Source organism: Amphiura filiformis, chromosome 6 (genome assembly GCF_039555335.1).
Source record: "Amphiura filiformis chromosome 6, Afil_fr2py, whole genome shotgun sequence".
NCBI classification, from domain to species: Eukaryota; Metazoa; Echinodermata; class Ophiuroidea; order Amphilepidida; family Amphiuridae; genus Amphiura; species Amphiura filiformis.
The window spans coordinates 15077108-15321790 of record NC_092633.1 but is presented as its reverse complement, the minus strand read 5'-3'; the positions used below and the strand labels follow the sequence as shown (position 1 = coordinate 15321790).

The window sequence follows — 244683 nt, the reverse complement described above, 5'->3', positions numbered from 1 at the left end:
ATCTACTGTAGATATCAGGTAGTTTATCAGTATCCACATCTACTGCAGATACCAGGTACCGGTAGTTTATCAGTACCCACATCTACTGCAGATACCAGGTAGTTTATCAGTACCCACATCTACTGCAGATACCAGGTATTTTTTATCAGTACCCACATCTACTGCATATACCAGGTAGTTTATCGGTACCCACATCTAGTGCAGATACCAGGTAAATAAAATAAAATAAATAAATTTCAGCGTTTATATAGCGCCTTTTCCCAGATCTCGGAGGGTTCAAAGTGCCGTAATCTCGCTGCCATGGTGACTCATCAGATCTAGACTGGTTACTGCCGAATCTGGCGCAAACCTATCCGCACTAAGAGTGTGCAGTTCCCAAAATTCTATTGGGTGAAAGAAGTTTTTGATAACCAAACAACTAATTAAACAGGTAATTTATGCAGACACCAGGCAGTTTATCAGTACCCAAGTCTACTGCTGATATCAGGTAGTTTATCAGTTCCCACATCTACTGCAGATACCATGTAGTTTATCAGTACCCACGTCTACTGCTGATATTAGGTAGTTTATCAGTTTCCACATAGATCTACTGCAGATACCTGATAGTTTATCAGTACTGCAAATACCAGGTAGTTTATCAATACCCACATCTACTGCTGATATCAGGTAGTTTACCAGTACCCACATCTACTGCAGATACCAGGTAGTTTATCAGTACCCACATCTACTGCAGATACCAGGTAGTTTATCGGTACCCACATCTACTCCAGATACCAGGTAGTTTATCAGTACCCACTTCTACTGCTGACATCAGGTAGTTTATCAGTACCCACGTCTACTGCTGATACCAGGTAGTTTATTAGTACCCACATCTACTGCAGATACCAGGTAGTTTATCCGTACCCAAATTTACTGCAGATACCGGGTAGTTTATCAGTACCCACATCTACTGCAGATACCAGGTAGTTTATCAGTACCCACATCTACTGCAGATACCAGATAGTTTATCAGTTTCCACATCTACTGCAGATACCATGTAGTTTATCAGTACCCACGTCTACTGCTGATATTAGGTAGTTTATCAGTTTCCACATAGATCTACTGCAGATACCTGATAGTTTATCAGTACTGCAAATACCAGGTAGTTTATCAATACCCACATCTACTGCTGATATCAGGTAGTTTACCAGTACCCACATCTACTGCAGATACCAGGTAGTTTATCAGTACCCACATCTACTGCAGATACCAGGTAGTTTATCGGTACCCACATCTACTCCAGATACCAGGTAGTTTATCAGTACCCACTTCTACTGCTGACATCAGGTAGTTTATCAGTACCCACGTCTACTGCTGATACCAGGTAGTTTATTAGTACCCACATCTACTGCAGATACCAGGTAGTTTATCCGTACCCAAATTTACTGCAGATACCAGGTAGTTTATCAGTACCCACATCTACTGCAGATACCAGGTAGTTTATCCGTACCCACATCTACTGCAGATACCAGGTAGTTTATCAGTTTCCACATCTACTGCAGATATCAGGTAGTTTATCAGTACCCACATCTACTGCAGATACCAGGTAGTTTTTATCAGTACCCACATCTACTGCTGATACCAGGTAGTTTATCAGTACCCACATCTACTGCAGATACCAGGTAGTTTATCAGTACCCTCGTCTACTGCAGATACCAGGTGGTTTATCAGTACCCACATCTACTGCAGATACCAGGTAGTTTATCGGTACCCACATCTACTGCAGATACCAGGTAGTTTATCAGTACCCACATACTGCTTACATCAGGTAGTTTATCAGTACCCACGTCTACTGCTGATATCAGGTACGGTAGTTTATCAGTACTCACATCTACTGAAGATACCAGGTAGTTTATCAGTACCCACATCTACTGCAGATATCGGATACGGTAGTTTATCAGTACCCACATCTACTGCAGATACCAGGTAGTTAATCAGTACCCACGTCTACTGCTGATACCAGGTATTTTATTAGTACCTACATCTACTGCTGATATCTGGTAGTTTATCAGTTTCCACATTTACTGTTGATACCAGGTAGTTTATCAGTACCCACATCTAGTGCAGATACCAGGTAGTTTATCGGTACCCACATCTACTCCAGATACCAGGTAGTTTATCAGTACCTACATCTACTGCTGATATCTGGTAGTTTATCAGTTTCCACATTTACTGTTGATACCAGGTAGTTTATCAGTACCCACATCTACTGCAGATACCAGGTAGTTTATCGGTACCCACATCTACTCCAGATACCAGGTAGTTTATCAGTACCCACTTCTACTGCTGACATCAGGTAGTTTATCAGTACCCACGTCTACTGCTGATACCAGGTAGTTTATTAGTACACACATCTACTGCAGATACCAGGTAGTTTATCCGTACCCAAATTTACTGCAGATACCAGGTAGTTTATCAGTACCCACATCTACTGCATATACCAGGTAGTTTATCAGTACCCACATCTACTGCAGATACCAGGTAGTTTATCAGTTTCCACATCTACTGCAGATATCAGGTAGTTTATCAGTACCCACATCTACTGCAGATACCAGGTATTTTTTATCAGTACCCACATCTACTGCTGATATCAGGTAGTTTATCAGTACCCACATCTACTGCAGATACCAGGTAGTTTATCAGTACCCTCGTCTACTGCTGATATCAGGTAGTTTATCAGTTTCCACATCTACTGCAGATACCAGGTAGTTTATCAGTACCCACATCTACTGCAGATACCAGGTACCCAGCAAACACAAAACGTTTTCGACATCATTCGCAAAAGGTTATAAAAGGTTGTCAGAAAACGTTTAAATGTCGGGTTATATAAAAGGCATATTAAGAGTATAAAACGTTTTAATAACCTTAAAAAACATTTTTTGATAATCTGCTGCTCAGCAAACAAAATGTTTTACAAAAACTTTAAATGTCGGGTTATATAAAGGGTATAAAAACGTTTTAATAACATTCCAAAAACATTCTTGAAAACTTGATACAAAACATTCTAAACAGAATGTTATTTTGGGAGTTGAAAAAATATTTTGCGAAAAATGTTTGCCCAAAATATTTGCAATAACGTTTTAAAAACGTTTTCATGACCTTTGTATAACCCGACATTTAAATGTTTTTAAAAGGTTTTGAGAAAAACATTTTAAGAACATTTCTGTGTTTGCTGGGTTCAAACATTTTAACATAATGTTATTTAAGTATTTACACAATATTTGGGGAAAATGTTTGTAAAAATAGTTTACAATAACATTGTTTGAAAACATTTAAAAATATTGTTGTAGTGTGTTTTCATACAAAACGTTTTAAAACGTTATCACGACCTTTATATAACCCGACATTTTAATGTTATTAAAACGTTTTTACGTTAACCAAAAGCCAAAATATAAATGATTTAAAACGTTTTTATAACGTTTTTGTGTTTGCTGGGTAGCTTATCAGTACCCACATCTACTGCACATCTATTGCAGATACCAGGTAGTTTATCAGTACCCACATCTACTGCAGATACCAGGTAGTTTATCGGTACCCACATCTACTGCAGATACCAGGTAGTTTATCAGTACCCACATACTGCTTACATCAGGTAGTTTATCAGTACCCACGTCTACTGCTGATATCAGGTACGGTAGTTTATCAGTACTCACATCTACTGAAGATACCAGGTAGTTTATCAGTACCCACATCTACTGCAGATATCGGGTACGGTAGTTTATCAGTACTCACGTCTACTGCAGATACCAGGTAGTTTATCAGTACCCACATCTACTGCAGATATCGGGTACGGTAGTTTATCAGTACCCACATCTACTGCAGATACCAGGTAGTTAATCAGTACCCACGTCTACTACTGATATCGGGTAGTTTATCAGTTTCCACATCTACTGCTGATATCAGGTAGTTTATCAGTACCCACATCTACTGCATATACCAGGTAGTTTATCAGTACCTACATCTACTGCTGATATCTGGTAGTTTATCAGTTTCCACATTTACTGTTGATATCAGGTAGTTTATCAGTACCCACATCTGTAGATTAAATAAGACCCCTGAAATCAGGAAATTCCTGAAACTTTATCCTTAAAGGGGCATTGCATTCCCCAACTTACCCCTCTATCAGGTGAGCAGTTTATAATTTAAAACACGGAACTGCATATTTAATATTTTAGATTATTTCGCAATCTAGAAATAAACCATGACTTGACCCGCATTGTCTGATTAAAAAACCGACTCACCGACCCGCCTTGAAAACAAACAAAGGGCAAACAACCCTTTTTTGGCCCAATTGCAACACAGTGGCCTGTGGAGCGATGTGGGCCTAATTATGCATAGTTTACAAAATTGGAATCAACTGAAATTTTGGAAATAAGGTTTTGTTGTCTATATCAATACTGAAAAAAAGAGATGTTGAAATCAAGAAATGCACCTTTAATAAAGTTTTAAAATCATATCACAGCTCTGTATAACCAACACCAATGTTTTATATCCAACAAAATATATATACCTATATAACTACTCTTAAAAGTCACCTCAGTGGCGTAGCGTGTGTCATCACATGGGGGGGCACCGACCATGATTGGGGGGCACCGGGTCTGATTGGGGAACAAGACGTTTTGGCACTTTTCCTATGGGATTTTAAAAAATCAGATCGATTGGGGGCACGTGCCCCCCCGTGCCCCTATGACGCTACGTCACTCCTCCCCCCTTCGAGCGTGAGATTGTCTTTTTATAGCTTGAAAATTGTTTTGATCTAGAAAGTCTTTACTTCGCAATACAGTAGTTTGCTATATGGCGTCCCTATCAATAACTGATCTTTGTGGTAAACAGCAACACTTGATATCCCAATCACAGAGCCATCATTCACATACACTTCAGACAACGTAAACTTGTGATCGGGTCCAACTTCTGCCCGAAGTACCTGAAAATATAAGGCAATCATCATCAAAATCATAAAATTATATGCATAGTCATCATCAGCAGTTGTTGTATAAATGCATGGAAATGTGTTTGTTTTGAAACAATCATTGTTAAACTGATCAAATTGATTGTATTTTTTCTAGCTTATTCCGTTTAGGATAATCAAAGTTGTGCACAATTAAATCTGCCATCTTACCATAGAAGACAGACGTCCATGTTCATCGGGAAGTAGTTTCCAGCTACCAGCTACCCATAAACTACCATCAGGTTGCACATCAACATTGTCTGGTCTGGACATATAAAGATCAACTCTCTATAAGGCAAATGAGACAAATGAGAGTCACAATCACATGGTACTGTATTTTAGAAGTCTTCTTCAAATGCCCCTGTAGGATTTGTCCCAAAATCATATAAAGACATATAAAATACTATACCTTGACTTCGGTGAGACTATTATCTTCATGTCGATCAAAGACTACCATCTGATTTTCTCCTGACAATAGTACATACATAGTCCTTTATAAGAAGATATCAATATTAATATTAATAACGAAAGCCATAATGGATTTACTGCCGAGCTTGAACTAATTTCAGAGTTCTGAACTAATTCATTCTCTGCTGGCGAATTGAATGCATGATTTCATATTAGCTGCTCAGAATACACAATGTGTACAATGGGGTAACTTTGGGCACTTTTCAGAGTTTTTAAACCACTGCTTCCAAACAAAATCAATTTTATTTCTAATTAATTCTTTTTTATGACATTAGGGTTCCCTTCTACACCTTGAAGTTGAAAAAGATTTTAAAATAAATTTGTAAGGGTGCCCTAGAGGTTAAAAATAGCCTGACCAAAGTTACCCCGCATTTGGGGCAACTTTGGTCAATGTATTACATTCCATGAAGAAAAAAAAATCAAAAAATTGATCTTCGCTGTATATGGGCAAGTTGTTGTTTTTTGTGACATTTGACCCCTTGCAAAATTAATTAAGCACACATCCTTACTCACAAATATCGATTTTTATTTTGTCTGAAAAAAAATGTTAAAACATGCTCATTTTTGGTCAAAAATCCTTAAAATTTCTTAACAAATTGACACCAAATATGTCTAAAAACAATATTGCTGTACGAAAATATGACCATTTAAAAAAATATATTTAACCGACCAAAGTTACCCCGCTGACCGAAGTTACCCCATTTTACTGTATATTGACTATATTCTGAGCAGCTAATATGAAATCATGCAATCAATTCGCCAGAATATATACACAATGTGTGGTTATTAAATAAAATGACAATTATCATTGTCATCCAAAATATTTGGAACAGAAACAGAAAATAAAATGTCAGCCAAATAGGAAAAGGATTGTGCATTCAATGTAGGGTTGGGTTATTGTCGTGTTAGCAGAGAAAGTCACAGCTTGGTCTATGGTCTCACCCTATATAGCTCTATATAGGCCTAATCCATATCTCGTCAAACGTAGCATAATATACCGTAAAACCCCGTCTACAAGCATATAGAGTGCTTTTGATGCAAGCTACACTAACCCAGGCGCCATTATGGAGTTTGAGCAAATAAATTACGGATCCAAGCATATACAAACAAATATTATCTTAAAAGACCAATCTATTGTATTGGCATATTTACGCTTGTTTCGAATTAATTTAGCTTTCATAAAAAAAACCCACTATATGTGATGCGATCAAGCAAAATCAGTCGGAACTCGGAAATATTGGTTTTGAGAATATAGCCAAACAAAGGGAATATTTAATTGCTCATATCTTCGGAACTGGTTGTTCAATTTCAATGGGGGTTATCTGCAAAATCCAGCTTTGTAAATGCTTTTTACTATCATATAAGAAACTGAAATTTTAATATTTCCGAGTTCCGACTGATTTTGGTTGATCGCATCACATATGCTTGTAGACGAGTTTTTACGGTGGTATAACGTATTGGTAGTGGCTATGTTCGCTGACACCACTATATCCCTAAAACAATTATTAGTTTACACCTATATGTTGCTTACCTGCCATCAGGTGATATATTTATACCATTTGGCAGAACATATCCACTTGCCACCACTCTAGCTTTCTCGCCATCATAGTAAACTACATTACCAAAATGAGTCTGAAGAAAAGCTTCAACTCTCCATCTCAAATTACTTTGGGAATATGTGCAATCATTGGTGCCATAGAATGTAGCACTACTTGTTGCAACAATGTCATTTATCCTATGAATGAGATGGATATGGATAGAATTATTACGATGCATTTAGCGTCTCAAATAAGAAACTTAATATATTTACAAATGAAACCGAATTTGCACAAAACTTGAAATGATCGCCTGTGTCATTCCGTATCTTACCATGCTTTTACAAGACAAGACGTCCAATTCCGGGTTGTCTTTTATTTCGGTAAATGCGGCATTTAAGACAAACGACCCCAAAACCTAACCCCTACACATGACCCTAACTCTAACAGCTTCTAACCCTAACCCTTAACCCTATAACCTCTAACCCTAACCCCGGGCCCTTAACCCTAATTAGCATTTTGTAATGCCATGTCTACCAGATTCTACCTTTATTTCTGCTACATTTTGTTGAATAAACCTTGATTATTTCACAAGGATTTGAGCCGACAAACGCATTGCTTTAATAGGACTGTAATCACTGCACCATTTTGATGATTTTAGGATCATGGTAAATTACAAATAAGGGTGGTGTCTCTTAATGATGTTCCACTTCTAATTAGAATCACTGTGTCACTCCTCAACAAAAGTTTGGAAAGTTGTTTCAAGCATCTGTATCTCAAATTATTTGTGACATATTCATATCGTGTTGCATATCAATGGATAGCTACAATACTCCGCTTTACAATGACACCCCATTTGAAACAATAATATTTTTCACGGCTGAGTACACGCCTTGTAAATGTAGTGGGGTCTCAAAAAGAATTTGCCAAATTGACCGTTATTCTGTGCAGCAAGCTGCAATCCCATATCTTCACAATCTGGGACCAAATGCAATCCTCCAAGATGACACCGCTCGCCCCACATAGCCACAGTAGTCAACGACTACCTACAGAATATGGGAGTAGAGTCAAAATGCCCTGCCATCAGGACAGACCTAGGGGCCAGACCTCAACCCAATTGAACACTTGTGGGACCAGCTTGATCGTGCTGTGCGTGCCAGAGAAGCCCTATGCAACCGCATTAAATGATCTGCGACGAATCTTTGTTGAAGAATGGAATGCCATCCCATAGTAACGTGTAACCAGGTCGGTGAGCAGCATGAGGAGAAGGTGCCTGACTGTTGTGGCTGCCTATGGTTTTTCCAACCGCTATTGACATGATTGAGGTTAGTGGCTAGCGTTGTTTGAGCACAGAATAATGGTCAATTTGGCAAATTCTGTTTGAGACCCCACTACATTCACAAGGCGTGTACTCAGCCATGAAAAATGTTATTGTTTCAAATGGAGTGTCATTGTAAATGGGAGTGTTGTAGCTATCCATTGATATGCAACAGGATATGAATATGTCACAAATAATTGGAGACACAGATGCTTGGAAAAACTTTCCAAACTTTTGTTGAGGAGTTTAGATAGATCCATACTTCAAACATTGATTATAACTACCTTTTAAATTGAGCATCTCTGATGGTTTTCAGATGATTAACAGATCTAGTCTTTTCATGGAACTCGAAGACTTCAATACTTTCATTGCCATAGGATGTTGACCCATGATTTACCACAAACATTGTCACTCTACCTGTTTGAAATACAAAAAATTATTTGAATATTTATGACAGCACCAGGAAGGAACTTTTCTGAACTTGGCAACAAAGTTTTAAATTAGGAACATTTTCTAAAATCTTGCAAAAATAACGAAGTTCTATATTTTCCCGATGAAATTTAATTGCAGACGTAACTGAACAGCAAATGAGATTTACTTTATACTTTCCTCTGTCTATGTTCATGCAATTTGTTTGATTCCGTATCCTATAGATATTAGGAAATGTATGAATTTATAGCAGTTTACCTGTATTTGAATCAGTCCATAGACTTATCCCATGTGGAGATAAATCCTTGATATCTAGTCCTCCAGTCATAGTTAGTTTGGTAGCATTCTTGTCTGGTTCATCTTGATTGAAGTCAAACAAGTAAAATCCTCGCAAATCCTCTGATGCCTTGGCTTCTATTGTCTAAATAAGTGATATACACAGTTTTACTTGTTCATGAGAAAGTAAATGGAGATGCAAGAACCGTATGGTAAAATTACATTGTTCATATACAAGACAAAAAAGTAAAACTAATTATTATATACTACATAATTTATTTCATGCGAGAAAAATATCCAGATGCCTTAATTGGTATTCCAAGAAGTGGAAAAACTATATGTTGTTTATATGCAAGGCAAAATCCATTGGTATTGCAAGATATGGTAAAACTACGTTGTTCATTTGCAATATACAAAATATACTTTAGCATTGCAAGAAGTGCTTAATTGTTCAGATGAAAGGCAAATTCCATATACATCGGCATTGCAAGAAGTAATTACATTATTCATAATTATGCAATATACAAAATCTATATACTTTGGTATGTAATGCAAGAAGTAGTAAACTATTGTTCAAGAAGTGGTAAAACTACATCGTTCATTTGCAAGACAAAATATATATACATTGGTATTGCAAGATGTGGCAAAACTACATTGTTTATATACATTGGTATTGCAAGACGCGGTATAAATCTACGTTGTTTAGGCCTATATGCAAGACAAAATCCATGTATAGTAGGACTATTTCAAGAAGTACCTTGCTTGTAAAATTCACAACTTACCTGCCATCCAGCTGAAATCAGTGCTAATCCATTCGACACTAGTTGAATGTCCTCACTTCCATGTTCTGCAAATATCATCCAAATTACTATTACCATCTTATACTTGTCCATTTTCTCAAGTGTCCGCGTTTGTACTCATTTTATGTGCACTAAAATATATTGCAACCATGGTATAACTGCGCATAACTGCGTATAAGTTTTGAGTTGACATTTATATATATTATACAGTTAAAATAAAGCATGAATATGGTTATTTAACAACAACTTCGTGTTTTTCTTGAAAGATACAGCTGTAAGTGCAACAAATGCTGGCACAACTTCAAACTAATTCAAACGAGAACACTTACCGATTCCTGGTATTAGGCGACATGGTCCTGGTTGATGATTATGTCGATGTGGTACAAAAAAGCCAACAATATTCCTAGGAAAAAAAAAGAACAAGGAATATAATTGAACATCGAACAGGTATAGCCTATTGCAGAAAAAATGATCTTGAACAGATTGTCTGATTAGGGTAAAAGTATGAAAACCATTATGGATAAACCAGACCGTAGCCAGGGGATTCGAACGCTCTAACTGGGAAGCATGCAGGGCCGGATTTACCATAGGGCCAGATGGGCCCGGGCCCAGGGCCTCCAAATTTTTGGGTCCCCCAAAATTGCCCTATGCAGTGTGCATCTTCCATTTAAGCCGAAAAACACCATGAAAATAGTGTACAAAATTTTGCGAACTTTGCGCGCACTGGCCTATTATATAGCAAATTTCAGCTTCATTTTGGGCTAAAATATTCTAAAATTGAATTGTTTAGTAAACTCTAAAAACTTGGCCATTTGAGTGCACATGCTTTCATCATGGTGCGTTTGGGTGCCTCCAAATATTGGCCTGGCCTAGGCCATCAAAAAGGTCAATCCGGCCCTGGAAGCATGCCGGGGAAGCATGTGCTCCTGGTAAATAATATACCTTGTTATCGGTAAAATGATCAGTTTAGATAAGGCCGTATAAAATTAATGTTTTGGTTCTCGTCCAGAGGATTTTCATGAATTGATGAGGGAGGGAGGTTTTTTTTTTTTTTTTTTTTCAATGTAAAATTAGCATTGTCAGTAGTTTTCGGTCTTCTCCAACAGTGCTCGAGGAAACGATGAGGCCCTTTTTTTTTTTTTTCAAATGTGAGATTCTGAGGATAAACCCCTAGAGTACCACAAAAGACTTGGAAGTGATGCTTGTTCTCTAATAAACTTATTTATATGTATGAAGATTTCATAAATCATTCCAAAGTCTAAAATAATTGAAAAATCTAAAAATAAAAAAAAATCTGACAAATCCCAGAAATTGAGGAGGGAGGGACGAGAACCAAAATATTAATTTTACACGGCCTAATGATGAATCATTTTCTGCACTGAATTAAACCGCTAATCGTTTATTTGTTTGTAGCCTACTTACATTGCTTTGATAGTGTGGTGAGCCAAATAAGCAGCCACTGTAATCCACAAGATCTTCCATACTAGATCCATTTTCAACCAAACTCATCTAGGTAGGCCCTATATAGGTGCTTATCCAGAAGTCTGGAAAATGAGAAAGAAGAATCAACCAACATTTTCAATGATAATCTGAACAAAATCACCACGTCGTGCTGAACTGCTGCCACTACTAAAAATTACCTTTTTTGTAGAAGGGAGAACACATAACAATTAACATAAAATCTATTAGCTTATTTTGTTCAAGGTGAGTTGAGCCTCGAGTTTTGATCAATTTTGTCCCAATGGGGAATTACACTTACCCCAACAACAATGCGAGGAACTGACTTCCTGCAGAACATCCTGCTAACAACAGCTAACAACCATGAAAGGTTCATAGTCCGTCCATATATGGTAAGCCTTTGGGGTCATAACGCGTTGGTTTAAGGGATCTAAAATGAGCGTTTATTGCATTTCGACAGTATTTTTTGTGTGACATGAGAGCACCTCAGACCTATCGAATTGCACTCTGAATACGAAGCATGTCTTTCTGATATCAAACAATTTTAATTTTTTGAAAATCACAATATAATACAAATTCTATGACAAATTATAAAAATTTGATATTTTTCAAAATTTTGATATATACCGTAACAGTCCTCGAAGTAAATTAAATAAATCTAATGACATATTCTTAAAGTGTATGTAGCAGGAAGGAAAAGCCGACGGTCAATTGAAAATTTGGACATTTCATATTGAAGATATGGATTTTTTCCCAAAAAGACCTAATTTTTTTGGTGTTTTGGGAAAAAAATCCATATCTTCAATACGAAAGGTCAAAATTTTCAATTGATCGTCGGCTTTTCATACCACCTATACACTTTAAGTATAAATCATCAGATTTATAAAGTTTACTTCAGGTACTGTTAAATATCAAAAATATCAATTTTTAATGATTTGCCATAAATGTGTATTAAATTGCGAATTTCAAAAATCAAAATTATTGATATCAGAATGACATTCTTCGTATTCAGAATACAATTCGATATGTCTGATGTGCTCTAATGTCCCACAATAAATACTGTCCAAACGTTCATACCCCAGCCCTTAACGAGTTGTGTTGTGGGATTTCCAAAATTCAGAATGTTAGAAAATATATTATAATGATTGTGTTATTTGTTGGCCACTGCTCAGAAAGAGGCTCAACATTATTTTGTTGGCAAAGGGGGTGGGCAAAGATTTTTGGCACTTTGATACCGGAGTGGCCAAAAAAAGGTCCGATTTTGGGGGCACCTCTTATTTTTATGCCCAAAAGGCATAAAAATCTGCAGAACGTTCAAATAGGCAAAACTTCTTGCTCGGACCAGTTGAATTATATGCTCACTTTGACCCACCCTCATTTGCTTTTTGTTAAATTTCTTACGCGACGATGAGAGGAAAAAGAGTTCGAGCCACATTACAGCATGTTCTTTGTTCGAAGTAAATATGGTGCCGCGTACATCATTATGACCTTACCTATCAGATTTTTATCCACAACCTGTAATGTTGCATCTTCCTTCAATTTCATATTTTATCATTATAATATAATTTTGTAGGGTCTGATAATGGCCATTTATTGGATAACCTATTTTGTTCACACATTCTGTGTCTCATTTAAATGTAGGGCCGCAGAGATGTTCAGACCGAGTGGTTCAGACCCGTCATGGTCTATTGTTGAACAGCGCCATCTCTATTTGAACACATTACTAATTATGTATTATTTAGCTATCCAAAAAAGAGGGCCTATGTGTCTTTTTTTTTCAGACTTCCTGTTTTTTTTGGGAAGAAAAACAGCCTGAAAAAACAGTCATTCAAAATCCCTGACCCTGCATGTACTGATCAGCTCACTCAATTTCCAGTGGCGATACCAGGATTTTTTTTTTGGGGGGGTTGAATTTCGGGGGGGGAGTGCAAAATCAATAAATTTTGCACAAAATTGCCGGAAAAATAGATTTTTGTTGTTGTAATTTTGGGGTTCTTGCCATAAAAGTGTGGGGAGAACTCGGGAAAGACAAATATGGGGGGAAATTCCCACTTGTCCCCCCCGTAGTGCCGCTACTGTCAATTTCACCTGAATCTTTGGGTTCCAAATTTGCAAAAAATGGTCTACATATAAATGCTAGCGTAGTCATGGTACTAGTGAGCATCAAGAAAAGCTATGAAATTCACATATTAGAACGTTTTTGTTCTATTTTCCTTGTGTTTAATTTTTAGAGCGTATTCAATAGGCCTATGCCGCGTATTAATGTAGGCATATGCCCAAAAAATTTCCCCCATTCCCAGGCCCGTATTTTTTTTTTTTTTGGGGGGGCAGGCAAAATTGGACCTTTTTGGACTAGGGGCGGATTTTACCCCAAAATGTTGACCTTTTTGACCACAAAGGCATAAAAAGCCACTACTTTTTCGCTCAGGCTAAGATCACAAATCAGGGACTTTTTTGGGTCAAAAAAAAGGGCTTTTTGGGGGCATTTGGGGATGGGAGGGGAGGCCGGGGTGGGGGCGTCCGCACCTCTGGTCACGGGCCTGCCCATCCCCATTGACCTGCCAAAAATTCCTCTTTCGACACAAAATCTTTGCCCTGGGCCCCTTTAGGCCAAAAAATCTTTGCCCCTTACCAGATTTTTGGGAATCATCACAACTCGGTTTAAAACCTGAAATGATCTAATCATGTGGTGCAAGCTGCAAGCGAGCGCAGCAAGCAGAAAATAGTGCACATTTAGCCTATATAAGTTGACCACCGTTTTCTACACATAAATAACAAACAGAGCCCAAATATTAAGTGCCACAAATTACTTGCCCTCCCTCTTTTTGCCAGCCAAAAAAAAAATCTTTGCCATTCCCTTTTGTCCAGTCGAACAAATCGTTGCCCCCACCCCCTATTCACCACCCCGATTTACCCCACCCCCTTACACACCCTTAAACTTTAAAAGAAAAGAAAATAGACTGACACGAGTGCATGGGGAAAAGAACTCAAACAAACTATTATTGAAAAATAATTATGTTTTTCATACTGTTCTGAAAATTGAAAATAATTTTCCGCGGGATTTTCCCCTCTGGGAAAATGGAAAATTAATTCTTGCAATCCACAGATATCAGATAGTGTTATTGTACAATGCCCTTTGTGAATGGGATCTCCCTTGCAGGTTTCACCCATTATGAAGTAGGGGTGTGTATGTGCATTCTAAGTTAATTCTATTGCTTCAAATATTCAACTTACACAATATCTATGAGTATTAGTTGACAAAGACATGCCTGAAATACATCACAAAATATCAATTGCAATCGGTTGAAACAAAGTAAATTATTTTGATATTTTGTGATTTTTGTCGGCCAATTTATCCGTGAAGATTGCGTTCTTTCCTATAGTAAAAATAGATTCGTCTAAGCTAAAAATAAATTGATTAAATGACGTCACAAGTTGTTGGTAATATGGCGACGATTTACATTGCATGCGCGACATGCGTAGCATCAAATTACCGGTCATTTTAAGCCGTTTTGGGCATTTTGTTTAATTTTTTACCAACATCGTACGTTAGATTCATTACTTTGCTACACAAAAATGCAGTCAGTTTTAGTTTATGGCAGACAATTTTGCCGTGCAGTGCTTGGTTATTTACCTTACGATGCGAGTGCTACCTTCGAGTTTGGTCAAAGCACCAAACGGCCTATGCAACTTATGACGGCATCCTGTGGATTCTCAAAATCACCAAATAATAATTTTCACAACGCACATGTTAATGCCAGTGCTGTTTTCAACAAAAAGGGGATATTTGGTGATGACGCCTGTTTCGTCGCCAGATTTAAAAGCCAAGATGTTTTAGGTAAGTTTGTAAATAATCCCCGAAATAATCAATACGTTTTCTTTAGTTTACCTGTTGTTCAAGTTGTCAGTGTTTGGGCATTGAGCTAGCTGCAAGTGCAAAAAGGAAGGCTATCACTAGATCAGTTCATGAGTTCCCTAGTATAATCATGCTAACTGGATTGCGACCCTTTGGGGTCGCAGCCTCTTCCAAAAGGGGTTGCAGGACTTAGCGAAAAAGAAAATACCTCTCTGTGCATTACCGTAACCACTCGGGTATAAGCCCACCTTCGGCTATAAGCCCACCCCTTATTTTTCAAACCATTCAGGGAACAAGGGTGTACTCTGGTATAAGCCCAGTAGTCATTTTGGCTAAGTTTTTAAATCATATCAATGCTTTTCTTTCACATTTAAGAACAAATATTGAAAAAATATCAGTTAAAAATTAACATTCCATACTTAAAATTTTAAAAAATTGAAAAAGATGATAGTAATTACTGATACATTGGCCATATACAAATGGGGAAGATTTTTCTTATTTTTAAATTTAACTACTAGCCCCTCCTCGGTTATAAGCCCACCCCCATTTTTGAAGTGAAATTGGGGGGTGGGCTTATACCCGAGTGGTTACGGTAATTAAAATGCAGTGACTGTACCTACACTGAAATAAGTATTTGGCACGGAATTGGCCAAGCTGGAACGTGCGTGTTGCGTCCATGTAGCGTACTAAGCGTGTACCGGTACGCAATGTAAGGCGCGTGTATGCTTTCTTCTGTTCCACGCTATCTGCGCTTGTGTTTATCGCGGAGCCACTAGCGTTCTACATGGATCGAATCCATGGGTTCCTACAGTCTGCTTACATGGATCGAATCCATGGGTTCCTATTTATACAGTCACCCATGGAAAACAGGGTACTGAATAGCTGTACACCATGTCCATATTGGCCAAGGGATGGTTTGTTTACATGGCAATAATTCCTTCTGAGGGCTGATGACACACATTCGATGGGTGTACAGTCTGCTGAGGGCCGATCTGAGGGCTGATGACACACATTCGATGGGTGTACAGTCTGCTGAGGGCCGATCTGAGGGCTGATGACACACATTCGATGGGTGTACTAGCGCGATGTTTTGCCAAGGATTACTTACAGCCATTATAACATTTGCCGAGGATGACCCCCTCAATATTGTTCAAAATTGTGCTTTTTACATGATTATATTACGGTATACTTTGTTAAACCATGGTTTAAACCAACATATCCTGCAAAAATCAAGACCCTAGGTCGTAGTTTTGTCAAAATCCAAGATTTTGAATAAAATGCAGGAACCGTCGTTTTATTAATATGAATGATGGAAATATTAGTCGAACGCATACGCGATGTTCATCATATGTACTGTAACACAACAGAAGGAGTGATGTATACTTGGCGACATCAGTGCTGGTAGTAGTATTCCAATTTTCTTTGCTTTGCCTTAATTGTTCGGCTAAAAATGAAAAGGGGATCTATAGCTAACATTTTATGGCAAAAAAATACTATTTTATTTTGTATGAAAATGTTATAATATGGCTTTAATTTACCTGTAGTCCGAATAATTCAGTCCCACAATAAAATATTCACTTACCGTACTGTCATGATCATGTTAAGGTATTGTTTTTAGCCGCTGTCTTGCATCTATCGTCTCATTTAAACATGGGCAACATTGTTATTTTTTAAAGGTAAAACAACAAAGTGAAGCCGAGTTTTACACCAAAAATAATGATGTAGCATTAATATGAGATGATGCATGACAGCAGCTAAAAAGTTGAACATTATTAAAACAGTACCTTTATTCTCATTCTTAAACACTTCAATAATATCAAATTTTAATCAAATTAAATCCTACATTTTAAAGGGCTTAAATTCTACATTTTAAAGGGCTTAGAATAGATCAGTTATTGCTTTGTGCCCCCAATTGGTTCAAATAAGCGTGTATGCAGTATAGCATCGCACGCACATTCTTCTACGCTACGCTATGAATTGAGCAATGCAGTTTTTGCCAAAGCTCACTACCATTAAGTGAAGTTGCTGTGAACTACCAATTCACAACAGTTTAAAATAATTAATAACCTTAGGCCCTTCACAATTAATTCTTAGTTTCCTGTTTCATGGTTGAAAACAAGGGATGAGGCGACTTTTAATTATTAATTATTAATTATCTATTATTTTCTTTATTTTAAAACAAGTGGTCGCAACCTACATCAACCCGTTTTGACAAGGAGCATGCATTTAATTATTTTACAACTATGTGTGATTTTGTACATAAGTAATGGTACAGTTATGTTCTTTGTTTATTCATCATTATAGTTGAGATAATCAAAGTCAGAAAGTAGCAAATGGGAGTTATTAAAAGTTATTTTAAAGAGAAAATCCAAAATATAAATAAAATAATTAAATATTTTGCAATTCTCTACTTTGGACGCGGGCGGGAAACAGGAAACTAAGAATCAATTGTAAAGGGCCTTAAAGGACTGACGGCCAGTGACGGGAAGTGGGCTTGTCAATGGCATCTGAAAGTTCTACAAATAATTCTGAACTTTGTGAAAGAGTTAGCCGTATTTTTCAATGCCACAGAACTACCTGTACTTGTGCGTCAGTGGCAGCGGTGCAATTTCGGCGATAGTTAGATATTTAAGTCTCACAATCAAAATTGATTTGTGTTTAATAGTAAACAATATATTGATTTGATTCTACCAAAATTTATTCTTGGGATTGGGAGTAGCTGCAACAAAATTGTACCCCTGAATGGAATGATCTCTAGATAAAATATGTTATCACTATTTACGTACAACCATGGAAATAGATGGTACAACAGCATGTGTGGGGTACATAAGTACCGATGTAGGGCTGTAGGCAATACAATGTACATGTAGTAAGGTAATTAAATGCATGCTGACTGACGCTTCAACTTACCTTGTACGTTGTGACCATTGATTGATTTGCTACAATGTATATGAAATGTCAATTAGGTACAATGTACATGTAATTTAATTCTCTAAGTTACGTTAAGCACGTAGTCTCAGTACTAGCACATAAATTATGTGTTACCAGCTGCAGTTCTTTACTCAACCAGTCATTTAGCGCTCATTAAAATGCCCTTGAACTTGCTTTTTAAAACGGTGCTCTTTAATACATCAAAGTATAGGCCTACTCTGCTTTAGCACTTTGTGCTGTTTCTTTCATTGTGCAGTGCAACGTCAAACTTACATTATAAAGAAAGGGATAATTTCAGGATATATGCGAAGATTTGTGTACAGTGTGACAGCTTGATGCATGGATAGCAAGCTAATGATGAAGGATGATGTATGCCCGGTACCTGGGCTTTTGGTGTGTTCACTGTTCAGTGATTTGTAATATGGGAATGAGCCTAAAATTAAAGTTGATGTTCTTACATGAAAATGCTTGTTTACAGTCCAGGTGTGAGTACATTTGATACTGCTTCCATACAAGACCCTAGAAACCTAGGGTTTGTTATTTGATGTACATGTATATCACATGAAATGTGGGGGCGGATTGAGAAATTGTTAGAATGCTTCACAGATCACTAAATGAAATGTTTTGTTGTGCAGAAGATTTTAATTGTATAGGCCTACATAATGCATGTTGGCTTGATGAACCGTAGCAGCCAGGTATTTTATTACCGTACATGATTGTATTTTAATGGTTGTTATGGCTCCCATGTTGAAACAGACAAAGAAGTACTAGTATAGATCTACATGTAAACTATCATGATGATCATACAGAATTTATACATAACCAAGCTACACAGGATAATGTATGGTACTCAGGTACTGGAGTGTCATCAATACTCGCCATAGAGGAGACCTCCTCAATGCAGCCACATTTTGTGTGTAGCAGTACCACAAGTAATTTCAAGATGTGCATTAAATTGATTTAAGTTTGGGGCAGACACAATAAAGTAAACATTGATTTAGTCATGGATGTAAAATTGTAAATGAATTTATACATAGATGATCTGCTATACATTTAAACTGCGCATCAGTTGTTTCTCGTTTGGAGACTTGTGAAGAATATAAAATTATTAGAGTAGATTGGTGCAGTTATAAAACCAATTCATATTCACTTTACAAAATATTTTGTTTAAATAAACAATTTTAATCTCAATTAAAATTTTAAATACATTGGCTTCATTGTGATACATGAGATTTGTAGTGCATCGTGCAGTGCACCTGTGTAAAAGTACGATTATCTTGGAGCAGTTTCATATTATACAAAGAAATATCTTTTATTATGGTACATGACTACATGTACATCACTGTTTTTGCTAACCCCATATGTAGCATGCATTCTAAGTTGAGGTAAAATTATTGAAATTTTGCTTTTAAACTTAAAACAGGTTTGAAATTGTCCTTGAGGGAATTTGTACAAAAAATGTACATTTGTATTATTGCACGAGAATTCACACAAATGTTACAAAACTGTATGTCTGATAGCAAATCCCACTTGATCTATGATTGTAATTGAAAATAATGTTAATATCCTATTTTGTTCTTGTTCTGTTGTCTGTCCTACAGGAGTTGCAGATGGTGTAGGAGGCTGGAGAGATTATGGAATCGATCCTTCTCAATTTCCAGGACAACTAATGAAAGCTTGTGAGCGAATTGTAAAAAACGGCAACTTCACAACATCTCCTGTACAAATCATAGCAACTAGTTATCAAGAATTATTAGAAAATAAGTCTGCATTAATAGGTAAGAGGCATTATTATGTGATGAGGTCTGTCTGTATGCGTCAGATGTTGAAAGTGGACCTTATTCAATTTTGACTTTCATTATTTGTTAAATCACAAATTGCTTTATGTGACTTGATCTGGCATCCAAGCAGGCCAGCGTGGCAATTATAATACTGAGAGTGCGATTAATACTGAGATACAGGCAAAAAGAAACCTCACAACTTAGTACTGTACCCAATTTCAGTACTAGTATGCTAGTAATAATAACTTAAGCCTCAGTTCATACCAGACAAGTTGTTGAAGAAAATAATTCAATTTTCAAATGGTCGGGTAATTGCAGAATATGGGGCACCACTCTTTATTTATTGCCTAATCCTAATCCTACCCCTACTGTTACTGTAATCCTAACCCTAAACCCTAACCCTAATTTGAGAGTGGTGTCCTGTATTCTGCAATTTTACCCTTCTCTGACCTTGTTGGATTGGATCAGATTGTGTCACATTATTCATATTGGGTTTAAATTCCAGTCAAAATTGAATTGCATGTTTTTATTAAGATCCTGTTTACACTAGGAAAATGTAGCAATGTGATTTAAGCCTACTATCAAATTTTTTCCCTGAGTCTAGTAAATGTTAGTCAATTCTCGCTATTTAATAAAGAGCGCCGCCAGATTTGCGATGTAATCGTGATGTATCATGGGAAAATCGTGATGTATCATGGGAAAAGGTCGACATCCAAGTCAGCGCAATAAGAATATTACCATGCTATTACATAGGAACACGTGACAATATTTTTTAGTTTGTCAATATAACGGTATTACACGCAAATCGATAGAGAAAAAATTAATTGTGCACATTTCAAATCACATTATTAAGTATTATTGAGTATCGATTAGCGTGTAACACCTTTATTTTGACAAACTAAAAAATATTGTCACGTGTTCCTATGTAAAAGCATGGAAATATTAGAATTGCGCGGACTTGGATGTCGACCTTTTCCCATGATACATCACGATTACATCGCAAACCGCTGGCGTACCCTTATTGCGAATAGCTTAGAATTGAATTCATGTTTGAGGATGACTCATCATGCATGAATGTCAGTAGATGTAATCATTATGAAAGTTACTGGAAGTGTTTTGTTGCAATTAAAAATGGAGTTGGAATTGAATTGTTACTTTTATCCATTTGAAATAGGGTCTAAATAGGATGCAGTATCTTTTTTTAATAAAAATGTTGCTACATGTAGAAGAAAATATGAGACAAATGGTACTGTATTGTTTTGGGCATACATGTACTTGCATATTGATCAGCTTTCCGTTAGCCCTAGATGTGAGTGATTTGTACATTGCACCTTTGAATCGCTTAATGTTTAGTTTGTCATGATTATTGGTCCAAACAGGTCTTTAATTACCTCTTGTGGTCGAGCGGTTAAGGCATTGCGCTGTCGGCCCAGGAGAATATGATCGCGAGAGTTTGACGTGTGGGTTTGCTCCAGGTGAGAGTTCTTATCTCCCAAATAAGGTTGGGAATCCTGCAATTATGTTCAGTTACTTGGCAGAATGTTATTGTATGCGCATATATTATAGGTAGTGTATGCGACATCTTGTGGTTCGGAAGTCACATAAAGCTGTTGGTCCTGTGTACAGGAAGAGTCATCCCTATACACGTTAAGGGGGTACTACACCCCTGTCCAATTTTGTGCCTATTTTTGCATTTTTCTCAAAAATCATAGCGCATTGGTGACAAGTAAGATATGTATATTATAGGGGCAAGGACTACAACTACTGCACTGGAAATTTTATTTCAGAAGTTGTGGAGTTACAGTCAAAAATGAGGAAAACCAGTATTTGATCAATAAATCAATAACTACTTGCCTTGAGTTGCTGAATTTTCAGTGCAGTAGTTGTAGTCCTTGCCCTATATACAAATCTTACTTGTCACCAATGCGCTATAATTTTTGAGAAAAATGCAAAAATAGGCACAAAATTAGCTAGGGGTGTAGTACCCCCTTAAGTGTCACAAGCTATTTGAAAAGAGAGGGGGACCATCTCTGGTTCTGATATCTGCACTCAATCCTAGGTTCCAGGATCATGCATAAGTAAAGTGTGTATGTAAAGCCCATGCGTTTATTAATACTCAAACATTGAAGTACAGTATGTATAATCATATAGGAAGAGAGGTAGATGAAAGTCATTTTCTTGCATGCACTAAAATAATATTCGAACAAACTTTGTATTAGAAATTTCTGAGGTTGCCAGCCATTATTTGAACTGGCAAACAGTGTTTGTTCTGGAAGGGCTTAAACGTGGCACTCTGCTTCTAAGAGCCTGATAGGAATCAGGCTATCACAATGGTCTTGAAACCATGACAGTGGTATACTGATCAAATGCATGAAAATTGCACTAAGTAAAGAATTGTAATGCCAAAAGCCAGTTTGAGTCTTTAATTCAACCCAGCCTATTTGGCACCATATTGAAGAAAAAAAAACACTAATAAAAACATGAAAAGTAAAATTACAGAAGCCACCATCAAAAATTGAAGTTTGAATCTACATGTACAAATGTATGCCTATGGTTGTTGGGTGAATTTTCTGTAATTCCCAAATTTTAAACCTACATTATACATACATGTATATTTATGTGTTTTTCTTATTTAGTTAGAAAACACTGTAGGGTAAAATCTAGACCATTGCCAACATTGTCATCTTGTATTATAAATTGGGCTTAATATTCAATGACAAATCTGGTAGCATATATGGGATATGATCTGATCAAGCAAAATCAGTCATAAGTCAGAAATATTGATTTTTGAGGGAAGTACTTCCTTTTGTTTCCTATTGTTTTGGAAACTCATTCAACTGTTCATATCATTTGAACTGGTTGTCCAAATTCAATGGGGTTTTCTGCAAAATGTAGCGTTGCAAATGCTGTTTACAACCCTATAAGAAACTGAAAATTGAATATGTCCGACTTCAGACTGATTTTGCTTGATCACACCACATATGGAACGATGATCAGTAATCATGTGATCATCACAGATGATCATGCAACACAGGCTTGCTTCCTTTTCCAATTCATGTTAGACATAGGCCGGAAGTTATCATGCATGCATGTATTCAGCAATGTAGTTTTCACATTTTAAAAGCAACAAGGCTGATTGCAAAGGGTTCTTCTACTCACTTTTATCAAAAACTTTGTGTGTTATGATTTTAGATTGTTAAATCCAAAAGTTGGAGGTTACAAACAATTCTTTGAAACTTTCAAGTCAAGGTTTACAGCACTTGCACTAGATTTACTGATTATACATCCAAACAAGCTACTTACTAACTTTTGACATTGAATTTATTGAATTTTTTGTTGTTACATCAAATCAAAACTATCAAATCTATATTAGTGACCTTGGTCTTAAGCAATGTGAATGTGAGCCTATAGTTAGTGTTAAATTTTAAACTAATAACAATGTTAAATTTGAAACTAATAACAAAACAGGACAAAACAACAACAAAATCACACAAACTAATATGATTTTTTTACATTTGGGCCATCATTTGTCAAAAATTTGTTTAATAGTTCACTATTGTGTTCAGAATTACTTTTTAAAGTTTTTTGTTATTAACAGAACAAAATTATGCCTATGGAACAGTAATATACATACTGTGTAACTCGCCAACTCAAAATCGGAATCAACTAACAGGATAACATGTCATGCTGTAACATGATTTGTGTTTTAATTCATGATGTTGGCTTGTTTGAAGATTTTTCAAGTATCCATAAATTTTAAATGTTGTCAATCAATTAGCATTTTAGGTGATCAAAAGAGAATAAAATCAGCATAGAGTGATTAAAGGATAAATTTTATAGTTTTGTTCTGTTTGCACAGTGCCTCATTATACTAAAGTAGCAAGACTTGTATTGCATATGGTACATGTGGCTGCTAAAAACAAATTTTGCATTATTTTAAATTGTACTATAGCACTTTAATCTCAGCGCTTTTAAAGTATGTGTGCAGACTGCAGAGTATATTCCTTTAAGTTTGTAGCATTAGCAGCAACTGCATTAAATGCATTCAGATCTACACATATTATGCAGGAGCTAGTATTCTTCATTAATTGTAACTACATAGAAACATGTTTGATCTGTCATGCATAACATCTTTTATATCTACTATAGACTGTAGGGTTTCATAATGGTGGATGGTGTCAGAGTTCATTACAGAATAAGAATTAGATTTTTTAACAATTACAAATGAATCAAAGTTACACATAATGTATGGATTAATTGTATGCTGCTGATAACAGTTGAACATGTTAATGGTAATGTATCTTCCATATTGGTTGACTGTTCATATGCTGTGAAAAAAGAAGAAAACCATTTGGCAACAACCAGGGACTTGCAGCTAGGAAGCTCCCTCCCTATACATTGAATACCCAATACCGTATATCCTTGAAAAGTCGCTCCCCTTCAAATAAACGCCCATCAAGTTTTTGTAATGAAAATAACCCTCAAACTAATGCCCCCCCCCTGAACAAAGGGCTGAATTTTACGAATTTCATCTGAAAAGTTAATGAAAACAGTGCGTAAAATCTCATAAAAATGTTCTTGCACTTAGAGTTTTCAATGGCCGGGACTGTAGTAGCCATCAGAGTCTGATCGTAAACCCGGAAGTGAACCGGAAGTCATTGATCTCAAGTTCATAGTTCTTCATTTTAGTGTGAGTTTTAAGCTTACCGGTACGTAACGATTTTTACAGGAATTATCGTTCTAAAAATGACCTCTAATAAACTCCTCCCCTTTTGAAATGCAAACCCCAGAGGAGTTTAATTTAGGAAATACAGTCACGTTAGTTAAGGGGGGGCTACACCCTGTGGTAAATTTGTAACTATTTTGAATTTTTCTTAAAAATAATAACACACTGGTAACAAAAATTATGTATATTGTTGGGGCAAGGAATCCAATTACTACACTGAAATTTCATTGACTCCAGACAACCGGTTCAGTCTATATGATAGTAAACGAGGTACATCCTAGCGGTACCTTATTTCTGATCATAAATAACATGCCGCTTGTCTTGGGTCACTGAAATTCCAGTGTAGTAATTGAATTCCCTAATACTATACATAACTTTTGTTACTACTGTGTTATTAGTTTTTGAGAAAAATGCAAAAATAGACACAAATTTATCGAGGGGTGTAGTACCCCCTTAAGTACAATAAAATGTAAAACAATTTACGATAATTAGTGACTTAACAAATGTCCTGTTCTTTTGTATCTCCCTTACAGGAAGCAGTACAGCGTGTATAGTAATATTTGACAACGATACACACACGTTACACTCTGCCAACCTTGGCGACTCTGGGTTTCTAGTAGTCAGAAGTGGTCGAATAGTACATAGATCGGAAGATCAACAGCACTATTTTAATACCCCATTCCAGTTATCTATACCCCCACCAGGGCTTGCAACTATTCTTAACGACAGGTAGGTTTCTTAGTTCTAACTGAGTGTGTTGGTAAGATGTATTAAAATGTGTTGTAGCTCATTTTAAGCCTAAGTCCAATACTGGGATCCAATCCCAGTTCAAGGGAAATTTTGGAATTTTCTATAAACACTGTCACCAGGATGATTTTGCCCCAGCAAAATGCATTGAAGATGCAATCTGAAAAGTGGCAGTTAAATCATTATCCATGAAAGCCTAATAGGATGGGGAAAAGTAGATAACAGCTTTTCTTCTGCACAATTTTCCAGTTTGATTTTTTTCAGTTCCAGATTTTGTTCTTTCATCCTCAGTTTGTGTACATGTGTGTAGATGCTTTTCTTTTTAGATTCTTTTCTTTTAGACTTCATAATATCACATGACATTATTCTATCATTCATTGAAAAGAAATGCAGAACTTCAACTTGTTAAGGGATCTAAAATGAGCGTTTATTGCGTTTCGACAGTATTTTTTGTGGGACATGAGTGCACCTCAGACCTATCGAATTGCATTCTGAATACGAAGCATGTCTTTCTGATATCAAATAATTTTCATTTTTTGAAAATCACAATATAATACACATTTTATGACAAATTATAAAAATTTGTTGTTTTTTTCAAATTTTTGATATATAACAGTCCTCGAAGTAAATTACATAAATCTAATGATATATTCTTAAAGTGTATGTAGCAGGGAGGAAAAGCCGACGGTCAATTGAAAATTTTGACCTTTAGTATTAAAAGATATGGATTTTTTCCCAAAAGACCTAATTTTTTTTGGTGTTTTGGGAAAAAATCCATATCTTCAATACGAAAGGTCAAAATTTTCAATTGATCGTCGACTTTTCATCCCACCTACTACATACACTTTAAGTATAAATCATCAGATTTACCAAGTTTACTTCAAGTACTGTTAAATATCAAAAATATCAATTTTTAATGATTTGCCATAAAATGTGTATTAAATTGCGAATTTCAAAAAATCAAAATTATTTGATATCAGAATGATATTCTTCGTATTCAGAATGCAATTCGATATGTCTGATGTGCTCTAATGTCCCAAAAGTAAATACTGTCCAAACGTTCATACCCCAGCCCTTAATGTGAAATAGATAAATAACAAGGTTTTCCTTTGCTTTTATTTTCCCCAGTCCCGAGTCGGCTTCAAGTAGTACCTTTGCAGTCAAAGAAGGTGATATAATTCTAGTGGCAACTGATGGTCTCTTTGACAACATGTCAGAGGAAATGATACTAAAAGAAATAGCTAAAATTAAGGTAAGAATCAGTAAATACCAAGGACAACAATCAAATCACTCACATTCACACCTTCCTGGTAGCGCTTGCTACCAGGAAAGTTTGGCCTTCGCTGACAAGGTACCTGATAACTAGTGTAACACACATGCTTAATTTACTTGTTTATTAAGATCGCAATAGTTGGAGAAAGCTTGTAGTCGCCTGCTCCGTAGTCGACTGATGATTCATGATGATGAATATCTAGGTATAGTACCATACTCAGTTAAAGTCCCATTCCAGTTTTGGAGGAAAAAAGTCCAGCAAAATTTACAAAACCCTGCAATCATATTTATAGAATCAGATGTCAGCAAATAAATTTAATAGCCGTCATAGTTTCAGTGTTTTTCAATAGTAACTGAAATGTATTATTTAAATGCTTGTGTTTGATGATGAGTAATGTGATCAGTGATGCTATTGTTGGACAAAAGTGTATGACAGGCATCATGTCACTGTGTGTGGGCACTTCGCAGAAGCCGCAACCTTAGTGATCGGCTGCTTGGTATCAACATTGGCTAGCATAATTGGTTGATTTTTTTTCCGTCGTGCGTAGTTTACAAATCATGTGCTTGTGGGAGCCATGGATGCACATGTTGCTTTAACATTCAAATGTACTTGTTGGATTGCATAATTTATAGGAACTATAATAGTTCAAGATTTTTGTCATGTGGGAGTTTAAAGCTTGGATTGGATTATCAATTTAAAATTATTTGTTTCATGATACATGTAATTTCATTTCAAAAGCACTGTTCTCCTATTGAAGAAGCACTTCAGTTCCTACACAGCAGATGTGCAGCTTTAACTTAGGCATATTGACAAGACTTTAAAAAAAATGCTTTCCATAATAATTTCAAAGGTAATTCATATGCATGCACTTAAGAAACACTTGAGTCCCCACACAGCGGATGTGATAGGCAAGTCAAGTTCATGTCTGATACTGCTTGCCAAAAGGCATATTGAGACAATTTGCTAATTTGAACTCAATCAAAGGGAAGTTCGGTAATTTGTTGTCACATAAGCCAGGTTACACGAGTTTGATCCAAAGTATTAACTCCTACATAGCCAGAGAAGATTGAGCATGGAAGTTTGATGAATTTATAACAGCAAGTTATGAATCACATTTTTGATGACTGGTTGTCACTGCCGATTATGTTATGGATCGACTTAATATCGCATTAAGGTTTAGGTCTGGTTGGTAACTGCACCTGCAGATGTTAATGTTATTTGCTTTTACCATAAAATTTTTATTATAATTTAAAAAGGGCTGGGTAGCTCGGGTGATAGTGCACTAGATTTTCAATCCAGATGTAGCCAATAGGAATCCCGCTTTAGCCAAAATTTTCTTTTCTCCCCTACATTTTTGTAAGCAAAATTCATTATTTTATATACACATATCACTTGAATATCAAAGATGTATGTTGTCCTATTTTTTTTGTGTTTGGTGGTATATCACCAGTAAAAAAATATAATAAAACCAATGAAAAATAAATGGCCATCAAGTAAGAAATCATTGTTTATTTACAGCCTAATGACATTTGACTGAAATTGTCAATCCAACACATCACATTTAAAAACACACACATCAACAACTTCCAATCAATTAATTTGTCAGATATTAAGGAAGAATGGTTAAAAGCTCTATTAACCTCAGCTGGAAACATGAAATGTCTCACTTGGGCAGAATAACAAGGTCATTTACAGGAGTAGATCACGTACCTGGATGACCAGGCGAACTGAAGGGAAATTACAAATGATGGGATCCGATAACTGAAACGTGTTATGACTTTCATAGTGGGTTAAAGTCATTTACTCATATACATGTAGAGTGTGTTTGGTTCTGTGATAGCCATCAATTAATGTGAATAGATGGGCAATGATATTTTAGTCCGATTTTACCATCTATGTGATGAGAAATCTTAAAACATAGCAATACATTTCTTGACATTGCAGAGATTTTTTCCATCTTGGTTGCACTTGCAATATAAGATGAATGATTCTGATTGGCTCTTGGCTGATGTTCATTGTATGAATCTAACAACACCTACTGGACCTCAATTTCAAATCCATAACAGGACTAAATATGATAGAAAAATGATTATTGGGAGGATATAGTGGAGTATGAATTGGGCATTTCACTTTAACACGTATTCTTTCTCAGTTACATGCCAAAACAGATCATCAATAGATTGAGTGGTCACAAAGGACATTCAAACAGCCCCAGAGAGGGATCAAGCCATTTGTTTACAAAATTGATACATCCTGTTTTGGCCTAAATCATGTAAATTGGTAGAAGTTTGCTTTTAAATCTTCTGAACCAGCTTTCAGTGGCTGTGTACCTTTAAACCAGCAGGTTCAATATGATAAGCTCGCTCCTTGCCTAGGGTATATACAAGTGGTGTGAGCGCTATTGTGAAACCTATAAGAGCTGGATGCCTCAAGAAGTAACCTGTACAATGGTGATTGCTCATCATAGTCATGTACATGTATGTGTTATCAAAACATATATGTGAAGAATATTCACCTGTTTGCTGCAGGAAAAATTTAAAGTTGCATTAGAGAATAATGGTCTTGTAGGAGCTACCAAGAAATTTGCAGAACTATGAAAAGTATTGCTTTATCAAAATTTTTATAATTATTTGCCTGGTTTGAAAGAGAAACATAAACAGCCCTAATTATGGCAAGTACGTAAATAACTTGAAATGTGTGATGGTGTGGTATTGTTCTTCCAGTTGAATAAACTTAATTTTGCATCGCCATTGGAAATGATAATATTAGCTCAATGTGTGAGTACCAACTATTTATTAAAATAATTTATGCAGGTTTCATAATTGTAACTGAAAACAGATTGTATAAACATCAACTTATTTTGTTGTGATTTGATTCTGTATTGGTGACATCAAGTATAATTAAATTCAGGTTGTGTTATGGGGAATCACTGTAAATTGTGAGTTATCTGTGTGCCTTCTGTGTGACTAGTTCTCTAAATAAATGTAACAGATAGACCATTATTGGGATGGCCCATTCATCATGATTGTAAGAGGTATAGTTGTTTGACTTAAAATTGGCAAAAAAATGAGACTCATAACATTGTGTATTGATACTGACGCTAGTAGTGGCTTGTGTAATGCGTGATTGTGTTTATGAACTTATGTGAATGCAAGTTGGGACTTTGTTGATGTGCACAGTATAAAAAACAAATAATCTTCAATCTTCGCCAATTATAAGCCAAACAAACTATAGAACCAGCACCTGCTCATCTGTAGGGCATTGAATTATTCATGGAATTTTGAGAAAAACAACATGTTCAAGCTTTCACAACAATTGACTCGTTGGCTATCAAGTATAAATTGTAACATTTCTGTTTAGGTGCAATAACTACCTGTGTTTGTGTTTGGATTTTTATGGCAAGCAAAGAAATATTTCAATACAAAATATTGTTAATAATTACTCACTCTTCCTAATGCAATTCTTCGCTGCACTTACCGTACTGACGCGAGTATAGTCCCACCTTCGAGTAAAGTCCCACCCCCAAATTTTCGAAAAATTTCAGAAATAAAAAAAAAAAAAATACTCTATTAAAGGTGAACCTCATTGAAAATAAAGTTATATATCAATGGAAAGCTTATGATGTCAGGATACTAAAAATAATTTTTTCCGATTTTTTTGACGGCCAATAAAGCTGAAAAATTAAAAAAATGAATGAATTTTGGGTCTTTTTTAAAAGCGCTTAAAAAGCACCCAAATCAATCGTCTATGACCTTGAGAATGCTCGTGGCGTAAGCTCAGGGTTCGCATCACGTGATCCTACTCGGAAACATGTAAACAAGACTTGCTTCCTGTACTTTGCAAGCTGCCCGGCAAGTCTGATTTTCACAATAAAGCTTGAAATTAGAGGAATCTTCAAGTTGCTGGTTCCTTCTATATATATATTAGAAATAATAGAATTATTGTCAGCACATAAATTTTCCGTAAATTTTTGACAAAATCAGTCATAACTCGCTGGGTATAATTGGGTAATTGAGTTTGAATTTCGCGCCGGGATCAATTCCATGCGCAAATGCTTCCTACCGCTCATGTCATGGACTGAATAAACATGATCGAAAAACAAATTACATACTTGTTTGTGACATTCCTATTCTTGATTCATTTGAAAATATCTGATATTTAAAAATATCGTCTTGCAGTAATCAAAAAATTTATAAAAAAAAACCCGCCGATTTCATCAAATCCAGCCCATAAAGGTTTTCATATTTAGCGCATTGCGGTAAATACATGTACATTCTTTCCACGCAATCACGATTGAAAGAAACATACTTTTTTAAAAATAAAATAACTACAATTTAGGCTAAGTAGATGGAATTCTGAAATCTGAGTAAAATAAAAATATTGTCACTTGTGTCACGATTCTTTAATGGTAGTACAATCAGTGTACGGTACTGAAAAAGTGAAACATTCATGTTTTATGGATTACCGAACACGATGCGTAAATTACTGCTGAAGAAATAGCAGGCACCCGACCAAGGTGGATATGCGCAAACACAGTCACCAAGTTCGCCAAGTTCGTCCTCTGGTAGCACTTGCGGTCCGGTGTGTGTTGCAGCAGATTTCATCTCCGGATTTGATCAAGTCTGCTTGTAGCATTTTCGCAATTAAGCTTGAAATTAGAGGAATATTCAAGTTGCAAATAATAGAATTATTGTCAACACATACATTTTCCGTAAATTTTGGACAAAATCGGTCGAAACTGGCTGGGTATAATTGGGTTATTGAGTTCGAATTTCGCGCTGTGATCAAATTCCATGCGCAAATTCTTGTTGTGACCGGTCATGGCATAATAATATAAACATCAAATTAAATACTTGCTTATCAAGTAACATTCCCTGTTCTTGATTCATTTTAAAATATCTGATTTCTAAAAAATATTGTCTTGCAGTAATCAAAAAAAGATTTCATTATAAAATCCAGCTCATAAAAAGGTTTTCTTTCATATCTAGCGCCGTGATCATTCCCCGATCGGATATCATTGCGGAAAATATTCTTTCCATGCATGAATTCACAATTGAAAGAAACAAATACTTTATAAATACAATTTAGGCTTGGTAGACCGTTATTGATGGAATTCTGAAATCTAGATTATAATATTGTCATTTCTGTCACAGTTCTTGATGATAGCACAATCGGTGTAGCACTACTGAAAAAGAAAAACATCTATGTAATTGTTGTATGGATGATGGTAGTAGCGAAATACTGAAGGAATTGCAAGGGTATCATTGCAAGGAGCTGGTGTCTGTGAGGCGGATATTCCCAACAGGGCTAGCGCTTCTCGTCTTCCGGGAGCACTGTGTATTAGCTGATTTGATCAATCGTTCCTTGATATTTGGAACATTTACAGGAATAAATTTTGCTGACGAAGTAGCAATAAGTTGGAAATATCAGAATGTGAATATCAAATCGGTCATTTTGTCTGCAAGCAGTACAGTCACGGATACCGAACACTCAGCGACTGAGACTCAGTCAGTCACTGAGATTTCCCGTATGCCCCAGCCCGTATGTATCTACGAGTTCGCCTATCATACATGACCGGTTGTAAAACTAAGAAATAATTAAAAAATCCTGTACATGTACCTTATTCTATTCCTTCATTTTCTCATTGTGATAAGTTCATCTCAACTTGGTGTGACGATCTGAACTGGTAGCACTAGCAGTTAGGCTATTTTTTGCAATCTGTTTTCATTCCGGTTCTTCGGCGAATCTTCGCTCTTGCTTTACTGTAATATTCCCTATGCATATCGTGGATGGTTTTGGCCTATCCCAAATCACCCCGGCCAGCACTTTTTCCAGTTTTATCCACACCCTTTATTCAGGAACTTCATTCTTGATTTGATCATGATGTTTCCTTCATGTTATTCTTATTTTATTGAAGATATTTTTCATGTAAAGTAAGTTGACAATGACTGTACATTGGTCCGATGCATGCCACAGTAATGCATGGACATTGTGTTTACAATCCAACCCGGAAGTAACTGTGTGTCCCCGAGCTGACGTCATCAACGAAAGCGCCCAATTTGAACGATTTCGTTTTGTAATTTAGGGGGTGCCAATATCAAATCTTTGCATTGAGATTGTGTCTAGCCTGGTACGTTTGGCAAATAAAAAATATTCTTTTCTGCTTCCTGACATCATAAGCTTTCCATTGATATATAACTTTATTTTCAATGAGGTTCACCTTTAAAGATTTCAAAATGCATTCAAATTCAATGCATTTTGAAATCATTAATAGAGTATGACATGAAAACAAATTATCAATTTTCATATTAAAAATACAAAACATCTTGAAATTTTTTTTAATTTTTTTTAATTTTTTAGGTCAACCATGAATGACCCTAGCATTTAGGTCTAGGTCCAGGGACACTACAAAACTGAAAAAATAAAACACTTTTTTTTGTTGTTGAAATTTGAGTATATTCCCACCCCCAATTTTGAAAAATTTTCACCCAAAAACGGGGTGGGACTATACTCGCGTCAGTACGGTATTTGCTATTCAGTGCAATATGAATCGATAGGGACAAAAAATACCTAAATTAACAGAGCAAATCCAGATCTTGGGTTCTAATCTTGTCACTATCAACTAATGTGGCACTGAATAGCAAATTACTACAGGGAGGAAATGCATTGTGGGAAGTGTAAGATATCTTCTGATGTATTTTCAATTTGAAATATTGTTTTGCACATTTTTGTAAATTCAACATTTAATTGCCTTTTTGTCACTGATTTGGCAGATCATAGATGCTGTAATGAAATTTGTTCAATTTGAGAGAAAATTGACAGTCTAAACTTGCATTATTTCATCTCTGCAACATTTTCAAACACACATAAAAACCTGTCTCTGAGATAAAGAGTGATAAAAGTGATGTTAAGTTAGATTATGTGGCCTCTTAAAAATCTGTGTATCTTCCACTTGATATTTGTGTTCACATATTGACCTGTCATGTAGTCAGTGTACTGGCCGATGGTTTCTAAATGTCAGAGGGTAGTGGAGGAAATGGCGAGCTACAGCCGGCACAGGAGTTGGTATAAGGTTAAGGTCATTAAGAAGGATGTGAATAAAATTAACAGAACAAGTCATGTGTATGTAAACAACGTAAGATGGAATGCCTGTAAGATAATTTACAGATTAATTTAGTTGCATGAATCAATAGAATCATTCCTATTCCTGTCCCTGTTGACACTGTCTGCTTCTCCTATTCTGTGTCTGTCCATTTGTTTCTCTCCCCAGTCTCTTGATTCACCTTTAATCTCTCTCCAATTTCACCTCTCAGTGTCTCTCATTCCTCACGCAACAATCTCTTGTCCTTAGGCGATGATAAACCCTGTTCTACAACTTACAAGTTAATGGGCAGCAGGACATATCTTTCAAGTAGGGTTTTTTTTTCTTTCTTTCTTTGCATTGACCCTATTCGATAACAAAAATCTGTAAGCAAATTGTTTAACTTGCTTCACTTGCATTTTATCAGTCAAAAGCAGTCCACTTTTGTCATAAAACCAGGTGATTTTATGTGCATTCCAGCCAAAAAAAAAACACCCAAATGCCAAATCTGGGTCAGTCGGGGCCCATGGATTACGGTTTGTTTTTTATCGCCTTATCTCCTCATGTGTATTTACGTAAACCAGCTTGTGATGCTCATGCTGATGGCAGACACTAGACACTTATCCATCCATTTGCTCACTAGCCTTTGAAATGCTTTTAAGAGACCTAGCAACTCATAAATAGTCTTCATGTATGTCATCAGGGGGTGGTTATAATATTTATAAGTAGTGTCTTGATGGGTCGCCATATTATGTGCTCATCTATTTTTGAGATGACGCAGGTCATATTTTTAGTATCTATGTATGAATTATAGAATTGTAATAAAGATGTTACTTTTCTTGTTTTAAATATGTTTTAATAATATTTGATTTACATTGTGTACAAATATCAAGAATGAGGTGTTGACAAATATGTGAGGTTTTGCATATGATTTGTACTGTACATGTATTTGACTGAATAGGGGTGCTTTGGCTTTTAGAGGAGGCACTTTATACAAGTACTCTTTAGGTAATTTACAGAATATTACCTTTAAAATCACCATGAAGACGTGGTCAAATATAAGGTACATGTACAGGGCAAAGAACCTTTCCTTTTCCCATTTTGATGAGACATTATTAGCAACCATCCTCACCAAGAAAAATCAATTTGTGTGTGTACCTCGCACGCATTTCCTAGAAATTAAACCATACCCTGGATAAGCAGATTTCTATTACATAATTGATTTACAAGTTGTAGTATGTCCAGCAGCGCTTGATTTTCCCCTTTGCTTCACCCGCATAGCGCATAATTAAAGAGAAACTGTGATTTACACTTAAATGAATAGCATGCATGCATACACATGCTGCGCTACAGGAAACGAAGGTCAAAAAAGCAAAAACAAACAAAGAAACAGATCTTGTGACCACACAATTTGTTGCAGTTACTCTCTCACTTCAGCTTTTTATGATGAAGAAATGATGCTGTCCTAAAAGGGCCCAATGTTAATTAAAATAAACGTTGCATTCAAAATTCTCTTGTAGTTATACAATTGAGGTACAATGTGTTTATTTTCTTTGATTTGACGGGGGAAAAACCTTAAGGGTCGGTCAGGCCTTTTTTTTTTTGCAAATGACCAAAAAATTCACCAACATCTGTAAATATTTTTCAATTTTTAAAATACCCACACAAAAAAAAAAAATCCTGATATTTTCGAAATTTGAATAGGCATTCATTTGTACAGGAAAAATTTGTTCCCCGATTCTGGTCTGTTGGGTCCGTAGAACAGGATTTTCTTTTTTTGTCACTTGAGGGGCATATATAACAGGGATGTAGAAGCAGTTATGAAAATACTAATTATGTTTTTGTTGTTAATTATTTTTGACAGGACCAGACATTTACTAGCATACAAAGGGCTGTAGACTCTATAGCAGAAAGAGCCAGAGAGTTAGCTTATGACCCAACCTATATGTCACCATTTGCACAACATGCAAGAGTCAATGGTATCGATTTCGTAGGTAAGTGAATTACTGATCTAGATCACATATTAATGAGCTAAGTTGTCATGTTCATATCATGTCATCGGCTCTGTCATTTTGAAGAAGAAATAAGACTACCAATTCCTTCTTGAATAGTTGTGTGTACACCTGCTCATGTGTCAGTTGATGACAGGAATCGCAAAGGGAGATAAAACCCTATGGGAACATTAATGCGATTCTTAGTCTAGATATTTCAGCCTTCAGATATAGTTTTCATGTATTGGAGCTATTAAAACATGGGTTTTAAAAACCTAAACAATGATAAAAATGTAGCTTTAATCATTTCAGTGTTTTGTGGTGGATATCTGTGTGTGAAATCTCCTGTTTTAAGCTGAATTCCTCTTTTTTGGAAATTTTAGCTTTTTCTTTCATTTTCAGCCCATTTTGAGCATATTTCAGTGCTTTTGCTCTTTTTTGAACAAAGTTCCTCTTTTTTCAATAGAGGTCACTCACGTCCCTGTGAGTGATGGATTGAGTTGACAATCTTGGCCTTCAACAATTTACCAAGTTTCATTAAACTGCCCTAAGTGGGATTTGGTCCATATGCCAAATTTGTTCTACATTTAAAATACTTCCAAAGCTTCACTTTTGTGGTAACTTATACTTCTATTTCTCTTGACATAATTGAAAACAAAAATGGTAGGTGTGGAACACTTTTTTTGTCGAATTATGGATTTGAAACTACTCTATACATCAAAAGTTAAGTTTATAGAATTTCTGCATTTTCCCTCATTGTGAGTCGTTCGTTTAGGACGTTCATCCGAAGGAAAAGTCCTTATGGCATCACAAGTTGTATGTCCATCAGTCAGTCGTGGTGTCCGTCTGTGGTCAATTAGTAATTTGAGATCAACTTGTAAAATAGGCTGAAAATGAAAAAAAATCTCATATCTTCGGATGACCTATCTGGGGCCGCCGTCCCCATTAAAAAAAAAAATGAGATTTAGAAATCATTTATTGTTCTGATTATCATAATAATTATTATTTTTGTATTATTATTATTCTGATGATTTACTATATTTGCTTTTGCCAACAGGTGGTAAACCAGATGACATCACCATTCTGTTATCTGCTGTACAGTTTGAAGATGAAGACTTCTTATAGCACAGACCTAACTGAGATGATGCACAGGATGTGTCTGTATGTATGTGTGTGTGTGTGCACCTCTCTATTCCTCGCCAATTTTGTTACCTCTGTTAACTATGTGCATGCGAGGTATCTCATTTTAAGTGCAACATGAACACTTGCAATGATATTGCAGTTATGGGTGTTCATACTCTGGAGACCTGTTTAGTATGGGTTGTTTTAGTACGAGGTAGAGAGTCCTATCAAAGTGAATTCACCTACATGTATTGTACAGTACCGCCATGATGCAAGGAGAGCCTCGAACTGGCATGACGTGAAAGGAAGAATTGCATAACTTTAAGCAATGTTATATGACTGATTCAATTCCCATTCATGCATGCTGCCAGATCAAGGCTCTCCTCGCACATGGCGGAACCATGCAATGGGTGAATTGACCTTTTCGGTAAGCCTTCATAAACCTTTGCGAGTACACCTGAGAACTCGTCATTTTACGTCACGCCGACTTGCAATGCGCAGTAACGATGTTCGATAAGCGATGTGCGCGCGCGGTGCAGAAAGCGGCGTGGCGCAGAATGACGAGTTCTTAGGTGTACTCGCAAAGGCTTATGGGATTTACCGAAAAGGTCAATTGAATAAAGAGTGTAATCAGGCTTAAACTCTTGCGGCATGCAAGAGTATTATTACTCTCCTAATGGTTCTACTCAGCTTCCTCAAGTGAATGGCGTGACAATTAATTGAGAATATACAAAGTATATGATATGTTGATATGTATTTGCAAACAATGTATATGGCGAGGAAGCCAGAACCAAATTTAATCTTAATTTCAGTTCAATGCAAGAAATGTTATTTTGCAATATCACTAAACCTTAAGTTATACTAACAATTTGCCAGCAAAGATAATGCAAGTGAAAATATAGTAGTCATCATGGATCACAAACCAGATTACTTTAAATTTGATACTCCTGGTTTTTCAACTAATTTGTGTCCATTGCAGAATACTCAGAATGTGTGCAACTTTGTGGGTAGCAACACACAGGTGCATGGTGCAGCTAGAACCTTTTGCAGAAGTGGCTCTTGCAATAACACTAGCGAGTAGACTGTGTCCTGCTGCATGTACACAATGGGTATGTTCCATGATGGCCAGAAATTATTTGAAATACTTGTACACAACTTGATTGATTGTTGGGGGACACCTACTATATGGCTGAGATGAAAATCTAGATCATTCAGAGTTTGAATTTATGATTTATATATTAATTAGGTGTCCATTATGTTAAAGACACTTGTTATGTGAACTGTAGTGAAGAATAGTTTCAATACGTCTAATCAAAGGCATATGTGACCCCTCAGCACAACTGAGCCCTGAAGTTGCCAATCATCATTTTTGAGATTTTCAACCAAAATATTCTGCTTGAAATTAGCTTTAAAATGATGTATATCATGTCTATAGTACTTGACATTTAAGTAGTGAAAAATCAATAAAACAGTCAATAAATCCTTTGTTTCATATTGTTTATTGTTAAGTTCGATGGAGCATATCTCAATAGTGGCACTGGCAACATCCGGGCTCAGTTGTGGAGGATGGTCACATATATGGTGTAAGATAAAGGTCCTTTATTTCAATTATAGCACATTGGATGCTATGAGGAACCATTCAGGATGTGCAAACCACTTCCCTACCCCAGAGGCTTACAAGTGTTGAAAATAAATTAGGACAAAAAGTGTATACCAAGTACATTCAAAAATCTTTCCTCTGTGTTTACCTTACCCTACCATACATGGATGGGTCCTATGGTATGTGTGACACTTTCAGCCAAACCCTATCAACAGGGTAAGGGTTAGTGTGCAGTGTAGGCTGGACCATTGGGCTATGTCAGCTGAGTGCAAGAAGATCATAAGTGCTTCGTTATTATTATGCACTTACAACTTTGTTGTACTCAGCTAATTGTCTTGCAAGTCATTTGACGGGTCCCATCCCTTTATCTGTGCTCCTCCTAAAACGTAATATTTATTCGGCTGTGTGCATTTTGAAATTCATCCTTTTTTGGATTAATTTTACATTGTCATTTCATATCTCTTGAGTTGTATTCATTTACTGCATCTGAGAACAGGTATATTTTATTTGATTAGTCAAAGGTCTTTATTTGCTACATTACATGTATGATGGAACTATAATAGAAAACATAAAATATTCCATTTCTTACCACTCTTACCAGGCATTTTATGCAGATTGCAGTCAAAATTGTTACTCAGTGAGGTCATGAAATAAGTTTGTGGAAGTGATGTTGTGACAGGTGGAAGTCAGTGATATTGTGACATGTTCATTGAACAATCAAACTTCTGGGGCCTAAGTGGCGTACTAATAATGTATAGATGATAAACATCTGCTCAAGTATATAAAGTTGTAGCCATTATGGTATTTTTTGTTGTTCTGACATGTATATTTTAAAACAAAAAAATATAACTGCCTTTTCCAAAAAAAAGGCATGTTTGATGTTGCTAAAACGCACAATATTGGTTTGTATAAATATTGAAAAAGTAGAACTTTCACATCAAATATGTGATACAATCTTGTCAATGGGGTCCGAAGGAGAAATTTTTGAAAATTGAATTACTGAAAACATCAAGTCTAGCATACTTTGTTTTAAAGTTCTGAAGGTTTGTGATGTCTATTTTCTTATGTATTTTATTGTTTTTTACTCCATATTTTTGCCTTTATCCCGATTTCAAATTTGCCTCCTTTGGCCTCCATAGACCAGATCGTGTCACATATATTACATGCCCTCTGTGGCATAGAAGGAATGTATTAGTTTATTTTAGTGGAAGTTTGATAAGCAACCACTTATGTAAGAGCTTTCATGTCAGTTAAGTTTTTGTTTTTCCTTGAAGTTGTATTATTACTGACGACTTAATCATTTCATTTGCATTTCATAAATTCATTTCTTTTATTTTTTCCTTTACCTATGTTAAATAGATCTTTCACAATTGAATATAACTTGTTCCATTATTTTAGGTGTCAAAAATTAGTCTTTATAATAAGTCTTTATAATATAAGCACTAAAATATAACTGCTGATAAAGCAACTATTATGGAGTCTGGCTCCTTTTTAAATTCTCTGGTATAATCACTTTGTATGCAGTATGTGGTATAACTAAGGTACTACTCAAATTAAGAGAACATTTTGTTCCTTTAAATATAACGCCATAACATAGCTTTCAAATTACAGCTTTAAAGTAGGGAAATAGAAATTTGTCTTGCATGACTATGCACAGATTGGTAACTTTCGCTGTTTATAAAATGACACCTTAAAAGTAAATCTATAGACAGTTTAAAAAATGCATTGACGTATTAAACGCAAATACTAGCTAAAAAGTTTAGAGTTTAGATAGTTAAAATGAGTAACACTTATTCATATTGTGTCATGTTTATGGCTATGTACATGTTAACAATTGACATCAGTATTGGATTAGTGAGAAACCGTTTAAAAGCAAATTTTATCGTTTAAAAATGTTAATAAAATGTTTATTTTTTGAGAAAATTATTTTCAACATTGTCTGTATTGAAAGGTATATTAATATGAAGAAAGGCTAAATGCACAGATTTAGAGTTAGCATACATTTTTTGTCATGAATTTAGTACCCATGACCATGTATTTTGTGAAGCTTGATTTTAATGCAAATACAGCTCCATAAAAAAGTTTCACAATTGATATAATGGGTGTTTTTCTGCAGAGTGGTTTTGAATGTTGTTCAGTCACCTCATCAAGTTCATATTTGCACACAGGCTGATTTTTTTTATATTCTAAACAAGAAATTCACACTATAAGTGGATATGGTAGTGTTACTGAACAAGTCAACAAACCAGGTTAAAGTTAATGGTTTTACAACAAATGGCTGCCTGTAGTGATATTTTGTTCAAATGAGGGATCGTTCATTGCTCATTCACAACACACCCTCTGGCAAGATAAATGTCACCCATTTTAACAAATTACCACCCTAGACAGCTATTGGGTACGGCAAGATATTATGCAAATTAAATCAACTATTTTGGTTGTACTGTACATGCTACATGGGTGTGAAATCTCCTCTTTTAAGCTGAATTCCTCTTTTTTGGAAATTTTAGGCAAAATATTAGCTTTTTCTTTCATTTTCAGCCCATTTTGAGCATATTTCAGTGCTTTTCCTCTTTTTTGAACAAAGTTCCTCTTTTTTCAATAGAGGTCACTCACACCCCTGTTTAAATTGCTAATGGGTATTTTTTGCATTGTTTTTATTTTTGTGCTTTCAGGGATTAGCTGCAAAGTTTAACCCGGCACAAAATATGTTTTGATCTATAAGCTTTTAACCATGAATAAAGGAAATTGCTAAATGTTCAGAACATTTTGTGAAATTGTGAAACATTGACTCTCCATTTTATGCAGAAAAATGTGTGCAAAACAAATGATATTTCTTTCTTACATGTCCACATGATTGCCACAGAAGTTGCATGTGGACAATTAAGCGCTAACAAATGATATTTCTTTCTTCTTACAATATTACATGTCCACATGATTGCCATAGAAGTTACATGTGGACAGTTTGTGCTAACAAATGATGCCAAAGTAATTGTTAGTTAATGGGTCATGTACAGTTGCAAGCTGTGTGTGGCATCAAGTTTGGCATTTATGAGTGGAAAGAAGTGTAGACAGCTTTATTGACAGAGAGGTTTGATTTGTTCAGCAGTAGGTGTTGAACCCATAACCTCTGTCAAAGTCAAAGTATGATAAATATTACACTCAGTGAGTGTCGGTTTCTTGTTTGTGTATGATGCGATACAAAGAGAAACAAATGAATATAAATTTTAAGATATATATATATTATATATAAAAGTGTTGTTGTTGCAGTTCCTCCAAGAATTATGGAAAGATTTGTTTAGTAGTGTGTGTTGGCTATAACTATCAATTGTTGATTCCAGGTCATCGAAAGCATCAGAAATGATGAGTTTGGTTCAAATATAAGCATTTGTGTGTCTCATGCATATATCATGTGTATCAAGTGTGGTCAACATGCGGCCCATGTAATAACCGCCATTCCGATCTAGTCTCCGAGAAATTAATTCGATTCAGTTGCTGCACAGGCCGTGCATGCGGTTCTTGACGATGACCAATGTGGCCATGCACACAAGGCTTATTCTTACAAAAAATAATACTATTTTATAAAACAAATGTGGGGTCCAAAAACATGGGCCACCCCTGGTGTTACTTTGATCCTCGAATACAGAAGCTGTTTGACATTGGACCATCAACAGCCAACTTACTATATAGACAAAGGAATCAACAGTTGATAGTTGTGTCGTTTGACCTGAATTTGATGTTTATTCCAATAAATGCCTTGCTTAGTACCTTGGTGGAATAATATATTGATGATGCAGTTCCAGGATACAAATATATATTTTGTAATCCAAAATTCTCATATGCTGGAGGATATAATGGGCTATTGCGGTTGATCCATACACCCCCTTTGGAAACATGACCTTAATCTTCCACACACAGGGTGTGAATTTCAAATGGGGTACTTGAATAGGTGACTCCATTTGAAATCTTCACCCCCTGTGTTGGAGAATAAGGTCATGTCTTCTATAGGGGGTGTATGGATTTCAACTGGATTATCTCAATTAGTGTAGGAATTATTGAGAAGTACTGTCCTCGGTCACATTAAGTTAACCATATTCCACTGATGCAAAAGCAGATTCTTCATTGACTACATACAGGGTGTTAACCAGCCACCCATCATTTTGGGCAAGCAGGTTGCTCCTGGGACAGGCAAGATTAATGCCACTTGCGGATGCTAAATTCTAAAAATAATGCTTGAATAAGTTCTGTGAACTCAAAACAAAACAAGACTAATTAATAAATCAAGGCTATAGCAATAGCTATTTGAATTGAATAACCCCCAGAAGTTGCAGAGGTCCAATGTTTTCAGGGGAAAATTTTGAACAGGGAGTTTGGTGAAAATGACAAGCACTAGTCAAATCCTAGCCAAGACCCTGATTGACTATGTGTTCTGTGTGAAAGACACAGAATGCATTTGATATGATCAAGAACTACAATATGCTATGTTACTGCAAACCTACATATTTCATGAGGTATTTCACTTTGTGAGGAGCCTATATTTGCAAATCAAAAACCTGCAAATTATAAATAAATGCATTGAAATATTTTGACGGTAAAACGTTTGGAAACATTCAGCTATGTAAAATGAACCTGCAACAAGAGATAATTGTGGATATGTGGTACGACTAGGGACAAATCTTCTGCAGTTGTAAATAGAAATGTGGACTGTTTGCCATGTTTTACACTTTGTTCACAGAAAATGCAGTTCAACTGAAGAGGAATAACTGATAATTGGGCTATTCCGGTTAAAATCCATAAACCTCTATGGAAGGCATGACCTTAATCTCCCACCAACAGGGGTGTAGATTTCAAATGGAGTCACACATTCAGGTAACCCCATTTGAAATTCACACCCCCTGTGTGGAAGGTTACAGTTGTGTCTTCCATACAGGGTGTAATGATTTCAACTAGAATAGCCTAGTTTGAATGTAAGAGCACATGGGATGAACATAGGCTTCCTAGTCTTCAGACTCTAAAATTGTACATTCCCTACTGGTATATTACTTATTGTACACATGTGTTCATTTTAAATGATGATGTAATGTAACACACTAATGTGACAAGCAATTTGACAACATTTACATTGCAGAATTTTACCTTTAGACTTTCCATGTATGTGTGTGCGATACAAAACGGTTATACCCAAAGAGTATGGACTCCTCCATGTTTGGGCATTGTTCACAGAGGGCAAAATACTAGTGTAACTTCAATTAGAAGTGTGCTTGTTTGGGTTGTGCATGTAATTCACACTAAGTGTTATGCTCACAAACCTTCGGAATGTTTATCGTTCGATATCCAGCTCTAGCCGATAAATGCAGGAGATACACTATTTTGTTCTACATGTTTGATAAACCAAGATGGTGGATTTATCATAGCATTATGCAGGGTTCAGTACTCTCTGGTTCTAATCTCTATGGTTACGATGCATTAAGCGCAATGAGTTGAATGTAGGGAGAGATCAATTTCTTGATATGGATACAACAAGTGTGCCATTTCCATACAAAAATGTATGTTTTCTCTTGTCCTAGTAAACATTGGGATATTCCAGTTGCAATCCATTCATCCCCTATGGAAGACATGACCTTAATCGTCCACACATGGAGTGTGAATTTCAAATGGGTATACCTAAATGAGTGACTCCATTTGAAATCAACAACACCTGTGTAGGAGACTAAGGTTGTGTCTTCCTTGGGGGTGTATGAATTTCAACTAGAACAGCCCATTCATGTCGAAGGACAATTGGTCACTTTTATTTCAACATTTACATTGTGTACATCAACAATGTATGGAAGACAAAATGGAATTATTGATTCAATATCCAACTCATTTCGCTTATTTGTAATAAATTAAATATTGTAATTGATATCCTTTGTTTGAGATGGAGATGGATAGCCTTTGGATGTCATGTTTATTTCATTGTGAATTTGGATATGAGCTGCTTTTTGCCTTGCATCAGATGAAATCTGTATCGAGTTATATCGAATGACCTACTTCTTGTAATTAGAAAACAAAATATTTAATAGGCCTACTATATTTAATAATGAAGTGGGATGGTGATTTCACACTGTTGTACATATTTAAAGTCAATCCCTATTGCAATAGATCCCATAATTCCTTCTTTGTTGCAAGGAGGGAGCTCATTAGAAATTCAATTGAAGCCAAAGGTTATGCTCACTTCCATCTCAGACCTGGGGGAAGGGGTGCTTTATGCCATAAGGGTCAGACAATAATTATACAACAACAAGCTATATCATATTGTAACTATTGGACTTTAGGCTATTGCAGTTGAAATCCATACATCCACTATGGAAGACATGACCTTAATCTCCCCCGCACAGTGAGTGTGAATTTCAAATGGGGTTACCTGAATGGGCAACTCTGTTTGAAATCTACACTCACTGTTTGGAAGATTAAGGTCATGTCTTCCATAGGGGATGTATTGATTTCAACTGAAATAGCTTATTGGATATTATCATACAATGTCAACAAATTGTTTTGGTTGTCCTCCACAAATTTTCTGTGATATTGCTGATGCGTCAAGCTTAAGTTTGATATGCACAACATGAAAGAATTGTTCTGAGGAAGGTCACCAGTGTGTATGTATGTATACATCAATTCCATATTTTGCATGGTTTTTGTTTGATGCAATAAATTATCAACTAGTTGCCTTTGTAAGACAAGAAAGTGAATAAAGATTGTTATACCATAAGACTGGTTTTCATTTGTCTTATTTGTTCACAAAATATTTGTTTAAAAATTGAGCAATAGTTGAAATCTGCAGTATATAAGGGAACAAACCAAAAGATTGTTGACGTCCTATAAACAACTAGTTTGGTTTAGAGGGGAGGGTAAAAATACTCGATTACGTTTGTAAAAAAAACATCGGTCTGAAGAATGTGTCATAATATTATGTCCAAATTTTCAACATTTTATTATTACGTTTCTGGCAGGGAGGGAGGGGGTCGGCTGAGGAACGAAACTAGTTATGTTTATAGGACGTCATCAATCTTTTGGCTTGTTCCCTAAAATAGACCAGTTCAAATGGACAATGTGCTAATTGGGCTGTTCCTGTTGAAATCCATACACCCTCTATGGAAGACATGACCTTAATCTCCCACACAGTGTGCGTGAATTTCGAATGGGGTTAACTGAATGGGTGACTCCTTTTGAAATTCACACTCCCTGTGTGGAAGATAAATCTTTAAGGTCATGTCTTCCATAGGGAAGTGTATGGATTTTAACTGGAATAGCCCATTTAAAGGGACTAGAATTAGATTTGTCTCTCAACATGGAAAAGAAGCGTCTCATTGTAGGGAATGGTTGCTAGCTGGTCCCTCTGCGAGTGATCGAGCTTTCGTCAGATGTATCCCGACTTCCAAGGTTGTCTAGCTCTAACTTTTTTTATTATCTTTCGACAGCCATAGTGTTACTCTCTCTAGATCTAACTTCATCAGTCCTGGTTCAAGCTTGTCTGATGGGTCCAAGACTTCATCAGTCCTGATGAAGTTGGACACATCTGGTGAAAGGTCAACCACTCCTACAGGGACCGACTGCACCAGTACCGTGATAACTGATGGCATACTACAACATAAATATCACTATAGAAAAATTATTAAATTTGTGTACATCGTGGGACATACTCTTTGCGTGGCTAGGCTGTGCGTAGTAAGCTGTTGTATGCAGATAACCTCGCTAATATGGACGCATAGAGTAGCGTTGTACGCTCGTGTATATAGCATGATTAGTCGCGGAGTAACAAGCGTAGTTTAATGTTCCACGATGTACGCAAATTTAATAATTTTTCTATAGTTTATATATAACTTACGCAGGCATTCAGGATTCAGAACATATCCCTACTTAAAAATACAAACAATGATCAGAAACGCATGATGAGGTAAACTTTGTGTAAAAACTTTATTTCATAACTTCATTGAGTACAGAACATTGTTTTTGGTAGAAAGCAAACATTACAAAACAGTATTAAAGGTGAGTGGTCAGATTTATTCATATTCTGTCGGTCCGTGCTACGTCACTTCCGGTTGATGATGCGACTCAAATTTGAGTGAAAACAAGTCCTTGGTTCGATATTTTGTTGATGATTTCTGTCATTTGTGTTGTGTATATTTCGATCGCAAATAGTCAGTGGAATCAAACAAGTTTCAAAGTTTTCAGAGTGGAAGTTACTTACTTGATTTATCGTTTTATATAATGACAAACCGACAATTAAATTCCATGGTCGAGTGTTGTTTTTCCGAAATTGACGATGTTGCCACTCCAGTCTGGAGTGATAACTTCGATAGTCTCCTTCACAGCCGGGTTCTGTCGTTGATTACAAACCGTGAGCCACATGAAGCTTGGGCCCAAGACTAGAGATAGCCTGGATGTTGGACCGACAGAATTGTATTTCCAATTTTACGTAAGGACAATCAGAACCAATTTGCTTCCAATTTTGATATTCAAGCAAAAACATGTATTAGTAATTCAAAATACTACTTGGCTAGTGGTTCAAGTGCCACATGGTCAGGGTAAATAAGCCTGTACCTGAAGCATTAGGTGGAGTATCAAGGGAAACTAAATGCCCTACATTCTCAGTGCATTTGGAATACTATTACTGAATTTTGCCAAAAACATACAAGCTTTTCCCCAAAATAATGATAAAATTTGTCTCACTGTGTGGACCACACCAGGCCTGAAAATCCTTTGTTTAATTCGGGGGCTACTTTTGAAAAAAATCACCCGCGTAATTTAACTTTTAAAGGTTCCTCTCAGGATTTCGGGGATTAAATCCCCATAATCCCCATTTACTTTTGAACCACAAGCCTCAAAATAGTTTCTTATCAAGGGCTACTAAATTGCCCACATAATTTTTGAGGGCTATTTTGTTATTTTCAGGATAAATTGCCCTTTGTCCTTGTAGTATATTTTGAGCCCCAGCCTCACTAAATTCCAGACTATGGAATGCTTTGGGACGGAATGTAATAAATGCAACCAAAATAGTGCACCTCTGGCATTTTTTAGCATAGGAACAAATCAGTATCTTCCTGTGTGAGCGTTGCAACAACACATAACACACAGAGATTGCATACAAGTACTCACTTAAAAATCTTGAGTTTTCCAGGCATAAGGCAAAATAATCAGGAGATACACTAGTCTCCTCTTCAAGAGGAAAACACAAACATGGAGTCCATGGTGTTTGAACTTTACTCTGGGGAGAGGTTGTAAGAAAGTAGTAAAAGCAGCAATATCATGCTGGGAATAAATAAGATCTTTCATTTGTCATATGCAACTGACTAACAGTAATCAGTTGATATCATTAACATAATTATGTTACATATTAATTATTCTAAGAATTATAACATACCATTAATACAATTAATAATAATTATGAAATGGTGAAATTACTAACTTTTTAGTTACAAATTCATACAACTAGTCCAATAAAATTCCACCTACATGCATACATTTCAAAACTTGACAGGTTTTTTCCATGCTACTGTTGCAAAGCTGATCTGTATACAGCTGATGATGACTGCTGCTTAGCAACAGAGTTACCGGTTAATTTTCTCTCTGTTATCTGATTGTCAATAAAATGACAGTTTGCGAAACATCTGCATGTAAATGGAATTTGAAATCAGAGCAAATACAACACCTCCATCACAGCATGGGTCGTGCATTTTTGCAGTGGTCTGGGAGGATCTCACAGTTATGAAACCAAAATATGATTTGGCAACAATTAGGACAAGATAACAAAATGCATTTCAGTGGCATTTCTCTTTATGATTTTATTAAACTCTCAATACATGGATCCTGGGTTTCTCCACCGGAAGTCAGTTTGACCTAAATTATCCTGTCACTGCATTTCCTGGAACAACCTGTAGCGTGTATCGCACGGGAACACATTTTGTCACTCTGCTAATTGCGTGTGTGGGGTGCTAACGAATGCGCTGTTAGAACATGCATACTGTATTATGGAAAGGAATTTTGGTCAAACTGACTTCCAGTAGAGAAACCCAGGCACATTTGCCACTTCAGAACCTTCCGGATGTCCTGCCAGTTGCAGATACATGGTTTAAATTGTGTCCAATCTGACATGCCACTATGCATCTTGATGTAAAACCTAACTCCTTGCCAGAACAACTCGCTCCATGTCATTCCTCATTTGCGGATTTCAGATCCTACTCTTCAATCAGAGTCTTCATCATCAGTATCCTCTGCTAGTACAGTGACATTTTGTTTGCGTCTTGTATCTTCACTCCTCTGAGTTGACTGGGACTGGGAAGCACCAAAGAACATTGATTTGAACTGAAAGGAAAAAAATATAGGCATATATAGTAATCCAGAGATCAAAAAGTGTAAAACCTATTTGTCAATAAGCTTCTCAAAAGCAAATTAGAGCAAATGCCTATACATTAGCATAATCTGGAGTACTTATATTATAGGATTGGCCACTTGTTTGCCTATACACCACATGTTTGCAAATGAAGTATGGGGGATGTGGGTGATTGGGCAATTCTAGTTGAGATCCATACACCCCTAAGGAAGACATGACCTTAATCTTCCACACAGGGAGTGTGAATTTCAAATGAGGTTACCTGAATGATATGACTCTTATTTGAAATCTACACCCCTTATGTGGAAGATAGGGGGTGTACAAATAACACATTTTGTTATAATCATAACTGCGCTCACAGATCCGGAACAAAGTACAATAAATCGAAGCAACAGTAGATTCACTATTGAAGCGGTATGCAAGCATTGGGCTATTCCAGATGAAATACAAACAGCACCTATTGAAGACATGGTCTTAATCTTCCATAAAGCGAGCGTGAATTTCAAATGGGGTTTCCTGACTCCATGTGAAATCTACATCCCTGTGTGAGAGATTAGAGACATATTTTCCAGATAGTGGTATATGGATTTCAACTGCAATACCCCATTGTCGAAAATACACATACACAAATGTTAAGCTTAAATCGGCCAGTTGCTGATGAAAGTGACTTAACAGTTGTATATGAGACTGTCACATATTAACCACCCTAAGATCACTCAATAATGGATTGCAAGATTAGCAAACCCCAAATTAATCCACAACTTGGCATCTTTTGGAACCAAGAAGTTGCAACATTAAGAACATTACCTTTTTACTGGGTGGGGTTCCTGGTATGAAATCATAGTCATCATCATTGTCACTTGGTTCATCCAAATCTTGAGCTATGCTGATGTTTCCTTGTGCTTTACCTCCTTTCTCCCTATCATCGTCATCATCATTCTCAAAATTAGCTAATAAAGTACTATTGAGTTTACTAGGTGTATCATCAGGTGCATTGTCTTTGGTGGTTTCCTCTTGTTCTGTCGGTGATAGCCTCAAACTAGGCCTTGATACGGGTGGCCTGATATTGGATGTAACTACCGGAATAACTGGACTAGGACTTATATCACCTTGAAGGGTTCTGTCTGGCTCATCTGTATTGTCACCTTCATCGTTTTCTACATGATATGGTGGATATAATGACAAAAAGTTAGTGATTCCATAGTAAATAAATAAATAAAAACAGTCACTTTATTTGTGAGCCTTTTCTGACACAAGATAAAGGTCATGAAAATATGTTTCAAATGTTTTATATGAAAAAGCACAACAATAACATTTCAAAATTTGGTACGATTACCGAATATGGTGCAGTCACACCAACTTGCTAGACTTGAGTCCAGTCCTCGTTTACGGAGTTTAGGGTTAGGGTTTAAAATGTTGTCAAAATGTTATTGTAAAATATTTTTGGGCAAAATGTTTGTCAATACTTGAATAACATTATGTTAGAATGTTTTTTGAATGTTATTAAACATATACCCTTTATATAAACCGACATGTAAACATTTTTATGCTTAAACGTTTTATGTTTGCTGGGAATCTAATCCACTTGCGCCAAATGAGAGCCAATATTACTGAAATCCTTACATTGCTATCATATTTGCAAGCAAAGTAATGAGTTTTAATAATTCCATCAACATTTAAAAAAACAAAATTATTCCGGCTCAGAATACGGATCATGTCAGAAAGTGAATATTTTGTTCTGGGACTGCATTATTCAGAATGAATAATTAGACTAATTGTCTACACTTTTTTAATCCAATTTGTTAAAGTTCTTCACCAAGCAAAGGTGTGGATCATCATACAAGATTAAAAAACATGTGTAAACCCTAATGGCTTACCTTGTTGTTCCCTGTTCTCTTGCTGACTGAGTCTCTCCATAGCAGCATCTCCAGCAGCTAACATAACATCATCTGGGAATTCAACATCCATGGCTGTTGTATCACCTACAGACACTGACTCAACTCTAGATGTGCTATAAGATAAAATAGAAACTAGACTTAGCTGTGGTCTAAGACCACGAACACAGCCGTGCTGTGACCCTTTAATGACCTTTGACCCCAAATATATGAAAACCCCATAGACATTAGCTAATGTCAATGTATGTGTGCATGTGGCATCACTTTGCCATGTTATTTGTGGCAGAAGGGGCATTTTGAAGGTTTTGTCTCAGACCGGAAGTGACACCTTAATGACCTTTTACCCCAAATTAAAAAAAAATACCACGTATACACTGATTAACATCAATTCATGTGTGAATGTACCGTCTCTGCTATATTTTTCTTGGCTGATAAAGTTTTTTGAAGTTATTTCGTTTTATACCGGAAGTGACCCTTAATGACATTTGACCCCAAATCTGTGTACACCCCATAGACACTGGGTAATAACAATACATGTGTGCAAGTGGCGTCTCTGTCCTACATAATTTGTGAAAGAAGATACATTTTAAAGGTATTTCTTTTTATACCGGAAGTGACCCCTTAATGAGCTTTGACCCCAAATAAAAGAAATACCACAAATACATTGGGTGACTGCAGATCATATGTGAACATACCGTTACTGTCCCATGTTTTACTGAGCTAATAAAAAATTTTGAAGATTTTTCGTTTTATACCGGAAGTGACCCCTTAATGACCTTTGACCCCAAATCTGTGTACACCTTATAGACACTGGGTGATTACAATGCATGTGTGCAAGTGGCGTCTCTGTCCTACGTAATTTGTAGGAGAAGATGCATTTTGAGCTGAAATCACGTTTTTGACCCCTGTGTGACCTTTGACCCATTAAGTTTCATGTGACATGTAGGGGCATGGTCAATAATCATTGTGACTAAGTTAGGTCAAAATCGATGTAAGCATGTGAGTGCTAGAGCAAATGTAATGGTAGAAAGAAGAAAGAAGAAAGAACTAGACTTAGCTGTGGTCTAAGACCACGAACACAGCCGTGCTGTGACCCCTTAATGACCTTTGACCCCAAAATATATGAAAACCCCATAGACATTGGCTAATGTCAATGTATGTGTGCACGTGGCATCACTTTGCCATGTTATTTGTGGCAGAAGGGGCATTTTGAAGGTTTTTCGTCTCAGACCGGAAGTGACCCCTTAATGACATTTGACCCCAAATAAAAAATACCACATATGAATTGGGTAACCACAATTCATGTGTGAACATACTGTTACTGTCCTATGTTTTTCTTATCAAATAAAAATTTTTGAAGGTTTTTCATATTATCCCGGAAGTGACCCCTTAATGACCTTTGACCCCAAATCTGTGTACACCCCATAGACACTGGATAATAACAATGCATGTGTGCAAGTGGCGTCACTGTCCTACAAAATCTGTGGAAGAAGATGCATTTTAAAGGTATTTCGTTTTATACCGGAAGTGACCTCTTAATGACCTTTGACCCCAAATCTGTGTACACCCCATAGACACTGGGTAATAACAATGCATGTGTGCAAGTGGCGTCACTGTCCTACAGAATCTGTGGAAGAAGATGCATTTTAAAGGTATTTCATTTTATACCGAAGTGACCTCTTAATGAGATTTGACCCCAAATAAAAAAATACCACATATACATTGGGTGACTGCAGATCACGTGTGAACATACCGTTACTGTCCCATGTTTTACTTAGCTTATAAATTTTTTTTAAGGTATTTCGTTTTTTACCGGAAGTGACCCCTTAATGACCTTTGACCCCAAATCTGTGTACACCCCATAGACACTGGGTAATAAAAATACATGTGTGCATGTGTCGTCTCTGTCCCACATAATTTGTGGAAGAAGATGCATTTTAAAGGTATTTCTTTTTATACCGGAAGTGACCCCTTAATGAGCTTTGACCCCAAGTAAAAAAAAATACCACATATACATTGGGTGACTGCAGATCATATGTGAACATACCGTTACTGTGCTATGTTTTACTTAGCTAATAAAATTTTTTGAAGGTTTTTCGTTTTATACCGGAAGTGACCCCTTAATGACCTTTAACCCCAAATCTGTGTACACCCCATAGACACTGGGTAATAACAATGCATGTGTGCAAGTAGCGTCTCTGTCCCACATAATTTGTGGAAGAAGATACATTTTTTATGGTATTTTTTTTTATACCGGAAGTGACCCCTTAATGAGCTTTGACCTCAAATAAAAAAAATACCACATATACATTGGGTGACTACGGATCATATGTGAACATACCGTTACTGTGCTATGTTTTACTTAGCTAATAAAATTTGTTGAAGGTTTTTCGTTTTATACCGGAAGTGACCCCTTAATGACCGTTGACCCCAAATCTGTGTACACCACATAGACACTGGGTAATAACAATGCATGTGTGCAAGTGAGGTCGCTGTCCTACGTAAGTTGTGGGAGAAGATGCATTTTAGTTGAAATCACGTTTTTGACCCCTATGACCCCTGCGTGACCTTTGACCCCACGAGTTTCATGTGACATGTAGGGGCACGGTCAATGATCATTGTGACCAAGTTAGGTCAAAATCGATGTAAGCATGTGAGCGCTAGAGCAAATGTAAAGGTTGACAGAAGAAGAAAGAAGAACCTGTAAGAAAAAAGACACAGCCGTGACTAACGTCACGGCTGTGTAAAGAAAGAAAGAACCTGTAAGAAAAAAGACACAGCCGTGACTAACGTCACGGCTGTGTAATAATGAAAATTTTAAACCTTCACTTGAACCATAATATGCTTCTACTGGTCAAAAGATAGGTACATAACTAAATACAGAACAGGAGTTAGGCAGATTGTGTTATAATGATATATGATTAATCAAAGTGATTAGATTTGAGTTTGGACTCCAAATATCCCAGTGCTTTAAGCGCTGGGAAATTCGAGTCCAAACTCAAGTCAAGTCAAGTCAAGTCAAACTCAAGTCAAGTCAACTATAATGCTATGTAAATCCGCCATTTGTGATTATTACCCACATATACTAAAATAGTGTACTTCCTAAATTAATTAGCAAAAGCCCTAAATCATGCTATAGTTTGCACCTCTATGTTTGAGCGTTTAAAAGATTCAGCTACAAGTTACACACATTACACACAAAATTAAATGTGTACAAATCTAGATGCCTTTAGTAGTAGTGTGTAATTCCTTGTCACAAACCTTTGGCCCATGTCGATGCATGCACCACTTAAAAGAGGCAAAGACCATACTTTCATATTTGCACACTCACACACACTACACTAGTGGATAAAGTTTAGTATGTCTTCATAGTATATGACTGCATGTATGCAATGCATGTCCAACAGATGATCAGTTATAATAAATTATCATTCTAACATCATCACAGTATATGAAGGATCAATTGTAACTGATTTTACCTTGGTCTGTCTTCCTGTCCATGACCATTTGGTAACCTGTGTAGATGTGGTTGTCTATTGTTCTGTGGTGTCATAAGTTGCTGTCGCTGACTTGGTGGTTGCTGCTTAGTTCTATCAATTTGTAAAACAATTATACAGTGCATGGTTAAAACATGTATGTATGGTTATGTACGAACAATAATCTGATAAGCAGCCGCCACCACTTGGAATGAATTTCCCGAACTGAACTTGGACACAATTAAGCAAAATAGAGCACCAGGAGCCAGTGCCAGCTGGTCAGTCCATGGTACTCAACTCAATTTACTCTAAACTAAATAAAAATGTATCTACATGATACATATTGTTTGTGGTACCATACCATGTTTATCTGACAATATTAGCATCCCTGGTTTATGTACTGGTGAACATATATGGGCTTGCCTGTTTAGTTGTTTTGCAGTATTGGTTTTGAGTTTTTCGTAGCATTGGGTTTGCAATATGCTTACCCTTGTTTGTGAATAAGTAACTCTTGATTTATGACTTACTAACATGGTTGTGGTTACCCGGTTGTTTGCTAGTATAGTTTATATATTTACCCCCAGTCAGCTGCACTAGCTTTGAAGTCCAGCATGTTCTACGTTAGCTTAGCGTTACTTGGTGCGTGTACATACTATTACTTTAACGCGCGCGATCGAAGTGGCGCATGTATACATGCAAGAAACAATGTTAAGCCAACGCATCACACACTGAACTTAAGCTAGTGCTGCCTACTGGAGGTAGATATATATAGACTATAGCAGTAATCTTGCCTAAAGAGGTGTTTATCCTGCTCTGTGGTTGCCATGAATAGGTTTGGCTTATAATATTATCATTTAGTTGATTTACATAAACTATGGTTTCTGAAGTGTTTATCCTAGTTACAAATCAGTAACAGTAAGCATTAACCCTGGTTTGTAAAGTGTATGTTAGTAAATGAATTAGTAACCCTGGTTATGCTTACCTCCTGTGCTTAGTTGATGTGTTAATCCTGGTTTGTGTTCTACTGTGCTGTGTTGATAACTGAGTACAACTAACTTGGCTAGCAGGTGTATCAGCTAAAGTAGCTAACACAAATGTAGCCTCCAAAACGTTTTGTTCACCATTTATGTTAAACACAATTGGTCTGAAGAAACAATGAGAAAAGGGCAAAGATCAATATTACATAAATTATGATATAAGCTAACACAAATGTAGCCTCCAAAATGCTTTGTTCACCATTTATGTTAAACACAATTGGTCTGAAGAAACAATGAGAAAAAGGCAAAGATCAATATTACATATGATGTTCAAATTATAACAACGTTTCAAACTTTGCTAAGATCAGAGGATAAATATTTACAAATACCATTTCAAGGCATTATTTATAGAGATTTACTTTAACACTACACTATTTTTCACTCACCTATAGTGTAGTGTTAAAGTTAAACTCTTTTTAATTTATTTATTTACTTTTATAAATATCCATTCATATATTTTTTTAAAGCATGTTTTCAGTTTTGGTTTGGCTTTAATAACAATGGTGATTTGATGACCTCATACTAATTGGTCCTTGGTAAACCGAATAGGCATGCATTGGCCTTATGTTTTAATTACCCGTCTTGTTCAATATTATATGGATAATATTTGTATGGTATGTACTCACTTTCCAGTTGTCTCAAAATGTAGCGAAACTGGTAATCCAGCGCCATCAGCAAATGCTAGGATAGCCTATCACAAGAAAACATGCAAAACAAACAAAACTATTATAACATCCAAAATATTATAATCAACTGATGAGAACAACCACTAATAATATATGTTTTAACATTTTTTTTTATTTGCAGTCCCTCAAGAGAAACAACTACATTCTGTTGAGATGTAATTCTTGGTACATATTTCATTCCTAGCTACTTACCCTTAATTCCTTGAGACAGAAAGTAACTTCTGTATCCACACCTATTGTGTAGTCTTCAAATTCCTCTGGACTAAGAAACATCTCTGAATGTAACACCTTGCTAGGATCTGAAATACAGACAAATATGGTGCAATGATGAGGCACTATTACTACAACATATGATCTGTATTTTTTAGATTTGATACTTGCTAATAATTTGTTGGCTTCATTTGGGACAGTGACAGGTACAGATATGGAGGTAATTGATGTGATGTCACATATCCACCATCTTGTAGGTACAGGCTTTTTTTGGCTGCCTCCGCCATTTGATCCTTCATGCACAAACGCAAAGCACAGTGCCAACGCACAATAACAGTTGCATGACACGCTGCACTCTGGGCGTCGGTGTCCAATACAACATGTATATGCAAATCGAGTTGTACTCACAAGATGGCGAAAGGTGGAATAACTTCAATACTAATTCTGATTCATCAGAATAACTGTGCATGAAAGTGAATTTTGCACTCTCTTCTATTCTGCTGATTGATGTTATATTAATTGAATAAATGAATACAAAACCACCCAATACAAAACCCACCCAAGTCCATACTGTGGCCAAATTGAGTTAAGCATGGGAAATATTTGCTTATACATAGACCTATCATATGTATAAAAGATGTACCCAAATCCACCCTACGTGCGTCTATTGAACATGTGAAATCCAGCATGTATGTATACCCAGCATGTATGATATCAAAATCACTTTCCATGGACTTGGGTGGGTTTTGTATTCAGGTATTCAATTTACTGTGTGGGCAAGTAATTGGCATAAATCATAGCTCATTTGCAACTTACCTGGTTCATCGTCTACATAATTCTTAAAGCTAACTTGCTGAGGATTGACTGATAATGTTATTTCTTCTTGCGATGTCTGGAAATTAGTCACCACATCACACAATTCTCTGTTTAGGACACAAAAAGAATAGATGTAAATATCCTAGAAGAAAGTCAAATTCAGTGATTTATATTGAATACTTTTTCAAAAGCCAATTGCTGGTTTCCTAAAACATTTATTCTGATGTTGACATGTCAAAATAATTTGCATGTAATTCTCAATGCCAACATCATATCAATATACTGAACAGTTTCATCTGTAGTATATTTACCCATATTTGGTTTCATCATTTTGGATGACACTAATGAGGTACATTTTTGGATCATGCAATACTTAACTCAAGAAAAGAATCAAGGGTTTTGTTTTTTCGCTTTCATAAATCTAGTTTTTCATACATGAAATGGAACAAGACATGCTCAGAAAAACAGATGACCTGGCATATGTCAGGTCATCCTCGGTAGATAACATTGACCCAGTCTCATTGTGACAAAGACGAGCAGCAAGATTTGTGATAGGGGATTTTCATCAAACATCAAGTGTTACAGAGATGTTACAGCAGCTCAATTAGGAAACAATAGAAGAAGGAAGAATCAAGACTAGAACAAGAACCTTTCATGAACCGGTTAGCAATTGATGGGACAAAGTATTTCAAACCAAAACAAATTAGGAGCAGAAAGGGGCATGAAAATCAGTTTGTTTTGCACGAGACCCCATACACAGACATCATGAAGCAGTCCTTTTTTCAAAGGCAATAGAAATCTGGAATGGTTCCTCTGCGGTGCCTACGCCCGATGACGACAACATAAGTTTATTGACGACCCAGAAACCCCAACTTTTAATTATTGACTAGACTGACCCAGCCAACACTTAAGTCAACCTCCGGAGTATTCAACGAGGTAACTCTATTTTAAGTGACCTAGTGAAGCCCATGAAGATATAGTTGCCAACATGATTCTTGTATGACAACAATTGCAACCCTTTTTTGAAGAGTATCAGAGTTTTCAATTTACCAATTAAAAAAACGGAAGCATTTACTAACTGATTTGAGCCTCCCTTTGCAAACTGGATACTTTATCAGTATTAAATGTTTTGTGTTGCAAATCTGCCTTGGTGTGTTTTGTTAATATTTACTTTGCATCTGCTACAATATGGTTTGGGCACAAGTCTTTTGAAAACACAGCTTGCAGGGTCTCAGTCTCTTGATATGTCAGATTGTAAGTCTTCACTATACCTGCAATTGGAAAAGAAACTGAATGTTACATAACTTCAAAATCTTCTAAATGCTGATACATATAATATGTTTAGTACATGCAATCAGTTGCACAGTGACTATGTGTAAATTTAATTTAACACCTTCAACATAGTCTGTTTCAAAATGGGCTATAATTAAAGACAGAGATAAAAACAATTTATCGCGTCTGATGTCACTGTCAATTACGATCCTTGATTGGTTTACACAGGTTAATCAGCGCGTAAAAGGAAGACCGATCTATCTGGTGTTGATCGGAGAAAAGGAATAGCAGCAAATGGCGAAAAACTCCATACTTTTACAAGGCAAAAAGCAGCTTTTCTAGGCATTGTGGACATGGTGCCTTCACCAAAGAAAGTTTCCTACTATAAAGAACTAACTTTTGAGATGGTTTGCATGTCGAAAGGTGCAAAATTAACAATAAGGCGCCCGGTTATAAATCCGCGTTCAGCAAGTCATCATCACAACACTTGTAAACAAACCGTGCTCGAGTTTGATTGACAGGTGACGTCAGACGCGATAAATTGTCTTTATCTTTGTCTTTCATTATATTACTGTTGAAATTCACACACCCCTATGGAAGTCATAACCTTAATCTTCCACACAGGGAGTGTAGATTTCTAATGGAGTCAGCCATTTAGGTAACTTGAAATTCACACTCCCTGTGTGGAAGATTAATGTCATGTCTTCCATAGAGAGTGTATGGATTTCAACTGGAATATAGCCTAATGGCACCATATCAACTTCCCTTTGCTCATTATCATGAACTTGCTAGAAACAGAGTTCTGAACTTTTTTGAGTCATGGGTCAGGTTTAAGGTATTTGGGAAACCAGAAACTAGAGACACTTCATATTGCACTTTGTTTGTTTGAAAATATTTAAGTCAAATTTTGGTAGCGAGATCAGAACCATATGTATATAAGAGAAATATTGTGATGAGTTATTTCTATAGCTTACCATGTTTACAATGCATTTGAAAAACAAGTCTGCATTCCTTGGTGTCCAAACTGATGCGACATTTATCAACTGTCTTCTCCAAGCTACTCAATGACTTGAATACAGAAAGACAAGACTGAAAAATAAATATGGTATCAATCAATCAATCATTTTTTCAGGTGCAGAATGTGCATCATAAATTGCAAGTTGTGTTTTGTTTTGAGCTATTATAAAATTATATCAAATGATTTAATTAACCAAATCATCGAAGGAGAATAATCGCGCTTCAATTAATAAAAAGTTCAAAATATTGCTATTAAAACGGGTGACCATATACAACAGTTACAGGACACCATAATTATAAATAGTTATCAGTTTACAAATGAAATTAAGTCTAAAAATATACACAATGAAGACACAAATGTTGGCAGTGGCACCTAATATCATCACAAATTATAAGATTCAACTGTTGTGCGTTGTTATACAAGTAGATTTGACAGTTCAAATTACAGAGCTGTAGGCTTACAATAAATTCTTGTTGTTGATATTATACATGTAGTGATGTAGTGTCTTTTCTTATCTTCACTGCATACATAGAAGTGTGTATTGGTAATATTTGTATCTAATGCCTTCAATTACGTGTTGCATCATAATACTTGAAAGGGCAATCGATTATATCAATACCATTGGTATGTTACAGCAATTAACCGAGTGGCACTCACCGAGTGGTAGTTTACTTATGCAGTGATTGATTTGGTTTCACCAGTCAGCTACCTGCACAACCGATTCTTTTGTTCTGCAAGGCTCACTCAGTCATTTAATGAGGCAATACAAACGATCGAAATTGGTGTTGAAATGAGCAAAATTTTGAGTTACACCTTTTCAGTGTAAAAATGTTTTTCTCAGCCAAATGAAAAGCAATAATTTTCATTTTTTCAGTAAATGGCTGGAAAAACTATAATGCTTGATACTGATTTTTTTTAAATCCTGGTGTTAAACTTAGGCCTGAAATTCAGTCATTTAGTGTAAGATATTCGATTTTTATAGGCTTCAGCTTTTTTCTTGGATCAACCTTTTAGCTTTTCAAAGTAATATAGTTCGCTAATGAAGGATTTTCCCCAACTTTCTAAAGCACATCACCGTGAGCTATATATCATAGTTTTGTCAGAATTTCCGCTTTTGATTTCACCATCTTTCACTGTCGGCTGAAAAAATTTCTAAATCAACACATGAAATCTAAAGGCTAGTACTAGCATTGTGGATCGATATCCCTGGGTTTAATAGGAATACCGGCATGGCTATAGTGTTGCCAGAACTTCAATATAGCAAAGAAATTCCCAGACCTATAGCGCTCCTACTGATCATGTTTAACCAGAACACCCAATTGGGGATTTAATCGCTGGTCGGGCAATTTGCTTTCAATGAAAAATTGACCTGGATAACAACAAAGGAAATATCGACTATTTCTGCTGGTTGCTCTCGAGATAAAAGTACTCACCATTGCCTACTTTTACTTAGTTTGACATTTTCGGATCATGAATGGAAAAAGGGTAAAACAAAAACGGAAATTCTGACAAAACTATAACATATAGACCCACACGATGTGCTTTACAGAGGTGGGAAATATCTTTCTTTAGCAAACTATGTTAGTTTGAGACGCTAAAACATGAATTCCGTAAAAAGTTCGCAGGCTAATTCAAGGCCTATAAAAATCAAAAATATCACACTAAAAGACACAATTTGATGCTTAATTTTAACACCAGGATTTAAAAAAATGTATATCCAAGCACCAAGTTTTTAACTGACATTACTGAAGAAAAAAAATATTGCTTTATATTTGACCGAGAAAATTAATTTCATAGCAAAAAGGTGTATCTCTGAATTGTGCTGATTTTTACATGTATCGATCGACTTTTAGCGCGACTAAGCATTTCTAAAGAATTGGTTGTCCAGGCGGCAGACTGTCACCTGGATTTAGAAGTATGGACTGGCATGGTTGACTGGCAGCCAGCGATCAGCTATTTGATGTCATAACACATAAATTTGTATGTTGTATGGACTTACCTTCATTGATATTCTGCACCTAAATGGGTCATCATCATCATCCAAATCTGGCGAGTTGTTCTTAATGGTTGTATTTGCATGATATTGCATAAAGAATGTAGGGGCAAATAAAGAACAGGCATATGCTGATCGGGATGAATTGACTGTCCTCAAAGCAAGCTACAGATGATAAAAATATTGCATAGACAAGATTAATTCACTCAATATCAATGGTGCGATTGTATTCTTTCTTTCCTGAACTTTAAAAAAAAATTTAAATCCTTGTCAAAGCAATGTTTTATTTTATAATTTCTATGGTTATTTGCAGGAAAGATCACATCAAGAGTACATTTTCCATCCATATGCTGTATGGTGAAACCTTCACATTTGCATAAATTGCATAGTAATAAACATACAGAGTTGTATTGCTAAAAACATTGATATGCTTCATAGGCATTTGTTTTTAATATTTCTTTTTAAAAAAGATTTGGTGCCCCCAAATATTTTTCAAATTTATTTGATATTTCACAATGTCATAAATATCAACTACAGATGCTCACATTGTGGATATCAAAACAATCACAATCTTTTACTACACCCCTCGATAAATGTGTGATTATTTTTGCATTTTTCTCAAAAACTAACACACTGGTAACAAAAGTTATGTATATTATTGGGGCAAGGAATCCAATTACTACACTGGAATTTCAGTGAGCTAAGACAAGCGGTTCGTTTTTTATGATAAGAAATAAGGTACCGCAAGGATGTACCTCATTTTCTATCATATATACTGAACCGCTTGTCTTGAGTCACTGAAATTTCAGTGTAGTAATTGGATTCCTTGCCCCAATAATATACATAACTTTTGTTACCAGTGTTAGGCATGTTCATAAAATTTTGAAATTTAAAAATTCATCTAAATTTGCTTTCATTAAAAAGAGAATCGTTTAACTTAAAAAATGAGTGGTCAAGACAATTATGTATGTAGGCCTATAATTGGCAATGTTATGAGGAAAAGTATGCTTGCCTGAATGTCCCAAAATGGGCCAAATTGTGTGTCCCAGCATTATCAATGGCTTCCTATGTCTTAACATGTGTGTATGTATTTTATGGCTAAATTTTTGAGCATGAAGGGCCATTTTACAAAAATGTGCTAATGTTTCATGAAATGTGGCTTTCATTACTTGATAGCATAAAATATTATTCAAATGCAGATTTTTTAAAAATCATGCTAGGTTGGAGTTTTGAGGGTCAAAATCCAAATTTTCTTCATTTTCCTATTGGATTACACAGTTAAGACAGGATCTTGGTGCACAAGTAAGCTTAACGAAGCCCGCCCTCACATGTTCAAAATGTGATCATGTCTACCAGTGTGTTATTAGTTTTTGAGAAAAATGCAAAAATAGTCACAAATTTACCACAGGGGTGTAGTACCCCCTTAAGTGCCATTGTAATCACTATACTTAAAGTTAATTTTTATTACTTCCGTGGTCCCGCACGCTGCTAGTGAATTGTGATCGCAGAGAAGTGACAAGGTCGCCTACTTACGCTACGCCACCAAGACCAATGGGTCAGCCGGCTTGTTGTCAAGTGCATTAATCAGCCAATCAGCGTGATTGTTCATTTCTTCTGTGTGCACGCTCGTCTACGCTAGGCGCACAGCTCGGACCACGCAAGTAATAAAAAATTAACTTTAACTTTACAAAATTATAATTGGTGCTTGTTAGTTCACAACCCCTTCTTCTCACACCACAAAAATATGTAAACCATCTAGAATGAAGATTGTTACCTACCCCATTGTCTAATGGCTCAATGTACAGGTCTTCACCAATCTTGGACAGACAGTGAATAGCTCGACCAAAAACTGTAAAAATGAAAACACATATGACATGACACCATTTTAGTATCAATTATTCAGCCATATTGTAACACATTTGCTGATGGAGGATTCCCTCAATATTTTCTAAAATTCTGTTTTTACACAATTGTAATGTACTTCAATAAACTAAGATACTCTACAAAAATCAAGACTTTAGCTGAGCTGTAGTTTGAGATTCTAAATAAACCGTCTACTTACATGATGTAATAAAGACAGTTAAGTTTATTATTACTATGGAAATGTTAGTCGAACACGTATGCGTATGGAATGTTTATAACACAGTACGTACCCCAGTACACGTACATGCATGCTAGACTGCGGAACTCAGTCCTCAATGATAGTCAGTCATTTATCTTTTGGTCATTATATGACTATCATTTGAGGACTGAGTTCTTACGATACATCTTTCGAGGTGCAGTTTCAGACAATAGCTTGGGATTATTGGGGCAGAGGTTATCTATTGAATCCTTTCATGACCAGTGAAGCATAGTCAAGTCTGCCAAGGACACTCGGCACAAATTGAAAGACCATGTCACTCTCGACAAAAGAATGCATGCATGTCAAAGGTCATACGACGTACACCAATTTGGTGTTTGTTATGCTCCTCGAAATATGTACCTATACTAAAATGCAGTAAACCTTTGACGAGCGCCAGTATTGTAAGGATACATCACAGATTTACTGCGTTGCACGACTTGTCTCTGATTGGCTGCTAAGGCGATATGTTGTTGCTGAGTGGAAATTTATGAATGAACTGAAGGAACTCAGCTATGCAGAGAGATTAGAAGCATTGAAGTTGCCATCATTGGCATATAGGAGAGTAAGAGGTGACTTGATTCAAGTCTACAAAATAATGCATGGCTTCAATGATGTTCAGAAAGAGGCTTTATTTGTGTTGGCTAAAGAAGGGAGAACAAGAGGCAATAGTATGAAAATTCAGAAGAGGCATTCAAGACTCAGCTTAAGGTCAAATTCATTCACCCAAAGAGTAGTAACTCCGTGGAATAAGCTCCCGGATGATGTAGTAACAGCCAAATCAGTCAACTAATTCAAGAATGGTGTCGACGCTGCTCTTCCAAGTGGTACAACAAGTACACATATGGAATTGGACCCGATTGGCAGCAGAAGTCAGTTTACTAACTCCTTCTCACTTATTAGGCTATGCAGTGTAATTTAGATGTTTAAGGTGGGCATTTTATAGGCTTTTTATAGCCTCCATCAGAGCCCGAGAAGACAGGTGAATACAGGTGAATAAATATGCGCAGTACGCGTTGTTAGCGCCGAATTTGCAACATCACGGTAGTCGCGCTCGTCAAAGATTTGCTGCATTTGACTATCTATGCATGACTGCATGCATGCATGCCATGGTGTGTGGGACGGTCGTACACACACATCAAAGGATCGTACCGTAGCACGACCGATGAAGTAACACACATTGGCGCTGGTAGTAAATTCCAATTTTCTTTGCTTCACCTCAGTTGTTCGGCTCAAAATTAAAAGGGGACATATGTGAGGTTTGCCGATCATACGATAGCCGATGTATTTCTCCTGGCATATTTCTCTGTGGTAGGCCCATGAATTGGAAATAATCATGTACAATATTCACTCAGTAATTCCATCATTTGTCATCCATGATTCAGAATTTAAATTTGCATGTTAGGGACTTTCACTTTCATAAATCATGACTTTTTTGCATGTTTGGTAAGTAGGTAAGCTTAAAATTTTCTGCTTTTAGTTTTGGGTCATGACATTGAGCAAAGCTGTTACCTTTTACGTTATTTCCTGGCAATACACACTTCATGATGTAGCTACTTTCTAGATCATGATGCTGATATAATGACGATACTAGTTGAAGAAGTTACATTATTTTCATTTTGGGTTGCTGTCATGTCGCAAAATTTCCAACCAGCCGCTATCAACAAAATGGAGTCGAATGTTTAAGAAAACTAAATTTGATTGGTGTATTTTCAGTCGATTATCAATAGTTGACCAATCACATCCCCTGTTTAATATAACTGTGTTGACATTATTGCGCAGGCTTCACATGACCTAAACATGGTGAGTATTTATTTCTCTTCCGGATAAAATTTGAAGCAATATTTTCGTGTGTTATGTTTTTGATTTGGTAGTACATATCATTATATTGAATAAAACGATTGATTGTGTAACGTATTGCAAAATTTGAAGTAATTCTGGTGAATGATACTCTTGTAAAACAGTAAGCTTATTTATTACACTGCATGACTGGGTAAGCTTTATACTAACTATACTAAAATGCAGCAAACCTTTTACGAGCGCGACTACCGTGATGTTGCAAATTCGGCGCTAACAACGCGTACGGCGCACAGTTCATTCATAAATTTCCACTCAGCAACAATATATCGCCTTAGCAGCCAATCAGAGACAAGTGCGCTCAACGCAGTATATACGCTGATGTATCCTTACAATACGCCTTGCCTAAGGTTTTCTGCATTTTAGTATAGTGCACCTGCAGCTGTAATAGCCCTGTAGCTATAAGGGCACCATTTGCATGATAGAGCTACTTTTTGACCCCAAATGTCCTTTGAACTCGGATGACCTGGATGTCATTTTGTTATGCTCTCTCATCAAGTTTAAGCATTATTATGTTTTGATGGATCCAAGTTGTGATAATATTGGATCCAAAATATAATAATGATAAAATTGGATGCTTTACGCCCATATTTATTGGTCTCGCTATGAGTTGTAAAATATTGGACTCGACTACGTCTCGTCCAATATTTTAAAACTCATAGCTCGACCAATAAATATGGGCTCAATCGATCCAATTTTATATCACAATAGGGCAAAGTTTAAATGTAGCCCCTAGATGACCTTTGACCTCGGTTGACCTCAATTTTGTTTCGCACATATATTCCCCTCATATCAAGGATTCCACCCACCAAATTTGAGCCCGATCGGACAAAGTTTGAAATTTGACCCCTCCGTAATGACCTTTGACCTATGGACCTCAATTTTATTTCGGGCATATATTCCCCTCGTATCAAGGATTCCACCCACCAAAGTTGAGCCCGATCGGACAAAGTTTGAAATTTGGCCCCTCCGTAATGACCTTTGACCTCTGTTGACCTCGATTTTATTTCGGGCATGTAATACCCTCGTATCAAGGATTCCACCCACCAAGTTTGAGCCCGATCAGACAAAGTTTGAAATTTGACCCCTCCGTAATGACCTTTGACCTCGCTTGACCTCAATTTTATTTCGGGCATATATTCCCTCAGATCAAGGATTCCACCCACCAAATTTGAGCCCGATCGACAAAGTTTGAAATTTGACCCTCCGTAATGACCTTTGACAACGGTTGACCTCGATTTTATTTCGCGCATTATATTTCCCTTGTATCAAGGATTCCACCCACCAAATTTGGGCCCGATCGGACAATGTTTAAAATTTGACCTTTGACCTTGACCTCCGATGACCTTTCAAACCACCCCATAAACGTGGAATGCCCGATACCTATCTATATCCGAAATATCAAACGATGCGTCAAGCGCTGCTAAACGCATAGCCGGATAGACAGACAGACAGAGCTCATTATTTTATTAGTACTAGTGCACCTGCAGCTGTGAGAGCCCTGATGCTGTGAGAGCACTGGCATGATAGCATTTCTGTTTGACGCCAGATGACCTTGGTGTAATTTTTTTCCTGCCCCCCTCTTACAAAGGATTCCACCTATCAAGTTTAAGCCCAATAGGGCAAAGTTTAAATTTAGCCCCTACATGACCTTTGACCTTGGTTGACCTCAATTTTATTTTGCACATATATTCCCCTAGCATCAAGGATTCCACCCACCAATTTTGAGCCCGATAGGACAAAGTTTGAAATCCATGACCTTTGACCTCGGATGACCTCCATATAATGTTTTTCATGCTCCCCTCATACGGGTTTCGACCCACCACGCTTTGAGCCCGATTGGACAAAGTTTGAAATTTGACCCTCCGTAATGACCTTTGACCTCGGTTGACCTTGATTTTATTTCTCGCACATTATATTCCCTCCTATCAAGGATTCCACCCACCAAGTTTGGGCCCGATCGGACAAAGTTTGAAATTTTGACCTTTGACCTTGACCTCCGATGACCTTCAAAACCACATGGCCAACATAATAATAATAATAATAATAATATTTTATTTTTATATAGCGCAATACATCAAGCGATCACAAAGCGCTTTACAGCAATAAAACAAAGATATAAATGTACAAGATTTTTAGGATTAAAAGACATAAAAACAATATTTTAGAAGGCAAATATATATATAAAAATACCAGAATCAGCAAAAGATACACAATAAATCAATCCAATAAAAGACCTGAAACAAAATATATTGCAAGAGGGAAATGCATGAAGCATTGGAGATCGAGAACAAGACCGACAAATGCAATATATTGAATAAAAGTCAAAAAAAAAGATGCTAATGTGATAAAACACATAATAAAAGCAACATACATGACATATGGCCTACCAAACGAACAATGCGAAAAACTTAATGCAACACCAGGCATATTGCACTTGAAAATCTGCACAAGGCACACGAGAGCAAAGACGAGAAACAAAAACAAATGCAATAAACAAGGTGAAGTTTGTGAAAATGCATGGTATGACTTAACATTTTGTATGAACAAGATATAACATGTATTAATTAGTATAAAGTATCATATTATAAAACAACAAAGTAAATACACAAAGCATATTGCACATGCACAATTGCACAAGGAGCTCGAGAGCAAATATCAAGATGAGACTAAGATATGCAATATACAAAGTGAAATACAAAACCATGGGTCGCATAGCACACAAAACTAATATCAAAGTATAAAACTTACGTCAGAATGGGCATCAAACTTACAACAAAACAACCATGACAGCACAGAGCATATTGCACAAGGCATTAGAGCAAGCATGGAACAGAAACATAACAAAATGTAATAGGCAGAGTGAAGTCGTTGAAAATGAGATACATCTTAAACATGTTAAATACACTACAGAATAAAGCGTGAAGAACTAAATATAGCCTATATAACATCATAATACAGTCATAACAATAGCAATCAAACATACAATCAAAGCGAAAAATACAAAATATAATGCACTAAGTGTACACTAAGCAAAATGCACGTGGAAATGCACAAGGCAAAAGGGCGCATGAAGACAAGAGTCAACAAGTGCAAAAACATAGTGAACACTCAGAAACAAACTGAACATGCTGAAGATGAATACTGCACGGGGAAACACTAGAAAAGAACAAAGGCAAAACACGCACAAGGCGGCAGGACATCCAATGCAGTATGCAAAATCAGAGAGCAAGCTATAAAACATGACGAAATAGCATTACACAATCATCGATTTAAAATAATAAGTCTTGAGAGATGTTTTAAACTTGGCCAGAGATGTTGAGTCGCGAGTTTCAGATGGTAAATTGTTCCAGATCTTAGGTGCAGCTGCAGAAAATGACCGATTACCATAGTAAATGGTATTTACAGAGTTCGGGTGACGAAGAAGATGTTGTGAAGATGAGCGCAAAGAGCGATTGGGTTTATACTCCGAAATAAGTTCAGATATATATGAACATGCTTTTCCCAATACCTATCTATATCCAAAATTTCAGCACGATGCGTCAAGCGCGGCGTAAACGCATAGCCGGACAGACAGACAGATAGATAGACAGATAGAGACCGCTTATTATTTTATTAGTACTAGTGCACCTGCAGCTGTGAGAGCCCTGATGCTGTGAGAGCACTGGCATGATAGCGATACTGTTTGACCCCAGATGACCTTTGACCTCGGATGACCTTGATGTAATTTTTGTCATGCTCCCCTCATACGAAGGATTCCACCTATCAAGTTTAAGTCCAATAGGGCAAAGTTGAAATTTGGCCCCTACATGACCTTTGACCTCGGTTGACCTCAATTTTGTTTTGCGCATAAATTCCCCTCGTATCAAGGATTCCACCTAGCACTGGCTTCTGTGCTGTACTCTGATACCTGTAATGATGATTTTCCAACTGTAGGATAGTAGCTGATAGTTTAAATCAGCCAATGGGCATTTGCAGTATATTACAGATTGCCTTTGACTTGGTATGTTACAAAATATTTAGTTTGATGTACTTGCTGATGGCGATTGCTTTAACATTCATTGCAGTGAATTGCTGCAGGAAAAATTGAAATTTCAGAATAATTTGCATCTACGCTCGGTGCTCCCTTCGGTCGCTATTCGAGAGGCGTCGCGGTTTGTGGAACGGGGCTAGTTCTAGATTCCACCCACAAAGTTTGAGCCTGATAGGACAAAGTTTGAAATCAATGAAATTTGACCTTTGACCTCGGATGACCTCCATATAATGTTTTTCATGCTCCCCTAATACGGGTTTCGCCCCCACCAAGTTTGAGCCCGATCGGACAAAGTTTGAATTTGACCCTTCCGTAATGACCTTTGACCTCGGTTGACCTCGATTTTATTTCGCGCATTTATTCCCCTCCTATAAAGGATCCCACCCACCAAGTTTGGGCCCGATCGGACAAAGTTTGAAATTTTGACCTTTGACCTTGACCTCCGATGACCTTCAAATCTACCCGTAAACAGCGCATGCCCGGTACCCATCTATGTCCTAAATATCGGAACGATGCGTCGAAGCGCGGCGAAACGCATAGCCGGACAGACAGACAGACAGATAACGCTTATGATTATTATAGTATAGACTAGTTCACCCGTTGCTGTGAGAGTTACTGATAGCGATGCTATTTGACCCCTGATGACTTCTTTTGACTTTTGACATGTTCCCGCCATTCTTTTTACTACTTTTAAGGCCAATTGGGCATAGGCCTACTGACCCCATTTGACCTTCGCCCTCGAGTGACCTCGGTTTGATTTTGTTCATGCTCCCGTGATATTAAAATGTAGCCCCTGGATGACCTTTGACCTCGGATGACCTCGATTATATTTTTTATGTGTTCCCCTCATATCAAGGATGCCACCCACCAAGTTTGAGCCCGATCGGACAAAGTTTGAAATTTGAACCCTCCGTAATGACCTTTGACCTTGGTTGACCTCGATTTTATTTCGGGCATATATTCCCCTCGCATCAAGGATTCCACCCACCAAGTTTGAGCCCGTTCGGACAAAGTATGAAATTTGACCCCTCCGTAGTGACCTTTGACCTCGGCTGACCGCGATTTTATTTCGGGCTTACATTCCTCTCGTATCAAGGATTCCACCTACCAAGTTTGGGCCCGATTGGACAAAGTTTGAAATTTTGACCTTTGACCTTGACCTCCGATGACCTTCAAAACCACCCGTCAACATGCTTTTCTCGCCACCTATCCATAACCGAATATCGGATCGATGCGTCCCAGCACGGTAAACGCATAGCCGGACACACAGACACACAGACAACCACACACACAGACTTCGCTGGTTATTTTAGTATAGTAGATAGACTAGTGCACCTGCGGCTGTGAGAGCCCAGATGCTGTGAGTGCACAGGCATGATAGCGATACTGTTTGACCCCAGATGACCTTTGACCTATCAAGTTTAAGCCCAATAGAGCAAAGTTTAAATTTAGCCCCTACATGACCTATGACCGCGGTTGACCTCAATTTTGTTTTATGACATATTCCCTCCTATCAAGGATTGCACCCACCACGCTTTGAACCCGATAGGACAAAGTTTGAAATCCATGACCTTTGACCTTTGACCTCGGATGACCTCCATATAATGTTTTTCATGCTCCCCTCATACGAAGGTTTCACCCACCAAGTCTGAGCCCGATCGGACAAAGTTTGTAATTTGACCCCTCCGTAATGACCTTTGACCTCGGTTGACCTCGATTTTATTTCGCAGATTATATTCCCTCCTGTCAAGGATTCCACCCACCAAGTTTGGGCCCGATTGGACAAAGTTTGAAATTTTGACCTTTGACCTTGACCTCCGATGACCTTCAAAACCACATGGCCAACATGCTTTTCCCGATACATATCTATATGCGAAATTTCAGCGCGATGCGTCGAAGCGCGGCGAAACGCATAGCCGGACAGACAGATAGATAGACAGATACAGCCCGCTTATTATTGTAGTAGTAAAGATAGATAGTACTGCCACTGTCATGACTGTCATGATGGGGATGACTGCATGAATTCAGAATACACATCACGGCCCCTGTCATACTTGCATGTCACTGCAGCTGCAGCAAGCACAAGCAGCATAACGTATCAGCCATTCATGATACGCACTAAATAACAGGATGCGTGATTGATTTTATTTTTTATAGTCGGGCATAAACAATGTAGGTATGCCAGGCAAACACATTTGCTAGTCAACCAAATTCGCCGACAATGTCAATGCATTTTTACATAGAAATTTAAAACAACTGGCCGAAGAAAGAAACCTACATATGTTTTCTATACTTCACTTGACCCAAATATATGATTTTTTATGGTGATAAGTCACTCGCACATGGAATTTTAGAGGGATTTTGATAGCAGTTCCATTAAAAAAAGCTGCTGGCCCATTCCATGTCAACTCCAGGGATGTGCACCGCAGCACCTCTTCAATTTTTTTCTTTTTCTGTATGGTGGTAGATATTGATGAGAAAGTAAAATCCTGAAAATTTGAGCTTCATACTCCATTTATTAAATTTTCCATGCATCAATTTGAAATTTAGGGGTCAGCGTAAAAAATGTGTACTTAGGCAAACCTATGTTTGGATGTCCATAAATGTATAATCAAGACCTTTAAAACTTTGAAATATGTATCATGGGGTACATGCAAAATCAAGAATTCAAATCTGCTATCAAAAACTTGTAACTCTTTTTTTAAAATGTTGTAAGGCCCTCAAATACCTGCAACCGTCAAATTGTCTGACATTGGTTTTGGGGGTCAAAATGTAAAAAAGTGGTTTTCCATGGGTAATATCTCAGCTAAATGTATTCTAATATGCTCAATATTAGATAAGAGTAATGTCCTACCAAAGGGCTCTGACTGGCAAAAAAATTGACTCTAAAATTATTTTTACTTTTGGAGTTCTGACCCCCCCCCCCCCCAAAGTTGGTCCTGGTTGGACGGTTGCATTTTGAGGGCCCTATATCTTTTAAAGTAAAGGAGTTACAAGTTTTCTGATAGCAGATTTGAATTCTACACCAAAAAGTCCCCCAGGATCCATACTTTTCAAAGTTTTAAAGGGTTCCCTTTATACATTTATGGACCTCCAAACGTCGTCTTTCGCATTGCGACACATTTTTTACGCTGACCTCCCTAATTGTCAAATTGATGCCACGGGAAAACTAAATAGAGTATGAAGCTCAAATTTTCAGGATTTTACTTTCATCAATATCTACCACCACACAGAAAAATAAAAAAATTGAAGAGGTGCTGCGGTGCACATCCCTGGAGTTGACATGGAATGGGCCTGCTATCATAACAAGACTAAGATCTAGAAACACCCCCGAAATGCCGTTTTGGGGAATTTTGCTAGCTGAATCTTTTTGACATTGTTTGATGAAAGTCAATCTTTGACAAGATGTAACTTTGCTACGGAAAGTGCTATGAAAAAAGTTGCGCCTGAACCGATAGACGCTTGTGAGTAGGATATACGCACATATGCTCGCGAGCTATTTACGCAAAGCGTGAGTGATGTAGGTATGCCAGGCAAACCTAAACACATTTGCTAGTCAGCCAAATTCGCCGACAATGCATATTTACATAGAAATTTAAAACAACTGGCCGAAGAAGGAAACCTACATAAATATGTTTTATATACTTCACTTGACCCAAATATATGATTTTTTATGGTGATAAGACAATCGCACATGGAATTTTAGAGGGATTTTGATAGCAGTTCCATTAAAAAAAGCTGCTATCATAATGAGACTTAAGATCTAGAAACACCCCTGAAATGCCGTTTTGGGGAATTTTGCTTGCTGAATCTTTTTGATGAAAGTCAATCTTTGACAAGATGTAACTTTGCTACGGAAAGTGCTATGAAAAAAAGGTTTTCAGTTTTGACTTTGTTTACTCAAGGGTTTTAATTTGATACATAAAATGATGCAGTTGGATGGCAAATTTGAATTCACCTAGCATACCTAAGTGATCTACGCCAGTGTTCGCGTGCGTTCAAACACGATGGACTGAGCAAGCAAACGTTTTCTCACAACGCGATGGAAATTTTTTTAAAAAGTCATGAAAATATGTCCGTTTGGCTGAACATTCAATTTACATTGCTCATGAGCGGCAAGCGGCATGGAAGTATGAAACCAGCATTACACATTTTGTAAACAGCTCACAGCTTATACCGTGTCCATGTAGTAGAGAGGTAAAGAATGCTAACAGTTTGATCAATCCATTCTCATGTACGTGCTGGTGGTACTACTGTTTACAAAATGCTGCCATCACTTAGCAGATCAGTGAATGGGCATGGTGGTCATGGGGGACATGGGTGCACATTGCTATTTACTACACTATAATTTCTGAAACCAAAGACCTTTCTTAGCTACCGTACTTACAATTTACATCTCTGGATGCATGCCATGATTGGTCATCACTTTCATTCAGGGGGGCTATACTATGGGCTGTGCAATAATTATCTGTTGGGAGAAAGAGCAGAGCAAGCAATTGCTAGCAGGACGAAGAAGGGTAAGAGATTTTGACACATATTCATGTGGTACATTTTGAAGGGGCTGGGTCCAAATTTTGTATGTTCTGTTAATTCTAACTTGGGCCTAAAAAAGATTTGTTTGATTGGCGTAACATAAAAAGAAAATTAGGGTTGGTAATTCAGGATCTTTTTTGTTCACCCCATTTTTGTTCACACCATGTAAACGAAACAAATCTCAAGATTAAAATTTTACTGGGGTATTGAGAAAAATATGAAATTTGCCTTCTAAAGTCTTATTCAGATTCCCTTTTACAAATTAAGCGTACTGCTAGCCGTCCAGCGCGTATTATTTGCACAAGGTCCAATGCACACGCTTGACGTCGCGCGCGTATACGCGATGGTTAAGCTGTCAAATGAAATCTGAATAAGACTTTACACCCCCTGTAGGTATTTATATATATTGCACAGCTCCTAATCATAGCAATCATGATTGCAGACAATACTTTAAGGGGGTACTACACCCCTGCCAAATTTTGTGCCTATTTTTGCATTTTTCTCAAAAATTATAGCGCATTGGGGACAAGTAAGATATGTATATTATAGGGCAAGGATCTACAACTACTGCACTGGAAATTTTATTTCAGCACAGACAACAGTTGTGGAGTTACAGTCAAAAATGAGGAAAACCAATATTTAATCAATAAATCAATAACTACTTGCTTTGAGTTGCTTATCTTACTTGTCACCAATGTGCTATAATTTTTGAGAAGAATGCACTTTATAGGGGTACTACACCCCTCGATAAATTTGTGTCTATTTTTGCATTTTTCTCAAAATAATAACACACTGGTAACAAAAGTTATGTATTATAGGGGCAAGGAATCCAATTACTACACTGGAATTTCAGTGACCCAAGACAAGCGGTTCGTTATTTATGATAAGAAATAAGGTACCGCTAGGATGTACCTCATTTCCTATCATATATACTGAACCGCTTGTCTTGAGTTACTGAAATTTCAGTGTAGTAATTGGATCCCTTGCCCCAATAATATACATAACTTATGTTACCAGTGTGTTATTATTTTTTGAGAAGAATGCAAAATTAGTCACAAATTTACCACAGGGGTGTAGTACCCCCTTAATGTATTCCAAATGCATTTTTAGGACACATATCCATTCATGTTGATAATTCTTGAATATTATTGTGATCAAGAAAGGTAAATAATTAACACTAAATAACAGAATGATAAGTCCATTGGTAATGGTATGCAATGATTGGTTAATTCAGATCATGTGACAAGAAACAATGCTCACCTACAATGTAATTCTTGGGACAAGAGGAATACTTTGGCACATTTTTTAATCAAAATGTAATGCCAGCTTTGAAATTTTAACCTTGCATTACCAGTACCCTTTTAAAAATCAAAAATCTACCCAAAAACGCTTGTAAAATAAGCACCAACAATATTTGCAATCCTCATATAATTTTTGTGCAAGGAAATTTTTTTTTTGTAAAAATATTAGTTCCATTAAGTGTACTAGAACTGATAACATTTTTTGTCTTAATATTTTAGAGAAAACATGCTCGGTCATACTCCCCTCGGATCCACCTAAAGCTCCAAAGTAAACAGAAATTATAACTTTGATACAAATTACATATCAGGGAAAAACTTTCATTTTGGCATTTGCGAGGGCAGCCAGAAAATTCTTCAGAGGCCTGCAAGGGCACCAAAAAAATCACATACCGGTACCGTACAAAAGCATACATCCAAAGTTAAACATTCTGAGGGGCACCAAGGCAAAGGCATGGGGTACTCAAGGCAATTGCCTTTGGTGCCTCTGGTTATTTTTTCCCCTGACATTTCAATATTCTTTTTTTCATAATCATCCATGAATGATGATAGTAGCACAAGTGGTTCTAGGTTCAGGGATTCTCCTAATCCATTTTTTTTTTAAACAAAATTAATTTATATAGTTTTAGAAATATCGGATTGGATATCAGCAGATATTATGAAATTAATATCACTATATCAGATCAGTGGACAAAAGTCATTTCAGTTCAGCTCTAATCAACAGCTAAAAAAAGTATTGTCAAAAAGTTATAAAAATGTTACTAAAATGATACTAACTATGGACATTATTTCATTTTTGTTTGTTCTTTTGTATAACAGTTGGTGTTAGTATTAGGTGATCTTCACATTCCACACCGCAAAAGCGGTCTACCAGCCAAATTCAAAAAACTGCTGGTTCCAGGCAAGATTCAGCACATTCTCTGCACAGGTAATCTGTGTACCAAGGAGTCCTATGATTATCTTAAGACACTTGCAAGTGATGTACATGTTGTCAGAGGAGATTTTGATGAGGTATGTATGTGTATTACTGAAAATATATACTAAAGTTTGTTCGGTTTATATAAGGCAGAAATTATTTGGCTTTTGTTACTGCGCGCGTCAATAAAGTCCCAACGCACGCTCGCGTAAATTCACATAAGGGTGCATCAGTCACGCATTGCGCAACGCACAACTAGTGTAAACATTGCGCCCAACTGCGTGCATGCCATTCTATATCAATACACGGTGTAATGAGTCTTTATTTTTTCCGCCTTATATATGCCGAACAAACTTTAAAACTGTATAACTATAATTCCAATTTTCCAGTAACCACAAGCTTGGCTAGAAATGAGACTTAGAAATCGACCATGTTTTTGTCACAATGGTAGTATATAGTGAGTAAGATCAGAGTCCCAGGGAAAGTAACCTCAACAGATGGTAAGGTCAGAACCCCAGGGAAAATAACCTTAACAGATGTGGTTGGAGTTTGGACAGTAACCAAAAATGGGAGAAGTTGGGTGCATAGCTGAGAGATATAAATTAGACAATGATAAAGACCTACCGTACCTCAGAAAAATAGTACTATAGGGTGTATCAAAATGATTGGTACCCATCAATATCCAGTGAGCATTGCCAAGACTGCCACATCAAAGTGCAGCGTAACATTACTCTAATTTATAGATTTAAATATAAAAGGTCATAAAACTATAAATTGTAGTCATTTCAAGTGGATCTAGTATTGAATGTGGAAGAAGCATACCTTTCATTAGATGACAAAGTTGATGGGTACCAATCATAGTTTCGATTTATTTTTTATTTTTTATTATTCCCTGTGCTTGGAACTGATGGAGGGAGAAAAGACATACATAATGATCATAGTTTCGACTTGGTAGAATAGTTTATCATGTCTCAGGTCAAGTTTTCAGAAACCAGGTTTTCTGCTTCACCATGTGAACAAATTTCGGCCTACAAATAATGGTGTCTTTAAAGTTTATCTGTCCTTTTTGTTTCACTGTTTTCAAAAGGATTACCATGTACAATGATAATATAATAATTGTAACAATATTGACAACCTGTTTTACTTTTCTACACAGAATGTCTCGTATCCTGAACAAAAAGTAGTAACTGTAGGTCAGTTCCGTATTGGTATCTGTCACGGCCATCAGATTGTACCATGGGGTGATGTTGAGAGTCTTGCCCTTGTGCAGCGCCAACTGGATGTCGATATTCTGATTTCGGGACAGACACACAAATTTGAAGCATTTGAGCATGAGAGTAAATTCTACATTAATCCTGGCTCAGCGACTGGAGCATATAGTCCACTAGATACAAAGTGAGTTAATAGACTGTATAATAGATAGTTTCGAAGCGTTTACAAACCTGTTCAGTCAAGCTATAGTATGTCTTGTCTCAAGTTTATAGTAATGCCCATGTTGGATTTTGCAGAGGCAGATTCGAATCTGTGTGTTTACGCGATTGTGCGTACGGACAAATCGTATTTCCTTGTGGGCGTAGGTTAGCGCACACAATTTGAATCTGCCACTGTGAAATCCAACATGCTATTACTCTCAACTTAAGACAAGACACACTATAGTTTTGCTAACATTGCTCTGAAATGGATAGTATGTTAAAAATGAAGGTTAGATCTTGTAATAGACAATGGGTACACAGGAACATGTATCATGTACAATTCTTGCAATAAACAAACTGTACGACTGGTGAAATTTGTAAGAAAGTCTGTCAGTTAAAGCAGTAGCTACTATAGCCAAAATATTAAATTCTCGATCATGAGAGCCAACTGGGGTACGCACAGTTATTTGCGCCGCGCGTACTACGCAATTACCGGCGCTTACGGCACAAACACAGCTTTTGAGAATTGACCAATCACACGGTCGTTGCTAGGCAAGGTCAAGGTTCGGTCATGCAGGTCGCGCGATCATGTTATTCTATGAAAAGTATGCTGACGCAGAAGGTACATCCTCTCATGATCGAGAAATTGTTATTTTGGCTATAGTGCAGCATTTGCTTTTAAAAGCGACTAGCCAATTATATGTCATTTCATTCATTACCAGTAGAATCTAAGGCAACTTGATTGCAATGACAATTCGTCTCTTCATTGCTACAACTGATTCCAGTTCAGAGAGGGGGGGTGCATGCACGAGCTGGTCGACTTTGTAATGTCAGAGAGGACCTGTCGCATTCCCCTCTGCACTGATTTACTATTGATTGCCAATATAATACAGGCATCAAGCTAAACCTGAGTCATTGTTCTGATTATTCAAGTGAACCAAAACTCTCTGTTTCTCCCCTCTATGACCCCTGGTTAAAATGCTGTTTGCTGCATCCTTGATTCTGGCCTGTCATGCAATAGTAGAACTAAAACATTTTATTCTATTGTAATTGTATTACTAAAATAATTGCTTTTCTGTTTTCTTTTCAGTATTAGTCCATCATTTGTTCTAATGGATATTCAAGCATCTACAGTAGTTACATATGTCTATCAACTCATGGGAGATGACGTCAAAGTGGAAAGGATAGAATACAAGAAAAACTGAAATCTACTCATGAATTACTCACTGCAAACTCCTGTATGAACTTATCAAAACAGACACATGTTAATGAGAAGAATATTGCAAAACATGTGAACTGTTATGAATTGTAGGTATATGTGTACATCAAGATTGCTAAAAGTAGGGCTAGGACAAATGTACAAATTTCAAATAGCAAACAGAACTAAAATTACTGGAAGACAGATGAAATTCTTGATGTGTTTTTATTTTACAAATTTTGCTCTGAGGCTAGACTTATGAAATTGAATATCCACAAAATAATTCTTTTGTATTTTGAAAATGGTGGAAAGATCATTGAAATTCTAGATTTGAAAAATGAAGCTTCTCCATAGTGGATTGGGAATTTGTAAAATGAACTTGGAATTAAGCTGGGCTACAGTATCAACATTTAAATATGAAAAACATTGATCACAATTTCCAGTCAGAAAGGCAATTTAAAAATGAATGCAGCTTGACTGGTATTTGACCATGTCAACAAGCTGGGAAGTTATGCATTCAACTATGTAGCATTTAATGCCAAATTTCACCTGTTGATAGGAGTATGTGATAATGTATTTTAAGAACTTTTGCATTTCTCTCGCAATTATCTATGGCAAATATCGCAATATGCAAAAGTGAAATTGGAGCCCAAAATGTACAGATGTGATTTTGTCCTTAGTCCCAGCTGATTTTGAACTCAATATAAAAGTACCAATTTGTTTTAATAATAATTGAAAATTATCTATGTGGTATGGGCTAAAAATCATCAAAGGTATGTACATGCAAGTATCTTCTTTTAATATCATGGCCATACAGCCTATGAAATAATGTATAGGAGTTAGTAGTGATTTTTGTCATTTTATTATTTTCTGTACATATCAAATTGTGTATGTAACTGTAAGCTTTATGTGGAAAGTGAATTGTATTAGATGTGTTCCATTCCTTTCTCACCTCTTCTTATAATAATATATTTTGCATATTTCTAGTCAAATACCAAGGATTTGATTGCTTGCAGGGGGTGATATACAGGGTGTATCAAAATGATTGGTGTCCACTGTCCATCAGTTTCCAGTGATTATGGACAAGACTGTCACATAAAAATACAACATAGAAGCTATCTAATTTATAGATGAATGTTATAAAAGATGATCAATTTATTAGTTAGAGGATCCATTGTTGCATAATGGAAGAATCAGACTTGTCAATAAACACCAAAACTGATGAGTTCCAATCATTTTCGATTTTGATACACCCTGTAAGGACCATTCTTGTCCAAAATCACTCGCAAACTTGGGGTAGATATGCAAGTTGCATTATCGTAGTAGAAGTGCACAATTTGCAATATTATTTTCAATTTAATGCAGATTTAATTACAGTACCTTAACATCAGTAAGTTGGTCTGAATTGATCAGTGTGCTGCAATCACTTCTTCTCACCAATTTTTGCAATGGTGATGTGCAACAAATGACCCATCATCAGAGCATAAGCTGGTTTATAGTAGCTGGTATTTGAAATTATACCCTGAGAAAGACAGAGATGCATAGTGGTGGTGTACTTTGTGTGTAGGCATGAATTTATAGCTCAGTGCTTACTCCTTCATTAATGTCACAATATCAAAGTGTTTATTGGCATAAAGGTATACAGTCGTGTTCTAGAGAAATGGCATACATGTATGCAGAATTTGAGACCAAACTGTGATTGAAGAGAATTAGGATAGTCTTTCAAGAATGACCTCAGCAGTAAGTGTAGACCAGACAAGCCAAGTGATGTCTCCAATTGGTCATTGACATATATAGTCCATGCATCCATTGAGATGACACATGAAGAGTGTATTATTAGTTATATGCTTTTATTAGTTTTGGAAGTGCAAATTAGTTTATATTAGATACCATGTCCAACTCATCCTTCCATTGTTGTTTACCTCAATTATGATACAATGTCATTCATCCTTAATGTAAGCATATACCCCTTTCCCAACATACGCACCTATTTCATGGAGTATCCTTTGTGTAAGATATTCATGACCAGGGACAGGCGATTTGCGCGGAAAAAAATAGCAAATTGCGCGGAATTGCGTGGAAAAAAATTCCGCGCAAATCGCCTGTCCCTGTTCATGACTTAGACTAGTGTAAAGACTCCATTGAGGAAGCAGCTTACAGAATAAAGCTGTATAATCTCTCAATAGAAGATTTTTGTACAAAGTCGAGACTGTAGGGGTATGCAAAGGATAAACCCATTTTGTTGCCTACTTCTATCTAACACATATGCCAAAAGTCATCATTTGTAAGCTGATCTGTTACATACACTCTTCTACATTGTTTTGTAGATGAAACCTACCAAATTGACCCTTGGGTGCACTATTCAATAGCTAAATTGCTAGCGTAGTAATGGTATTTATAATCTGCCCTATTGTTGGGGACCAATATTTAATTTTTTTAAGGCACTGCTCAATCAAGTTGAAAATTTTGTTATGATTAGACTAACTTTGAATTGTTCTTTTAACAGAAATGTTTTCACAACATGTAATATCTTCATAGCAGGGACACGACAGCAGGGATCGATTTAGAAACAAAATTTACATGTACAACAATTATTTTACTCAAAATGGGCTGAATAACACAACATTTTGCATGCACAGGCAAACTTCTACAGGCACAGAGCGTAAGTTACATGCATTTGTGCTTGTTAAATCCCTCTAAATCGAGCCCTGCATGACAGAATTAGTATGTGAACACATTATAGTATAGCTAACTAATAATGTTTAAATATGAGAGGGGACACTCATTTGGTAGACTTAAAATTGTTTGAAACGGTAAATAAGACCATTTTGGTAATTCAAAAAGAAACCTGAACTATACCACATGTGTGCATGATTGACTATTGAGCATGCACATAGTGGTTTTAGTTTGTTTGCAAAGAATCTCATGAATTGCGAAAATGGTCAGTTGTCCAGTTTCACTGTAATGAACAGAAACTTGTATTGTAATTTGAAGGGATTGAGCCCGTGCTCTTTATATTAATATATGTGTATACTAATGTTATATCAATAAATATAAATCATGAATAGTATGTGAATATGGTTAGTTATCTTCATTTTTTCTGTCCACTGTAGTCAGTTTAGAAGAAAAGGTTGCGGTGAACCTAAAGTATGCCACCAATGAGCTGTGCTTTATTCTGTGTATGATGCACCATTCTCAAAATAATCAACTGTGTGTTGTACAGGAGCCGCTTACCATAGGCGTTAAATCCCCCCAATATTTTGCCAGGGGGTGGTCCATACAATCATCCCCCCCCCCCCAATGTTGACACCTGAATATGGGTTTCTGACAAAATTAACCTCATATTTGCCCATTTTAGCCACAAAAGTGCACATTTTCGCACGTATTTATTCCTTTTTTGCACCATATTTCATCAGTTTAGCTTCAAAATAGCGCATTTGTACCATAAACATATTTTGTCGCCAAAAGGTGCCGGATTTACTATACTTCAAGAATTTTTTTCCAACCCCATCCCCCCATGTCAAAAAGAAATCTTCGCCACTGCCGCTTACTACATTGTACAAGACAGTGCTCCGAAGAAAATGCAATCAAATGGTGCATTTGGAAGAGAATAGCATTTGGAAACCAAAAGCCGATGGGGAACAAACATTTTGAAGCAGACTATGTAATCAGAGACTGAATTAAAAAGACTAGTTTGTGTCTGACGATCAACTCCCACAGCCTGTGATTGGTTAGTAGCGTGTAAAAGGAAGGTTGAGTCATCTGGTGCTTTCATTGGGGAAGGAATTGCAGATAAACTATTCCAAGTCAAAGGACACCCAAAACTCAAGCATATCATCAGTATAAAGAAAAGTATCTAGAAATGTTGCATTGGATTAATAAGGTATTTCTCCTAATTCTTGAAACATGAGACAACCCTGCTTGAAATTTATTTTTAATGGTTAAGAAAGTTTTACGAAGCATTGATCTTATTAGTCAATCAAATTAATCTCAATCACACAACACAAATTCAAGAAGTACTGTAATTTATTTAGATCATATTTTATGTGGAGAATCAAGAGAAGTACTGTAATTATTTATTTGAACAATTTGTAGCTCAATGTGCAAACATATCGCCAATACTGTGCATATTCTATCATGTAAACAAAAGAGCAGCAAAGTTTCCTGTTGATGAAACAAAAACACAAAATATGGTGCATGCTGCAAAGAGTCCATAATTATACTTGAAACTGTATTATTATTGTATAGAACATAATCATTTGATCATGATAGTATAAAATAATTGGTAACGAAAATACAAAGTTTGCAACAAGTCTGCACAATTATGATGATACCTGCAGCATGTGTTACTTCTTCATGGATTTTACCATTTCAGTGTTGGCATATAATTGCCTAAGAGTCCTGCAACTTACAAACAATGAAAGTAGTTTTTGTTTGATTTGAATTTTTAAAGAACACTGCTTTAGGCATAAAAAAAATTGACTGGCGTAAGCCGACCGATCCAAACCTTTTTATTTCATGTTTTAAAAAAAATTAAATATTTATCCATGACCTAACTATTCCTTCAAACAGGAATAAAATATTTTTATTATAAAATTATTTTGAAAAATCGAAATCCAGATCTGCTATGCATATTGTGTGCATTTTTTTGCATGTCTATCCCTTTAAAAACAAGACACAAAACATCCAACCGATCGATCCAGATTTTTTGGGCCTGTTACGCCAATCAAAAAATAATTAGGCCCAATATAATTGAAGACCGAATTAAAAAGTCTAGTTTGTCTGACATCAGGGCAAAGGCATGACGTGATTGGTTGCTGACCTGTGCAGTACGGCATTTGGTCTGGTTGACAGGATGTCATACGCAAACTAGTCTTTTTAATTGAGTCTTCAATTATAATTTGATTGTACTTAACAAATCACATTATCAAATTAAAGTATGGCACTTTTGGCTAATTTACAGAAGTAAAGACAAAATATTTCTTCTATTACAAAATGCAGAAAATAATAATCTATATGAATTTTACACTATATCACAATTGTAAAAATATTTAATTTATGGAATGTTCAAATAGATTTATGTACATTATTGAAATACCTGCCACCCAAAACTGGGTACATTATTTATTTTACATGTTTAAAATAAGAAAATATGTGGTACAGTTGTAATTGTGTTTTTACGCTATCTAATAATCTGTACATCTCAAAATCAACCTTTTTACATTTCCCCAAAGGTGTTGTTGTTTTTTTCCCATAAAGGTGTGATTGGAGCAATTTTAATCAAACCAGCTGGCCATTTTGTGAACCAGCTCACTCACACATGCAAACAAACTGCATGAAGGTCTAACTGTTTGAAATTTCAAGATATATGTACATATTTTGCATCAAATGACAAAAATCTATAGGTTAGTTAGGGATGAAATCAAAACTCGACCGGCGGTTTCGTCCGGTTGCCATTGTTTATAACAATAGCAACCGGATGGAACCACCAGTCAGCCACCGGTCGAGTTTTGATTTCATCCCTTAGCACAAAAATTAACTGTTTGATGCCTTGATGTAATTTTTTCACCTAATACCAAAAAAAGACAAATTTGTGCTAAATTTTGCTTGCATATTTGGCAGAAACGTATTGATTCTGAATGGTATAATATATTGCTACCACCACATGTACATGCAATCGCTATTGGTTATTCTAAATCACAACCTTGTATATAATTTCACACTTGCAGAATGACTGTCACACCAATGCATCAATACAATATCCAATGATATTTCATGGATCTCAAATTGAGTACTGATTCCAATCATAATTTTTTGTTTTGATCAGTGCCCTTGGGTTTGTGCTGGGTAGGTTAATATTACATATACCTTCGTCCTCAAACCGTTGAATGGCTCAAATGATGGTAAAGGATTAACAGTAAATAAATGTGATGAAACTATAGGTCTTTTAACTTATTTTTTTCCATCATAGAACACTTTGCAGGCAGTAACACATGTGTATGGTGCAGCTAAAACCATTGCAGTACTGATGATTATGCTCCTCTATATTGTTATCAAGTACACTGCATCTAATAGGCTTGCTAGGTATGTTCCATGATGGCCACAAAGTTTTTGAAAGACCTTTAATGAAACTTCCAGTAATCATATTATAAATACTAGCGGGATACCCGTGCTTCGCGCGGGTCCCCGTAGATGAGTAAATGGGAGCGTTCACTATAACAGGAAGAATTACTGAACAGGTAGAATCATTGAAAAGGTATACATTTTATTTATATAAATCTGTCTCTTCTTACATTTCCTTTTTTCCTTTCTTTTCAGTTTCTTCTACATTTCCGTTATCATAATCCCGTGACCCATCCATGTACCTTTGTGTCCTTTATTTTCTATTTATTTTTCCTTCTTTCTATATTATCATGTCCACTGTTCTCTGGCTCGCAAGTCGCGTGGCTCTGCGCCGTTTACGCGCGCATTGATGTAGTGCGCATTACGCACGCGGCGCTGACGCGCTGTCTGCCTGAGCTGCAGTTTTTCATAACAAAGGCCCCGATTTTACCCATATTTTCACTGTTTTTGCAGCCAATTCTTGACCGATTTCAACCAAATAAAGAGCAGTCCATTTCCCGTATATTCCTCGATCTCCCGTATGAATTTGGCGACATTTGGATCGAAACTGACGGAGCCTTTCACATAAACCACACACATACAACATTAGCCTATTTATAGTAAGATGCATCATTACATGCGGATATACACTATATGTAAACAAACACAGTGTATTTAAAAAAGCAGATTAACGATGTTGAATGAAACAGGCTTCAGCTATTAATGCCCTGGTTAACTGGGCTATTCCATTTGAAATCCATATACCCCATATGAAAGACATGGTCTTAATCTTCCACACAGGTAGAGTGTTACATGAATGGGTGACTACATTTGAAATCTACACCCTCTGTGTGATAGATTAAAAGGGCATTTCGTGATCCACAGCATCATCCCCACTTTTCTCAAAAAAAAAGTTGAGATTTTTATATCACTGGAAACCTCTGGCTACATGATGTTTATTTACGAAAAATTTCTTACAGATTAATTCGTTAAGCAAAGATATCGTGAAATTTGAATTTCGTTCTGGTATACCAGAACGAAATTACAACACATTGTCTATGGAGCAGTGTAATACACATAATCATGCATAACTCATAAACGCAAAAATCGGAATCAACTGAAATTTTGGGAATAAGCTTTTTTCATGGATATCTACTGAAAAATGTTACAAAAAGAGGATGCTAGGATCACAAAATACTCCTTTAAGGTCATGTCCTCCATATAGGGTATATAGATTTTAACTAGAATAGCTCAATGCTACCAGCTTTGCCACTGAGACAGCAAAGTTACTATAATTTGGTTCACCTCAAGTCCGGTAGTTACATCGATGCTTTTTCGCGGTTGCGCCGCAAGCGTGCCGACAAACCGCCCAGTGTGCGTGTACACTCAGCGCGTTTAACTTAACCACGTGCCTCAATACTGCAGCGAGCAAAATATGCATGTATGTCACTACCGAACATGAGGTGAACCAAATTATAGTCTGCTGTTAAAACTAAAAGTACATCTCTGTGCATGACATAATCATAAGTTTCAGATCTTATTTGTATACCTTAATCTTTTTCTTGACCTATTACACTACTTGGTCTACTGCTGCTGCTATCTGAATCACTATCACTACCACTACTTCCTGAACTGCTACTACCACTGTTACTGCTTGTTCTGCTGCTACTGTTATAACTACTGCCAACTGAAGTACTAGTTCTTCCAGCACTAGTTCTTCCAGGACTAGATATACTACTAGCAGTTTCTTCATTTGACTTTTGATTGACTTGATCTTTGTTGTTCAGTGTGTCCCAAAATGAGTACTGAGGGGCTGCTTTTGATTCATCATTGCTGCCTTCTATGGCCTTATTGTCAACAGGTGAGGTCACTTGTGGTCTTACAGGTCCATCATCACTCAAAACCGATTCTTCTTTCAAACTTACTTTCTGCTCAGGTGCCAGTTTGTTGTTATCCTGGTTATTACTTTCTTCTTTGATGGTTGCCCCACTACTGCTACTACCACTGCTTGTACCACTACTACTGCTAGTACCACTACTACTGCTAGTACCACTGCTAGTACTACTACTACTGGTACCGCTACTGCTGCTATCACTGCTACCAACTGAAGTATCAGTTAGTCCAGGACTAGATACACTAGGAGGTTCTTCATTTGACTCTTGGTTCACTTGACCTTTGTTTCTGGCCCAAAATGATTGTGCCAGAGCCATTCTTGACTCATCATCATCATCTTCAATGACTCTATTGCCAACAGCCGAAGCCACTCTCGGACTTAAAGATTCATTGTCACTCAAAATAGAGGATTCTCGAAACGTTACTTTTGGCACAGGTGCCAATTTGTTATCATCCATGTTACTTTCTACTTTGATGGCGGTGCCACTACTGCTGCTATCACTGCTACCAACTGAAGTATCAGTTCTTCCAGGACTAGATATATCAGCAGTTTCTTCTTTATTTGACTCTTGATTCACTTGACCTTTGTTCGAATCCCAAAATGATTGCGCCAGAGCCATTCTTGACTCATCATCATCCCCGTCAATGACTCGATTGCCAACAGCTGAGGCCACTTTTGGTCTTAAAGGTTCATCATCGATATCACTCAAAGCTGAGGCTTCTCTAAAACTTATTCTTGGCACGGGTGCCGCCGATTCGTTGTTATCCGCATTATCATCTATTTTGATGCCTATGCCACTTCTACTGCTGTTTCTACCACTGCCACTTCTGCTAATAGCACTCTCACTTCTGCTAATAGCACTCTCACTTCTGCTAATAGCACTCTCACTTCTGCTAATAGCACTATCGCTTCTACTACTGCTGCTACTGCTACTTCTACTACTCGATCCACTGCTGCTTGACCCACTAGTTGATGTGCTACTACTAGATCCAGTGCTGGAACTACTCCTACTTGTTCCACTACTGCTACCTCTACTTGATGAAGAAGCTGATGATTGTCGACGACCATCACCGGCATCTTCATCATCATCTGCCTGTATGTTTTTCTCCAATTGCTTTTCGATTTGAACTCTGTTAGATTGCCCCCTACTTGTCTTGGGCCGTGCACTAGTGTCCGTATTATTTTTTCCCATGACCTCCTTGGGGGTGGTGGACGTGGGCTTTGTTTGTCTGTTTGTTTTTGTCGAGGTGATTTGAGATTTCCTTTTGATTTACCTTTGTCTTGCGATTTATCTTGACCTTTCAATTTGTTTTGCTCTTTTGATTTATAGTTGAGATTAAATGATACTTTATTGTCTTTTGGCTTCATCCTTTTATTATTAGAGCTATTTTTCTCATTCTCATCTCTCTTACTATCAGGTGCACCAGGTTTAATGACTGTTCTTTTCAGTTTCATGTCATAATAAATTTGTACAGGTGGCTGTTCTTGTTCATCATCATCTTGTTCATCATCATGTTCTCGTTCATCACTATCATGCTTCGATGCCGGTGAATCTATAACAAGAAATGCACAGAAATGTTTAAGCCAAGTCTTATTGGTATTACGTTGAAATAAGATAGACAAAAATAGAGAAAAAACAGTGTATACAATTATTATGAAGGTTGGGATGGGGTCAAGTGTCTAAAACATGTTTTAAAATGGCTGTTTATTTTTCACAACTTTGGCATAACTCCTCCCTCAATTCATTGTCCCCATTTTAGATGAAATTAGACGTGTTTGTACATCCCTACAGTGGCTACCATATTTATCATTTTACACCAAATTCAAAGCCTGATGTTGACAAGCAGTCGGATCTTCTCAATACAATCAAGCAGTCGGATCTTCTCAGAAAACAGTGACATTCAGACATGACAATTTTGTACATTTCTGCATTTTTAAAATGGGGCTATAAATAAAGATAAGGAATAAAAAAAAATTCGGAATGGATTTATTTCAGCATGAAGAGAGCAACAAAAATTTTAATGTGGTGATGTCCTTTTAATCCCTGCTGTAGCCTATTCCCAGGACAAGTCCTCATAAATTTTCATTACCACACACACATAAGGGTTTGGTGCTTTCAGCTTCTTTTTTTTATTGCCACTTTTTATGCCTGGAAATTGCTACAATCATTATGCAAATTACCTTTATTATTTTGTTGACCCTTACTTTCTGTGTGATTGTCTTCTGTCATCTTTTTATCATTGTTTCCATGTTTCACTTTGTCCCTCTCATCCTTCTCTGGCTCTTCTTCTTCCAAACTTACTCCAGGAGCTCTCTTCTTTCGTTCTTGCCTCTCACTCTTCTCTGTTGAACCACTTTTTTCATCTCCAGGTGACATACTATTTGTGCTCTGACCACGACCTCTACCCAAGTTTCCCTGTGGTAAATAAGAGTTCCAGCCCCGTGGTGAGGTTGGTGGCGGTCTGAAACGTAGTTGCCGTACAGGGATTCTTGGTGGCTCTCTCCAGACACTGGGGTCTGTGTGAAATTGACGCTTTCTTGAACCTTTGAAATAGTTCATGTATTTTTGTATTTCTTCTTCTGTATGAAAACCTGAAAAAAACAAAACAATATTTTATATTTAACACACTTAGGTACCAGCAACAGTTTTGTAAAGTGAGCAGATGAGTGATTCACACCTGAGATGAATATACCTAGTAGGTATATTCGTCTCAGGTTCACACATTGTTCATCAAAAATTACCTGCTTATTCTAATTTGTTCTTTATAGGCCTCATGTTCTGTCTTTTTCTTTTCCAAGAAATGCTGCAAAGTGTAGTGTTCTAACTTGATTCAAATTCAACCTGGACAAAGTAATATTTTTGTAAAACATAATTTCTTGGCAAGACATGATGTTTTGCCAACAGATACATGTTGATGTAAGAACAAATCAGTGGTTATATATGTACCCCGGATATGTACTGTCTAATGCAGTTAGCAGCAAATCTGTCAAATTATTTCTATTACCACAATCACTATCTTCCCTTTTGTGATGTGGTCTTTAGGTGGCAAATTTAAGAAAGACTGTAGAACAGAGGTCATCCTTATGTACCTCTGGGTACTGAACAACTAATGCCATCTTATTATTCTTACAAAAATATTCTTTTTTTTTTTCACAAGTTTCACTGTTTCTGTCTTTTTGGTGACAAAAAATGACTGACTTTAATTTACAAGTTTACTGTGGTTTTTGGTTGAATCTATAGATGAGTTCTTCCATTTGAAATTCATACACCCTATATGGAAGACATGACATTAATCTCCTACACAGGGGGTGTAGATTTTAAATGGAGTGCATCCATTCAAGTAACTCCATTTGAAACTGACCCTTCCTGTTTGGGAGATTAAAGTCATGTCTTCCACAGGGGTGTATGGATTTCAACAGGAATAGCCCAATAGTTCTCCTGACTGACCTGTTTCTACAGTGTGTCTCAGTATCTTCTCATATCTCTTCTGATTTTGTTTCTTCATATCCGTCATTCCATACACAGAAGCCGTCCTCCATAGATAGAACCTCTCTCCATCTGTCAATGATGAATGGTTGAGTTTCTTGCTGTCTTGGAATGCCAGGGGTAATTTAGGCTCCTTCCATAAGGGCTTGGTGTAAGCTGAGTACGGTCGAAGGAATTCGTAGTAGCCAGGTTTCTTGTTTGACACACGGCATATATTATCTGGACTAGGATAAACTGTAAATTGGCAGAACAAAATTCACTTTAATTTATGCAAAAAAATGACATATGCGACCACATTAACCCCTGTTTTAAATTCACAATAACCCTGTTTTACATTAGTTGTTTCACAATAACCACTTTTCAAAAAAAATTTGGAGACTCTTCAAATTAAACTACATTATTATTAAGGGTTTGTTTACTAAAATCAACTGAATTTTTTTCTTTTAAACACACACATACTTTAAAATACTTAAACAAACAAAAGTAGTTTTCACTGCTGTATACTTTAAATTGTTTGTAATTTATTGTTTGGCATATACGAAAAGACTACATTTTGATGTAATATTTTTGTATAAAAATTGCTCCAATGTTACATTTTGGCAATTATGTTATACCCCCAGAATTGCCCCAAGTCTCACTAAATGACCACCCTTTCCCCCTATGACTCCCATATTGGTGTCAAATCTCTTACAAAAAGACCTGTGGTTTTTGAACTGTCCATCCCCTTCCCTTCCAAAGTGGGTTGATTCCCCCTGCAAAATCAGAATGTGTTTTAAAATACGGCCTGGTCCCATCAGGACCCAAGTGTGTCTCCACACAGAAAGAATAAACAAACAAACAAACTTTTAAATGAAAACCAGCATACCATTTGAGCATTGTTTATTTTGTGCTCAACAGGAAATATACTATATACAGCAGCTTGCTATTTTCTCAAGCCATTCAGTTAAAAAAGATCAATACTCTGCTCTAAATTGCACAGTTGTATTTAGAATTCCTCATTCTGTGTTTATTTCGTTTGTATAGTTACTTAAATGTATGTTGACATACCTAATTCATTGGACAAAGTCAGTAATTCTTGGAAATAGCACTTGGCTTGATGAATGAGCCAACATTCAGCCAACATTATATTAGACCTACCTTGCATAGACTTGCATCTTGTGCCGCTGTTATTACTACCATTCAGAGAATCTGAAGATGCTGATGACAGAGAACATGAGCTGTGGTATTTACTTGGTGGAGCTGTGTGTGCACGACTGCGATTTAACTGGAATAAAAAAATTAATGAAATTTATCAAATCTATTTGCTCCGCTAGTGATTTTTATTGGTCAACATGCTAAGTTTTATGCAAACTTTTTAGAGCTGGTCTCTACACTATAAATAGAGCTGGTCTCTCCCTTAATAAAGAAAACTTTTGGCTTTTTGAAACATTGGGTTTTTAACTTAATATTTATTTATTTGTTTTTACCCCCATTGGATGTTGTGTCACATTTTTGCTGTTTTAATTGTTGTATTATTATTGCATGGTGATACAGTTTAAGAACCTGCATAAATGATCAATTACTTGCACCAATTTTAAAACTACCAATTCATTCAAAATAACTGAAGTTCTTTCATGAAATATACACAATATATGAAACTTACCAATCGCCTATCTTCCTTGTTGTCATTATTACTTCTAGTAATGTCCTTAGACTCCTCCCCAGTCTGTTCACTTGATGTCCTAGACTCCAAGGATTCCACTGAACCATGTTGAATTCTTCTCCCTCTCGTTGTCATTGGTCTGCCTTTAGTAGTCACTGGCCTTCCCCTTGTAGTCATTGGTCTTCCTTTGGTAGTCATTGGTCTAGGGTAGTCTTGCCTGATTTATTTGCAAATTAAATAACAATCAAGAAACAATAAGAGGATTGCATTAAGATAACCTTAATTTTATTTGTAAGTACATTATTGCAAAAATGTAAAGAAAGCAAACAGGTAAGCAAGACTGAAAAGAACAGGTTTTTGCTGTATATGTTAAAACTACATACATGCACTTGGACAAAGTAAACTACTTCAAAAATATAAGCATTAGTATTTAAACATTTCTAGTTCCAAAAGGAAAATGTTTATTAGATTTTCTACAGAATTAAAACCTGAGCACCAGGACTCTCTATATACCATGTATACCACCACATGTAATAGCAGGTCAGTTACAGGGGAAAATATTGGGGAATTTGGGTCCTCGCTGCCAACAGGCAGAAAAAAACAAAAAAATTCTGCCTGATAAGCACACTATAATGCATTACATCACTCCTTAGATGTACATGTAGATGCAGTCATTGCATCACACCATGAAGCACTAGTTTTGAGTGCATTTAGAGCAAAATATGAATGTTTATACAGGTTCTGTAATTAATAGGTACATGTATAAACAGTCATCAGTTATTACAAACCTGTTTTCTTCTATTCCTGCTCTCCCCATGGTGGCAGACATTTTTTCTGTATCCTCTTGATCATCTGACATCCACATGAGAACAGGTATTATGGTTACTCACTTCAAAAGATAGTTGGATATCTGACAGATGTCAGCTAAACTGCCAGACTGACATACTAAGTCAGATAACTGGCTCCAGTACTAGGAGTTTGGAATCTTTGGTTGCGTCTCACTGAAAAATAAGCAAAAGAAAAAAAAAACATAAATTCAAATCAAAAAGTAAAAAGACACTCAGGTAAGTGCCTTTCACTTTACTCTCCATGAAATGTGGTTTGCTGAATATGTAGAATTTGTTTGCTCAATATTTTAAATGTTCAGTCCATGTGGAGAAATTAAGATACAGGTAGGACAGGGCTGTTTAACAAAAAAATCCATTTAGCAGCAGCATGTGATATTCATGTATACAAAAACCACTTTGTCTTTAATTTTCAAGAGATATTCCAGCTGATAATTCCACCATTCAACAATCATCATAATCTTTCAGTTTGACTTATATGAAGACCTTGTAATATCGTTAAACAGCAGTTACATACATGTATATTTTCTCCTAGTCAAATCCTACATATTCCTAAAAAAAATCCTCTATGTTCCTATATAATTGTCCTTTCCATTTATACAAAATGCAGCACACGTTCATTGATACACAATTATTAAACAAAGCTTCACTGTTGATCTGTAACAGTATCTTCTTTAAACTTTGCAAGAAGAATTCTCTACTCATTAAAGGTCATTAAATGGCTTCTTGTGTTTCACTAAATGTGTAACAATAATAGCCCTGATATCAGATTTCCACTAAAAATACACTTAATTAAATCCACTATTGTCCAACAACAACTTGCTGAATATAGCTACTACTCTCATGTTCAAATAAAGTAAGACCTGGAAAGTATTTTTTACATTTACAAGTATTATAGTGGTTTAGAAAAAAAACCTTTGCTGTAGCTTCTTTCTACAGTTGTCACTAGTGTAAGTTCACACCCCCCCCCCCCGATCACATGCAGGCTGTACATATACCAAGGATATGTTGAGAACAACCCAATAAAGCTGACTTGCTGTACAGTGGATGCACAACGGTTTGGAAAATAATCTCTCTCTGGTGGTTACTAACTTTAGTCTTATTAAATTCTTGTTGATTTGCACCTTACTTGTATAAACATAAATGCAGAATATCAGAAACATTCACCCTAATTTCCACAAAAAGTCAAAATAATTTATGACAGAGTGGCATAAATAATCAAATTTAAATCCTTTATTAAACATAAAGACAATCTTCATCCATGGTTGTAAGAACAAACTGTTGTTAATCAAACAAGAGCATACATGTAACATATCCACAGGTTGTCAGAAACCATCCGATGTATCACAAAACTCTAAATGATACGTTCAGCGCACTGCTTCTAATACATTAAGGTTACACAGTAGCCATCTCCGCACACAAATAGAATCCAGTTAATCATCAAGTTTATCACATCTGTCTACAGAATTGTCAAAATGTTTCACAAATCTGCTGTTTTTAACAAAGTTAATGAATATACATCTTGAGGTGCATTGTAATGGTAGAGTGGTTCTTGAGAAGTAATGGTAGAGTGGTTCTTGAGAAAAATAATCCATGAACCTGCAGCAACTACATGTAATGCTGTGTGCTATGCTAAAATATCAGAAGATGAAAGATTATAAGTGTACACATGCCACAGGAAACGCTAAAGCATACAGTTATTGTCTGACTACACCAATCATCTCATTCATCCGTACTACCTGTTGCTGGGGACGAAATTGAAAGAATGAGGCATCGGCATGCCAACGGCAACGTTAATGAAGATTGCCATAGGAACAAGGCAAAGTACACTTTAGAGCTAAATTATTGTGTTGATAGCTATTAATATTTTACAGAGCTCAGAGCTATTATCTAACATCTCTGCATATTAAAGAACATTTTGTTTTGATGTATTTAAAATTAAATGCAATGCAATCTATATTTTTTGAAAATAGTAATAAACCTACATGTATAATCAATTAAAAAACATGATTGTGGGATGGTGTACTTTGAGTAACCATAAGCCTTCAAAAAAGCCTTATGGTGTAACGCTGCATTACCACATGGTGTTAGTATCACTTAATTCGTAGATGCTAAAGCTGGCAAAAACAAATGTTTTTCTCATTATTTTTTTGAAGAAAATACTTTAACAGATTTCAATAGAAACATAATTTATAACACTCTCTAACAAATTTCAACTAAATATAATTTATAACACACACTGTGTTTTCACAAATCTTCCATGAGAATTTCAAGTTGTGATATTTTTATCAAAACTGACACAGCCTTTCATGGGCACATACACACATAATTCCCTAAGTTCGGGCCTAAGATGCATCAAGTACAGCTGTAAACCACTACACCTCACAGTGGTATCATAATTTTTATACATTAGGCGTACACATTGTACCATGCAAAATTACAAAACATTCATTTTCATGGAATTTTGTACACAAAATTTCTGGTTATTTTTCAATTTGTCATTCTAAAACTGACATTGGGTACTAGAAATTACACACCAGATCACTCAGAATGTCATTTTAATATACATTAGGTATAAAATATTAATAGCTCAATTTCAATTTAACATGTTCCTTCTTTAGACTATTTTACTTGAACACATCATGTATCGGTACGCAGAATATATAATATTGATGAGGCCATTACCGTTAATGACAAACGTCTAGGTCCACTGGTTCACTAAGTGCACATCAATATTAAATCCAAAGGCTAAATTTATTGACTGTTTCTATGCTGTGAGTTTTTAATTAGAGCAATAGAGTATAGAGTACTACGTGTATTATAATGTGCTTCTGAATAGGTACTCAGCTCTTGACGCCACCCTCCTGTACATCATTACCAATGCCTTGACACAATTAAGTTGTGTATATCAGCTACTTATTGGTAGACATTTTAATATACATTAATGCTCACACTATAATTTGAATCACGTACATTCAGCATAAATTTTAATCATTTGACTTTTCAAACTGATTAAATTTTTGACCATATTTTTATTCTTTGTGGTGGAACTTTTTCAAATGGAAATTGTGGGGCATTTGCTTGTCGCGATATTATAATATGTTATAAAGTCCAGCCAAGAAGACATCAAAAAGAAACAGCAAATAACATACATCAGGGTAAAAAAAAATAACTTGACTTGCCCTTATCGACCGACCCAAAATCTGAAAAAAAGACAGTCGCTGTTTTTTTTTTCAAATGTGTTTTAATATTAAATGGTTTTAATATTCAAAATATGTGTATTATTTATGTTTAACTGCGGTATAAACGCATAAAATTGTCAATTAGTTACAAATTCTGACTTTTTGACAAGTTGCAGCACGATTTTCTGTGCTGCAGCAAGCAACCTCGATCTACTCTTCAGTGTGAAAGGCTTAATCGACAAAATCGTAACTACTTCTGCAGCAGAATGTCCAAAATCTGAAAGTATATCATACACTTACACCTTAAAACTATGTACATGTACCTACATGTAACGTAAAAGTAATGACAAAAGCATGTGAAAAAGCAATGATCATGACTACGGTACTACTGGAACTTGTAAAAGCAGGAAAGTTGATAGAGATTAAACTTTTTCATAAATATTTTCCTGTCCACTCACCCAATTTCAAGTGCTCTAAGAAACTAGTATGACTAAGCCTTTTTAACAACATGTTACAATAAAAGCTAAATGGAACAATGATAAAGTAAGAAAGAATGAAAAGTTTATTTAATATATTCAGTTTCCTCTCATAGTGAGCAATCGTTCCCCATTGTGTTTATTTGTTCTTGTGCAGGATGAGTATCCCCATTACCTACTTTAATCATAAAGTAAAAGTACTTCACTTAAAAACCAAAGGAGCCTACATCATGTAGGTGTGGTCATAATCAATAGATCTACAGGTAAATGACCTTTCAAATCAAAGGAAATCGTCCATGAATAAAACTTTTCATTGTCAATATCATGACTCATGGGAAACAATAGAAAATAATGTTGAAATGTCCACATTTAATATGGTATATATAATTTGTGAAAACATGAATATTGTTTTCAAATACATTTTTTGGTTTTGTATCTCTTTGTATATTCAATGTTTTGTGATGAAAATCAAATTTAAAACAATACAACTCAACTTTCAATGATCAAAATGAAAAAGAAAAAGTAAGGCCAAGTAAAAAAATACATACTGTCCCCTTCCACTTCCTTTTCAGTTTTTTCAAATTCTTAAATTTTCTTTTTATTTTCTAAAATTTTAGTTAAAACTTTTTAACAAAGATGTTTTAGAAGTTGAAAGACATTGTACAGCCTTACAAATGTATTAAAGCACTTCAGAAAAAGTTTTGTGTTTAGTAGAGGGCCTACCCAACCGGAACAATGAAATAAAAAAGGCTTTTCCAGGTATCACTGTGTGCGCTTAAAATGGGCTAAATAGGAGTTTTTTTAAAGTAAGATCAGAACATAAAACAAACCAATAATATACCTTTTATATGTTTACAATCAAATAAAATATTTAGGGAACTAAACATAATTTTATACAGTCTATTTTAAGTCCACCAGGATTTGTGTATGTGTTACCAGCTACAGTATAATAATAATATTGATCAGAGGTAAACATATTTCTTTGTCAATTAAAGTATGTTCAGGGTAAAGTAAACAAAACATACATAATGAATGGCTCACTGACTACATAGTGTATTAAGATCAAAACATATTTTTCTTTTAATTCTTTGACATAAAATTTCTTTAGTACAAAAAATAAATATCAGAAATGGGGAATTAATATCAATTGGACATTTCCATAAAAATATATATGCTAGATCTCCCAAAATGATTTCTGTCAACAACTTTTACCTTTTTCAATTTACACTTACAACATGGCAATATCACTTACGACATTTTTTAGAATTCATTACCCCGGTATCTAGAATTTATAGTCTCAACTTCAATCATGACCTCCACTTTTGCATGTTTAAGGATCAACTGCATGAAAAAATTTGCCGATTAATTGCATCCAATTTATTTCAATTCATTTATATCACGTTATCATCAGACTGCAGACTAGTAAAGTACCGTACCGGTATACGATCACAAGTTCAGTTGTTAAGCTTATGCACTAATTGTACATAATTCATATCTCTGTTCATATAAATGCAAATGAAATATTTGTCACACACATTCATTTGTATGAGTCATGCACACATCACAACATACTTACACTGTTACACAACAGTAAGCTTTGTACATGACATGTTCCACATTCCAGTACCACTACACACAGTGACAAGCTTACACACGACTTACCCTGGCTTCGGTGAACGTTCCCTAGACATAGACCATGCTTTATCTATCTTGGGCATTTATTACGCTAATGATTATCAAACCATGATCATGATGATAATATCAAATCTACTGCATGCACTCTCATGAATTCCACGTACACACATGTACACATATAAAGTGCAGTAAGTGCTGCGGTCAAGGATCAGCGTCTATCGTCGCTGCGATACAAGGGGTCAACCAATTGACCTAACATTAGCAAAGCACCTGTTCGTTTCCGGTATAGAGTTTTAAGCCAATCAGAGGAGTTCACCGAGCTGTGTTTAGCTCAGCGCCAACTTCCAACCAATCACAAGCTGAGGAAGTAACAGGTGTCTTGTGTCGCCAATTATTATTGCCGAAAATATCTATCGCAAAACCATAGATGATCTAAATACTTATTTAGATGATCTATGGTAAAACACGGGAAAACATTTCGCGATAAAGTCTCAAAGATTGGTGATAGGATGCTTTTGCAATTTCCACCGATAATTACGCTGAGTATATTTCAAAGAACCACCATTGGGATGAGGCTAACACTTTTTTGTTCATATATGTACCATCTATATAGGCCTAAAGGAAAGATAATCGAATTATCATAATTCTATCAGTCCTTAAGCCAGAAAAGGCAATAAGGCATATTACAGCGAGAAAAGAATCAGCTATCTCCAGATGTCAACATCTCAGGTTTAATGGGTGTATCAGGCCCAGTAGGAAGCTAGGACTTTTTTTAGAGGGGGAGGGGGACAAGTTTCGGGGGGGAAATTGGACAAAAGATGGGCTTAAATTTTTTTAACAGGCCTAACAATTTTAAGTGTCAGGCGACCAGCATCCGGGGGGAGGAGGAGAGGGGGAATACTTCTCACATGGGAGCAGCTGCCCCTTGGCTACGCCACTGATCGGGTCACTCATTTAAAAATGTCCATAATTTGTCACTCCCATTTGAGACATCAACAAACTGAATCTTGGGCATAATTAATTGTAGGATGGTTCGTATTTTATTTCTTTATTGTCATGTCAAAATTTCTTTGCTAGAATGACAAAAAGGGTATAGTTTTCAGTATAACCAAACTGTGTTATTAAATAGTCCACCTTCACGGTGTTTTTTTAAATAATCACAATTTCGCAGGAGTTGTTGTTTTTTACGGCGGAAACAATAATAAATTCACATAAATCTAAATTTGAATGATCAAATCTAACACAAAGGCAGCCATTTATGACCATCCTAATTATTACCACAATTATTCTAATAATCATTGACTATTTAAAAATAGTCAATGTCAATACACAACATAATATAGCCACCCTTGGCTAAATTGTAAGTTTTTGTTTTATAATGGCAAATTATTATTTTTGTCCATCTCTACTGATATTTTCTGCATTTGTCTGTTGACTATCAGCCCCGTTGCTGGATTTAGTTGCTGCATTTGGTTTGGTACGTGTGAAGTCTTTTTTCTTGATACTTCTACTAGCTTTGTTTTTTAGTGCTTCATAGGTCAAAGGTTGCAGTTCATCGGCAGAGGACGGTACATCTTCGCCTGGAAGTTCTTCCCTAAGAAGACGAATTTGGATAGAAAAGACAACAGGAAAAAGGCTCATTTCAACATTTTGAAAAAATTCACAAGCGGCCCTCAATACAAGTATATATGCCTACATAAATTATGTCTGTATAATGATCCACATGTATCAGTGGATCCCCTACGCCCCTCCGCACGTTCTGTGAAGGGAAGGGCGCAGAAGATCCATTGGTGGATCACGGTATTACATGGATCTTTTATATCCCTCCTCCTTGATATTACATGGATCTTATCCAAAATTACACATTTTGTCACAAAGAGGTATTGAAGAATTTAAAAAGTCATATCTAGGTCCTTTGCCTTTTACGACAGTGGTATGGCGGTGTAGTCGAGGGACAGTGGGATGTAATAATACCCGAGGGCTGAAATCGGTACCATCCATCTCTTCATAGACACACAGCATCTAAAGATGAAGGAGAGGATCATGGTCTTGAGAGAACCCCCGTCCTGATATGGGAGTCTTTTTGGGAGACGATGACGTCATCTGTCAATCCACTCCTCTTTCTGGTAATACGGGTGTTGCTAAAATGAAGAACGCGATAAACACATTTTGGACATAAAAGCGTGTGTTATTTTGTGTGTGTTTTCTTTTCCAATAGGAGATAAAACCTTAAATAAAACATTCGTTTGAGGTTCAAAAGTTTTTGTGAAAGTCTTCGTTCTTTGTTGTTGCGTTCTATGTTTTAGCAACGCCTCCCGTTTACGTAGTAGCACTTACTCGGTAAGGCAAGGGGGTACAATGCTGATGGCTGCAATCGGTTTAGGACGTAGTTTAGCAATGACGACACTGCCTTGAGGTTTGGGTGGAGGCGGGTTCTCGGCCTTGCGCTTCCTGAATTCCTACAGAAAATAAACGAGAAAATAGAAAGTTATAGCTTAGCTGAAAACCAAAACGCAGTGTAGATTTTTATTTTGCTCAAACATTGGGCCGTTATAAAAAAAATCCACAAGCCTCTGCACACTTTACATAAAAACTACATCAGGTTCTGATTTCCTATCATAACTTCCCGTGTTTGGTTGAAATGCAAGTCCCATTGATTACCCCGGCATAGGGTCAACTCCTTGTTGCAAGAAACAGATCAGCATAGCCTGATTCACCTCCTGTTTGTCTAAATGTCGGGCTATATAAAGGGTATATATAAAACTTTTTCATAACATTCAAAACATTTTTTGATAACTTACTGCAAATATTCATGCTATATAAGTGTTGACAAAACATTTGGCACATGTTTGCAAAAAACATTTTACAATTACATTTTGACAATATTTGTAAAATGTTGTTGTAGAGTGTTTTCATACAAAACGTTCTGAAACGTTTTCATGACCTGTTTAAAGTGTTTTAAAAACGTTTTGTGTTTGCTGGGATACATATTTATTATGTCCACTCAAACAAGCGCGGTCTTTCTTTTTGTTAGTACTTGGTTACCTTTAGTTGCAGGAAATTCTGAATCATAAGCAGCTCGTTGGTGATGCACTCAATCTGACCGAGATACATCATGACATTCTGATCACTAATACTGGGTGCGGATCCAAGTTGCTCATCGATTATAGATCGATCACAATTTAATCGTCGAAATACGCCTTCAATTGCAGTACAAATATGATCCAGAAGTTTGTTGGTTCCTTTAATTTCTTCTCAAGGTGATCAGCTTGACGCGTGGTGCGGGTATTTTGAACCTAAGAGGTGAAAAGAAAACCAGGAACCAATATAACACAACTTAGTTTGAAGTTGAACACAATAAAGTTTTCAAAGAATTACGTTGAAAAGGAAGAAATGGTTAAACATGATACCAGCATAACCAATAAGGTCTTCATTCACATGCACTCCCTTCCTCCCTTTAAAGAATTTTCTTTGGAATAAGTAATGACAACATTTGATAATTACTGACTAATTTCGCTGGTCTGTACCTCTTACAGATGCCATCTAATGAAGATCGTATTAAACGTTAATCCGTAAGCAGGAAAGATAACATCCATTAAATTCAATTACAAAGCGATATGCGGTATCGCTGAAAACGGAGAGACAACGGGTCAATCTGAACTTTCTCAGTTTAAAAAAGGAAGGTGTATATTCACACCAAACACAAAAGTATATGGCCGCCTCCTCCCCCGCCGTCTCTTCGAGCTCCCTCTCTCCTCTCTCTCCCCTCCCTCCCTCTTTTCCATCTAGGCCCTATATCTTTTCTTATTACACGTAATACCTACTTCCAACGTTTTCATGATATCCTGTCTTGTCTTGTCTAATGCTAATCCTTGCTTCTGAAATTCCTGGATGTCGTTATTCAATGTTTTGATTTCTTCCTGCGTCATCAACGTTTCATCATTTAACTCATTCACATAGTTAAAGAGTGCAAAGTTCACATCTTCCTTCTGTATGAAGTTGTGTACAAGATGGTCCAGGTCGTTGTCGCGTGACGTTGTCTTCAGACGTTCAAAGACTTTCTCATAATGTTCAATTTCTTCAGAATGACCATGTTCTCTCTCTTTGTCCTCTGCCAAAATGATTGTACATTATAAATGTTTGTAGTTTAGTCCGTTAGTTTCAAAACCTTTCTGTTGCATAACTACGCGACATAACAACTTTGACTTCTCATACCTTCTTTGTAATTTGATTAACACACTTGCACTAGTGATAGCTATACAGAGAAGGTGTAGAATCAGGGTTGCCAAAACTTTTTAGCCCAAGTCGCGGGTATTAGCCGTGAAATGTCGCCCAAATAGCCAAAAAATCGCCCAAAATTTTAAAGTCGATTTAGGGGTTCTACACCCCCGTTTTATTTTGAAATTTTTGGAAAATGCTGAAATAAATTCTAAAAAATAACAAAAACTGAAAAAACTGAAAAAAAAATAAAATAAAAAAAAGTGGAAGAAAAATTTAAAGTCGATTTGAGGGGGTTCTAGACCCCCTTTATTTTGGAATTTTTGGGAAAAGCTGAAATAAATGATAAAAAACTAACAAAAAATAAAAAAGTTAAAAAAAAAAAAAAAAATTAAAAGACGGCTCAGGGGGTTCTACACCTTTCTTTCTATTTTTTAATGCTGAAAAAAATTGATTTTCAGGCCTACTGTAAGAAAACTTTATTTGTGAATTTTTGTGGAAATATTGAAATAAATTATAAACTAACAAAACTGAAAAAAAAATGTAAGGAAAATAAAAAAAAGTTGACTTTTGACGGGGTTCTGCACTACCTTTTTAATTTTTGGGAAATGCTGAAACAAATTATAAACAAACAAACAAAAATTATTTAAAAAAATGAGAGGAAAAAAGCACATTTATTATTATAAACATGCCATTCATTACAATATATATACCTACAAAAATTTGCCTTCAGCTGAGTGATAACAACATGTGCATGGACTATTTTTAATCAAACCCAAAATACCCAGGCCCGACTGTCCATGGATAATGACTGGTACTTATTTTAATTTTTGACATGTTCGGCATGATTTGTAGGCCAACAGTTATATTGTCTTCGCTTTTGATCATCATGCCGTTTGTGCAGTAGATGTTTGCAAATTTTTATTCAAAAGAACCGCCAACGGAAAAAAAACTTATGTTGAAGGAGGTTTGTGCAGTAGATGTTTGCACATTTTTATTCAAAAGAACCGCCAACGGAAAAAAAACTTATGTTGAAGGAGAAACTTGGCACCCCGCAGCGCTGACACTAATAAGTTATACTTAAAAGTCGTCTTAAGCCCCCGCTTAAGCCACTTGTGAATATTTAGATGGGAATATTCTAAGGATAATCCTCCAGCTCAAGTGGTCTTTAGCAACAAGATGTGATGCGATTAACCAGCCCCCTCCCTGTGCGTGCCATTGTCATGGGAAGCACACTTACCACAGAGTGTTTTGTAACTTTTGTTTATTGAATTTAGTTGTTGGTGCTTTTGTTGAATGATCATTTTGTTGAATGGCAATCATGATCAACAAAATGAGTTTTGAAGTCGGCTTTGTCACAATTCGCCCAACATTTAATACATTTCGCGGGTGAGATTTTCAAAGTAGCCCAAATGTCGCGAAATCGCGGGAGCACTTTCTTTGTCGCGGGACGGAAGTCGAAAATCGCCCAATTGGGCGACCAAATCGCGGGTTTGGCAACCCTGGTAGATTAGAACCTTTGTGTTTTCGCTTTCGCAAGTGAAATGCAAATTCGTTTGTTGATAGTTTAATTTGATATACATAAGTCAATGAGATGTGAGACAGACTGGGGTTCAAACTTTTTTCGACGTCGAATTTTGCTATTCAATCCATTTCCATTCTATTTCTAGTAATCATGGTAATGTTCATCTTATCTATCGATAATATATTTCCATAACAGATATTAATTTGACGTCAACTATAATTGATTTGCCATCAACAAACATTAGTTGGAAACTATTGGAGTTGAAACAAATTGGATAACGAATAGTTTTATGGTTGCATCGATATTCGACGCCGAATACATGAGTATCGGCACTTTTACTCAATTGGGACACGAACTATTAAAGAAAATGCTGTAAACATACAAGCGAATTTGCTTAAAACTGAGATTCGTCTCAGGCTTAACATATCCACATCCTGATGCCGTGAAACCGAAGTAGGCCCAGTATAATGGTGTCAAGCTTTTTGCATAAGTCAACTTCAAGCTATTCATTGAAAGATCTTTTACACTGTAGGACCTAACATCCAATCTGATCTCTTTTACGCAGTTTTGTTCATCACGATGATGGGAAATTTGATATCATTCCTACCTCTTTTCTTTCGCTTAGCAGCTTCTATTGCCTTGACTTCGGTCCGTTCTTGTGCCTTGGTGGACATGAATGCTTTCAGCTTCTGTTCATGGTCAATGATTCGCTTCAACTCTTTCAGTTCAAGATTGTACTGAGTTTGATCCTTCTCGCTTCGCTCACGAAGTGCTGCCATCTTGGCTTGAGCTTCGTCTCTATGGTCAAATTACAGGAATGCAATTGTCTTGAAGTTGATGTCAAAGTTATTATCGGGATGTCCCGTTTTGTTGCAAGATTTCCTTTTTACATTTCTCATCTTCTTTCCATTTCTTTCTCTTTACTTCTGTTCATTTCGTATTTGTAACCACCACTACCACCACCACCATCATCATCATCATCATCATCATCATCATCATCATCATCATCATCATCATCATCATCATCATCATCATCATCATCATCATCATCATCATCATCATCATCATCATCATCATCATCATCATCATCATCCTCCTCATCCTCATCATCCTCATCCTCATCATCCTCATCATTCTCATCATCCTCATCATCATCATTTTCATTTTCATGTTCACCATCTTCTTTTTCATCTTCTTTTTCTTCTTTATTGTCATCATCATCGACATCATCAACATCATCATCATCAACATCTTCATCATCAACATCTTCATCATCTTCTTCTCATTTCATTATTCCATTTGGTCTCATTTATTGTTTTTAATAAACAGGATAAAAGAACGTTATATTTACCTTGTATCATAAGCCGATGTTGACTCTTCAATTACCATACTGATTTCTTGTTTAAGATCATTCTGCTCTCTGCTGAGCTTTTTGTATAACTTATCATATATCGCTCTCTCACGTCTCAAATGATCAATGCGTTCTCGAAGCTCCGAGTTGTCTGTCAGTGCCGAATTAAATCCCACGATGGTCTGAATTTAGGAGAATTCATAGCATTTTAGTTGGATAATAATCTTAGTTTTTAAATATTTTTATAATGTTTATTTGATCTTGAAAACTTGATTAGCTGCGCTTTAAAAGCCTCATTGCATCTGTTAAGTAGTTTGTGTATGATGTATATGATGGATAATTACCTCGCAATGCAACCCGACAAGATGAAGTTATAGTTGAGATAACTTGTCTGCGTGGAGCCTTTTCGCTATTTTCGTTGTTTTCTTTTGTTGCCTTTGTTTAGATGTTGTTTGTATGTTTAATGTTTGTTTTTTGTTTGTTTGTTTTCACGTGTTTTGTTGTGCACTGCTCATGCTAACACACAAACAGATCTGCAGCGCATTCTAGCGTCATTTAATGTCAGACCATAAGGACGAACCCAAGAAAAGTAAACGTCTGTCAAAGTCAACTCAATAAACTTGTAATAATTATTACCTTATCAAGCCTGTTTTCCAGGACCCGGATCTTCTTTTGTGTTGACACATGCCGAATACTGTCCACCTGGTAGCCTCCAATGGATTTATGTTGTTCCTGGACCTTCCTTTCCAAGTTCAGCAACTGTTATTAGATGTACGGCAAAATGAAAAATACTGATGTTGATAACATTTCCATGTTTGGTTGTTTCATAAAAATCTCACAATTAAATATTGTAATACTAGACTTCGCGGTTCTCGGGTCGGGCGGTTCTCGTGATAGGCCTATTTCAAATCACACAACACCCATTACTTATATACCTGCTCTGACCATTTTACTAAGAAATGCGTCTCTCAATGATCAAGATCAAAACTTGACACAACTTTATCAACTCTGTTTGTTTTGTAGCTGTGATGCTTACTTAGGTAATCGGAAACGTGAACGCAGTTATAGGCCTTACCCATACCATAACTGATTATTTTTATGCTAATCATTCTGGGGACCCCGGAAATAATCATGTTGTGCTGAAATAGGCCTATATGCATGTGTTCCGTATTGAAATATGTGTTGAAAATAGGCCTATTAGTCCGATGAGATGCACCTGTTAGTCACACTGTAATGTTTTCCGATGATCAAGACCCAACTTGACTCAACTCTGTTTTATAGGTGTGATGCTTACTTTGGTAGTTCGGTAGGCCTACCCATAATCTGGAAACCCATCATTCGCCTCTTCCATGCCCTGCCCTGTTACTAAAGTAATGAAATCAATCGCGAATTATTGGTCCGATGAGATGCACCTGTTAGTCACACTGTAATGCTTTTCCGATGCTCGCACTGTACTCTGCGCACACTCCCGTTGATACTCCGCGATAGCGCACCGCGAGCACCCGATAGTGCACCGCGTGAACGCGAACCGCGCGGAAGCGAACGCGATAGCGCGCGGACGGACGGACGGACGGACACTCTGTAAATACTATTAAGATATCTTTCAAAATGTGACCCAATTTTGCAAGTTTGTGAAAAAAACTAAATTACAGCACCTGACCAAATCTGGTGTATGTGGTGATCCATATACCTCAGAAAAATATTGAAACGTTGAAAGAGTGCAACAAGGCGCAAAAAATATCACCATCATTCGACTAGCCTGAGCAAACCAGCTATTAGCTTTGTAGGAGGGATTAGGTTAAGAGAAATATATAATTTTACTTCAAAAATTGCATTAATTTATTTGTAAATCGGTCACTTACCTCTTGATCAAGTTGTTTCGATGCATCTAATTCTTCCTCAAGTTCTTTCTGATGTTCACGGTAAGTTTGCAATAAATGCTGGATGGTCTTGGTATTTCCCTTATCCATACTGATATTTCGCAGACTCTTGGCTAAAGCCAAGTCAATATCCACCTCGCCATTTTCACGATGAAGTGCATCGATATGGGTCCTTAGATTTAGAAAAGGAAAAATATAATATCATTTGAAAATGTGAAAAAAGGTCCAGGCAAAAGTATTCGGCATCTTTGACTTCAGTTCAGGGACATGAATAGGCCCTGGGAATAGGCCTGTCATGCTTTAAGAAAACATATTAGTCGGTAAATCAAACAAAATCACGATCTGTGCTGATTTTGTATCAACCCACCCAGCAATCAGGCGTAAATTCATCGAATAGAAGTACGAGTCACTTGGTCCTGACGAGCCTCGAACCCGCGATCATGTGGTGAAAAGACGAGGGCGATAGTGCATAAACTAAATGAGGACTTCCCTGGACAAATTACGTTATACTCTACACAGCGTACCCCGTGTGTGCAATTTAGGCCTATATCCTAGTTATAATGAGGCATCACACCAATATGGTTCTGGTCTATGACACTAACAAACTTATCACCAGTATCATCTTCATCATCGTTATCTTCCAAACTGGGCAGAAGACCTTCGCTGGAGTATACTCGCACATAAGTTGTGGTGCATTCAAGTAAGTACAGATAAAGAAAGACTGGTGCTGATCCAAAAACTATATTAGAAGGTGTAGGCCTATGTGCAGCTAAAAAGTAGAGATGACTGGAAAGTTGTAGGTGAAGACGCCATACGGAGACGCATGGAGACGCTATACACTCTGGACTTGAAGACGTCTAGGGTTGGTGACTTAACAACTTCCTGGGGCAATGAATTCCTCTGGTGGTGGTGCTTGAGCTCAGCTGGCTGTTAGGAATGAGATGGTTGACAATTTGATGCATCGTGGACTTGTTGTGAATTTGGAGACGGCTCTTCGGTGTTAACACCTAGGTTTCATTATCATTGAGGCATAGGACTTTTTATTTTTTCGGAGAAGAGCAGGTAGGGCAACTACTTGATTATATTTCTACATGTTCATACTACATATTCTGAAAATTTTAGAAAATTCGCACGAGTCCGTTTTTTTTAAATCACATTTTTGTTCCTAAAATGGGGGTTATATGTTGTAAAGATTCCCACGGTAAAAGCTCCCCCTCCTCATAAGGCACATCCTCGTGCCTATAGTCCTTGAAACAAGGTCTATACTCATTCAGCCTGCATTTACGAATTCCTAAACTCTTTCCAATGGGTGGGTCTGCCTGGTGTTAGGAAACATCAGGCATGCAGATCCCACCGCTGCCCCCATTTTGTCACAAACCGCCCATGTATGGATATATCCATCAGGTGTAAATTCATCGAAGAATCGTGCGCTATCTGATTCTCCGTGTCATTGGGGTCCTGCTGAACCTTGTTGACCAAAAGAGAACTTCACCGTTTGGTCTAGTATGACACGAACGCACTTATGACTCGGTGACAGTCTCACTTGCCTGCAACATCACTTGATTTCAACATCGTGAGCATAGGCGGAGCGGCAGATCCCGGGGGGACAATATTTTACCAGGGGGTGGTCCATACAAATGATACAATCATCCTCCTCCCCATGTTCACGCCTGTGTTGGTTTCTGACCAAATTAACCTCATTTTGGACCATTTTAGCCCCAAAAGTATCAATTTTTTGCGCGCTTCGCGCGTAGGCCTATGTATTCAACTTTTGCACCATATTTCACCATTTTAAGCTTCAATATGGCAAAAATTTTCGCGCGCATTTGGTACCATAAACGTATTTGGCCGCCAAAAGGTGCTGGATTCACTATAGTAGGCCTACATACTTAAAGACATTTTTCCAACCCCATCCCCCCATGTCAAAAAGAAATCTACGCCACTGATCTTGAGCACAATATTTGAGACAACAGGTATAGAGTTTTGATTTGGCGAAACTCGAAATCATACTTTGCCACTTCTTATCACATAAAAATAATAAATCTTACTTTTGTTTCCGAATGAGGTTCCTTGCCTCCTCAAAGTAACTCTTTCGATGTCCTTCAACGATACGGTACTGTCGTTGCAGCCGAAACAATTCATCCTCGGCAGCCCGCTGGTCACTCTCAAGTGCACTACACGTCTCCTCACGTCGCATTGCTGGTTGAGGCATTTTCGATTTTTTTTTGGTGTCTGTTAAATATTTGTAATTTTGGATACAAAAGTGGCTGAAACGAAAGAAATTAAACAATTGTCATCTTAAAGGGGGTAACCTGATTGAAAATCTCATCCCCAACTTTACCTCATCAAAATGATGATTTTGGTATCAGATGAAAGCTCATACTTTTCTCATAAACATATTGAAATTTGGCGTTCCAAATCGGTGTATTTCCGAAGAAATCATCAAAAAACTGCCTAATTACTTAGTCTCAGTTTTTTGATGATATCTTCGAAAATACACTGAGTTGGAACTTCTAATTTCAATATGTTTTATGAGAAAAATAAGGCCTTTCACTTGAAATCAATATATTACATGATCATGATGATATCATTAATAAAATCACTGTAGACTACCAATATCACACTGTATAAATGTCGGTAATTCCAGTAGGAATTAGTCACATTTACAAAAAACGTTTACATATTCTTTTTTGCATGAGGGCTTGAAAGGGATGACATTTTATGTTATACGTAAGTTTTAAAGAATTTGATTTTCCAAATATATCAGGTCACCTTCCTTTAAGTCGCCGATGAACTATAATAATGACATGACGTTGACATTAATTGTTACGACCATTGCTTGTGCCAACCATATTTTAGTCAACAAAATTCTGCTATCATATTTTATTGGAATAAAAGTTTATAGCCAGAATATTTTTGATACAATTATTGCTCATGAATTTAATACAATCAAAGCTTTGTTGAAGTAACTTACCTTCGCTCTGTCCTCTGCTTATCTGCTTTGTCAAAGCAATGCAGTTTGGTGCTTTGTGTTGACTTTGTTGTGCAGACAACGATACACCAGTTGTATCTGGGTAACAAGCAGCGCGCGTTTAGCACTGGCGTGTACGCACATGGTGCGCACTTTTATGATGCATCAACGCAACGTGTATGCGCGCGCCTCGGTTATGGCAGGCCGACGTGGCCATGAGTAAATTTGACATTAACGAAAATAAAATTGGTTTATTTCGTTACGGTAGTTTGTTAAAACCAAGTTCTTTAGCTTTTTGTAGGTTAATACAGGTGCATAACAACAATAGTTTCCCGGGAGGTAAAATTTTAGTTTTTCGAAATTTTAAGCTATTTTAGCCCAAAATCAAGGTGAAATTTGATGTTAATACCGGGGCACTTTGCAATTTTATTCTAGGCCTATTTTTGCCCCAAATCAAGGGGTTTAAGAGGCACAGAGCAAGGCAAATTTCTACCCGGTAATATGCCTATAATGGAGATGACTAGCCCAGTAAAACAGTCTGATGGTCACTTTGACCACTAGCACGCATATCTGCACGTCCAGCTAGTCCGCTGACCGAAAATTGGGGAGTAGGGGAACATCCGTCGACGTAGATTGGGGGAGCGGCAAAATGCCCCCTTGACAAAAATTAAAGAGAAAAGTGCCACCCCCTGATAAAAAATGGAAGAGAAAATTGAGAAGGCAAAGGAAAAGATAAGGGCAAGGAGCCCGTTTCCCACCAAAATTCACCCCGATCATGGGCAAAAATAGTTTAAAATACCAAAGTCTTTTTGGAAGCTCGAAGACTTTACTTATACAATCTGTCTAAAGAAAACCGGTATATCCCACCGATAATACCGAGTCAAGATAATGCATTACAACCATTGAATTATTTTCGTCTTTCCTGGCAGTGTCATATATTAGGGGGGAGGCCTGATGCAAAACAATTTCATCGCAAAAATTTGTCGCCCCCCCTTTACAGACCTCAAAAATTTCAGGCCCCTCCCTTTTTTTGACATGAAAATTATGGGTCAACCCCATTGAAAAGCATATAAACTAAATTTTCCAGGAAAATTTGTGGTCATTTTTTCAGGCCCCCCCCTTAGGAGAGTGAAAACTTTTCAGGGCCCCACTTGTTGCATCAGGCCCCCCTAACAAGTGTTTGTGAAGGGTCCCTAAATGACGAGTGTATATATACAGAATAATATTTTAGTATATTAAAGTATATTTTATTAAAATTGTCAACTTGTGACCCGAAGGCCAAATTACATGATAATTTACAGGCGTAAAAATTTCATGATAATTTACATAACACATTTATATACATACAAATACATTTATATGATCATGATAACTATAAAACGAATGATTCATTGAAACAACAACATTTTCAAAATTTTGTCATATAATATCATTGCAAAATATTTTGGCGCATATTTTAGCAAAATATATTCACTAATTGGGAATTATTGCCAACACGTACTTGAAACGTTTTGCGTTAAGTTTTCATGTTATTTTTAAAAAAACGTTTTATATAGGTAGGGCCTAACATCCCGCTATCTCAAAGGACCGCTATACCTATAAGATTTGCCAATCGCCATCTCTAAGGTTCGCTCTTACTAATTACAAAAAAAGGTCTTTCATTTCTAAGGTTCGATATTACTAATTATTACAAATAAGGTTCTTTACTTCTAAGGTTCAATATCACTAATTTCAAGTAAGGTTCGCTATATCGTTAATTTCAAATAAGGTTCGCTATCTCTCTAAATTTGAGATAGCGAACCTTATTTGAAATTAATGATAGTGACACTTAGAATCTGTTTACATTATAGCGAACCCTTTTCTGTATTTGAAATAGAGAAATTTTGATCCCCATTTGATTTACACGTTAGTGATGATAGCGAACCTTAGAGATAGGGAACCGTATAAAGATAGCGGTGCTTTTTATAGGTATAGCGGACAGTCGCTCTTTTATACCGTTTATATAACCCGACATTTAAACGTTTTCGGACAAATGTTTGGTGTTTTGCTGGGTAGGACGACAGTTAAACCTGTTTTCCCCAACCCAGATCGATGCGGCATTGTCATCTAAGTGACGAGTGTATAATATTTCAGTTTTATAATTATATTTTATTAAAATTGTTAACTTGTGACCCGAAGGTCAAATTGCATGTTACATTACAAAGACGTCAAAATTTCATAATAATTTACTACAGAACACATCAATACATTTATATAATCATGATAATTCTAACTATAAAACAGAACAATTAATTGAAACATGTATTGATTATTAATATTGCACACATATTTTGGCTAGTTCAAAAGTTTTTGGCTTCAAAAAAAAAGTGGTGGGGTATGGTATGGTAAGAAATATTTAAAAAAAATAAAAAGACACCCAATCGTCATATGATACAAGCTGGGTTTGAAGCGAGTTGTTCTGATCACAGACCTTAGAATAATAATACTTGCATTGCGGAGCTTGACATGGGGAGGGGGTGTCTTGAATTAGGATAGCGAATACAGCACCTTTTAGCAACATAATACGTGTTCGCGTTTAGTCCATTCATTGAACCGAACTAGGTTGTCGGAACGAGCGGTTTTCAGCAGGTGAGCAAGTGTAAGGTCATCCACATACTTCCAGTAGATAACGCTATCATCCATCATTAATAAATCACTAACTTGAAAACCAATCGGGCCGAGGTTTGTGCCCTGTGGGAGAGCACCATTGACTACTCGAGAGTGTTTCATTTGTATCGAAGACATTGGACACGGTACAGTAAGGCAAAGACACAAGTGTGAGTTTATCGTATTTTGCATGGGGTTAATGTCCAGCCAATATTCAATGTAGGTCGATATCTCATGGTCACAAACAATGGATGCCGGTGATTCTGTCCTATGGAGTATACCATCCCATGTAAGAATGATACGTATTCAGAAGAAAATGGGATGAATGTCTTTCACGTGGTTCTAAACATGAAATGCCGTAAAAACGGCTTAGATCAATGTGATGCCAAGAAGAACGATATAAAGTTATGAACATTTTATAAGTTCGAATAAATATTGATGACGTGGCAATTCACAGAATGTCAGCAGCCGATGAAATCTTGTCCAAAATATCTTGGGTATCCTGGGTCGGCGTTACGAAGTGTGTTACTATATCTGTAGTATTTCTTTCGTTGAACAAAATATGCATTACCTGTAAAAAAGAGAAAAAGACAAACCATGGAAGTGTAAGTAAAACATTAAAGACCCTTGTTGATCTCAAATTGTTCAGATGTTTACCTACGTAAGTAAGTTTCATTCCGCACAATGTCGAAAGTTTTAGTATCAACAACTGAACATTACTTTGATTTATCTTCATTGTGTATTTGTGTATTTTTATGTTGTGCTAATATACCCATATATACTCCATTGGTTCTCTTTTGATATTTTCCAAATAAATTTGCTTCTGATAGTAATTATATTTTTTTAATATCCAAAAATAGCTCACTATTATATTAAGTATATAGAGTACTAATAAAATTGGTTTATTTCTAGTTGCAACGTACAATCTTTTTAGTAAACACCTACTCCTCGGTTAACAAATACCGTTTCCAAACAAGTATAAAACATAAAGAGCAGCATGCAATTGGCTCAATGAATAACATAAGTAAGAGAAAGTACAACGGCTTTTGTATACCTTTCAGTATTATAAAAGGTAAAATTCTATCTTACCGTCTGTAAAATTGAATGCAGCATGTACTGGAGGAGGTACCTTCCCATACCTCTCTAATATGATATGGATAGCCATAATCAATAGCTTGGTTTTCTTCGTCGTATCTCCAAACTTGAGTATCTTTGAAAAAGTATGTTTTATTCCATTGATCAAGAATGATGGCAGCATCTAGGTTGTCAGGAAGACCTAGGTCTGTCACTGACCTCGGATAAGATGGTACAATATCTCGCTTATTATACATCCAATACTGTGAACCTGTGAAGTTGAAAGACAACAGTAACCGGTAAGAATTATTCACCACAAAATGACAGATATTTGAAAAAGTAAACAAAAACATTGTCAGGCCTTTAATTACCAAATGATGGTATGCAGCAAACCGGTGTTCTTTGTTTGAAATGTATACTGTTATACTTGGACAAAATGTTTGCAACATCAGAGAGTACTGTTTTTCTCCTTAGCAGATGCTCTGCAATTGCATTAACATTTAGAAACAGTGTAGTTTTTCCTACGCCTAAATGCCAATGTGCCACATCAGGGAATAGTTATATTTTTCCTGCGCCTGGATGCCCTGTGATGAGCAACATATTAGACTAGTGTTGTTTTTCCTGCGCCTGGATGCCCTGTAATGTGCAACACTGGAGACTAGAGTTGTTTTTCCTGCGCCTGGATGCCCCTGTAATATGCAACATTGGAGACTAGAGTTGTTTTTCCTGCGCCTGGATGCCCCTGTAATGTGCAACATTGGAGACTAGTGTTGTTTTTCCTGCGCCTGGATGCCCTTTAATGTGCAACACTGGAGACTAGAGTTGTTTTTCCGGCGCCTGGATGCCCCTGTAATGTGCAACATTGGAGACTAGTGTTGTTTTTCCTGCGCCTGGATGCCCTGTAATATGCAACATAAGAGACTAGTGTTGTTTTTCCTGCGCCTGGATGCCCCTGTAATGTGCAACATTGGAGACTATAAAGTGTTGTTTTTAATGCGCCTGGATGCCCTTTAATGTGTAACACTGGAGACTACCCAGTGGGCACACGGGTCAGTTTCTGACGTTGTATCAACGTCCGATTTCGACGTTGAAATAAGGTTGAAATCACGTTGTATTTGCAAATGGGCATCAACCTTGATACAACGTTGTATCGACGTTGTATCAACGTCGAAATTCAACCTGATTTCAACCTGATTTCAACCCGATTTCAACCCGATTTCAACCTGATTATATTCCGATTTTAACCCGATTATGTAAATTATCATTCAAATATAGGGCCTAATTACTAAATAATAGTAATAAATTGATACTTACCCGTGTAGAGTTTCACAATCGGCCGGCTAGTGTATTATATCATGATTATAGGCCTGGTATCGCCCTGGGGAATTGCCACGGGTATATCGCCCGCATCGTAGTCGGTGCAGAATGCGCAGTTGGCACTCATACGCGGGAGCCAGCGGCGTGTGGAGTTGGTAGGTCGTGCGCAGCGGTCATGCGTTGTTGTCGGTGCAGAGGGCCCCGTGCAGTAGGCACCCATACGCGGCAGGCAACTGGGTGTGGAGTGCCGTGTGCAGCGGTCACATTTTTGACCAAAAATCACATTTTTGACCAAAAATCTAATTTTTGACCAAAAATCTGATTTTTGACCAAAAATCTAATGTTTGACCAAAAATCACATTTTGACCAAAAATCTCATTTTGACCAAAAATCTCATTTTGACCAAAAATCTCATTTTTGACCAAAAATCTCATTTTTGACCAAAAATCTCATTTTTGACCAAAAATCTCATTTTGACCAAAAATCTCATTTTTTACCAAAAATTCTCACTTTTATCAAAAATCTTATTTTTGACCAAAAATCTCATTTTGACCAAAAATCTACTTTTTGACCAAAAATCACATTTTTGACGAAAATTCAATTTTGACCAAAAATCTCATTTTGACCAAAAATCTCATTTTTGACCAAAATCTCATTTTGACCAAAATCTCATTTTGACCAAAAATCTCATTTTTGACCAACAATCTCATTTTTGACCAAAAATCTCATTTTTGACCAAAAATCTCATTTTTGACCAAAAATCTCATTTTTGACCAAAAATCTCATTTTGACCAAAAATCTCATTTTGACCAAAAATCCAAAAATCTTATTTTTGACCAAAAATCTCATTTTGACCAAAAATCTACTTTTTGACCAAAAATTTACTTTTTTGACCAAAAATCTACTTTTTGACCAAAAATCTCATTTTTGACCAAAAATCTCATTTTTGACCAAAAATCTCATTTTGACCAAAAATCTCATTTTTGACCAAAAATTCACATTTTGTCCAAAAATCAAATTTTAGACCAATTTGTTTTTTCAAGATGGCCACCACTGAGTAAACCTGCAACCTGGTGCTAATTTCTCACCTTTTCATATCAGTTTACCGTAATAAGCCTTAATTTGATGATTGGACCTACTTTTAACCTTAACCACATTTATCAGCTCACATAGGCTTTAATTAAAGCACTGATCATGATGAATTGAGGGTGCAAAATACAAGATACCCAGTTAAATTGCACTACATGCAAGCATTAGATATTGATTAAAGTATTTGAACAAAAATACAGCAATTTAATTATTTTCAGAAATAAATCTGTAATGACTTCCACATAGATGTTAGGCCACCTTTTAAATCTTTCAGACCGTTTCCGGCGCACCAAATCTGTATTCGCTTTAACAAACACATCTTAAAAACCAAACATTACATTTAATAACTTTTATTTTGTAGCCAAGATGTAGGGTATAATCATCCCAGCAAACACAAAAACGTTTTAGATAAGTTATATTTTGGCTTTTGGCTTAGGTAAAAACGTATTTATAACATTAAAATGTCGGGTTATATAAAGGTCATGAAAACGTTTAAAACGTTTTGTATAAAAACACACTACAACAATATTTTAACAATGTTTTCAAAATGCTATTGTAAACTATCAATGCAAACATTTTTGCCAAATATTTTGTCAACACTTAAATAACTAATTAATGTTAAAATATTTGCATCCAGCAAACACAGAAATGTTCTTAAAATGTTTTTTTTAAAACATTTTAATAACATTTAAATGTCGGGTTATATAAATGTCATGAAAACGGTTTTAAAACGTTATTGCAAATATTTTAGGCAAACATTTTTCGCAAAATATTTTTTCAACCCCAAAATAACATTCTGTTCAGAATGTTTTGTATCAAGTTTTCAAAAATGTTTTTGGAATGTTATTGAAACGTTTTTATACCCTTTATATAACCCGACATTTAAACGTTTCTGTAATACATTTTGTGTTTGCTGGGCAGAAAATTATCAAAAAAATGTTTTTAATGTTATGAAAACGTTTTATACCCTTAATATAACCTTTATATAACCCGACATTTAAACGTTTTCTGACAACCTTTTATAACCTTTTGCGAATGATCTCGAAAACATTTTGTGTTTGCTGGGATGTTTAATTTCAATTGCCTGACACGTAAGATAGAGAGGTGACGATGGAGGTAGAACTTTTTAAATGAACCTCGTATTTAATGTTAATAAGGGGTTTCCCTGGCTTGCGCATTTGGAATATCCATTCAATATTAACTTGAAGAAAACGCGTAAAAATCTTCTTTTCACGTTACAACTTTACTTTAAAACTTCTGATACCATGCAAGGTATCTTTAAAATATGGTTTCTAAGTCTTGACTTTTGATACGCTAACTAAACTGGAAATTGTTGACAGATTATACAACTAAATACTTTTATTTTTCTCATGGAAGAACTTCACACTAACTTTCTTAGACTGATGATCAGATCATACAGAGAATGTGATCAATAGTTTTGGAACTGTTCTGCGCTTGCACTCCACCCTTCAACACATGTTCAAAGGATCCTTGTCGTGCTCAGTTTTAGCTGAAGGAGATAAGCATCGAAAACGTCAACCCTATCAGTAGGCTTATTTCGCATTGATGATGTCATCACTACCAATATCAAGAAAATCTAGACCAGAATCTGTATTGCTTGCTTAGTTGTTCACCTTCTTTCTTTGTATGTTAAGACACATATCAAGGCAATAACAGCTGTTATCATTAAGCTGATGGGTTGGCGCCTAGATTTGAAGCTGGTCCGTTTCACAATTCCTGGAATTTGAGGCGGGAGTACATTCCATCTGCGGGATATAGATGGAATGAAGGACCCTTTGACCCTTCATGACTAACAAGGTTAGAACTTAAACTGATGAGTAGTACGTGGCACTATTGCTCTACGATGGACCCAAAGGCAGAATTTGCAGGAAGAAGGAGGGTTGATCTAGGAGTTGCTCCATGCCATTCTTTTAAACTAATGGCTCTCTCAAGTGACCAGTTCATCCGAAATCTTTGGCTGCATCTAACCTTTCTGATGTTAAGTCAATTTTCTTGATGCTTTATACATTGTACATTGTCATGGACTATAGTCTGTCTATTGCATGGCCAATCTTCACTGATCTTATTTTGATTCCTTTATCATGTGGCGCAACGACACGTCAGCTGTAACGACAAAAATAACAATTTAGGGATTATCATTTAAAATAAAAACACAACTATTTCCATAATTTACACAGAAACATTATATTTGGGCATAGATATGCAGTAGGATTAAATATGCGTAATTATATCAAAAAAATCAAAAAACTTGACGGAGTTACAAACCTAGACTCCCCTACCGGTTAAACGTAAATGTTTAAATATAAAATCATTTAATACACGACCTAGCACATCATGCACATGCACATGACATGAACATGACTAGGACGTAGTCTAGGGCCTAGGGTTCACCTATCTATGCTCCCAGCAGTACCAAGCAAGACCTTTTACTGTACGATATGACTAGGGCTAGGGGCCTAGCATGCCTAGTTTGTTATTTACATTTACATTGCCCCAGCAAATATTCCAAACTGACCGAGTCTTCTACAAAGTAGGCCTACAAGTCAAGGCACTGTCATGACTGTATCGTGTCTGTCTAATGGTGCTTTCATCGTATATACAGCATGCAGCAGGCATGTTGCTCGAAAAACACTAGCAACGAATTTGCTCACGGATACCGTCGCATTGCGTTAGAGAATATGCTCGAACAACATGAACAACAGGCATGTATCTTAACTGCTTAGTAAGCTTAACTATTTTAACATATCCTGATGATACAAAATGGAAAAACAAGTGGAAATATACATGCTGCAATATGTCCAAAATTCAAATAGACTTTTAAAGAAAATTTAAATGTTTACTAACCTGTTTTATTTGCAAATTTAGGCCTCAAGTTCATGTACGTCACTCGTACGTGTGTAACTCCATTTACTTTCATGACTTTCACCAGAGAAAATAAAGGTAGAGAAGCGACACTCCGTACAATTAACGTGCAGACGGCCTATACCGATGTGAAGACAGAAAATGTGACTCTCCTGCTAGTCTCGGGCGCGGGCCAGACTGTATGCGGTATGAACAAAAACATAATTAACTGGTTGTGTAGGAGACTAGCAGGAGAGTCACATTTTTCTGTCCTCTGCTGTCCTCCGGAGTGTCGCGGTCCTGCTTTCTTTCACTGCTGTACATTGGGCATTCTTAGTCAGTGGAGTGGTCTAGTTCGTAGACACATTTTTGATTGGACAATCGCAAGATTTCGGGTGCCGTTTATCAGGCCGTAGACGACCCCACGTCATCATGCGTCTTGATAATGCCTTACACGCTTGTAGAGGTGCGCGTATGTATTGCGCTGTAATGCGTAGACTAGTGCGGAATACGCGACGCGCTAGCAGTACGCGCAACAGAATACGTGAAGTTGTAAACAAGTTCCGTTCATTTTATAATGAGGGAGTTTTATGACGGTAACTTAGTTTTTTTTAAAAAATTGTTTACAGTTATTAAAATAATATTTAACTGACTAAGAATGAGAATAAACGATAGGAATTTTTATTTTGCCTATCCTCTACCTATGATAGACGACAGGCAGGTCCAATATTTTTATCGTAGTGGATACCGGCTGCGCCGGCATCCACTACTCAAAATATTGGACCTGCCTGTCGTCTATCACACGGTAGAGGATAGGCAAAATAAAAATTCCTATCGTTTATTCTCTAAATATCCCATAGTGTTGGGCGAAAGCGATACGTACTTGCAAACACCTGCGCACGCACGTGCGTACCCGAAATAACTTTTGAACGCAGGTGCGTATCCATAAACACTTGCACATGTGCGTGCGTACCCATAAACACTTGCGCACACGCTTGCGTACTTGCAAACACTTGCGAACGTGCATGCGTACGTATAAACACTTGCGAACGGGTGTGTACATGCAAACACTTGCGCACACGTGTACGTACTTTCAAATACTTGCGAACGTGTTTGCGTACTCGCAAACACTTGCGAATGGGCATGCGCACATGCAAATAACCTGCGCACGCACGCGAGTACTCATAAACACTTGCGAACGCACATGCAAACACGAAAACACTTGCGAACACTTGCGAACTCGCATGCCAAATGCGTGCCCATAAACACTTGCGAACGTACGTTTGTAGGCTTGCAAGTAGGCCTACTTGTGTACGCACGTGCGTACCCGCAATAACTCGCGAACGCATGTGCGTACCCATAACACTTGAGCATGTGCATGCGTACCCATAAACCGCAATATCATATAACCACTTGAGATTGCGCATGCGTACTTGCAAACACTTGTGCACGCGCGTGCGTACTTGCAAACACTTGCAAACGTGTGTGCATACCGGTAATGTTCGCAAGCGTACGCATGAAAACTTCCAAACGTGAGTGCGTACTCGCAAACATTTGCGAACCCGCGTGCGTACTCACCAACACTTGCGAACGCGTGTGTGTAGGGCCTACCGGCAATGTGCGCGAGCGTACGCACCCACCTACAATAGCTTGCCAAACGTGCGTGTATAGGCCTACCTATAACACTTGCCGTCCCATGAACAAATTTGAGAGAGTGCGTTCCCCCTCCCCTGCTTTCGCCGACTTTGATCGATAACATAGAGGCCTATGATGCGGCCGGCTCCAGCCAGGGGCTAGGGGCCCGACTACATGACCGCTGCGTACGGCCCACTCACTCCACACCCGGTTGCCTCCCGCGTATGGATGCCGACCTCTGCACCTCTGACGCCGGCGGCGATACCCGGACATTACCCCGGGCGATATCACGTGTTAGTAAAATGGTTAAAAGAATATGCGAAATAACAATAGGCCTATTAGGGACCGTTCAAAACACTTGTTCGGGGTCTGATGCAAAAAAAATTATCAGTTCTCAAATAGTTCAGGGTCCCCTTTTTGACATAAAAATTATGGGTCAATCCCATCGAAAATCATGTAAACTCAATTTTCACAGGAAAATTGTTAGTTTATTTTTTTCAAGGCCACCCCCCCCCTAGAAGGGTTTAAACTTTTCAGCACCCCCCCCCCTTTTTTTTGCATCCCCCAACAAGTGTTTGTCGCACCAGCTTCCACCAAGTTGTAGGAATTCCCATATCAACATCAGCCCGCCAATTGAGCGGCGACGGGGCCGTATAGCATACCCCGTACCACCCGGTGTTTTCGCGTAAGTCATTACATGCTTGTTGGAGGTAGTGAACGCCGCGGCGGGCCACTTTTGAAGAAGAGAAACGGAAGTAGGGCCTACGGTATAAATCGGGAGATCATGCGGCATGGATATAATTACTTTAATCATGTTAATATACTAAGCATAGGCCTATTTCGTCCTAATAATATCTTATGTATTAAAAAGGCCATTAAGTTGTGCGTTGAAACATTGGTTGAAATCAGGTTGAAATTTCAACGTTGTATCAACGTTGAAGTTCAACCTGATTTCAACCTTCTTAATTTTTTTGCATTGAAAGTTGGTTGAAATCAGGTTGAAATTTCAACGTTGTATCGACGTTGAAATTTCAACCTGATTTCAACCAATCTCTAGGTTGAAATCAGGTTGAAATCTGGTTAGGTTAGATTTCGACGTTGTATCAACGTTGATACAACGTCGAAATCCTAACCTGTGCCCACTGGGTAGAGTTGTTTTTCCTGCGCCTGGATGCCCCTGTAATGTGCAACATTGGAGACTACTATAATGCTGTTTTTCCTGCGCCTGGATGCGCTGTAATGTGCAACATAAGAGACTAGTGTTGCTTTTCCTGTGCCTGATGGATGCCCTGTATTGTGCAACACTGGAGACTAGTGTTGTTTTTCCTGCGCCTGGATGCCCTGTAATATGCAACATAAGAGACTAGTGTTGTATTTCCTGTGTCTGGATGCCCATGGAATGTGCAACATATTGGAGACTAGTGTTGTTTTTCCTGCGCCTGGATGCCCATGGAATGTGCAACATATTGGAGACTAGTGTTGTTTTTCCTGCGCCTGGATGCCCTGTATTGTGCAACATAAGGGACTAGTGTTGTTTTGCCGTGCTGGGATGGCATGTAATGTGTAACGCTGGAGACTAGTGTTGTTTTTCCTTCGGCTGGATGCTTCGGCGTTGTGCAACGTAAGGGACTAGTGTTGTTTTGCCGTGCCTGGATGCCATGTAATGTGTAACGCTGGAGACTAGTGTTGTTTTTCCTGCGCCTGGATGCCCTGTATTGTGCTCCATTAGGGCCGAGTGTTGTTTTGCCGTGCCTGGATGCCATGTAATGTGTAACGCTGGAGACTAGTGTTGTTTTTCCTGCGCCTGGATGCCCTGTATTGTGCAACATAAGGGACTAGTGTTGTTTTGCCGTGCCTGGATGCCATGTAATGTGTAACACTGGAGACTAGTGTTGTTGTTTTCCTGCGCCTGGATGCCCTGTATTGTGCAACATAAGGGACTAGTGTTGTTTTGCCGTGCCTGGATGCCATGTAATGTGTAACGCTGGAGACTAGTGTTGTTTTTCCTGCGCCTGGATGCCCTGTATTGTGCAACATAAGGGACTAGTGTTGTTTTGCCGTGCCTGGATGCCATGTAATGTGTAACACTGGAGACTAGTGTTGTTTTTCCTGCGCCTGGATGCCCTGTATTGTGCAACATAAGGGACTAGTGTTGTTTTGCCGTGCCTGGATGCCATGTAATGTGTAACGCTGGAGACTAGTGTTGTTTTTCCTGCGCCTGGATGCCCTGTATTGTGCAAACATAAGGGACTAGTGTTGTTTTGCCGTGCCTGGATGCCATGTAATGTGTAACACTGGAGACTAGTGTTGTTTTTCCTGCGCCTGGATGCCCTGTATTGTGCAAACATAAGGGACTAGTGTTGTTTTGCCGTGCCTGGATGCCATGTAATGTGTAACGCTGGAGACTAGTGTTGTTTTTCCTGCGCCTGGATGCCCTGTATTGTGCAACATAAGGGAAAGAGTGTAGTTGTCGTGGGGCGCCGGATGCCATGTAATGTGTAACACTGGAGACTAGTGTTGTTTTTCCTGCGCCTGGATGCCCTGTATTGTGCAACATAAGGGACTAGTGTTGTTTTGCCGTGCCTGGATGCCATGTAATGTGTAACGCTGGAGACTAGTGTTGTTTTTCCTGCGCCTGGATGCCCTGTATTGTGCAACATAAGGGACTAGTGTTGTTTTGCCGTGCCTGGATGCCATGTAATGTGTAACGCTGGAGACTAGTGTTGTTTTTCCTGCGCCTGGATGCCCTGTATTGTGCAACATAAGGGACTAGTGTTGTTTTGCCGTGCCTGGATGCCATGTAATGTGTAACGCTGGAGACTAGTGTTGTTTTTCCTGCGCCTGGATGCCCTGTATTGTGCAACATAAGGGACTAGTGTTGTTTTGCCGTGCCTGGATGCCATGTAATGTGTAACGCTGGAGACTAGTGTTGTTTTTCCTGCGCCTGGATGCCCTGTATTGTGCAACATAAGGGACTAGTGTTGTTTTGCGCCTGGATGCCATGTAATGTGTAACGCTGGAGACTAGTGTTGTTTTTCCTGCGCCTGGATGCCCTGTATTGTGCAACATAAGGGACTAGTGTTGTTTTGCCGTGCCTGGATGCCATGTAATGTGTAACGCTGGAGACTAGTGTTGTTTTTCCTGCGCCTGGATGCCCTGTATTGTGCAACATAAGGGACTAGTGTTGTTTTGCCGTGCCTGGATGCCATGTAATGTGTAACGCTGGAGACTAGTGTTGTTTTTCCTGCGCCTGGATGCCCTGTATTGTGCAACATAAGGGACTAGTGTTGTTTTGCCGTGCCTGGATGCCATGTAATGTGTAACGCTGGAGACTAGTGTTGTTTTTCCTGCGCCTGGATGCCCTGTAATGTGCAACATATGAGACTAGTGTTGTTTTTCCTACACCTGGATGCGGGGTAATGTGACATATAGCAGACACCAGTGCTGTTTTTCCTGCACATGACTTGTGTTGTATTTAAACGTTTAAAAAGGCCGCAGAAAACCAGTCCATTATTATGTGGCATACCGTCCACTGTTGCTTTTCTTATACACGGAATAAATCGTATATCTAAACCAGTGACGCCAGGATTTAATCCGCTTCCTTTTTGGTTTCGTTGACGTTTCCTGTATTAAACTGACTGTACATACTATTATAATGAGCAATATCAACATCCCAGACTAATGTTGATTTCCGTACATCTACATGTCCTGTATGAACTAGTATTGTTTCCTATGCATGATGACCTAAAATGGGCAGTATCCATGAAATGCAGGGTTGTTGTCAAAACTAGTGCAAACGGATATCTAACATAAAACAAAAAATGCAATTTTTAATTCATCTACATGTTATTGGGTACACGATAACACCCAAAATCAAAGTTATTTATAATCGTATACCTGAATAATGTTTAATACGAAATATTCAACAAGACAATGATACCTTTAAAAATGAGCACATTTCCATCTTGGGGACGCTGATAGATGGCGTCAATTGGAGTTGGAACACCACGAAAACGCTTCTTGATTGATTGTCCCTTCTTATACGACAAGAGAGTCTCAAAGTCTGTAAGTCGCCAGTATCTGTTATCCTATAATAAAAAATGGGGAGAGTTCAACATAAAAGAATTCAGTTTTTTTTCATTATATATTATTAACAGTTGAAGAATTCAATGTGATTTTACATTAACAAAGAATAACATATAGTGTGTCCTACCTTAAAGACAAAGAGTTTGTTATCGATCATAGTCGCAGCATCATATGCCAGGTTACATGGTGCGTCAGGATTCAAGGGTTTGCCATTCGAAATCGGTATCCTTGGTCCTATATGTAGTTAATGAGAAAATGTCAATAAAATAAAACACACAATTGAAGACAAATTAATCTAATCGTCCTAATTGCACAGTTTAAAACTATTGTAAAGGAAAATGTAAGAAATGATAGGTATGTGATGAGAGAGAAAGATTTTAAAGACTACATTGCATTTATAATTTTGTTTATACACTGAAAACAAAACTTGGGGTGCCCTACTATACCACAAAAATCTTAGAGGGTATAGCTCCATTAAGGGATCTAAAATGAGCGTTTATTGCGTTTCGACAGTATTTTTTGTGCGACATGAGAGCACCTCAGACCTATCGCATTGCATTCTGAATACGAAGCATGTCTTTCTGATATCAAATAATTTTCATTTTTGAAAATCACAATATAATACAAATTTTATGACAAATTATAAAAATTTGATATTTTTCAAATTTTGATATATAACAGTCCTCGAAGTAAATTATATAAATCTAATGTTATATTCTTAAAGTGTATGTAGCAGGGAGGAAAAGCCGACGGTCAATTGAAAATTTTGACCTTTCATATTGAAGATATGGATTTTTTTCCCAAAAAGACCTAATTTTTTTTGGTGTTTTGGGAAATACGAAAGGTCAAAATTTTCAATTGATCGTCGGCTTTTCATCCCACCTACATACACTTTAAGTATAAATCATCAGATTTCTAAAGTTTACTTCAAGTACTGTTAAATATCAAAAATATCAATTTTTAATGATTTGCCATAAAATGTGTATTAAATTGCGAATTTCAAAAATCAAAATTATTTGATATCAGAATGACATTCTTCGTATTCAGAATGCAATTCGATATGTCTGATGTGCTCTGATGTCCCAAAATAAATACTATCCAAACGTTCATACCCCAGCCCTTAACAAACTGGTTTTCATAAATTATTCTGCAAACTACTGCCAAAACAGATTTAAATTCTGTCATCATTCATCATTATAGAAGCAATTTCCGAACCGGAAAATTCCCGGTTCCGATAAAAAGATAAAATACTAAACTTACCATACAAAAGTTGGAGTGCCCGTATCTCGTCATTTGTCAATGCATAAGATGCGTTATACCCAGGGTAATCGGGAATCATGACGGCACCATCCACCCACGAATGTTCAAGCCCAAGACTATGACCAATTTCATGAAGTGCTACTTGATACAAATTGTAACCTATGGAGACAATATAAAAGTTACAACAGACGCTCAAAGAAAGAAGGAATGTGAAAAAAAAGAACAAAAAAGAGCGAAAGAGAGAAAGTAAAAGAAAGGGCAATCAAAAGAGCGAAAGAGCGAAAAAAGAGTGAAAGAAAAAAAAGTGAAAGAAAGGAAGAGCGAAAGGAAGAGCAAAAGAAAAAAGAAAGAAAGAAAAAAAAAGAAAGAAAGAAAGAAAGAGTGGAAAGGAGATGGATAGTAGATGACGCCAATAAAAATCAGTTGTACCTTTTTCGCCTTAGTGTGTAAAAGCTTCGGAAAGAGCGAAAGAAAAGGCGAAAGAAAAGGCGAAAGAGTGAAAGAGCGAAAGAGCAAAAGAAAGAGCGAAAGAAAAAGAAAGAAAGAAAGAAAGAAAGAAAGAAAGAAAGAAAGAAAGAAAGAAAGAAAGAAAGAAAGAAAGAAAGAAAGAAAGAAAGAAAGAAAGAAAGAAAGAAAGAAAGAAAGAAAGAAAGAAAGAAAGAAAGAAAGAAAGAAAGAAAGAAAGAAAGACGCTTGTTACCTTTTTCGCCTTCGTGTGTAAAATCTTCGGAATCATCAAAATGAACATCGCCATCATAATCTCCATAGATTCCTTCGGGCACGAATGCATGTGCCACAGTACCATTAGGCCCATCAAATGGATAACCATCGCCGTGATTCCAAGACTCGAATTTGATGAAAATGTCTGCATATCCGTTGTCGGTGATTTTTTTGAAGATCAATCTTGTAACATTACTGAACTGTTCGACTGCTCTATCCACAGCTTCGTCTACTTGTGCGTTGGTAAGTTCACTATCGGTTGGGTAATTCAGGATCCTGTAATAGGGAGTGGAAGTTGAAAAGTTACAGCTATGCTAAACCAGTATTATGATATTTACTATTTAAATTTGGCGCCAAAAACCGCAGTCCAGAGTAATGCAGTCTAAACACGTTCAGTTTTATTAATCAATATCAAAGACCATAGATACAAGAGTGTATACAAAATCTACCAATGTGCACTGTACACACGAACATTAATACCGTAGCATGTAGTGCACAATGGTAGATTTTGTATCCACTCTTGTATCTAGGGTCTTTGATATTGCCCAATAAAATTGAACGTGTATAGGGCCTCGTAACAGGTGCTCAACATATATAATACTGGTTGTATTAAATTGATGCTAATCCACGAAACAATAATATTTATCATAAGACATATACCGTAAAACCTCGTCTACAAGCATATTGAATGCTTTTGAGGAAAGCTAAATTAATCCAAACCCCGTCCTGCCGTCCATCACAAAATTATAATAATGGAGTTTAAGGTTAAATACAATTGATTTTCAAGGCTTGAATCCAGAGGGGCGTAAGTTAATAATGGAAACAGCCATGCAGAAAAGAATGAACTCACGCGTACAATAGTGTATCAATCTGAACTAGGGCACGGACATAGGGAGGGGGCGACCATGATAGGACCATAATGGGCTGATGGGGGGGTTGATTGTGGGCAGCCGTTTTCGGCAATTTTCCGGGCAATTTTCCTTTGGATTTTCTAAATTTTCAATTTTTAAAATTATCCTGGATGATATCTGTCGCAATGCTTCTATAGGCTATAACAGGCCCAGTAGGCCTATGCATACCCTGATTATGCAATATATACAACAATTTGTGGGATAGGCTTTTACGACGGAATTCATAACAATTAGTGGGTTTTAGCGGGTTCGCCGTCGGACAAGTTTAGAACTTGTCCGACGGCGAACCCGCCAAAAACCCACTAATTGATATACAACACACACCGACACCGCCTGGCTAATAATTATTTGGTGCAGAAGGGACACTAAAATGAATACACGGGATCGATACACGTGAATTGCTATGCACGATTTTGATATCAGACGAAAATCTTCTGATACCGGGTTAGAAAATGATGAATATCTCCCGTCATGATTTTTTTCTCAAGACACCAGATGTGGTCTCATAAACTTGGAAATACGTGTTGAACAGATATGATAGTCGCTAGAATGCGCTTTGAAAATTGGCCGTGCGCTTTGAACTCAAAATTTGACCATTTTATATTGCGTTGGTCCTGTTATGGACTACAGCGTGCAGCGTGTAGTACAGCTGCACTCACTGTAGGCAGTATAAAAGTCGATGACCATTGACCTCAATGGGGTATACAAGCTTAATCACGCACAACCAAGATCGATTACCCGGCTATTGTGAGTAGCCTTAGTTATGTCCCTCGACTAATTATTAGTTTAAAAGTGCTTTAAAGGTTTGAACCAAATGGCTAATCGTGGCTGTGGATTTAACCTACCATGGCGATTCCTGCCATGAAGATATAGGGTCGAAGACACTGTGCAACAATAACTACAACAATAATAACAAAACCAACAACCAATATTTTGTTAATCTAATTTGTAAAAATATGTTCAAAGGCCGCGCCTATTTTATAGACTAGTATAGGCCTAAAAATTGCTGAATTATCTAATGAACCAAAAACGGGCAAAAACAATCAATCGCTGCAGTCAGAAAGAAAGAAACGAACAAAAAAAAAAAAAAAAAGTGAGAGAAAAATAAACTAAACTAAATGGAATGGACCACATAGGGACTCGAACACGTACCAAAATTTTCCAGGTCAAAACTATAGTATTATATAGTAGAGCGTAGGTCCGGCGCGCTAACCGATTGAGCCACCGGGGCACATGAAAATGATTGATCTCAAACTGATACTTATGGAATAGTGCATAACAGGCTCTTATGATAAACAAGCTTGTTACCGCTGTCAATGTCGGAGGTATCGATGGCGAAAAACCTCGTTTTTTGCAAAAGTAGCTTAAATTTGGAGTGAAATTCAAATGGTAAAGTAAGCGACAGACATTTGAGAAATAATGTAGGCAGTTAGAAATCAAAATTAACGTACCACAATCCAGATATTGATAATGTAACAAAACAGTGTTTTGTGGTACAAGATTCTCGAAAATTGTTCCCCAAAACGGGCTAATAAAATTTAATCGGTTCTGTATTTTGTTCTTCCCCATGGCAACATTATTTCTTTGGTCGATTTGTAGTACAATACAAAAAAAGAGAAAATAATCACTCGGCGTGGTTTTATACGGAGCGAACATTTGAAAAAAACTGCGTGGAACGCGTTTTTGATCTTTTGAACATGGTGCGTAAAAATGATTTAAACGAAGGATTTTCAAACGGATTCTAAAATTTTGTATAAACACACAAAAATAATGTAAAGATACATCCATGCACCAACATTTGACTCACTGCGATATTTGATTGCTGAGAAAACGCGGTTTTAGAGAACAACTTTATACGTCTTTTATACGTTTTTATACGTTTCTCTGTGTAACCTTAAGCAAATTAATTACCGATACAAACATATCAAACAAACCAATCTATTGTATTGGCATCGTATACTCGTATATAACGGCTGTCTCGTTTAAATTTAGCTTTCATCAAAAAAACTATATGCTTGTAAACGAGTGTTTACGGTATCTATAAACGGACAAAAACATTTACAATTTACATACCTATATTTAATAAACCTGTTATCCCACTTATGCCAATTTATTGTATATCTTTTATTTCTCTTCAAGACATGTGCTTCGACACTCCGTTCTTCCACTGGCGCATCTTTTACACCACATCTTGGTCTTCGTAACGCCGTCATCGTATCATCATCTAATTCCCCAGTCTGATTCACGTGAAGTACAAATTGGACATCTTTGATGAGGTTGACCAAATGTGCATAGCCAAATACACTTCCAGGCGATCTTAGAAACCCATATTTCGTCATATAGTTCTGAAACATTAATTAATAAATAGACGATTATTAATAACAGGTGCAACAAACTACTTCGGATTGAAATCAAAATAACACAAACCAAGCGTTTAATTATATTTTGCATTGACTGTTTGATTGATTGATATCTTGATATCTTGATATCTTGATTGACTGATATCGTGATTGATTGATTGATCGATTGATTGATTCATTGATTGACTGATGGACACTCCTTTTTTTACACACAATAAATGTAAGTGATGTGACACATGACCACTTTTCATTGTTTGACCCGGATAGAAAAAAATCGTGCCTCAAACTATTATTCCAACCGGTTTGAAAAACTTTTAAACGTTGTAATCTAAAAAGTTTAACATAGTTCATGTGTTTTATTTTTCATGTGATACGATGTCAAATCATATGTCAAACCCTATGAGGTTACCTCAACGACTCATTTTTAGCAATCTTTGGCTAAATTACGGTATCGGGCACAGTGGGTTCAAGTGTTGATGGGGTTACGAATTATTTGCCGCCGCACACTCTGATTTCTTCAAACTTTGAGTAGGCCTACCGCGTACCGCAGCCGACACCACATCACATGTAGCCTACTCCTGGGCCTACTCCTAAAAAAGTTCAACAGAAATTGGTAAATTTGAACGCACGATGAACCCGTGGCACTTAACCCTTAACTTAACCATGATGGGTACATACTCCCCAGAAAGATCGATGTTTTGGGACCGCGGCAGCTCCGAAATACCCCTGAATTTGACCAAACAGAGCACTGAAATACCGTAAATTTTGACAATTTCAGCTCTAATGCTCATTCCTTTCATTTCTTTTTTTTTTTTTTTCTCGACGGATTTTTAACCATAAGCCAAGAAAGGCCCTTGGTTAGGCCTACAGTTCACAGCTCTTATAGACCCCCGCTTTTTACCGATGCCGCCGGCATGCGGCAGCTCCAGATTCCCAGTTCAAAAGTCTACCCCAAGGTAATTTTTACTTTAAAAACCGACCAAATTGGCAAGTTTGGGGCGATTTTTCTACACATGCACTCTATGTCTAAGGATATTTTTGTTTGTAAGAACTTAAACCATTTTTGCCGTTTCGGGGCAATTTTTTTGTAAAAACTTCCCCCTTTTTTTCGTTTCGGGGCAATTTTTTGCAAAAACTTAACCCATTTTGGCGTTTCGGGGCAATTTTTCAAAACATGGATTCCGGTCAAAAGTTTTTTGAGAAAAAAATACCCGGCATACCATTTGGGCGGCAAGTCCCCCTACTGCCGTACATTTTGTACATTTCGCACATATCCCCGGAATATAGGCCTAAATCAGAAAAAGAAATTATAGTAACTTTCTGACAAATATGCAGTTTGGCACGATCTCGGGCAAATGTATCAGTCATTATTAAAAAGATTTTTTTTTTTAAATTTGGCGTTTCGATATCTATGGGAGTATATACGCTTATAAACATTAATGATCTCAACAACTTATATTTATTACGTTCGAATTACTTATACCAATGTTTCTGACAGCATTTTGGCAAGATCTCAGGCAAAAATATTTTACTAGTCCCCTCGTCATTACAGAAACGACTTTTTTTTATAAAAAATTTAGCGTTTCGATCTCGAGACCTATGCAAGTATGCGCTTATTATTATTATTTAAAATAAATTGATCTCAACAACTTGACGACCTTCTTAAGAGAAATTTAGTATTTTCGAATTACTTACCAATGCTTCTGACAGATCATCATCGCTTGTAATTAATGCTTTATGCGTATAAACCGGTGCTGTTTGTACATAAGTATTCCATTCATGTACAATAAATATAACAGTACATATCCAGAAAGTTAGATATTCAGCTCCCGCCATGATAGATAATGCTCAGCTACCCTTCTCTCAAGTTTTTGTAGTGGAAGTCTTTGGTACAGAGTCTTTGGTATAAATAATCATAAAATATGAGTGGGAAGCTTGCCACTTCCTAGGCCTCATACTGCTAGATATAAGTCATCCAACCACTTTGAACAGCTATGAACTAATGTTGACTTCATGTACAATGACAGAAGTCATAATTCCGGGAAAATCTTAATTGAAAACCTAACGATTTAGAAAAATAATATCTATTTGTAAGCAAAGAGTCTCATAGTAATATTTTATTTTTATATAAATTTGGCATTGACCTTTGACGTTTCAAATTGAATCAACCTTTGCATGCAGCCTGTCTGATACGATATCCGAGACGGAAAGGAGGGTTCCCCCACACGTTATATACGTAGATTTCTTACTACTAGGATAACTTTTAAATGCTCCATCACTTCCGATATTCAATGAATATCAAATATTTAAGTCGTCACATTTCCCGTATGTCATAATGTTCATGATTTTTATGTAGTGGAATGTATTTCTTTTTGCGATTTGTAAACTTGCTAAAAAGGCTTTTTCCAAAGAACACGTTATGAACTTTGAGACAGACCAGTAAGATCCCGTCCTGCTATTTGCCTTCAAATTCAATGTACAAACCAAATTTTATCGATATATTTCGAATATTCAAAAAAAAAAAAAAAAAAAAAAGAAAAGAAAAAAAAGAAAGTCGAGGGGTCGACAGATTAATTTTTTTAGAAATAAACATGTAAAATAATGGCCTATTTTTTTTTTAAAATTAGTGCACGCGTCCATTGGAAAAATGGAAATTTCGGACATTTTCGATTATAACAAAAAAAATCTACAATTATTTTGCCGATTTTTTGATATAATATGCGCACTGATATGACGTTTCATTAAAGCTTGTGCACAGAATAAATTTGTAGATATATCTCAATTCGAATGACCATGAATGTTTCTCTTACGTAAATGCAAAAATAAAATTCTGTTAAAACGGAAATTAAGTTGTTTTTGAAATGGCCAAATAAAATGTTAAAAATCGATACCCCGGTAGGCCCTGTTCTTGGCTTCTTTTTTTTTGTATTTGAAAAGTACAAAGTTCTGTATTTTGGCACCGTCACTGACTTCAAATTTGAGAGTCTTGTTGAATTAACCCTTTTGTCACTTAATGACTGCTTTTATCATATTACGAAAAAACACCAGTCTTTATCAAACTACAAATTTTATATCAGACATGGGGGGATGGGGTTGAAAAAAAATCCTTGAAGTCTAGTAAATCCAGCACCTATGGCGACAAAATAAGTTTATAATACAAATGCGCGCCAAAAACTTTGCCATCTTGAAGCTATACTGGTCCCGGTCCCCGCACTCCGTGCATCCGCGGGTATTCATGCTCGTCGAAAATTTCGCGAAATAAGGGGTGTATTCAGATGAAGAAACGCGATTCGCGAAACACACAAAAAAGGGGTGTTTTTTCAAACCATGTGTTCGCGAAATTGAAAAAAAAGGGTATTTCCATCGAGCAGCTGACGCGTTGCTGCCAGAAAAGAGTATATTAGAAATATCATTCACGTTTTAGCGAAAATAGGGGTATTGTCGAAGGGCAAATAATTCGCGAAATCGCTAAAAAAGGGGTGTTTTCCCCTAAAAACATCGCGAAATGAGATGCAAAAGGGGGTGTTTTTAAAGTTCACCGACAAGCATGAATACCCGCGGATGCACAGAGTGCGGGGACCGGGATACTGGTGAAATATGATAAAATAAATTCGCGAACATTTTGGCACTTTGTAGGTTAAAATGGCTAAATATGGGGTTAATTTGGTCAGAAACGCAGATACAGGCGTCAACATGGGGGGGGGGGGTGTATGGACCATCCCCCTGGCAAAATATTGGGGGGGGGGTATATCCCCCATCCCCTGGATCTACGCCTATGATAAACTCATTATAATTTGCATCACAAATATCTTGGAACAAAGTTCTTGGAACAAAGGTGGAAATAATTTTTGTGTAGCGGTATTCATGATCTTGGAAAAGATTTAAAAGAGTCCAAAGTAGTACAGTTTTTAATACAGTCCAACCTCTCTTATCTGGACCTCTTTTATATGGATCTCTCTGCAGTATCCGGATGTGAAATCTTCACAGGGAAATATGTTTTTGATGATTTACCACAGGTAATTCCATGCTCTGAATGCTTACATGTAGAATGACATCTATTTTGCAAAAAGCCCTCTAAAGCCATCTTTTAGTGTTATTACACCATGTTTAAACAATCCTTTGTTGTCCCAATTTCAGTACTTGGGACAGTCAATGCAGAATTACATGTAATTCACGTATCCGGATTTTTCACTTATCCGGACAATGCTTGGTCCCATCATGGCCGGATAAGAGAGGTTGGACTGTATGAGTAGGAAGGTTGTTTCAGAGTTTAGGAGCACAAATGACAAAAGAACGGTCTCTAAAAGAATTGCTAGATCTTGGCTCCTGAAGAAGATGAAGATTGGCTGAACGAAGTCCTGTGCGACCTGTAAGTGTACAGAAGCTCGGAGATATATGACGGTGCAAGATCATTTAGTGATTTGCAAACAAAAGTAAGACTGAATTTAAAATTCACTGCGCTCATCGGCAGGCAGCCAGTGCAAGTCAATGAGTATTGGAGTGATGTGAGAACGTTTCTTTGTATGAGACGAGCGGCAGTATTTTGAAATGGTGTATAATTATGTTTAGGAGCATTTACAACATCCCCGTCAATGAATGCTGTAATAGTTCAGAAGGCATTTCTCATACTGGCGTTGCTATAGCGGATAGGGGTGTCGAGGGGGAAGTGCCCTATGAAATAAATAATAAGAGAAAATCGGGAAAGAAAAAAAATTAGACGCTAATAAAAAACCACACACATGACTTTGTAATCATTTCATCACATTTTCAAGTTCTTTATTCTGCCCAATAAAATATAGACTTGACAAGAATATATATATATTTGTTATCATAATTATCATTTGATACATCAATAGCGAGCTACACTCATATATGCAACACAGAAAGACGGTGGATTGGTAGCAGGCGAACGGGTTGGGCGGGTGAGTGAAAAAGGGTTGGTTGCTGCCAGCAAGAGCACTGATTTTCTACACATCTATGTTGCTATGGATACTATCACCATAGCAACATGACTATTACTAAAGTCTTGTACTTTTTACATCAAAACATATGAACACGTTAATCTAAGACTGTTATTGTTTTTTGTCTTTGTTCAGTTTGATATAAATTCAACTACTGGTAAATAATCTTACATTTCATTTCATATATTCAGTATTTTATGATCAAAGTGTAATGGATACTGTTAACCCCATGAGAACTAACTGCCGATTGGTCAAAATGAATATTGTGTCCAATTTTGACCCAATCAAGGAGGGTGTTATTAAGATCATCTGCAAACACAAGTTTGACCATAAATAGTTTAAAGCCTCGTCATAATTGGCAATTGAAATGAGCATTTCAAGTTATCAACCAATCAGAAATGCTGTTAGATGCAGGGGGTTATTACTATATAACTAAACAATGATCTTATTTCATTTTAGACACATTTATACTATTATAAACACATTGTCAAGTAATTGCAAGAACTTTCTGGTGAAATCTTGTCTTTTTTCGTAAGTATTTATCCGAGAGAAACGTTTTTTGTGTGTGACAGAAACAGAAATGCAAAACTGCTATTGTTATTTACAATATGTTCAGACTTACAGCATTGATGACATTTATAGCACTGCTAACACTAATCAATGCCAGCATGCATTTAAAAAAAAAATGAAATATCAAGATTCATAACATTCTTGCATTTACCCGCAATATTCACACATTATTCTTTACATTTAGTTTTAGAAGGCAATTAAATGACCTATATAATTAGTTAATTTTAATATCTATCAATTATATGTATTGTTTATTCAAATGTTTTCTGCTTGATACCATGTTATTCTTAAGGATATTATCTATGCACTTACATGTAGTTTTCATATATAAAAATACAGCTCATTTGGGCAAAAAATGTTGTGTTGCCTTTTAAGGGGAAATCTGGAGGGTCGGTCAGATTTTGTATTTTTTTTCTTTTTTAATTCTGAAATCTGAAGTTTTAACATGCTTGAAAAATAATATTGCATCTTCCCTTAAGTTAAAAAAACTCGAATGTAAATATATGTTTTGATTTTGATTTGATTTGTTCGGGTTGTGACAACCCTGGATAACCCAAGAAAGCCTCTATTGAAGCTTATTTCCATTGGGGTCCATTTGAACGCCGGGAAGGGTTGGGAACAGTCAGGGGTTAACACCCTACTCTTTTCGAAACTGGCTGCGAGATACATGTACAGGTATGCCTCTCTGCACACGGGAGTACGGGACCGACGGCTTAACGTCCCCTCCGAAGGACGGAGTACTTTCATGATTCATTTACCCAATTCTAAATAAACCATGGGGAGAGCGGAAGTCTGAATTAAATCTACAGATGTTGCTAATTAATTTCAGACTTTTTTTTCTAATTCAATATCCCAGCAAATCGCCACCGCCGGGAATCGAACCCGGGACCTCATGCACTAAAGGCAAGTACCCTAACCATTGCGCCACGCTCTCCCTTGGAGAAAAGAGCATTGCAAAGAATAGTTCATGAGAAACACAAAACTCTTCATTAAAAGAAACCCAAGAATAGACTGCATTTCTGTCTGAATTGCTTATTTTCAACAAACATCGCTGAGTACAGGGTGTATCAAAATGATTGGTACCGAAGACTTCTCATTTTTTGCCGAATTTTTTTACTATTTATTGTTCCAGTTTGGGGTTAATTGTTTAAATATTTGTAATTATAAAAGTTTTATCTTCTCTAAGAATTTTAGATCATAAAGATAGCATATTCTACTTAGAAGTTACATGATTCTAAAGGAAAGTAGGTGTTTTACACTTTTCGTCATAACGCTGGATCAGTAGCGCACCATTTTCAAAGCTCTATTTTACTGTAAATATCTTGTGAGGATAATATGTTGAAAATCATGGAAATGTTTAATATTTTCCTTGCCTTTTTCTTCATTCATGATATATATAATTGTTTGAGCACTCTCTCTGAAGAAACTTTAGTTCATTACTTTGTAATTGTTTTAATCAATATTTATTGCTTTAAAGTAATATTATTGACTAGAATAATTTAGATGGGGTGAAAGAAGTTTGTGTATCAACACCATCCAGGGCGGTAATTTAAATTGTATTATTGAGATTACTAAGTAGATGGTGTGGCAGAATGGCTATAGACTGTAGACAGTGTTGGTAAGTTTAGACCTGGTAACAGTTATTGGAATGGCTCCACAGTATTACACACTTCGGTGTGCATGTGCATTCATAGTAAAGAATCACTGGTCGACACGAATCTATGGAGAAATGCAGAGAAGATTAAGGAGACAGTTTCCAAGAGCAAAGCGTATATCGCACGCAAACATGCTATAGCTTGCAATGCTTCAAAATTTGATGGGCAGTTACAGAATGGACCCATCACAGGTGTTAAGTTCTTTCAAGATAGGTCTTCACCCCACACTGCCAGTGACTTCAGGAAATATCTTTCTACAAGCATGTGTAAAGCAATTTTATGCTATGTATACTGAGGCGAGATATTGAAGAGTATCATAGTGCAATAAATGGTTCAAGCAGTGAACCTATTCATTTTGTGTTTTGTAAATCAAACCATGATTACGTCGATCTTCGTTTAAATGACAATAGCTCCCAGATGCAACAACCTATCAACTTCAGATTAATAGATCAATAAGTTAACATATGCCCCTTTCTATTTATAGTACAAAAACTATATTAATTGGCAATTTTATATTTTTGATATATTTTTGAAAATGTCACATAGCCCGGTACCAATCATTTTGATACACCCTGTATGAGCATGAAGTTTAAGGGCAGAGTAATGGGAGAGAACATGGACCTTTTCGAGCTTCATTATTTCTGAATTGTATGTCCAAAGTATATAAAACTATACATTTTTGGAAAGGACATGAGTCAAGGAATCCCATGGTGACGTCAGATTTGTTCAAAAATCTCAAGTTTTTGAAAAAATCACAAAAATTCACTTTTTTACCCCAATTTTTTTGTGACAACTTAGAAAAAAATCCATTCGGAGTAAAAAAAATTCAGTTAGCTTTTCATGAAGAAGAGACATGAACTTAGGGAAGGTTTTTTTAATTTTTTTGAAATTCGTCTCTTTTTTCGAAATATTGAAAAAAACATGTGAAAAAAGCCATTTTGTCACTCTATTAAACTAAAAATTGCACATAATGGTGTATATTTTTGTTTAAAACAATTATTTTGAAAAAATGAAAAAACCTTCCCTAGACTTTGATGTACTCTAAAGGATAGTGCAAAAAGTTTACCCTTTACTTGCATATTTTTCGAGTTATCTTATTACAAAAATCGCGCAATATTGTCAAAAGTGAACTCTGAGAAATCGATGTTTTAGTAAAAAAAATGTCAAAATTATGCACAAAACGTCCTTAAATTTTAAAACGGTAAGACTTTCACACTTGTAAAAGCTGTATCTGGTCCATGGTCTAAATATGCATCTTTTTGCACCAATGAATCTATAATCTCTGCTTTCAGTGCGCCAAAATTCAAAATAATTAAAAAATCTAAGTGGCATTTTGACTGCAAATTTTTGTTTTGTTTACACCACATTTGCTGCCGTTAACAACATACCGAATGCGCCTTTGACTGCGTTGGACATACGCCGCAGAGTTAGCAAGAGGCGTCACGCGACGCCGAATCACGCTGCAGTAATCACAATATTTTGCATTCAAGCGCATTTCTGACTCATTATTTCCGCCAATTTACTAAGCTGTCTTGAGCCATGTGACTTTTAGAGTTGAAAAGAGTGAAATAAATCAAGCAAAAATACGAATAAATATTAGCAAGTTGTATTTTATCAGTTTCAAGTGAAAGAATACATCTTAGTGTTGATAAATATCAAAAAATCTCCAATTCGGTCGTGGACGAATGTGTCTTCCATTACTCTGCTGGCCTTAATCAAAAGAAAAAACATAAAAGAAAGAAAGATAATGCCTCCTCAAAACAACGCCCATGACAAATGAGCACAGCTTTGGTTTACTACTGCAACTGTTAGATTGGGATTAGAGTTTAAAGACAATTCGTCCAATAAAATATGGTCATTTTGTCCTGAAAATAGTGAGACTTTGAGCATTTCTGTAACAATTGTGAAGAAAAAATTACAAAAAACAAACAACCCGATTTTTGGGAGTTTTAGCATCGGTTGCAAATGGCAACACAACTAGTTTTTTGCCTCAAGTTAGAAATATTTCAGTCTGCAAAGCAAGGTTATGATTATCACATTTTTTCAATTTCAGAAATTTTAAATACAGTATTTCAAGGCAAATATCAAATTGGTGCTTTATGTCTTAAAGGTATGCAACTGTATAAAGATTCCAAAAAACAATTCGCACAACTCTTTTCAGAGTCACCAATTCTTAATTAGGTAAGGGGCAATCTACTTACATATCATTGGGCAAGTGGCTGCCCACTATGAGACTATGTAGACAATGGACAGTATATATGTGTAAAACCCCATAAATCTAAGACCAAATTAAAAAGACTAGTTTTTAGAGTCTGACGTCAGGGCAAACCTGTGCAGTTAGCATTTTTGGTCAGGTTGACAGGATGTCAGACGCAAACTAGTCTTTTTTATTCTATCTTGGATTAAAATAGTTGTCCTGAAGAATTCACAGCTAATCCTGATAAAATATTGACAATATTCTACTTGTCTGACTGACAGTGAAGCTGTCAAAACCCTCAGTCTGCAGAATATGGAGTCATACAAAAACAAACACCATTTGTAGAAAATGTTATGGGAGCCAAAACTATTTCTTGCACCAAAAGTATCCACAAAAGCTATTTGTTTTAAATAAGTTACAATTGACTTTATGAAAGTGTTTAATTTCAAACATACTTCCTTAACTCATGGCACATTTATACGCAAACAGAAAAATCCCACTTCTTACCCACATCGCATAAATGTGACGATGGTACAAAGCTCAAAGCGGCCATTTTGGATATGTGAACGAGGGAAACATATATGACAATTACTTCATAAACATTTCAAATTATTATTCCTCAATTCCAGATTTGACTGCACATCCAAGATGGCCACTCACACCATTGTGGCCATCTTGCTTGGCTGCGCATGGAAGGGAATAGTTCTATTTATGGGTTGTGAGCAGGAAGTGTTAACAAGCATACTGAGCACGTTTTGGTTTTTGTAATCCCATGTAAATCCTTATATTAAACAATTGATACAGTTCTTGTATCGACCATACAAAATACAAAACAAAAACATAACATTTAAACCAACACAGTGTTTCACAGCATATTTATATTACTGATGTTTAAAGGCCCATTCAGTGATTTGCTCATCCGGACGATCAGATTTTGGTACCTTTGTCATTGTCATAAATATGTAAACATAGCCTGCTCAGCGGTTCAGCCGAAAGCTGTGTATTTAAGACAAAAATAAGAAATTTACATGAATCTGTAATTTAGATACTGACAGTATCTATTAAATTAGCTTTCTTTTTTGCCGAATTTTTCATTTCAAAAATACCAAATAACAATTTGAATGACTTATCCTTCACTTATAAGCAATTTATAAACAAAATATTTTTTTTTACAATTTCGCTGGGACCACTGAATGGGTCTTTAATGTAAGAGGGATGGATAATAGCAGCTGAAAAGATAAATTATGGCTATTTGATACAAATTTACATATCACATACATCGAGTTGTATTATGTGCTTTTGAGCATGAACTATTACAATTATTATTATTAATATTATCATTACCATTCATTAAGGGTTGGGGTATGAACGTTTGGACAGTATTTATTTTGGGACATCAGAGCACATCAGACATATCCAATTGCATTCTGAATATGAAAATATATTCGGTTGAGAGCCCCCGAATAAGAATATATTGATGTTCTTTGCGTTACGTAATAGTATGACTATTCCTGTGTGGGAGAGTGCGTGAGTAACCTCACTTCAGGTTCGGTTTCTATCACGGCAACACGCTCTATTCTGTTGCGCAGTTGAATTTAAGTAGTGTGTGTCAAGTTGCTTCTTCTCAGAAGCATGATTGTTTAGAATCATTAGTAAATATTTTTATTAAAGCCAGTTTTAGTCTCGGGTGGGATTTTGGTCGATTAAGACTGTTTATAGCGGGAAGGAAGGAATCAACACCACGTTGGCATGGGATAGCCTAGGCAGGAGCCACGTACTATGCCCTCAGATTTTTCTTGTTCAACAAAAATAAAAATAAGAAATAAAAAATTGTGTTCAAGTTTTTTTGAGGTTGCGCAGCCCCTAGTTATCACGTTGATTCCTGTGGTAGGCTGCCCTATTGTATTAGCGTGGCATGATATCCTAGTTCTGTATAGCATGGCACAGTGTGTGCTTCTCGCTTTGGCAGCAATAAACCGACACCAAAATGCTATATTTGTTGTGTGTATGTTGTGTGATGTATGGATAGTCATAGTAAGGGTTTAGCAAAGAACGAAGAATGTCATTCTGATATCAAATAATTTTGATTTTTTGAAATTGTAATTTAATACACATTTTATGGCAAATCATTAAAATTGATATTTTTGATATTTAACAGTACTTGAAGTAAACTTTATAAATCTGATGATTTATACTTAAAGTGTATGTAGGTGGGATGAAAAGCCGACGATCAATTGAAAATTTTGACCTTTCAGATTGGAGATATGGATTTTTTTCCCAAAACACCAAAAAAAATAAGGTCTTTTTGGGAAAAAAATCCATATCGTCAATATGAAAGGTCAAAATTTTCAATTGACCGTCGGCTTTTCCTCCCTGCTACATACACTTTAAGAATATATCATTAGATTTACATAATTTACTTCGAGGACTGTTATATATCAAAAATTTGAAAAATATCAAATTTTTATAATTTGTCATAAATTTTGTATTATATTGTGATTTTCAAAAAAATGAAAATTATTTGATATCAGAAAGACATGCTTCGTATTCAGAATACAATTCGATAGGTCCGAGGTGCTCTCATGTCCCACAAAAAATACTGTCGAAACGCAATAAACGCTCATTTTAGATCCCTTAATATTAGTTGTTTTTATTATTTATTACAAGTCTTATTATTATAATGGTTATTATCATTATTATCATACCTACTTAAGCTTACCACTACACACACTATGACAGTATGACTACCACTACGTCTTTTCAAATTATTCAACAAATAACACTTGTGACAATAGAAATACATCCAAGTTATTGATGTTTATATTCAACATGTGAGTGACATTAAGATAGCATTAGGTTTACTTCATGTTATTTATAAATACATAACGTCACAGGGCGGGAAAAACCTTGTATGTACTATTGGCCCTTGAACATGAATAACGCCTTGTAGGTGTAGACTTTATTTTGAAGAGTTTGCTTTATCCATGTTCAAGGGCCAAAAGTACATGCAGGAAAAAACTCATATTTACTTTTGGCCATTGAACATGGATAAAGCCTTAAGGTGTAGACTTTATATTGAAGGGTTTGCTTCATCCATATTCAAGGGCCAAAGTACATATGAGGTTTTTTCCGCCCAGTGACGATAATTATTAGTATAGATCTTACATTCATTCACATTACTGCCAATTTACATTGCCTTTACACAGCAGAAGGGTGCATCTATATATAATTTGTATAGCATGCTCCGTGTGTATGGTAGTTAACACCATCATGTGCATTGTGTTGCAAATATAAAGAGTGAATTTTATCGAAAATTAATTCTCTTTTTTAAGTTTTTGTAATATGGCTAAAATTTTTAACAGTTGAATGAAAATTTATAACGATATTTGCTACACCAACAATTATGTAAAGCTTTAATCATGACGGTGTAATACCACAACACAGGTCATTGGCAACATCAATAACAGAGACAATCTTGAGCAGGATAGGAACTTTGTATAGCAAGTGAATTAATAAAAGAAATAATCAGCACCATTGTCTATCGTATAAATATTACAAGCGTGGCATACTGCTTTGCATGCTAATTATGTAAAAAGATGCATGGGTGGGAAGCAAGTGAAGCTGTGCAACAGTACAACATTTTTGATGCACTTGACTTGTTCAATATAGGTTATTCCAGTTGAAACCCATATCCCCCCTATGGAAGACATGACCTTAATCTTCCACACAGGGAGTGTGAATTTCAAATGGGGTTACCTAAATGGGTGAATGGTGAATCCTTATGAAACCTACACCCCTGTGTGGGATATTAAGGTCATGTCTTCCATAGGTGTATTATGGTATATTGCTGATAGCAATTGTTAGGCAAACATGATGCATGCCGAGAATGAAAAGGGCTCAAAAGCTATTGAATTCATCACCCGTGATGGCCAATTTGAGCCCTTTTCATTCCCAGCATGCATCACTTTTACCTATCAGTCGCTGTCAGCAATATACCTTATGGAACAGGGAAAGTGGCACAGAACTTTCGTCTGTATGATTAGTGAAATTATGAGTGCTTGTAAACATCTCTTATTTGGGACATCTGCATTCATCAAGAAGTAGTAACCTAATCACAAGAAGCACATGAATACTGAACATTATGTGGTAGTGGAAATAAAACCAATGGTGGTTTCATATTATGATTCATGTCCATTTTTGGCATTAGTTGTATTTGATGTGCTACATTGAGATAATTAAAGTACACAAAGGTCCATATTGATAGGGTGGATCTTATGTAAGTTGATGTACAACCAAAATGCCTTCCTCATTATCACCTCCCTCATTTGCAGTGATAATACTCAGTTATAGCAGAGATGTCACTCAGTTTCACTCAAAAAAACCTGAAACTGGTGAGAAAAACCTGAAAAAAGCATGTGAATGCAGGCCAAAAAGCCCCAAAACGGAAATGGTTTGAGACCAATCATTTGCAGTCATTATGGCAGGAACCTGTTAAAGTGGTTTTGCTCTGGCATGCTACATAATTTCTTTTTTCATGCAAGCAAAGGGACCACTGTGATTTACAAGAGCACGCAAAATGCATTTTTTTTTCAACACTTTCAGCTTTTGCAGAAGAGATGAACATTGCCAAACATTTACGGAATTTAAAAACTAGCAATAAAATATTAAAAACAAATCCACTTCTTAGTTCCTATACCATGTAATTAACATCAAATGACTGATACTGATAGGGAATTGTATGAGATGTGCTATGGGAAAACAAGAGTGTACACAGTGGTATTTGTGGAGTTACTTTATTGGGGAAAATAGTGAAAGCAATGGTATGAATTGCATTTATATAATATTGGATGGCTTTATAAACCTGCATGTCTAGTAGTAGCAGCAATGCATGGTGGGTATCGTTGAAAAAGTAACATGCGCTAATTGATAAAGGGGTGGGCAATACCATGCAGGCTGGGGTCGAACTACAGTCCACAAAGGTATACTGCCATGAGAGGCTAAAACTTTGGCCCTGATGTGACCTCAACAGTACTATTTAGTAATAGCCCCAGTATTATTGATGTCACTGAGGGATCAGTTTTAAACCAGAAACAGAAATGAAGGCAGTACATACATGTATTTGTTTTATACTTCATTCATTAATTCTTTATCCATTAATAGGTTAATAGATTAATTTAATTACTGCTCAATTATTTCAGTAACCATTAAAAACAGAGCTAATTTAAAGGACTTTCAAGACTATCCTAATTACGTAGAGACAGGTTTTAGGCCCTATCATTATTGTGTTCACCATGAAATATATAAATAAGTCATTTTAAGTGCCTACAATTTTCAAGGACTGTCAGTGACATGACAATTTGGAAGTCTGGAAAAGGTGTTCTGAATTCTAGGACTTTTTCAGGTGCATCGGAGCCCTGGAAAAAAGCACATGTGATAATATGGGACCATCCTCCTTTTAACTGACCTTACTAAGGACAGCATTGATATACCTATGATGTGCATGTACCAACATGTTGTCTTTGTATACATGTGTCACTCTACAGAATTTAATACAGAGACCACATGAATTGCACTTATGTGGCTGCAAATACTATTTATCATTCTCAATTTGCTTAACCCCATGAGAACTACCTGCCTATTGGTCAAAAAGGAGTTTTCATTATCAATTGGACCAATCAGCAACATTGTTAGAATAATTTCACCACATAAATAAATTGGGGTGAATTATTTGCAAAACTCCATTCTGATTGGTGATAAAATGAAGATATTATGTAACTGACCAATCAGAGGCAATGTTATTTCGGCAGGTAGTCCTCAGGGGATTAAAATATTAAACAAACTGACAGAAAATGGTGCTTGACTTGGTCATCCTACATATATTTTGGCACGCATTACATAAAAGCGCATATTTTGCATTGCTTTTTTCATATGCAATTTTCAACACATGCTTTGGATGACAGTGCATTTGGCTATTACATTGAAAATCTATACACCCTCACTATGGAAAACATGACCTTAATCTCCCACACAGTGAGTGTGAATTTCAAACAGGATCACCTGAATGGGCGACTCCATTTGAAACCTGCATCTCCTGTGCGGGAGATTAAGGTCATGTCTTCCATAGGGGGTATATGGGTTTTAACTGGAATAGGCCATTCCAATTTCAAACTATTAATGTAACAAAGTATTTTTCATATGTAAGGTTTATTTTATATACATGACCTTTTGTTAATACTGAAATAATGTTAATACTTTGAAATGTTTTAAAATTATTCTAAATGAACTTTTGTTAATACTTTATTATATTATGTCCCATGTAAAGTGGCCTCAGAAATAGGTTGTCAATGCCATATTCAAGGCAGATACGAGTGGCAACAAAAAAGGTTCATGTTGAAAAATGTTGTACAGACAAATTGCTACAAATATGGTTATTATTATACGACACACTGCAGAGCATTGCCCACATACAATTAATATAACATTTATGGATTTGATATACAAGTTATAAAATACAATATTATATCATTATTAGAAACAGACTTGACTAAGTCTAAATGATAAATACAATTTGACATACTGTTGAAAGGAGATTTGTACAAAAGACTTTGGATAAAGGTTACTTAGGTTAAATATTGGTTGTACTGTTCAAAAGAAGTAGTAGTGTACAAAATATGATGGAATGCCACTATATAGTGAGTGAGTACTTTTTAAATTTTTTTATTAACCTTTTTCATGGCAAAGGATTATAACAGTATACCACATTTCAACATCATAATTCCTTTTTGCTTGGTCTATGGTAACATTGTCCTGAAGGCTTTTGCTTAGGAGTATTCAAGGATGTAAGTAACCCTGAAGAAAAAATATGGAAAATTGGGAAAAAAGGCGCATAAATTCAGGCTAAAAAGCCCCTAAAATGGGCTGAAAATAAAAGAATTTGCATAAATCTGGACTACAAAAAAACCTGAATTCTGTAAAAATACAGAAAACTTAAATCCCTGGGAGTATCAAGTGTGATTAGAATTATTCACCATAGTCATACACAATACAGTGCCAATTAATAGTCTGTCTCCTCTCAAGTTGAGAGGAGTCGTAATGCCATTTTGGATTTTGTAGTGGCAGATTCGAATTGCACATGCTAACCTAAGCCTGTGATTTATCCGTACCCTGGTAATGCAGCCGCCTAAATGCACCGATTCAAATCTGCCACTGCGAAATCCAACATGGCGTTACTCTCAACTTGAGATGAGACATATTATAGTATGGATCATACACAGAGGTTGGTTACAGAGCAGCCAATCAGCTTCTTTGCATAGTTACAAACTTGGTACCAGATTCTTCTTATAGCTTTTTTACCCGTAATGAAATTGTGTACCCGTTCATTTAAAACATACTTCCGAAAACTTGGCACCAGATTCTTCTTATAGCTTTTTTACCCGTAATGAAATTGTGTACCCGTTCATGTAAAACATACTTCCGAAAAAGTGTGCACATCAATAAGGTCTGTGCATCTTTTTCCAATTTGCAACATTTAAACTCGTATTAGTAGACTGTCAAGTTTTGGTGTTGCAAACATATTTATACGAGAAATTTGTTAAAAAGTAACTTTAAGAAGCAAACTGTCAGGGGAGTTTCTGAAATGTAGGTTGTGTTATGTCCAATCAGCCAGTGCCGTAGGATTTCATTCATTTGTGAATACTGATATCAAAATACAAAATACTATTATTGGCTATATCTCAAAATCAATATTCCTGATATCCGACTCATTTTGCTTGATCACATCAAAATGATGTGTCTGTGTGTTGCACATTTCTTATGAGTTAAGAAAAAGGTGCTTTTCATTATCAATTGGACCAATCAGCAACATTGTTAGAATAATTTCACCACACAAAAAATTGGGGTGAATTATTTCCAAAGCTCCATTCTGATTAGTGATTTAAGTGAAGATATCATGCAATTGGCCAATCAGAGGCAATGTTAGATCGGCATGTAGTGCCCAGGGGGTTAAACAAAGATATAACAAGATTGTCCTTGAAATCACTGTTTGTTCCACGTCACTTTACAGTGTATATACATACAAAGTCACACATATAATGATGTTGATTTGGCCATATACTTTGCTCAATAAAAATAGAAACCCAAGCAAAAGGACATACAATGTTGATAAATGATACTATGTTGACCAATATACCTTTGCCACAAAAGAGCCTAATAATTTTAAAAATATATCATTATACATTTTGGTATGCTACAAATACTGTACTCTAAAGCTACATACATCAATATGGCTACGTATGAATGTTGTTATGCATCACTATGCATTATGAGATTCTTTCAAATACACCAACATGGTAACTGAACCAATGACCCAAGTCTAGGCCTTTTGTTGTCTGCAATCTTGCTGTCTTCATCTCAACATTTTATAAGTGTGTAAACATTTCAAAATGTATTTTCATGATATTAAATCCATTTCTTTACTTTCATCTAGGTGGTGGTGATTGACGATGTTGGGCTATTCCAGTTGAAATCCATACACCCTATGGAAGACATGACCTTAATCCCTGCACAGGTTGTGTGAATTTTAAATGTGGTCACCTGAATGGGTGAGTCCATTTGAAATCTACACTCCCTGTGTGGGAGATTTCAGGTCATGTTTTCCATAGTGATGTATGGAATAGCCCAACAGTGATCCAATCCCAAAGGCTACTGCACAAGTCTCAATTTTATTGACACTTAAGAATCATTTTGCAAATAATTTAAACAGAAAACATTAGAAAAAGTGAAATAAATTTTTCATTTTTTTTTATTGGGGACTGTTCAGCAAGATCCACCTCATCTGCATACGCTTGAAAATTGTTGAAATAAATTTTTGCGTGATTAAATTACATATCACAGTGGTCCCAGTGCTCACCAAAAATTGTCACATATGCAGTAGCAATAATCACCACTCGGATGAATTCAATCAGTTGCTCATTTCATTTGATAAGTGCAACGGTGGTCAAAGCCTTTTAATAACTGATCCTTTTTCAAAGTTTTTCAACATAATTAATTTTCTTATTAAAATGATTATCGATTTTTGTGATTGTTTGGATATTGTTTTTGTTCTGTTTTTTACAATCCATAGATGTAGTACAGAGAATACTACATATCAAATGTGTTTTTTATCCTTTTTCTGTTTATGTTAAATTAGAAATAAAACTACAAACATCCTTTGTAAGTTTGATATCAGGCAGTTTTGTTAAAGGCCCATTCAGTGATTTGCTTACGGGAGGGTCGTAAAAATCATCAAAGTTCAGGTTTTGGCACCTTAGTGTCATAGATGTGCTAACATAACCTGCTTGTAGTTCAGCTGAAAGCTGTGTATTAAAGACAATAGAAGACATTTTACACAAATCTGTAATTTCTCTATCTTAGTAGAGAAATTAGCTACATGTATTTGAATGGGGCTTCAACTTGGTCAATACTGCTAACTGCTGTTTTCTTCATTTTTTGCTAAAAATTTCATTTCAAAAATACCTAATGACAATTTAAAATGACTTACCCTTCACTTTTAAGCAATTTAAAAACAATTTTAATTTTTTTACACTTACGCTGGGATCACTGAATAAGCCTTTGATTTCTTTCAATGATTTAGTTAGCACTCAAATTTTAATTCTAACAAATTATTTCTTGCTAAATGCCAGTCCATTCAGCATATGCAAATATCAACTTTTGGAATGAATGTCAAATTTGTGTCTCAGCTGTGTCCTTTTTGTATTATTATTTCAGGAATGTCCATCCATTGGTAATTATTTGATTTGAGTTGCTCTGTTACATAACTACTTTCCTTTCTACTTCAGACCAACTCATATTGCACTTATTTATATTGCACTTTGAAGTTGATACTCATAGTTTTTTTAAATGTTAGAAAAATCTTCTTAGAGAGGTTGCGATTTCAAAATGTACATATCGTACGTCTGTGTATGTATTTAAAATGCCATCACAGGAGAGTGATTATGAATAGATATACGAGTGTATGATACATACGTTTGGAAACCGCAATATCTCTATTGTATCTGAAATAAGAGCCAACATATTTCTGTATATTCTAACTGGATAACAAAACTGCAAGTTACCATTTTTGGAACAAGTAATATCTACGAAACCTCTCTTTCTTTTTTTCTTTTTTTTAATACAATTTCACAATTTACTTTGTGGTATTTTTTTTATTTGCAAGCATTTTTTTGTGATATTTATAATCAGTCTGTAAAGCAATACTTTCCATAATTAAATGATTATTTCATAAATGTATTGACTGAACAAAGCACCTTGAAAAGCACGACTCCGATCAAAAAATGGCTGTCATGTATAAAATTGCACTGTACAATAAGCAAATATGTTAAGAACAGTTATAGGGTACAAATTCAGCATATTTAATCTTACTTGTTCTTGGCATTCACCTTTAACACTTTCATTTGTAAAAACTTGCATTTCCATTGGTTTGGCAAGATGCAGATTGGTGTCAAGGGTCAAAGTTCAGCATGTTTTCACAGTGACAAGGTCGTCACAGTTTGTATTACTTGTATTTGCATTTTGTACTATGGATACACCATTTGACCTTCTCTTCGTGGTACTTGGCCTCCATCAAGTTGGCAAGATGTGGGTATTTCACAATGTCATCTCGGCAAGCATCGACAAGTTCTTTTGCCCATTGAGCATTTCGAGATCGGATCAATGCATTGAGAAGCAAATCTGCTGATTTCGTAGCTCCTTGGTTGATTTCCTCCGCTATAATGGCCTCTTCCTCCTCTATAGGGAGGGAATGCAGGTGATGAAGGAGACGGCTAGGAATGATGTCCTGACGCAGGACATTGCGGTGTACCCGAATCACTGCCCTCCACAGCTGTACTTCAATTGGAACATCTGTTCAAAACAAAACAGTACAACTAACTTTAAAATGAAATTTCTACCAAGTTGACATAAAAGCAATTGTATGGCAATTTACATCATACAGCTTGCTCTAGGAACTTATTGTTCACCCTGTACAAATAACATTAATGTGTTCCCCAACCAACTCATTATTAACCAAAATTCTAAGATTGTACAGGTCCCTGGTTTGATTCCTGGAGAAGCAGTGAATTGTTTCACTGGCTATTTTTCATTCACGCATTGACATGGCTTACAATTTATATGGGAATCTATAATTTGATTAAAGTAATAATGTACAATTTCCATAAACAATAGATTCTTATTAGTTTTCCACAAAATGTTAGTCACTGATCACATTATGTCCCCTTTTAATTTTCGAGCCGATCAAATGAGGTAATACAAAGAAAATTGCTATTTCATTCCAGCTCCACATTATGGATTTAAATTATTTGACTTACTGAATCTGTTTGAGATCTCATCCACTCTCACTTCAACTGACGGCGATACATCCTGAGCAACAAAGACAGAAATCAAAGAACAACATTGGTGAAATTGAAGCCTCAGAAGTTATCATCCCTCAGAAGCACAGTGCCTCGGACTAGGCTACCTAGATAGATGGCGCTTTATAAATGCTTTAAAGTTAATTTAAGTTAAGTTGGGTTAACACTTGAGAAAAACTGATGAATGGCTCGTTTGAAAGTTTGGTGCACATATTTTGAGTTAATGTCTGTCAAAGAAGAAGTAGTTACTTTCTGAGTTGGGTTTAGACTTTAATTTGCTTGCATACACCACACATTTGAAATCAAGGTAAACATGTTATATCTTGGATACATGGTATTCCAGGGGTCGATTTAGCCACTAGCCCTGGCCAGTAGTTTTCTTGTCGGGCCAGGAGATTTTCCGCCTGGATGGCCCAGTGGGCCAGTTGAGCTTGCATAATTATGAATGTATGACATGTTACAATATTAGAAACACAATTAAGTAGAATCTGGACCAGTGGATTTGCCCTTGGGCCAGCTGGAAACCTTCCCAGCTAGGCCAGCTGATTATTGCTCCTTATGTCTACCCCTGGGTATTCTAAGTGAAATGTTGACATTAAGTTGATTGTGTCTATTATTCTGTGTAATGAATACCTCTGGTTTGTATTTGACTCCCAGATCATTGAGCATCTTGTCTAAAACTTCCAATGCATCCTGTCGTCCAACAAGCCCAGAGTGTTCCAGGATGCGTCGTAGAACACCGATGGTACTCTGAGCGTGGTCTTTGTGCACCCAGTAATCCAACAAGGCTCCAGAGATTGGTTTCTTATTCCGTCTGCATCTTTCCTCTAGGAAGATCAGAGTGGTGTTATCAACCCCAAGAGCTTCTGCCAAGGATCTGTCAAGTAAATCACATCAAGGAGGGTGACAAGAATTAATAAATGTTAAACATCAGTTATCATTTTCTGTATGTATTCATTTTTACATGTACAGTGTGATAATTAGAAAGGATAAGTTAAAATGAACATTACATTAACCAAACCAATCAAGAGTACAAATATAAATAGAGGATGCATCAGTATGGAAGTTAAGTGACAAGACAACTTTTTTGTTTTGTGGTTAGGCTTGGATTATTTCAAAATAAATTGAAATTTAGATTTTCTGGTATCATCAAGAATGAAGTCATTATTTTATCCTACATTATATTATCATTTGTGCTTATGATTCTGAGAATGGTTCACACATTTCACATCAATATCATCTTCATCCTTATACTCACCCTCCATCTTCTCCAGCTCTTTCCTATGATACTCACACTCCCTCTTCTCCAGCTAATCCCTATGATACTCACCCTCCCTCTTCTCCAGCTCTTCCCTATGATACTCACCCTCCCTCTTCTCCAGCTCTTCTCTATGATAGGGAGGTTTACCTACCTATAATCCTGCAGGAGTGGATGCTTGGGATCAAGTAGCGCCACTAGCTTATCCCTAGTTTCGTGTAGTAACCACTGCACGCTGCAATTCAGGCCAAAGAGGATCAGAAACGCAGTCTCATAACCTTGACAGAATATATCCACCACTCTATCACTGCCTATGCCATTGGTCACTATCCCAGATGCTTTCTCTGCTGATCTGATCTGCTCCCGTGAGTAGATCCGCACCGAATCTAAATCATCATCATGCTGTCTCAATGAACATGGGCTGACATAGGTGATTCTGAATCTTGTTCCTGGTGATCTCAGTTCAAGCTTACTTAATGTGAAACTCAGCACTTGATGTAGTTGTTGATGGCAGGCTTGTCGGTCAGCTAATCCGCGGCCGCGTACACAGATGACAATTGCACGCCGGTCTTGTGTCAGGTGGACGATGCCCTCCACTTTCTCGATGAATTTGATGGTTGTTTTGCTGATAGCTGTGGCTTTATACTCGCCCTTGTACCATTTCATTATGGCAACCATCAAGCACGGATAGACGCTTGATGCAAATACATCTGTGTTGTCGCTACATTCCACCCGTCGTCCGTAATACTCTTTGAATGAATCATCCTGCATCCAGTACACCGGATCCATGTCATTAGGCAACATACCAGGAATAATAAAGTGTTGTGAATCATATAAATAGGCGATTTCTAAATGCTCTAAAAATGGCAGCAGGAGTGTCTCATCAGCCACTGGTTGGTAGAGCTCCCTCAGCTCATCAAGGTTGTACACCACTTTTTTATGAAGCTTGCTGTACGACGGGGGGAATGCAGCATCCGTTGCAAATGCGGGGCCAATGATCTTTGAACATAGCCAGGTGGGTTGTAAGACAACATGGTCTTGAGTTTCATTGTTGAATTTTGCATGGTAGATCTGATGAAAATAAAAAATAAAAGCAAACATATACATATGATTAACCAACATTATAACCAATCCATTGATATAGCACTATAGTGATCGGCGCTCGCATAGAAGTGGCGAGGTCTCCTCCTCTTCTACACACCGACAACCAATGGGTCAACCGTCTTGTTGTCAAGACCATTGATCAGAAAAATCAGTGTGATTGTTTATCACTTCTCTCTTAATGCTCCTGTACGCTTGGGGCACAGCACAGACCACGGAAGTAATGAAAAATTATGTTTATCAGTATACTTACTTCACCCATGTCATTCAGGTAGTTGGCCACTTTGAGGACAAATGATCCATCCACTAAGGGATCAATCTGTTTCACCTTTTTAACAAAGTCTGGCCACGGCAGAACTGGATGTCTGATATCAGCCCACATGTGTTTACACTTCATTACCTCTGTACAGATGTTGGGGATCTTCTCACCAGTCTGAAAGAAATGAGAAATCAAATGGCTAAGAATATAGGCTCCATCATCTGTGTTTATGTGCAGGACAAGCTTCAATACAGTTCAGCACAGAGGTTCAGGGTGGCGCAGCACATTGGTGCAGCGGTACAGGCTCTACCTCGCGGGATTGTGAGTTTGAGCCCCAGTGGTGCCATCGTGTTGTGCACTTGGGCAAGGTGCTTTACCTCACTTGCAACTCTCTACTCAGGGGTAAAATGGGGAGTTGCTAAGAATATTCTCCATTGAGCACCTCAACAGCAGAATAAATGTAAAGCGCTTTAATACATGTGAAAAGCGCTGTATAAATGGCAATATTTTTTCAGGATTTTTCTTATCTTGTGTTTGACATAACGCACAAACAAATAAATTAACAGATATAATTCATATAAATTAGAAAATAGGTCTTTGATGTTGTCGTTTGCATCACATAAATTAGTACATCTAAGGTTGTCTTGAAATATATTCAGTACATACCTTGGTTTGCTTAGCTTATCTTATTTATCCAAAGTTGTTTTTTAATTAGCACCAAAGTATGTGGGATTGAGGTTTGTGACTATCTCATCTTTAGAGCACAGCTGTACATACCTTGATTTGCATAGCCAATTCAGCCAGTGTTTTTCTTAGCACCTTTGTATCTGAGGATTGAGATTTATGACTATCTAATAAGATCACCCTATCTGCTATCACTAGGAAGTCATCAAACATGTCTCGCATGTGTCGCAAATTCTCACTTGCACATTGATGAGCTGAAACAAACAAAACATGGTCATCATTGTTTTTCCAGATGGCAATATTCTCTACTTGTTATTAGTGGAAAACAAGTGTGATTTTGTTGTGATATTACGCACATATATGCACACCCCCACACATACCACATACCTGTCTGCACTGGCAATTTTGGACTTGTGTATTGCTATCAAAACAAGCACATCTGAATCAAGGTCTAATTGACATACCAAGGACCAACATGGCGGACATTTTGTAATGATGATACACAGTATGCTAAAAGCTCAACAACCGTGGTTGTTCATGCACAATAGAGGACAAATCGCTAACATACATTTACATGCAATTGCGATCTACTACCGGCCTCGGTACTCATATGCAGGTAGGTCCATGTGAAAAGTCTCATGTGTGTCCTCGTTTGCAGGCAAATACAACACACCACCCCATATAAATACATCCCCACACACATAGGAGATAAACTGCTATATGGATAAGCCAAATAATATATTTGTGTATATTTTCAGTCATCCAGGTATATAAAATATCAACTTGGCGGGAGCCTACAGTTCTGCTATCCAAAAGATCCCTCGACGTCTCAGTTCTGTGACCCAGTCACAGGTCACTGACCAATCGCAGCCGAAAAATCAGACGGCTTGAGGAAGCATCCAGGATAGGATGTGAAACGTCGCCAGTCAATAAATAGTAAGTCCAGTTGAATAGATTTTAATTTAAATCAACTTGATAAGCCAAATAATGCATGAATATTATCAATATTGCACCTACCTGTATCTATATTCCTAGCTTTGTCAGCATGTGTAGCTACTAGTATGACGGTAGGCTTGCAATCTAATGCTGGATTATGACCCGCTTTGATAAAACTTAACCAATAGCGTAGCTGGGGGCAAAAAAAAGAGAAGAAAGAGATGTAAAATTCCAGCTTTTATATTAGCATGTTTGACCAAAATAGCATCCAATGTGCTTAAGTCATTCACTCTCTGGAGGTGTTTATTAAAACAATGAAATAAAAGTCAAAATTGGAAATTAAAAATATAGTATATCTAATGTAAAAATCATCATAATCCAATTAAAACCAGAAGATTTAGACACATTATGAATCCATTTGAATACAAGGTTCTGATGATAATTTTATTTAGACATTTGTTGGAATTTAAGGTGGCTTTATCGGCTACGGTGTCATGCTCAGAACTCCTTGAAAATGATATAGGATGTGTGTATTGATGACAAAACCTTACTTGCCAAGTTTAAATTTTTTTCCAAAAAAGTGTTTTTGAAAAAAATACTGTGACCCCTTGATTTATGCAACTTTTTGTCATCTCAAAATCTTGAATTACTACAGGGAAGGGGGCGCAGCACTAATTCAGCGCCCCATAGGATAACGTGTGATTTCGGCCTACTTCAAGCGCCATTTCTGGCGTCCCTGCAATACTTGGCAAAATAAATTTGGTATAAAATTAAAGATCTGTTTCTCTAGATTCCAAAACTTTTGTCGGCATATATCGATGACCATTGACTTTTTTCGCTATTTTGCGGTGCAAAAAATGAGGAAAAATATACTAAACTCACCACTCACATTTCAAAATCGGGTTTTCTCTTAATCCGCCACAGAGAATTGCTTTTGAGATCAATTGTCCAGTTTTTTCTGCATGTTATCATTAAAGACACTTGTCGAATTCATATGAGCCGATATTGAGTGATTTAAAGTGAACATGTCGGTAGATATGGTCGCTACAATCTCATATCCACTATGGACTATATTAGCCGAATTTCGTTGTTACATAAAATGCGGAGTGATTTAGTGTTGCGCCCTCTGGAAGGGGTTTTGGCACTTTGCCAATTTCTCAAAATAGCCACATTTTTGAAAACAAAGATTTTATTAAAACTGATTTTGCTCTCCTTTATAGCAGTTGTATATAAAAGTTTTATAAAGTTCACAGAATAATACAAACCAAGTTTATTTTCTAACTTAGTGTTACTTAAGTATATATTTAAAAGGAATGTTGGTACTTTTTTATGATTTTTTTCTAGAAACACTAAATTACCTAAATTCTAGGATTTTTTTAGCCAACAGGGAAGGGTGCTATGGTTACCAAACTTTCAGGGATGGTAAATAAGATTTATATCTAAATTCTCTCGTCAGTTTTTTCCAATTAAGTGTTTCTATTTTAAGCTACCGTGTTTCTAACATTCCCTAAAATAAAAAATGGAAAAAATAATTTTTTTCAAAAAGTAAACACTTTATCCAAAAAAACTGACGAGAGAATTTATATATTAAGCTTATTTACCCTCCCTGAAAGTTTGATAACCATAGCTCCTTCCTAAGTGGGCAAAAAAATCAAAAACTGTCAAAATTAAGGGAATTTTCAAAAAATAAAGAAAAACATAAGAATTGTTACAATTCTTATAAGACTCTAAAAATAGGTGGGGAAATACTTTTCTTTGTTATGTTAAAGATTTAAATGAATAGACATGATTGATCTGCAAGGGTGTTGTATCCGAGGCAGCTACCTTAATCACACAAGAGTATTAAAAAGAGGGTGTTTAGACAGCAACTTGAAAAATTTCTGTAAAGGCACTTATTAGGGGAGGGATACTAATTAGGTATAGAATAATATTATTTCACTGCAGAAAATTTCAATTCATGCCCAAGCCAAATCATTTTTATTCCAATTCAATTCCAAAGCATTGAAATGAAAATCACTCAAAATTCATTTCAATTTAATTCAAATTTCAATTCATTGAATTCCGAGTGTCAGGCTCATGTTTGACTTTCTGATCGACTTGCTCCCCAGCAAACACACAATATTTTGCAGAAAATGTTTAAATGCCTGGCTCTAAAGGGTATAAAACGTTCCAATAACATTCAGAAAACAGTTTAAAACTTGATGCAAAATATCCTAACATAATGTTATTATGGGTTGACAAAGACTTTATCTTTATAAAAATGTTTGCCACAGGATATTTTGCAATAACATTTTGACAACATTTTAAAAATGTTGTTGTAGTGGTTTTCTTTTTCATATAAAACATTTAAAATATGCTTTCATGACCCATATATAACCCGACATTTAAATGTTATTCTTATTCAGTGGTTATGTCTTGTAAAGAATTCACATAATTTGATTGGTTTTCGGGTGTATAATATCACACATTCTTAGTCAGTGGGAGTGGTCTAGTTCGTAGACACATTTCTGATTGGACAATCGCATGATTTGGTGCCGTCTATCAGGCCTTAGAGCGACCCCACGTCATCATGCGTCTTGATATCGTAACACTTTCGTGTAGAGGTGCGCGTATGTATCGCGCTGGATGCGTGAACTAGTGCGGAATACGCGAACTACGCTAGCAATCAGCGCAACAGAATACGTGAAGTTGTAAACAAGTTTCGTTCATTTTATAATGAGGGGGTTTTATGGCGGTAACTTAGTTTTTGCTTAAAAAATTGTTTACAGTTATTAAAATAATATTTAACTGACTAAGAATGAGAATAAGCGATAGAATTTTTATTTTGCCTATCCTCTACCTATGATGAGCGACAGGCAGGTCCAATATTTTTATCGTAGTGGATACCGCCTGCGCCGGCATCCACTACTCAAAATATTGGACCTGCCTGTCGCTCATCACACGATAGAGGATAGGTAAAATAAAAATTCCTATCGTTTATTCTCTAAATAGTGGATGGTGATATTAGTCAGGGCGCACGCTGCCACGCAATGGCGGCACGCTTGTTGCTCCTCAATGATCGCGCGATAATGCGATCGCGTAATACACATGCAAGAACTAAGAACACGGTTCGGTGGCATAGATGTTCCTGGTGGTTACGTTCATTTAAAACAACAGGGATGTCCTCACAAAAGTAACTTTATTTTTTTCTGAAAAAAGCAGTTTTTCTCACAAAAATTACATTTAAACTGAATAAGAATGAGTGCGCCGGTATCCACTACGATAAAATATTGGTCAGCCCATCCATTATGACACGATATTGGATAGGCAAAAGACAAAATCCTATCTTTTATTCTCTAATTAAAATGTTTTGACCAAAACCAAAACTTGTTAATGTTTTAAAAACATCTGTGTGTTTGCTGGGTCATTGACCGAAAAAGGATGGTCTATAAAAACAGGGGCATCATCATATTATAAGTTTTGTTGTCTTGAGTACCTCTAGGCAATGGATACCCTTGGCAGAAAATAAATGCCATGATACAAATTGTTTGACACATTTACAACTCTCAGTGTCCAATAAGCAAGCGCCAAATTGGTAGGTATCCTGATGGGTATGGAAAACACAGATTAATTTAATGAGTGAATACAAGAAGGTTATAACTTCTTTGATATTATTATGTACTTTTCTCTCACCTGATTATGTTGTTTTTCAGCAGTAATATCATACACCAATAGAAATATGGAGTTACCAGAGCCTAAAAACATGCCATGTGTGACGTGATATTCGCTTTGACCGGCACAGTCCCATGTACAAAACTTGCCGACCTGCGGAATGTTGAGTGTCTGGATCTCTATCCCGGGTGTGGCATCGTGAGGTGAAGCTTCGTTGGTTGGACGTTCCTTGGCAAACATGGCACCTATTGCTGACTGTAAAGGAGATAATATATTGTGATTACAGGTTATAATTGCATGGGTGATGTCAATGCACAGACAGCTGAAGCACCTACTATTAAATAATGGGTTGCTTACGATTTGTGATGATTTGAGTTTCTGAATGCACTGATTCAGTGTGCCCTGTGGTTAGTTTTTTACTTACAAACATACAAACCATCTCAAAAGTTCTTAGTAACATGAAACTTTCTTTCCTGAAGGCACCATGTCAACTATGCCAAGAAAAGTTGCTTTTTGCTTTGTAATTAAGGGTTATACTATGTATTGTTGGTCGAAGTAGCAAAAACAAAAAAGAATTCAAATATCAGGGATATACTTGTGTAGGTCCTGTGGTTCTTGGGTTATGTTGTAAAGGGGGCTAAAACAACAACACTTTTGTAAAACGTACATAACTCATTAACAACAATAAATTAAGCAAGTTTTCAAAGTATATGATTTGTAGAATGAACTTTTGCAAAACACCGAAGTGTTATTTTTCAATAATATATTGATTCAGATAATGAAAATCAATTCTTTTGGCTGCTTCGACCAACAATACCTCGTATAACCTTAAAGTATCAATATCATTCCCCCATTTTTTGCGATTCCTTTTCTCCAATGAAGGCACCAGTATTCATTTTATGTGCTACTAACTAATCATAGGCTGTGGGGAGTTGATTAGTATTTTTATTTCTGGCTTCAACTGTATTAACTGCATTTTGGATATATTGTTTGATAGCAAACCTACAGGGTGTTAGGTATGCAGTAACCGTTCATATACAAGATGACCCATGACTTTATTGACCTATCCAGTAACCAGCACCTAAAAACCAGTAACCTCAAACACAGATCCTGGAGAGGATTTATGCCTCAACCAACAAGGCATCCATCGTAAGAACTCTTAACCCTATTCTATTACCCCCTATCAATTTCGTGCCATATGGCACGAAATGACTTAATATGCATGTAAAAAAATTATTTACACAAATAAGGTCTTATCTTTGGAATAGTTTTGATAATTTATCACTTCTCTATCAACAAAACACCTTTTTTCCTAATACAACTACCATTAACACATCATAAAATGGTTTAAAATGTTGAAAACCTGCATATTTTTACCATTTTTAGGCCAAAATTTGCCCTCAAAATAGCCCAAAAATGTCCATAAACTTTTAAATATGGTCCAAAGTAACTTTCGGTTTCTTTTTATTATATGTAGAAACACGGCAGTGTATTTAAAACTGCATAAAAATGCCACATTGATGTACTCATACACTTCAAAATTGTAAATGAAAATAATTTTTTGATCATATTTGGCTATGAGCTCATTAATTATTCATGAGCTAATTTGCATAATATTTACATAATTAAATATTTAACTTGTTTTTCTAAAAGCTTAAAGTCCAAACTTGCCAATGGTATGCCACTTATTGGTTTTTACCCAACCAATAACACTGCAACGCAGTAGTTAATATGATACCTCCACACCACTCAAATATACCACTTTTGTGGGGGTAATAGAATAGGGTTAATAACTTCTCTAACACTCAAAATGCCTGATAATGTACTGAACTCTTACTTTGCACAGTTTACAATAGAGTGGAACAAACTCCCTGAAATTGTAATCTGAACCAGATGTGTCAACAATTGCAGATAGCATTACTGGTATGCATTCATCTCTCTGTATGTAATGATGGGTGAGGAAAACCCACACAAATCAATTGCTGCAGAAGAGTAAGCTTATGGTGAAATATGAGCCTCTGCTTTTTTCAGTATTTCACACCCTCTTTTTTTTATTGCTGCTTGTTATATTACCTGGTGCATGTCATTACCTGAATACATAGAATGAAAATATCTAGAGAAATGGCTATAGCATCAATCTTACAGTGTGGCAAGTATTGTCGGATATTTGGTTCCAAATTTGACACCCAAAGTTGATTATCATGTACTACAACAAGTTTTCAGCAAACTTTCAGTAAGTTATCAAGGAAAGGTTTAGATTTTTCAGAAGAGGAAATTCACAAATTACTAGGTACATGTAGTAGCTGGGACAATGTGGTGAATCTATACATAAAGTACTGAAAAGCAATATCAATTATGCCAATCGAGATCGAGAGATCACACTTCAGGTCTTATAATCCGTACTTGTCGACTAGAAAGATTGCACAAGAAGTTGATTGTCACACAGCTGTTTTGGCAGATAAGCTTTTTCATGCTAGAATTTTCTTCAGAATATACAAGCTACTGTGAATAAAGACAATAAAGACTAAGGACCCCATTGGAAATAAGCCTGAAACATTGGCTTTTATGGGCTATCCTGGTTCCTAGTGTATTTTTATCTTCATTTTATATATCATTTTCTTTTTATTTGTCTAGTGTCATATATATTGTATTCTAAACTTGTAATAATATATATATATCATGTATTTCCTATTTTTACAATGCTCTATTAGTCTATTTTGTATGGAACCAAATAAAATCAATCAAACAACGTAAAAACATTCACTTTATCGATGTCACTTTTGCAACACCTTACATGAGCAGTGATGAGAGAATGGGTTAACAAAATGTAAATATTCACTGGCCTAATGTATCTATTTAAATGATGACTATAGAAATCATACAACTAGTTTTTCATGCAAGTCATGTTAAGTGCTACCTTCAGTTCATAAAGACTTTTGTTACACAAATAAGTTTCAAAATGTCAGCACACATGGGCACCACCAGTGGGCATCATTGTGATTTGATTACTTTTCGTTTCACTAACTGCTAAACCTATTTTCCTTTTCTAATGGGCAACTTCAAAAGTACCGGCAAACAGCAATAAGGCCTGTTAAAGTAACTTCCGAAGATAACACTAAAAACATATTAGATTCTCTTGGTGATGCCAACAGTAATAAGCCCTTTCAATACAAATTAATTCAATATTTGACTAACATAAACTTTGCTTAAAGTAATTTCTGCTATAGATAGTACAGTGCCTAGAGTAAGCATAATAAGCTTCAATAAAAAATATGAGGCATGTACGTAGTTGTATCACTAGCCCATCAATTCCTACAATGCAGACTCACACTCTACAGAGATGAGACAAATTCAAAGTTTCTTCTCCTAATAACCAAATTTCGTTGAATGATATTCCATATGTGAATGTCTACATAAATAGATCTAGAAATATCACCTGCAGGATGCTTTGTTTGCATCATTGATTCTGGTATTCACACACTAACTTGTATTCATGATGCACCATTCAAATATCCAATTGAGTCTTATTAGTACTGAGACTTTTGGATGAGACACACAAAACTTCAATTTTGTACATTTTCATTCCTTTCCCTGATCGAAAATTTTTTGTTTTGTTTCCTCCAGCTTTATTTTCTTCTAAAACAATGGATTGGAAGTTAAAATAGGGGAACATGCATCGTACCGGTAATGATATAAAATGATAATAATTCGAAATGGAATTCATGATATAGACTGATTCTTTTCTGGAAAATTTCTTATGTGTTTGGAATAGTTTGCACAAAAGTGGGCAACCAGCCTATCATTGCCCAATGGGCACACTGAACTCAAACATGTTGTCAGCTAAGCAGCATTCAAACACTGTGACCCTCAAAAAGTCCCCTTGGAATGGCCCCTCATGATCTTACAGGGAGGAAAATCAATTTTATTCAAATCACACTTTCAAACACTTGAAATTAGTTGAATCTCACAAAAATCACTGGCTGAAAAGTTATTACCTCCTAGGTTTAGGAGATTGTGAAACATTTTCACACTTTCCTTTTTCTTTTACAATTTTTGGTAACCGCCAACAAAGAAGCAAATAAAATAAACTGAAAGAAAGGGAAAAAGTCCTCAAGATTGGCATGTATCGTATCACCTTAACACATCACATCATCATACCAGTTCTATTGCCTGCTTAATGGTAGCTAGCTCAAACAAAACCCATTTTCTTTAAATGGCACCATTATATGAGACTAAATGCTTCAATGGTATTAGGCTAAGCAGGAAAGTGCTCAACTTTCCTGGGCTAAGCAGTCTGTTTTCACATCCCCCATCACGTTAATACAAATGAGAAAATCTAAACTACTGCATAACAGATTTGGCATGCCTCCAAAACTCAAGCTCATCCAACACAGCCCAAACTTCCTCGGCAGTTTTCACTTTATAAAGCGTAGGCACAATGGGATATTATAAGCAGCACAATATCATGAATCTAAATTGGGGATTATTTACCAATTTCACAAGTACAATCCTACCAATAAGATTTAATAGGTTTTACTGCTTATCAGCGCTTCAGCTATTATATAGGAGCAATAAAATATGCCCTTGAACTTGAATAAAATTTATATATTTTAAAATCGACAGCGTCATCATAATGGTGGGCGAAGGTAATTCAGGAAACACCTTCAAATGCCTTGACATTTCTCTTAACTCATGGGGGCGTTTGGTTTTAAAATCCAGCTGTTTTTCATTAGCCGTATTTTCTCCTTTATCTTTTATTCCTTGAAATGAGACTTCTTGATGAGCAAGATGAACCATTGGGCTATTCCAGTTGAAATCCACACTACCCCTGTGGAAGATTTTGGAAATATCTTCAACAGGAGGAGTATGTTTTTCAAATGTAATTGGTCAGGGTTAATCATTCTGAAACCTATACTCCCACTGTATCATGCCTTTACCTGTATCTTCCGCCACTGGAGTGAGTATTTCAAATGGAAGTTACCCAACTGTCTATTATATTCAAAACTCATACACCCTCTGTGGGAAACGTCAGCTAAATCTTCCCCGGGGGAGTGTGGATTTTAAATGGAAAAGCCCATTTCAGAGCAGATGTGCCAATGTCCCTTCCTCAACTAACACAAATATTCTTGTCTTACAAACGCTTAGTTGGAGATGATTTGCCAGATGAATCATGAATCATCCCTTTGTAGGTTTAATGCCAAGTCGTATACCAAAGGGGGATAATCTATTGTTGCAAATCCTATCACTGCATCATTCTGTATTCCATTTTTCAGTTGTTTATCTGTACAGAGTTTTTAGGGATATTTGTATTACAATGACTGATTGGGAAAACAAATTGCTTACGGCTGTACGATCTTATCTCATAGTTAGTTCTAGAATCCGATGTTAACTTTCATCAAATATTCAAGAATCATTTTATTTCTACAAATTAATATCATTCTAGACCTGAAAAGTTTGTAACACTTGCCAACTTGTATTCATATAAGATGATATAACTGTTATTGAGAATATTTGGGACTATTTCTAGCTATGGTTGAGAGAAAGCAAATTAATTGTAGGACTATCTTTCACAATCAAGTTGAGGTTCATATTTTCAATTCAAGTCCAATTAACTCCAATTCTGATCACATCTAAGCTCTCAAGCTACCCTGTTTATTACTAATTTCAGCTCATGAAAGTTTGGGTTTCTCTTCCAGCTGCCGCTAAATCCTTATCAATCACCAAACCCGAACTATTGGATATGTATTTTATCTATCAGGCTGTGTACTTGGTTCCATTCAACTCTCAAGAAACAGTTCAAGATATGCTGTGTATCACTAATATGCAATACTTCCATGTGATTTTCTTACAATTATGCATTTGTTACAATTTGCTGCCCTTTTAGCTCAAAAATTGAATACCGCCAGGGCCGTTCCTAGGGATTTTGCCGCCCTAGGCAAAGCCTCTCCCTGTTGCCCCACCAAAATATACCAAAAAAGTGTTAAGGGGGTTACCCCCTTGAAAACTCATCAGTTTTGACCTGTTTGTATACTGCCCACGACCGTTCTTCTTTCTTTATCCGCCCTCATTTTTCTTCCCTTTTCTTTCTCCATTCCCATTTTTTCTTTTTTTCACCTTTTTTTGCGCCCTCTGCGTTTGCCGCCCTAGGCGACCACCTTACCTGGCCTAATGGTCGGAACGGCCCTGAATACCGCCTTCATGGGCTTATATACATAATAATGGATAAGAATTGAGTGAATATCAAAATCAGTTCTGGGTCTGTTTCATAAAGACATAAATCACATAAAGTGGTATTTTCCCAAGTGCTAACCACTATCAAATCAAACTTCAGATTGATCCCAAATCTATGTGAAACTGAGAGGTCAGCAACTTTTGGCTGTACTTAAATTGTGAATTTCCAAGCCCCATCAAGAATTGGTGCCACATTGATCCAATGATATACATAAATACAAAATATATGCAAGTTCCACCCACCCAATAGCAGGCTTTCATTTTTAAGGAGCTCAATTGCTCCAGAGCTCCTACAGCTCTCCTTAACAGCATTATAGGAGTGTGATTTGTAGAGCCCCTTAACATTTGAAATCCTGTGTTTTAAAAATACGAGCTCCTTATTAAGCTTCTCACAAAAATCAGGAGAGTAATTAACAGAGCTACTGCATTTTTCAGAAATAAAGGTCTGCAAAAGTAGCAGGTTTGTGCAAGGAATCACATGAAACCCTTTTCAGAGGTACCTCAACTGAGAGGCAAAACCTACACAATAATACCAAAGGCAGCCAGCCAGCTATGCAGCCACACATGATACAACCTGCTATCACTCAGTCACATGACAGCTATCATTACTTACTCTTTTCAGTGATTTTTTCAGGGTAGTTTTACCAGCACCCGGATCTCCTACGAGGAAAAGTTTGATGACGTCTATAGGCTTACTTCCCTTCTTCATCAACTCACTGTGCTCACGTTTCTGTTGAAACAAGACAAATTAAGAGGAAATCAAGAAAATTGGACCAATACTGGTGTTGGTTTTCTTCTAGGAAAGACTCCATGACATTCATAATGATTATAGCTTTGCCTGGTTTCTATTACTCTCTATACTTACATTTCTCTGTAATGATGAATTCCTGCTCTCTTTCTATTACCCATTGTAAAATTTTAAGAAAGATCTTCTTTTTCATAAAATGGTTTTTTCCATCATTAACATTCTTCAATTGGAGAAAATCGTAAGAAAATTGCACTTTGCACAAATTCACTACATGTACATCTGTAATCTAGTTTTTCAAGCGAATTGTTTTCCATTGTAATTAAGTTTTATAAAAAAAATCAAATAAAAAGAAGAGCACATTTCAGTACTTCAAACTCTTTCAACATCTGGATTACTTTAGTATTAATTATTCATGCTGTTTTATGGATATATATCCTGAATAGCCCTACATGATTCCTTGAAAATATGATGATTCTTCATTTCATGATATATCAGACTGCAAGCCTAGACAAATATAACGCCATGGACCACATCCTTTCCCCAGCCCCAGTACTACTCGCATGTAATGTCCATCATCATAAATAATGTAAAAGCAATCAAACTACACATATTTCATTTAATGTTGCCATACTGGAGATAATATGATCTTGATACATATAGATGCTTATAATGCCATTATCAGATCCATTGAAATACAAGACAGGCTTAAAATAGCCATGAAATGAGCCATAACAAGACCATAACAGGTAATTTAATTGAAACATCCATCTTTTATGCTCTACTTGACTGCAAATTGCAATATAATGTTTTTAATTTCTGAGAATGGCATGTATCTTTAACCTCCTAGACAGATTTATAAATGGTAAAAGTGCACAGATAGTTTCTTTAAGGTGCTGTAATAAACCTTGGTATGATCCGAACAATTTAATCATTCTTTTATTGTTCTGTTTCAGCACTATCATTAGTAAATGTTTATATACAAGAATAAATTTGAAATAAGTAAATACAATCCTTGTTTTCAGCAAAATGTAGCAGTCACAATATTAATGGCCCAGGCCTGCCTCAAATTTTCTGAAACTCATTAAATAATAAATTGCTTTAAAAAAAAAAATCACAATTTATTCTCTGTTCCATAATAGGACAAATTAAGCTTCTTCAATCTGGCCTGTCAATCATATTTGGAACTTATCAACAAGAATTACAACATAGTTTATGCCTAGGTATAGTTTATTCATTTTCACAATAAACATTTTTTTTACTAATTTTTCATTTTTGCAATTGAGAAATTATCACACAATGTCAAAAAAATCCTGTGTGTCTCCGGTCTTATATTTCTGTAAAACTTCACTTGTGTGGTACTAACTTGAAAGTATCAGATTGAAATTTCAAAATTGTACACCAACTCATAAATGAATTAACAAATACAACATTTTGTCATGATATCTTTGAAAAAAATTTTTTCAAACATTTGTATATCTAGCCAAGGCAGTTAGCTAGCAAAGCCAGTAATTTTCACTATTTGACATGGCTGGGTAATAAAGCACCTTTGGCAACCCTTAAATGGTAATTCACTTTGCACATGGTACTAACTACATCATGTGAGGTTTACCATACTAATGCTGGATCATTACAAAAGCCCAAGAATTTACACAGGTACAATTTTCTGGAATGCACTGCCTTATTTTTGAACCCTTTTTTATGGAAGCCCAAGAATTTGCACAGGTGCAATATTCTGTGACATGCTGCCCAAGCAGCACTGTGGCCCTAAATCACTTCATAAACCATTTAACAATTCAGGGACTTCAGGGGCTATTTTCAATCAAGATCAGCTCTCTCCAGTTTTGTATGGGTAATGGGTTACACCAGGACAAGTAGTAGTAAGTTCTTTGTCCAGAAAAATTTCAAGCTAGCTTAATTTTGATTTTGTTTTTTTCATATAAGGTAGTATGAACGCTACGGTGTCATGCTCAGATTTGCTTGAAAATTATACAGAATGTGGAGATGGGTGCTCCATATAAAGTACACCGTGGATAGTTTTGTGGCAAGTACAAACACATATTTACAGTTCCTCTACTTCATCCAGAAACCTCGCTGTACAGATGATATTGTCTGCCTCGTCTCAAGTTGAGAGTAATGCCATATTGGATTCAGCAGCGGCAGATTTGAATTACACACGCAAACCTAATCCCCGGACCTGGACGTATGCACAAGCGTAAAAGAGCGATTTGTTCGTGCACTGGTGATGAAACCATGTAAATGCACCGATTCAAATCTGCCGCTGCAAAATCCAACATGGTGTTACTGTAAACAACTATAGCTTACCTTGGCAGCTCGTTTTGCTTCTATCTTTAACTGGTGTGCTTCCTCATCACTGTAATTGACAAACATCTCAAGGAGGGTATGGCCGGCCTGTAAAGATGAAAAACAATACAAACACAGTCATTAACAATGGGACCTATCATGTAGCAATACCAAAACAACAGAGAATATATTAATTAACCAGATTTTATGAGGACTTTAATACATGACAAATGGTATCTATTTCAAAATTTTAAAATAATTTATTCACAGATGTTTTTTCCTCATATAAGATTCACATTATTTCAATATGTTTCGCATAAATCCAATTATTGGACTACATTACCCACCTGATTCCCATCATAATTATGCGTTGTAGGAAAGGTGAGCTTTTAAATAGATACAAAGGTTTAAAATAAATTCCCAATATGCATAGTTAAACATCACTGAAAACTCATGAATACTCTAGTGGGAGGCATAAAGTTTTTTCAATTTAATTAAGATATGCTTGTTGGTGAATACATAGCTTCTTTTTTATTTTACCTCAAATACTGTTCTTACAACTTGGTTCCTTTTCGAAGTTCATTTCATTTTGAAATGATGAACATACTACTTACATGTGAGTCTCACATACTCTACACTGACATCTCCATCTTTGGATGGAGATGGTTGTGTACCTTGAAATATTTTGAGATTATTAGTGTCATTTTTATTATGTTAAACTGTATTTTATCTTGTATATTGATGTATTGATGATGCGGTGTGAGGTGCACCGACAGTCCCCTGGGGATTTTGTGGTGGGCCTCTCACTAATGTTACTCTTGCCATTCTAATGTTGTTTGCTTGCAGCTGGTCTGCTGTTTTATGCATATTATTGTTTGTATAATTCTTAAGTTAAAATCATTTATTGTAAATTAAGTTTGGTAGTTTTTAAATCTGTAAAGCGCATTGAGGAATCTGAGATTCACAATGCGCTATATAAATGCTGTTTTATTATTATTATTATTATTATTATTACATGTACAGGGTTGCCCAAAATGCTCAGTAACCACTACCCATGATAAAAGTTTGACTTGACCATCTACATAACAGAACCCTTAAAACTTTAGACTGACTACAAAAAGTGGACACTAAAAATTAATGTTATACTGATCATGTGATAGGTTTGTAAAGTTTGTGACAGGAACCGGTACTAATCATTTGAGACACCCTGTATGAACTAAGTCTTGCTTTACTTCTTCTAAACCCAATACCACTGACCCAGATTATAAAACTCCATTTACTTCAACATTGGTGACATACTGGCACATCACAGCCTATTTGTTTTTAATAAAGAATAACCCTCCCTGTTGTGATGTATTGTGAAGAGTAGCTCGCAAGGCTAGATCCAAAATTGATCAAATTTCTCACAAATCATCACATTACATAAGTTTGCAATCAAATTAAAATGTACTGACATGATGATGCATGAACACAATCCTACCATTTAGAGATGCAAGAATTATGAATCAAAATCACAGAATCCAACCCTTTTTCTACTATGAAATCAGAAGCTGGATGTGAAACTTTGTACTGTAATATGTCATATTAAATTGACACATTATAAAGCTGTTGTCTTCTCACCATTAAGTGCACTTACACAGATATGATCTAGATATTATATAGTGTTGAAACATTGTGCTCTTCCAATTGAACTCTATACACCCCATGGAAAACAACACCTTAATATCCCACACAGGGGGCATTGATTTCAAATGGAATCACCCATTCAGGTATCCCGATTTGAAATTCATACCCCCTGAGTGGGAAATTAAGATCATGTATTCCATAGGGGGTGGGTTGATTTCAAATAAAAGAGCCCATTCCGCTAACATGTTCCTCTACATGTCACCTCACATAATAGGAGAAGAGACAGTTGTTATATTCCATAAATCTAATTTGATAGATTAAGTTATATAACGAGGTTCAAGACTAGTCTAATATTAGATATATTACAAAGCATCTTCTAAACTAGGATAAAGAAGTATATAAATTTCAATAATCAATGTGATTTGTCGAATGAATCAGTACACAAGAGAAGCATGCACTGACAAATTGGCTGGCACACCTCAGAAACCGAGTTGATTGAGGATACATGAGTGTTGTTCTTGATAATCAAATGCGGCTCTGTAGGGTCCTGTTAGAGGTAAGAGGATACCCCCTTTCCTCCTGTGCAGTATGGGTTTCTTATAGAATAATTCATCTTACATTCCATCCATTATTTACATGTAAGATAATACATCACATGGAAACCAAGCAAGTTAACTATCCTATCATTGGATTTAAAAACTGGGAATAAAACCAAAGTTCGAATTTTTTCATTTTTTCATTGTATTATTAATTATTGTATTATTAATACTAAGGAAAAAAACAAAGTTATTTTTCCCATTTTAATTATTCCATTGCATATATCTTTTTGACGCATTAGATTCTAGCATGAAATTGATGTTTTACAGCACTGATATCATGAAAACGATTTTGGAGAGTGATTGAAGGAAGGAAGGAAGGTGGTATATTCCGCTGTGTCGTGTGTATTGATATTCAATTGCTCTTCAAATGTATTTAACCTGATTATCAACCCGCATTAATAGCGACATTCACCCTTTCCATGCAATACATATGTCATCTAACAAAACAATTTTTGTATTCAAACATTAAAACATTCTTGTATCCCACGTCTTGTGTAGACATGGCATAATTAATTTAATAGTAGTAAATATATGAACACAAAGTTTCCTATTATAACGGTTTTAAGATAGCATTTTGTAATTTCTGAAAATTTTAATACCAATCCCCGAATCTTCTAACTTGAATGGGGTAAAAGGGTACTTACATCTAAAGCTTCCCACTCTTTTTGCCAAAAGCAATAAATTTGGTTATGATTTATATTCCTGATATTCACAAGCGATATATTCTGAACTACTGACTCAAAACAAAGCACATTATTTTCTTGATATCAAAACTTTTCCTATGCCAATTTTAAGTAACACTCATCATAAATCTTAATTTCTGAATGACACAAAAAAATACAAATGCCCCCTGAAGTTGACATCAATATGCAAAGCGTTATTCACTTCATTATTGTTCCCCATTGATCCCTGCTCCATATATCGCATGTTTGTACACGTTACCTGTAAAAACCCTCCGGGCACCAGCAAGACAAGAAATAAACGTTTTTCTGTTTTAATGTGGTGCTTTGAACCAACATTTAATATCTCAAATGTTTCAACACAGAAAGCAAGAAATGTATAAATTCTTAAACTCAGAAAGGTTATTTCAAGAACCAGTGACTTAATACTTGGCAGGTTTGTACTCATATCAAGACAAAATGTTACCTCAACTACAATCTAGATATGAAAACTTTTAAATTTGGTTTGACGTTAGTACACCAACCCCACTCAAATACACCTGTGCTGAGACAGGGTTAAGCACTCATCTTTTGTCTTCAAGAGCCAATATTGGTATCTCTACAACAGTTTGCAGAAACACAGATAGTTTAGCCAAAAGCAGATTTACATAGTTTGAAACCTCCGCATACCCTCACTAAAATTCCACACACATTCAAGAAACCTATTACATCAGTGCTCTATATTAAAACTACAATATTTATAGAAATCCTGCAGAGAGAATTGACTATGAATACATACAAGGCTAGAATTTCAGCTTGGATCTAACCCTCCCCTCATAGAATTTCTATTGAATAAATTTGCACAAATGTCAGGAACTTCTAATGAACTGCCAAGTGTAAGACCTACATTTTTATCTCCATATTTCATGTAAACTGTTGTACAAGTGCAGCATGGCACTAAGCACACTAATATTAAAAATTGTACTGCTGAAATGTAATTAATATTCTGTTATTTTGTTTCCTTTCATCCTTTCTTTCTTCCATATTTTCATTCAAAGTTTGCGATTCTGTTAATTGCTTTTCTTTTAATCATTCTTTCTTCTGTAGTTTTATTCAAAGTTAACTGCTAATATTTGTTCTTCCTTCCAAACCTTCTTTCATCCATATTTTCTTTCAATTTCCACGCTGCTAATTAGATTTCTTTTGTTGTAACCAATCTTTACCATATTTCCAATTCACATTTTCCACCATCAACCGATATAGAATCCTCTCTTATCACACTTATAATTCTACTGGTGTTATTCTATTTGACCTACTGAGAGAGACACTGATACCTTCAACCTTTTATTTAATTAATTCTTCTCCTGATTCCTCAGATAGTTGGCCCTATGAGTTTAATTAAATAAAGCACAAGAAATATCAGTCACTATAGGGATGGCATTTTAAACAGTTCAGACTATGCAGATACATGGCACAAACAAGTGTCATGCATATCATGACATGCTTTAAAAATCCATGGACAAGTTTTAATCATATTTTGGCAAAATGTTCGATTTCAATTATAAATGCAGACTTTTGGGGGCTTGAATTAATTAGAGGTTAATAATTGCGCATGTGTTATTTGAAAAAAATTAAAAAAAATCTAAACATTTTGCCTTTGGAACCGAGGAATATCCCGAGGGGCGTAGCCCGAGGATATTCCGAGGTCCAAAGCAAAATGTTTAGATTTTTCACAATACCCGACATATTACCGATGCAAAGTTATTAACCTCATTCATAACCGTCACTTTAATCTCTTCACCTTACAAAATTACACAAAATTTTGCTCAAAAGTTTATAAAAATAGATGATTTTTACATCTTCCCTTGCCAAAAATCGATCAGGCTAAAACAGAACGACTAATAACAAACGCGTGCGTGACAATCTGTGCAAATATGGTAGCGCGCTAATCCAAATACGGCAGCCAGCGCCCAGTTTGTTGGACGCACAATACCGCGCACGCAGAAGTCAATTGTGTGCGACATTGGAACAATTACGTATTTTTTTTGGATCGCACGCATCGCGTTTATTAATGAGGTTATGAATTTGTTATTAAACTTCAATAGACACTGATTTCAACTTACAGGACTCCCTATGCGTAGCTATATAAGTTCACTGACCTTACCACTTGATGTGTGTTAATTGAGTTTGGAGATATTTTGTATTTTATTAACCATTCACCCTTGTGTTAGAACTCCTCATTATCTTGTTGTATCTTCCTCTGAGGACGTACACCTGGGAGTATAAGCTAGAGAGGTTAATAAGAGTGGTGTTTGGTCCTTGTGTCATACAGAATAATTCAGATGCTTGATGGTTGAAATACAATATGCATCTTGAACCTTTACACTTTGGGTTGGTTTGGGTGGGGCATAGACAGTGGTCCACTGTCAATGGCAGGGTGTCCTATCAGTTGAACACCCATGGTATTTTATCTGGTTAGAGTTAACCCTTACTCTAAAAATCTTAATCCCTAAACTGAATTACAATTCCTAACCCAAACCTGAGTAAAATGGTGCCAGCTTTTTTTTCATCCTTAACATAACTTCTTATTTTGTGTGCAAGCCAATGTTGGATTATTATTACCTAGATTAGACATACACATTTGTCTCTTAACAATAAAAAAACCCTAAAAGGTTCCTGGTGCAAATTCCAATGGGTGTATCTAATTTCACAATTCAAATAAAACAAGCAGCTAATTCATAGTTACATTTCAGTTAACAGCAAATTTTCCACATTGGTAATAGTAATTACAATGCTATCTTCAGTAGATATCACATATTATATAACACATACAAATATTGCTGTCATTTGATTGGTGGAAACTACATTGACATAAAATAATCCTACTAGAGTACCGAAGTGATGACGTCACAGAAAACTTTTTTTTGCATTTCAGTGTTTTCAATACCATGTATCGGTGGAGCATGATGAAAAACATCCACAGTCCAAATTTGGTGAGAATCGGATCGTGAGGGTCCGAGATATGGCCGCATGAATATCTAATTAGCCCCATTGAAATCAGTGTAAATTGGCCTGGTTCCAAACAGTTATGAACCAGACCAATTTACACTGATTTCAATGGAGCTAATTAGGTATTCATGCGGCCATACCTCGGGCCCTCATGATCCGATTCCCACCAAATTTGGACTGTGGATGTTTTTCATCATGTTCTACTGAAATATGGTAATGAAAATGCTGAAATGCAAAAAAGAAAATTTTATGACGTCACACTTCGGTACTCTATTTCCCCAATATTTTTTTTTTCAAAATTGGCCAAATACCAGTGGATGTAGGCAATAGTGTCCATGTAGTATATTACTTACCAACCAACCACATTCATCCTAATTAGAGTCCTTCTCCTAATAGAGGCCCTGCATGAAATTATCGATTGGCTCCAAACAAAGGATTTGAGCCGGCGTCCTTCACTGTAGTTATGGCGGAGTGCAGTCCATTCAATCAAATGTTGTCATCAACCTATTTGATCGTAATGCAGGGTTATGTGTGTGAGACGAACTGTCACGGTAGATTGCAATCATGCTTTTGTTGAATGCATTTGAGTAGTCCGCCATATTTACAGGATGATACGTCACATGCAAGGCCTCTATAAGTACCCCCTTCTGATATTTCAAGTGGCAGCTGTCTAAGTGCCCCTTTTCAATATACCTGTACAACTAAATTCTACCAAATGTCAAAATTAACTTACCATCTGAACTTACAGTTCATCATTTTAATAACCGCCCAAAAGTAACTGACTTACGTGCCTACGGAGCTAATTAGGTCGAATTCGGCAACCACAGCTCAGATATTGCAAATATCTCATTTGTGAGGGAATATAGATTACGCCCTTCCTGCCAATAACATTAAATTTCATACAAACATGACTTGGGCCAATGAACTCTTGTTATTGCATAATCATAATGACCCAGCCTAGAGAGCATCATTTTTCTTCAGGATATGAATACATAAGGAAAACAATACTTGATGGTACAATATGGCTGCCTAACAGAATAGGGCACAGGGATACCTTATTAAAATATTGCAGCCGGACTTTGCCTAAAGGCTACTACTGTAACTCAAATGGTACCTTAGAGAAGACAATTACACTGCATTGCACATTTAAGTGCTAGCACAAATGGAACACATATTCAATGGAGTTTATGTCATTTGATATTTGATTCTTTAAAATCAATACAATACAATACAACATTTACTTAAATATATTACCAGTCTTAGCTCTTCTGATGCAACAAAATGCATTACTGGTGAAAAACGTTTCTTAACATTTAACAGTTATTATTACCAAAGCAGTAATGAAGGAGGACAACATATTGTAGTTATGTGTGAGAATTTATCTTCTTTTCTTATGTGTACACAGTTTCTGATGATATGACACAGTTTATTGTTTTTAGTTGTAAGTTGATGTTGTTGATCTAAACCAAATCTGTAAATTCCAAACAGGCATTTTAAACAGCCAACATATATGTTCAATGAAATTTGACATTGGAAAGTGCCTGATTCAACTTGTAAAATAAAGGGGTGATGCACTAAACATCAGTTCTGTATAAAATATTCATATACATATTGGTCATAATTACAATGTGCAGTTTCAAATAAATTCTTACTGAAAATCCTTCATGCATATAGATAAAACACAAGAAATTACAAGAGATATAGGGTACTATCTGCATCTTGCACATAATAAGCCCAGCAATAAGAACCAATGTATCAGTCACTTCATATAAATTGACGTTAATACATATTACCGAGGGCTTCAATGCCATAAAGCTGGGAGAACTTTCCCAAACTATCAAGCATGTCAAAATGAGCGTGTGCAATTGCCTATCTACGTCACGTATCACATTTCATGGGTTGCAAGACGCATCATCATGAAACGGATCAATATCACATTGAATTCTGCATGCATCCGCTGATTCACTTAATCCACTTTGAGCAGCGGTTCACTGCAGATGATTCTTTCACAAATACCATAGCCCATTTCAACAACTACTGACCTAATACCACACTATTCTTGTACTAACACGAATGCAATTTGAGCGCAGATATCAAAATTTAACAAAAAAATATTGTAAAGATGCAATGTTCATGAGCAATTTGCTTATTTTGTACCCATCTTGCACATTCTATGTGCACACATAGAGGGTTACAATACAATGACAGGCTGTAAGAGAATGTCAGATTTACCTGCTACGTCAATTAAGAAGCAGTTTGTACCCCACCATTGAACTGACTGCCAAAACGTGTTCATTTTAATACCACCTTCATTTCATGTGTATACTTTAATCTATTCTAAATAGTGCCATATTGTATTTACAAAAGCCTTTAAATGTTGGTCAAAATTCATCAAGACAAGTCAGGGGCTTATGGAAGTTGTTCAATGTGGGAGTAGGTATTGAGGTATCAGTTCAATGTGAGAGTAGGTATTGAGGTAACATCCCTTTCTATCTGCACCTTTGCTCTACTTTCACATGCATTTTGGTATATTTTAATCAACTGATATGGTATAGAGCCTCTCAATCCAACATATTCATGTGCAAGTTATCCTGAGGATACATGGTATTACTAATGAGGAACATTTGGTCTTTTGAATTAATGAGCCTCTCATCTTTCAAGTTCTAGTTGGCTCCACTATGTTACAAGGCCTGTATTTGACACTGGTTGGTGCCATATTTAATCTAATTAGCACCCCTCCCTTAATTAGAGTCTCTATGGCCTTTGCAAATTTAATTCTGTATTAGAAGTACCTCCTTATTATTTCAAATAATGATTTAATTGAGTTACATTCTTAATGAAATTATAGAGAAAAGCATGGATTATGAATTTCACAGATTTGTTCTTTGCTTCACAAATTTAATGTTATATTGCATTAAAATTATTTGATTACATAATTGTCATCAGCACCCTAGGCTTTTAAGTAAGTGTTAACTGTGCAAAGAATCAGAATGGTTTGTGATTCTTTTTTTACAATATACTTAGGGTTCTAAACATTTTGTTGCTGTTGATGTTTTGTGTACCATATATATAGAAATTTTTTAAGGGTGCATGCAGCGTCACTCTTGAGTGGGAAATTTTGGACAATGTTGTATTTGTGGCAGCTGCGTTGCTTTTTGTGCAGACTTTATTTTCTTGATATGCATGCAATTTACAAAAGTGCAATTTATACAGTTTTTCATGGTATTTTAAGTGCTTTGTAATTTAAGATTAAGGGAATTTTATCTTTCAATATTTGTATATTTTTTATAACTTTGTATCTCTGTGTATTTTAATATGTAAAGAGGGCCCCAGTGGAAAGCAGTGCTTTGTTCACTGATCTGGGCTACCCTCTATAAAGATGCCATTAATAATAAATAATAATAATAAATAAATTTTATATCTTTTAAAGTAATGATGAAAAGTACATAAAGGTATACTTTTCAGAAAGAATATGATGCAAGGAATCCCACTAGCAGAATTCTGGAAAAAAAACCCAGTTTTTGAGAAATGTAAAAAAATTCGTTTTCAAATCAATGAAAACGGCATATTTATGTTCTGAAGACACAAAATTAGTAACTGTTTTCTCAAATTTTAGAATTAGGACTAGACTATTTGCTATTTTTATATCTTAAAATATCCAAAACCATGGCCAAAATTTAAAAAAATGTCAAATTTTAATCATTTTTGACCCATAGTTTTAAAACAAAGAAATATTCTAAAATTTGGTAAAAAATGTATACTTTTATCTACTTATCATCATTACTTTTAAAGATACAATACAAAACAAAATCTGAAATTTCCCACTTGAAGTGACCTTGCATGCACCCTTAAAAAGGTTACAGTTTAGAACCTCCTTTAAGTCAAATCCTTTATCACATACTAATCCAAACTCTCAAATACAACTGATCCTTTATTAGACACAATACAAGCAATGTTAGGCTGTTTAACTCAAGTATGAATCTGAGGGAAGCCACTGGATGTCTGATTTAATAAAACACTTGTTACTTAGGGTGTTGAACTTAAGTCTTCACAGTGATGCAGTATATAGAATGAGGTCTACGAGGCATAGCATTCAACCCAGTTTCACTCTATGTCTGTACTCTAGCTGTTCACAAACTGTGCCAATAAATGTTGTTGTAGAAATGTGTAAACCTAGAAATGTATGGTGAATGGTTTACAGATGGCATATCTTCATTTAAATAAATGTGTGGTAATGTGACTGATAAGACGGAGGTTGAAAACTTTAATATTTGTGGTAGAGACCAAACTATGCATTGTGTGTGTAAAGGATCCTTAAAAATAAATAAAAAATAGCACAAGATATCTTTTATCATTGGCTGATAAAGTGAATTATGTGAAATGTATTACTTCCATTGTTTCCAAGCGCATCGTTCTTGAGGTAGATGCGCTATATAAATGCTTGTAATGTAATGTGATGTGATGTGATGTGATGTGATGTGATGTGATGTAATGTGATGTAATGTAATGTAACTTCCATAAGATGTTCTACTTTGTAACAAAAAGGCAAAAAGGCAAATTTGTACTTCCTTCTTTGCGTGTAAATAGGTTCTAAGTTGCACTTATCTTACTAAGTAACCTAAAGAGTAACATCTACTTCACATGTATACAAATTTTGGTGTGATTGCACATCATTCATTTTAAGGTGCTTCGCTGAGTTTTAAACACCCATAAAACAAATGCAACAATTACAAGTAACTCAAATAAACATGACTCTCAAAATAGCCTACACAACAAATTATGCTGCTATATGATTTCTGCACATCTAAAATCTTATAATACTGTACCATGAGTCCTATTATGTACAATCGCACATATACCGAGCAATAAGTCACATCTTAATATGAAATTTCTATACATTGAGTCCTATAGCCACAAACTACAGCAATCACTTTAATTTCCTGCGTTTGGCAGGCCAGTCATTGGGGCACCAAACGCACACTGCACTTTTTCAATTCCTTCTTCTTACACTTCTGGTCTTTAAGTCGATTTCCTATTCCTTTACTTCCACTTCTAGTTCAGATTGAACAAAGGTCAATAGGGAATGGCGGATTTCAACATTGATTATGTTTGAAATTTAGTAAAAACAAGTCATTTGTCAGGTGAAATTAATTTTGCGCTTTCTTTCTGGAAAAACTAACCATTCTAACCCTCGAGGCACTTCACTCTGCAAAACTGTGGCAACACAACTGTTGGTTTTGTGCACTCTGCACTTAACTCCTGACTCTTTTATGATTTGAGGACTGTTCTTCTTTATTTAACATCTTTCTTCATCCATGTTTTGCTTGTTCGCCACATCAAATTCCTATACCTGGCTCAAATCCTTCTATGATTATTGGTTATTCTAACCTAGTTTCAAAACATAACTTGGAAGTCCTCGCTTAGCTTAGTTGGCACCCAAGACACCTGATTATTGTAGTAGGCTTACTTTATTGGCAGTCATTTGACAATTTCCAAATGCTGAAGAATGATCCTATTGCCTGTTCTCAATGTTTTGTGCCGGAGTTGCACAGAATATTGCAAAGCCATGGGTTAATAACACAAATAATATACATGGCTATTAAACATGTACACTTGCCTTAGGTGATCAATAAATAAGTCAACGTATTATTATTATAGTTATATGTCATCTCATTTTATCACATTCAAAATCTATGCATGAAAACAGTGTTGTAAAATCTTAACCCTTAACCACTTTGTTACTACCTTTTCTTCTTTTGCACCATTGTGCTGACTGCAATAATTAAACTATACTGTGCATAAAAAGTATCCGTACACTTTAAAACTAAACAATATTTGTGTATTTTGATGTGACTTTAATTTCCCAACTTATACCAATGTGAATGAAAAAAGGGAGCATTTCAAAAGTGACAACGATTTACATAGACTTGTTATTTTTGAGAAATATTATTTTTGTTTGAGTAATAATGGGTTGACAGATAGTGGTACTATCATGCTGCTACTGTGAATTTATAATTGGATAAATGAACCATGAGACTGATGAGAGTATTCCATCCTTTGGAGGGGGCCTTAAGCCGTCAGTCATGTATAGAGAGACATACCTGTACAGTCTATGTATCTCACAGTTGAATAATGAAAAAATAAGGCCAAAAAAAAAAAAAAAAAAAATGGTTCGTCTCAAAGCTGACGCTACATTTGTAAAATCGCCGATTTGAAAAAAAAAAAAAAGAAATGCGAATTTTTTTTATTTCAAAAATTGTTTTTTTTTTAAAATTTTTCCCGAAAAATTCGGCGAAAATCAGATTTTTTCCCTCAAAATAAAAATATCAAAAAACATCGAACATCGCACAGTGCGTCTCCTGGATCAAGAATTTAAAACAGCCTAACTAAAAAGTCACCTACGATGACACTGTTGTAATCTGAACAACACACCTGCATGCGTATTTAAATCATACTATTTTTTAAGACCGATCCTACAATAAAAAATCTTAATTGTACACCATGTACTCGAGTACTCGCTGAATATTCATCAACATTTTTAATGTTGTCATTTTACGTCTTGTGGCAATATGAATGACTATGACGCATGCGATGACGCTTTGTTTAATTTAAATATTAAATACATGGCGAGTATTAATCCTCCCACTCCGAAGTCATCATGGATTCAGCGGCAGCATCATCCGAGTTGTGATCTTGAAAATCAAATTATCCGGGAAAAATAAAGAGAAAGGATGATTTTACACAAAACCAAAACTACGAACACACTAAAAGATGTTGCTTTAGAAATACTTAACGGCGAGAATCCATGTGCTCCGATAGCTTGTGTGTTGGAAATGATGGGTATAGACAACACTGGCACTGCTGAATTCGACAGCCACCACACTGACTATGGCCACAGTATCATGAACACGAACGATTGCACTGTGAAAGTTAAATACAAATCTGCATCATCATGGATGCAAAGTCCACTAAATTTGCATTTTGCAGATTTAGGAACTTAAGTACAGGTTAAACCTCACAATTTCTGTACAAGACAAATTAAGACTGGATAAAAACAAGTTGCCACTGCACAGAATTGATATTAAAACACTTTCATATTTTATTTGTAACCTTAAATACATACAGTCCTTTAATTGTAAAACAGAAATCATATTAATTTTCAATTTTGACACACCATAAAAATATCAAGTTGGAAAAAAAAAAAAAAAAATCGCATTTCGCATTTGTTTTCAGATCACTCGTCAGCTTTGAGACAAACCTTTTTTTTTTTTTTTTTGCCTAATATAAAATCTTTGAAGTGACTAGCCCCTTAGTGCAACCTTAAGTGATGTTATCTTACTCTCAGTCATGTTATCGTTATGTTAACTACAATGCTGGCCATAAGTGTTGGGACGGTTTGATAGGGTAATGTAAATAAGCCCCCCACTCCCCCCGATCAATGTTGAATCCTACTTTTTTGGTCACACGCACCGAGTGGCACCCAACATTGATTGGTGGGGAAGGGGGAGGGTTGGGGTGTTAGGAAAAGGTTAGGCTAATAATGTACAGCACGCACTGTAAAATACATGATATTGCGTATAAAAAGTGACCGTATCGCTATATCACGTGGGGAAAATCCAATAGTTTTTATATAAGTGAAAAAATAAATAGTTTCTCCATTTTCATGTAAAATTTGATGAAAATCCAAGCTATGGTTGAGGAGATATGGGCCAAAACACACATTTTAAAATTGGATTTTTTGTACCTTAGAGACAATGCTGGCCATAAGTGTTGGGACGGTTTGATAGGGTAATGTAAATAAGCCCCCCACTCCCCCCGATCAATGTTGAATCCTACTTTTTTGGTCACACGCACCGAGTGGCACCCAACATTGATTGGTGGGGAAGGGGGAGGGTTGGGGTGTAGGAAAAGGTTTAGGCTTGTCACCAAAGAAACCTCCATTTTATCATGTTAAAATAACGGAAATAAGGCCATAATATAGTGTACGTTTTCCGTAAGTGTCCCAACACATTTTGGCCATGGTTGTATTTGAAAAGTTGAAAAAAAATCATCTAATTTCAGTTTTTTGCTTATAACTCAAAAAGTAATTATGATATTGACACCAAATTTGGAGCAGTAAGAGATCCTATGAATATGCTTGACCACAAAAAATATAAATGGCTACATTTTAAATTTAGGGACTGGTCACTAAAAAGTCTTAAAGCCATATTTTTGGCCATGTTTAAGTTCACTGTTAGTCACTTTAACTGTCAAAAAGTAAGGTTTTAAAATGAAAAATTATTGTTTCCACCAATTAAAATCTTATATTAAAGTTATAGAAGAAAATAAAAGTTATCACAACATCTCATGATCAAAAAACAAATAAAGGAATCGAACCCATGCACACTTGTTTTTCCAATTTAATGCTGTCTACCTCAATTGAAGTAACGGAGTAAATCAACTTGTTAGCATTAATTTAGACTACATACAATAATGGATGAGCAAGTACAGTGTGTTAGCTCAGTTGATGCTCTGCTTTTATTTGTGATCTTATTTATGAAAAAACACATTTTCATTTCAACAGAAATTCAGTGACATGAGAAATTATTTATTTTAAAAAGAAAGCAAAAAAAAAAAAATAAATCGTTAGGAATTGAACTCGGACTTTTTGAGTACAAGACAGACAACTTATCAACTGAGCTAACATGTTCAAGTGACATTACTAAGTATTTTTGGGTATAAAAGCTATTACAAATGGAATAAAAGTGTTGAAACTAACCCGCTGCTTTTAGGACATGAAACGTGGCTTATTGGCTATAGAACAACGGTATTCAAGGCCTATTCGAAGAAAATCGAGTCTTAAAGTGTAAGAAAGTTTGAAACCCACGGTATGCACTTTCGTAAACTGAATCAAGAGATAGTAGTGATTCTCTTTTATTATAGTGCATACCGTGACATGAACTCAAGCATGTCCGCATCCAGTCTCGTTCCTAAAGTAAGACTAATCATGAAATTTAAATATATTGTATGGACTTTGTATTAAGGATGCGACGGTAAACCAACGAAACACCATCATGACCATACACAAATGAATGCATCTCATCGATAAACCACTGCTATAAAGTCTGATCATAGTCAATTGCTTTTATTCTAAGAATACGGTGGTATATCGTAGATTCATGGCGTTATGTTTTACAAATCGACACAATATTTTCACAACAATATGGATTACCGATATGATCATTTCAGAAATTCAACTTATTTAGCACAATATTGTCAATTTAAATATCATGATTAATTTGACACTCGTCAACAAACAAAACCATACGAAAACCAGTGGTCTCCGATAGCTCAATTGGTTAGCGGCTGGTCGTCTCCAATAGACAGCGCCGGTTCGACTCCATCCAATTTTTTTTGTTTGTTATAATTATTTCATAACAATTTTCTTTCAAATTACTTTGCAGACGAACAAACTCCTTTTTTCCAATAAAATACAAAATGTCACTATTATGCGAATTTATTGTGGCTTCTTAGTATTATATACTGCGTTTGTTGTGTTATATAGGTAATGTTGTATCATGAAGATCGTTCACCTTTTGTTGTAACTTATCTCTAAATCATGAACTATTATATTTACTAGTATTCATCCTTAAAATCGGCATGACCTATGCTGAATCCATGAATCACGGATACCAAAAATAATGTATATGCTTTGACCTGCTAATTTGCATCAAACAAAATGACCACAAAAATAATTAGAGTTTTACATACTAATTTAATGATTTTGGTGGTTATTTTGTTTTTATGCAAATTAGAATGTCAAACAATTACAATTATTTATGGTATCCATGATTGTTTGATTCAGCATACCCAAATTGACTTTAAAAAACATAGATACCGTTTTGAACTAAAAAATGCACTTAAGACTTCTATTTCTCAGCAGGAAGTCGACTAGTCTAATAGGATATGAAGGTGAATAGTCAATGATGTTTGCTATCTTCTGAAGATGAAATTCTGATTTAGGAATTCTGTGTAATATTATAATAATTACTCTTTTTATGTGCTATGTTATTTTTCAAACGTAAGTTTCTTTGAAAGCGCTTTAATAGATTTCAGTCATAAAACCTAATTTAAGCCCACTCCTGCCGACTATAATTATATTTACACGATATACTTGTTGCAAATACCACATACGTTTTTGATGCAAACGATGAAAATTATTAAAGTTTGTTATTTTGTCTAAAAATTAGATTTTTTAATTTAAGTATTAATTTTTTTTTTAGAGTTACTCTTTTAAAAGACTTCAATCAATTCCTGTCAACAAATATCATGTATTTCTGGCGACTAAATCACTACTCTTTCAAAATAAAACGTCATTTTGTGCAAAATACGTAGTTCAAGCGTGAGCTAATAATGTACAGCACGCACTGTAAAATACATGATATTGCGTATAAAAAGTGACCGTATCGCTATATCACGTGGGGAAAATCCAATAGTTTTTATATAAGTGCAAAAATAAATAGTTTCTCCATTTTCATGTAAAATTTGATGAAAATCCAAGCTATGGTTGAGGAGATATGGGCCAAAACACACATTTTAAAATTGGATTTTTTGTACCTTAGAGACAATGCTGGCCATAAGTGTTGGGACGGTTTGATAGGGTAATGTAAATAAGCCCCCAACTCCCCCGATCAATGTTGAATCCTACTTTTTGGTCACACGCACCGAGTGGCACCCAACATTGATTGGTGGGGAAGGGGAGGTTGAGGTGTTAGGAAAAGGTTTAGGCTTGTCACCAAAGAAACCTCCATTTTATCACGTTAACAATAACGGAAATAAGGCCATAATATAGTGTACGTTTTCCGTAAGTGTCCCAACACATTTTGGCCATGGTTGTAGTTTGAACATGAAATAGGTTGCCATTAAATGTCCTGTGCATTGTCTAGATGTAATCCCTCTTATTACATTCAAACTCACGTCAGCACCTAATACATTACTTACCACTCACTGTTTCATTGCCGATATTCGATGCAATTATCTTGGAAAATAACATGTTTCATTGACTCTATCATTCTTTGATACATAAATGCCAATATAAGGATCAATAATGACAAGTCAACATTTATTTAACAATATGTACTGCATGTGACATAGGGATAGTATCATTTCCTGATTCAAAGGTAGCTACATAAAATCTATTTTTGATTGTACTGTGCCTTGAGAACCTTAATAAGTGGTATAATGTGTGCGATTTACAAATCTGCAATATTATTATTATATTGGACAGTCAGGAGTTCACACCCAATTATTTCTAAACTAACTGCTGCATGTACTTAAATACACAGGTGTGACTCTGCATATTAATGTCCACTTCAAAGGATGGAGCATTCTCATCTTCCCAAATCCATAAAATACTAGAATACTGAATTGGATCTTCAGATGCTAGCATTCAAATTCAGAATTTCCTTTTTTTCCCTTTTCAATTTCATCCACACACTCGCACACAGCCACAAGTTTATGGAGGAAACGCATGGGAAGGTACAAGAGAACTATGTCATACGGCTATTCCAGTCAAACTCCATACACCATATGGAATACATGACAATAATCTCCCACACAGGGAGTGCAGATTTCATTCAGGTAACTCCATTTGAAATGCTCACTCCCTGTGTGGAAGATTTAGGTAATGTATTCCATAGGGAGTGTAAAGATGTAAGGATTTCAACTGGAATATCCCAATCAGAAAAGCAAAGCCCTTACGTGTTCTACTTTGTGGATCTTGGCAAAGGAAAAATGATGTCAGCAGGTGATGATAACAAACACATACTTGTACACGGACACTGTAGTATGTAATAAAGTAACTGTCAATAGCATCAAACATGGTGACAGCTTTAGTTCACCCATAGATGGAGGGGCTCCTCTCAAATGTACATTCACGATCTCATGAATAACTCCTCCCACAATATATCGCAAGTGAGGACAAACACTCTTAACCAAATATTCAATCATTTCTTAATTGTGATGCAGTATATCAAAAGGGGACTTTGCAGGTTACGTCAATTTTAAGTTCAGTATTGCTGCTTTGAAAGCATTTTGCAAGCTTTAAATGACACCTCATTTGCTAAAATTGATCAAGGCATTCATAATTTATAAGTGAAAAAGCATCCCAAATTCTTAATATTTTTTAAATTTTATTTCTGTCTATTTAGTCTATATCTTGAAAAGCACTTTGCCACAAAGTCCTCCATTTTGATGTGCTGCATCACAATTTTACATTTCTTGCAAAGTAATATCAAAAATTTTTATTTTTGTTGCATTCTATTGATTCACCGGTGCTTGAGGTTACTGCTTGTGGTTGCCAACCCCAATTTTTTGTATGGTAAATATTGTATAGCTTCAGAAATTGAAGGGGCAAACGGCACTTTCAGCTCAAAAATGTATGATATCCACAATCATAAAATGTTCCTAATACACGTAGAAGAGACAAGTACCGTACTTTAATATTTTTCAAATTCATAAGGAGCATTTGGGATGGAATGGGAAGTGATTGATGCAGAGTAGAGCTATGATGGTAAATTGGTCATTGTTATAGGTTTTAACAATGGCTGATTTTGGACTATAATATGCTGTTTGTCTCACTTCACCAAAATGAAATGAGGAGCTGTTATATTATCAAATGAAATGGCTCTGAGAAGACCTGTATTATGGTTGCTGATAATTATTCCAATATATTGTTAAAGTGACAGAAACAAAAGAGTTGGAGCATGAATGCATCACTTACATTTTGGCAATGTTAAACAAGAAGGTATCTTCCTTATGACAAATAGTTTATGTAAGCTCACATGCACATTGCACATGGGATGTACTCAATATCACATGGAAATACATGGTTATCACCTGGGATAAATATGGTTGCCTCATGGCCTACACATGTTTATCACAAAGCCTACACATGTTTATCACATGGGAAATATTACCTTGTAAACTGTACACGGTTATCACATAAGAAATACACCGATCATCTTATCAGGTATACATCACACAAAACACATAGTTATGAGACTTGTACTTACATTATTAAGTGCATTGATGTCAGCGCCGGCCTGCACCAACACCATTGCATTATCTATCCTCGCCATATTTGCAGCACAGTAGAGAGGCGTCTCACCATCCTAAGGATAGAACACAAAAACAACCACAGCCCATTAAGAACTCTGTACACACAACACAGCACTGCAAATTCCAGCAAGGAAAGTTTTGGTTGAGTTACTCCATGATGGTGATGGAGCTACTCCTCGCACACAGTTGAGATTTTTACCCTCTCATAGCTCGCACTTGTAAAGACAAAACCATCTGTGAATGGAGAAGGATCATTAGGCACCAATGTCAAAAGGTGCCATGACTGACGAGGAACAAAACTAAGCTGGAAAGAGCAATATCGTTCTCTCATCCGGTATTCTTAAGATGGCTAGACCATTTCTCACTCCGTACTACCAATGTTATTGCATTATGTTACACTACTTTATTAGATTTTGCAGAGGCCAGGTGAAAATATTGTTGTGTTGATCGTAATCTGATATTTACAAATTAGGGCATCGATAACTTCTGTTAATATTGTTCTGTGAATGGAGTCAGGTGGGAATATTGTTACGTTGATTGTAATCTCAACATGAAGATGTTGGTCCTTTCTTATTTCTAATGTCATTGTACTCTATGTCTGTGTCGTGTCTACTGTGTGTTTATTTAATCTGCCTCAATATTACTGCACTTTGCAGTATGTTTTGGTTTCATTTTCTTAAGATTAATTTTGATAGATATCTGCAGGAAAACAGGTGGAAATATCATTATTATACTCTAATAGACCAATACTACATTTATGAAGTACCTTTCCCATATCATTACAAAGCACCAATGAGAGGAAAACAAAGAGACACAACAATGAAAGAGAAACCACAACACCAGAACATGATCAAGCCTACATTCTTACATCATGTAATATGTAATAGACATTTTCCTTTCTTTTTTCAATCCCACATTTTTAAATCCAAGCCCTTTCAAGCTCACTACCATTCCACACTACAGGCACATCACGTTCCAATTTTCGATACTCTTACAGTTACAAGCATTTATATGAATGCTCAATCTTCCATATTGTAATTAATTTCATAAACACAACTTCTGGGTTGGATCTTATCGTTAAAAACCCTCGCAGCCATCCCGAGTTTTAATTTTTTTGTTTGCTAGCTCACTGGCTGGATTAGTACGTGACTACTTGATAAGTAGATAGACCACGTACCACAAACACACTTTATGCATCAAATTGATATCCTACTGGGTATTCCGACCTGCATGCTAAAAAGCTGTATCTGTCATTAACTTGACTCATTCTATACATCATTTTACCACAGTATATAATCAAATAATACCTTCCCCTCTTCATGTTATTCTTTAAATGTAGAATATATTAGATAGACATTTTGCAAGTACTTTTTTATCCATATGATTTGATTTTAACTATCAAAACAAAATTATCATAACAGAGAGCATTTTTCAATTACTTTGCGATTGAACTCCACAATGAAGGTGGCGGTAGAAGCATGAGTGCGAAAAGCAAACAAAATATATATACCCTTCAGGTATTAATAGGCTGATTGCAAAACCTTGTTTCCTGCTTGCCGAGCCGAAAGAAACCATGTACTAGTCCTTAATTGGTTAGTGTATTGAATTGAGCGCAAAGGTGATCGAATCACTGAGCAAACCCCCTAAATAGACATGTGTTTGTGTGTGCCGAGACACTTGCCCCAATGCGGGTCATCCAGGTGAACGCAAAAAGCATCAGGGATTTCACAAACGAAACTGTGTGACCCTGAAGCAGAAAAATGGAAACACTGAAGAAAAACAGAATAGCCTGCGGGGTAGAGATTGATGATTTGAAATGTTTACAAATGTGGAAAGCCTGCTCTACTTTGAGTGGGCAGATTAGTAATTTTCCCACCTCTAAATATAATTATTAGCACAATGTCATCTTAAATATTATGATAATGTATGCATATTTTCACATTTTGACACCTATAATTCCAATTTATTAGAATTTGCGCTCTTGGTGAATATTTGAATAGGAGATGTACTCCAATTCCAAATATAAATGATGAGTCCCATTTCATTTTAATCCAAATCCAAATACTAATATCAATATTTTTATTTTTTATGTAATATTGAAATTGTTTAATACTAATATCTTTTATACTAATATTAACTGTAACCTTAAAACCAGCCCTTAAGGCAATGCTTATCCTTAACAACCGTTTTGAAGTTTCTTAATATTGTCCAAAAAAAAGAGTAAAATTGTGATGAAACAAATGCTATCTTGAGAGAAAATGAGTCAAGGAATTCATAATTACACTCATAGTTCTGAAGGAACAGTTCCTAGCTAAAAAGTGACAACAATTGAAAGAGTTTTCCATTATATTGAGCTGAAAGTGAAATATATGAATTTCTTAGAGCTGACCTCTACAATTAGACATGTGTTACTTTTCACACTAATAATCAAGGTCTTAGGTACGATTTGAAGGTTTGGGTGTGTAAATTCAAAAACCTGGGTGTGTAAATTAATAATTTGTGTACAAAGTATAGGCCATGTGGGCAAAAACTGAGTGTGTATTTACAAATTTAAGTGTGTAAAACACTTACTACAAGGCTGGCTGCATAAGCCCTTGCTGCTAATGCTATATGTTGGCAACTTTAAATGTTAATGATTTACATCACCTTAATCTAAAGCCTAATCCTAAAGATGGTGGGCCTTATTCTACATTTTCTACTCTTTGTCTAGCTCCCTCTCTCCTTCCTCCCTCTCTGCCTTTCTTTCAACTGCCTATGTTTTTTCTCAATTTCCTATTACTCCATTTCAAATACTCAATTTCTATCCCTTCTCTCAATCTCACCCCACTCTGTCTTTCTTAATCTCGTGTATCACCCCTCTCTCTCTTAATCACCTGTCTCTCTCATCAAATTGCCTGTCTTTCTCTCTCCAAGTCAATCTCCCATCTCTCCATCACTGAGTCTATTTCTGTCTATTCCATTCTTCTCATCCGCCACTCTCATTCCTTCTCAGTCTCCTCTTTCAATATTTTCTTTGTATCTATCAAATAATGTTGTCTCCACATTTCACCTTATTTCTTTAACCCCTTTTCTGTATACTTTATTTCTTTGTATTTGTTACAAAAAAGGCCTGAGAACTTCCTCCCAATCAATCCCACTGCAGAATCCTTCTTGTGATGTAACATGGCATTTCTAATACACCTATACCTTTGGTTATTTTCACAATGTATTGCTCTATTAAGCCAAGCTAAAGTACATCAGTCAGAAAGAAAATAAACCAATCTATCAAAGAAAATAGCTTGCATGTGGTAAAATTCACATACATATGGAGCAGTGCTTGAGGTGGTATTGCGGTGGTATAATAACACTCACTTAGCAATACTGCTACCTTTAGTGCTCCAGCAGTCAAATACAATGCGCACAGTACACACATTAGTTTTGTAAAATGCTTCTTCACATTTCAAAATTATTCAAAGTTGTATAAATTATTTATTCACATTCCAAACTAATTCAATGAAAATTTCTTCACTACTTTTAAATGTGCTATATTTTACTTACATGTATTTATGCATTTTGTAAATAGTTTTAGCTGCTATCTTCAGTAGATACCTATTTAGCAATTTACAGTGCTATCTTCAGTAGATAGCTAGAATGTAAACTACTATCTTCAGCCAATAGCTAGTAAGATATACAAAGTGCTATCTTCAGTAGATAGCATTTTAGAATTGAAAATACTACAAGTACATTCAGTAGATTACCTTATAGATTATCTATCTAAGATAGCTCTTGAAAAGCTATTTTCAGTAAATATTTGTCACTAAAAATAATAACTTTAGTAGATAGATAGCCACTGAAAATTCTCAGAAGATAATTATATTATCTTCAGTAGAAAGCTACTGAAAGATATGTTACTTTCTCCAGTAGATTTAAGATAATCATACCTATAAAAAGATGAAAAATCTCTGCTGACAAGAAAATTCACTAAATTACCACAGATAAATACAGATCAACTCCACACAGCCTGTGGTTGGTTAGTAGTGTGTAAAAGGCAGCTTGATTTACCGTGTGTCTTCATCGGAGAAAAGGAATCTCAGAAAATTGTGAAAAATTTCAGTGCTTTTACAAGGCAAAAAGCAACTTTTCTAGGCATTGTTCACATGGTGCCTTCAGGAAAGAAAGTTTGCTATTATTAAGACCTAACTTAAGTTACGAGACGGTTTGTATGTTTGAAGGTGCAAAATTAACCATCTTTGCTCTGCTTTGCTGCTGTGTTCAGAAATTTCAATCATGACGATCGACAGATGACGTCAAACACTATGCAGATGATGGTTATCAATACCAAATTGTAAATGTATCGTCATTTTATGATTCAACATTACCATGAACCAAAATTAAAAGATGTACAAAACACCAGAAAGAGCCAAAACAATATTACATATTTTAATACGATATTGGAAAGTAATAAGTTTCTAGAATGCAGTAATTGGAATTGAGTTTTACCATGAATATAAATATAAACAAATGCAAAATAAACCCTACTCCTTCATTATCCCCAGTTAGCATGCACCAAGTAAAAGCCCTCTAAACCTAGTTATATTGAATACAAGTATAAATCACGGCTCTGAGAACGTCACTAAAGCCTTACTCCATAGCTTTCCTGGTAATCCTTTTGGACTTTTAAAAAAGGGTTAACAAATTATGTGTGACATAGCACCTCTATGAGGAAGGAATTTTGTTGTTCTGTAGGTCCATCTTGAATTGTTATACGGTCAGAAGATACTGTGAAAGTGGCACAGGGTGTTTTTGTTTTACACAATCAGTAAATGCGGTTAATGTGCAATGCGCTTATTTTTTTTTAAATTGTGTTTTTTGCCAAATTTTTTTTTCATGACTTTTCCCTGACAACAAACATTGAAAAAAGTAAACAAATACTTTGAAACATGAAAAAAAACCACCTGAATCCGCTAAAAATGCAAAACACTGAAATTTCTGCTAAGTTTTGCATCACACAACTTGGGTACTGTACTGTAAGTCTACTATCTATTCCCTTCTAATGTACTGTAAAGCATGGAAATGTTTGTGTGCATACAAATTTCAAATATTGTGAGTACACTTGAAATATTTTTTCATATCGAAGAAACATGCATTCTCTCCAAAACATAATGCCACAAAATATCATGCTTTAAAGTATATTGACCTACAGCAGAATATAAAATATAGTTGCCCTGTTTCAGCACTTCAAAAATTGTATGCATGGGTGAGACAATGTAAAAACAGATTTGGAGGGTTGTTCTAGGAATGATATTGATAGAATTACATTCTTTTTTCCAGTAAGAGGAACAAATAAAATGCTATTATGCAACACAAGCACATCAGTGTACATTTGAATACAGCAAGAGTGCCAAGCTTGGTAATTTATAAAATTCACAGGTAAAATCTTGCTAAATATCCAAGGGCTATATCAACGAGTATGTTACAATACCAATGCATATTTGTCTTACTTAAATGGTTTCGATATCTTAAAAATAGACTGGTATGATAACATATGTAGAATTGTGTGAAGGGGGAAACCCCAAACACCTGCACTGTGCATCTGTAGAGGCGTAGGAAAAGATGTTGCCGCCAATTGGTTTATAAGCTGGTCATCATTCAAGCATTAATACTTTTTTCAAGGTCAGCCACCATTTATTTGCTTCACTCCCATATTGATATGTACTTTCCATGAATCACAAATAAATATATTTTTTTGAAGACAAGAACTTTGAAATTATGTCAGTGATCTAGCAATAGCCTATATTCTATCACCATTTACCTTGGCCTTTATATGTTAAGTTTGTTTTTGCTATCATCTTTATTCCAGGTTGTCCTTTTGACTATTATGTGCATCGCCTCCATTCTACTTTATTAGGCAAAAAGAGCAACACAAAAAAGAAGAGTATTTTCTCAGCTTTCTTAGGCCAAAAACCCCAAAGTGCTAAGCATTTTTGTTTGTTTTGGTTTTTAGTTTAAAAAATGAGGATATGCAGACACAGGATTTCCTTTTTTATTGCATTTTTGCCCCCACTTTTTTTCCAGCCGATTTAAAAAACAATTTTCCTGATTTAAAAACAAAACAAAAACATACACACACACACACACACACAAAAAAATTAGTAATGCACTAAATGTGAATTTGAAAACATGCACGCAGAAAGCGACAAACCTCTTTTTGAATCATGAAATAAAATGATTATGCATTTTCTAATCTGGCACTGACTTTCAGTGTTAGTAAGTGCTAAAAACTTTCCTCCATCATAAAAGGACTATTCCTCTAGAGAACCTAGTAATGGCTTCAACTGTCGCACTTTTATGCAGTTTCCTATTCAGATGCTTCTAACATCATAAAGTTCACTCATCTTCTATGCTATAAAGTTCTACCAAGTTACACATACTTTTTACATTGTATTTTATGAGACTTTGTCAACAGACATAGTTTGTATGGTTACAGTATGAATGGACACTATGTGGTACATAGAGCATTGGGGCGGTGCTTGGCCCAGATTTTAGTCCATTGAATACATATATATGAAAATGTTTAACACAAATAACATTAATGCCGGTCTGCATTTTGCAATTGCATACATAAAATGAAATAGCATAAAGTAGGTAATGGGGTTACGCATCCTGCACAAGAAATATAAACACATTGGGGAACGACTGCTCGCTACAAGAGGTAACTCAATATTATTTTATAGGAAAGAGTGAACAGCTAACCAACCCAAAGCGTTACAATTAAACTAGACAACATATAAATGAAATCCCAACTGAAAAAAAATCAAGGAAATGCCCCAGCATGGGATTTGAACCCATTAGACCCTCCCTCGGGTCCGTGGAGAACAACTGGTAATGTAGATTACATAGCATTAAAAATCAACCCAATACACGGACCCTCCCAGTCTGTAGGCAATTTGACTTCCAGCTCCCACAAACTGCTGGAAGTTCACTTTTACGGATTTGGAGTCACGCAATCTTTCTATATACCACGTCCGTGTTCTCACTGCCTCACCGCTTTGTGTAAGCAGTGGTGTAAGCGACTACAATTACCAACCAATCAATGCAGCTTGGCGGCGGGGCGATATTGGAAGAAGCTTCCCTTGATAAATAATGAGCAAACATTTGCAAACCGCGCGCGCACATATACGCATATAGGACTAAATCAAGTCGAGTGGTTTATTTACATAACGCGTAATGTTGATCGAGTTTGACAGTGATACAGTGTCTTTACCATTTATTAGTGATTTGAAACTTTTAAGAATTGAGTAATTTTTTCCGAGTAATTGAAATGCAAGATATTTTATTTTAGGCTGGGTTTTAGGTATGTTTTTTTACTGCTGAGAATTTTGTGCTGAATGTAATATGGGATCAGTTCCCAAGGATTTGAAGGAAGTGGGATTGAATTACATTTGACAAACAATATCAAAAACATTGAAAGAAAGTATATTCAAAATATCATGAATATTGATTTGTTTGTTTTTGTTTGTTTTAATTCTTTTTTGACGGTGAAGTTATAGTGAGTCTTCGATGAAGGAAAATTATACCCCACCCCACCCCAAAAGGGTACCCAACTATAAATCTAAAAATCATTCTTGAATAAAATTTCAAGCAAATTATGCCCATAAATCAGAATATTCTTTTACTTCATTTATAACAAAGTGAATCTTGCTATACTTTTGGCTTTTCATGGGGACGTAGAAGAAGGAAATTTGCACCCAAAAAAAGAGTCAAGATTCTTCATTTTGTGGAGTTTCCTAAAATTCTATCTATGAATAAAAATTGTAAAAAAAAAAAATCAATTATGTTTTTATTCTATAGTAACTACAGAAGTATCGTGATAAAATAAAGCAGGGGTGGCAGAAGAAGGGATGGCAAAAGAATTATTAAAAATAGACATGATAGAAAAAAAAATCCAAAACATTTGTGCCCGCTGAGAGAAAAAAGTTAACATTGCACGTATAGTAGGCCTATGCCTAAAAAACATACAGTCGGGTCGATCGAAGTAGGTCTTATAATAGGCCTGCAATTACTTTAGGCATTGCTTGAAGGCGGGTCCTCGTCCTAAAAGCATGTGAAAATTACTGCCGCCCGCCAAAATTCAGGGCCCGTCAGCAAGTCGTCACACATTTTGTGACCAAGTCAGTATTATTAAGACGGACTCTGTGCTGACTTTAACACCAATACATGCATGCTTTAATATTGTGAGTCTCAACTCTCAAGTCTTGTAAAGCAATGATTTAAATAGTGTAAAAATGATGCACCAAATGGCTTCAATTGGGCCTTCATTTTGAACAATTTACAAGAACTTCTGAGGGGGGGAACATCCCCTCAAACACTCCCCTCGCGTAGTGGATAAACAAGTAGCCATTTTCGCTTCTGCTTTCAATATTTGCCAGACTTCAAACTAAAATTTTACACAAAATAGTGCCAAAATGGTCCACCAAATCGCTTCAATTAGGTCTTCATTTTGCCAAAGTTTCTTACATCCCCCCTCAGACACCCCCCTGTAGTGCACAAACAAGTAGCCATTTTTTGCTTTCGACACTTTCCAATTTATGTTAAACACAATTTATATAAGCTAATATGTAGGGAAAACTTGTCCATTAAATTAGCACGAAAGGCTTCATGGACCGCCCATTTCACAATTTTTTTCGGCTTTTCAAACTAAAATTGTACACTCTAGGCCTTTAGTGTCAAAATGGTCCACCAAATCGCTTCAATTAGGTCTTCATTATGCAAAAGTTTCTTACTTCTAAGGGGAACATCCGCCCTCAGACACCCCTCTGCATTGTGGCCAAACATATAACCATTTCCGCTTCTGTTTGGAACATTTCCCAATTTTTGTTTAACACAATTCATAGGCCTACAATAATAGGGAAAACTTGTCCACAAAATTCGCGCCAAAGGTTTCATGGACCGCTCATTTCACAATTGTTTGGGCTTTTTTCGAACTAAAATTTTACACTCTATAGTGTCAAAATGGTCCATCAAATCGCTTCAATTAGGTCTTCATTTTGCACAAGTTTCTTACTCCTCAGGAGGAACATCCCCCTCAGACACCCCCCTGCGTTGTGGTCAAACAAATTACCATTTTTCGCTTCTGCTTTCGACATTTACCAATCTTTGTTAAACATGTTTAACACAATAAATTTATAGGAAAAACTTGTCCAAGAAATAAAAAAATAAAAACCTGCGCGAAATGCCAAGAAGGTATGCCTCGATCCCCAAGGTGTCAAATGAAAACAAAGTCCCTCCCCGGCTGATGCAACATGGTTCAGCTATATAGTGACAACCGCTCTAGTAGGCCTATTTGGTATGTCGGCACACAGACGGCTAGCGGCTCGTTGGCAATCATTGACTCTTATACACCCCCTAATGAAAAAGGTCTGGCGCCGCCCCTGTATCTATGAATAAAAATTGTAAGAAATTAATAAATTTGGAGCTGGGGCAAACATTTTTTACTCAGTCGTCTCGAAGGGTGGGGCAAGCAATGTTACTTTTTCCAGCCGAGAAGGGGGGGGGGGAAGCAAGCGATTTTTTTGTCACATATTCATGGGGCGCTTCAGTGCCGCCGAGAGCCATTACGGGCCTGGGGCAATGTGAACACACGGGACCCTTTGATCAGTGATGTGCAGGACTTCATAAACAGTGATAAGTGTGTGTGGGGGGGGAGGGGGCAACAGTGGCGTGAGTGGTGAGGGACGGAGGTTGGTGTAAAATCCTTAAACATAATGTTGCAGCGAGCAAAAGTAGCATGTTTAGCTGCCAATAAATCAAATATGAACATTGAAGGAGACAAATGGCAAAGCGCGCACAAATTTGCAATTCTAAAGTGGCATTTTGCTCCCAAATAAAGTTTCTCTTAACAACTTACACAGAAGTGCAAAAAAATTGCCAATTTTAAGCCAATTTAAGCTAAAATGATCCAAGTATGAATCGTTAAGTTGGTCAAAATTTGCAATTTGAATTAGCGAGTTTTGCTCCCAGATTGGACTTATTGAAACCATAGGTATTGAAACAAACTCCGTGCGAAGCGGGAAAAATTGCCAATTTTAAAGGTAAATGATCAAATAGGCCTAATAAACTGATGGGCACAATGCGGGCAAAGCGCGCTAAAATGTGCAATTAGTGTTCCCACGATTAAGCTGCACTCTCCTGATTTCTCAAAGATTTCATTATATCGAGGATGATCAAACAGAAAATCAAGTGAAATATGTATTAGAGGGTGTGCTTCAAAGGCTATCTTGGTTTTTTTTTAAATGCACGTCTCTTTTCTTTTTTTTTTTTTTTTTTTTTTTCACGGGCCCGCAATTTGTTTGATTTTTATGAGCCGTACGCGTAAGAAGAGCAAAGAAAACAGACCTAATATAATGGACCCGTGCAAAGAAAAGACACCGTAGTGGGCCCGTAAAAAGCAAAGAAAAGATACCATAGGCCCGTAAAGGAAAGAAAAGAGACCTCAGTGAATATGTAAGCAAAGAAAAGATACCTTAGTGCTCTGCGTGCTAGCCATGCCCTTCAATGGAAAAAGTTAAAAATCAAATTTTTGTATGTAGGTGGGATGAAAAGCCGACGATCAATTGAAAATTTTGACCTTTTCAGATTGAAGATATGGATTTTTTTCCCAAAACACCAAAAAAAAATAGGTCTTTTTGGGAAAAAAATCCATGTCTTCAATATGAAAGGTCAAAATTTTCAATTGACCGTCGGCTTTTCCTCCCTGCTACATACACTTATACAGAATATGTCATTAGATTTATATAATTTACTCCGAGGACTGTTATATATCAAAAATTTGAAAAATATCAAATTTTTATAATTTGTCATAAAATTTGTATTATATTGTGATTTTCAAAAAATGAAAATTATTTGATATCAGAAAGACATGCTTCGTATTCAGAATGCAATTCGATAGGTCTGAGGTGCTCTCATGTCCCACAAAAAATACTGTTGAAACGCAATAAACGCTCATTTTAGATCCCTTAAGTATAAATCATCAGATTTATAAAGTTTACTTCAAGTACTGTTAAATATCAAAAATATCAATTTTTAATGATTTGCCATAAAATGTGTATTAAATTGCTAATTTCAAAAATCAAAATTATTTGATATCAGAATGACATTTTTCAGTATTCAGAATGCAATTCGATATGTCCCAAAATAAATACTGTCCAAACGTTCATACCCCAGCCCTTAAGGAACCCATAAAAAAAAAAAAAGAGACCTCAGAGGGCACGTAAAAAGCAAAGAAGAAACCTTGGGCCTAATGGACAAGAAAAGAGACCTTTGGTGGCCAGATATAGTAAAGCAAAGAAAATATGCCTTAATTACAAGGTATCTTTTCTTTACCATTTACGGGCCCCTGAGGTCCCTATCTTTTCTTTTACTGCCACATAGTAAAGTATGTTTTCTTCACTTTTTACGGACCGAGTAACGCACCTTGTGTCTGCGGCACTGGGCGTCTTTTGAAACAAAATGCTATAAGACTTAGGAAAACAGCACGGAACTCCCCGCTTGCTGCACTCGCAATATAGGTAGGTCCTATCTAGACCTTTTAAAATTTGCAAATTGGGATCCCACAAATTTGACATATGCAAACTGGAGGGGGGGGGCAAGTGATTTGTGGCAGGCCGGGGGGCAAGAGATTGTTGCACGCTATTTGGAAATCCCCACAGCCCAGCTCATAATTATTGCACAGCCCCTGAAGTGAGGGAGATTGTCCAAAAAAAGGCCATAATACGGCTGCATAAATCGTTTTAGTACTTTGAGTATCCTGATATATTGGCTAAAATAAGAAATAAGAAATGCTGATCGACACATAGATAGGCCTAAAAACTTTATCTTTTACCATACTTAGTGTATAAATTTATGCATAATGTTCATTAAACTTAGAGTAATTTTCTCGCATTTTTTAACATTAGCTTACGGCCTTTTCATGACAGATAAAACACGTTAATAGCCCTGAGAAACTGTAGAACTATGAGAAGAGAAAACGTGCAAACAAGACCTTCATGTTAACACTTTCTTTGCATAGTCTTTTTTTTAAATACATCCTTAAACATCATATTTTCAACTTGCTAAATAAAATCATCATGAATAGGATTTATTTATGCAGTGAACAGTGAACTTAATATTGTTGCCTTGCGCATACTATGTCCCCAGACCGCGTGCGCGTGCCAGATGAGCTCAATACCGTTCAGTTGTCTCCAGCGCAGCGCATCACATCATTTGAATTGAAACCGGGGCGGGGCTATCATATAATTGACACCAGAATCACGGGCTTAGTTGAACGCGATTTTTGGAAGTGAAATCTCTAACACTTCGGAACAGTCTCGGCGTGGGGAGCGGTCACTGAAATTTAGCGTCAATATAGGAGGTGTGATTAGTGTAGTGGCATCAATTTGTGTAGAAAGAGGAATTGGTTTTGGGCGCTGTGAATTGGTTTTGGGCGCTGTGTATTTAGAATCGGGGGTGAAGGACTATGGCATATTTTGATAGGCTATTATGTAGGCCTATCGTTCCATTATCCAGGCCGGACCGAACCGAGACTGTGGGACAGTCTAGAACCCATAAGCTTCCATTACTAGTTGGATGCCTTATCCATTAGGCTACCAGATTCCAATGATAAACGGTAGTTAGAACTGGGTACTAATGTGAGCATTTGGGGTACATGAGTTCAATAACTGATGCTTTATCGTTACCCCCACATTCACCTGTGCAACAAATAAAGTAGATAAATGGGGTTACGCATCCTGCACAATAATAAGTAAATGGGACAGGTGTCCACAGGTAACAAATTTGCGGTAGATATCATAATAACCATGGTATGAGTAAAATATGGATGTGTCTTTTCCAAAATATTCAAATTTTAGCCCCAAGTGTAATCTTTCTTTTGAGCTGTAAATAGTTTTAAAATCTTTCTTTTGAGCTGCAAAGATTAAAATTTGCAAAACAAACCCCAATTCATCCGAAACAGTAACATCTATTCTACCTGTGTGGAAGATAATAATAACTAGAATTTTGTGGTTCTTGGGTTGCATGGTTCTCTGTGATTACGATTAATTATATTCAGAATATTGATGAGCTGCTTCTATTTTAAGATGTTCCCATCCTCATCAAGTTTATATCCACCAACTTTGAGTCATTTCAAAATTTTACTCCCGCATGACATTTGAGCTCAACTTGATTTTAAACATGTCCCCTTCCTTCTCAGATTTATGTCCACCATGTTTCAGCCCAATCGAAGCAATTTTAAAAATGAACCCTTGTGACCTAATTTAACTCAGATGACTGTTAACTTCAAATATCTCCATTCTCCTGATGTGATGTCCCCCTACCCAAAGATTATTATCACCAGGTTTGGTTGGCATAAGTATGTATGAAGTGGAGATACATGTATGACCAGTATTTTGAGAGTTAACATTTTTGACACATACGTACACCCCCACACCCCAACAACAGATTGCTAAGTGGTACTCCCAGCTATACTGGCTGTCCCCAATAATAACGAGAACTTGAAAAGCGTCCAGTATCAAGTCCACAGATGCCCATGAAACATAAAGATGTAGTGTAAGCCTGTGGGTAAGCCTGCTCATGGTTCATTATTTGTGAATATGGTGTGTCAAATTGAGTTAAGCAGCAATAGAGAGTTTCCAGTAACTTTCACCTACGATTTACATAACTGTAAATTCACAATAATTGAAATGTTACTTTACTGATACCAAAACCTCAATTTCCTAATTTTCAGCATCAGTCTCATTGAACTGCTCAGAATCACATACTTTATTTCCTCGAATAGTCGTCCCCATGGGGCATTGCATTTTCCATAAGGAGGGGATTTATTAAAGGTCATTTTTAGAACGATAATTCTCGTTAAAATTATTAGTACTCATGCTGAAATGACAAACTATGAACTTAGGAACAACGACTTCCAATTCACTTCCGGGTTTGCGACCAGATATTCTCCAATTACCGACGTCATTAGAGACCATGTGTACACCTTGGTAAGCTTACTACACAAGATACTGTGGAAATATCAGCTTTTTCTTACATATTAGTTGAAAAAAAGTGGTGGGGTTGTTTAATTGAAAGGGGTGACTATTTGAGGAAATACGGTATATTGGAAAATCATAATGCCCCGAAATGTCACCATTCTGTTGCTAATGGGTCTGTAACTACATAACTGTTACAAATAAAAAACACACCTAGTTTCCATTTATCCATAGGCATAACCATTTTTGTACTTGAGGTTGATGGGAAGGGGTCGGATGCGATATCGCCATTTTTACGTCACCATTGGGTTAACACGTAATCATGAAATCTTCACAAACAATTCTAAATGTGTTGTCACAGCAAAATTATGTTATTCTAAAACCGTTGTGGTTTGATGAAATTCCACTGTAAGTGCTTTGTTTTTCAATTTGAACGGGCTTTCAACCTTGAAGTTTTGCCAGGATCTTACGTCACATAACGCATATCCTATACCGCCTGTTTCCTGTAAAATAATTAGGCTTTAACCTAAAAGTATAATAAAGGCGTTATAATTTTAAAAAAACAGAGTCCCGGATTAGCATATCTGAGGTGTTTTGTATGTTGATGAGCATTTCATATTCACAACAACAAGGAGGTGTTTGGCTTAGATATTGATGCACTAAATACACATATACACATACAAAGCAAACAACATTGAGGTCTCTCCCATATGAATTGAATTATTCGCACAATAAGGCTGCCTTGGAACAAATGTACACACGTCATTGGACCAGCTTGGTTGTTCAGTCATTTTAAGTTTAGGTATTGTTTTTAGCCACTGTCGTGCATCTATCGTCTCATGCAACATCATTATTTTAAGTAAAACAATGAGGTGAAGCCGAGTTTTTTAACACCAAAAATAAAGATGTCGCCCGTGTTATATGAGACGATAGATACACGACAGCGGCTAAAAACAATACCTTTTTGATGAAAAAAAGATATTCCTGTCAGGGGATATTTCAGCATATAGGGTGTAAATTGTCATCTATTTCAGAGTATATGCTTTAAAATTAAAAAGAAACCCACAAACTTGAAAACCATTGGTTAACACAACGAATGCCTGGAAAAGATGCTTTATTTCCTGGGAACATGTTCAAAATTTCCTTCAAAGACTGCAAATTTCACACTATTTCTTATGTATTTCTTTATTTAAAAGACAACAATTTTCCTCCAAATAGCAAAATTTCCATGCATTTATTTTATTTTTCTATGTCAGTGGCGGTGCCAGGAATGTTTTTTTTTGGGGTTGGGGGGCAAAATCCAAAATCAACAAATTTGGCAAAAAGTGGAAATTTTGGGTTTTTACTTTGGGGGCAACAGTTCTGACTGGCAAGAGCCCCCGTGGCACCAACACTGTTCTATGTGTTGCAAGTTTAAATACATATAAGTAGCATGAAAATTAAAAAATTGGTACAAGACTGCATTGATTCAGTACACATACAAACCCTAAAAGGAAAACAATCCTACAATGTTCATAAAACAGTTGTCATCTTTCTGCTCTTTACCTCCAAGTCTAATTTACTTCCATTACCTCCAAATCTACAATATAATGTTACTATCTCAAGCCAATCTTCCATGTATAAGGTATGAGGTAATCCATCAACCAGCAGCCTTTATAACCCTCATGTTATCTTTCATATAATATCTTAACATCTTTCTTCTCAAGTACTAAGAACATGAAATCCAATGCCATTTCGCTGTATGTCCTATCCCAATACGATGGTTACTTGTCTTAACCAGGTTGATAACAGCATCAGTCACAGCATCAAATCTACACTATGCATAATGGCCTAATATAACTTGCAGTAATCCTGCTGGCCCATTTTTAACATAATGCTTAAGGGCTCGGATATTAGCGACATTTTCACATATTTTTTGTGGGACCTGAGAGCACATCAGACACATCAATTTGCATTATGAAAACGAGTAATATCCTGATGATATCAATTTTTCCCCAAAAGACCTTTTTTGGCGGGGAGGAGAAATCTGTATCTTCAATACGAAAGGTCAAAATTTTCAATCGATCATCGGCTTTTCATTCCCGCTATTCGTTATGACCATAAAATGAGATGCAGACCCCACATGCTTTTAAAATATTGCACCATCGCGCCATGAAATTGAAATGTACATTTTAATTCCATCGTGCGATGCTGCAATGTTTTAAAAGCATCACAGCATTGCATCACGCTGCGATGTGGAGTCTGAATGGGACTTTAAGCAGCATTTTTCTTCTATTTTCTGTATAGAAACTTAAGCATGATTTTGCATGTAGTAGGTAATTCCCAGGCATCACAGACATTGAGGGTTAGTTGTAAAAATAATGATGCTTGACCTAGTATTGTTCCTAGTCAGAGGGATCAGACTACCTTTGGGCTGATTTCAATCATCATAGCTGTAGCTAAGAACTGAGTCGCTCCTGTGAAGAAAAAATTATGTTTTCTTAAAGACAAATCTTTAATACATCTTTTTTATTAAAAATGTATATCTTCAATACGAAAGGTCAAATTTTTCAAATGATGGATGGATTTTCCTCCCAGCTACATACAATTTAAGTAAATATCATTAGATTTATAAAATTTACTTTGAGGACTGTTAAATATAAAAAATATTAATTTTTAATCATTTGCCATAAAATGTGTATTATATCACAAATTTAAAAAAATTGATATCGAAGGACATTCCTCGTATTCTGACTGAAATGTGGTGTCTATTGCTCTCAGGTCGCACAAAAGTACTGTGCAAATGTTGCTATCTGATTCCTTAAGCCATCTTCATTTAATAGTTTGTCTCAAAGCCCTTCCCAAGTTAAAAAATTAATGCGGAATGCGTTTTTTTAGGGCTTTTTTAAAACTTTTTCATCTTTCAATGAGGTTTCACCATGTTCACCTTGCTCAAGATGAAGATTTTTAATAAGATTTACGATTTAGGCTATAGACAGGAGATTTTTGTGTCTTTATTAAAATACTTGAAATCACATTGTCATTTGCTCAGTTTTAATATTTTATTGTTCCCAAAATGGCCAAATTTCAATTGTGATGAATTTAATGGGTACTCATTACTAAAGCTGAATTTATACTCGATCGCCGAGCGATTGCAATGAAACGCTTTTGGAAAGTGATGGGCAATTGCCGAATTTTGCGATGCATCGCTCGTCGCTTTTGCATTTATACTTATCACGGCGATAGCGATTGCAGACGACAATTAAAATATTCTTAATGCCAAAATACATTTGTAAAACATAAGTTGCTATCAATAATTATTGCTTTGAATTAATTCATCACCAAAAATTAATAATCGAGAAAGATAAATTAATTAGCAAAATAATAGATCCAGTTGGTTGTATATGATTGGTTGATGCATTCACGTGTCAAGCAATATCGTTGAGATTTTTTCAACTTGCAAAAGCGACATCGTTTTTGCCTCAGCGATTTGATCAGCTCGACGAGCATGCGTGAGAATCACTTTCCTGCAAAAGCGATCGAGTATAAATTCAGCTTAATTCAGCTTAATTAATGTACCCAAGATCTGAATCACATTGAATGACATATATTTCTGTGGCACAGGTATAATGGCTATGTTGTTTGAGAAAGAAAAAATCTTTCATCTTGGTAATATCATGACCCAGTCTGCTTCACCCCACACATAATGGACCATCATAACCATATATTTGCTCAATCATGTTGTAGTCTTCCATATTTTTCAACAAAAAGAGTCTAGCCTTATTATGTACCCTTCAAAAAGACACTCAAGTAAGTGGCCTTGTAGTCTCCATCCTGCTAGCAGCAATATGTCCTGATATTGATCCGGATGTTTTGAAATGATGTCTGTAGAACACCTCCTAATTGTCCCTCCTGGCTGTATCCTAATAACTTGATTAGAAACAAGTGCCATATTATCGATTTGAACTATATCTTAACCCAAATACAAGAGGCTGTTTACACTGTGCCGGTACTAGCCAGTAAATTCAGCCAAGCTAAATAATTCCTGCAATGCAAGTATTATTCAGCTTCATTTTCCAGAGCCATATTATGTAGTAATTTCTCCATCAACATTGGTCTTGTTTTTATGATAAGTATTTGTATGTATAGCTAAATAGTGAGAGAAAATACTTGCTCTTATTTCAATTTAGTCACAACTGATTAATTTCTTCATCTTATTACTAGTACAAGACAAGTACGCTTGGCCAATATGTTTTGCCACATTTTATATAATTACTGCTGCGTATCTTCAGCTGGGCAGAGGACATTTAAGGACACAATTTTCCTTGTGTTAAGCTGCAAGCACCGAAATAATAATTACAACTTGTGGTTTGACATTTAGTACAATATCTCATAGAAACGCATCTTTTGTGGGGATTGCACAACACAGATATAAAATTAAAACCTGTTATGTCCAGGAAAGGAACACATCTCTGGACCTACAGGCATTAAGCTTTTCAATATCTAATTTTGTACTTGCTTAAGGCTGCAAATGTCCTTTCCTTCAACAAATATCAGGATAAAAATATAGCATATTGGAAAAAAATATGGGACAAACATAAGGCATATGAGATCAATAAGAGGAAATATAAAACCTTTCATAAAAGCATGTGTTATATTTCCTAACTTAATTCCCTAACTAAGGGACATAGTGAGATGTCAAAACATACAAACCATACAGTTAAATTTTGCTTGATGTATTATGAAGTTGCCAGCCTGTTCCAAATATTGCTTTTGTAAAGACACATGTATAATCAAAGTAAAACAGTTGACAAATCTTTCACAGAAAAAACAACAAACAAGCAAACTAACCCTAAAATAACTGTCACACTCCTTAATGTCACATGCATACATGTAATTTCCCTTCAGCACTCATCATTGGGACTGTTTATACATCAAGTAGTATTTTCACTGTAGTTAGGGGAAAAAGTTCACTTTGGTGACCACTCTCTCTGGCTAGTAAGGTTTGACGATTGATTCGACTTCTATGGACCATTTAGAAAAAAATAGCCACCATGTCCCTCGCGAAAATCCCGGCATTTTTCGCTAGAGGCCAAAATCCAAAATGGCCGCCACCACCATTTTGAAAATTTAAGTTTTGAACCAGAGCACCTATAATCATGCACAAAGACACTTTTTCGGATATGTCGAGTACAAGGATTCCGATTCTGACATTAGTTTGACATTACGGCATCATTTTCACCCAGAAATCCAAGATGGTGGCGGCACCATCTTGAAAAATTTAGTTTTGAACAAGAGGACCTTAAATCGTGTACAAAGACACTTTTTGGATAAGTCGACCACAAGGATTTCAAATTTGACATTACTTTGACATTACTTAACTCATATTTACCCAGAAATCCAAGATGGTGGCCGTCGGCGCCATCTTGAAAAAAATAAGTTTTGAACCCGATTACCTAAAATCGTGTACAAAGACACTTTTTCCGATAAGTCGACCCCAAGAAATCCGAATCTGACATTAATTTGACGTTACAAAATAATTTTTGCCCAGAAATCCAAGATGGCCCCCATTTGGTAGAGCGTAAATGTGAATTTTGAATGAGAGCAGAAGCATAAGTGTGTCATTTCCGCCTTATCTGGGGTTCATGTCTCTTATATGGGGTTTCAACTGCCTTATCTTGGGTTTACATCCCTTATCTATGGATAAGATGCCTTATCTGTGGTTTAGACGGCCTTATCATGGGTTTACGTTCCTTACCTGTGGCTAAGATGCCTTAACCTTAGCATATCGCAGTCTAAACCCAGATAAGGCATATAAACCCCAGATAATGCGCCGTAACCCCAGATAAGCGACGTAGACCCCAGATAAAGCAGTCTAAACCCCAAATAAGGCGTCTTAACCCTAAATAAGGATGGGTGAAAATGATGCCGTAATGTCAAACTAATGTCAGAATCGGAATCCTTGTACTCGACATATCCGAAAAAGTGTCTTTGTGCATGATTATAGGTGCTCTGGTTCAAAACTTAAATTTTCAAAATGGTGGTGGCGGCCATTTTGGATTTTAGCCTCTAGCGAAAAATGCCGGGATTTTCGCGAGGGACATAGAAGTCGAATCAATCGTCAAACCTTACTAGCCAGAGAGTGGTCACCAAAGTGAACTTTTTCCCCTAACTACTGGGATCTAGACTACAGTTTGATCAGCTCGTAATCGACGGGAGATTGTTAAGCTTTTTCCACTATGCCAAAAAGTAGACCTATATTAAAGAGTGATATTATAGTTTACCTATTTGGTCTATATTGTGTGTGTTAAAGAAAATAGACAACATATAGGACTTGAATGAATAAAATATGTAGATATTAATCTGTTATATTATAAAGCCCGCCGATTCTGAGCTGGTCAAACCACAGTGCTCAGTTTTATCCCAAATGAATGACGAAAGAAAGAGGAAAACTGAAACCTGCCTCACATGTCTCCAAGACAGAACTTGTACCCAAAATACATCATTCGTAAATTCCAAGAGATCTTCCACCCCAAGTGGTGGTTTAAGGGATTTCATAATTCTTTTAATATGTGTAGGTGAGATTCCTTGTAAAAACATAGAGGTATCTTCACCCAAGTACAATCACTACTTGGCATTTATAAGCAATCTGAAATTAGTGCAACAGCGGACAGTTTGTGTTACAAAATACTTGAATGCAGCTCATCATATAATCTATCTGACCTGATGTAATCAATTCTGTACCAATGAGGGCAATCACGACTAATTGTGATCAATAACGTGTCCTTGTTACTTGTCTTCAACCATACCATAATGAGATTTAAGAAATAAATGGGATGTCAAGGACCCGTATTTGTCCTGCATCACCTGTTAGATATGACATGTAAGCATATCATTACTCTACAACTTCAACAACAAAGGTTCAGCAAGGTACTCTCTACCAGATGAGGAAGCTAAGCATTGGTGACTAATCACCCTTTGTTTTAGCTTGGAGATGATCATGTTTTTTTTCTGATGTGGCTATAATATTTTGTTATTGATGGCAGTGGAAATGTTGTTTTGTGTTGTAGCAGAGTCTAAGTTTATGTTTAACTAATACCCCGAACAGGGGTGCACCTATTTCAAGGTGGGAACCACAATCTACTACTACTATTAAAAGGGTATTTTGTGATCCACATCCTTATCCTACCACTTTTATCAAATAAAGTTGAGATTTTTATACCACTGCAAACCTCTGGCTACATACATAATGTTTATGTACAAAAAATTTCTTGCAAATTAATTTGTTTAGCAAAAATATTGCCAAATTTGAATTACGTTCTGGTGTACCAGAACGAAATTACAACAGTGGCCTATGGAGCAGTGTAATACACATAATCATGTGTAACTCCCAAACGCAAAATCTTAGTCAATTGAAATTTTGGGAATAAGCTATTTTCGTGGATAGCTACTGAAAATGTCATAAAAAGAGGATGCTAGGATCACGAAATACTTCTTTAAATATACCATCTGATTATTGATTTCTAATAACAACAACAAAACAACGACAGAACAATTTAAGTTGGAATAGTTAATTCACAAATGAGCAAAATAGAAAACAATACAACACAGTCACCCCAAAGTATTTCTTAAAATAAATCGTTCATGTAAAGTGAATATTTGTACTGATGACATTACTGAATTCATGTATAAATAACCTGTGGCTGTTGCACCTAGACATAATCAAGCTATCTAAATGCAAATCCGGACCTGTTCAGAGCATAATTGCAATTATCTACTGCTCAAATTAATTTGACACAATTTGCTTTAATACATTGAATGCCAAATGCACCTTTTTTCAAGTGTAAATACAATCTATACAGGTTGCGCAAAACCTACGTGGCAAAGGGTACATATGGCTTGACGGGAATCTAAGCACACTCAGGCACGATATTCATATTTGGCAAATCACCCTTCAGATATTACCCGTCTACCATAAAGGGTTGCGTGACAATCAAAGTACCTCATTTGCTTCAAGGTACATGGTGTGAACAATCACAGCTTTTATGGCTAAAAATTATACTGAGACAGTAACTTTGCACGCTTGTAATTTGCAGTGCTTCGGCTAACAGCGTCACAAGCAGATTTAAATTGTGTTTGAACTTAGTACTTGCTTAGTTTGAAATGTACTAAATTGCAGCATTTCTATCAAGTGTTGAAATATACAATATTTTGGTTAAAGATGATACTATATCAATCTACTTTTTTTCTTTCAACTTACTGTTGAGAACATAAATGGTGAAAATAGAGGAACTGTAAAACATTCTTTTGGAATGAGAACAAATAGAGGCCTCAATCCAACAAAGACTCACCTCCATTAGCTCAAATGGGTAATGTTATTTATAAGTATGATTATATTTATACCCAACATTACCCTGGGGAGCCAATGGAGATAAGCCTTTGTTGCACTGAGGACCGAGCCCTCAAAATGCTCATCTTTTATGTCTAGGTTGATCACCATAGCAATTATATTATTTTTTTCAATAATGTTCAATATTTTGGGAGAGATGTTTCAAACTTCATAGTTAAACATCAAAGTATTGTTGCACATAATTATATACAGATGCAATTGTCCAAAATAATTTTTGATAAACATCTCCAAACATACACATAAAATATCATACACATATCATGCAAACTGAAACACACATATACCCATACCACTACACCCAATACACATATGCACACACACCCTCAACCCCCCCCAAACACACCCCCACTCCCCATCCCCACCTGTATGCATACACCAAATAGATATAAAGAAATTAAAGAAAAAAAGTTTTTTGCCTACATTATCAGTGCACTCGATATCAGCTCCCGCTTCAATCAGTAAACAGCATGTTTCTGGAGCACCTTTTCTTGCCGCACCATGTAAAGGCGTTCGCCGTTTCTGTAGGAGAAAAAATTAACAAAAGACAAACATTTCTATTAAAAATTGCTACATACCTCGAGTCATCATTATGTACAAAGGTGTTTCATATATATCCCTTCAGCTATTAATCCTTCACTGAGAAATTAAACATAACGATCCAAATATGGAAATTGGTCTGGGCTTGCACAATTATCGCTGCAGGAGCAGTGCACGGCCAACCAACCCAGATGGTTGACAGTGACAAGTGAAAACCAAGAGCCACACAAGTGATTTAGTCCAGCTAGTCAGCCTGCAATATATGCAGCTGATGATGCTGCACTGCCAGCTCCTTCCTTACCTCTTCTCTCTTTCTTTCTCTCAGTCTCAAATGAGATGCTGATGACAGATGGATTTATACACCAAAATCACCATCAAAACAACCACAGGTAAATAACATCACAAATATTGCATTGTACGCTCTATTTTTCATTTCTTTAATAACAAAACTAAAAACATAAACTGGGACATAACCTTCATTAATCCTTTCTAACTCAATTTTGAATGCATTTGAAGGGTCCAATTTTTTTTAAATTGATTTATCGGAGTTCTAAAAATTAGCATTGCAAATTAACGATTTTGGAATTTACGTAATTAATTCTTTAAGATGAACAAAAAGACAAGTATTGCTTCAGTGGTTCTTTGAATACGGTGTATCTTTTCTGAGAAGATTTTTTGACTTAACAGTGAGGTGAAACTTTAACCCATATGCAAACCATTAAAAAAAACAAGGAAAAAAACCCTCAGCAGCAATAATACAAGATCAACTTTAGTACCAATAAAGACAAGCTCACGTTTCTAGTTCTTTTCAAATATTAGCCTGACGAGCACTGACAAATTGACAATAAATTTGACGAGGTATTTTACTGGCGACTTCTAGAAAAAGGGCAGTTTAGCTGGCATCTGCTGCCTGTCGGCCTGCCCGTGTCTGGCTAGTTTTTGTCTTTATTGTGCCTGGACTAGGCCTCAAGGCAATGTAGTGTTGTTTTTAGCAAGCAATCCTCTTTTGATTTGTGACTTGGAGAAAGATACATTCAAGTGACTAGACCAAAACGCCAGGGTTTTAGATTTCACCTTGCTAGCCGATTTATCAATTGAAATGCGTGTGATGAATGCAATTCACGCATTTGGAATAATCCTTACGGGGTGAGAATTCCATAACTGTTATTATTTTCATTCCATATACGCCGCTATCATTTTTCTTTTTCAATACTATCAGACAAAAAGTGTATCAGTCTGTGAATAAATAAAATATAACAAACTGCAATATTGATTCTCTGCTTGTGAGTTGCATTCTAAATGACTTGTTTTAGGTTTTGGAGTATTTTGTATAAAAATAAAACCTGGGAAGCAACATAATATTATTATACTTCATTGGCAAATTTTTAATGTTATCATTTAGGAGAACATGTTCGCATTGGAGCCCATTGGAGGTTGGTTTCTCTGTTCGTTTTTCTTTAAGTTAACACAATTATCATTCAGCTGAATAGCTGCCACCTGTATATTATTTTCCTGCTCCAACTTCTAATTAATCAATAAGATACAAAAGGTCAACTGAATAAATGTCAAAGTAATAACCTGAGATGGGTTTATTGGTAACAACAAATGCAACACAGAAAATGAACATCTTAAAATATGCTAGTGCTGCACAAAAAATGCACCGGGCAATTCCAGTTGAAATCCATACACCCCCTATGGAAGATATGACCTAAATCCTCCCACACAGGGAGTGTAGATTTCAAATGGAGTCACCCATTTAGTAATTCCATTTGATATTAACAATCCCTGTATGTGAGATTAAGGTCATGTCTTCAATAGGGGGTGTAAGGATTTCAACTGCAATAGTCCATTTTGATGAAGCAGCCATTTAACCCTATATTTTATAGAAGATGTTTTTGCATTCATTATTATGAGAGATTGTTCATCTTTGTCTGACCAATTAATTTTTCACAGAGTGCCTCTCTTTCTGTGAAGTTTCCACGACCACATTTTAGTAAATATTCCATAACCTTTTATCATCAAATTCTTCCGGTTCTGGTAAATATATGTGATGTGATCTGTGAAAACCCTACACATAATTTTTGATTTTGACATCACCAGCACAAAATAAAACCAGTTCTAAAAAGTGTTCTAAATTTCCATGTTTTTTGTCTACAAAACTCAAACATTTTCTAGCTTGAATCTTCCATAAATATTATGGTTATCATACTACAAGTTTTTATAACCTTCCAAAACTTCAGGCATTTTCAATTTTTTTCCAGCCTAAAATATATTAATGAACTTTTCCAAGTTCTCATGTTACACACAGACAGCGGTGAAACTACTGTCTTACTCTATTCCATTTTGTAAGCTTTCTTTAATCACTGGAACTCTGTATCAATGTTGATATTTTTCCTAACATACATGTATTAGCATGATTAGAGAGTTAACCGAGGTGATGACTGATGAGTATGTTGTGAATATACTTATAAACAAATAAAAACACACAAAGCCAATAACTTTCCTCCTTCTAAGGTAAATACATTTTGTATCTTGATTGCTCCTTGTTTTTATGAGTACTGTCAACAGACCTGGCAACCTCAATTTTAGTTTAATGCCAACTGATTTAATAAACCATATATGATGTCCAAGGCATCTGAGGGAACAAAGTTGCAATCAACATGCTTATGTATCAGGGCTTTTAGACTCAACTATCAAGGATGCAAAATGTCACAGTTTCAGCCCCCCTCCACACACCATGCCGACATGTTGCCAACTTGAGCAAGTCACAAGATTTTGTCCGTCTGTAGGTTCTCCCAATGCATTTTTTAAGTACATCACCCCATTGCACCCACACCTCAGTCAGTTGTGGACTTTTAAGTACATCACCCCATTGCACCCACACCTCAGTTGTGGACCTTGTTGAAGGTACATGATTCCCATTACAGGTTTCTCTATGCCTCCTAGTCTCTGTGCCCATAATAAAATGCAAAGAGACCCACAAGAGACCCCTCTGTCATTCCCTGTCTAAATTTACTTAGCATTCCTGCCGCACCTGTGTAGCATTCATTGCATTATGAAAGAGGACATGAAAACAAATATAAAGATATCATTTTGGAGTGTCTACCAAATAATAAAAGTGATAATAAGAAAAATAAAAGAGTTAGTGAGAAGAGGGGAAGAAAGAGAACAAGGGAGAGAGAGAGAGGGGAGAAAGAGAGAATGAGAATGTGAAAGTGAGGGAGACAAACGAAAGAAAGAAAAATAGAAAGAGGAAGAGCATGAATGAGAGGATGTGAGAAGTTGAGCATATCTGCATGAATGACCACAGGCATGGTGTGTCAAATCCTTCTCTTTTTCTGAACTTGTCCATATCATTATTCACATCCACCCCTTTGTGGGATTCAGAAATATGATATCAATTTACACTTCCCAACTTTTTCTACATCAAATCCTTGCACTAAACCAGCAATAGATTCATTGTCAGTGAGGCATTCAATGAATCTGTGTGTGTGAAATGGTTTGTAAATTGTTTTCATTATTTATTTATTGTCTCTGGATTCAGTCCTTACAAGTTGATGAGGCTTGCGCTGTATATAGACAAGCATATGTAATCTATTTCAACTGAAATGTACATATCCCTCATCACAATGTCATTAATGCTTGAAGCAATGCTATATATGTAGTAGTTTACAACATGCAAACTATGTAGCTTCCAAATTCCTCCCAACAAGGTTTAGAGTGGGTTTTTATCCACTTTGTCATCTCGTATTTCATCCATAATGTATTGCTGCCTTTGAAATAAAATAAAATAATAATAAATTGCATTTCTTATCTGGCATCTCAAAAGCAAAGTTGACATTTTGATTTTTATTATGAAGAAAAGCAAAAAGTTGCAAATAATTAATTCAATTAAAAAAAGAAACCATTTTAAAACTAGTGGATGACTGAGAACATCCATTCAATTTAATAAACCAACTAACATTTGCAAGAGTAACTTTCAAAAGTTATGTTACATGCGTTGCAATGGGCCAGTTTTGAATGCATTGATATGCAATTTTTATGCATAATATTAAAAGCAATATGTGTGACAAACCTTTTGATTGTAGGCAATATATTCAACACAAACTATCTGTATTTCTTTTTCAAATAACTATTCTTTTTTAAATGACTTGAACATTCACACATTCACAAATTCCTTCATAGTGTATATACCAAATAATGTTGGCAGTTCATATAACTAATTTGCACAAGTTGGGATAAATAATGCACAAGACCGATTACACACAAATAGATAATCATTGGACTACCCGTGTGATAGACCAATAAGGTGATGTATTAAATCATTAATACTTGCATGCGATGAGTGTTAACTGACTACAGGGCATTGTAACCAGACAAAATCATCTCCATACCAGTGAGGCCCACAGGACATCTCTATACGTCATTGGGGTTCCGAGGCATGAAACTTCACCCACACTCAGCAAACCAATCAATGGTGTTGGGAGACATTTTAAGGGGGTGTAAGGGAAACTTGAAGTCCTTTCCATTTTATATTAGCTCATAACCGTTGTCACTGTTTATCTGGTATACTTTCTACAGCATGGGAGTTTGAAATTCTGAAACTTGGTAAAAAGGGTGTGGGTTAAAATTTTGCTGTATAAAGGGTAGGATTCTAAAAAGCGTGGGAGCAAAATATATAGTGTGTGGGTAAAGCTACTAATTGAAAAAACATGGTAATTAAGTAATTTGATAATTAAAAAAAAATCAATATTTTCTTGGTAAATTTCAAATGAAAACTTTGGAAATTAATTCGCTGAGGTTTGCAATCCGTCAGACGTCACCTATTCAATAGAATTAATGATTTTATCAATACTGAATGTATCGATTCAGGATGTCAGCCATGTGTCAAGATGGTGATGATTCTTGATGAAACTGGAGATGCACATGAGTTCATTGTCAGGGACCAGGGCCGGGTGAGTGATTGAGCCAATAATGTCGTAAATAACTCACATGAAATAGAAAATAATGAATGCTTGTTATAAATTCTGCATCAATTCGAACTCTGAAATGGAAAATGATGGTGCAGATAGTAATAATGAAATCGAAAGTGACCATGAAAATTGCGATAGCGACAATGTTCAGTCTTCCGAATTCGACAACTATAATGTTGTAAGCTTTGGTCACAAAAGGGTTGGGGTTCGACCCCTTGACAAACAGTGCTTGCTTTTAACTGTTAGGGTTACTGATTCTCACCCTAAACATTCTTCACACTGACTATTACTGATTCTTGCATGAAATTTTTTTTGCATATGTTTACACTTTACAGCAATCATGTATGGTCCCAAAATTATTCTCAATACATTGCCAAATTTAAACAGCTTCTCATATTGAAACTGTCATGACCAGTTTCATCAGTAGTATTGACATCTACAACTTCTGAGTTGCAGTGAATCCAGGCTGAGTATGATGTAAAATTAAAACTCATTTCTGCATGATGATACGGAAAGTGATGGCATGCATGTGGAGGCACATCACTTGTCGCCTTGATATTCTTCACATGTTGGCCTCAACATAGTTATCCACAACAGAGTAATTGTAACAATGTAAACATTGCTTACTGCATAAAACGAGGTACTGTTGCCCCCTTTTAGTATGCTACTATTCAGGCACTTGACACATACAGCTGCCAGTGCAGCTGTATAGGCATATCTTGTGTCCTAATGCCTACAGCACAAATGGTTATTTTAAAGATTATAGTATTAAGTTTTTAACCATCTCAATCTCTTAAGGATGAGGGAAGTCAGTGCAGGTGACCTCTTCCAAAAAACAAACTTTATGAAAAGTCCTAAAGTGAAAGCTTTTAATAATATAGAAGTCTTGAAATTAATTGAAAATGCCAAATGTTGACTTGGCATGCATGACCGGGCCAGGCCGGCCCGGCATGGACTGTCTTTTGGAATTTGCAGGAGAGCATTAAATAGCTCTTCAAGAGCCTTCAAGGAGAGCTGTTTAGAGCTTACAATATAATGTAAGGAGAGAATGGTCAACTAAGGAGAGCTAAAAATCACATTCCTATATCAGATTTAAGGAGAGCAGTAGAGAGTAATTGCTCTCGCTCTCCTCAAAAGGCAGTCCCAGTGACCCAGCATCAGAATCAAAAGTATAAATGTGTATATTGTCATCAAGTCATTTTGTTCTTTATAATTTATTTTGTTTCGTAAACAAAACAAAACACCTGAATAACAATAACAAAACTTTCTGCTTTGTCTTTATGTGACAGGGACATTGATAAAAGATATGTCATCCTTATTTACTATATGAAAAAAAAATTCCCCCTAAATTAGCTTTTTTAGCCTTTGGTGCCCGGCTTTACGCGTTTTCATCATTGCTGTCACCCACATTGTCGTCATCATCATATTTTCATATCATGTTTTTATACAGGCTAAAACCTCAAGCTAGGGGACAACTAAGTCGTGTGACACCTGATATCAGCGCTACATCTATCCCCAAGTCCCGGAGTCGAAACCGGGGATGCACTGAATAGAATTCTGATATACTCAAGCCACTAACCTAAATATTAAATTTCAATTCTTGTAAAATGAAAGTGCTCTACTTTCATTTAATACACTGGTCAATTTGAGTCTCTAACTGTTTCCTGAAGGTCAATCCGATACACAAGCTGACTTGTTGTATCTTATTACTATATTAGATGAAAATCTTGAGACGCGATGATAATGATGATCAAGTCTCTTGTATCAGCATAGTGTAGGGTCACTTTTGTTCATTCGAGCACATGACATAGCTTGTGGAGGACGTACTCTTTCCATAAAATTGTCAGATTCTGACTTAAAATTAGCTACTGTAATATCAAACTTTATATATCAAATTTGATCCACTCTGAGTATGTTCTTCATCTACCCACAGTGGTCTAACATTATTTCCATCATATATATTTTCAGACATGGATGCAAAGTAGCTTGTGAGGTGAAATCCTGTGCTCTAGTGGGCAACACCTTGAACCTATAGCCTTGAGATTTTGACACAATTGACCTTTTTGGTACATCCCATAATTCCTTGCGGTTAGACCCGAGATGTCGTAATTTGATGTCACGCCAACTTGCAATGCACAGTAACGATCTTCGCTAAACGATGTGCGCATCTGTGTGATGTAAAATAACGACATCTCGGGTCTAACTGCAAGAAATTATGGGATTTACCGAAAAGGTCAATTGTTTATTACCACTGAGGAAGAAGTACAACAAAAATGAAAAGGGTAATATACTCTTGTGAGGTAAAGACTTTAAAACTTACACTATTCCTGTGATTAACATTAGCACCTGCTTCTAGAAACAAAAGACACATATCAGGTGTGCCCGTACTAGCTGCCCTGGCCAGTGGGGTTCCTCCAAGGTCTGTTAGCTGGTCGGCTTCTGCTCCTCGTTCCAGTAATACTTTGCAGGTGTCAAGCTGATTGGGACCGGTAGCAGCATAGTGAAGAGGGGCTAAGGAGATGTTATTTGTTGCCATGACATCGGCGCCATGTTCCAGGAGGATCTTACAGACGGATGTTGCATTGCAATCAGCTGCGTAATGGAGAGGGATGCATTTGCGCTGTAAAAGAAATAAAAATATTTGTAAGGCATTACATGTGTAAGATTGAATTCACGATATAACTTAAAAAATATCCAATAAATAATACCCTGGTAATATTGGGAAACACATAGGGCTCATAATAGATGGGAGCTAAGGGCGTTTCCCCCCGAAAATTATGGCGGAGATTTTAATGTAGCCCCTGAAAGGAAAAATTTTTGAGGCTAGTGGCTCAAAATAAATAGGGAATGGGGCATTTAGCCCCCAAAATCCCAAAAGTAACCCCTGAAAGTTAAATTATGGTGGTGATTTTTTTCATAAGTAGCCCCTTAAATTTCAAAAGTATTTTGAGGCCTGGAAACATACAAGTCATTTTCCTTCACAATGATTGTTACATGTACCCCTTCTGAAAGTTTTCCCAGAACTTGCACTATTTTCCCCAACAGCTAACCATTACAGAGGATGCTATGTGCAAAACAAATATTAAAGCTGAGAAAAAAACCCCCACAAAAACATAGATATGATGACAAATAGTGAATTTAGTTTTATGGAACAACATACCATCCCAATTTGAACCTTGGATTGCATCATCAGCATGTGAAATGGGAGAATCAATTTGCCTACATGAATTTGAATGATGATACATTTTACCATGACATAATTTTGAGTAGTTGGTATTCATTTTCATTACCCATAAGAACGGAAATTATATGTGGTATTCTGTGACAGCTAAAATGAATGAATATGATGATTACCGCTTCAAGCAAACCACAAGTCTATGACAAGAAATTTCATCTCTCTCATACACACAGGTCTACAATATCATTTCAATATTCTTTAGTTAATTTACATGACGACTTTCAAATACATGCATGTTTGAAGTGTTTCCACTGTAACTTGAATGGCAGAAAAATCAAATCAAATAAAAAACATTTATTCTTTTCAAACATTAGATGAATTTGTACTGCAATAACACTGTCTTGAGTGTTAGTTAGAGCTAGAACTGCTGTTATTTCACTCATGTCATTCAAATTAAAGATGACAATTCTGAGTGGATAGTAATGAGTTACAATGCTCACTAACAAGAAATAAATGATTTAATTCACTTTGGTGCAATCTCAATGTTATTTCAATTATTGATTGCTTACCGAATCTCTCGCGTCAACAAAAGCACCAGCATCTAGGAGCATACGACACATGTCAACGCTAGGAACTTGGGCTGCGAAATGAAGAGCTGTAGAGCCATTCTGAAGAATAAGAAAAATATTTTGAGATACAACATTATTTTATCAGTATTGAAGGATACACATCATAAATGAATAAATTTGTTTCAAGGTACTTCCTCTGTATATTGTACGAGACTGTTTTTTCATCTTTACTTTTGCTGGTGGCAGGAAAATAGAAGACAAAATAGACACTCACTTCTAATGAGTGAGGGTAAATTGCAGAGACTTACACTGATTTGTAATGATTGAGCCAATTTTTACCCAAATATGTTCCTTTCCATTTTAAGGTCAGTGAATAAATATACACTTGTTTACTGGTATCAGGAATAGGGTTGTAAAATTCCCGGGAATTTTCGGAGTGGAAAGTTTCCACTGGCAACTTTGGGAATTAACGGGAATTAACAGGAATTTTCGGGAATTTTGGGAATTTTCAGGAATTTTCATTCAAATCTTAAAATCAAAGTTTAAACAGGGGAATCACTGTGTAGATTAGGGTATTGGAGTAATTTATAAGAGCATACAATCATAATAAAGAACTTCAAGAATGATTAATAACCATTTTTATCAAAGAAAACAACAAGCATGACCAGATCTTACTGCGTTATGTTTTTGTTCTGTAAAACATCTTACACTAGCTACTACAATGAGTTTTGAAACAATAACCACAAACTCTCTAGGGATAATCATTATCTTAAATCTTATTACATAAAGACTTACTATTATTTTAGTAAATAAATATGATACTTTAGCACTATCAACATTTTTGTTAAAGTGATCTTGAATAATAAATTTAAACTCTCATTCTGTGCTACATGTAGCTTGTAAGATGTGAACTTCAAAGATCTTGCATGAGTTAATATATGCACAGGAGTTAACGTCTTCTGTTCAGTACCAAAATACACATGTACCATGATGTAGGCTATATGCACTTTTTTTGCGTTTGGTTGGACTTTTAAAAATTAAAATACAAATAATCACCAATTATTTTTCATAATCACCGATTATGTTTCGATGCCAAAACATTTTACAGCATTCATATTCAACAGGGTTGGCGCAATTTAAATCTGAAATTGCGATTTAAATCAAATGATTTTTTTAAATCACTGATTTAAATCAGGGTCAAGTATTTCATATTTTACCATTTTTGATAAATGTAAGTTAAATTGACTGTTTTACTTCATTCCTAATGCTTCTTCAACTTTTGGATGCAATGTCAGCTTATCTATTGCTAAAAAATTCATCTTCAAGGTGCAGAATTCAACAGGTTTTTTCCCATGATTTTACCAAATCTTTTCAAATGTTGAAACATGTTTTGATTTTTTGTAAATACCTGATAGGATTGTACATATGTCTAGCATTCCACTTAACTCTTTTGGCTTTATCATGGAGTATAGCAGTTCTTGGAATTAAAAAAGATCAAATAAATCGATTTTTTTTTTTATATTTCTTATTTAAAATTTTTTTTTTTTTTAAATCGCCAACCCTGATTATTCAAGAAGTATAGTATCACTTGTGCTGTTAAAGTATTTAACAAATGATTTCTGAAAATGATAAGAAAATTTTCCATTTTCATAGCCAGATTGAGGAAGTCAATTATATTATATGACATGGCAAGTTACATCGTCAATCCAAATGACTCCCATATTCTAAAGGCAAAATAAAAAGGAATGTTTGTCTCACTGACTCAAAGCTATTGAAAAATTCCAACTGCATACATTTTGGTTAAGAAATAGCAATTAGCTATTATAATGGTAATTTGGAATTCCCAAAATATGCAACATTTTAGGATGAAAATATGCAAGATGCTGGACTTGGAAAATCCCACATGAAAAAATCTTTGTCATTTTTTAAATACTGAAAATCTGTGGTAAAAGAACATATAAACAAGGCCTATTCTTCATTGGTAGCACATATCGCATTGTAAACATCATATATATGTTGTGAAAAGATTAAATTTGATTTCAATTTGCTTTCTGAATGATTAAATATTAAAATACAAGTTAAAAACATAATAAAAGCCAATAATTGAAAATTCCCAAAATTCCCAATATTCCCGGGCCCTTCAAAATTCCCGGAAACTTTCTGGGAAACTTTCCAAAATTCCCGGAAACTTTCCACCCCTTTACAACCCTAATCAGGAAGGTAGGTAAGTGAAATGTTACAAATGGTCAACATTAAATATCTAAGCAGAGTGTCAACAATTTGTTTCTATCCCAAAAATGGCCAGAATGGGGAGGGAGCAGGAGAGGTAAGCCATGGGTAAAGAAAAGCAGAAATATATGAAGTGGTAAGATTGGGCATATTGTTGACAGATGGAGATGGGCTCAACAAACAGTCATTTGATGAATTGTGTTTGTTTTATTTAACAAAATTTTCAAAATTGGCAATGAATCTACATTATATGTGACATGATCAAGAGGAATGATTCAGATGTCGCTAATATTGTTTTTGATATATGGCATAAACAGTATTCAAATTATTTTGTTTTATATTTAAGAAATAAAGGGTAATGCATGATCCTTTACGAAAATAATGTGTCGAGGCAGTAAAACGTAAATAATGGGTGAGGCGCAGCCGAACCCATTATTTAAACGCTTTTACTGCCGAGGACACATTATTTACGTGTAAAGGATAATGCTGAACCCTTTATTTCTATTCTATTACCACAAAATAGTGTGATTTAAAGAGAAAATATCAATTTTTTTGCCCAAATATTTCAAGTTGTTTACCTTAGCCAAAGCGTATGCACATTCCAATAACACAACCTAACATTCCATTCTCCCTATAAGCAGGTATGCACATACAATAACACACCCCTGACATTCCATTCTCCCCTACATAAGCAGGTGTGCTGTGCGCTCTGCTGTGCGCTGTGATGATAGAAGAACATAAAGTTCGTTGCCCTTGACACTTTATCGCTAATTAATGGTCTGTCACGTGACGCGTTTCAACAAATCACGGTGCGGGATTTTGAATAATGGGTCGTGGGGGTAATAGAATGTTTGATAAATTGCTCATAACTTGGTAACCAGATGTCCCATTTTGACGGGGTTTACGTCAAAATGTAGCATTCATAAACTGCCAGAAAATGATGTAAAAAACTTTGAAATGATAAAAAATGCCGACATGTGACTCATTCCCCTTGATCATGTCATATCACTTTTCAAATGCTTGAAAATCTTTCAAAAACTTAACATAAACACAACATATCTGAAGGGGGCATTTGAAGTCAGGTACAGGGAGCAAGACAAAAGTGTTCCCACTGACCAAGATGGTTGGGTATTCTTAAGACTACAAATAATGCTACATGTACACAAACTGATTGCTGAATTTATACTCCATCACTGAGCGACAGACAAGCTATTGGTATTGCCCAATAAGGTAACACACTATTAATCTCATTGGCTAAAAACAAATTGCTATCACTCTGAGTCTGAGAAGTGATTTGTTATAGCTAGGATTAAACATTGTTCCGACTAACTTACATATCAAATTGAAAATATCAACCAACTCAGATTGAAAATGTGCTATAAACCTGAGTATGACTTAGTCAAATTTACTAACAATGTCAAACAATTCCCACAACTAAAATTTCAATTACTGGACACCTGATCAAATTTGTAACACTTGTTTTACTCTACATGCTCTATGGAGACATTTAATATTGTAGTGTGTCTTGTGTCAAGCGGAGAGTATCGCCCTTCTTCACATGTGTACACGCCCTGCGGAATCTGCACTGCAAAATCCAACATGGCATTACTCTCAACTGGAGACGACACAGACTATAAAAGAAAACCAGTATTTGTTCAGTATGCTTCACATAATTATACTGTGATAAAAGAATTGCACTTGACATTAGAAAAGATTATCATGCTCACTGATTAACTGGTTTGAACAAAATAAGGTTTTAATAACATTAATTAACTCAACAGCAACTTATTAGAGTTCTACATAATTTTAATTATGTAGAGATTCTTATTTTCTAATTTGAAATTTTATTTAAATCACCTTTGAACTAATGGCATAGAAAAACAAATTAGTAAATACAAGCAGGGAGGTTTAGCATAATCCACAAGCTTGACATGATTAGGGCGTTCTGCTGACATAATATTTAATTGGGTTCATTAATGTTTCCACAAGAATTAAGAGGTTCATTAATAATTTAGAAACACACATTCTATGACATGATCACTTATTTATAATGCATTAATTTAGCCTGAATATACAATTATATACATACATTATTCATGCTTAAAATTTTCAGTACAATTAACTTTATTCATTAAAGCACTGTTATAGTTTAATTGTTATTCATCAAAATAATATGAAACTGAAACGGTATCTAAGCTTTTAAAAAAAGGGGGGATTTCTTTATTCTAGTTCTAACTTCCATTTTTTAAGAAGTCTAAGTGCTAAAAAATATATTGGTTTTTGAAATACAACACCAAAATTTTATTAGTTTTTAGTACTTAGTAGTGAAGTGATTTTTGTTAATTTGTTGTGATAATTATAAAAATGTGAACTTCTAAAAGGCAGTGTAATTTGCAAGTTTTTTCCCCCCGAGTTGGCGATAAGCTTAAATTCATGTAGTACATGAACCTCGAAAGTCATTGCTTCGATTTCCTTAAGTTGCATTGCAAAGTTGAAGACACTGTGTTCACTGTTCAGTTGGAATTAATCTTTTTGGCAGCTAAAATGCAGTCACTGTCTAATACCGTAAACACTCAATAGTTAGCATATGTGCTTACTATCGAGCACTTTAAAAAATGCAAACATGAAGAGCCCCATCCACAAAAGTGTGAAGGGTTTTGAGCAAATCATCGATACACATAGTTATATACGAACAAGTAAATCTGCAAATATGTCTTTCAACCCCATAATTTTAGCTCAGTTGGTAAAGCGCCGGACTTTGGAACAGTGTTTTCAAAAGCGCTCGATAGTAAGCACATATGTGACGTGTCATGTCAAAAGGAGACACTTTTGGGCAGGATCGTAAATGGAGAAATAGCCAAATATCTGCCGGTGGATGATTTTTTCACAATTTGGGTTTGTTGCGAATTTGTAATGTTATTAATGTTAAAAATATTGTCTTATAGTTTCAGACCGGAATATAACTGGCATCTTGTATTTTTTGAGAGATTTTTCAAGTTAATTACTACTCTCAACATTGTCAATAATACTTTTAAAGGCCGATATCTCAATTTCCAAATTTATAATACCATAACTTCCGAACTCAATATCTACGCTTAGAAATGTCAGATTTCATTGAGAAAAACGGCGTTGTGGAGCAAAATATCTCTATAATTAAGATATGTAAAAACCTCAAAATTCATAACCTGCCCAAAAGTGTCTCCTTTTGACATGACACGTCACATATATGCTAACTATCGAGTTTTAACAATAGTGCTGTTGCTGTCCAAATCACTCTCCATACATCAAACTGTTAAAATGAGAATTTGAAAAGCTATGCCAAGCTGCAGTGCAGTCTTCTGAGACAAAACTCATTTTTTGTGCTCAATTATTACAAGGGAACATACAGCTAACACTAATATTTACAGAAATTGATAAGAGCAAACTTTTCGATGTTCTGCATTAATTATAACAACGACAAAAGGTGTCCAAACTCATTTGCATTTTAATACTGCACTATAAAAAATTCATGAAATTATCATGGCTCAAGAGCTTAAATTAAAAAAATGAATTTCCCCCTTGTATAAAATCATCATAGCCTATAAATATTACAACTGGTTTACCTAACAAGAGTCTTTTTTTGTTTGTTTTTATATTTGTTAAAATAAAATCTTTATATTTGATAAAATGGTTTTTTTTTGCCTATTCTAAATCTTACATCAGCCTAACTCAACCATTACCAAATACAATGAGGTAGAACCAAAGAGTACTGACTCTTCTCATAGAGGGTTCCACTATGCACTTGGCAAACTTCCACTTCCAAGGTGTGTTTTTATACATTTATACATTCACAAAATAAAATACACAAATTATGGTTTAATTTCGGGCTCTTGTCGAAAAACACCAGAGGTACACCATTTTCCTTCCATGGGCGACAAAGCAAATGGTGCATTTACCATAGCATTACACACAGGGCAATTTTGAGTAGGTACTCTCTGGGTATAATCTCTATGGTAGATTTACCATAGCATTACACACAGGGCAATTTTAAGTTGGTACACTTTTGGTATAATCTCTATGACCAAATACCAGACTCATGCAACTCTTATGTTCTCAAACCTGTCAAGTTTCTATGGATGAAACTGACAGCTGAATCAAGTATCTTCAAGCCATGGTATGTTGTTGTGTTCATGTCATTTTCCTCTGCATCACTTGGCTCTCATCGGCAACTCATTACTGTCGTAGGGGTCGGGGGATTTCCTGGATTTGGGGATGAGTCCTCTCAAATTGAAATGAAATTAGACTATGTTTTGATTTTGACATAGTTTCCCTTGTGGGAACATTGATGACAAGTGATGTGATGATATACCAGTACCAATCACTTGCCAACCTGTCTGTAAGTAGTGACATAAGGATGCATTAATAATATTCTATTTTTATAAATCTGTTTGCATTGGGTTTATATTAATGCTTGTCTGATCCCGTTTAACTTACTTTGCAATATACAGGGTGTCCCAGAATGATCTGTACCGGGAAAGATGGAATTTATTAGGTATGAAGGGCATGTTGAATGGTCATATTGTTTTGCATTTTAAGTTCTACATATATTTAGCTTTCTCAGATTTTTTAGATTTTAAAAATTGTACGTTTCTAGTAGAAGTTATAGAAGATTGCGTAAAAATGGTGAATTCTAAGTTCTGACAACGCAACTTATTTTGAAAATCTGTAAAATTACTAACCGTTCAGCACAAAGTAATTTGGAAAAAGTTATGCAGGTATTTTAGTTGTGCCCTGTTCATATTTCCACTAAATAGCCGATATCTATCTATTATTTATGACGTTACGAATTAAGCAATCATTATATGGAATTAAGGATTTGTGGCCTAATCCCATTCTCTCTGTGGCGGTAGTTTTAAATATAGTTATTGTGGTGTGAGGTCCATGTCATTTGATATGCTTGCAGAGATCTAACTGTTTGTGGTACAGAAAAGACGGCTCCTCAATTTACTGTACAGCAGCGTGGAATTCTTTCAAAAACTTACTGGCAAACCGGCAGCTATGTTGAGACGCAAAGAAGATTCATTAGACGATAGTGTATAACGTAAAGAAGTTTGACGAGCACGGAACTGTCAGGAATCGGCAGAGTGAAGCTTCAGGTACTCGTAAGACTGTAAGAACTAGAGCGAACATTGCATCTGTCCGGCAAGCTTTAAGGCGCAACCCCAACAGTAGTTGTCGTCGAAATGCTGTGCCAAACATCCCACGTTCTTCATTTAATCGTATCGTGCCATTTTTCAAAGGTATGCGAGTCGTTTTTCATCGATTTTATATTATTGCATGCCACGCCAAAACAAATAAAGGTAGCGTGCTGAAATTAACAGAATAAGTAGGAGACATGTCCAACATTATAATGCTGATATCAAAAATAGATACACTACCCGTCTTCTATTTTTAGTTATTTTTGCAAACACGGTACAAATCATTCTGGGACACCCTGTATTGCATGATAATTTTGGGATGATAATTGTTTTAGTTATGATGTGGTACTTTGATGATACACAACATATGCAATTACTATCTATCATTACTTTGCCAAACATATAGTGTCAATTACCTCTGCAATGATACATCTTTTTATGTCTTTTTACAAGGCTCAGTATAAGTCTGAATTCAAACCACTTGAGACTCTGATATGGTAATACAATCACAAGACCCTGTGTCTCCTCCACAATAACATTTCCCAGTTGTCATTAAATTTTACATTGCATTAAATTCTACCTTTTACTGGATTTAACATTGGCATAGTTGAAATAGAAATTCATGTGACTGTCACCAAAAAGTGAACCTCAATGACATAGGCCATATGTGATGCGATCAAGCAAAATCAGTCGGAACTCTGATATTGATTTTGAGATATATAGCCATACAAAGGATATAAACTGGCCTCAAAAAGAAACTTATTTTTCACAAGGTCATATCTTAAAATCCTCTCCATGAATTTGGGTTCTGATTGGCTAATTGAATCACATCATCATCCCCTTGTTAGCCGAGCAATCTGGGTAGCATCATGTGACACAGGTGTGACATAGTTCTTTTTATGCGATTGGTCGGCCAGTGCCAAAGGTCTTTGTAAAATAGTGCAGTAGTTGTATACCAACTGTGTATGTCAACACAATTTGATTGACTGATGGTGTGACCTACCTTATCAGCCTGATTGACATCAGCGCCTCTCTCTATAAGAAGTCTACAAGCATGCCGATGTTTGCCTTTCACTGCCAGGTGTAGAGCACTCAGATCAGACTGTATGGTAACAAAGAAAAATATGCAATCAAAATGATGGTCAAAACAGCAAATTTACTCAGATCACATTTCATATTATTGCATGGAGAAAAAATTTCACGGGATTGTTCAGAAAACCCTATGGGTGTTATGAAACTGGCAGGTGGGGTGTGTCACGCAGGGTTTGCAGGTTTTTGCCGCAGATGGAAAAAATACGCGGTTTTAACCGCTTGGCAAAAACAATTTTTGCCAGTTTTTGCCGGCAAAAACTAAAAAAATGATTTATAGTTCAGTTTTTCCATCTCAAAACAAATTATTAAGTTACAAAAATCATTTCTTGAGTGTAACAAGGCCCGATTTTGTAATAAGTAACATATTAAGAAATTATAGGCATGCATTTCATTGCTCAAGTGCATTTAACCGAAATGTGGCATATATCAGATTCAACACTTTTTCATTTCAAGGACTTGATGAGACAAAAATTATGTTGAATGATTCATTAAAAGTTGTGTGCTGCTGTTTATGAGCTTTCTGTGTTATTTTTTAACATTTGAGTGACTATAATGTGAATTTTTGCCATTTTTGCCGGTTTAAACCAGGCAAAAACTGGCAAAAACAGGTTTTTGCCTGTTTTTGCCACCGGCAACGGCAAAAACAGGTTTTGGCGATTTTGTACAGTGAGGCACAACCTCTTGTTACAGATCCCTCTCCCCCATAATCCTCATTATTATTTTCTAGCTGTAACCTTTTTTTAAAAATAATTCTGAAGAAACCATTTTTTCACTATCCGCATTTCATTGTGTTGTTTCTTCTACATTTCTGACTCCATTCACACTATACTATTTCTAAAATGTTTTCCTATAAGTAATGAGCTGAAATTGCCCCCCCCCCTTTATGACAACAAGTTCCCTAATCAATTTCAGTGATTCCCACTTTTCTCACAATGACCACATACTTTGGTGTGAAACCTTTCACCAAAAGACCCCTAACCCCATCCACTCCCCTCCCTGGCCCAGGTGTGAAACATTACAAGTTTGTTTTAAAAAAAGCCATGTGGTAGGGCTACCACACAGAGAGTGTGAAATTCAAAATGGTGTCGTCCATTCAGGTTAACCTCCCCTGTGTGAGAGATAAAGGTCTTGTCTTCCATAGGGAGTGTATTTCAACTAGAACAGGGTTCACAGTTTGCTCTCAAATAAGCGGGTCCACTTTTTTATGTGGGACCCATTCAGATCCCAATTAGTTAAAATTTGTGGGTCCCAAATTGATTTTTGTGGGTCCAAATTGCACATATGGGCATCCGATGTACGGACTTCAGAAACAACCAGAAATGTATTTTCAGTACTGGTGCGCACGATGAATATTGAAGTATGCTGAATTCGGCACCCAAAACTTACCAAAGTTGAGCCAATTACTGGGTAAAAGATGACTTACCTTGATCGGCCGCCTTTCGTCTTTTTAAAAAAAAGAACTACAATTACTACCTAATAACATGCACTACTTTAATCATCTAATTATTTGGTTATTTGGTTATATTTGCTTGGTTGAAACAGGTCCAAGCACAGCCTGCTGGACCTATTCAGGTTACATAATCTTATTTTTTCCAGGTCCAGTGAGTTCAAAAAGTGTCCTGGACACAAAAACGCAAAAAACTGTGAACCCTGAACTAGAATAACCCATTTTCACTGTGATCATTCCAAGCAGTAACTTCAGCCCTAACGTTTTGTACAGGAAATTACAATCATGAATATCTACTGATATCATAAAAAAATCCAATCTTTGAATTTCTTAATTAAGTTTACAATTAGAATGAATCCCTTTGATCATATATATTTCAAACCAGGGTAAATACATATAGTCCATGGAGGATACATAGTTAATCAATGGAGCTACAGAGTTAATTTAAAAACTGGCTTAATATTCTTTCCAACAACTTGGCAGAAACGATAAAATTGAGGTCAATTAATTCAGCAGGTGTATACATAGAATGGTGTGTGAGCGTGATACACAAACAAGGAAATTAATTTCAACCAGTTACCGAAAATATCAATAAAGAAAAACAGTACAGATCCAGGGTGTGCCAATACAAAAAAAAACGGCATGTACTATTAATTCAGGAGTAACAGAGAACTTATTTTTTGGAATTGTTTGATGATACATAATTTTTTCCCAAAAAAATCACAGATTTTTTTTTTTTTGCATCTTATTAATTATGGTCATTTCATTTTTATTCTGGTTTAAAAATGGTGATCTGCATTAGCCTATTTTATGATGTTCTTTATGATTATAAGTAACTTCAAGAACCCTTCGCAGGTCTTTTACCAGTTAGAATTATATAACCTTGATAATCTTTTATTTTCACTTGATTTATTCAAGATTCTACATCAACAATATTTTGCATTTGAGTGCAATATGATTTTTATTCATAATTGGAATTACCAACTCTTAGGCATTGTGTTAAGCCACTCTGGTTGACTTAGCAGATGTTGTATGGTTGGGGAGGGAAAAACAACAATTTAAATTTAAAAAAAAACCTGATTTAAATTTGAAAACAAATTTATTTAAATGTTTAAAAAAATCGAAACATTTTATTGGTAGAAAAAACAGCACAAAACCAGTAAACCCGTTTTATAAAATATTTCATGTACTTTGAAACATATTTCAGTAAATTGCAAGATTAAGTGTGCCCTAAGAAACCTGCGCTACTGTAGCACTAGCCATTATGATCGAGGCAAAGATGTGATAATATTCACCACAAGATGGCAGCAAACAGGGTTTTAATTTTATGCAGTGGGCGCCAGACTAGATCTTTGATGAAGAAATGGGAACTAGTTTACTGCAAGGCAAATCTAGGCATCAACAGCATGAAACTAGATCTTAAAAGCAACTCATGTCGTAAAGTAAATGCCTACAAGCAATTAATAAAAAGCACCCATGGCCAATTGGAAATCCATTTTTTTAAATAGAGACTGACCGATCAGGTAATTATCTCTCCGATTATCAGTTCCCCAATTGTAAACAATGGCTGCCATCACCGTGAGTAAATTTCACCCGTGTGTTGAAAGGGTACTTGTACGCAAAGTATTACCATAATTATGTATGCTCTGAGCACAAAAAAACACACTCCCATATGCATTTAAAATACTGAATTTGACCATGATTATTATAAGCTCAATTTACCTTTTCCCCCTGATGTCCCAGTCCATCGAATCATTCGATCGCCCCATTTTAATATTGTGTTTACGTTCAAGTCAGTGTGAGTTTTGCACACGGCTCGTAGCTCTCTCCAATCTGACACGCACGTGTGTAACCCGGAAGTGTTGAGTTTTGCACGCGGCCCGTAGCTCTCTCCAATCTGACACGCACACGTGTGTGTAACCCGGAAGTGTTGAGTTTTGCACACGGCCCGTACGCACGTGTGTAACCCGGAAGTAAGAACTACAATTGTAATGTGCATGTGGGGAATTACCTGATTATCTCAGCTGCGTGCCTGAATCACGGTATGATTTTATATATGTTTATCGCCTACAAAGCTTGTTCTTTTGCTAAATTTCGCTTGATTTAACTAGTCTAATTCAAAGAAATATACCAATAAATGAATACTTGTTAAGCTTCAACAATTACTTTCATGATATTGGGTGATCGGTGCATTACATCGGCGGATGAAGGAAAAATCGGCTGATGCAGATCACTACCGATAAGCTAATAATCGGCCCGATACGGAAGCTACCGATCTGACCGGTCAGTCTCTATTTTTTAATTTGACAATTAAAAAAAATTTAAATTGGATCTTTTTTATCAGATTTTTTTTAAATTCCAAGAACTGCTATACCCCATGATAAAGTCAGAAGAGACCAGTGGAATACTAGACATAATAAGCAATATTAATAGGTATTTATTTAAAAAAAATCAAAACATGTTATGTGAAAATTACAGAGAAAAAATTTTGGTAAAATCATGGCAAAAAAACTGTTCAATTCTGCACCTTGAAGATGAATTTTTAGCAATAGATAAAATGGCATCATTACAGGTACATGTATTATAATTTAATCCAAAAGTTGTAGAAGAATTAACAAATAATTAAGAAATAAGGGACCATTTTCTGATAGCCATCAGGGTTATATAGCCATTTTTTCTGATAGCCTTGGAGGAAATTCAATAGCCCTAAAAAAACCATTCACATTGTGTTCACAAAAAATTCAAACCAATCGTTTATGTCACAATCATGCTCCAACGACTTGAATTCATACAGCCACTTTTTGTTGAAGCCCCTCCATTGGGAGCTTTCATATTCATCGGCCTTTGGCCTTTCTGGTGGTGGAGGCTTGGTCTTATAAAAACCTCATTCATTACAGACAATTCGGTATAGATTACAATTTATGATCTACATTTGTAAAGAAGGGCTAAAATAATTGTGTGAATTTGTAGCTCTGCATACCTACTTGCTGCATTTGATTTTACTGCATTTGTTTGTGTTATATTATTAGACTATATTTTTTATATTAAATCTAATAACTGGAACTAAAATTTGCAACTTATTTTGATATATTGTGTACAAAACCATCAGACTTCATCAGGCATCTGATGTCACACCATCATCAGCCTCATGAAGTCTGATGGTTTCGGACGCAACATAGCTAACTGGGTTGCACATTTCAAGTATTAGATTTAATTTACAAAATAATCTTTTGAACTGCTGGATGAATGATCTACACCAAGATGTCGTCACTGTTCTGTCAAAACCTTGTAACTCAAAAAAACTACATTTTGCTTGAGGAAGAAAAAACAAAATTTATTTTTCAAAAAAATTACATTGATAAAGAATTGATAATTACTAACCTATAACTGCATTACTTTCATGAAATTGAGGGTTCAGAACCAGAAAGCCGTAACTCACTATGACCAGCTCTCATAAAATGAGCATAAAGTTGGCTGCTTGCTTTGGTCTTAAAATATCAATATTTCCTTCACAATGTCTTGTTTTCTATTGGATTTTGTCATGATTAATAGACTGTATCTTCTATAGTGTCCTGGTGACTTTATGCTCATTTGAGGGAGCAGATGATGTTAAGGCTTTCTGGCTCCCAACCCTTGAAATCGTGACAATGGCACATGGTCAACATGTTTCAAAACATGTGTAGTTTCAAAACCTCGTACGTACACATACAAGGTTTTGTAATAGCAAAAGTTTCCTGCTTTCCGATTGGCTGATCCAAATAAAACATTAATACAATTTGCATAATGACTGTAGCACTAAAATTATTACACCCCACCCCACTGTAACCCAAAGGCCAAGGTTTTTCCGAACTGTCCCGCTAACCGTACCCAGAATTTACTGGGAAAAGTGTGTTACTGTTTAGGCACGAATTTGCTATTATAATGCTAAAATTACATAACCGTGAAAAGTGTGTGTGTTGCACACAAAAATTTGCTATTTTAATGCTAAATTTCTAAGGCTGTGTGTTATGATATTCAACTTCCTCATTCTTTCTAAAAGTTTGTTTTGTTTTAATTTAGACCCCCCCCCCTCCCCCACTGTGCCAAAACCTGATATTGCGGTTGCGAAACGTGGTTTATTAACAGCAATTTGAAGTACAACAAAAGTGCTAAGCAAAATATGTAAAATTGCTACAAATTAAAATTTGCATCGCAATTTTGCTATACAAAAAAAATCCTTTAACAGACACTGGTCCGTGATTGAAGCCGAATTAGGCTCCAAAACTTCACACACATGAGGTTACTTACAGCTGTAGGATCATGGCAGTTAATGTTGGCATTTTTCCTGAGACACTCCTCTATTTGAGGCAGGTTTCCATTAAGTGCTGCTTGAAGAAGTTTTTTATCTCCCTCTTTATTATTATCCATGGCAACAGAAGATAGATCACATTATACGAGTAAAATGGTGATGTGTAGTACTGAGATCACTGCCAGATGGTTCTCATTCTGCAAAATAAGAAAAGTAATAAATAAAAAAATGACACCGCTTGAATAAGAATATATAGCTATATGTTTGTGAAGGTTGTCATTCATCCCATTCCAGGTTTAAAAACATTAAATTGGAATCATAAAACTAATCAACTAGACTCACTTTTATTTTGCGTGGCTACATCATGACAACAAAGACGTCATGATTTTGGACAGAGAACACAGGTGGTACAAAAGGGGCATCAAATTAGTAATCTACTTTAAGAAAGAACCTTCACTAAACAGTGGAGGCGGTCTGCGCCATAGCTTGGCGGGGTCATACAATTCTGTGATCAAGAACATTCCAAACAAGTTTGACTCACAATCAACGACCTCTGGCAACACACAACTTGTCACAGGTCAATGACCAATTGCCGCCAGATTATCCGACGGTTTGAAGATGCACCTAGGATAAGGTGCAATATCGTGAAACTTTTCACATCTAAAAGAGTGTAATATTAATTTTTCAGTTCTTAAAAATTGTTTGCAATGTGCTGTAGCAACAAAATGGGATGTTTACCTTTTGTTTTGACTTCAGGAGGTCACCATGGGTTTCTGAGAATGGAAACATATTAACTTTTAATGTGTTCAACAGCTCGAGTGAACCATTCTAACCCCATTAATTTTTTTGCCACTCCTCATTAAAAGCTTTGCTGGTTAGTGGCACTATGAAATGCAACTTCTACCCTTTTATAACGTACGTAAATTTGTCTCAAATAAATGGCCCTTACGAAAAAGTTAGGTAAACCAGGTAAAACATAAGCGCCCACCCAAAATGACTGTTATAGCGCCCTGGGTACTATAGGTTAGGCTATTCTTCCCCCTCCATAAGGCCAAAAAAAAAAAAAGTTTGTTTGTTTGTCCATAGAGGCTTATGAAACAGTTGGGTCGGTAGGTCGGATTTTTTTTTTTTTTTACAGCTACAAATCAGCATGGAAAACATTTTTTTCGTCAGAGGCAGATATTTGGTCTATTCAGTGTCATAAAGCTACAAATAGACGATCTTTTAAATTCATTTTTAAATGGCTTTTTCTTTTTCAACCTTATTGTTTGTATTTGTAATGTTCACACAATCTGACAATGTCCCAACTTATACCTAATGTGAATCGAGCCATTTAACATGTGCTTGTAGGACAACGATTTTGAATTAAACATGTTACTGTAAAACCAGAAATGTTCGCGTGCATTTTAATTTCGCGAATGATGTTGAGTCGCGAAAAATTTTATGCCGCGAATATTTTGCTCAAAGTGACCGCCGTACTATCAATAATAAAAGTTGTTCCAACTACATGAAGTATTGGCATACCTTTGTAAAAACTAAAGCTATCAGTTATGTAATATTGTAATACCTTTGTTTTCTTTGAAAATAAATGTTGAAGTTCATCAGTTTGATAAAAAAAATAACTAGACTTAGCTGTGGTCTAAGACCACAAACACAGCCGTGTTATGACCTCTTATTGACCTTTGACCCCAAAATATATGAAGACCCTATAGACATTGGCTAATGTCAATGCATGTGTGCACGTGGCAGAAGGGGCATTTTGAATGTTTTCGTCACAGACAGGAAGTCACCCTTTCATAACCTTTGACCCCAAATAAAAAAATACCACATTATACACTGCCTAACCACAATTCATGTGCGAACATACCGTTACTGTGATATGTTTTCCTTAGCTAATAAAATTGTTTGAAGGTATTTCAATTTTTACCGGAAGTGACCCCTTAATGACCTTTGACCCCAAATCTGTGTACACCCGGTAGACACTGGGCAATGGCAATGCATGTGTGCAAGTGGCGTCACTGTCCTACGTAATTTGTGGGAGAAGATGCATCTTAAAGGTATTTCGTTTTATACCGGAAATGACCCCTTAATGACCTTTGACCAAAAATAAAAAAATACCACATATGAATTGGGTAACTACAATTCATCTGTGAACATATCGTTACTGTCCTATGTTTTGTTTAGCTAATAAAAATGTTTGAAGGTATTTCATTTTATACGGAAGTGACCCCTTAATGACCTTTGACCACAAATCTGTGTACACCACCTAGACACTGGGTAATGACAATGCACGTGTGCAAGTGGCGTCACTGTCCTCGTAATTTGTGGGAGAAGATGCATTTTAAAGGTATTTCGTTTTTATACGGAAGTGACCCCTAAATGACCTTTGACCCATAATAAAATAAATTCCACATATGCACTGGGTAACCACAATTCATGTGTGAACATACCGTTACTGTCCTATGTTTTGTGTAGCTAATAGAGATTTTGAATGTATTTCGTTTTATACCGGAAGTGACCCCTTAATGACCTTTGAACCCAAATCTGTGTACACCACATAGACACTGGGTAATAGCAATGCATGTGCGGTAGTGGCGTCGCTGTCCTCGTAAGTTGTGGGAGAAGATGCATTTTAGTTGAAATCACGTTTTGACCCCTATGACCCATGCGTGACCTTTGACCCCCACAGTTTCATGTGACATGTAGGGGCATGGTCAATGATCATTGTGACCAAGTTAGGTCAAAATCGATGTAAGCATGTGAGTGCTAGAGCAAATGTAATGGTTGACAGAAGAAGAAGAAAGAAGAAGAAAGAAGAAAGAATTAGCTGTGGTCTAAGACCACGAACACAGCCGTGTGGTGACCCCTTAATCACCTTTGACCCCAATATATATGAAAACCCCATAGACATTGGCTAATGTCAATGCACGTGTCCACGTGGCATCACTTTGCTATGCTTTTTGTGCCAGAAGGGACATTTTGAAGGTATATCGTTTTATACCGGAAGTGACTTCTTACTGACCATTGACCCCAAATGTGTGTACACCATATAGACACTGTGTTATAACAATGCATGTGTGCAAGTGGCATCACTGTCCTACGTAATTTGTGGAAGAAGAAGCATTTTAAAGGTATTTCGTTTTATACCGGAAGTGACCCCTTAATGACCTTTGACCCCAAATAAAATAATACCACATATAAACTGGGTAATCACAATTCATGTGTGAACATACCGTTACTGTCCTATGTTTTTCTTAGCAAATACAAAATTTTGAAGGTTTTTCGTTTTATACCGGAAGTGACCCCTTAATGACCTTTGACCCCAAATCTGTGTACACCCCATAGACACTGGGTGATAACAATGCATGTGTGCAAGTGGCGTCTCTGTCCTACAGAATCTGTGGAAGAAGATGCATTTTAAAGGTTTTTCGTTTTATACCGGAAGTGACCCCTTAATGAGATTTGACCCCAAATAAAAAAATACCACATATACATTGGGTGACTGCAGATCATGTGTGAACATACCGTTACTGTCCCATGTTTTACTTAGCTAATAAAATTTTTTGAAGGTATTTCGTTTTATACCGGAAGTGACCCCTTAATGACATTTGACCCCAAATCTGTGTACACCCCATAGACCCTGGGTAATAAAAATGCATGTGTGCAAGTGGCGTCTCTGTCCCACATAATTTGTGGAAGAAGATGCATTTTAAAGGTATTTCTTTTTATACGGAAGTGACCCCTTAATGAGCTTTGACCCCAAATAAAAAAAATACCACATATACATTGGGTGACTGCAGATCATATGTGAACATACCGTTACTGTGCTATGTTTTATTTAGCTAATAAAAAATTTTGAAGGTTTTTCGTTTTATACCGGAAGTGACCCCTTAATGACCTTTGACCCCAAATCTGTGTACACCACATAGACACTGGGTAATAGCAATACATGTGTGCAAGTGGGGTTGCTGTCCGGCGTAAGTTGTGGGAGAAGATGCATTTTAGTTGAAATCACGTTTTTGACCCCTGTGACCCCTGCGTGACCTTTGACCGCGCAAGTTTCATATGACATGTAGGGGCACGGTCAATGATTATTGTGACCAAGTTAGGTCAAAATCGATGCAAGCGTGTGAGTGCTAGAGCAAATGTAATGGTTGACAGAAAGAAAGAAGAAAGAACCTGTAAGAAAAAAGACACAGCCGTGACTAACGTCACGGCTGTGTAATACCCCATCTTCTTGCGGTTGCATGTTGAGATGCTCCGACCACGACCGTGTGACGTGTGTCATCCACATCTGCCATTTTGTACCTACTGCGTCTGTGTGTAGGGGTCCAAATGTTGAATACATAAGTTTTTATTTTCCATCACAAATTTTTATAGAGTAAGTATTCAGCTTTAGAAGATCAGTAGACATAGAGGAACCCGATAAATGAAGCATTTAATTATATTTTGAAATCCATTTTTGTTGAGTTTTAGCAAAAAATAATTCCCCATCAGCCACCACCCCCGTAAGATGAATGGAAAATGCCAAAACTTTTCATTCATAATTATGCTAATTAGAAACAACAAAACAATAGGATAATGATAGTAAACAAATAAAGTAAACATGTAAGGATGTTTAGTAAATAATATTAAAACATTTTAAAGACACAGATTAATTGATAATAATTGTTTTGGAACACTACCGATGTGATGGTTATTTACTTTCAGAAAATGTTAATTTTTATGGCTAAAACCAAGATGGCTGCCAGCCTGCACCTGTTCCGGTGGTGTGGTCTCACGAGGCAAATTTCGCGATTTGGAAAATATTTGAAAAAAATTATTGTTGCTCAGAGGTGATACTACTATGACTGCTGCCCCATGGAATATTACTCTAATAGATCCCAGTGGAATTTCGACATGCAGGGTCAGCATTTACAACAGAATTTATCCAAACATGTCTGAAGTAAGCTTAAATTTGTTATAGGCAACATGCACTATAAATGTACATGCAATGCTTGAACTTGACAATCGCGAAATTTTCATGCCGCGAATATGGCTTATATGGTTAATTCGCGAAATTTTTAACCCGCGAATATTTCTGGTTTTACAGTAATTGTGATATTTTAATTCCCCTAGAACACCAGTTAAGCGTCAAGTCCAAAATTGTAAGTGGGTTTTCTTTTATTTTACCTCATTATTTCGTTAAAATTATTCGAAAACCCTCCTAAGAGTTGTTACTGATATACATTTCATAATTTTGGGCAAAGAATAGCCAAATAGTTGACCGAAATTGTATATGTGCACCAATATTTGACTGAAATCGTATACCAGCATTACCGCCCCTTCGTGGCTTTATTGCAAGCCAAAGTGCTGCTAAATGTGAAACGAGATTACTTGAAATATATATTTCAGAGTTGAAAGAGTTTCAACTCTACGAATATATTTCTGAAATATGTCTATCTGATTGGTTGATGGTCAAGAGGATTACAGCATCCTCAAAGTCTCTTGCTGTAATTCTCTAATCGATATCTATTATAGGACCGATCTTTTGAAATCCATACAACCGTGTCAAATGAAATAGTCTCGGATCATAATTTGTGCACGATACAACGTTGATACTTAAAATAGGCATAAATCACCTTGAACAGATTGAATGCTGGCAAAAGTAGGTAAAATAACTATGGGTCGAATTTACATTAATCAGTGTCCTGGGCCAGGATAACATGTAGGACTCCTTCGCATTCTAAAACAATACTTCACCAAATGTCCTTGCTTTCATTTTCTCATTTAATTTATTTTTATTTTTATTAATTTCTTTATTCACTGCCTGTGTGGTAAATCAGGTATTGCCAAATATTTCTCGTCCATTACCCGTGTTAATCTATTTATTTATTAAAATACACCATCTATTAAATTCCTGTAATACAATGTATAGTCCTAGTGTATTTGATAACAAAGTTGTTTTTATTTTTGATTGGAATTTGGGGTTCCATAGATTTACAAGGGGTCATTTTTTACACGATTTCATACATGTATATAAAATATGTTTGGGCATGGCGGAATTAGTATATGATTAAAAATAGACATACTCTTAGGCCCCCCTTTTTAATGTTTGTACAAAATATTAATATTAATATTAATGTACAAAATGCAAACGAATGTATATATTTGATTGTTTTGTAAACATTAATTTTGATGTTTACTCATAATTATGTCTGGAAAGTCAGGGAAAAAAACTAAGGAGTATAAACTATATTTCCTGGGAAAGTGGATCAGATGAGCAGTGAGTAAAAACATTCGCTCTAAATGTTTATTTGATTTTTATTTTTTTAATGAATTTATTAGGCCTACTGGTAAAGTGCAGAAAAAAACTCCAAACGCACTCTAGGATTTTTCATCAGCAGCAGTAGAAATTTCTCTTGCATAGATTTTCGGGTGATCTCGCTTGGATTTAGCAAACAATGAACTGTTCACTTGTACATTTGTAGGTTATGTTTGTAAGCCTAAATATCATATTATTTGCATAAAACATAACTTACCATCACTACAGCATTGGAATGCTATTGCCTGCCAGGCATTTTCCTTTTTCTGGACGTCTTTATATAGTCCTTTACTTTTATGTCACATAAAATGGGTACGCTTGTACCGCACTAATAATGTTTTCTTTTAGTTCGTTATCAGCCATTTTGGAACTATCCAGGCGTATTTTGCACAACTGTGCAGGTTAATTTTCATTGGGGATTTTTGAAATCATCGTTCGTTGAACGATATTCAGGTGACCTCGAGCCTTTCATATAAATCAATAGTATCTCGCTATCAGTTGCGCGATATTTAATCCGATTCAACTCGGCGTGTCATCATATTTTATTTGTTGCCGTATATATTTTGACGTCACAAAAAGTATTCGACAACGAATATTCGCCTTCGAATATTCACTATGAACCGACCCTTACATGCTTTGGCTTATATATTTTCAAATGCTTGAATTTTATGCATTGTTTAAAGATTTCTTGATGGTTTTATTTTTATATAGCTTATCGTTATTTGTGTTTGGGTCAGGCTTCCCGTTAGAGTGCGTCTTTGCATCCAGACGCATTTTACACATTTGGACGCAAGTTTCAGATGGCTGTTCAAGTATTTAAGTCCATGTCACATGCATGTGGACGCAGACAAAACTTCCAAATTTAATCATTAATTGATGATAAAAATAAGAAATTTCGATTCTTTTATATTTTTAAGATAATAAAAGCCCCAACATTTTGACCCACCTGCTAAGAATTGAAGTAAATTCTGCAATATTTGTAAATACAATGTCAGGAAACCGTGCACTTTTGCATGCTTTCCGTAACGATCGCTGTTTTATGGGGAAGTCCCCAATTGATGAAATTGACACTTTGTTTACAAGCATGCTGGACTGACGACGTGCGTTTAATGTTTATTTAATTATATCACAACCTGACAATATTCAGTTTTTAATGTTTTAAGTTTATTTCCTCTTAAATAATCTCTGTTTCCTTTATTAGTACGGTATTATTGTTACGATGAATAAAAGCAATTTTAAAGACAAAATCCAAATGATAACCTTTTTTGTATTATTTGTGGCAGCAAGTGTTTTAGCTTAACATCAACAACACATTAATTAAAGAAATGCGGAAGTACGAACATTTGTTTAAGATTGACAGACTTTGCGCATGTTTTTGCAGCTGTTTCTGACCACATTTCGGACCAAAACTGACACGGAAATAAGAAAAATGATCATAGCGACTGGAGATGGAATATCACAGCAAAATGCACTTTTATTTTAATTTAACAATCAACATTTGCTGAGGTGTAGACCCGGGGTACATGTGTAGCAACAACTTCAAGGGGTTGCCATTCTGATTATGGCATTTTGCGGCGTTTCCCGCATGCCCAGCAAACTTGCGTCACACACAACGCATATTTTTAAGCCTTATCATGAACCCTGGTTTGGGTATTACAAATTCAGTATTTTCCATGCACCAACAACTGTGTGCAGAAATTGGAAACAGTTTCAAGTTGTTTGTACAATGTACCAAGATGAATTTATGAACCAGGCTCCCAAACAGAAGGAAATACTGCCATAGTATGGATCTGTTTTTACTTTTACTAGGGCCAGAGGCACTTAACCATTTAAGTATGCTGAATATGCTTGAATGACCCAGTACAAAAGTTTGAAACATTTCAATGCTTGATCAAACCAATTACAAATGTGTGTCAGGTCGCTAATAAAACCCACTTGAGAACACACAATCGCTGGTCATTTCTAAAGATGCATTTCTCAATCGCTTTTGCAGAAAACTGAATTGCATGCATTATCAGTGTACTAAATCGCTGTTGTATTTGCATGCCGAGCATGCGCATGATTCGCTGTTTTTCAAAAGTGACATGTAGGCCTATATCTGACACCCTCTGCTGGTCAACGTTCACTAAAATTACAAACATAACTTGTGGCTTGTGCAGTTGTAAACGACAATGATTCAATCTGATGATGATTAACCCATAAATATAAACACACCTTTACACAATTGAATACCTGAGTGGAAGAAGGGCCCAACTCCATTTTACCAAAATGAGTTTATCATATCTTAAAAGACCTGAACCGTTGCCATTGCAGCATATAATCATTTCAAATGTATGTTATAATGTATGTGCATGTACCAGTACTCAAGGTCCCCTCAAGATTAAAACAGTCTGTCTCTTAAAACTTTTGAATAAGTTCATCAGGACTGATATAATTAAATTAAATATCAGATTATGTTGTTCAAGTCCAAAGATTTACTCACGTTTTAGACGTTTCATCTTCCGTCATGGAAGATTTCATCAGTAATCTTGCCCGATACAGCCGCTGCACTGCCTCTTGTCCTCCTACTCTCATCCCCAGGGTGTGTAGTTGTAGGAGGAAGCAAGAGTAAAACAAGCATTGAATCGCTGTGGATACCCCAATTGGGCCATCGAAAAAGTCAAACAACAGATGACAGATAAGAGCAAAGCAAAAAAGAAACAAAAGGACAAGACCGCAGAAAAGAGCAATGGAATGGTAGTGATTCCATATGTACAGGGTGTATCGGAAAGGTTGCAGCGAGTTTTTAAAAAGCACAACATCCAAACCGCTATGAAGCCGCATAACACTTTGAAAAACAACCTTGTGCACCAAGGACAAAAGAGAAGACGCGAAAACTTGTGACTGTGTTTACGAGATCCCATGTCAAAATTGTAACAAATCGTACATTGGGGAAACCGGCAGGCAGTTTAGCGTAAGAATGAAAGAGCACCAAAAGGAATTGGATAAGTTAGCGACAAGAAAATTTACCCGAGCGGTAAGGAAGGACTCGGTTGAGGAAATAAACAAATCAGCAATTACAGACCATGTTTCACAGCAGAACCATGTGATTAATTGGGAAGGGGCCAAAGTCGTCGATAAAGACTCATGTAAACAAACGCGGTGGATCAGAGAGGCCATGTGGATCAGAAAGCGGGGGGACAACGTCATCAATCGCGATGAAGGGACTTATTCTTTGAGTCATGTATACGATCAGCTACTGCAAACAACTACACACCCTGGGGATGAGAGTAGGAGGACCAGAGGTGGTGCAGCGGCTGTATCGGCGCATTACTGATGAAATCTTCCGCACAGAAGATGAAACGTCTAAAACATGAGTAAATCTTTGGACTTGAACAACATAATCTGATATTTAATTTTCCAAATAGTGGGTTTTTTTGTTAGTATCTCAAAAAAGTGTTGGAGTTGGGCCCTTCTTCCACTCAGGTATTCAATTACTAATTTACATAGGCACAAAAGGCTGTGTTCATGTGACATATACCGTTACTCAGGCAGAGTAGGGCCCAGATGTCCTATCTTCACACTGTTAATTCAACAAGGAAAGAGATACAAAAAGCGAACTAGTATGGCATGCTATTGCTACATGTACTTGCTAGTGTGAACCAGACACAAGCTTTTGGTTTTCAATAGTCGTAGTCGCGACTATCAGTAATAGTCGCGACTAACGACTATTGGCGACTTAGTCACCCAACTCTACATTTGATCCATGCATATCGATCGTGCTTAATCACTTCCTCTCAACTTTACGCTAAAAACATACCCGATTGCTGAAAAAACCTCCTTATATGATAGGAAGCAATCAAATTTCGAAACAGTGATGAAAAAATTGCTGTAACTTCAAGGTAATATTTGTCCAAATTCGCCGGGGTAAAAAGTATCTTGATCAAAACATATAGTGCTGGGCTCACATGTACAAGATAAGACAACACCGGAAGGGTATCGTCATTGGTTTGCAATGGGAAGTCAATGTTTGCCAATCGGGATATCGATTGATTCGCCCAGCGCTCAGATTTTCCCAATGACGCATGACGTCATTATGAGCGGCGCCGTTTATTACGACTTGCCTTATTTGGATAACGAGCTACCGTATTTGGATACGATAGATAATTTATGTCCGTTGAAATTCCCTACACAGTTTTGTATGTGTACCGGGGTCTCGAGCTAGTGCGAACCTACACCCATCGAATGTGTGTCATCAGCCCTCAGATCGGCCCTCAGACACACACATACAGGCATAGAGTTCTGCAGTAGCATGTTTTGTTGACATTTTGTGTAATGTTTACATCCATGACAGTTCTAATACCATCATCAGACAACTCAAATACAAAGGATGTCAGTTGGCAATCTTAATGTTATGCAATCAAGTTTACAACACTATCACTCTTACAATGAGCAAAAAGTCACTGAGGTACGCAATTCAAGGACCAATATTGATTACCTGAAGTGGCCTATTGCAAATGACCAGATATAACCTTTCTCATTTTCATGTTATTTTGCAATAACAAAACCATGTTTTCCTTGATTTTGGTATGAAATTGAGCAAATAGAATTAATTGTCATGTCAATTTGGAGTTATTAGGGGCAACTAAAACTGATATAAGGTAAGTTTTATATGTTTGGAATCTGTATTGCCTATTCTGAAGGAATTATTGCCATGTAAACAAACCACCCCTTGGCCAATATGGACATGGTGTACAGCTATTCAGTACACTGTTTTCCATGGGTGACTGTAGGAACCCATGGATTCGATCCATGTAGTGCGAACCCTGCCTGGTCTCTAGTACTAGATTTTATTTTAGTAGATTACATATTTGTATTGTTCTCAAAAAACCCAGGTTTTCTACTTTTGGCGACCTAGCTGAAATAATACAGTAGGCCTAAATGTAACATAGTAAATTAAATATTGTTAACCTGAGATACTATAGCCTACGCACACAGCGAAATCCAGTCAAACGGTGAGAGCCTAGCAGATCAAAATTCTGCACCCTTGTTTTATTCTCAGCACTCAGCCATTTGGCAAAGCATAATCAACTCAATCGAACCTTTTTATGACTCAATAAGTGTATACAATGATTGACCTACCTTTACGGATACTGAACACATAAATCTAACATTCAATGAAGATATTAAACTCCGCTAATTACACCAAAACATCAATCGGCAAATCGATGTTTGACAGATTTTTGGTGTACTTTGTTAACATCCTTTTGCAGAATACTATTAATCATAAAACTAGATTATTTGCAGTTTTTGCATATGTTTTAGTTTATTTTTTATATTAAATAATAGATCCAAGATTTTGTGAATAAAGAGTACTGTAAAATGTTAAAACAAAATCATCTTTTCTTCTCAATAACAGACAAAGTATGTTTGAAATGTAGCCATGTACTCTAAATGGATATAAAGAAAACATGCCGTGATTCATCCCGGGATTCATGAGATTCATCATTCACACGCTCACCCCTCCACCCCCCCACACACACACACACATCACATACGATCAAATAGAGTAGCTTTATAGAGTACCGTAAAATGGGGTAACTTCGGTCAGCGGGGTAACTTTGGTCGGTCAAATATATTTTTTTAAATGGTCATATTTTCGTACAGCACTTGAATATTGTTTTTAGTCATATTTGGTGTCAATTTGTTAAGAAATATGTTTGGAAGAAATAATAGTCGCTCATGTGTAATTTCCTTGAAATTTACGAAAAAGCGGATTTTGACCAAAATCAGCATTTTTTACATTTTGTCAGAAAAAATAAAAATCGATATTTGTGAGCAAGGATGTGTGTTTGATTAATTTTGCAAGGTGTCAAATGTCACAAAAA

General features: G+C 36.2%; 8 protein-coding genes across 11 annotated transcripts; 2 read left to right on the top strand and 6 right to left on the bottom strand.

Annotated features, from left to right (window-relative positions):
* Positions 1-4716: 4716 nt before the first annotated feature.
* On the bottom strand, positions 4717-11651 carry LOC140154210 (serum paraoxonase/arylesterase 2-like). 2 transcript variants are annotated; one of them, XM_072176813.1, is made up of 10 exons: positions 11573-11651; positions 11236-11357; positions 10143-10216; positions 9796-9860; positions 8996-9158; positions 8593-8725; positions 6987-7190; positions 5397-5478; positions 5159-5275; positions 4717-4963 (listed from the first exon to the last, which is right to left on the bottom strand). In XM_072176813.1, exons 2-10 carry the CDS (start codon positions 11304-11306, stop codon positions 4796-4798), a joined length of 1077 nt encoding a protein of 358 aa, XP_072032914.1. In that variant the 5' UTR covers positions 11307-11357; positions 11573-11651; the 3' UTR covers positions 4717-4795. The 2 variants fall into 2 exon arrangements, with proteins under 2 accessions (XP_072032914.1, XP_072032915.1); XM_072176814.1 differs by lacking the exon at positions 11573-11651 and adding an exon at positions 11454-11513.
* Positions 11652-14714: 3063 nt separating this feature from the next.
* LOC140155033 (protein phosphatase PTC7 homolog) lies at positions 14715-37268 on the top strand. The gene is made up of 6 exons (XM_072177709.1): positions 14715-15109; positions 19660-19836; positions 25099-25294; positions 26441-26564; positions 35531-35660; positions 36715-37268. Exons 1-6 carry the CDS (start codon positions 14848-14850, stop codon positions 36780-36782), a joined length of 957 nt encoding a protein of 318 aa, XP_072033810.1. The 5' UTR covers positions 14715-14847; the 3' UTR covers positions 36783-37268.
* A 9037-nt stretch (positions 37269-46305) lies between these two features.
* Positions 46306-64935, bottom strand: LOC140155031 (cell cycle checkpoint control protein RAD9B-like). Its single transcript, XM_072177707.1, has 13 exons — positions 64780-64935; positions 62927-62997; positions 61155-61313; positions 59112-59226; positions 58037-58136; positions 56866-56972; positions 56032-56138; positions 55780-55844; positions 55099-55260; positions 54120-54230; positions 50623-50756; positions 49553-49902; positions 46306-48717 (listed from the first exon to the last, which is right to left on the bottom strand). The coding sequence occupies exons 1-13, from the start codon at positions 64811-64813 to the stop codon at positions 48598-48600; spliced, it is 1635 nt and encodes a 544-aa protein (XP_072033808.1). The 5' UTR covers positions 64814-64935; the 3' UTR covers positions 46306-48597.
* Positions 64936-64995: 60 nt separating this feature from the next.
* Positions 64996-81584, top strand: LOC140155032 (vacuolar protein sorting-associated protein 29). The gene is made up of 4 exons (XM_072177708.1): positions 64996-65070; positions 75808-75999; positions 77061-77299; positions 78407-81584. The coding sequence occupies exons 1-4, from the start codon at positions 65068-65070 to the stop codon at positions 78519-78521; spliced, it is 549 nt and encodes a 182-aa protein (XP_072033809.1). The 5' UTR covers positions 64996-65067; the 3' UTR covers positions 78522-81584.
* Positions 81585-87170: 5586 nt separating this feature from the next.
* Positions 87171-97979, bottom strand: LOC140155030 (uncharacterized). Of its 3 annotated transcripts, none has more exons than XM_072177706.1 (7): positions 97805-97979; positions 92428-92640; positions 91640-91856; positions 91135-91261; positions 89959-90231; positions 88716-89102; positions 87171-88063 (listed from the first exon to the last, which is right to left on the bottom strand). In XM_072177706.1, exons 2-7 carry the CDS (start codon positions 92502-92504, stop codon positions 87300-87302), a joined length of 1845 nt encoding a protein of 614 aa, XP_072033807.1. In that variant the 5' UTR covers positions 92505-92640; positions 97805-97979; the 3' UTR covers positions 87171-87299. The 3 variants fall into 3 exon arrangements, with proteins under 3 accessions (XP_072033807.1, XP_072033805.1, XP_072033806.1); XM_072177704.1 differs by having other exon boundaries at positions 87172-88063; positions 88692-89102; XM_072177705.1 differs by lacking the exon at positions 97805-97979 and adding an exon at positions 93789-94128 and having other exon boundaries at positions 87172-88063; positions 88692-89102.
* A 1187-nt stretch (positions 97980-99166) lies between these two features.
* On the bottom strand, positions 99167-109014 carry LOC140154368 (coiled-coil domain-containing protein 63-like). Its single transcript, XM_072176935.1, is given in 10 exon segments — positions 99167-99371; positions 100115-100236; positions 100823-101019; positions 101022-101073; positions 101602-101888; positions 104128-104318; positions 104872-105053; positions 105508-105630; positions 106734-106923; positions 108800-109014. Coding segments are annotated over 10 exon segments (1713 nt in total). The 5' UTR covers positions 108964-109014.
* Positions 109015-110953: 1939 nt separating this feature from the next.
* LOC140155029 (collagenase 3-like) lies at positions 110954-131724 on the bottom strand. Its single transcript, XM_072177702.1, has 8 exons — positions 131378-131724; positions 129396-129667; positions 126392-126687; positions 125692-125850; positions 124559-124665; positions 124286-124433; positions 113458-113713; positions 110954-112939 (listed from the first exon to the last, which is right to left on the bottom strand). Exons 1-8 carry the CDS (start codon positions 131516-131518, stop codon positions 112936-112938), a joined length of 1383 nt encoding a protein of 460 aa, XP_072033803.1. The 5' UTR covers positions 131519-131724; the 3' UTR covers positions 110954-112935.
* A 9658-nt stretch (positions 131725-141382) lies between these two features.
* LOC140155028 (death-associated protein kinase 1-like) lies at positions 141383-244042 on the bottom strand. Its single transcript, XM_072177701.1, has 17 exons — positions 243938-244042; positions 232512-232709; positions 226689-226787; positions 218280-218378; positions 216853-217152; positions 209443-209541; positions 186585-186683; positions 167661-167747; positions 165204-165320; positions 158381-158614; positions 154790-154901; positions 153866-154026; positions 153083-153262; positions 151883-152799; positions 151104-151347; positions 150429-150480; positions 141383-149964 (listed from the first exon to the last, which is right to left on the bottom strand). Exons 2-17 carry the CDS (start codon positions 232629-232631, stop codon positions 149618-149620), a joined length of 3267 nt encoding a protein of 1088 aa, XP_072033802.1. The 5' UTR covers positions 232632-232709; positions 243938-244042; the 3' UTR covers positions 141383-149617.
* Between the last annotated feature and the right edge of the window lie 641 nt (positions 244043-244683).

Excerpts from the sequence above, each read along its gene's own strand:
- LOC140154210 (XM_072176813.1), bottom strand. The coding sequence starts at position 11,306 with ATGGATCTAGTATGGAAGATCTTGTGGATTACAGTGGCTGCTTATTTG. Across the intron at positions 9,159-9,795 it reads TGATTTCAGCTGGATGGCAG|ACAATAGAAGCCAAGGCATC; the intron begins GTAAGTTGTGAA and ends TCACTTATTTAG. Across the intron at positions 5,276-5,396 it reads ATAGTCTCACCGAAGTCAAG|AGAGTTGATCTTTATATGTC; the intron begins GTATAGTATTTT and ends TTTGCCTTATAG.
- LOC140155033 (XM_072177709.1), top strand. The coding sequence starts at position 14,848 with ATGCAGTCAGTTTTAGTTTATGGCAGACAATTTTGCCGTGCAGTGCTT. Across the intron at positions 26,565-35,530 it reads AAGAAATAGCTAAAATTAAG|GACCAGACATTTACTAGCAT; the intron begins GTAAGAATCAGT and ends TATTTTTGACAG. Across the intron at positions 35,661-36,714 it reads CAATGGTATCGATTTCGTAG|GTGGTAAACCAGATGACATC; the intron begins GTAAGTGAATTA and ends TTTTGCCAACAG.
- LOC140155031 (XM_072177707.1), bottom strand. The coding sequence starts at position 64,813 with ATGAAGTGTGTATTGCCAGGAAATAACGTAAAAG. Across the intron at positions 50,757-54,119 it reads GGACAGGAAGACAGACCAAG|CACATCTAGAGTTGAGTCAG; the intron begins GTAAAATCAGTT and ends TTTATCTTATAG. Across the intron at positions 49,903-50,622 it reads AGAGAACAGGGAACAACAAG|AAAACGATGAAGGTGACAAT; the intron begins GTAAGCCATTAG and ends CATATCATGTAG.
- LOC140155032 (XM_072177708.1), top strand. Across the intron at positions 76,000-77,060 it reads TCAGAGGAGATTTTGATGAG|AATGTCTCGTATCCTGAACA; the intron begins GTATGTATGTGT and ends TTTTCTACACAG. Across the intron at positions 77,300-78,406 it reads TATAGTCCACTAGATACAAA|TATTAGTCCATCATTTGTTC; the intron begins GTGAGTTAATAG and ends TTTTCTTTTCAG.
- LOC140155030 (XM_072177704.1), bottom strand. The coding sequence starts at position 92,504 with ATGTGGATGTCAGATGATCAAGAGGATACAGAAAAAATGTCTGCCACC. Across the intron at positions 91,262-91,639 it reads ACAAGGAAGATAGGCGATTG|TTAAATCGCAGTCGTGCACA; the intron begins GTAAGTTTCATA and ends TTTTTATTCCAG. Across the intron at positions 88,064-88,691 it reads GGGTCAACAAAATAATAAAG|ATTCACCGGCATCGAAGCAT; the intron begins GTAATTTGCATA and ends TTCTTGTTATAG.
- LOC140155029 (XM_072177702.1), bottom strand. The coding sequence starts at position 131,518 with ATGGCGGGAGCTGAATATCTAACTTTCTGGATATGTACTGTTATATTT. Across the intron at positions 129,668-131,377 it reads ATGATCTGTCAGAAGCATTG|AACTATATGACGAAATATGG; the intron begins GTAAGTAATTCG and ends TTAATGTTTCAG. Across the intron at positions 126,688-129,395 it reads AACAGGTTTATTAAATATAG|GATCCTGAATTACCCAACCG; the intron begins GTATGTAAATTG and ends TCCCTATTACAG.
- LOC140155028 (XM_072177701.1), bottom strand. The coding sequence starts at position 232,631 with ATGGATAATAATAAAGAGGGAGATAAAAAACTTCTTCAAGCAGCACTT. Across the intron at positions 209,542-216,852 it reads ATGTTAATCACAGGAATAGT|AAACGGCGAACGCCTTTACA; the intron begins GTAAGTTTTAAA and ends TTTCTCCTACAG. Across the intron at positions 151,348-151,882 it reads CCACTCCTGCAGGATTATAG|ATCCTTGGCAGAAGCTCTTG; the intron begins GTAGGTAAACCT and ends TTTACTTGACAG.